Below are 288,358 nucleotides of genomic sequence, written 5' to 3'. Positions count from 1 at the left end.
GTTTGAAGGCCTTCACTCTGGACTGGTGTGGCACTTCTGTTCTGGTTGCTAGCTAGTAGGTCATCCTATGGATCGAGGATAGACTGACTCGGTCTTCATTGCCTCTTGGGGAGGGGGTGGTCAGGATTTTCTGGAGTTAGAGTTTAAAGATGCCCCAGGGAAGATGCCTGGAGAAACAGTTGTCAGAGGCGTGCAAACCAGAGCAACTCCATCTTGATAGGAGCTGGGTAAAATGAGGCTGAGACCTACTGGGCTGGATTCCCAGACGGTTAAGGCATTCTAAGTCACAGGATGAGATAGAAGATCAGCACAAGATACAGGTCATAAAGACCTTGCTGATAAAACAGATTGCAGTAAGGAAGCCAGCCAAAACCCACCAAAACCAAGATGGCGACGAGTGTGACCTCTGGTCATCCTCACCGCTACACTCCCTCCCACCAGTGCCATGACAGTTTACAGATGCCATGGCAATATCAATTTACCCTATATGGTCTAAAAAGGGGAGGCATGAATAATCCACCCCTTATTTAGCATATCATCAAGAAATAACCATAAAAATGGGCAACTGGCAGCCCTCAGGGCTACTCTATCTATGGAGTAGGCATTCTTTTATTCTTCTGCTTTTATTTTTTTATTTTGAGACGGGGTTTTGCTCTTGTTTCCCAGGCTGGAGTGCAATGGCGCGATCTCGGCTCACTGCAACCTCTGCCTCCTGGGTTCAAGTGATTCTCCTGCCTCAGCCTCCGGAGTAGCTGGGATTATGGGCATGTGTCACCACGCCTGGCTAAGTTTTTGTATTTTGAGTAGAGATGGGGTTTCTCCATATTGGTCAGGCTGGTCTCAAACCCCCGACCTCTGGTGATCCGCCCGTCTCGGCCTCCCAAAGTGCTGGGATTACAGGCATGAGCCACCGCACCTGGCCCTATTCTTTTACTTTCTTAATACACCTGCTTTCACTTTACTCTATGGATTTGCCCTGAATTCTTTCTTGTGCGAGATCCAATAACCCTCTCTTGGGGTCTGGATCAGGACCGCGTTCCTGTAACACACTGACCATTTTAAGGAGAGGGCATGCAGATTACAAGTATGGAAAGAAAAATAAGAACTCAGCCCTAACCTAGACTCTGAAGGAGGCTCCTTGTGACGGTCTTGGAGCCTGATTTTGCAGAGCCTGGTTCTCACTAGGGCACTACCACCTGGGGCATGGGGACGTACCTGAAGTACTATCCTTGGATTTTCCTCATTGCATCAACAAACTGAGATACTAGAAGCTCTGAGAACATGTTACTTCAGAGGTTGAAATTATAGACTCATAGCAGTCAAATCGGCTATTTGCTGTAATAACTATTCTAGTGTGGTTGGAAAAGCCTAGTAAATGTTGCCCTTGTTTGAAATCTTCCCCTGATCCCCACCCTGCCACCTCCCCAGTGCTGAACAGGTTGGGAGGCAGAGTGACTATTTTCTGTTTGTTTGTGTTTCAGAGTCAAGCTGTCTGGAACTACTGTCTGGAAGAGCATCTTCCCCATCCCAGCAACTGTACCCCTCAATCAGGAACTGTTACTGAACCCAGGGCTGCCTGGATAAACATTTATAAGACCCAGAGGGATCATTAGTGGAGGGTAGAGGATGTCTTTGCTTGAACGTCCGAAAGTCACCATAAGTCCAAAACTGAATTCACCCTTTGCCCTTTAACTCATAGAAATTCAAATGAGGCAAGGGTGAGGAGAGAGAACAACTTAAACCAGTGGTTCTCAACCTTGTCTGCACCTTAGAATTCAGATACCTAGGCTGTTCTCTAGAAGGATGGAATCAGAATCTCTGGGGGTGGAACCCAGGCATCTGTATTTTTCAAAGTTCCCCAGGTGATTCCTATGTGCAGCCAAGGTTGAGAATCATAGACTCAAACTTGCTTGGAGTTCCCGCTAGTCATTCTACCTATGGCTGAAAACCCTGGGGTGAAGGAGTGGAAGACCTGATTCTTCTATCTCTGTGGAGTTCCTTGTGTTTTTCCTGTAATGAGCATCTCTCCATGCTGAGTGTGATTTTTGGGGTTTAAGATCTGTATTTCAGCTGAGAGCAGTGGCATGCACCTATAACCCCAGCTGCTTAGGAGGCTGAGGCAGGAGGATTGCTTGAGCTCAGGAATTCAAGGCTGCAGTGAGATTATGCCACTGTATTCCATCCTGGGTGACAGAGCAAGACCCTGACTTAAAAAAAAAAAGTCTGCATTTCACATACAACAAGCCCTTGGAACTTCATCTGATTCAACCAAACCTGTGATGATCTCTACTGTACATTATGGATAATTTAAGGGATTTTCAAGTGCAATGTTGGCCATATGAAATTTTGCTTTCATCCAAACTTTCAAGCCTAAGCCCTGCATGACAACCCTGCCTTCCTTTTTTCAGTGGACAGTTAGCCATTCCCCAGTGGCTCTGCTGGCAATCCAGGCAATTGTCACCCTCCTACATTCCCTCAGCTCCTACCTTGGTCCTCAGATCTTCCCAATCTTCCTCTATATTCTCTGCACGTGCTTCAGGTGAGTCCTTCATCTCGAATCTATTATCATAACCTCCTAACTGACGCCCCTGTCCCCAGCCTCTTTCCCCTCCATTCCATCATCTGCCTGCCTTCTGGTGAACAAGGCAGATACAAATTGCCATGTAGTCCTCTGCTTACAATTCTTCAGAAGTTTGTGATTGCTTTCCCAAGGAAGTTGAAACTTCTTTTTTTTTTTTTTTTGAGACGGAGTTTCGTTCTTGTTGTCCAGGCTGGAGTGCAATGACGCGATCTCCGTTCCCTACAACCTCTGCCTCTCGGGTTCAAGAGATTCTCCTGCCTCAGGCTCCCAAATAGCTGGGATACCATGCCCAGCTACTTTTTGTATTTTTAGTAGAGATGGGGTTTCACCATGTTGGCCAGGTTGGTCCCGAACTCCTGGTCTCAGGTGATCCACCCGCCTCGGCCTCCCAAAGTGCTGGGATTACAGGCGTGAGCCGCTGTGCCCGGCTAGGAGTTGAAACTTCTTGACATGACCTCCAGTGCTCTGATGGCCAAACACCTTTGCAGCCTCATCTCCCTTCACGTCCCGTTAAGGACCTACATTCCAACCACATAGAAGGTGCTTTCCTTCAAGCCTTTGCTTATGTGCTCTCCTCCACTGGGTATGCCTTTCCTTTTCCTGGTGGGCTACTTCTTTTTTAAAAAAAGTTTTATTTATTTATTTTTAGAGCCAGGGTCTTGCTCTGTCACCCAGGCTGGAATGTAGTGGTGTGATCACGTCTCACTGCAGCTTCAAACTCCTGGGCTCAAGTGATCCTTCTGCCTTAGCCCCTGAGTAGCTGGGATTCCAACTGCATACCACCATGCTCAGCTGATTTATTTTTTTTTAAGACAGGGTCTCTGTCTGTCACTAGGGTGAAGTGCAGTGGCACAATCAGGGCTCACTGCAGCCTTGACCTTCCCAGTGCAGGTAATCCTCCCACCTCAGCCTCCCAAGTAGCTGGGACCACAGGTGTGTGCCACCATACCAGGCTATTTTTTGTTAGTTTTTGTAGAGACAGAGTTTCACCATGTTGCCCACACTGGTTTTGAACTTCTGGCTTCAAGTGATCCTCCTGCCTTGGCCTCCCAAAATGCTGGAATTGCAGGTGTAAGTGCCGTGCCTGGTCACTGGTTAGGCTACTTCTAACTTGTCTTTTTTTTTTTTTTTTTTTTTTTTTGAGACGGAGTCTCGCTCTGTCACCCAGACTGGAGTGCAGTGGCCGGATCTCAGCTCACTGCAAGCTCCGCCTCCCGGGTTCACGCCATTCTCCTGCCTCAGCCTCCCGAGTAGCTGGGACTACAGGCGCCTGCCACCTCGCCCGGCTAAGTTTTTGTATTTTTAGTAGAGACGGGGTTTCACTGTGTTACCCAGGATGGTCTCGATCTCCTGACCTCGTGATCCGCCCGTCTCGGCCTCCCAAAGTGCTGGGATTACAGGCTTGAGCCACCGCGCCCGGCCTTTTTCTTTATAGCCAGTCTATGTGTCCCATCCTCCCCTTTCTCCAGGCTGCATCAGGTGCCTGCTGACCGTGCCCCTCCTCTGTGTGTGGCCAGAACATCCAAGGCCCTCAACCCAAATGGTGAGTACTGATTCTCCCAACTATGTTGTGAACTCTACATTCAGGGCAGGAGCTGGGTCTTATCTTTCACTGCACCCTTGGGGCTTGCACAATGCCTAGACGAAAGGAAGCCTTTGTATCCAATGCCTGAACTTGCTCCAATATTCCCCAACCTTTTACCTCCTTTTGCTGATTGGAGACCTGGTTCTGACCTGCTTGGCTTGTGCAAAGCTCTGAGAGAGGAAAAATTTGGCTTGGCCCCCTCCCGATGGAATCTTTCCATTCCAAAGTTGTTTCTCCTTTCTTTGAGTCTCCTTTTAACCGTTCCCAATTCCCTCATTCCCAGGAACTCTTAAATTCTTTCTCCCCTTATCAAAATACTCTTTCAGAATAAGTACATTCGCTTTGGAATAAAACTGCTGTTTCCTTTCCCAGGCTTATATGTATTTTAGCAGAAAAAATTCAAAGGAATTAATTTCTAATTGTGGAAATTACAGGCCATAGGAGGAGAAGGCGGAGGAAAAAATTGAGGGTGAATCAGCCTTCTGCAGAGACTTTCTTCAAAGACTTTCACGCATCCTCCTTGATTAGAGGATTGGAAAAGGGCGAAGCTTACCCATCTTCCGCAGGTGGCCAGAAGAACAAAGAAAAGAGAGATTTTTCAAGCGTGGTTTCTCTCTTGGCTCATTCCACACATCTCCCTGTGGGGATTCTACTTAGGGAAGGTGTGTCCCAGGGTTTGCCAAAGATGGAGACAATCGGAAGTATCACAGCAAAAGGCGAGGAATCAGAAATCTCCAACTCCTGGGCTCATGTGATCCTCCCACCTCAGCCTCCCAAGTAGCTGGGATTACAGGTGCGTGCCACCACACCCGACTAAATTTTTTAATCTGTTCTTTTTTGTTTTTTGTTTTTGTAGAGACAGGGTCTTGCTATGTTGCCCAGGCTGGTCTTGAACTCCTGGGCTTAAGCGGTCCTTCCAACTTGGCATCCCAAAGTGCTGGGATTACAGTCATGAACCACCAAGCCCAGCCTTCTCTATATTCTCTTACACTTTGCTTAAACCCCTTAATTCCTTATTAGGATTTCATCCCTTTGTCTCAAGACGCTGTCTCTTGTGAGGATGCAAATATCCTAACATCCTCCTCAGTCTTTTTGCTGGTGTATGCTTGCCGGATGCTAATTGGGGCAGGTTTTCACCAAAAAGGGGCAGAGGGAGGGTGGAGTCAGCTGGGCAGTAGGTGGGAACAGGTGGCTGAAAGGGTGTGTGGGGATCATGAAGGTCAAATTTCATACTTTCCCACCAGCCTCTAGCAGTGATCCTAGTTTCTGAAACCCAGCCAGGAGATCTGGGCTGGTGGAAGATATTTGTACCGATTCCAAATGTGAGGGGCCATTTTTGAAATTGTAGCTTGGATGCTGAAATGTTATAATTTCCAGGCCATTTGGATGATTTATGGGGTCAATATATCATTTGAAATGGAAACTATTCCAGAACATCCAGGCTGCTCGGTGACCAGCCCTGGGGTAGTGGATGACAGCGGGTCCCTCTGATAGTGGCCGTCTGCTGACCTGTCGAATCCTTTATTCTGTAAGCATGTAGTGGATGGGGGGACCGTGGACACCAGCGGTCCTGTCCTGGTCATTGTGACCCTCCTCCCAGCTCAGACCATGGCTCAGCCCTAACAGGAACCATTGCTCCCCCAAGAGTTCAGCAAAATGGGTGAGAATCCAGGAGCTTCTCTGCTGTCCTTGTCTTGTGGTCTCATTATGAGTTTTTCTTTTGTGGGAAGGAAAAGAAGAAAAGAGGGAGCGAATAAAGGATTGGGTGGGGCAAGAAACCAGCAAAACACAAATAGAGAAGGGATACACTAACCAGAACCCCTTTTGAACTTCTTGGAAGAGACCTCCAATGTCTGGTTTTCTGCAAACAGCCTGGGACCAGCCTGAAGTCTATTTTGCATTTCTTGGGGGAAAGGCAGGGGTTCTCCAGTTTTCTAGTAGAGAGGGGTAGAATATAAGACATTATGAAACATTATGAAATGTCCCACGTTTCTATCTAAGTCTCTCCTACACTTGGAGGCCTGAGGAAGGTCTGTATACCCCCTCACACCCTCGCTGACAGATTCCATCTCTCATAAAGAGGGTAGTACTAAGTCACTCTGCACACACGCACAAGCCAGTCTTGCCTCCTGAGCTCGTCTTGCACTTGCTGGCAGGATTAGGGTCTATCCCTCTTCATTCTCCCCTGTGGTGCCTAACGGGCTGTGCATGTAGCAGATGCTCAGTAAACTTGTCCATGGCCTTATTAGCTTTGTGGCAGCTGCAGAGGCTTTGATTTTGAAGCTAGGAAGGACCTCCCATCACGTGATCCATGCTTTCTTCAGAGCAGGGAGGCTGTGTGATTGTATTCAGGTGGGAGCTGTGCTATCGAGTCCACCTGTGTTTCCGTGTGACCTTGGTAGAGGTACCTTGTTTTTTTGCCATGTCCCTTCCCTGCCCCGCAACCTCCGCCGCACACCCGGGCTCTCCCATCTGTACACAAAATGCTCTAGATTCTGGGATGAAACATAGTCCTGTCCAGGTGCAAATGATTGCTCCTTTATTACTGCAGACATCCTCCCTTTTTCCTTTTAAGTAGTCTTTGAAATTAAACTAAAAAGGAAATATTTGCACAGAGATTTCCCCAAGGCCATTTTCAATACACCTGGTAATCAGCACCGACTTTCAAAAGCATGGTTATTATTGCCTTAAAATTATTGCATCATTTGACCAAAACCCTCTTGTGAATGTTTCTGATGAAAATTTTTTATTGAAAATGTTTTTTAATGAGGCAATTTTCCTCCCTTTTCATCGGAGGGGCAGAGCTACCTCACCGTGGCTGTTTATTTAAATGGTGGGAGACTTCCTTGACTACATGACACATTTTTCTTCTGAGGGCCTTCTGATGGTCTCTGTTTGCATCTAGGGTGAAATTGAGGCACTGAGGATGGGGTGGAAGTTACTGTTAAGGTCTTCACCTTAACACCAATCCTACAGTGACCAGTCCTGGAATAAGGAAAGGACCTAGGTGTCCTGAATCACCCTTTGCTTTTTAGGTAAGTACCTTTGGAAAAATTATAATAGAGGAGAGATCTATCTATCTTTACCAACCTCACCCCGCGTCATCCTTAGAAAGGGTGTTTGGTAACTATGGTGATCTTGTTAACTTTTGACTTTGTAGTATTTTTCATTTCATTTTTTTTTTTCAAGTAGCATTGCAATGTCCTTTTGGGGAATTTCCTGTTTTCTACTGGACACTGGGTCAGTTGTGATCATTAATCAGATGCCTGCTGTTCCGTAGGCAAAAAGCAGGCACTTTAGTGAGGCCGTTGGGCTGCCTGTATTTATTGGTAATATTTTCACAGAACTCTCATTAAACTGGATTATTTGATGTCAGTTTAGCATTACCAAATTTAGCAAATAAAAATGCAGCACCCCAGTTAAATTTGAATTTCAAATGAACAACTAATAATTTTTAATTTTTACTTTAATTTTTAATTTTTAGAGACAAGGTCTTGCTCTGTTGCCCAGGCTGGAGTGCAGTGACGTGATCATAGCTCACTGCAGCCTCGATCTCCTGGGCTCAAGCAGTCCTCCTGCCTCAGCCTCCTGGGTTGCTGTGCAAGTGCAAGATACCACACCCAGGTAATTTTTTCATTTTTTGGAGAGATGGGGTCTTGCTATGTTGCCCAGGCTGGTCTCAAACTCCTGGGCTCAAGCAATCCTCCTGCCTTGGCCTCCAAAAGTGTTAGGATTACCATTGCGAGCCACTGTGCCTGACCCAACTAATAATTTTTAAGTGTAAGTATATCCACCAAATTGCACAGGCTATACTTATGCTACAAAAGTATTTATTGTTTATCTGCAATTCAAATTTAACTGGGCATCATGCATCTATCTTTATGCTGAGACGCACTCACTCTTGGGAAATGTTTAGCCATTGTTGCAGCAGCAAAAAGAAGCCCAAGCAACCCAGTGTTGCTACCACAGTTGTCTTACATGCAGACGTTGGGTGGGAATGGTGTCTATGTGGTCCTATGGCCCTTGTGAAAGACTAAAGGGGCAAACTCAAAACAAAACCATGTGCCTTCTTTTAGTAAAAGAGAAGCAGGCCAAGGACTCTGTGGATTTGGTCAAGTTCCACAACCAGAGGTGGAAATGATATAGAGGTTTAGAGCTGTGCTCCAGGATATGAGGTAAGGGATTTTTAGGAGCAAAAGACCCATTAGATGCCTATTACAATATTGGTCAATGAACCAGAATATTATGAATTTTCAGTTTTAGGGCAGCAGTGAGTGAAGCTGGGAGAATTCAGCTGGAGCTTAGGAAGCGAGAAGACTGAGAGAGGCCTCTGGTTGGTAGACAGTGCTGGGCAGGCTGGTCTGGGCTGTGGGAGAAAGCAGAGATGAAGCCCAACTGATGCTGGAGCCTCAGCCAGGGTCCACAGAGCTAGGCCCCTCCAGCGAGGCCTGTCACAGATGGGAGAGGTGGCCATTGGGCCAGATAGGGGGTGCTCAGCTTTGGATTGTGGGTATCCTCTGCAGATGTGTCTCCAGTTACCCAAAAGGCAGGGAAGACTTTCCTCCCACAACCCTCAGAGGACAGACTGCCCTGCCATCACATGGCGGGACATACTGAATTCACAGGAGTCTTCATTTTTTAAATTTATAATTGAAAAAAATAGAGACGAGGTCTCACTATGTTACCCAGGCTGGTCTTGAACTCCTGGCCCAAGCAACCCTCCTGCCTTGGCCTCCCGAAGTGCTGGGACTACAGGTGTGAGCCACCATGCCTGACCAGGAGTTTCAATCTGAAGGAGTCGGTGTCCCAACCCCGTTTGTTGTTCAAGGGTCAACTGTACATTCCCAGTATATTTATTTGGGGGGTTAAACATGTGTTTGCTTAATGTAAACATTTATTATAAACCCTTCTTTTGGAGATATCCTCAAAACCTGTAAGTGGCCTTGGCCTACCATGACTTCAGAGGGGCCTACCATTTAGGGGAGAGCCCCTGGGGACTTCTCCCAGCAATCCCACCTTCACTAAGTTGCTGAAAAACAGTCAAGAACCTGTCAGGTGTATGTTTGCGGCCAGCTAAGACCTGGTATGGTCTAGGCCCTCCCCAGTGACTCCCCCATATTTCTCTGCTTGCCAATGCCTGAAATTAAATTCTTAGACAAGGGAACACTTCTCTTTCAAGGTGGGGATGGTAAGGAAAGGGTGGAGGACTTCAGGCACCTGAAAATTGGATCCCAACCAGGGGGTACATATTTCAGCAGAAAAAGGAGGCTGGATTCAGAACACAGATTTCAGAGTCTGTGTAAGTTACCCCAGGCTGTGCAGTGCAGCGGGGAATGCATAGACCTGAGGGCTCCACTCCCGGGCTTGGTCCTGGCTCTCTCATGTTCTAGCTGTGTGTCTTCATTCTAGTTACCTGACCTCTCTGTGCCCCAGTTTTCTTAGTGAAATGAGGATAACAAAATCTTCTTTATAGGTTTGTTATGAGGAACTAAATAACACATACATAAATAAATGTATGTAATATATATATTAAGTATTTATGACACAGCCTGTCACAGAATAAGAGTTATGTTAGAGCCAGCTGTTAACATTTGACCCTGACTGTTCCTGTGAAGCTGTCTGCTTGGGTACTTCAGTCTGCAACTCTAAGGCCACCAGCTGGGTCTCATGTGATTTAAGAAGATTTGGGAGAGTTCGTTTTCTTCTTCTTCTTCCTTTTTTTTTTTTAACATGCTAACTCTCGATGAGGGAACACCATTCCCAGAAGATTTTTAATTAATTATCTCTGTAAAACCATGGCAAAATGCCTTCTGGGGCACTTGCATATTGATAGATCAAGAAACCCTGGGTTTCAGAATCAAATGCTGGGAAACTTTAGGCATCATTTCATTGGTAACATCCCAAGTCCCCCTTGGGTACTGGAGCGATGGCTGGGGCTGTGATAGCTTAGGAGACAGAGGTAGGATTCTGCAGGGCTGGGTTAGATTAGAGGTTCTTGCAGAGGGGAGAACCACGCCTAGGTCTAGGGCAGTGACTTCCAAAGCCTGGTCCCAGACCAGCAGCATCAGTCTTACCTGGGAACTTGTTACAGCTGCAAATTATTGGGCCCATCCCAGACCGACTTAATTAGAAACTCTGGACTGGGCACGGTGGCTCACTCCTATGATCCCATCACTTTTAGAGGTTGAGGTGGGAGGATAACTTGAGGGCAGGAGTTTGAGACCAGCCTGGGCAACAACATAGTGAGACCACATTTCTACAACAAATGTTTAAAAATTAGCTAGGCATGGTGGTGCGTGCCTGTAGTCCCAGCTTCTTGGGAGGCTGAGGTGAAAAGATCGCTTGAGCCTGGAAGGTCCAGGCTGCAGTGAGCTTTGATCACACCACTGCACTCCAGCCTAGGTAAAAGAATGAGACCCTGTCTCAAAAAAGATAAACAAAAACAAACCTCTGGGGATGAGCAGCTTCTGCTTTAATAAGTCTTGTAGGTGATTCTGATGCTGGCTCAAGTTGGAAAACCTCTCTGGTCTATAGGATAAGTCAAGCCAAGGTTCAAATAACCGAGGTGAAGTCAGAGCCAGGAGATTGGAGGAGGCTAAGATAGAATCTGAGCCAAATCAGAGAATGGAGGTTCTGGGAAATTGCTCTGCACACTGGTGGCTATTTTCAGCTACCCTTCATCTTCTGCAGGTGCAGCCTGGGAGTGGGTTGGGCTAATTTAAAGGGCCAGAAGCAAGTGGACAGGTAGGGAAATATTTGCAGGCTTTTCTGCAGGTCATTCTGACCCCTTTGAAATTACAGCTTGTGGTCTGTTACTCCTCTGCATTCAAAAGGATTCATTTTTGTCAGTGCCTTTCTGGGAGAGTGGGCCTGGCTTGGAGATGGCACTGTAGATACAGAATTTTGCCACTGGGTGAGTCTAGTCCCCTTACCCAATGCAGCAATCAACTCTGCAGCATTCTCAATAGCAGGTCAGGGATCCCCCTTCAACACTAGAGCTCAACGGAATGCATTGCATTTGTTGGCAAGTCCTTCCTTTGGATGGCCCAAAGCGCCTATCACCTTGCAGATTGTAAGTGCTCGCACATATTCATTGAAACAGTAAGTGGCTAGTATTGAACAGACATCTGATTCTTTCAACTCTCTCCCTTCTGGTTCTAACAGTGGTGGCTGCAGCAACGCAGGGCCTGTCCATCCTGTCTGTCATTTGACGGTCCTATTTTGCTTCCCATAGTCTCTTCTCTAGGAGAAATGTATCCTTCATTTCTTCCGAAGCTCCTAGTATGAATTGCAGACCCAGAAGACTGCAAGTGAAATGACTAATGAGCAGAGAGATAAGAAAGGGACCCAGAAAATTAAATTGTGCATAAAATTAAGGAAGCTATGTTGGGGTACAGAAGAGAATGGGCAGCGGTAGAGCTAAGCCTGAGGCTGATGAGACAGGTAAGTTAGGATTGAAGCTCACAGAGACAGGGTGACCATGGAGAGCTCTTTTCCTGTGGGCCCCACGTGTTTCACCAGGGCCTGGAGGATTTGGGTAGGAGTTGAGCAGGACTAGTCAGGGTCAGGTTGAAATGTCAGTCACTAAAAGTCCCAGATTCTTGGTCCATGAGTTGCTGCCAAGTCAGGACACAACAATCCTGTGCTTCACCATTGGAATTTTGGACATAACTTTAGGGCTTTCCCTAATCCTAATTAAATTAAATCTTGTTTATTGTAATCAACCAAAACCATTTGAACCTCATTTCTGGAAAGCGTTATCTATCTCTTTCAACTTTGTGGCATGCATCAGATGTATAAACTGACTTTTTTTTCTTTTTCATTTAAATTTTTTTTTAGAGACACAGTCTTACTCTGTTACCCAGGCTGGAGCACAGTGATGCAATCATAGCTCACTGCAGCCTTGAACTCTTGGGCTGAAGAGATCCTCCTGCCTTAGCCTCCTGAGTAGCTGGGCCTACAGGTGCAGGCCACCACACTTGGCTAATTTATTTTTTGTACAGATGGGGTCTTGCTATGTTGCTCAGGCCAGTCTTGAACTACAGGGCTCAAGCAATTCTTCCACATCAGCCTCCCAAAGTGCTGGGATTACAGATGTGAGCCACTGTGCCCAATCTATAATCTGACTTTGATCTCTACATCTAAATAATTGACAAAAATGTGACCAAGCAGCTCATTAGTGACTGCTTTTCAAACTGAAACCTATACAAATCATCACAATTGGCTATGGGCCATTCAACTCGCTGTTTGTTTATTTATTCATTTGTTCATGGGTAAAATGCTATGCTTTCAGGGGATGGTGGTATCTTGCCCTGATGGTGCTTGGGAGGAGGACTGTCTCTGGGAGTGCCTTCTGTGTCCACAGGCCTTTTTAAGGAAATGGTCCTGGTGGAGGCACCATTAGCCACAGTGTTTTGCGCTATGAGACTTATTCTTCCTCCAGCTTCGCTTGATTGGACCTGACTCAAAAGCAGCCAACTCATGGGCTGCCCATGGCCTGTAGAAGTCTTGGGGAGCTCTGCCTAGATGAGGTGAGCTGGTCCAACCAAGTACGTATTCCTAGGGATTTGAATTTAAAAAACGGAGAGGGCCAGTGTTTTAACAGAAAGAAACTGAGGCTGACATGTTGCCCAGAGAGGCAATAAACTTATGAATATGAGGTCATGAAGTGCCTGAACAAACAATAAGGAAGCTTATTCTTTTATTTATTTATTCATTCATTCTATACAGGGTTTCACTCTTTCTCTCAGGCTGGAGTGCAGTGGCATGATCAGAGCTCACTGCAGCCTGGACCTCCTGGGCTCAAGGGATCCTCTCAGCCTCCTGAGCAGGTGGGACTACAGGCGCACACCACCATGCCAAGCTAATTTTTTTCTTTTCTTTTTTGTAAACACAGGGTCTTGTTATGTTGCCCAAGTTGGTCTCAAACTCCTGGCTTCAAGCCATCCTCCTGCCTCAGCCTTTAATTTGCCGGAGGATCAGATGCTAATTTGTCAATATGGTGACCTAATATAATTTGGGAATTCTTCTGATACAAAACAACTGGAAATCCTAAATATGATACAATAAATACCCCTTTCAACATATAACTGAACATGTAAAAAACTAAAGAAATTCCCAAATTCAAAATTAAAGAGTAAACTGAAAAATAGACTGATAAATATGTGGTCAGAGATTGTGGCAGCCCTGGTAGGAGCATGGCTTGTTTTCAGACCTGGTGATGACCAGGGGTTGGGTCTGAACCTTCTCAGGGACACAGCTTTGGGCCTACTTCAGGCAGAGGGGTTGGAACCAAGGCTCTTGCATAAAGTTAGAATCATCTGTGGGCCTCATGCACAGTAAAGTAATGGATTAAAATACATTCATTCACACAGCAGAAGGAGACAGCAAGGAGGCCTATCTGCTATGACTTGGGTCTGGATGGGAAGAAGGACCCCCTGAGAATTTGTAGTCACAGCCTGTACCTTGGCTGAGTTTGGTTCTAATTTATACTATCTGGGTGGTCCAGGAATCCTCCAGCTAAGACTTTAATGTTAAAGTGTCCTAAGGCTGACGCTCCTGACGGCCTGGAGAGACGGGCAGCAGCAAACACAAAATCCCACTGGAAGGACACACCCTGATCCCTGGCTTTAAAGGATTTCCACAGATGGGATTCTGCTGGATGCGGCTCAAAATTTAAAACTCACTGGGAAACAATCCATCATGAGTTTGTATCAGCGGCCATGACTAATAACTTCTGAAAATGGAACTACTAGATAGGAATTCATAAAAGTATATGCTCAAAAAGATTGAAGACATAAATGAAGTGATGAAAAATGTAAGAAAAGAGAAAAATATGATGAAAAAATGACAGGCACATGAAATGAAAAATATAGGCACCAAAATTAAAATATAATATTGTATAAAACAGCACGTTTATATAAAACAGAACATAATAAATAAACTTAAATCTAGAGTTAAAGAAATTGTCCATAATTCATTGCAAAGGTTTGAAAATACATAAAATGTAAAAAAGATGTTAAGAGACATGAAGGATGGACTAAAAAGGTTCGCTATGTATCTAACAGAAGTTCCAGAAAAAAAAAATAAAAACAATGAGGCAAAGACAATATTTTAGAGGAAATGGTTGATAATTTTCCAGAGTTGATGAGCAACATGAATCATAGATTCAGAAATCATAGGGATCCCAGGCAGACTAAATTAAATGAAATAATAACTAGACACATTATGGTCAAAATGCAGAACCTCAGAGACCAAAAGGAAGTGTTAAAAGCAACCAGGGCACTCTACAAGGGGGGAACAATTAGACTATCATAAGATTTCTCAACAGTCATAATCGAAACCTGAAAATCATGTATCAAAATGTTCAGAATCCTTGTAAAAAAAGAAAAAATTTATACCTGGCTAAACTATCACTTAAGAGTGAGTGCAGGCCAGACGCGGTGGCTCATGCCTGTAATCCCAGCACTTTGTGAGGCCGAGGCAGGCAGATCACTTGAGGCCAGGAGTTTGAGACCAGCCTAGCCAACATGGTGATGCCCTGTCTCTACTAAAAATACAAAAATTAGCCGGGCATGGTGGCATGCACCTGTAATCCCGGCTACTTGGGAGGCTGAGGCTGGAAAATTGCTTGAACCCAGAAGGCGGAGGTTGCAGTGAGCTGAGACTGCTCCACTGCACTCTAGCCTGGTGGACAGAGTGAGACTCCATCTAACAAAAAAAAAAAAAAAAGAGTGAGTGCAAAATAAAAACATTTTCAGAACAAAGACTGAGAGACACTAACACAGTCCCTGAAAGAGGATATACTTCAGGAAGAATAAAGTTGAAAGCAGAAGGAAGAATTAAAATGCAAGAAGAAATGATGAACAAATAAATCAGTAAACATATGGTCAGCCCTTTTTATCTGAGGATTCTGCATTTGTGGATTTAACCAATTGTGGATCAAAGAATATGCAAAAACCACAACAATAAAATATAATTATGGGCAGATCATGATGGATGGGAGGCAGGACTAGACTGCAGCTCCAACTTGGACAGACAGAGCAGCATGCGGAGGCTCACACCATGAATTTTTGCTCCAGTACGACTGCAGGAATAAATCAGGGAACCTGAGAGGACCCACAAACCCCCCTGAAGGAAGTGGATTGCCCCTACAGGACCCGGGGGACACCCTAAATACTGTGAGGGCCCAAACTGTGGAAGTGGGGAAGGGAGATCGTCCACCTCTGAAACGCACACCCCCACTGGAGAAACTGAAGGCTTAGATTACAGGAGAAGATTTTGACCTTACCTGAAGCTGAGTTAATTTAGAGAGTCGAGCAAAATACAGGGGTAGAGGAAGCAGCGAGAAAAGTCCTGGGAGCTTGATGGGTCCCCTAGTAAGACGTTTTTGCCTGGCCTCACAGGAGTCCTTCGGGAGGGTGGCCAGAAGTGCTGGGAAAAGTCCACAGGGAGAAGAAAATCTCCAGCTGAACTTTGTAACAATTTGAACTAATGGAGAATCCTCCTGGCCAGAACCTGGGGGAGGGCGTGAATCTGGTGTGCAGACTCCACAGGCAGGGGAAGAAGGAAAGCCATATTTGCTTTTGCAGCTGGGAGGCAGGTAACCTGGGACAAGTTCTCAGCCCTGCTTGCCCACTCCCTGGAAACAGACTTGGTGCTGTTAGGGGGTGCACGGTGGGAGTGAGACTGGCCCTTCAAGTTGCATGGGAGCTGGGTGAGGCCTGTGACAGCCGATTTTCCCCCACTTCCATGACAACTTGCATGACACAGTAGAGACAGTCATAATCCTCCTAGGAACATAACTCCATTGACCTGGGAACCTCATCCCCATCCCTCACAGCAGCCACAGCAAGACCCACCCAAGGAGAGTCTGAGCTCAGACATGCCTAGTTCTGCCCCTACCCAATGGTCCTTCCCTACCCACCCTGATAACTGAAGACAAAGGGCATCTACTCTGGGGAGTTCTAGGGCCCCACCCACTACCTCTTCCTCCCCATATTACCACCTCTGATGCCCTTTGGAAAGTGCCACCTCCTGGCAGAAGGCCAACCAGCACAAAAATAGTGCATTAAACCACCAAAGCTAAGAACCCTCACAGAGTCCATTTCACCCCCTGCCACCTCCACTGGAACAGGTGCTGGTATCCATGGCTGAGAGACCCACATATGGTTCATGTCATAGGACTATGTGCAGACAACCCTCAGTACCAGCCTGGAGCCCGGTAGACTTGCTGGGTGGCTAGATCCAGAAGAGAGATAACAATCACTATAGCTCGGCTCTTAGGAAGGCACATCCATAGGAAAAAGAGGAGAGTACTACATCAAGGGAACACCCCGTGGGACAAAGGAATCTGAACAACAGCCTTCAGCCCTGGACCTTCCCTCTGACAGAGCCTACCCAAATGAGAAGGAACCAGAAAACGACCTCTGGTAATATGACAAAACAAGATTCTTTAACACCCCCCCCCCCAAATTACACTAACTCACCAGCAATGGACCCAAACCAAGAAGAAATCCCTGATTTACCTGAAAAAGAATTCAGGAGGTTAGTTATTAAGCTAATCAGGGAGGGACCAGAGAAAGGTGAAGCCTAATGTAAGGAAATTAAAAAAATGATACAAGAAGTGAAGGGAGAAATATTCAAGGAAATAGATAGCATAAATAAAAAACAACCAAATCTTCAGGAAACAATGGACACACTTATAGAAATGCAAAATGGTCTGGAAAGTCTCAGCAATAGAATTGAACAAGTAGAAGAAAGAAATTCAGAGCTTGAAGACAAGATCTTTGAATTAACCCAATCCAACAAAGACAGAGAAAAAAGAATAAGAAAATATGAACAAAGCCTCCAGGAAGTCTGGGATTATCTTAAATGACCAAACTAAAAATAATCAGTGTTCCTGAGGAAGAAGAGAAATCTAAAAGTTTGGAAAACATATTTGGGGGAATAAAATTCACCGCAAAAAGATCATTGCCTAGGCACATTGTCATCAGGTTATCTAAAGTTAAGATGAAGGAAAGAATCTTAAGAACTGTGAGACAAAAGCACCAGGTAACCTATAAAAGATAACTTATCATATTAACAGCAGATTTCTCAGCAGAAACCCTACAAGCTAGAAGCGATTGAAGCCGTATCTTCAGCCTCTTCAAACAAAACAATTATCAGCCAAGAATTTTGTACTCAGTGAAACTAAGTTTCATATATGAAGGAAAGATACAGTCTTTTTCAGACAAATAAATGCTGAGAGAATTTGCCATTATCAAGCCACCACTACAAGAACTGCTAAAAGGAACTCTAAATCTTGAAACAAATTCTGGAAACACATCAAAACAGAACCTTTTAAAGCATAAATCTCACAGGGCCTATAAAACAAAAATACAGTTTAAAAAACAAAAACAAAAAACCAAGGTATACAGGCAACAAATAGCATGATGAATGGAATGGTACTTTACATCTCAATATTAACATTGAATGTAAATGGCCTAAGTGCTCCAATTAAAAGTGGAGCAAATATGCATCTAAGACTGGAGCTCCCAAATTTATAAAATAATTCCTACTAGAACTAAGAAATGAGATAGACAGCAACACAATAATAGTGGGGAACTTCAATACTCCACTGACAACACTGAACAGGTTATCAAGATAGAATGTCAACAAAGAAACAATGGATTTAAACTATACCCTGGAACAAATGGACTTAACAGATATATACAGAAAATTTCATCCAACAACCACAGAATATACATTCTATTCAACAGTGCATGGAACTTTCTCCAAGATGGACTATATGATAGGCCACAAAATGAATCTCAATAAATTTAAGAAAACTGAAATTATATCAAGCACTCTCTCAGACTACAGTGGAATAAAACTGGAAATCAACTCCAAAAGGAGCCTTCAAAACCATTCAAATACATGGAAATTAAATAACCTGCTCCTGAATGATCATTGAGTCAAAAATGAACTCAAGATGGAAATCAAAAAATTCTTCGAACTGAATGACAATAGTGACACAACCTACCAAACCTCTGAGACACAGCAAAGGTGGTGCTAAGAGGAAAGTTCCTAGCCCTAAATGCCTACATCAAAAAGTCCAAAAAAGCACAAACAGACAATCTAAGGTCACACCTCAAGGAACTAGAGACACAAGAACAAGTCAAACCCAAACCCAGCAGAAGAAAGGAAAAAATCAAGATCAGAGCAGAACTAAATGAAATTGAAACAAACAAACAAAACCATACAAAAGATAAATGGAACAAAAAGCTGGTTCTTTGAAAAGAAAAATAAAATTGATAGACCATTAGCAAGACTAACCAAGAAAAGAAGAGAGAAAAATCCAAATAAGCCCAACAAGAAATGAAATGAGAGATATTGCAACTGACTCCACAGCAATACAAAAGATCATTCAAGATGACTATGAACCTTTACATGCATAAACTAGAAAACATAGAAGAGATGGATAAATTCCTGGAAAGATACAACCCTCCTAGCTTAAGTCAGGAAGAATTAGATACCCTGAACAGACCAATACCAAGCAGTAAGATTGAAATGGTAATTTAAAAATTATCAAACAAAAAAAGCCCAGGACCAGATGGATTCATAGCAGAATTCTACCAGATATTCAAAGAAGAATTGGTACCTTTCCTACTGACACAATTCCACAACATAGAGAAAGAGGGAACCCTCCCTAATTCATTCTATGAAGCCAGTATTACCCTAGTACCAAAACCAGGAAAGGACATAACTAAAGAAGAAAACTACAGACCAATATCCCTGATGAACATGTATGCTAAAATCCTTAACAAAATACTAGCTAACAGAATCTAGTAACATATCAAAGAGATAATCCACTATGATCAAGTGGGTTTTACATCAAGGATGCAGGGGTGGTTTAACATATACAAGTTAATAAATGTGATACATCACATAAACATAATTAAAAACAAAAATCACATGATTGTCTCAATAGATGCAGAAAAAGCATTCAACAAAATCCAATATCCCTTTATTATTAAAACTCTAAGCAAAATCGGCATACAAGGGACATACCTCAATATAATAAAAGCCATCTATGACAAACACATAGTCAAGTAATACTGAATGGGGAAAAGTTGAAAGCATTCCTTCTGAGAACTGAAACAAGACAAGGATGCCCATTCTCACCACTCCTCTTCAGCACAGTACTGGAAGTCCTAGCCAGAGCAATCAGAGAAGAGAAAGAAATAAAGGGCACCAAAACTGGTAAAGAGGAAGTCAAACTGTTGCTGTTTGCTGGTGATATGATCGTTGACCTAAAAAACCCTAAAGACTCCTCCAGAAAGCCCCTAGAACTGATAAAAGAATTCAGCAAAGTTTCCAGATACAAAAATTCACCTACACAAATCAGTAGCTCTTCTATACACCAACAACGAACAAGCTGAGAATTAAATCAAGATCTCAACCCTTTTTACAATAGCTGCAAAAAAAAAAAAAAAAAAAAAAGTTAGGAATATACCTAACTAAGGAGGTGAAAGACCTCTATAAGGAAAACTATAAAACTGCTGAAAGAAATCATAGACGACACAAATAAATGGAAACACATTCCATGCTCATGGATGGGTAGAATCAATGTGTAAAAATGACCATACTGCCAAAAACAATCTACACATTCAATGCAATTCCCATCAAAATACCACCATCATTCTTCACGGAATTAGAAAAAACAATTCTAAAATTCACGTGGAACCAAAAAAGAGCCCAGGTGGCCAAAGCAAGACTAAGTGAAAAGAACAAATCTGGAGACATCACATTAACTGATTTCAAACTATACTATAAGGCCATAGTCACCAAAATAGCATGGTACTTGTATAAAAATAGACACATAGACCAATGGAATAGAACGGAGAACCCAGAAATAAACCCAAATACTTATAGCCAACTGATCTTCGACAATGCAATCAAAAACATAAAGTGGGGAAAGGACACCCTTTTCAACAAATGGTGCTGGGATAATTGGCTAGCCACATGTAGGAGAATGAAATTGGATCCCCATCTCTCACCTGGTACGAAAATCAACTCAAGATGGATTAAGGACGTAAATCTAAGACCTGAAACTATAAAAATTCTAGAAGACAACATTGGAGAAACCCTTCTAGACATTGGCTTAAGCTAGGATTTCATAACCAAGAACCCAAAAACAAATGCAATAAAAACAAAGATAAATTGCTGGGACTTAATTAAACTAAAGAACTTTTGCATGGCAAAAGGAACAGTCAGCAGAATAAACAGACAACCCACATAGTGGGAGAAAATCTTCGCAGTCTGTATGTCTGACAAAGGACAAATATCCAGAATCTACAATGAAGTCAAACAAATCAACAAGAAAAAAACTAAACAATCCCATCAAAAAGTGGGCTACGGACATGAATAGACAACTCTCAAAGGAAGATATACAAATGGCCAACAAACATATGAAAAAATGCTCAACATCACTAATGATCAGGGAAATGCAAATCAAAACCACAATGCCATACCACTTTACTCCTGCAAGGATGGTCATAATCAAAAAATAAAAAAATAGTAGATGCTGGCATGAATGTGGTGAATAAGGAACACTTCTACGCTGCTGGTGGGAATGTAAACTAGTACAACCACTATGGAAGACAGTGTGGAGATTCCTTAAAGAACTAAAAGTAGGCCGGGCGCGGTGGCTCAAGCCTGTAATCCCAGCACTTTGGGAGGCCGAGACAGGCCGATCACGAGGTCAGAAGATCGAGACCATCCTGGCTAACACGGTGAAACCCCGTCTCTACTAAAAAATACAAAAAACTAGCCGGGCGAGGTGGCGGGCGCCTGTAGTCCCAGCTACTCGGGAGGCTGAGGCAGGAGAATGGTGTAAACCCAGGAGGCAGAGCTTGCAGTGAGCTGAGATCGCGCCACTGCACTCCAGCCTGGGCAACAGAGTGAGACTCTGTCTCAAAAAAAAAAAAAAAAAAAAAAAGAACTAAAAGTAGAACTACCATTTTATCCAGCAGTCCCACTAATGGGCTACCCAGAGGAAAAGAAGTCATATGAAAAAGATACTTGCACATGCGTATTTATAGCAGTAAAATTTGCAATTGCAAAAACGTGGAACCAACCCAAATGCCCATCAATCAATGAGTGGATAAAGAAACTGTGGTATATATATATACACACACACATATATATGCACACACATGTATATGTATATATGTGTGTGCATATTTATATATGTGTGTGGGTGTGTATATATATATGTGACAGAATACTACTCAGCCATAAAAAGGAGTGAATTAATGGCATTCACAGCAACCTGAGTGAGATTGGGGACTATTATTCTAAGTGAAGTAACTCACGAATGGAAAACCAAACATCGTACATTCTCACTCATAAGTGGGAGCTAAGCTATGAGTATGCAAAGGCATAAGAATGACACAATGGACTTTGGGGACTTGGGGGAAAGGGTAGACGGGGGGTGAGGGATAAAAGACTACAAATAGGGTGCAGTGTATACTGCTTGGGTGATGGGTGCACCAAAATCTCACTGTTCTCCACTAAAGAACTTACTCATGTGACCAAATACCACTTGTACCCCAATAACCTATGGAAATAAAAGTAAAAAATATAAAATAATAATTATGTTTAAGGAAGGGACACCTGTTATTTATCCTTGCTTGCCTAAGGCCTTGAAGCAAAGTACTAAGTAGACCGCGATCATGAATGATTTCTGGAAGAACAGCTCCCTATTAAATATTTGGTCCTAACCCCAGCTTACTATGTAGAAATAATGTGTCATGTACAAGTGTGATGGCTGTCTCAGTGCAAATTCATCCACAGCCCTTGCTTGGGAAAAAATCCAGAGAGAAATGCCTTACTCAGTAGTGCCATAGTAGTTTTATTTTGAGAAACTTTATTACCTATAACTGCAACTTTCAAAAAATATTTTTAAAAATGTTTATAATTATAATGTTTCTTCTTTATTTGTATAAATAGCAATTATTTAAAAAAATAATTCAAATAAAAAGGTTCAGTATAACAACTATTTCCATAGCATTTACATTGTATTAGCTTTTTGTTTTTGTTTTTTTTTTGAGATGGAGTCTCACTCTGTCTCTCAGGCTGGAGTGCAATGGCATGATCTCGGCTCACTGCAACATCAGCCTCCCAGGTTCAAGTGATTCTCCTGTCTCAGTTTCCTGAGTAGCTGGGATTACAGTTGCTGGCCACCACACCCAGCTAACTTTTTGTATTTTTAGTAGAGATGGGGTTTCACCATGTTGGCCAGGCTGGTCTCGAACTCCTGACCTCAAGTGATCCACCTGTCTCGGCCTCCCAAAGTGTTGTGATTACAGGCGTGAGCCACCGCGCCCGGCCTGTATTAGTATTAGCTATTATAACTAATCGAGAGATGCTTTAAAGTATACAGGAGGTTGTGTGTAGGTTTTATGCAAATACTATGCCATTTTTTATCAGGGACTTGAGTATCTGAAGATTTTGGTATCTAGAGGAGCCCTGGAACCAGTTCCCTGTGGATACTTAGGGAGGACTGTGTATGAAAATATGAACATGCATTGACTGAATAAAACAATGATGATTAACTGTGGGGGTGTGACAAGAAGTGGGATTAGATACTGGGCACCTACATTGAATATTGGCAGAAATGATGTGTCATAATGCTAAATTCTAGTATTATTTAGGAAGGGGATTAAAATGCTGATGTAGGAAAATTATGCATGTTATAGCAGACATAGAAATGTGCTGCCTAACTCTCTCTTCAAGAAAGAACTTGAGGCTGGGCACTGTGGTTTACACCTATAATCCCAGCACTTTGGGAGGCCAAGTGGGAGGATTACTTGAGCCCAAGAGTTTGAGACCAGCCTAGGCAACATAGTGAGATCCCACCTCTACAAAAAAAGTGTCTCTCTCTCTCTCTATATATATATATATAGAGAGAGAGAGAGAGAGAGAGAGAGTGAAGTAACTCACGAATGGAAAATATATATATATATATATAGAGAGAGAGAGAGAGACATGTATATAATTTTGCATGTATAATTATATAACACATATATAATTTTGCTCGTGTGTATGTGTGTGTGTATATATATGTGTGTGTGTATATATATATGTGTGTGTATATATATTTATTATTCTTTTTGAGACAGGGTCTCACTCTGTTGCCCCGACTGGAGTGCAGTGGTGTGATCTTGGCTTACCACAACCTCTGCCTCCCAGGCTCGAGTGATTCTCCCACCTCAGCCTCCCGAGTAGCTAGGATTACAAGCAAGCACCACCACTGCCTGGCTAATTTTTGTATTTTTAGTAGAGACAGGGGTTTCACCATGTGGGCCAGGCTGATCTTGAACTCCTGACCTCAAATGATCCACCTGCCTCAGCCTCCCAAAATGCTGGGATTACAGGTGTAAGCCACTGCAATGGTTTTATATATATAATTTTGCTTATACATATATATAAGCAAAAATGGATAGACTTTTAAGAAGATATTGGTAATTTATAATCACATTGGTAGATTTTTACATTTCTCTTGGTAATTAATAGATCAATCAGCTCAAAAAATTAGTAAGTGTATAGAAGATTTGCATAACACAATTAGTAAGCTTGATATAACAGATATATAAAGATCCCTGTGCTCACTCTGTTCACCCCCTCCTCACCCACCAATTATAATAGTCATTTAGTGGGAAAGAAATTGGAAGTATGACACAAAATCCAGAAGACATAAAAGAAACAAAATGGATACATTTGATTACATAAAGACTAACACTTTCTCCATGGCCGAAAGTACTACCAACCAAGTCAAAATCCAAACAACAAACAGTAAGATATTTACAACATAAACAGCAGACAGAGGATTCCTTTCTTCAATCTATATGGAGCTTCTACAAACTAATAAAGACCCCAATGCAATAAAGATAAAGGGCATGCACAGAATTCACAGAAAAGGACATCCAAGTGGCTCTTAAATTACATGAGGCTGGGCCCCGTGGCTTATGCCTGTAATCTCAGCACTTTGGGAGGCCGAGGTGGGCAGATCACCTGAGGTTAGGAGTTTGAGACCAGCCTGGCCAACATGGCAAAACTGTGTCTCTACTAAAAACACAAAAATTAGCTGGGCATGGTGGCAGGCGACTGTAATCCCAGCTACTCAGGAGGGTAAGGCAGGGAGAATTGCTTGAACCCGAGAGGCAGAGGTTGCAGTGAGCTGAGATTGCACCACCGTACTTCAGCCTGGTGACAAAGCAGGACTCTGTCTTAAAAAAATAATAATATGAGAAGATACTCAGTGGCACTCAGAAAATAAATGCAAATTTATTTTATTTTATTTTCAGACAGGGGCTCACTCTGTTGTCCCGGCTGGAGTGCAGTGGCTCGATCATGGCTCACTGCAGCCTCAACCTCCTGGGCTTAAGCAATCCTCCCACCTCAGCCTCCTGAGTAACTGGGACTGCAGGTGGGTGCCACCACACCAGGCTAATTTAAATTTTTTTTTTTTTTTTTTTTTTTTTTTTCTGTAGAGACAGGGTCTTGCCATGTCGCCCAGGTTGGTCTCAAACTCCTGGGCTCAAGCAATCTTCGCATCTCGGCTTCCCAAAGTGCTGGGATTACAGGTGTGAGCCACTGGGCCTCGCTGGTATTACATGTAAAATTTGTGTAACTACCACTCTAATTAAGTACAGAACAGTTCCATCACCCCCAAAGATCCCTTGTGCTATTCCTTTTTATTTCCCTCCTCCTTCCAATCCTAACCCCTGGCAACCACTGACCTCTTCCTCATCACTGTAGTTTGCCTTTCTTAGTTTGACCCTCGTTGTTGTTTTGGATTCTAAAAACTCATGCACATGTATTATCAATTAAAAACTAAATATATTTGGTTATTCATTGCCCAAATACTACCTCTTCCCTGAAGCGTTTCCTGATTCCCTCAACTGGATAATTTCTCCTTCTCTGGGAAATCCCATGCCCTTCATTTTTATTTTTTACGCCACATATTATATTCTGTCTTGTGTTAAGGTTGTGGACATGTTCTAGGTCCTTCCTCCTGAATTTTTAGCTTGAGAGCAGAAACTCTGTGTTGACCATGTTTCTTTGCCATCTGGGACCCAGGAAGCACTGCCCCATCCAGGGTTAGCTAATTCCTAGAGCTAACACACAACTTTCCTGTAAACTCATTTTAAAAAAGTATTTAATTTTTTTATTTCCATAGGTTTTGTGGGGAACAGCTGGTATTTGGTTACATAAGCAAGTTCTTTAGTGGTGATTTGTGAGATTTTGGTGCACCCATCACCCAAGCAGTATACACTGAACCCAATTTGTAGTCTTTAACTTCTCACCTCCCCCAACCCTTTTCCCCGAGTCCCCAAAGTCCATTGTATCGTTCTTACTCCTTTGCATCCTCATAACTTAGCTCCCACTGATGAGTGAGAACATACAATGTTTGGTTTTCCATTCCTGAGTTACTTCACTTAGAATAATAGTCTCCAATTCCATCCAGGTTGCTGTGAATGCCATTAATTCACTTCTTTTTATGGCTGAGTAATATTCTATCACATATATATATATAATGTATGTATCACAGTTTCTTTGTCCACTTGTTAATTGATGGGCATTTAGGCTGGTTCCATATTTCCTGCAAGCTCATTTTTGATATGCAAACCAACCAATCCCAAGTCCATAGCCACACCAGATCTGAAGGCTAGGACACTAATCCCCTGCCCTGAATTGCCTGAGGGCCAGGTACTGGACAACCACCTCTAAAGCCCAGAGCCTGCCAAAACTATTCAAATTTTTCATTCCTAGACCTGTTGAGCTGCTTACCCTGCCCTGCCCATTCCTTTCCGAGATAACCACACACAGGCTGTTACCTGTGTTTCTTTTTGACTGACCCTGCTGCTTCCCATGGGACCCTGGGTGGTGGGTGCACTTCCTCCGCTTGGGAACAGTTTGAATGGCGGTTGTCTCCTGATCTGCTGTTTTCATCATGCCTAAATAAATCCCAGGTACATTTTATTATTATTATTATTATTATTATTATTATTATTATTTTGAGATTGAGTCTTGCTATGTCACCCAGGCTGGAGTGCAATGGCACGATCTCAGCTCACTGCAACCTCTGCCTCCCAGGTTCAAGCAATTGTTCTGCTTCAGCCTCCCGAGTAGTTGGGATTACAGGCACCCACCACCATGCCTGTATAATGTTTGTATTTTTAGTAGAGATGGGGTTTCACCATGTTGGTCAGGCTGGTCTCGAACTCCTGACCTCAGGTGATCCACCCGCCTTGGCCTCCCAAAGTGCTGGGATTACAGGGGTTAGCCACCTCACCCAGCCAATCCCAGGTACATGCCTGGGATCTATTAAATACGGTCTATTAAAATAGACCCTGCCCTACTGATCTTTCTATTCCTAACTGTGCCTAATACTATTTCGTACATGCAATGGGGTTTCCGTAAATATTTGGCGAATTAATTCTAATTGAGTTGTTTGACCCCCATATGCCAGCAAATTTTATTTTGCTTTATTGATTATTAGCAAGCCACTCCCATTCCTTCTTCCAACAGATTTCCATGGTGCAGCATCTTCCACAATGCTTTCTTCACACTTTGCCCTAGAGCAGTAACAACCTCAAGAAGTTGAAAGCCCATAGCATTTTTCTCCCTGGTATGTGTCACTCCAGAAAGCCTCATTCTGTGAAATATATGGTGGAGCTGGCTTCTTGGTAGCCTGGCAGCCCTTACTTAGCCTTGCCTCCTTGGATAAAGTTTCCCGATGTCTGACACTTGCAACCTGAGGGGAGGGATATTGAGATCGTCTGAGGACGGATGCCAACAAAGACCTCTTTGTGCTGCAGCCTGTGTAGTTCTGTGTCTGGCTTTGGAGTGACGAGGGCTGGGACCTGTTCTCACCTGGGCATGTCACTGCTGCAGGAAGACGGCTGTCTGAGCTTGGGTCCCAACTGCCGGATGAAGGGCACAGCCTAGCTGGTGGAGGCAGCAGCCTGCATGTGACACTTTTACAAATCAGATTCAGAGAAGCTCATTATAACTGGTTAGATGGAGGAGTCTGAACTGCTGAGGTGTGAGCTTGCAATGGTATGATTTATTTTCCCCAATTGCTGCTTTCATTTATATAGGGTAGACCCTCTGTCCCGCTGCTTCACATCCCCTAATGCTTCCCTGGATGGGTGCCATGCCTCCCCTGTCACTTTTGGACATTCACACAGTCTCATTCCAGCATTTAAAGCTTGGGCCTGCTCACATTTCCAAACTTCAATCTTAAGCACAATGCAACACTGTGTCCTCCCTCCTCCTGGGCTGGTGAGAGCGTTGGCTCCCAGCAGCCTGGAGAACAGGAGGACGGTGTAGTCTGCCTCTGCATCCCTCCCTCCTTTTCTCTTTCCTTGATGGGGCTGGGGGGCAGGAAGGAGGGGTGGAGGCAGAGCTTTCCCTCTCTGACCAGCTCCCACCAGTGTGGGGAGACTTCCAGCCTGGCTTTCTTGGGGGCAGTGTTCAGCTTCACCTTGCTTTCCTCCAAAATGAGGAACCACTTCAAGGGTGGGCAGCAGTCTCCCTTTGGGTGCTTGTCCCCCTCTGGTTTAGGTGTCCCACTACCCAGCTCTGTGGCTGTCCTGGAACTCCTGGTTCTTTTTTTTTTTTTTTCAAGACAGGGGTCTCACTCTGTTGTACAGGCTGGAGTGTACTGGCACAATCATAGATTACTGCCGCCCCTCTTGGGCTCAAGCGATCCTCCCACCTCAGCCTCCTGAGTATGTGAGACTACAGGCATGCACCACCACATGGTAGAGAAGAGGTTGCCCACGCTGCTATCGAACTCCTGGCATCAAGTGATCCTCCTGCCTCGGCCTCCCAAAGTGCTGAAATTGCAGGTGTAAGCCACCACGCCTGGCCACCAGAAGCTTCCTCCTGCACAACTGCAGGAATCCCCAAGGTCCTCCATATAGAGAACTGGAGCGGGGTGGGAGACGCCCCATCTTCTTTCTAGACGCTCTATGCTACAGTCCCTTCAGGTCCACTGGCCACTCCAGTGAGCCTCACTTTCAGAAATCTTTAGTTCAGAAACAGGCATCGGTATGTGTTATGGGATGTGTTCCCCAAGAAGATACGTGGAAGTCCTAACTCTGAGTACCTTACGCCTTGCCTTATTTGGAATTGGGTTGTTGCTGATGTAATGAGTTAAGATGAGGACATCCTGGAGTAGGGTAGGGCTTTAATCCAACATGACTGGTGTCCTTATAAAAGAGGAGGAGAGACACAGAGACAGAGTCACACAGGGACAAAATGGCTGTGTGATGATGGAGGCAGAGGTTGGAATACTGCAACTGCAAGCCAAGGAATGCCGAACCATATTCCTGCAAACCATGAGGAGCCAGGAAGAGGCGAGGAAGGATTCCTATAGGTTCCAGAGGGAACATGGCCCCACCACACCTTGATTTTAGACTCTCAGCCTCCAGAACTGTGTGACAAGGCATCTCTGCTGTTTAAGCCACCTGTGTGTAGCACTTTGCTACGGCATTCCTAGGAAGCTAATGCAGCGTCTCTGCTCGCCAGTTTCAAAAGGTCAAGGAACATGTGCCAAGTACACTCCTTTGGGCTCCCGTAGGTGGAAGAGGGGAACTAAAATGCCATGCACCATGGTCCTGTTTCCAGAATGTTCTCTGAAGAGTTTTTCAGCACCTCCACTCCAATAGGCGCTGTAGCTCAGTCATTATCTGGTGGGGATGAGAAGTCAGTCCTTCCTTCTTTCAGGCCTCGCCAACATTTCCTAGTGGTTCCCCTGGAGTTCCCCTCACTCCTCTTCTGGGCAGGGAAAGCCTTCATGCCCACTGCAGTGTTCCAAAGACCAGGGGCCCTCCTTCCTGTCCTCAAGCCTCCTCCTTTGGGCTGTGTTTGTGGTGGGCAGGCTGGGTCTGGCTCCTCTTAACTTGCCCTATGTGACCTGGTTGGCAGCCCTCTGGATGTAGGATATGAGGTCGTAATTTTGGTTTTTCTTTCTTGCCCTTCCCCTTGGTCCTGGCCATAATTCTGGCTAACCAGAAGAGCCCCATTCAACATCTTGTCCCTTCATTTAGGGCACACCCACTGCTTCACCAAAGCAGCCCCAAGGGGCTCTGCCCTGAGGTTGCCCTAGGAAGCAGCTCATCAAGGCTTTGGGCTCCCTCCAGTGAGGGCTGGGTCTCAGACAATCCCTGACGGTCAAGAGACTGGAAGTGGAAACCTCATTATGTTTCTTTCCCCCAGTCAGTATTGGAGGGGGGAATCTTACTCTTGTCTCTTGTGAGCATCTAGAGCAGAACTGAAAATGGAAGAGCTGATTCTGCTTGAGGCCTGAGGTGGGTGAGGAGATGAGGAGAGTCACCCTTGAGCCTTACCTTGGTTCTAGTGAAAAGCGAGGGAAATGTCCTCTGAGGATTCACAGCTTCCCACCCTTGCGCTCCACAGATTCCTCTCTGAGGGGCTGCTTATTTTTCAGAGTAGAGCTTATGGTTTGAGGCCCCTAGATAGCTCTGTTGTCCAGGCCCACCATGAAGACCATGGAGACAAACATCTGATGTCCTGTGGGGGCTTGAGCAGGCCACATTGGCCGCATGGGAATAAAGAAAAATCTTGAGTTTCTTCAAGGGAAATTCCAGGCACCTAGCTGGCCTAGAGAGTAGATGAGCAACTCGATAAGCAAGAAGGTGGTAGTAGCCTAAAACAATAGCCAAGAAATGAGAGGCAGGAGATGTTTTGTCCCTTACAGAAACTAAAGATAACATCTAAGCATATGTCCCTGAGCTGTTTTTCAGAAACCTGTACCCCTACCGAGTGGATCCTGCTGGCACACAGACCTCAGATAAGGGGGAACTGAGGACTGAACTTTGACTGCTGTTCTTTGTCTTGAAGTTCTTCCTGAGGGGCCTGGAGGAGGTCATGCCCCTGGGCCAGAGCTAACATTCTTGTCTGCTGACCCTAAAGTTTTAGACAAAGCTTTTCCTCCTTGACAAAAGACTTCTTGCACGTTATGAGAAGTGCGTCTTGGGTGATTTGTTATGTGAACATCATAGAGTGCACTTATATAAACCTAGATACTAGAGCCTGCTACACACATAAGCTATTTCATATAGCCAATCAGAATTTCTTTAAATCCACCTATGATCTATGCCCCCCCTACTTCAAGATGTCCCACCTTTTAAGCTCAAATCAATGTATAGCTTCCAATACTTGATTGATGACTGTACTTGTAACCTCTGCCTGTTCGCTTTTAAAAACGCTTACCTCTAAGCTGGCCAGGTGTGGTGGCTCATGCCTGTAATCCTAGCACTTTGGAGGCTGAGGCAGGTGGATCACTTGAAGTCAGGAGTTCGAGACTGGCTTGGCCAACATGGTGAAACCTCGTCTCTACTAAAAATACAAAAATTAGCTGGGTGTGGTGGCGTGTGCCTGTAATCCCAGCTGCTTGGGAGGCTGAGGCAGGAGCATTGCTTGAACCTGGGAGGCGGAGGTTGCAGTGAGCCAAGATGGTGCCATTGCACTCCAGCCTGGGCAACAGAGCAAGACACCATCTCAAAAAAGCAAAATCAAAAACCAAAACCAAAACAAACAAACAAAAGAACAAAAACAGTTCGCTCTAAGCTATTGGGGATTTTGGGTCTTAAACCTGAGCTGCCCAATTATCCTTGCTTGGTGCCCTGCAATAAATGCCTTGCTTTCTCTTGCTGCAGACCCATGTCAGTGTTTCGCTTTGCTGCGTGGAGCAGTTGGGCCCAAGTTTGGTTTGGTAACAATATCTAGAGACTCTGTCTGGGCACAATCAATGTTTTTGCTTGCCTCTGTCATTGGCAAAGAATCAATGCTTTCTCAGACCACCTGGAGCAAGAGACCATGTGGTGCCTGAGCTCTGGAATCAGAGAGCTGCTAGTCGTGAGGGGGCTCTGGGAACTGGCTTCCCGCCCTGAGCTCTCTGGGGCCATGTGGTGTCCCGGTCCTGGCAGGCTGGCCTCTCCTATTCTGGTGTGTCTCATTTCTGACCAGCTTCCCAACCTTCTCTCTTTGTCTTTGCCAAATGTGGAGGAAGCTCGTCAGATGGGCAGAATTCTTCATTCCAGGCCTGCTCCAGAGTTGCCAGCCAGCCGGTGGGTGGGATGCCCTTGGTCACATGTTCAACTCTGGTCCGATTATAGACCACCCTGGGCAAACAGCAGCAATCCTTGGCCCCTCCCTGAGCTGAGGCCATGGGCAGGCAGGATGAGCTCAGCATCATAGCAGACACGTCCAGTTTAAGGGTTTGCTTTGCAGTGATTTCTGCATCCCTCCCTAACTTCTCCTTTTCTTTCTAAATCAGCCCTGGGTGGGCTAAGGCTATAATTTTCCTCAGTGTAAATTCCTCTGGGACTGGGGGACAAGAGGCATTAGGAGGGCAATGAGTGCTGGAGAAGTAGATGGAGGGGCTGGAAGTTGGGAGAAAGGGCTGACGATTAACTCAGCTCTTTTTGTCCTGCCTGGAGAGGTGAGACCATGGGCACTTTCATGATGACAAAGTCCCAGGAATCCCCCTCCCACCCATGCCCAATGAGGGGAGTGACTTAATGTCTGCCAAAGGTGATGTGTGGAGGCCAGCATTCAGGTCACCTCCTTGGCTTGGCTCCAGGGCTCCCAACCCCTTCTCACACCCTTCTGAAAAGAGGTACAATGTCAACAAATCCAGTAGTGCTGTATCTGACAGTAAGCCTACCTATAGACCTGGACACAGGAGAAACCACGGCTCTCCTCGGCTTGGATCAACCCAGGTATGAAAGTGCTGGCATGTGTCTAGCTCCGATATTTAGGAGGGAGACATAAAATCTGTCCCCAAGGAGCTTCCAACAGAATTGAGATATCAGTCATCTCTAAAGTACTGTCATATGTTGCTTAATGATGGGGCTACATTTGGAGAAGTGCATCTTTAAGAGATTTCATTGTTACGTGAACATCATAGAGCACACTTAACACAAACCTAGAGAGCAGAGCCTACTAAACATATAAGCTATTTGATATAGCCTATTTCTCCTAGGCTACAATCCTGTACAGCATGTGTACAGAATATGGTAAGCAAGTATAATACAACGGTATTTGTGATCTAAACACGGCTAAACATAGAAAAGGCACAGTAAAAATACCGTATTACAATCTTATGGATCATCATTGTATACATGGGCTGGCGTTGACTGAAACGTCGTTATGTGGTGTGCATGACTGTGCTGAATAATGCAGGCAGTTACAAATCAGTCTTGAATGATCTGCATTGAACCCTATATGCTACTGGCAACCCCAGGGTGTTACAGTGCAGGCTTCCTAGAAGGAGGGCTTCCTAGAAGTCAGTGAACAGGCAGTTCTCACTAGGGATGAGAGAGGAGGCAGGATTAATATTGGAACTACTTGGAGCTTGTAACAATTACAAATGTTTCGGTCTCTTCCCCTGAGATTCTGACAGTTCCTCCAAGGGGATGGGAGAATTTATTTTGAAAAGGTTCTCCAGGGGATTCTGATTCTCTCATCTACTCCACACAGATCTCTCTGAGAACTGCTGCTCTACACTCGTGGTCTCTAAGCTTTTTTGATGAGGCATTCCATGGATAAAATGTTTAGGGTATGTGCCTTCAATATTTGGGTATTTATTTATTTAAAAATAGCACCCAGCAGGGCATGGTGGCTCACACCTGTAATTCCAACACTTGAGAGGCAGAGGCAGATGGATCGCTTAAGCCCAGGAGTTTGAGACCAGCCTGGGCAACATAGGGAGACACTGTCTCTACAAAAAATAAAAATTTAAAATAAATAAATAAATAAATAAATAAATAAATAAATAAATACAAAATTAGCTGGGTGTGGTGGTGTGCACCTATAGTCCAGCTACTTAGGAGGCTGAGGCAGGAGGATCACTTGAGCCCAGGTGGTCAAGAACCATGACTGTGTCACTGCATTCCAGCCTGGGCAACAGAGCAAGACCCTGTTTCAAAACAAAACAAATGAAACCAAAACCAAAAAAACCTCTCATATACTTCTGTATTCATATATTAGTCATCATAAAGGAAGCACAAACATGTAGTTCAACAGGGGCAGGCTTAAAAATAAATAGAAATGGAATTTCTAATATTTTCTTATTGACTTTTAACAGATCACCTGGTTACCCCCCTAAGGCATACACCCCCTTTGGGAATCACTGCTCTCGGTTCATATATGTATCCCTCATGCCTAGCTCGGTGTCTGGCAAGCAGTAGGTGTCCAGTAGATAATTCCGTGGGATGGATGAATAACAAATGAATGCATTAGGGCAAGATCTCCAAGAATATGAATATTTTGAAAATATGCAAGTAGGGAGATGGAATGAGCTGAGATTCTCTTTTATGGTTTACCATTATGATGCATTGACTTTTCTTAACAGTAACATGAAGATTAGATCTTGGAGGAGGACATTAACTCTGAGTAATGATGGATCGTTTAGTTAATTAAATTGAATGTATTTATTTATCACTCATTTCCATTAGCATAGCAGCCCCATATTCCCACGTTCTAACTGCTTGACCATCTCCCAGCCAAGCCAATCCACGCTGTAAGATTCCATCAGCCAGACAGGGATGGGCTCTGGGGGCAGGGATTCGGTGAGGAGTCTCCCAGGAGAAAGAAGCCCCAAATCTCAGCTCTTAGTTAATTAGGTGCTCTGTAAAACAGGTTGGACGAGCTGAGTGAAAGGGATTATTATAGGCTCCTAATGGCTGGGAAGTGATTTATTAGTGTGGCACCACATTTGCATGTGAGTTGGAAAGCTGGTAACAGTGCAGAGCAGAGTTTTGCAGGCAGTGGGATGGAGGGTTCAGGGTTGCTGGGGTCCTCTCTCCAGGGATTTTTTTTTCTTTTGACACAGAGTTTTGCTCTGTCGCCCAGGCTGAAGTGCAGTGGCGCGATCTTGGCTCACTGCAACCTCCACCTCCCAGGTTCAAGCCTTTCTCCTGCTTCAGCCTCCCAAGTAGCTGGGATTACAGGCATACCACCATGCCCAGCTAATTTTTGCATTTTTAGTAGGAACAGGGTTTCACCATGTTGGCCAGGCTGGTCTTTAACTGCTGACCTCAGGTGATCCACCTGCCTCTCTCTCCCAAAGTGCTGGGATTACAGGCATGAACTATTGTGCCTGGCCATCTGGGGATTTTTAAAAACATTTCTTTTCCTACCCACTCCAGGAGCCTTCCTTGGGGGAGGAATGAGGCACTCTCCTTCCAAGCAAGAGGCCACTCTCAAAGACGGCCTCCTGACTTTGTCAGCAGAATACCAGGGCAGGCCAGGCTCCCGCCTCATTTTGTAGATAACAATACAGGCTGAGCATCCCAAATCTGAAATTTTGAAATCTAAAATGCTCCAAAATTCAAAACTTTTTGAGAGCCGACACGATGCTCAAAGGAAATGCTAATTGGAGCTGTATTAGTCCATTTTCACACTGCTGATGAAGACATACCCGGGACTGGTTAATTTTTATATGTGTGTGTAAGTGTGTGTGTGTGTGTTCATGTATTTAACTATCTATATAGATATATATAAACACACATATATACACACGTGCACACACACACATATGTATATATACCCATATATGTATATATTTATACATATATAAATTACCATATATACATATATGGGTATATATACGTGTGTGTGTGTGTGCGCGCGTGTGTATGTATATATATATATATTTTGAGAGCGGGTCTTTTTCTGTTGCCCAGGCTGGAGTGCAGTGGCTCAGTCTCAGCTTGCTGCAACCTCTACCTCCTGGGTTCAAGTGATTCTCCTTCCTCAGCCTCCTGAGTAGCTGAGATTACAAGCACCCGCCACCATGCCCAGCTAATTTTTGTATTTTAATAGAGATGGGTTTCACCATATTAGACAGGCTGGTCTCGAACTCCTGACCTCAAATGATCTGCCCACCTTGGCCTCCCAAAGTGCTGGGATTACAGGTGTGAGCTGCCGTGCCTGGGTAATTTATAAAGAAAAAGAGGTTTAATGGACTCACAGTTTCATGTGTCTGGGGAGGCCTCATAATCATGGTGGAAGGCAAAAGGCATATCTTACGTGGAGGCAGGGAAGGGAGAATCAGAACTAAGCAAAAGGGTTTTCCCCTTCTAAAACCATCCAGTCTCGTGAGACTTATTCACTACCACGAGAACAGTATGGGGGAAACCACCCCCATGATTTAATTATCTCCCACCAGGTCCCTCCCACAACACATGGGAATGATGCCAGCTACAATTCAAGGTGAAATTTGGGTGGGGACACAGCCAAACCATATCAGGAACATTTCAAATTTTTGGATTTGGGAGGCTGAATTAGTATAAATGCAACTATCCCGAAATCTGGGGGGGGGGGGGGGGGGGGAAAGACTTCTGTTCTTTAGCATTTCAGATAATGGATACTCAACCTGTCATGACACTTCTGTGATGTTTACTTATAGCACAGTTGCCAGTCTCTGTTCTTAAACTGCTTCACACATATGTTGACATATTGAATCTTTTACAGCAACACTGGGGGAAGGTGCTAAGAGTTTCTTTCTTTTACTGCTGGGGAAAGTGAGACACACAGTGACTAAGTAACTTACCCAAGCTAGTTAGTGGCAGTTCTAGGATTCAAACCCCAGCAAATCTGGCCCCAAAAGCATGCCTTTAACCAAGATATCACTGATGAGTGAGCAGAACTTCCCCTGACTTAAATGACCGGGTTTGCCTTTGACTCAGTTCAGAGCCCGGTTTCTGCTGATCTTCTCATTTCCCTTCCCCTCAGAACTCTGGTATCCTAGGCGCCCCCACTCCTAAGTCTCTAAATTAATTTGTCCTTAGCGCCCTAATTCACACTAAAGGGTAAATGACTATGAATCCCTTAAAGGGCTAGCCTCCCTGGGAAAACAGGTAAACAGCATCCAGAATGTTAAAGGAAGGGATGAAGTTTCTTCAAAGGTGGAATCTGAAGCAGCTTCTGGGGTGTCTGCTGTGGGATGGGTGTTCAGAGGCTCAGGGTCAGAGTACACCCGCTGGCAGGCAGGCAAGTGCTTTTTCCTCTGGGGGTGCAGCCTCCCAGATGCTGGAGTGGAATGCAGCCCTGGCCTTGCCCCTCTCTCCTTGGTGGTCTCTGCTGGAACCCCGGGGGGAGCATCATGGAAAAGAGCAGCTGCCAGCCACCAGCGACGCCATCGTTAGAAAACTGGGCACAAAGTTTATAGCACATTTCACAGTTTTAAAAGTGTTTGTTTGATATAAATCTTCTCAAACTACTCGCCCTTGTGAGGCAGGTTGGTTTGTCCTCATGCCAACGCCGCAGCCGTCTTGGACACGTGGATGTTTGAATGGCAGTCCCTGCAGCTGGGATTCAAGGGTAGGGGTGGGGGCGCCCTGGTGACAGCCACAGCCTCTTGGAAGGCTAGGGAGAGAACAGAGACCCCACTGAGTGGACACAATCAGTCTGGATCCTTATCAGGTGTCGTTACACCTGTGGCCTGCAGAGTAGGGCCTTTTGATGGGGTTCAGGGGAGCCCAGGGTGGAAGGCGGGATCACAGAGACTTCTGAGGCTCTGTCCACAAGGGATGCCGGCCTCGCCTGGGCTCTGTGACTCGTGTGTGGCCTTTATGAGCCGTGACCAATGGCTCAAGGCCTGGGCTGGCAGCCGTGAGCCTTCATCCTAGGCAGGAATTCTAATTAAACTGGGGCTCCTGGGTCTCACTTACAAAGAGCTCAGCCCCAGACCCTGCTTTCGGGGCCCCACCCAGCTGGACATACTCTTTCGTGCAACCTGCAGTGATATGCAGCTCAGGGAATCTCTGCTTCATGCTGCTGTGGGCTGTGGAGGGCCAGGGCCTGTGCTGATGCTTGGGATGGGCCCTGAGCTTTGACTCAAACAGATGTTTAGAGAAAATTCTCGCTGGGCTCTGGGATCATCCAGGGGCTTGGCTTGCAGATGCTGCCCCTGCTCTCTGTGCTGCTATTTTCTGTCTACGGTCATCTCTTTTCCTCACAGTGAATGTGGTTGGTTTAGGTGCTCAGGGATCCAGGGAAATTCGGGGTGGTGGAATCCTCTCATCCGAGATTCACCAAGGGACAAATGGGAGGGGTTTCATTCAGCAGTGTCCAACCGAGTACCATGTGGACTGTGAGCTTTGAGCAGCCCGCTCCCTGACTCTTGAGAGCTGGATGAGGAACGGGGTGCTTTCCAGAGAGCTGACCTGAGGGATGGGTAGAATTTGCATAGGCAGAGAGGAAGCCTGAGCGACAAGGACATATCTGCTTTACATATATTAAATAATATGGAGGGCTGGGTGAGGTAGCCTAAGCCTATAAATCCCAGAGCTCTGGGAGGCTGAAGCAGGAGGATTGCTTGAGGCCAGGAGTTCAAGACCATCCTGGGCAACATAGGGAGACGCCCATCTCTACAAAGACAAACAAACAAATAAAAAAACAAAAAAAAAAAACAAATCTGGACATGGTGGTGCTGCCTTTAGTCCCAGCTACCGGGAAGCTGAGGTGGGAGGATCGCCTGAGCCCAGGAGGTGGAGGCTGCAGTGAGCTGTGATTGCACCACTGCACTCTAGCCTGGGTGATAGAGCAAGACTCCAACTCTAAAATAAATAAATAAATAATAAATAAACAAAGTAAATTAGGAGGTTTATTGGCACATCAGACATCCTTAATTCTCAAATGTGTCTGATTCTGCTAATTCCCAAAGCAAAGAACTGAAACAACTCTGCTCCCCTTCCACATTCAGCAATTAGGTTATCCTGTGGCTACTTATTTTTCTCTTTAAATCATGTCCATTTCAGTCTAATTTCAGCAGTATAAAATGAAGACGTGTGTGGATGTGGCTGACGGGGGCTGTGAGGGGGGCTTTGACTGAAGTTGTGTCGACAAATATGCAACTGTAGTCGCTCTGTCCCTGCCTTCTCTCCAGGGCCCCCTGTCCTTGCCACAGCCTCCCACCACCCCAACTCAGTCCAGGCCTGGGTCCTCATTGACAGGTTATCCCCCGAGTACTGTTCATTGGTGAACAAAGAGCTCAGTGAAAAGAAGGCAGAGGGCCTGGGGTGAGAGAAAATCTCCCAGGGAGACCTGATGCAGCCTTGGGGGAATAGAAGCTGCCTAGCTTCTTGGGGTCTGCACAAGCTGAGGCCTGGGCTCCTGGCAGACTCTCCTACTAGCCCAGAAGACACCTACACACCCAAACCACTGGGAACGTGGCTTGCTGACCTTGGCAGGAAGAAGGGCTGAGTTGGCCTTTTGCGTAACATAAATACTCAGCACAGCTGCCTATGACCTGCCCACTTCTTGTCAAATCCAAGAAGGAAGGGACCTGCTGCCCAAACCCTTTTTTTCCCACTGGACATCAGACCCCAAGGAACTTGGAGTCTGCTCAAGTGAGTGATTTGGGCTCTTCACCCTCCCAGAACTGGTTGTTGATGGAAGAAACCCCTGCGTAGGAAGGATGGTAAGAAAATCCAAGGAGCTGCCTGTTCTGTTGGGAAAATAGAAGGTCTGCTTTGAACAAGCATTCTTGGGAAGCTCCCTATCAACTCTTGTAGGGAAGCTCTGAGCCTTTTCACCTAAGCTCATCCAGGAGGGAGGAGGGAAGAAGAAAGCACAAAATAACTTGGCAAAAGAAGTTGTATTTCCCAGTGCTTTGCTCACCCATCTCAACACAGATGCTGGAGCCTTCAGCACCCTCCCAGCCCTATACTCGGGGTCGATCCTGACTCAATCCCTTGTTCATAATGTGCTGTCACCACCCCCAGCCCTTGTCACTATTTGCAAAGTTTCCCTTCCTTCGCTCTCTCTGTCTAGGTCCCACACACCCTTCGAGATCTGATTCGAGTCCCACGACTTCCATGAGATGTGTTTTGCTTACTCTGACTTCTGTCTTCTTGGAACTCCTGTCGCCCTGGATTCAGTGCCACACACGTGGTTAGCACTTAATTTTTGTCTAACAGTTTTGTGAAAATTAGATCTGTCCTCTCAGCACCTTGTCACTGTATAGTGAGCACAGCCCAGATGGATACTGGGATGGGCTCAGTAAGTACAGATTGACAACGACTTCCCAGAAAGATGGCAAGTTCTTCCAGCAGCTGGGGATGATGGTCACTGTACCCGTTTTCTGGGGCCTACCAGACCACGGGGCACATTGGAAGGAGGGTCTTTGGTCTTGAAATTTGGAGGTGAGGCCCCAGCAGGAAGGAGAACTGAGGTGACAGATGTATCCTTTTGCATGGGGCCTGGTTTGGGGGCCATTGCATAGTCCCACGCCAATCCCAAGGCGCCATTGGTAGCCCCTTTGTGAGGATTTGTTAGGGGAAGAGTGGACAAGATGTTGCCTTAGCATTTTAGGACCACAGTTTCCTTATCTGTATGAGTGGTTTCAGTAGGTGCCTCAATTTTGGGGAGACTGAATTGTGTCTTCCCAGAATTCATATGATGAAGCCCTGATCCTCAGTGGGGCTGTATTTGGAGATAGGGCTTTTAGGAGATAATTAAGATTAATTTAGATCATAAAAATGGGGTCCTATCCAATAGGATTGGTGGCCTTATAAGAAATCTCTCTCGCTGGGTGCGGTGGCTTATGCCTGTAATCCCAGCACTTTGGGAGGCTGAGGTGGGCAGAGCACGAGGTCAGGAGTTTGAGACCAGCCTGGCCAATATGGTGACACCCCGTCTCTACCAAAAATACAAAAAAAAAAAAAAAAAAACTTAGCCGGACGTGGTGGCTTGCTCCTCTAGTCCCAGCTACTTGGAAGGCCGAGGCAAAAGAATCGCTTGTACCCAGGAGGCAGAGATTGCAGTGAGCTGAGATGGTGCCACTGCACTCCAGCCTGGGTGACAGAGCAAGCCTCCGTCTGAAAAAAAGAAAAAAACCACAAAAACAGAAACAAAAGAAAGAAATCTCTCTCTCTGAGTACACTCATGGAGGAAAGGGTGCAAGAGTACACAGTAAGAAGGTGGCCGTCTGCAAGCCAGGAAAAGAACCCTTACCCAAAGTCAAACCCTGTTAGACCTTGATCTTGTGCTTTGTAGCATCCAAAACTGTGAGAAAATAAAATTGTCTTGTTTAAACCACCCAATCTATGGTTTTTTGTTATGGCAGCCTAAGCTGACTAATACAAGAGTGTTCACTGTGTGCCAGGAACTCATACCTGTACTGAGGTTGTAGCCGTGAACAAACAGATAACAGGCCCTTTCCTCATGAAGCTTACACATTTTAACAGGGGAAGACAGATTAAAAACAAATGAAGTAAAATAATAGTATGTCAAATGGTGATAAGTGCTACAGAGAAAAATAAAGCTGAGAAGGAGACAAGGAGTGCTAGAGAGGTGTGTTGAGGCAAGGCCAGGGTTCCTGATGGGTTTGTCTAGAAGACCTCACCAAGAGACATTTATGCAAAGACCTAAAGGAGGTAAGCAGGTCATCCACAGGAATATCTGAGATTTTAAAAATTACACTAAAAATATCCATTGTACAAGTAAAAGGTATGGAAACTGAAGTCTAACATTGGTTCGTAATTTAGGGATTTAGTTGACTGCAAGTTCACCAAGAGTCCTGGGCATCCTGTGGCTACTCAGAAAGTGAATGATACATGAACAGAAGTATAGTAGACAGATTGGGTAGTGATATTCCAACTGTATCCAGACTTTTGTATAGACTCAGAGGATGTTGCATAGATGCCTCCTCTATCCAGACTGTTGCATATCTAGACAGTTCTGAGCACTGCATAAGACCACTCCAGACCACAACAGCGAGGCTGAGATTTGGAAACCACGTGCTTGGGAATAGTTGAGGGAACCGGCAATATCTAGTCTAGAGAACAAAAGATGGCCAATCATGGTGGTTCATGCCTATAATTCCAGCAGTTTGGGAGGCCAAGGTGGGAGAATTGTTTGAGGCCAAGAGTTTAAGACCAGCCTGAGCAACATAGTGAGAGCCTTTCTCTACAATAATTAAAAAACTAGCTGGGCAGGGTGGCATGCCTATGGACTAGCTACTCAGGAGGCTGAGGTGGGAGGATTGCTTGAGCCCAGATGGTCAGGGTTGCAGTGAGCTGTGATCATGCCACCATACTCCAGCCTGGCAACAGAGCAAGACACTGTCTCCCCTCAACACCCCCAAAAAAGAAAAGATTTGTACGGCTGTGCAAGGGGATCTTTTCCACTAGATGGAGGATTGCTAGAAGGGCTTATTGTGTGGAGACACTGAATGCAGAAAAAGAACTGATCGGCAATAATCCCAAACCCAGCAAGTCAGTGCCAACAGTGGGACAGAAGTCAGGCAGCTATATTTGATAATTAGACTTTCCCCTAGGATTGGTGGAGGATGATTGCTCAGGGGTTGGGAGGAGGATGATACACGTGGTCACATGTCAAACATGCTGGGGAAGAGATGCCAGCACCGGGGAAAAGCAAGGACTGATGGGTTTTTGGTCCAGTCAGCTCTAAGGGGTCAATCAGAATGTGCATAGAGTACCATGGAATGATGGAAAGTTATTGAACTGGAAGATGGGACCCTTCTACAAATCAATTCACCTCTCTGGGGTTCAATTGTCTCCTATGAAAAATGTGGAAAACAACACCTGCACAGTTCAAGGGCAAGGGCAAACCACATAATTGTTTGAGAGTCTTTCCAGCTTAAAGATCCACTAATCTAAGTTACAGGGAGGAAGGCTGCAGTCCATCACAGAGAGCATTTCTAACCCTAAGTGCCACTGGACATGGAAGGGGTATCTCGCCAATGGATTTGTTTCCGTAGGAGCTGGAAGGCATCCAGTGAGACACACTAGAAGAGAGATGACCTCTGAGGTCATTTCCAGCACTAAGGGTCTTCTGTAAGATGATGACTCATGTGTCTATGCTCCCTGCTCTGTCTTCAGCCACCCATTAGCCACTTATACTCAAATGTGACCCCATATTTTACCCTAGTATGAAAATCAGAACACGGCGTAGAGCAAAGTCAAACTGTAAGATTCTCCAGCTTCCCAACTTGATAGCTATTACCATTTGCCTCTTGAGTAGTGGAGTGGTTTTTGTCTCAGGACCTGGGTCTTCTGGTCATGGAAGCTGAAATAGGGTAAGATATATCTTGCAAAGACAGCTAGTGAGATGGGGGCTTGTAGAGGTAAGAATATATGATGGATACAGAGCAAACAGCTACTCAATTGGAGGACACTTTCTGAAAGTGACAAGGGCTTACTGCCCCTCCTGGGTTCTTGCAGAGCAGCCTAAGCTTCTCTCATTTCTTCATCAACTGCCCACCTGTCTTCTTCCAGACCTCTCTGTGTTCCATTCTAATAGGCATCCTTATGGATCGACAGAATCCTAACATTTCTGATCTGGAAGGTTTTTTTAAGAATATGTAGTTCAATGTTTCCCCAAATGTCAGTCTTTCACAGTTTTGCCATATACATATGCCAACTGTTCTATTATTTACTCAAGGTTTTATTTAAATTGAGACTTTTCAAAATGCTGCATGTTTTTATATTACCAACATAAATTGAAAACCAGCCTTACCATACATTTAAGATAGCCATGATTAATATAAACATTAAAATTTAAAAATGTTTGCCCATTTACCCATGTAAAAGCATCTTAAGTACCTTATCATAGTGCATCCATACCATACTTTGGAAACGGATCCACAGCAATGCTCCTCCTAAACAGATTTGAGAGCGATGACCCAGAAAGGTGAAGTGACTTGCTCAAGTTCCACGATGGTGAGGGTCCTAAACTCTTGACTCCCAACCAAAGTCTCTTGGTTTATTCTATTTTATAACTCTTTAGATGAAGCTGATGAGGATAAAAGATATCTACCATCGCAGTAACAATGCATCACAAATTGGGTGGCTTAACACAAAGAAATGTTTTGTCTCACAGTACTGAAGGCTCTAGTCCAAACTCGGGGTATTGACAGGACCTTGTTCACTCTGAAGCCTCTAGGGGAGGATGCTCCCTTTCCTCCTCCATCTTCTGGTAGCCCTAGATGTCCCTTGGCTTGTGGCAGCATAACTCCAATCTCTGCTTCTGTCTTTACATGAGGTTTTCCCTGTGTATTTCTGTGTCATGGCCATTTTGTTACAAGGACACTATCTTCTTACAATGATACCAGTCATATTGGATAAAGGCCCCACCTTACTCCCGTGTGACCTTATCTTAACATACCTAATTACACCTGCAATGACTCTATTTCCAAAAAAGTTAATGTAACATATCTTTTTAGGGGTATACAACTCAACCCATAACACCATCTGAAAGGGACCTGAATCTAATAGGGGACATTGAAAGACTCCAGATATATCATGAATAAAAGTAGAATGATGGGACTACATATGTCAATAATATATTAACTTGCACTGGCATTGTACACTGTGATATGCAAGCACTATCTTACTGGTTCCTCACCACAGCTCTGTGAAGCAAACACGTATGGTAGATTGTTGCAGTAACAGTCCCCAGTGAATCATTCTCCCTGTGTCTATGCCTTTATGTAGCCCCTTTGACAATGATTCTGGGCCTGGCCATGTGGCTTGCTTTGGTCAGTGTGATATTAGTGAATGTGATGCAAGCATAGGCTTGAAAGTGCTTGTGTATTGGTGTTTTGACTTCTCTTGCTACCAGGAACTCTCCTGCTATCATGTGAAGCAGCATAGACTAGCCTACAGAGGATGAGGCCTCATGGAGCAGACAAGCTGTCTCAGTTGAGGTCCTCAAAACCAATCAACCTCCAGCTGAACTGCCAGTTGACTGCAGCTGCATGAGTGACCCCAGGCAAGACGAGCAGAAGAGGTATCAACTGAGCCCAACCCAAATAGCTGACTTACGGAATCATGAACAAATAAAACGGTTGTTTTAAGCCACTAAGTTTTTAGATGGTTTGGTACCCAGCAATACATAATTGGTTTATCAGATATCACAGCTATTTTATAGATGAAGAAACTGACTGTCCAAGAATTTGATTGACTTGCACATCAGGACAAGGACTGGGATGGAAAAAGAAAGCCATGTCCTTCTTTGGTTTAAGAACCTAACAGACAAGTACAGTGTAATGGACATTCTGATACTGGAAAATTAGTAATACATGGTGGGGTTTGAAAAATTTTGGAAGACAGAAATAAAGTATTCTAGGGGCTGAAGTCTGGCCAAATATAGAGAGACTGCAGAGATGTGGTCCATTTGGATTGGAAAATCAAATGTGAGGTGGCAGAAGTGAAGCCTGCAGAAACATGTTGGATACAGACTTGGCTCCCAAGGCTGAGAATTACAAAACTGAGGATCAGGGTGAAGACTCCAAGCTTGAAAGAGGCAATTTTAGGGCAAATTTTTTAATTTTAATTTTTATAGATTTAGGGGATACAAGTGAAGTTTTGTGCGTGAATACATTGTGTAGTGGTTAAGTCTGGGCTTTTCATGTAAGCATCATCCAAATAGTTTACATTGTACCCAATAGGTAATTTCTCATCCCATCCCATCACATCCCACCCCCTCCCATCTTCCACCTTTTGGAATCTCTATTGTCTATTATTAATTTTAGGATGAATTTTTAAAAAAGACATCTTTTCACAGTGGGCATGAAATTAATGGAACTCCTTAATTTCAAAAGCAGTTAGGTTAAAAATATAAATAGTTTTGTTTATATATTACTATATCATATCATATTTACTGAGGGCCTACTATATGCTAGGCATTATGTTTGGAGATGGGGATTCAGAAATTAGTAGAACATGATCAGTTCCTTCATATTCCAGCAAGAGAGACAGACAATCTGACTAATCCATCTACATGTGGTTATTGAGTCCTATGTGCAGATCCTGCGCTATTTCCTGTGCTAGTTCTGCAGATGGAGGAGTGAGCAAAACAAACTTGCTTCTGCTCTCCTTGAGCTCACAGTTTGTTGGAGAAGGCAGATATTAGATAAATAACTAACTAATCATAATACATGATTGATTATTCATAGTGTTGTAAGATAGAAGTGCAAGGAGCTTTAGAAATAGATATAAAAGGGAGTCATTTTCTAATCTGGGGAACCATAAAAGACTTCCTTGAAGATTTTAGTCTTAAGCTGACAAAAGAAGGCTGAAGATAGGTGAGGTTGGCACATACAGGGGAAAAATCTTCATAGAAGAATCATCATGCAGCAAAGGGATGAAAAGAACTGTTTGAGGAACTGAAAGACGTCCAGTATGCCTGTGTTGGAAGGAACAACAGGGTAAAACCAGGCCGGAGAAGGTCCTACTCTGTCCTGTTGTGCACCCCAGGCGGGTGACCACTGAGACTGTGCCTCCTGGGCTCCCTTGCCCTCTGGCTTCCAGTTGGGTCTGGGTGATGGGAGTAATGAGTAGGAGATAAGAGAACAGAGGGAAGAGAAGCCATGGCATTTCCCCTCCTGCTTTCTCCCTGCCTGGGTGCTGAGTTTCTGGTGGTGCCTGTATTCTACAATAGCAGTTCCTGTTGGGTGGCCCCATTCCCATAGCTCCAACTTTGTTGGCTCTGGTAGCACCTTTTTCCCTCTGCCCATTCAGGCCTAGGAGTCACAATGGCTTCCCACGTGTGTTAGTCCTGGAATGCCTTAACTTCTTTTTTTATTTCTTTTAACCTTTGTATATAGTCTCTTTATCAAACCATCCTTGAAATCCTGGTTGAGGGTACTGTGATGGTTAATTTTATGTGTCATCTTGACTGGGCCCAGGAATGCCCAGAAAGCTGGTGAAACATTGTTTCTGGGTGTATTTGTGAGGGTGCTTTTGGAAGAGATTAGCCTTTGAATTGGTGGACTGAGTAAAGTACTTGGCCCTCCTCTGTGTGAGTGGGCATCATCTAGTCCGTTGAGGGCCTGAATAGAAGAAAAGGTGGAAGAAGGGTGAATACACTTTCTGCCTGATTGCTTGAGCTGGGATATCAATCTTTTCCTGCCCTCAGTGCTCATGTTCTTAGGACTTCAGGATCAGACTGGAACCTGCACCATTGGCTTTCTGGCTCTCAGGACTTTAAAATATACCACTGGCTTTCCTGGGTCTCTAGCTTGCAGATGGCAGATTGTGGGAGTTCTCAGATTCCATAATCATGTGACCCAATACCTTCTAATAAATTTATTTATAGATATATCTTACTGGTTCTGTTTCTCTGGAGAGTCAAATGTAAGTTGGCAGAAGTGAAGGCTGTAGAAACATGGTGGAAAGGTGGATACAGACTTGTCTCCCAAGGCTTTACAGGTGTAGTCTGTCTTCTGCTCAGGAGTGTAACTGAAGGGCCCACTAAGGATTTTGGACTTTAAGGGCAATGATAAAATGTTTACAAGATTTTAGCAGAAGAGTGATATGATATTTGCTTTTTAAAAAGATTATCCTGAATTTTCTGCATCCAGTAATGATAGAATAAGGTCTTACCAAATAGACTCTTCTATAAAAATCTACTAAAAGTCTGGATAAGTAGCCAAAAGCAGCTATGTGAAAGTAAACAGAAGCAGACAGGCCCTTCTGGGGGAAGTACACCCTCCGAGGTAGGGAGTTTTACAAAGTGAGTTCTCGTTTTTGTGGCTTCTTTCCTGGGGCCAGGTGCAGTTGATGTGACCCTAGAGGAGACATGGATGCTGGTGGAAAAACTGGAGTCTTTCTGAATTGGGAAACTGGAAAACTGAAGCCAGGAAACTTGTAGTTGCTGAAGAGAGTGGAGGAATCATGGAAGGGAAAGAGCCAACCAGAAGATCCTGAGTGCTGACCACCCATACCTCTCAATGACTCCCTGAATGTGCAGATCAGACTGAAAGTGATTCAGCAAAAAATAAAAATAAAAAATTTGAACAGACACAGGAACTGCCATCCAAGAAGCAGAATTTATAATTACCATAAAAGAAAAACGACAGAATCTACCTTTTCCACAACTTAGTATTTGTAATGACCAAGATACAATCTAAATTTACAAGACATACAAAGAACTATGAAAATGCAAAACTTACTCAAGAGAAAAGAACATCAACAAAATGACCCTGAGATGCTCCAGATATTAGAACTAGCAGACAATGATTTTTAAATGATGATTATAACTATTTTTAATGAAGCAAAACGAATAATGAATGAAAAACTAGGAAATCTTAGCAGAGAAAGAGAAATGATTTTTAAAAGAGAACTCAATGGACATTTTAGAACTGAAGAATACAATGTCAGAAACAAAAATTTACTGCATGAACTTAGCATCTCCAGTGGAGATGGCAGAGAAAGCATTAACAGTAAGTGACCTTGAAAATAAAGCAACAGAACTTGTCCAAATTGAAAAACAGAGAGAAAAAGATTCATTAAAGTCAAACTGCGGAAAGTCAAAAATAAAGGGCAATTTTTTTTTTTTTTTTTTTTTTTGAGACAGAGTCTTGCCCAGGCTGGAATGCAGTGGCGGGATTTCAGCTCACTGCAACCTCTGTTTCTGGGGTTCAAGGGATTCTCATGCCTCAGCTTCCTGAGTAGCTGGAATTACAGGCACGCACCACCATGCCTGGTTAATTTTTGTGTCTTTAGTAGAGACAGGGTTTTGCTATGTTGACCAGGCTGGTCTTGAACTCCTGGGCTCAAGTGATCCTCCCGCCTCTACTTCCCAAAGTGCTGGGATTACAGGTGTAAGCTACCGTGCCCGGCCATAAAGAACAAATCCTGACAGTAGCAAAAGAAGAATGACGCAGTATATACAAGAAAACAATTCAATTTAAAGTTGATTTTTCATCAGAAATTGTGGGGTTCAGAAGAGTAAAATACCTTTAAAATGCAGAAAGAAAAAACTATCAATCCAAAATTCTATAACCAGTGAAAAGAACCTTCAAGAATCAAGGTTAAATACAGACATTTTCAGGTGAAAGAGAATTTACTACCAGAAAACCTGCACTACAAGAAATACTAAAGGAAATATACATATATTATACTTCATATATATAAAATATATACAGTATATTTCAACTGTAACGTGAAGGATAAGGCGAGACAGAGGAATATAGACCAGTGCAGTTGCAAGAGTTCCACAATGTATGTCAAATGGTACAATGTTCATTTTAAACATGCTGTAAAAACTTAAGGATGTATATTATAGTTTCCAGAGAAACTGCTAAAAAGAATGCAAAGAAGAATAGTTTAAAAGCCAATAGAGGCTGGGCACGGTGGTTCACGCCTGTAATTCCAGCACTTTGGGAGGCTGAGGTGGGCAGATCACAAGGTCAGGAGTTCCAGACCAGCCTGACCAACTTGGTGAAACCCCATCTCTACTAAAAATACAAAAATTAGCCGGGCATGGTGGCGCACGCCTGTAATCCCAGCTACTCAGGAGGCTGAGGCAGGAGAATCACTTGAACCCGGGAGACGGAGGTTGCAGTGAGCCGAGATCGCACCACTACACTCCAGTCTGGGCAACAGAGTGAGATTCTGTCTCAAAAAAAAAAAAAAAAAAAAAAAGTCAATAGAAAACAACCTATGGAATACCGTAAAATATTTGCACACCGTACATCTGATAAAGGGTTAATATCTACAATATATAAGGACCTCAAACCACTCAATAGCAAGAAAACAAATAACCTAATTAGAAAAAGACATGAACAGATATTTCTCAAAGAAAGACATACAAATGGCCAACAGGTATATGAAAAATGCTCAGCATCACTTATCACCAAAGAAATGCAAATGAAAACCACAATGAGGTATCACCTCACACCTGCTAGACTGGCTACTGGAATGTAAGTTGGATCACTTAACGTTATCCAATTTAAAAACTTATCATAAAGTTATAGTGACCAAGACAATGTGGTATTGAAATAAATATAGATATTAGATCAATGGAATAGACTAGAGAGTCCAGAAATAGACCCTCACTTACACAGGGAATTAATTTTTAAAGAGTAGACTTTTTTCTTCCTTTTTAAAAAATAGACTGTATTTTTTAGAGCAGTTTTAGGTTCACAGCGAAACTGAGTAGACAGCATAGAGAGTTCCCAGATACCCGCTGCCCCTACATATGAATAGCCTCCTCTGCTATCAACATCTGGCATTGGAGTGGCACTTGTGTCACAACGAGGGAACCTATGTCCACATGTTGTTATCATTCAAAGCCCATAGTTTAGGGATCGCTCTTGGTATTGTACATTCTCTGGGTTTGGAAAAATGTATAGTGACATGTTTCTACCATTATAGCGCCATACAAAATGGTTCCACTGTCCTGAAAATTGTCAACTGACTTTTGACAAAGGTGCCAAAGCAATTCAATTAAGATAAAGAGTCTTTCCAACATATGGTGCTGGGACCACAGAAGATTTGCATGAAGAAAAACCAACCAACCAACCAACAAAAAACCCCAAACACAAAAAAACCTAAATCTTGTTTCTTACCTTAAGCCATTCATGGTTTAAAATGAATACACTCAAAATGTATCAATAAATACATGTATCGTAGACCTAAATGTGAGAACTAAAACTAAAAGAAAGTATAAAAGAGGAATCTTTATTACATTATGTTAAGCAAATATTTCATAAAGATATAAAAGGTACAAATCCAGCTGAAAAAAATAGCTTCATCAAAATTAAAGAATTTTGCCATTCAAAAGGTGGTTAAGAAAACAAAAAGCAAGCCACTGACTGAGAGAAAATATTTGCAGAGCGTACATATAACAGAGAGCTTGTACTTAGAACAAACAGAGAACTCTTAGAATTCAATAAGACTGGTTGCTTAACCAGTGAAAAAGAAGCAAAGGATTTGAATAGAAAATTTTCAAATGAAGATATATGAATGGCCAATAAACATGAAAAGATGCCAACATTACTAGTAAAGAGGTAAATGCATATTAAACCCTCAGTGACATACACAGCCACTAGAATGAGCCAAGGTAGAAAAAAAAAAGACTAAAGCAAGTGTTGATGAGGATGTGAAGTGACTGAAACTCTCCCACAGAGAACACAAAATGGTACAGCCACTTTGGAAAACCGTTTAACAGCACTTTTTTCTTTCTTTCTTTTTTTTTTTTTGTTATTTGAGACAGAGTCTTGCTCCGTTGCCCAGGCTGGAGTGCAGTGGTGTGATCTTGGCTCACTGCAACCTCCACCTCCCAGGTTCAAGTGATTCTCTCACCTCAGCCTTCCGAGTAGCTGGGATTACAGGCACGTGCCACCGTGCCTGGCTAATTTTTATATTTTCAGTAGAGATGGGGTTTTGTCGTGTTGGCCAGGCTGGTCTCGAACTCCTGGCCTCAGGTGATCCACCCACCTTGGCCTCCCAAAGTGCTGGGATTACAGGCGTGAGCCGCTGAGCCCGGCCACACTATCTTATAAAGCGAAATATATACTTACCCTATGACCCAGCTATCCCACTCACAGGTATTTACCCAAGAGAAATGAAAATACATGTCCACAGAAAGGTTTGTACGTGAATGTTCACAGCAGCTTCATTCAAAATAGGTCAAAAGTGGAAAGAACACAAACTTCACTGCTGAGTGGATAATCAGATTGGGGTATACCCATACACTACTCAGCAATAAAAATGAATGAAATTATTAATACATGCACCATAAATGAATCTCAAAAATATCATACTAAGTGGAAGAAGTAAAACACAAAAAGCATGTTGTCTGATTCCATTTATATGAAATCTTAGAAAAGTAAAAACAGAGCAATCGTAGTTGCCTGGGTAGGGGTCGGGAGAAGATATGGACAGCAATGGTTGCATTAACAAAGTTTTTATGGTGATGGAAACATCTATACCTTGATTGTGCTCATGCTTACAAGACTGTGTAAAGTTACTAACATTTCATCAAGCTGCCCAATTAAAATGGGTGAATTTTGTGTATAAAATTATACCTGGCGGCAGTGTACTGAACAGAACGGGAAGTGCGCATGAACGGACGGAGGGAGGCCAGTTGGAAGGTCTCTCCTCCCCGCCACCCCCCATTACAGCATTCCCTTCCCAATAGCTTTGCAGCTGGGGAGTCTGCCCTAACAGAATTGGGGAAACCTGGTTCTTTTCCAACTGACTATCATACAAAGGACCAAATCACCACTGCCGCTCTCATCTCCATCTCTGTCTCCCTGGCTGGTTCCCAAGGATGTTATTAGGATAACTGAGATCTTGTCTACAAAGCAATCCCAGTTCCATGGAGACAAATATCCACTAAGCCCGAGGAGGTTAAGCGGCTTATCCATTGCAACTTTATTTCTTTAGCCCCTCTGTGTTCCTGTCTGCAAAAGGAAGGGCTGAACTACATGGCCTCGAAGGGTCCTTTGAGCCCTAACAGCTTGTGATTTTAAGTCGAATGCAGGTTTGAGTTATTATTTATAGTCTTAATGTGTATGCTCCTCTGCAGGAATGCCCTCTCTCTTCCTCAGCACCCGGTTGCATTTTACTCAGTTTCCAAGGGCCAGCTGAAGTTCCCTTCACACTCCATGAAGCCCCTTCTTACTATTCTTAAGTTCTGCTGATCTGGACTCCTCTTGCAGTGACAGCCTGTACTGAATCATCCAGCACTTCCATATGATAGAATGCAAACTGCTTCGGGCTGTTATTATGTATATAATAATGGTTTTTTCTCCTCAACCAGTTTGCAAGAGCCTTGAAGGGCTTCTATTTCTTTCTTTTTCTTTTCTTTTCTTTCTTTTTTTTTTTTTTAGACGGAGTCTTGCTGTGTATGCCCTGGCTGGAGCGCAACGGCGCAATCTTGGCTCACCGCAATCTCTGCCTCCTGGGTTCAAGCAGTTCTCCTGTCTCAGCCTCCCGAGTAGCTGGCATTACAGACATGCACCACCACGCCAGGCTATTTTGTATTTTTAGTAGAGACGGAGTTTCTCCATGTTGATCAGCCTGGTGTCGAACTCCTGATCTCAGGTGATCCACTTGCCTCGGCCTTCCAAAGTGCTGGGATTACAGGTGTGAGCCACCATGCCTGGCCCAAAGGCCTTTATTTCTTATGTTTTCGCCTTCCCCAACCTCCCTGCCCTAGCAAACACACACACACACACACACACACACACACACACACACACGACTGAGTTTTGAGCATTAAGTACATTGTCAATCCAGTCTTGTTAGATTCTTGTTGCTCTTTTTCTGCGTCTACAACTTGCTTCTCTTTAATTCTGTTTAACTTTCACCTTCTCATCTGGCTGTCCTTGTGCAGGAATCAAGGAGTTTGGCAGCAGGTTCTCAGAAATCAGTAGGAAGCAGAAATCTTACCCACAGCCCTGATACCTCCCACCGTCCTCACTGTCCCTGATTTCACTAGAAGTTGGCAGTGTGTGCACTCAAAAATCTTCCCACCAAACAGATGTGTGGCCGGGCAGTGAGGAGGAGGAGACCCACACATGAGGACTTTCTCCATATTCTCTCAGATACCTTCACTGGCTCTAAAGCATGATTCGTTTTAGACATAGATGAATTTCTATTTGGCCTTAAGCACACGAGTCCCATACACGTGTGGATCAAGGCTTATTTCCAGGGTTTTATAGAAATAAAATGAATTTGCCATATGTTGAAATGTGTGGTCCTGGAAGTCAGCTAGACCTAGGGTGGAGCCCCGGATCTGCCATCTACACACTGTGTGACATTGGTCCAATTGCAGAACTTCTCTGTTTCCCAGTTTCTATATCTTTAGGATAAGGTTTATGAGAGACATGAAGGAACTGACACAGGCACCGTGCTCCGCACAGGGCCAGACAATTAATTGCTCAACAAATGGTACTTGTTATTAGGTTTTCCTGTCATGCATAAAATGTAGGGTGCAAGGTAAAACAGTTCTCCTTTTCCAGCAGGGCGACCCCAGCGGGGTGTGCACTGGAGGGGTAGCTGGTTCCATCCTGCTCTATCCACGGGGAATGTTCTCTGATTCCCATCCTGAGGGATTCTCGAGGGCCCTGCCAGGAAGCGGGAAAGGCTGCAACTGGAGACTGTAGGATTCTGGGCGTGTCTGGGCAGGATTCAAAGACTCAGTGTTTTCCTTTTGAAGAGGAGTCTTTGAAACTCATTAGCTCTGTGACAGAGGCCACCAACCAAATCAAATAGGGGTCTGACTTAGCCTCTACGAGGTCCCCCAGCGACCTCTGCATGGGGATTTTGGAGAAGAGAAGCTTGTTTGCACTCCACTTTCAGACTAAAACTCACTGTGAGGAGAGGCTGGGCGCAGAGCAGGATTGCATGAGTATCTAATAAGCAACAGCTCTTGGTGCTGATGAGAAAGCTTCCAACACAGCACAAGGACTCGCCTTCACTGCCCCGTCACAGTGTCATGCACATCTGGACACTTGGAAGAAAATATCATTTGATGATGATGTTGCTGATAATATGCACCTCCTCCCCAGCCCCTGACCCACCGAAGAACTCTCTGTTGAGATGCACATTAAATTCCAAGACAAATGTGCCCCTGCGGTACTCACCACACACTCGTCAGTGGCGCGGTTTTGATCCATGCCCTTGAGTGAAAGGGTGGGGCTTCTTATTTTTTCCAGCATGGGTAGAAACTATGGGTTGGGACCATAGAGAATCCCACAATCACGGGGCGCCTGGAAGATCCAGCCCAGGATTCTGTGTCCAGGCAGGAATGTGTCTAGGTTAATCTAATTGTAATGAGTACACTGAGTTCTGTCTCCAGACCCCTGGGAGGTGAAGGAGGGAGGAAGATTTCACAAGTCCCCTTGTTCACCACTGGTGGTATTTCATAGCCGTTTCTCTACCCTGGAAGTGAGGACAAGAAGCTTCCATTCACGGGATGGAAGCTGTCTTCAGAGAGAATTGTGTGTGTAGTTGCATATATAACTCTACACTGAGAAAATGCAAAGAACACTTTGCCCCCCGTAAACATCTTTCCCCAGGCGGGTGCTGCCTGATGTAATGTTAAAGTCTTTAATCCCACAATTAGGGAAGATTAAAAGGCAAATATCTCTAGGTAGACCTAACACAGGGTTTTAAATTCACACATACATAAAAATGACTGAGGTTGGGAGACTTTTCTTCTGGGGCGGAGAGGGTTAGGTTTTACAAACTCGGAGGGAGTGGGGCTATGAAGGAGCAGAAATGGTGTCAGAGGCGATTGAACCAGAGCATCTGCATCTTGAATAGGGGCTGGGTACAATGAGGCTGAGACCTACTGTGTTGCATTCCCATACGGTTAAGGCATTGTAAACCACAGGGTGAGATAGGCAGTCAGTACAAGATACAGGTCATAAAGACCTTGCTGATAAAACAGGTTGCAGTAAGGAAGCTGGCTAAATCCCACCAAAATCAAGATGGTGACGAGAGTGACCTCTGGTCGTCCTCACTGCTACATTCCTACCAGCGCCATGACAGTTTACAAATGTCATGGCAACGTCAGGAAGTTATCCTATATAGTCTAGAAAGGGGAGGTACTTACTGGCCAGGGGTGGTGGCACATGCCTGTAATTCCAGCATTTTGGGAGGCAGAAGTGGGCAGGTCATTTGAGGTCAGGAGTTCGAGACCAGCCTGGCCAACATGGTGAAACCCTGTCTCTACTAAAAATACAAAAATTAGCTGGGCATGATGGTGCATGCCAGTCATCCCAGCTACTCGGGAGGCTGAGGCAGGAGAATCGCTTGAGCCCAGGAGACGAAGGTTGCAGTGAGCTGAGATCACGCCACTGCACTCCAGCCTGGGTGACAGAGTGAGACTCTGTCTCAAAAAAATAAAAAAAAAAAAGGAAAGGCATGAATAATCCACCCCTTGTTTAGCATATCATCAAGAAATAACCATAAAAATGGGCAACCAGCAGCCCTTGGGGCTGCTCTGTCTATGGAGTAGCCATTCTTTTATTCCTTTACTTTCTTAATAAACTTGCTTTTGCTTTGCACTGTGGACTTACCCTAAATTTTTTCTTGTGTGAGATCCAAGAATCCTCTCTTGGGGTCTGGATTGGGACCCCTTTCCTGTAATAATGGTGTTCATGGAAGAGTGCTGCCTGAGGCCTTTACTTGGGATCATGAGTTAAAGGCCTGTGTGGACCAGAATGGCCTTTCTTTATTAGAAATTGGCAGGGTTGGATGTGGACCCATTGGTGAGTATGGACTATGCCAAGTGGTAGGTGTTTGCTACTGATTCCAGATATACTCCTGACCTCAACAGGCTGACATTCTGATGACCTTTTGTCTTCTCTGTGTATTTAAGATGCCAAGATGCCTAGATGTCCCCAAGGACGTGAGAATGCCAACATTCTACCTCATTTAACCAGAGGAGACTCATGGGGCAGGAGGAGAAGGAAGGCAGTGGACAGAGAGAGACACCTTGGAGAGAAAGGGGTGGGAAGACAAATGGATTCAGGCACTTTTGAGTGTCAGAAAAGTGGGACTGGGGTGGAATTTGAGATGGGCAGGGAATTGGGGGTGAAGAATGAAGGAAGGAGGGAAAAGGAAGCAAGAGAGTGTTTTTATTTATTTACATTTTAAATAAACAAGTACATGGAGAAAAAGAGAAGGAGAGAAGGGAAAGAGATGAGGGCAATGTCACACAGAGAATCTTCAGACACTTTAAAATGGACCTTTACTTCCCTGCAGCAAGGAATCAAGACAGTTTTTTGCGAACGTGTTTTCCCATGCAGCTGTGCAGGGTAGATCTCACAAGAACCAGATCCTGGTTGTTCGGAGAATATTTTTTGAGGCTTTTTCTTGCCTTCCTGAGGCTGCCTGGCTAGCCAGCTAATAGTAAAGGCTCTCACTTCTCCTCCCCTCCCCACCACCCCATCCCCAGCTGCCTCTCCCTTTCCTCCGCCCCGCTGACCTCCCTCTCCTCCTCTCCTGGGCAAGCCCAGGCTCCTGCAGGAAGGGGCAGGAGGATTGTGCCAAGCAGCCCACAGCTCTCGCAGAAAGTGCTGGAGAAACTTTAATGAATTCAAGACCTGCTGGGCTGTCCCAGAGAAAGAGCTGGGCTTCAGCCTTGCAGGAAGAAGCAGAAAACTGCCCCCTTGTCGGGAAGATTTACACCCTGGAGGCCCAGCAGGCCCTATTGCATCAGGCAAGCAATTAGTTGGAAAACTACATTTTGTTGAAACAAAGAACACACAAAAAAACAGCGAATTCCTTGCTGCTACCTCCCCCACTGCCGCTGTACTTCCCCAAGTCGCAAAGAACTGGGATTTGGCTGCTTTGAAATCAAATGAAAGAGCTGCAAGGCTGTACCCAGAGGAGAAGCTGCCCTCTCTAGGGAGAGGAATGTGGAGGCAGTGAACCGCCTCCAGCCCAGGAATTACCTCTTGTTTGAACCCTTTGCCCTTCTAGTGCAAGCATGTTGGAATTCCCTCATGCTGGGGTGGGGCGGTGTGGGCTTCGAACTCCAGAAGCAGTTTCCAGCCCTGCAGCCCTGCTACAAGATCAGCGGCAACCAGGCTCTGCCTAGCTCCGAAATCCCAACTGGTTAGGAGCAGCCACAAAATGTAGGTCCCCAAAGGCGGCCACAAGTCTCTAGAGAGTTCTCTGTGGGACTTGATTACTGTTTTCAAATACTTAAAAGGCTGCCATTTGGAGAGGGATAGATTTATTCAGTGTGGAGCCAGAGGATAAAATTAAGACCAAAGGTGGAAGCTGTAAGAAAGCAGATTCAGGGCTCAAGAAAAAGAACAGTTTTGCTGCTAATGTTATCGGGCAGTGTAACGTATGGCCTTGGTGCTCGTGTAATGTATGGCCTTGGTACGCAGTGAGTACCAAGGCCATACATTACACTGCCCCAGCACTGGAGGTGTTAAAACAGAGAGAATTTGGAGAAAGTCTTTTCAATGTTTGCTGTCTCCCCTATGTGCTTCTGGGGGATAGGTACTCAGCTTTTCATGTCTATATGCCGTGCCTGGCACAAACATAGCAAGGACTGGATGGCTGTTGAATGAATGAATGATTCAGTGGGTTACATTAAATGGCATTTAAGATCTTTTCCAACAGTGATGTGCTGGGGGATCTGAGTGTTTTGTCACTCTTCAGAGGCCAGAAATGAGACAAAGTTTTGCTGGGAGAGAGCTGGGTCCACATATCGAGCTCCCGGGAGGCCAGCATGGGGACAGGAGCAAAGCTGTGGGCCTCCTTTCCTGTGGCTCAAAAGACCAGGCTGGTTTCCAGTGGGATCCAACCCGCACACGTGGGTTTGGGGCAGAGATCTCGTTCCCTCTCATCTTTGAGTAGAACTACTCACAGCTCTCTGAGAGAACCCCAGGGCTCTGTGAGCCTTCTCAAATGAGGAGTGACAGGGTTGGGGTGGGAGCAGATGGAGTGGGACTTTGGCTCCATACTCCCTAGTTTGAACAAAGCCACTTTGCTTTCATCTGTCTTGTGTATTCGGATTCCTTACCATATTTTTTGAAGAAATTATTACACACTAAAAAGTTGAATATCACAGGCCTGCAGGATTCATTCATTTATTTATTTTTTTGAGACAGAGTCTCACTCTGTCATCTAGTCTGGAGTGCAGTGGTGCCATCTCAGCTCACTGCAACCTCTGCCTTCTGGGTTCAAGTGATTCTCCTGCCTCAACCTCCTGAGTAGCTGGGGCTACAGGCACCCACCACCATGCCTGGCTAATTTTTTGTATTTTAATAAAGACAGGGTTTCAGCGTGTTGCCCAGGGTGGTCTTGAACTCCTGAGCTCAGGCAACCTGTCCACCTCAGCCTCCCAAAGTGCTAGGATCACAGGCATAAGCCACTGTGCTCAGCCTCATTCATTTATTGAATACTTACTGTGTACTAGACGGTACTCTAGGCACTGGGGATACAGCAGTGGATCAAACTGACAAAAATCCCTTCTTTCACGAGCTTGTATTCTACTGGGGTAGACAAACAAACAAGAAAGTAAAGTGCAGCACATTAGAAGGTGATCAGTGATATGGAGAAAAATAAAGCAGGGAAAGAAATGAGGGTGGTCAGCCGGGTGTGGTGGCTCATGCCTGTAATTCCAGCACTTTGGGAGGCTGAGGTGGGTGGATCACCTGAGGTGAGGAGTTTGAGACCAGCCTGGCCAACATGAGGAAACCTCGTCTCTACTAAAAATACAAAAATTAGCTGGGCGTGGTGGGGGGCGCCTGTAATCCCAGCTACTCTGGAGTCTGAGGCAGGAGAATCGCTTGAACCTGGGAGGCAGCAGCTGCAGTGAGCCAGCCTGGGCGACAGAGCGAGGCTCCATCTCGAAAAAACACAAAAACAAGGAAAGAAATGAGGGTAGGGGAGAGGCTGTTGCAATTTTAAGTAAGGTGGTCAGAGATAGCCTCACTGCTGTGGGAAGAGTATTCCAGATGGAGGACCAGATGCGGCAAAGGGCGCAGGGTAGGAACATGCCCCACTGGTTCAAGGAACAAGGAGGTCTGTGCAGGTGAAGAAGTGGGGTGTGGTAGGCAGCGTCTATGATGGCCCCCAGTGAGCCCTGCCTCCAGGATCCCTGCTATTGTGTAGTCCCTGTTGTTGAGTAAGGGCTGGACCTGGGGATTTGCTTTAAACCAATAGAATATGCCAAAAATGCTGGGTGCCATTTCTGAGAATCAGTTACCGAAAGACTCTGGCTTCTGCCTTGCTTGCCTTCTGTTGTCGTGTTACTTGCTTGCTCTGCTGGAAGCCACCTGCTGCATCGTGAGCTACCCCGTGGAGACACTCCCATGACAGGGCACTGAGGGAGGCCTGTGGTCGACAGCAAGTGAGCAACTGAGGCCCTTGGTCCATTGGAACTGAGGAACTGAGTCCCTCAACAACCAGGTAGATTCAACCTCCAGTTGAGAGGACCACAGTTCCAGCCGACACCTTGATTGCAGCCTTGTGAGAGGCAGGGTTGGAGGACCTGCTAAACCACACCCCACCTCCTACCTGGAAACAGTGAGATAACAAATATTATTTTAAGCCATCAAGTGCTGGGGTAATTTGCTATGCAGTCAAAGATAACAGCTACACAAGGGAGACTAGTAAGAGATGAGCTCACAGAGCAAATGCGAGCCAGATCATGTAGGATCTGTTGCTTATTAAAGCCCTTTGACATTTCCCTGTTGGCAGTGGGAAGCCCTTGGAGGGCAAAGGAGAGAAGGGAGATAGGTCATCCAACTTAAAAACCTATTGTCATAATCCAGGTGAGAGAAGATGATGGCTTGGACCATAGGGGTATTAGTTGAGGGATGGAAGTGGCCCAAATCTGAACATATTTTGAAGTAGAGTCAATGGAATTTCCTGCTGGATTGGATGTGAGGTGTGACAGAAAGAAGAGTCAAGAATGACTCCACGTGTTTCAACCAAGAGGTAGAAGAATGGAGTTGTCATTAAATGAGATAGAGAAGCCTAGGAGAAGATCAGGTTTAGGGGAAAAACTGACATGCTCATATGCTAAGTGAAATACGCCAGTCACAAAAGCACACATTCTGTATGAGCCCACTTATATGTGGTACCTAGCTCAGTAATATTTATAGAAATAGGAAGTAGAATGGTGGTTGTCAGGGGTTTGGGCAAAGGAGGAATGGAGGGGGCTTGTTTATTGGGTAAAGGGTTTCAGCTTTGCAAGATTAAACGGGTTCTGGAGATCTGTTTCACAACAATGCCAATGTGCTTGATACTACTGATCTGTACTCTTAAAAATGATTAAGTTGGTAAATTTTATGTCATATATATATTTCCACAATTTAAAAAATTGGCCAGGCCCGGTGGCTCACGCCTGTAATTCCAGCACCTTGGGGGCCGAGGCGGGCAGATCACTTGAGGTCAGGGGTTTCAGACCAGCCTGGCCAACATGGAGAAACCCTGTCTTTAGTAAAACTACAAAAATTAGCTGGGCGTGGTGGCGGGCACCTGTAATCCCAGCTACTTGAGAGGGTGAGCAGGAGAATCACTTGAACCTGGGAGGTAGAGACTGCAGTGATGTGAGATCACGGCACTGCACTCCCGCCTGGGTGACAGAGCAAGACTCCATCTCAAAAAAAAAAAAAAAAAAAAAAAAAAAAAAAATTAAGACAAAAGAAAAAGTAAGCAAACACTGACTTAAAAAAAAAAAAATGAAGAGGTCCAAGCCAGAGCCCTGGGGTACTCCAGTGGGAAGAGGTCAGGGAGATGGGGAGGAACCAAAAAACACTGATCACAGGAAGCATCTCATGAGGTAGGGGGAAAACTGGGACAGTGTGGTATGTGGAAACCAAGTGAAGAAAGCATTTCAAGGCGATGGTGTTGATCAGCTACGACAAATGCTCTTGAGGGGTCCAGAAAGGTAAACATTGGTTTGAACAATGTGGAGGTCATCAGTGACCTTGAGAAGTACAAGCTGAGCATCTCAAATCTGAAAATCTGAAATTCAAATTGCTCCAAGATCAACAATTTTTGGAGGGCCCACATGATGCTCAAACAAAATGCTCATGGGAGCATTTTGAAATTTGAATTTCGATTTGGCACGCTTAACTGGTAAGTAAATTGCCAATATTCAAAAATCTGAAAAAAAAAATCCAAAATTTGAAACACTTCTGGTCCCAAGCATTTGGGATAAGAGATACTCAGGCTGTATAGTCTCAGCAGAATGGTGAGTGTGAGAGCCTGAAAGGGTGGGCTGTGAGCGGTTAGGAGAAGGAAAATTGGAGACAGTGAGTGTAGCTAACTTTCTAGGAGTTTTGTTCTAAAGGTGAGCAGAGGCGTGGAGTCAAGGAGGCTTTTGGTTTTGTTTTGTGATAGGTAAAGTAATAGCATATTTGGATGTTGACAGGAATGACATAGGAGGGGAGACACAGGAATGCTGCAGGAGAGAAAGGGGAAAATTGCTGGAGGGACGTCCTTGAATAGGCAAGAGGGGATGTGATCTAGTGCACACATGCAGGAAAATACACTCCAACCTCAAAACCCCAAAGGTTCCAGTAATCCCCAACTGTCTAGCCAGATTCTCCCCCTACTCTGTATTTTTTCTCATGGTGCTTCCTCCCCTAGAAACATTCTCCTCTTACTGTGGCACACTGAACTCCTGCCCTCAAAAGCCCTGCTAAGTGCTATCTTCCTCTCAAAAGTCTTCCCTCATCACCCCAAGGAGAGGAAGTTTCTCTCTCACCCCCACTGCCCAGAGTTCTTCATCCATGCCCTCTTGATTTTCTTTTCTCCCTTGAATTGCAGTTTCATCTGCGTCCTAGATGGAAAGCTACCCAAGTGAATGAGTCGTACCTCATCATCACCGTCATCATCCCAGTTGTGCAGAGCTGACTCTCTGCCAGCACCACGCTAAGTGCCCTGTGTCATTTAATGAAATTGAAGCTTAATTTTACAAAGGAGCAAACAGAAGCTTGGAATAACTTGTCTGAGTCACAGAGACAAAAAGTGATTCATAGAGAGGTCTGTGTGACTCCGGCTGGTGCTAACAGTGGCTTGTTCCTACCTCTGTACTCCCTGCTACATCTCCCACTGCTCAGGGCCCGGCACACAGCGATGCTCAATGTACAGATAGAGCTAAAGAAGTACAGATAGAGCTAAAGAAATACAGCCGGCCGGGCGCGGTGGCTCAAGCCTGTAATCCCAGCACTTTGGGAGGCCGAGGGGGGCGGATCACAAGGTCAGGAGATCGAGACCACAGTGAAACCCCGTCTCTACTAAAAATACAAAAAATTAGCCGGGCGCGGTGGCGGGCGCCTGTAGTCCCAGCTACTCAGGAGGCTGAGGCAGGAGAATGGCGGGAACCCGGGAGGCGGAGCTTGCAGTGAGCCGAGATCGCGCCACTGCACTCCAGCCTGGGCAACAGCGTGAGACTCCGTCTCAAAAAAAAAAAAAAAAAAGAAATACAGCCTGCCCCAGGAGGAACAGCTCCACAAATGTGACCGACTCTGCCTCTTATCTGAACCAATTTTTTAAAGCAGGGAAATAACTAGACACCACAGCCTGGCTTGCTGTGGAGACTGTGGGCTCCAGGGCTCTGCTGTGTGCCAGGTGTGTGCTGCACAGAGGCAGCGAGAAGACTTGGGAGGGCAGAGGAAAGGAAGAAAAGGCGAACGAAGAAAGAAAGAGGAGGGGAGGAAGAAGGACGGGAGAGGAGGGGTGAAGGGAGATGAGGAAAATGAACAAAAGGGGGAAATGAGTTGGGGAAAGAGCACGAAAGCAGAGGACAAAGTGGGGAAAGAGGAAAGGCAATTCCTTGGGACATTTGATTGTGTGCTGCAGGTTGACTATGTGTGTGAACCAGTGGGCTGCTTGAGCTATGCCGTGGCTCTGTTCTAAAGAGAAGGGGTGCCCGTAATCCCAGCACTTTGGGAAGCCGAGGCAGGTGGATCACTTGAGGTCAGCAGTTCCAGACCAGCCTGACCAACATGGTGAAACCCCGTCTCTGCCGAAAATACAAAAATTAGCTGGGCATGGTGGTGCATGCCTATAGTCCCAGCTACTCTGGAGGCTGAGGCAGGAGAATCGCTTGAGCCTGGGAAGTGGAGGTTGCAGTGAGCTGGGATTGCGCCACTGAACTCCAGCCTGGGCGACAGACTGAGACTCCATCTCAAAAAACAAAAAGAAGAGGCCTTTGTGACTTTTGTGGGAAGCAGAAAGGGGCCTTCTCCGCACTGTACTCAGACCAACAAGTCAAGAGGAGTCAGGCGCAGAGCCTGGGCCTCTGGCCAACGGAGAGCAAGCTCCTAATAGGGCTGGCCTAGCACAAACCTTTCTCTACCTCTTGCAGCCCTACTTCATGCAGTGTGTGTTCAACATAACAACCACTGTGTCAAAGTAGTTACCTTTAAAAGGAGGCTGGGCATGGTGGCTCATGCCTATAATCTCAGTACTTTGGGAGGCTGAGGTGGGAGAATCACTTGAGCCCAGGAATTCAAGACCAGCCTGGGCAACATAGCAAGACCCCATCTCTACGAAAAACAAAAACAATTAGCCAGATGTGCTGGCACACACCTGTGGTCCCAGCTACTTGGGAATCTGAAGCAGGAGGATGGCTTGAGCCCAGAATTTGAGGCTGTAGCAAGCCATGATCATGCCACTGTATTCTAGCCTGGGTGACAGAGCAAGACCCTGTCTCAAAAAAAAAAAAAAGCAATGTTTCTTTTGATAAAACTACATGGGTTTCTCAGGTCCTCCCTTGAGAGCAGCTTTTGGCTGGGGAAACGGCTGCTGGGGCACCGAATTGTGGGGAACGAAAGAACAGCACAAGAGTGTGATGCAGAAGGAGCTGGAGTTGTGCCCAGACCACAGCTCAGCTCCCGAACCTACCCATTTTGAAGGCCTCTGAGGCCCAAAGGTCAGCTCGGATATGCTCTGTGGACTCCATCAGTGCTCCATCAGCGCACTCCAGGGCCCAGGTGACAGGCCTTGGCCGTTGTTCCCATCCAGTGATCCCGGTATATGCTGGGACTTCCTGGAACTGAGCGAGCCTCCTGAGCCCCTCCCTAGGACCCTGCCTTCTGAGGCTGTGGGGAGGGCCCATGACTTGGGGCAGTGTAAGGGGCAGGGAACGTCCTAGAGCAGAGCCACTGCCTTCTGCACAGAGGATTTGACTTCAGGCCTGAGTCATTAAGGGACTGCCATGGCTATAAAAACAAGTTTGGCAGGTTTTTAAAGAGCTAAAATAATTGCCTATGCATGCCAACAGCTCATTAGCTCAAGCCAGATGCTTCAGTGCGGACAGGAAGCCTCGCACCCTGGGCAGGGAGTGCCCTGCGTTCTTCTGCCAGCTGGGAAGCGGTGCTACAGCTTGGCCTTCCTGGGCAGTCAGCTCCCCGTCCAGCCAAAAGATGAAGTAGACAGGCGTTTATCAGACAACGGGCACCTCAGCACTGAAATACCTCCAGTTTTCACACTTTCAGCTTCCAACTACCCAGTGGAAAAGCAGAAGAAATACAGACAGGAAGAACCCTGGCTGGAAGCTGTGTTCCCTTAGACAAGAACAACAGCCTTAGAAAATGGCTTTATTCATAGCTGAGGACCATCTCCACGCGGCCCAGGGAGTCTTGCGATTTGCAGACATGCTCACCTTCCTGCCATCCCACCTTTCCATTGTACAGAACTCAGCATTTTTTATTAATTAAAATAATTTTGATTTTAGACTCATGGTGTACACATGCAGGTTTGTTATATGGGCATATTGTGTGATGCTGGGGTTTGGGCTTCTAATAATCCCATCATCCCAGTAGTGAATATAGTACCCAATAGGTATTTTTTTCAACCTTTGTCCCACTCTCTCCCTCCTTTCTTTTGGGGTCCAGTGTTTACTATTCCCATCTTTGTGCCTGTGTGTACCCAATGCTTAGCTCCCACTTATAAATGAGAACATGTGATATTTGGTTTTCTGTTCCTATATTAATTCGCTTAGGCTAAGGGCCTCCAGCTGCATCCATGTTGCTGCAAAGGACATGATTTTGCTCTTTTTTATGGCTGTGTAGTATTCCATGGGGCATGTGTGCCATATTTTCTTTATCCAGTCCACCATTGATGGGCACTTGGGTTGATTTTCATGTCTTTGCTATTGTGAATGGTGCTGCAATAAACATTTGAGTGCAGGTGTCTTTTTGGTAGAATGATTTATTTTCCTACACCCAGTAATGGGATCGCTGGGTTGAATTGTAATTCTAGTTTTAGTTCTTTAAGAAATCTCTAAAATGTTTTCCACAGTGGCTGAACTAATTTGCATTCCCACCAACAGTGTATAAGGGTTCCCTTTTCTCTGCAGCCTTGCCAACATCTGTTATTTTTTGACTTTTAAATAATAGCCATTCCTGACAAATGTGAGATGATATCTCGTTGTGGTTTTGATTTGCATCACTTTGATGATTAGTAGTGCTGAGCATTTTTCCATATATTTGTTGGTCACCTGTATGTCTTCTTTTGAGAAGTGTCTGTTCATGTCCTTTGCCCACTTTTCAGTGGGGTTATTTGTTTTTTGCTTGTTGAGTTGTTTGAGTTCCTTATAGATTCTACATAATAGTCCTTTGTCATTTGCATAGTGTTTGTAAATATTTTTTCCCATTCTGTAGCTTGTTTGTTTACTCTGTTGATAGTTTCTTTTGCTGTGCAGAAGCTCTTTAATTAGATCCCAATTTTCAATATTTTCTGTTGCATTTGCTTTTGAGGACTTAGTCATAAATTTTTTGCTTAAGTCAATGTCTAGAAGGGTATTTCCTAGGTTTTCTCCTAGGATTTTTATCGTTTTAGGCCTTATATTTAAATCTTTAATCTATCTTGAGTTAATTTTTGTATATGTTAAGAGGTAGGTGTCCAGTTTCATTCCTCTGCATATGGTCAGCCAGTTTTCCCAGAACCATTTATTGAATAGAGCATCCTTTCTCTATTGTTCATTTTTGTTGACTTTGTCAAAGATCACTTGGTTATAGACATGTGGGTTTGTTTTCAGGGTCTCTATTCTGTTCCATTGGTGTATGTGTCTATTTTTGTACCAATAGCATTCTGTTTTGGTTACTGTAGACTTGTAGTTTAGTTTGAAGTCAGGTAATGTGATGCCTCTGGCTTTTCTTTGCTTATGATTGCCTTGGCTATTTGGGCTCTTTTTGGTTTCACATGAATTTTAGAATAGCTTTTTTTCTAATTCTGTGAAAAATGACATTGGTAATTTGACAGGAATAGTGTTGAATCAGTAGATTGCTTTGGGTAGTATGGACATTTAATGATATTGATTCTTCCAATCCATAAGTATGGGATGTTTTACCATTTGTTTGTGTCAGCTATGATTTCTTTTTTTTTTCTTTTTCTTTCTTTCTTTCTTTCTTTTATTTATTTATTTTTTTTTAGACAACATTTCGCTATTGTTGCCCAGGTTGGAGTGCAGTGGTGCAATCTCGGCTCACTGCAACCTCCGCCCCCGGGATCAAGTGATTCTCCTAAGTAGTTGGGATAACAGGCACCCACCACCTTGCCTGGATAATTTTTTTGTATTTTTAGTAGAGATGGAATTTCACCATGTTGGCCAGGCTGGTCTCGAACTCCTGACCTCAGGTGATCTACTCACCTCAGCCCCCCAAAGTGCTGGGATAAGCCACCTCACCCAACCCTATGATTTCTTTCATCAGTGTTTTGTAGTTCTCCTTGTAGAGATATTTCACCTCCTTGGTTAGATGTATTCCTAGGTATTTTATTTGTGTGTGTGTGGCTATTGTAAATGGGATTAGATTCTTAATTTGGTTCTCAGATTGAATGGTATTGATGTATAAAAATGCTTTCAATTTTTGTATGTTGATTTTGTATCTTAAGGCTTTGCTAAAGTTGTTTATCAGATCTAGGAGAATTTTGGCAGAGTCTTTAGGTATAAAATCATATCGTCAGCAAAGAGAGATAATTTGACTTTCTCTTTTCCCATTTGGATGCCTTTTATTGTTTTCTCTTGCCTGATTGCTCTGGCTAGGACTTCCAGTACTATGTTGAATAGGAGTGGTGAAAGTGGACATACTTGTCTTGTTCCAGTTCTCAAGGAAAATGCTTCCAGCCTTTTCTCATTCAGTATGATGCTTGCAGTGGATTTGTCATAGATGGCTCTTATTATTTTGAGGTATGTTCCTTCAATGCTTAGTTTGTTGAGGGTTTTTAATCATGAAAAGATGTTGTATTTTTTGAGGGTAGGGGAGATGGTGTTTCTCTCTGTCATTCAGGCTGAAGTGCAGTGGCACAATCATGGCTCACTGCAGCCTTGACTTCCTGGGTTCAAGCAATCCTCCCACTTCAGCATTCTGAGCAGCTGGGACCACAGGTGTGTGCCACCATGCCCAGCTAATTTTTAAATTTTTGGTAGAGATGGGGTCTCACTAGGTGGCCCAGGCTGATCTTGAACTTCTGGGCTCAAGTGATCTTCTCACCTTGGTCTCTCAAAGTGTTGGGATTATAGGAATGAGCCACCGCACCTGCCTGGATGTTGGATTTTATCAAAAACTTTTTCTGTGTTTATTGAGATAATCATATGGTTTTTGTTTTTAATTCTGTTTATGTGATGAACCACATTTATTGATTTGCTTACACTGAACCATCCTTGCATCCCAGGAATAAAGCCCATTTGATCATGATGAATTAACTTTTTGATGTGCTGCTGGATTTGTTTTGCTAATATTTTGTTGAAAATCTTTGTGTCTGTGTTCATCAGGGATATTGAACTGTAGTTTTACTTTTTTTGTTGTTGTGTCTTTGCCAGATTTTGGTATCAGGATGATACTGGTTTTATAGAATGGGTTAGGGAGAAGTCCCTCCTCCTCAATTTTTTGGAATAATTTCAATAGGATTAGTACCAGCTCCTCTTTGTACGTATGGTAGAACTTGGCTGTGAATCCATCTGGTGCAGGTCTTTTTTTGGTTGGTAGGCTTTTTATTACTGATTCAAATTTGATTACTCCTTATTTGTGTGTTCAGGATTTCCGGTTTTTTTTTTTTTTTTTCCCTCAATATTGGGAGGTTTGTGTGTTTCCAGGAATTTATCCATTGCCTTTAGATTTTCTAGTTTGTGTGCAAAGAGATGTTCATAGTAGTTTCTGAGGATCTTTTGTATTTCTGTGGGATTGGCTGTGATGTTGCCTTTGTCATGTCTGCTGGTGCTTATTTGGATCTTCTGTCTTTTTTCTTTGTTAATCTACCTAGCAGTCTATCTATCCTTAAAAAAAAAAAACAGCTTTTAATTTTGTTGATCCTTGGTATTTTTTTTTTGGGTCTCAATTTCTTTCTTTCTTTCTTTCTTTTTTCTTTTCTTTTCTTTCTTTTTTTTTGAGACAGAGTCTCTCTCTGTCACCCAGGCTGGAGTGCAGCGGTGCAATCTAGGCTCACTGCAATCTCCACCTCCCAGGTTCAAGCGATTTTCCTGTCTCAGCCTCCCAAGGCTGACGCCCAGCTAATTTCTTTGTATCTTTAGTAGAGATGGGGTTTCACTATGTTGGCCAGGCTGGTCTCGAACTCCTGGCCTCAAGCAATCCACCCACCTTGGCCTCCCAAAGTGCTGGGATCACAGGTGTGAGCCACTGCACCTGGCCTTGGCTCTCAATTTCATTTCAGGAACTTGGCGTTTAAAGTCAGAAAGTTTCTTGGCAGGAGATTTTGCTTTGAATCCTGTCTTGCCTATTTATCAAAAGTATAACCTTGGGAAGGCCAGTTGGTCCTTCTGAGTCTCAGTTTCCTCATTTCTACATCAGGATTGTTGTGATTTTGTGAGATCATATGTGAAAGTGCCTTATAAATAAGGAATCCAAGACATTGTGGGTGGAGAAATTTCAAAATTAGTGAGTGTCATAATGGGGCCTCATTAAATCTGGCTAATGAGGTCTGGCTTCCAGGACTATTTTATGACTCTCTAGGTCCTTATGGTAGAAAAGGAGAAGACATCTTTGGGGCCAATGTCTCGGTCTACTAGGAAGGTAGGCTTGTCCTGTCCCAAGGATAATGAAATATATAGCCTTAAAAAGGAAGGAAATTCTGACATATACTACAACATGGATGAACTTTGAGGATATTATGATAAGTGAAATAAGTCACAAAAAAAAATCCTGTATGAATCCATTTATATGACATATCTAGAGTAGTCAAATTCATGGACACAGAAAGTAAAATGGACTGGTAGGAGGGGAAATAAGGAGTTACTGTTTAATGAGTATAGAGTTTCAGTTTTGCAAGATAAAAGAAGCTTGTGGATGGATACTGGTGATGGTTGCACAGCACCATGAATGTATTTAATGCCACTGAACTGAATACTTTAAAAATTGTTAAGATTCTAAATTTTATGTTGTGTGTATTTTACGACACTTAAAATAATAATAATAAATGAATGTTTTTAAAATGGCCACCCAAATTTTATAAGCTAATGCCCACACAATTGGGATCTACTCTTGTACATATGGTATATAATAAAATATCATCTGATAATTTCTTTCAAGGAAAATCAAGATATAAATAAAGACTACTATGTTGGGCATGGTGGCTCATGCCTGTAGTCCCATCTACTTGAGAGGCTGAGGCAGGAGGATCACTTGAGCCCATGAGTTTGAGGCTCCAGTGAGCTATGATCATGCTGCTGCACTCCAAGCTGGGTGACAGAGCGAGACACTCTTAAAAAAAAAAAAAAAATCAAACATGTAGCAATAGATCTAACAAAAGAGGTATAAGATCTCCTTACTGAAAATTACAAAACATTACTGAGAGAAATTAAAGAAGAGATAGATGCTTTAGTTTGAATACTTGTCCTCTCCAAAATTCATGTTGAAACTTAATCCCTAATACAGCAGTATTGAGAGGTAAGGCCATTAAGATGTGATTGGGTCATGGTGGCCCTGCTCTCAGGAATGGATTAATCTGTTCATGGATTTATGAGCTAATGGGCTAATGGATTAATAAGTTGTCATGTGAATGGGACTGTTGGCTTTATAAGAAGGGGAAGAGAGACCTGAACTAGTATACACAGCCCCCACCATGCGATATTCTATGCCACCTGGGGACTCTGCAGAGAATCTCCACCAGCAAGAAGGCTCTCATTAGATGTGACCTCTTGACCTTTGACTTCTCAGCCTCCATAACTATAAGAAATAAATTTATTTTCCTTATAAATTACTGAGTTTCAGATATTCTGTTGTAAGCAACAGAAAACAGACTAAGACAGTAAATATATACCACGGTCAGGAATTGGAAGACTCAGCGCTGCAAAAAGTCAATTCTCTCAAAATTGATCGATAGATTCAATACAATTCCAATAGAAATCCAAGCCAGGTTGGTTTTTTTTGGTAGAAATTGACAAGCTGATTCTAAAATCTATGTGGAAATGGAAAGGGCTGTGCGTAACAAAGACATTCTTGAGGAAAACAAAATCAGACGAGTTATATGATCAGATATCAAGACTTATCTTAAGCTATGATAATTAATATTGTATGGAATTGGTACAAAGACAGACATGAAGACCAACAGAACAGAACAGGACCCAGAAATAGACCCACATAGACACAATTACCTGGCTTATGGCAAAGTTATCACTGAAATGTAACGAGATGAGGGTGATCTTTTCAGTAAATGGTGCTAAGGTTAATTAGAAGTCCAAATGAAAAAAAGTAAATTTGGTCTCTAGAACATACCATACACAACAATCAATTCTGGGTGAACCACAGACATAAGTATGAAGAGCAATACAATAAAGCTTCTGGAAGGTAACATATGTGAATATTCTCATGATATTAGAGTATGTGAAGATTTTGTAAACAGATCAAAATAAAACCCCCTTGTCAAAAAGGCATAAAAAACTGTGAAAATTAAGAATTTCCATTCATAAAAAGACACCATGAAACGAGTTAAAAGGCAATATATATTTCTGTATTGCATATATCTGACAAATGACACGTCTTTAAAATATACAAAACACTTCTATAAATCAATAAGTAAAAGAAAGACAACCTAATGAAAAAGAACTCGGCAAATCAGTATAGGCACTTTACAGGAGAGGGTCTCTAAGTAGCCAGGAAGCATATGAAAAGGTGCTTGTTGATGCAGCTATAGTGTGGAGCTCAGGTCGCCTTCTGGGACTAAAGCGCTCATCTCCCTAGCTTCTGGGAGCTTTCTCCTCCCCTGTGGTCCTCTCTAGGAACTGCCCTTGGCAAAAGAGAACTCTACTACCCAGTCATATTCCTTTCCAAAGACAACCTGCATTCAATGATTGGTCAAAACCACATTAAGTGATTACTGTGAAGGCCTGGCCCCCTTGCCTCAAGGAAGACAACTCTGAAGGGTCAGGCCAGCTCCTGAGTTCCCATGGGATCAGCAGAAGCCTATTGCAATGAGACGTCCATCCTGTTGCCTTCTGTCTCTGACAGGTGTCCATCTAAGGGCATTCCCCAATCAACTTCCTCATGCAAACCTCCATCTCAGTCTGTTTCTCAAGGGACCTGACCCGAGACAGTAGTCAACTTCATTAGTTATCGGAAAAATGCAAATTCAAATGATCATGGGTCTAAAATGACTAAAATTGAAAATATTGACAATACTAAGTATTTGGGAGGATGAGAAGTTGTGGGAGTGTAAATTGGTACAAGCACTTTGGTAAATTGGCATTATTTACCAGAGTTAAAGGTACAGATACCCTGTGGCCCAGAAATTCCACTTTTGGGTTTATATCAAAATGAAATGTGAGCATAAGTTCACCAAAAGACATATATAAAAATGTTCGTAGCGGTATTATTTGTAATAGCCCCAAACTGGAAATAACACAAACATCCATCAACAGTAGAGTGGTTAAATGAATTGGTATATCTATATGATGGAATAAACAAGAACGAACTGCTGTAATATCAGATGAACCTAAATACTGAAGAAAAGAAACCACACATAGAAGAGTACTGATGTGGTTTGACTCTGTGTCCCCGCTCAAACCCCACTTCAAATTGTAATCCCCATGTGTTGAGGGAGGGACCTGGTGGGAGGTGATTAAATTATGGGGGCAGTTTCCCCCATGCTGTTCTCTTGATAGTGAGTAAGTTCTCAAGAGACCTGATGGTTTTAAAAAGTGTTTGGCAGCTCCCCTCTGTGCGTGCTCTCTCTCTCTCCTGCTGCCATATAAGACCTGCCTTCCTTCCCCTTTGCCTTCCTCCATGATTGTAAGTTTCCTGAGGCCTCCCCAGCCATGCAAAACTGTTAGTCAATTAAACCTCTTTTGTTTATAAATTACTCAGTCTCAGGTAGTATCTTTACAGCAGTGTGAGAACAGACTAATACAAGTACATACTGTGTGATTCTATTTCTATGAACTACAAAGATAGGCTCAATTAATTTGTGATGATAGAAGTCAGACTAGTGGTTATTTTTAGAGGAGTGGTAGTAACTGGGAGGGGCACTAGGGTGCTGGGGTGCTGGTAATTTTCTGTATCTTTATTTGGGTGTTCATTTAATAAAAATTCATTGGGCTTTAATGTATATATGTTATGCTTCAATAAAAAAGTTAGAGAGATTCAGCCATAAACAGAAAGATGCTCTCAAACCATTTAAAAAAAAAAAAAAAAAAAAAAAAAAAGAAGACCTTTAAAGGCACATTGCTAAATGAAAGAAGCCACTCTGAAAAAGCTATATACTATATACTTCCAGCTGTATGACATTCTGGTAAAGGCAAAACTATAGAGACAGTAAAAAAGATCAGTGAATTCTGAGGGTTAGGATGGGAGAGATGAGGAGTACAGAGGGTTTTTAGGGCTGTGAAAGTATTCTGTAGGGTAATGTTAGGTACATGTCTTTCTTTCTTTCTTTCTTTCTTTTTTTTTTTGAGACAGTGTCTCACTCCGTCACCTAGGCTGGAGTGCGGTGGCGCGATCCTGGCTTACTGCAACCTCCGCCTCCTGGGTTCAAGTGATTCTCCTGCCTTAGCCTCCCAAGCAGCTGGGATTACAGGTGCCTGCCACAACACCTGGCTAATTTTTGTATTTTTGATAGAGACAGGGTTTTGTCATGTTGGTCAGGCTGGTCTTGAACTCCTGACCTCAAGTGATCCGCCCACCTTGGCCTCCCAAAATGCTGGGATTACAGGCGTGAGCCACTATGCCTGATCAAGGGTACATGTCTTTACATTTGTCAAAACCCATAGAATGTACAACCCAAAGAGTGAAGATGTTAGTAACAGAGGAAACTAACGGGGAGGGTCTGTAAGAAAATTCGGTACTTTCAGTCCCATTTTCCTGTAAACCTAAAACTGTTAAAAAATAAAGCCTATTCATTAAAAAAATTAGAAACTGGGTGTGGTAGCTCACACCTGTAATCCCAGTGCTTTGGGAGACTGAGGCAGGAGGATCACTTGAGCCCAGGAATTCAAGATCAGTCTGGCCATCATAGTGAGACTCTCTTCTCTGCAAGAAAATAAAAAAATTAGCTGGACACAGTGATACACACCTGTAGTCCCAGCTACTTGGGAGGCTGAGGCAGGAGGATTGCTTGAGCCCAGGAAGTTGAGGCTGCAGTGAGCTATGATTGTGCCACTGCACTCCAGCCTGGGTGATAGAGTGAGACCCTTTCTCAAAAAAAGAAGAAGGAAAGAAGGAAGGAAGGAAGGAAGGAAGGAAGGAAGGAGAGGGAAGGAGGGGAGGCAGGGAGGGGAGGGAAGGAAGAAGGGAGGGAGGGAGGGAGGGAAAAAAAAAGGAAGAGAAGAGAGAGAGCATGTGAGAGCCCCAGAGCAGTGAAGCAATCTGCCAGCTGGAGCCAGTGGACTGGGGCATGCATCTGGCTTGCCTCATTCCCATGCCCTGTGATCTTGCTGCCAGTCATTGTTCTGGGTGCCATTCAGGTCTGCACTCCCTGGGGAAGGTGTTTCTATTCTGAACCTTGTTTTTTAATATCTATTCTCAAATTGTTGAAAAAATGGTAAGTAATGATAATAGAGGGTTTTTTGTTTGTTTGTTTTTTGAGACAGAGTCTCACTCTGTCACCCAGGTTGGAGTGCAGTGGTATGATCTTGGCTCACTGTGGCCTCAACCTCCTGGGCTCAAGCAATCCTCTCGCCTCAGCCTCTTGAGAGCTGGGACTACAGGGGTGTGCCACCACACGTTGCTAATTTTTTATTTTCTTTTTTTTTTTTTTAATTTTTTTTTTTGAGACGGAGTCTTGCTCTGTAGCCCGGGCTGGAGTGCAGTGGCCGGATCTCAGCTCACTGCAAGCTCCGCCTCCCGGGTTTGTGCCATTCTCCTGCCTCAGCCTCCGGAGTAGCTGGGACTACAGGCGCCTGCCACCTCGCCCGGCTAGTTTTTTGTATTTTTAGTAGAGACGGGGTTTCACCGTGTTAGCCAGGATGGTCTCGATCTCCTGACCTCATGATCCGCCCGTCTCGGCCTCCCAAAGTGCTGGGATTACAGGCTTGAGCCACCGCGCCCGGCCTAATTTTTTATTTTCTGTAGAGACAGGGACTTCCCCATGTTAGCCAGACTGGTCTCAGATTCATGGTCTCAAGTGATCCTCCTGCCTTGGCCTCTCAAAGAGCAGTGATTACAGGCATGGGTCGCCCCGCCCAATGTACCAGTGGTTGAGGATTGCTCCTCTTTAGGGTGTTTTCATTTGAGCTTCCAGGAATGGTGCCAGAGGAATGGTGGTACTTGTGAAAGAGGGAGGAATGGTGGTACTTGTGAAAGAGGGAGGAATGGTGGTACTTGTGAAAGAGGCTCCGTCTCCACAGCCCTCTCACTATCCCAGGGCATTCTGAGAGGCTTGCTGACTTAGACATTTTGATATTGAAATGATCTCTAAATACCAGCCTCCTCCTTCCTTCACCACTGTAGCAAAAGCTTCTGCCCACTGAAGACAGAGAGGGAAGGAATGAGGCAGGGGAAGATGTGAAAAGCTATTTTTTGGCTTCAAAATCACAAGATCTTTAGGTAGTTGCCATCCTGGGCCATAGGAAAATGATTACACTCATTTCTGAAGTTTGAAACACCCTCAGCTGACAATCAGCCAGGACATAAAGCATCTAACATTGTACGTGGCACACAAAGAATGCTCCATAAATATCAAATTTCCTTTTTTCACTAGGGTGTGGCATGATCTGAGGATCCTAGAGGGGATACAAAGATAAGGCACCATCCTAGCCTTTAAAGAGCTTAGTGACTTAACAATATTCGGCTGTGAATCCAACCCACCGGAACGAAGAAAAAAGCACAGAAATCCCTCCCCACTGAGCCCCAGCCCCTTTGGAAGTGAAAATCAGAGGCATCAGTCTCTACCTGCTAAGCCTCCTGCCCCTCTCTTTCCACCCCCCAAGTTTAATCTGTTTAATTATTTCTTCATGTGTGCTCTGGAGAGCCTGTTATTTTTATGGGTCTGTGTCTATTAATTTTTCTTCCCTAACCTTCCCTCTTTCAGCACAACCAGAGCGGTGCAGACAGAGGGTTGGAGTCAGGCTCCAGTGAACAGAGATTACACAGATATATATAGAGATGAGAGGAAGAAGGCAAGAAAATGTGGTTACCTCTGAGGCTGCAGAGAAGCTGTTAAGTGCTGGAGATTTAAAGCTTCATTCGCCTCTGTACTAACTTCAAGCTGTTCTAAGCACAGTCTTCCAGACGACAAAACTCAGACCAGCTGCGAGAGAAAGGATATGACTCTCTTGGGAGCCTTGGGTCTGATTTAGAGGGTGCTTAGAGGGAAAAGTGGGAAGGAAGGAGTTGAACAATCAGAGTTTTATTTCTGGGGAGACTTTCTGTGCTGAAGAGAAGGCTAAGGACAGAGAGAAAACAGTCATCGGTTATTTGTCACAGTTACAAAGAATAGGTTGAGAACTGGGCCTAAATTAGGGCAGGAAAAAAATCAGGTTTAATCTAAGGAAGAACTCACCTAAAAGAGTGATTTAATAGTAGCAGAGCTATCAGAATATAGAGTGGAATAATTGTCTCAGTAAGATTTGGGCCACGCGAGGTGGCTCACACCTGTAATCCCAGCACTTTGGGAGGCCGAGGCACGTGGATCACCTGAGGTCAGGAGTTTGAGACCAGCCTGGCCAACATGGTGAAACCCCTTCTCTACTAAACCCCTTCTTTACTAAACCTCTTGTCTACTAAACCCATTCTCTTCTCAAAATACAAAAAATTAGCTGGGCATGGTGGTGGGCGCCTGTAATCCCAGCTACTCGGGAGGCTGAGGCAGGAGAATCGCTTGCCTCCAGGAGGCAGAGGTTGTAGTGAGCCAAGATCGTGTCATTGCACTCCAGCCTAGGCAACAAGAACGAAACTCCATCTCAAAAAAAAAAAAAAAGATTTGGATAGTCACCTATCTAGAAGCAGGAGGCTGGACCAGATGACCTCAGAAAGTCGTTTCCCACTGTTTTGTTGGTTTTAAGAGCTGGTAGCCCGGGCACCCTGGAGCATGGCAAATCAGGTTTCCAAATGCAATTGAATTTGGTGAAGGTGGCAGTACCTTTGTGAGATTTTACCTAGCTGGCTCCCCGACTGGAGCAGAAATAACCTTGCGGACCCTGCAGTAGAAAAAACCTGGATCTGGAAAAGGAGCCACAGAATGAATGCTTGTTTGAGTGGCAGTTGGGAGGGAAGGTAGAAGTTGAGGATGAGCGAAGAGAAAGAGAATTTCATCTGTGGAGAAACTGGGAGAATTTCAGAGGTTAAACTGAGTAATCATTCTTGCAAGGGCGGCCGGGGTTGATCCTGGGCCTGACTGAATGAATCCCAGTGGCAGGGTTTGGGAATATGAGGGGGAGTTTGAGCTGACTGCTGCTAAGGAGGTGTTGTGTTCATCCCCAAGTCAGTAGCAGAAGCTTTCTCCAATGAGGGGTTCTCTGGGACAGTTTTGGAGCTGGTTAGCACTCAGGTTTAAGGACCTACGGATAGAAGATGACTTTGTTTCCCTTCCAAAGGTGTGTGATTGGGCAAAACAGAGAAATACTACATTTTCCTGTAAAAAGTGTCTGGGATGTAACTGCTACAGGGAGCAACTGGGCATGTGCCCAGCAGCCTGTGCAGTCGGGGGCCTGCCTCCTAGGCTGGAGCCGTGCTAGTGGCCTGCATGCATAGTGGGAATTTCTTAGATGGGCTTAGCCTTAGCAACAGGAAAGTTTGAATCTTGTTCTAGGGTTTCTTCATCTCCAAAAGCCTTCCTCAAAATCTACCCTGTTCCCTTTTCATCTGGGACTTTCCCCCATCAGTGTTTTGCTTTCCCAACCAAGGGGTGGCTGAGAGTCAATGAAAAAAAAATTTATTATGGCCAAGTGCAGTGCTGCACACCTATAATCCCAGCACTTTGGAAGGCTGAGGCAGGGAGATTGCTTGAGCACAGGAGTTTGAGACAGCTTGGGCAACATGGTGAAACTCCGTTTCCACAAAAAACACAAAAAAATTAGCCAGATGTGGCACTTGCCTGTAGTCCTAGCTACTTGGGAGGCTGAAGTGGGAGGATCACTTGAGCCCAGGAGGTGGAGGCTGCAGTGAGCCAAGATTGCACCACTGTACTCCAGCCTGGGCAGCCAAGTGAGATTTTGTTCCCCCTGCCACCGCCCCCTGACCCCTCTGCAAAAAAAGAAAAAATATTTATTGAACCCACTATTCACTAGGAAGCACAGTGTCCTTCATGTCACCCCCTTATGCCTCAGCTGCCAGAAAAACAAAGGCCAAATTTGTTGCTAAAATATCAGAAGCAGAACATCCTCAGTGTCTCAAACCATCAATTCCTTCTGATTCCTTCAGATGAATTCCATTTAAACTGCTCCTGAACTGTATCCTTCTTTGGTGCCACCTTGAGTCACCTTGAAAGTAAACTGAGCATAAGAGTAAACATTAACTTTCATGCTCTAGACAATGCTAGGCAAGTAGATGGGGTCCAAAGAGCATTGTCTCTGCATCACCCTTTCAATAAACACAAGAGGGAAGACCAGATGCACACAAAGGTGAGAGCTGCATCTCAAAGGGGTTCGGCCCTATGTGATCAGAGCTAGAATTGAATGTAAAGATAACTCCCTCTTTACCTTTCTACCCTCCTTTCAATCAGAACTTGTCCTTGGGCTTAACTAGAATTTCCTGCTGCAAGTTAGAATTTCTCTTCTCTTAGTCATCTTACAAAGAGGGATGCTGTGGTCCAGAGAGGAAAAGTGATTAGCCCAAAGTCACAGAGCAAGCCCCTGGATGAAAAGTGCCAAAGTCACGCGGAACACTAGGATTTCAGAGAAGGAAGAGAGCCCTTTTGCACAAGATAAGGGGATCTGGCATCCTCAGTTCCTCTCCAGGGTCTGTAACAGAGAACTATTGAATAATGGAAAACTTCAAGGTTCCCAAGGAATCTAATAACGGGGTTCAGAAGAGAGCAGATTTTTTTATTTGAGAAAGGAAAGCATCCCTAGAACCTCTGAAATCGCCTGATTGTGTGTAAGGCTGGGCCTGAGTCTAGCTGTAGTTCTGAACACTTTTCTCATAAGAATGGAAGCTTCTAGGGCTTCACCCTTGCAACACAGCAGAGAAATGTGGCAGAATGTGTCCATGGAGAGGGAATGAGTTTGAAGAGAGAAAACAAGGGTATACTTGAAAGAGAAGAAGCATTCAGGGAAGGAAAGAGGGGGCAAGATGCTGAAATGACCAAGCTCCGTAAATGACAGCAGAGAGGCATGAACTTCCCTCTTGAGGACTCTCTGGGTGCTGTGTGAACTCTTCCTGGAGAGCTTAGGTCCTCCCAGCTAAGACAATGATTGCATAACCTCTCATTTTCAGCCGACTAACGGGCTGCATTAACAGCTTTTTTTATTAGCTTTTTATGAGAGGATGATCTAGTCCTGGCTCTTTGGTAGTTAGTCAGATTGTCAAGTTGCTCATAAACCAAGACACATTAGAAATGACCATCCTCTCTTCTGAAGGATTCTGGCTTGCCCACTGGCCATCTTTTGAGTGTTCAGACAGGAAGGCAGTGGTGGTGGGTAGAGCGGAGCTTATCTGGTTGTTCCCTAGAGCTTTATGCACTTTTAATTCAGCAACTCCAGGGATAAAGGAAGAATGTGATTCTGGACTCAGGAGCAAGAGGCCAAAAACAGAAGTCGGAAGTTATGATTTAATGGAATTTAATTAAGTACCATTCTCGTTTGAGGAAGATTTTCTAAGTCATTAACCTGTAATCTTCCTATTACAACGGATTGCCCCCAGGGAGAAAGGGAGAAAGTTTCTTCTTCCATTAGAAGGAATGAAGCAAAAGGATTTCAGGAATTTAATACCCAAATTCTCCTTTGTGAAGATGTCTCAGAACCCCACAAGCTTAGGAAACCCTAGGGCAGAGATTTGGAGTTTAGTCAGAAATATGTTAAATTTGGGTTCAAAGATGGTTTCCAAATGAATTATGTGAGGTAAGAGCTAAAAGAGTTTAGAGATTATTTCTCTAAAAGTGCCTCATTTTTGTAGATGAGGATTGGAAAGGAAAAGCCATCTACCTCACCCACAGGGCAGAATGGCAGAGACCCACCTGGCTCTGTGACTCCTATTCCCTTCCTACCTTGTTACATGGCCTTTCTCCCATGGAAGCTAAGCATCCTCTTTGGCTGGGCGACCATACCAAGGAGCACACTTTCTTTTTCCCTTGGTAGTCCCCTCCTTTCTTCTATTCTTCTCCTTGATCACTGGATCCTACTTATCCTGTTACATTGTTACCCATCCCATATAGCAAGGATAGAGCAGGGTGCTTTGCATTTGTATCAATGCATAAAAGAAGGACAAAACCCAAGAGATTCCATCTACAGCTTGAGACGCTCAGTCTTTCCCAACGCTTGCTGCAATGGCTTGTCTTAATTTTGAAAACACTAGACACTCACAATGGCTAAATCCTGCAGCTACTCATGCTTGTTCCTTCTTTATTCTAAACTTTCTCCACATCCTATGTGTATCCATGTGGCTTTGGTGCTGGGCAGGTAAAACACTGCTGCCCTCTAACTCCAGAACAGATTTAGAAATGGTGGGGAAAAGCTGCGCCCGAGGGGTATCCCTTCTCAGTAGAATGTCCCCAGCTCTGTCCGTTACCAGGAAGAGGCCACTGGCCACAGCTTTTTATCTTTTTACAGAGGGAGACTGGAGCCGTACAGAAGGTTTGCCCAAGGTCAGAATTAGGGACACTCTTGGGAATAGAATTCAGATCCTCTGACTTGTACCGTGGTTCTCTTTCTACTACACTTCACTTTTTAAAATCAATTATCAATGCACTATAGCTGGCAGAATTCTAAATTAATGGAATCTCAAATTAATAGAATTCTTCAGGTATTACTAATTTGCTAGATTTTTAGAGCTATCTTTCCAGAAAGTTCAAGACACATTACATAGACATTGAGTCTTGCCATGAAAAATAAAGGAGGTAACAAAATTATATGGAAAGAAAAGAAAGCGTCGATTCATTTTTTTCTTAATTAAGAAAATATTAATTCATGCTTTCATCCAACCTGGGTTTATGGAGGGCTCGCTATACTTCAGCACACCACGTTTGCTGCTGCAGGAGACAGAAAAATGTAAAACGATATTGCCTCTTCATGGGCTTATACTTAATTAGGGAAACATACAGAAGGAAAGATCAGTGGAAGCTTGAGAGGTCAGGAAGGGCTTCATAGATGAAAATAAACTTGAGGTAGACCTCAGAACGGGGAACAGATTTGGACTGACCTGAAGAGAACAAGGGATTCCAGGCAGGAGGAAAAGCTGGGGTCAGAATAAGCCTGACTTCTGTTAGTTAGCCTTGTTGAGCAGTCATATTTGCTTTGGGAAAGGAACAGGAGATAAGTTGAGTAGGTAGGGTAGGGCTAGAGCATTGAATGCCAGGAGAAGGTAGAGGGTATGAATGAAAATGGGATGACAGCCTAAGCAAGGTTTAATTGAAAACTTCCAGCAAACTGAGATCAAAAGAACGTGGCCTTCTAACCAGTCTTTCCTTGGAGACAACCGAGGCGCCTGGGGTGGGCAAAGGACCCTCGGGCTTGAGGTGGCCACGGGCACCCCAGAGGGACGGAGGGCACCATAACGCTGTTGCCATGTTCCTGCATGTGTTTGAAATCTCGGCTGACAAGACGAGCTGGACAATTTTGCTCCGTTACGTATTGAATTCTCTTCTCTGTGGTACAGGATCCCCTTGAAGCGTGACAGCTGCAATGACTTCCAGATGTCCGCCTCCTGTCTCCTAGCCGACTGAGGTGGATGTGGTAAACTCCGCGATGGAAACCAAAACCCCTACCAGATGTGCCATGTCAACGTCAGCCTCGCGCACATCTGGCTTCAATGCCGGCCGCCAATCCCAGAACAAATGGCTGCTTTCCCGCTGTATTCGGCTCGTCAGCGTTCCCCGGTTAAAAGGCGCTGGGGCAGGGACGGCGCGGGCCTTCCGCGGGGACGCGGCGAGGCCCGGCCTGGGAAGGGGCGCGGGGCCCGTGTTGGCTGCGCTGGGTCCCGGCTCCCGGGCGGCTGAGCCCCCGGCGCTCTTTCCTCGGGGCGCTGCGGTGGGGTGGCCGGGAGGGCAGAACGAGGGGCTGCGGGATGGTGTTCGGGAGAAAATCGTGCGAGTTTAAAAACATCCAAAGTGAGCCGAGCTGGGCCCCAACCCTCGGCCTCGCTCACTCGCCAGGCCCAGGAGGCGAAGCAGGCGTCGGGACTGCGGCGACCAGAGCCTGCTGGACAAGCAGGGCCGGGTCCCTCAGGCTGGCCTCCTCCTGGCCTCCCTCTCCCCAGCTCACGCATCCACCAGCAGGACCCCCTACAGGGCGGGCGCAGGAGTAAATCTTAGCTGTCACTACTCCCGAGGTGGTATTTTCTAAATGAAAAAATCAGACAAATGGATATTCTGAAAACAGGACGGAGCGAGTGAAACCTGCGCTCATGGAAGGATGGTGACCACACCCAGGCCCGCTTGTCCACGGCAGCCGTAGGAGCGGGCACTAACATGTTTACGAGCTGCCCTTGTGCCTACCCACGAAGTCTCATTTACTCACGACAGATGCTGTATATTGGAAAAGGCCCCCAGCTGAGCACCGAAAGACTTGGGTGTGGGTCCTGGTTCCAAATGAGCCAGGAGATGTGGGGTATATCTTGGTTCTTCCTTTATAAGTTGGAATATATACCTATTTCTTTCTACTTCATAGAGTTCTCTCTTAATTGAGCAAAGTTTACAAAGAGAAGTGAATTAGATCTAGAACTAGAATTCAGTTTCCACCGATAACTGGCTGTATAATTTTATGCTACCCACTTCAGGGAAATGGAAAATGAAAAACGGCTCTGAAAAGTCTGATGTGCTTTACACATGCAGGCTTTATTACATTTATTTTTTGCAAAAAGAAAACTGAGGCTCAGGGAAATTAACCCACTTGCTCCAAAGCCATGTAGTAGATAGACACATTTCATTATTACTTTGGTTTGACCTGGGTTGACACATATTAGAGTTTTATCAGTCACCTTATGGCTTTGCAGTTCATCCTTCCTTCTATCTTCAGCTTTAAGGCCAGAGCTGTTTCTCCCAGCTGACTTGGTCACCGAGGAAGAAGGAATCTCATGTTAGAGGCCCAAATCAAAACCACTCTGCATACAGCCTAATTCAGTGGCTTCTCTAGATTCTGCCCACGGAATTTCCATGAAGTAGTTGCTCCCTTCTGGGTCTATAGCCCATGACAAATGTTCAATGTGTCTCTGCCCTGTCTTGTTGAATCTCATCCCTTCTCATTCTCTCTGGCTCCCTTAAATCTGCTTGTCCTTCCTCCAAAACCATCAACCTTTTGTTTCCATTTCTCTGTGGACATTTCTCTCTCTCAATATCTCTCCCTCTCTTTGTAACTTTCCCTGTTGGTTACCTTGCATACTTGACCCATTCTCTAAGTTAACTTAGCCAAGGGCATTCTTTTTGCCATCTTTTATTAAAAGAAAAATTTTATTATTTATTTACTTATTTTTACAAAGCACCAACCACTGAAGAATAAAAAAATTACTTTTGACTGAAGTGATGTTTAAAAGCGTTTAAAAGTCAAACATTAAAAAAAAAAAAAAAAAAAACAAAAACAAACAAAAAAAAAAAGTCAAACATTACTACTAGACTGTAACAACAATAAGAAAAACAGCAATCCTTTGACCACTCCCAGTTACCCCCTAGCCAGAAACAATCACTTTCAACTCTTTTATCTGTTTCTTCTTGGTATTTCTGTCCTTATTTATAAATCACATTCTTACCCAGTTTTTCTTGGTTTACTGACTTTAGGAATTGTCTTTTCACTTACTATCATGGAAAATGTGACCATATAGCATACTAGTGGAGAGTATGGACTCTGGGGAGAAATTACCTCGCTTAAATCCCAGGTCCAATACTTACTAATTGTGTGAGTTTGTACAAGTTGCTTGACTGCTATAGGTCTCAGTTTCCTCCTGCGTAAAACGGATGATAATGTCAGAGGTGTTTGAACCACAGCAACTCCATTTTGAATAGGAGCTGGGTAAAATAAGGCTGACACCTAATGGGCTGCGTTCCCAGATGGTTAAGGCATTCTAAGTCACAGGATGAGATAGGAGGTTGGCACAAGATACAGGTCATAAAGACCTTGCTGATACAACAGGCTGCAATAAAGAAGGCAGCCAAAACCCACCAAAACCAAGATGGTGATGAGAGTGACCTCTAGCTGTCCTCACTGCTACACTCCCACCAGCGCCATGACAGTTTACAAATGCCATGGCAACATCAGGAAGTTGCCCTATATGGCCTAAAAAGGGGAGGCATGAATAATCCACCCCTTGCTTAGCATATCATCAAGAAATAACCATCAAAATGGGCAACCGGCAGCCCTTGGGGCTGCTCTGTCCATGGAGTAGCGATTCTTTTATTCCTTTACTTTCTCAATAAACTTGCTTTCACTTTATGGACTCATCCTGAATTCTTTCTTGCGCAAGACCCAAGAACCGTCTCTTGCGTTCTGGATCGGGACTGCTTTCTTGTAACAATAATAGTATCTTCCTCACAGAGTGACTATGAAGATTAAATGTTGAAAATATAATGGGCTGAGAATAATGTCCAGTGCACAGTAAGCACATGTAAACATTACTTATTATCATCATTAAACTGGCCTGCACACACTTTCCCTCCGCTCAACCTCCCAACATAGTTATGCCACCATTTTTGGTAAAATCAACATTAAATATTTATTTTATGACTATGTAAATATTATTCCCAGGTAAGCCACATAGAATCCTATAATTATGTTTCCTTTTTCATTCAGCCTTTTGTTTTCCCTGGAATTAACAGTTTTCTGTTTTTGTATTTTGTTTAGTTTTCTATGTACCTATTATTAATTCATCCACAAAATCTCCTGTCAATACATTCAAATACAGGTATTCTCTTGGTTTCATTATTTTCATTGGCTGCCCTTCCTAGAGCTTTTTGGCTTTTCTGTTCCCATCTGGACTCTGCTCTGTGGCCTGATTTACAGCTTTAGCCCTGTGAACAGGACATTCTAGGGGTCCCTTAAACATCATCTGGGATTTATCTTTGTTGGAGTCCTGTTGCCTGGATTATACATATGGGGAAACTGTTGGTTATCCTCCCAAATCCTTTCTTTCCTTCTTTCATTGTGATAGAAATGTAGCTAATATGAGGTTGCCCAACTAAACACTACACTATCCAACTCACCTTTAAAGCTAGGGGTTACCACATGACTAGATTTTGCCAAATAAATGCTAGTGGAAGCAATGTATGCTACTTCCTGGCCTGGTCCATAAAAACCTCCACACTTTTCCCCTCTGGTGAACTGGAAAATAAAAGTACCTGCAATCAAACTTTCATCATGCAGAAAAGGATAATGCCCTAGGATAGTCATCTTCAAACTTTAGCATGCATAAGAATCACGTGGAAGTCTTGTTAAAACACAGATTTCTGGCCTCTATGCCCAGAATTTTTGATTCATTAGGTCTGGTGTTTGGACCTAAGAATTTGCATTTCTAACACGTCCTCAAGTGATGCTGATGCTACTGGTCTGAGGATCACATTTTTGAGAACCATTGCCCCCAAGACGTGGCAGAAAAACAAAATATGCAGAAGGAACCACAATCTCTGAAAGGAAGCAGTTGTCCTGTTGACCTGAAATATTTATCTTGGGCTGTTATATGAGAAAAAAGTAAGTTTACATCTTCATTAGCTATTCAATTACTCTTGGTTTTCTAAATTACAGCAGTCAGCTTTCCCATCACTGTATCTTTTTCTCCTTTTCTTACTCCCATATTTTAGGAAGCACACCCACCAATAGTTTCTTGAGACAAGAAGATAAATTTTTTTGAGACTTTGAATGTCTGAAACTGTTTATTATATTTGGTACACTTAAGTGATAGTTTGGCTGGGTATAGCATTCTGGGTTAAAATCATTCCCCCCAGAATTTCTCCGTTACCTTCAATTGCCATTCTGATTCTCAATCTTTTATAAGTGACTTGTATTTTCATTTTAAAATTTCTTTTTAGAATCTTCTATGACCTTTTTACTCCTGGTGCTATGAAATTAGAGAATGAGGTGTCTTGGGTATGTTTTTTCTCATTCACTGTATTATGCATCACTCTCCTTCAGTTCAGACCCAGTACTGATTCTTTAATGACTTCTTCCTATCTGTTTTCTTGGTTCTCTCTTTCTGGAACATCTGTCTCAAGTTTTCTCATCCTTTACATCTAACTATATCCTTTATCTATGTCCCTTATTCTTCTACTTTTCTGGGAGATTTCCTCGACTATCTTTCAAAAGTCGATGTTTTCCCCCTCATATATTTAACTACTCAGAGCATTGCCTTGTTTTCTAATTTTTTTAAATAGGCTCCTGTTATCATTTCATAGATGCAGTATTTTTTCTTCTGCTTCCTGCCCTGTTTTTTTTTTTTCCCTGAGCTTCTCTTTTTGGTTAGTTTGGTTTCTTTTGGTGTATTTCATATTTGGAGCTTTTCTCAAAAGTGATCCTCTTCCACATGGAGTGGGGAGACTTGTCAGTTGTTGGACTTCACTATAGCTTGCGTGGGGCCATTTCGTTAGGGGAAACTCTGTGGCCTTTTCTCTTGGACTCATCAGCTGCTCTCAGAAGAATCCCCCAATTTCCCACCAGGAAGCAAGGATGGGGAAGGGGAAAGAGTGTATGAGCCTGGCTGCCAGCATGCTGGGACTTGAGCTAAGGAAGCGGCTGGGAGTCTTATTTTTCAGCGGGTATGTCAACTTTCACTTAAATACATCTCTTTCATGAAGATGTCTCATCCTACCCTCCGCAGTGCCTCCTATTTCTGATTCAGAATGGTCTGATTCGGCCTCTCCAGAAGGTAAATTGTCTGTCTTCTTTTAGGGCTACAGAGGGGATCAGAAGGATCTAGCTGGTTCATGTAAAGTCAGTGTGGAGTTTTAGTCATGGCATGAATTTTAGTTTCCTCTGATCCACCAAGTCAGTTATTGCTCATCTGATCTGCTTTTCAGCTCTCAAAATGTTGTTCACATCTTTTGGCTGTTGACATCTCCTATTCCATTCTTTGTAACATTGTGGGCTTATGAGTTTTTTGTTTTGTTTGTTTGTTTTTAGTTCTTCCTTGTCATTTCAGTGAGTTTCAGAAGGGAGCAGAAATAATAAACATCTGCCCATCTTTTACTTGAAGCTTCTATCTCTTCTAAGGAAAAATAAAGTCACTGGAAATTCTAAATTGCCCAAATTGTATTAGTGTATATTAGTATAGTGGAATTGTATTTTTCCTTTTCCTTATTTTCTGTAATGCACTTATTCTTTTTAGAATATTTTAATTGCATTTCTTTTGATTCAGTGGTTCTAGTTCTGGGAATTCATCCTAAGGCAGCAACTAATGATGTGTGCAAGAAACCTCTACAAAGCAGTTCCTCAGAGGGTTTTTATACTATCAAGTATTGGAAACAACTTAATTGTCTAACAATAGGAGGTTGGTTAAATACGCCAGGGTACATTCATGTAATGGCATACTCTGCAGCATTAAAAATGTTGTTCTGGGAGATAAATGATGTATAAAAATGTTCATAATACATTGTAAGTTTAAAAACGATTACAAAAACCAGATGTAAAGTGTGGTTTACTTTAAAAAAATAGTATATGTAAATGTATATATTCATAATTAAAATGGCAAGGATATATTTATTAAAATATATTACAATGCTGATTGTGATAGTGACATTATTGAGTACCTACTATTTGCCTGGTCATGTTCTGAGCCTCTTATGTGGATGACTTTAGTTCATTCTTATAAGAACTATGTGAGGTCAATGCTATTATTATTTCCATTTCACAGATGAAGAAACTAAAGCCTACAGAATTAATGTAATTACCCAAGGGCACCTAGAGCCATGACTCACACTAAGGCCCGCTGACCCCAGAGTCCATCCACTTAATCATAATCACTATACAGCAAAATATTAAGGCTGGTGGTATTTCAAGTGACCTTTATTTTGTGTGTGAGTGGCTGGAATGAAGAAGAGGGAGGGTGAAGAAATAGAAGGGATATGAAGAGGTTGACCTTTGTTGCATTGTTTTCTTTGCAATTAATTAGTGGAAAGACATCCCTCTCCCTACTTGCACAATTTTGTTTTGGAGGTCTGGGATCTAGACAATTTGTCTCTAATATATGTTTAAGGCCAGTACTTTTTTGGTGCTTGTCACATATCATTAGGTGAAAAGTCATTGGAAGGCACAAGCTGTCCATGTTAAGCCAGGTTTCATTAGAAACCAAACCCTGTGACAAGAAATCTGAGCAACAGAAAGAGACACAATCCCAACTTTCCGACTTTTTTTGAGCCACATTCTGTTGACTGAAGTTGCAGCATTTTTTTTCTTTTCTTTTCTTGTGTTTTTTCGTCATACCTCATGCAGAGTGGTTTATGGGCTCTCAGCAAAGGCTGTGGGCCTGCTGACGAGTTGTCCTGAGCAATAATTTGAGAAACCAGTGCTGTTGTTGCTGCTTCCCCTCCTCAATGTTGGTGCTTTGAGCCTAGGACTCACAGAGCTAGGCTCAGGGCCTCTTGGGCTACAGTCAAGGACAGGCACTCTCAGGAATATTTGTGGGATGCTTGTACCTGTCATCCGCCTAGCAATCCCTGCAGGTCCCAGCTGAATCTGATTAAAGGTTCTTCCTGATTTATAGAGTCCACCTCCTCCCACCCCTTCCCCCATTCTCACTCTGCTTGAGTTGCTTGAGCTAGATCATTAAGATGCAGCAGGTGTACGATATTGTTTTGCTATAAAACTAAATGGGTTTAAAGTGTTCAGAGATAATGCATTCCTGTATCAGAGTATTTATGAAAGAGTAAAGATATTCTGGTTTGGCCCCTTTCCCAATGTATGCTCTTTTCCAAGCCCCACACATTAAAAACTGTATTTTTATTACTTTCCTGTTTTTAAAAAAAATGTTTTTTTCTACAATGGTTGCCTCTGATTAATATCCTTGTGCTCTCTGAGACCCAGAAAGTGGTTGAGTTTCCCTAGGACACTTTAACAACAGTGTGATTTACAGAGCAATTCATTGGAGCCAGGGGGCAATGTAATATAACAAAGCATTTTTCACAGCCTTTCTCCCCAGAGTTACCACAAATGCAAAACCACTGTGCAGACAACACAGGAATGAAGGTAAATTTACTGAAAGAACAAAAGGCACAGGTTTTCCAAGGTCATTTTGGATAATCAAACATCCAGTAGGAACACACTAACCTTGGTAGACCCAAGCTGAGTGAAAAAGCAGGCAGAGGTGGAGTGGGGCCAGGCTGCCCTCAGTGGGATTCTAATCTGAGAAACTGGTGTTGCCACTTAGCAACTGCAGAGTGCAGTTGATTGGCACCCCTGTCTATTGTCACCAGCACTGGGCTGAATACAGCATCCCAAATCACTGAGGGTTGTATGATTTGGTGCTAAGGAGCAGACTAGAATCAGAACCCTATGACTTACTGATGTGTATGGATGACATTGTGCAAGGCCAGTGGCCCTTCTGCTCTGCAGAGCAGACTTGCTTCCCATGTCAGAAGCATTTCACAAATACTGGAGAGGTTTAAAAGAAAGTTCTGCTTGTTAGGAACCATTTCCTCTGGAAGCATCAGTGTTCACTTGGCAGAATGCACACAACCAGCCCACAATGTACAGGAACAAGGCTTCCAACAGCCTCATGAGTTAGTGGGCAGCTCAGTGCAAGAAAGGCTGCATCATTAGCCCCAGCTAAATGCAGCAGGCAGTCTCTGAGCCTCGGCCTAAGAGCCAGCCTTCTTCCCCCAGCTGGGATCAGCAGCTGCCTATGGAGTTTTGCTCTGGACTTGAGTGATGATTCATCTGACCAAGTTTTTTCCTTGCTGACTCCTCAAATTCCCAGACTATAAAAAGGAGGATTTAAGGAGGGTCTTGAAGTCAATCAGTCAGTGAATAACTCTTGATTAAACAACCACCATGTGTCTAGCAGAGGGCTTGCCACTGTGGTCCCTTACAAATAAAAAGAAGACATATGTTCCCTTCTCATAAGGAGCCTACATTCTAGTTGGGGAAGCCATATAAGTACATGCAGAACAATAAAAAGTGATAAAGTGCTGAACTATATATAGTGTTGCTTCTAAATGCAGCTGAAGTTGCATTTAGAGCGCTGGCGCTATGCATGGAAGGTTCATGAATGGAGTGGGCTGGAAATGCTGGGTCCACTGGAGATCAAAATGTAGGCAACATAAAGTGTGCAAAGTTTCCTATACTGTGATCAAGTTGGAAAAAAAAACCTAAATGTAAGCCTCATAGGTTGAATTGTCTTTCCTTCTGGCTGTTTACCAGATTCTGTACAGGATCAAGGGCTCTCCAAAACTTTCACAGCATGGTAACCATCCTCCAAGATGGCTCTGGGGGGGATCTCTGCCTCCTGGCATTCACACTCTTGTGTGATTCTCTCTCACATTGTGCCAGGGATGGTCTATATGACCAATTAGAATATGGCAGAAATATTGGTATGCCACTTCTGAGATTAGGTTATAAAAGATACTGTGGCTTCCACAGAGATCTGAGTCTCTCTTTGTCTCTGTGCCACCCTGTCTTTCTCTCTTACACTGGGCAAAGCCAGATGCTACATGCAGCCCAATGGAAAGAAGTCATGTGGAGAGGCCGACATGGCAAGGAACTGAGACTTCTACCTACAACCATGTGAGTGAGCTTGGAATTGAATCCTCCAGCCCCAGTCAAGCCTTCAGATGACTGCAGCCCTAACCAATAGTTTGACTGCAACCTCATGAGAGACCTCAAATCAGAATCACCCAGATAAGCTGCTCCTGGGCTCCTGACTCACAGGAATGATGTGAAGGAGTATAAATTTGTTGTTTCAAGCTGCTATCACTGAGCACTCTTCTTTTCTGGGTCAGCCCCAACTCTGTACTCCAGTCTACAGCTCAGGCTGTGCTCTGTCTTCTTTAGGTTCAGTAGAATGAGGACATCTGATTGCAACAGTCTTCAACCTGGGATCAAATTCATACCAGCTCTTTCAAATTCAGGACTGTCAAAACTTCTCTCAGTAATCAGATCAGCCTCTGCTGCCACAGTGGATTTTCAGGAATAGTCAGAGACTTCCCTGGCTGTGGGTACATCACACAGCACCACTGTATACTGTACAAGCATGAGTCTTCAGCCTGCTGATTGGACAGGATGTGTAGTCTTCTTTGTGGTTTGTGAAAACCACAAGCTGGAAAAAAAAATCTGCAAGGAATGAAAGGCATCTCCACCTTCCCTGCAGTAGTGGACATGAGAACATGAGATGTTCATTCAGAGACCTTTCAGCGGCTTTTGCAGTTGCAAGAATAGTCTGAATCAGAAATTGTGAAGCTGCCCACAGACATTATGGTGAAATCCTGCCATTGGTGAAGCACTTGCTGAACACACAATTTTCTTTTGGTCAAAGTTGAGAACTGATGATGTTCTCAAAGTGACTGGACTGTGTGACACTTTGAGAGGATGGCAAAGAAGCAGATTGGGAAATGCTAGTGGACTGTTGGGGAGAGGAGAGCCATGGTTCTATATCATGGACACTCTGCCTTCATGGGAACACCGTTGGCTTCTCCTCCCAGTATTCTCTGTTTTGGTGACAGGCAAGACCATCACTTAGTTTTTTTAAAGACATGGGAGGGAATTGTTTTGGAGCCCTCACAAGTCTCCATCTCCTCATTATGTCATTGAGTCTTGTAGAGAACCTTCTATTTTTCCAACCCTTCTCCTCTCCTCCATCCCCACTGCAATTGTTTAGTTTGGGCTTTAGTCATTTCTTGCCTGGATTATCACAGTTGCTTTATACCTGAGGATCAGAGTTATCATTCCATGGCAAATATCTGATAAGTGTTGCGGGAAGTCAGAGAACCCGAACGGAGGGACCGTCTGGAGCTGCGGCAGAGGAACATAAATTGTGAAGATTTCATGGACATTTATCAGTTCCCAAATAATACTTTTATAATTTCTTATGCCTGTCTTTAATCTCTTAATCCTGTTATCTTCGTAAGCTGAGGATGTATGTCACCTCAGGACCACTGTGATAATTGTGTTAACTGTACAAATTGATTGTAAAACATGTATGTTTGAACAATATGAAATCAGTGCACCTTGAAAAAGAACAGAATAACAGCAATTTTTAGGGAACAAGGGAAGACAACCATAAGGTCTGATTGCCTGCAGAGCCATATTTTTCTTCTTGCAGAGAGCCTATAAACGGATATGCAAGTAGGAGAGATATCACTAAATCCTTTTCCTAACAAGGAATATTAATATTAATACCCTGGGGAACGAGTGCATTTCTGGGGCAGAGGTCTATAAATGGCCGCTCTGGGAATGTCTGCCCTATGCAGTTGAGATAAAGACTAAGATACGCCCTGGTCTCCTGCAGGATGCTCAGGCTTACTAGGATTGGGAAACTCCACCCTGGTAAATTTTTGGTCAGACCGGTTCTCTGGTCTCAAACCCTGTTTTCTGTTAAGATGTTTATCAAGACAATATGTACACCACTGAAAATAGAACCTTATCAGGAGTTCTGATTTTGCCCTTGTCCTGTTTCCTCAGAAGCATGTGATCTTTGTTCTGCTTTTTGTCCCTTGAAGCATGTGACCTACTCCCTGTTCATACACCCCCTCCTCTTTTGAAACCCTTAGTAAAAACCTGCTGGTTTTGCAGCTCAGGTGGGCATCATGGTCCTACTGATATGTGATGTCACCCCCGGCAGCCCAGCTGTAAAATTCCTCTCTTTGTACTCTTTCTCTTTATTTCTCACCTGGCCAACACTTATGGAAGATAGAAAGAACCTACATTGAAATATTGGAGGCAGGTTCCCCCGATAGATAAGGTAATACATCTGCTCAAAAACATTCAGCATGGGCCAGTCGTGGTGGCTCACAACTGTAATCCCAGCACTTTGGGAGGCCAAGGTGGGTGGATCATGAGGTCAAGAGATTGAGACCATCCTGGCCAACATAGTGAAACCCTGTCTCTACTAAAAATACAAAAATTAGCTGGGCGTGGTGGTGTGCACCTGTAGTCCCAGCTACTTGGGAGGCTGAGGCAGGAGAATCGCTTGAACCTGGGAGATGGAGGTTGCAGTGAGCCGAGATCGCGCCACTGCACTCCAGCCTGATGACAGAACGAGATTCCATCTCAAACAAAAACAAAAATAAACGAACAACAATAGAAAACATTCAGCATGGTGGACAGAGTTCTTCTACTTCCATTACTGAAAAATCAAAATAGGCTTTACCCACATGGTGTAAAGACCCTGACTTGAGTTCTGGTTCCACTGCTGATTAAGTTCTCTAAGCCTCAGTGATCTCTTTTGTAAAATGAAATAATAGTGCTTGCCTGCTAGAGAGACTGGCACATAGTAGGTGTGCCTCGAATAATTGTTGATTGAGTGTATATATTTTTTATAAACATACAAATATCTCTTATATGTTGTAGTGGTGTTAGAGAGAGTGTATGTATTAGATGACCCTCTTTCTTAATTGTAATGGTATTACTGTTACCAAGTGTCTATATTTTAAGCAACAGTTACCAAACAACTTCTTATATACTCTGACCTCTCTCTTTTCATCCTCATTCAGGCATGACAGTCATTCTTTAATTGTGTCCTCACGTGATTGGTCTTCTCTATATAAAATAGTGTTTTCTTTATGCCTCCAGTGAACTTTTTTCTTTTCTATTATTATTTTTTTCTTTTTTTGGTTTTTGTTTTTGTTTTTTTCTTGTAGGTTTACCAAAATCCTTTTGAAAGAGTAAGCCTGTTCTTTCAGGTATTGTCAGACCTGTCAACCCCTCTCTTTTTCTCGCAACACTTGTGCACACACTCTTCATGTCCTCATTACTTGATAGAAATGTGGTGAGTCCATACCTACAGGTCACTTTCAGATATTACTCCACTGTATTAAAGCCCTCAACAAAGAAACCTTCTACATCCTTTCTCAGTCATTAGCCAAGCAAAAGCAATTGTCAATGCCTCAAGTAAGTAGTATCTCTCCTCTGATTCCAGAAACTCCAAGACCAAGAACAGAGAAAATGATTTATTTGGAAAGACACAGACTCACCTAAGACAATTCAACATTATGTCAGCAAAATAGTAGAAAACATGAAGAAAAGAAATTAAATGAATGTATGCAAATTCCTGACATATGATAAGCATGAAGGACTCTATCTCCCCCTGTGCTTCGCTTTATGTTCATGTCAGTTGATGTTTTCTGGTTGCAAATAGCAAAAACCAATTGTACTCCACTTAAGGAAAAGGGAATGAATTAGAGAGATTTTTATTGGGTCCCGTGCTGGAATGAGTGATCGCTAAACTTTTTTGTGTACATGTCTTGCTTCGTTTCACTCTACCTTCAAAGCTCCAGGAGAGAGAATCTGGCATTCTTAGTCTGGTCTGACTTGTGACAGGTGTCCAACGTGTAGGTGCCATTTGGAGTGGTGAATAGGTGGGTGGGCAAAGAATCAACCAATGTCCACTCCATGACATGTAAGAGACTTCCCAGCCTGACTTCCATCTGCACCTCCTCCCTAGATGTGCTCCAGTCTCACAATACACTTTTTCCTACCCTTAAGATGTTTGTTACTTTATTCCTTCTGCATGATATTACCTTCCCCATCTCTCCCCTTAAAAGTCCTTAGCCAGGCATGGTGGCTCAAGCTTTGAGTAATCCTAGCACTTTGGGAGGCTGAAGCAGGAGGATCACTTGAATCCAGGAGTTCGAGATCAGTCTGGGCACATTGTGAGATCTTGTCTCTAAAAAAAAATGAGCAAAGTTATCGGGGTGTGGTGGCATGCTCCTCTAATCCCAGCTACATGGGGGACTGAGGTTGGAGGATCACTTGAGCCTAGGAGGCAGAGGCTGCAGTGAGCTGTGATTGTGCCACTGCACTCCAGCCTGGGAGACAGAGCAAGACCCTGTCAAAAAAACAAAAACAAACAAACAAACAAAAAACAAAACAAAAAAACAAAAAACCCAACCAAACAAAAAAGGTGCTATTTATCTTTCAAAACTCAAATGTCATCCCAAAGAAGACATGAAAATGGCCAGTAAGTACGTGATAAGATGCTCAACATTACTAAGTAATAGGGAAATGAAAATCAAAACAACAATGAGATACCACTTCACACCTATTAGGATGGCTACTAGGAAGGAAGGACGGGAGGAAGGAAGGAAGGAAGAGAGAGAGAAAAAGAAAGAAAGAAGGAAGGAAGGAAAGAGAGAGAGAGAGAAAGGGAGAGAGAAAGAAAGAAAAAAGAGAGGAGAGGGAGGAAGGAGGGAAGGAAGGAAGGAAGGAAGGAAAGGAAGGAAGGAAGGAAGGAAGGAAGGAAGGAAGGAAGGAAGAAAGAAAAAAGAAAGAAAGAAAGAAAGAAAGAAAGAAAGAAAGAAAGAAAGAAAGAGAAAGAAAGAAAAAGAAAGAAAGAGAAAAGAAAGAAGAAAGAGAGAGAGGGAGGAAGGAAGGGAGGGAGGGAGGAAGAAAGGAAGGAAGGAAAAAAGAAAGAGAAAATAACAAGTGCTGGTGAAGATGTGGAGAAACTGGAGCTCCTGTGCTCTGTTGGTGGAAATGTAAAATGGTACAGCCACTGTGGAAAGGTGTGGCAGTTACTAAAATGGTAATAATAATAATAATGAAAAATAGAATTACCATATGATCAGCAATTCCACTTCTGGATATATATCCAAAAGAACTGAAAGCAGGGTCCTGAAGATACATTTGTAGACCCTTGTTCATAGTGGCATTATTCATTACAGTCAAAAAGTGAAAGCAACCCAAGTGTTCATCAACAGACAAATGGATAGGCAAAATGTGGTATATACAAACAACGAAATGTTATTGACCCTTAAAGAGAAAGAAAATTCTGGCTGGGTGCAGTGGCTCACGCCTGTAAACCCAGTGCATTCTGAGGCTAAGGCGGGAGGATCCCTTAAGCACAGGAGTTCAAGATTGCAGTGAGCTATGATCACACCACTGCATTCCAGCCTGGGGGTGACAGAATAAGACCCTCTAAAAAAAAATTCTGACACATGTTCCTACATGGATGAACCTTGAGGACATTAGGCTAAGTGAAGTAAGTCAATAGCAAAAAGACAAATATTGTATGAGTCTGCTTATATGACATACGTAGAGTAGTCAAATTAACAGAGATAGAAAGTAGAATGGTGGTTGCCAGGAACTGGTGCAAGGGAGAAATAAGGAGTTACTGTTTAATGGGTACAGAGTTTCAGTTTTGCAAGATAAAAGAGTCCTGTGGATGGGTAGTGGTGATGGTTGCATAACACTATGAATGTACTTAATGTCACTGAGCTGAATACTTATAAATGGTTAATATGGTACATTTTGTTATGTATATTTTACCACAATAATAATAATAAATGGATATCAAAAAATGCCCACCCAAATTTTATAAGCTACTTCCCCCACAAAACTGGGACCTACCCCTGTATATATGATATATTATAAAATATCCAGTGATAATTTATTTTAAGGAAAATCAAAATTCAAATAAAGGCCAGGCTCAGTGGCTCACTCCTGTAATCCCAGCACTTTGGGAGGCTGAGGCAGGCAGATCACTTGAGATCAGGAGTTTGAGACCAGTCTGGTCAACATGGTGAAACTATGTCTCTACTAAAAATACAAAAGAAAACTGGATATGGTGGCATGCACCTGTAATCCCAGCTACTTGGGAGGCTGACATGGAAGAATCGCTTGAACTTAGGAGTCAGAGGTTGCAGTGAGCCAAGACTGAGCCACCGTACTCCAGCCTGGGCCACAGAGCAAGACTCTATCTCAAATTAAAAAAAAAAAAAAAAAAAAAGAAAAGAAAAAAGAAAAATAAATAAAATAAAGACTATGACTTAAGAAACAGAAAACAAACCCCGCAAGTGTCACTGCTTCTGTACACTCTTCTCAGAACAGGGACTCTCAGATTGGTAAGTGGTGCTCAAAATTTGGTGTAAATGAGAATTATGTGAGAAATGTGTTAAAATACATCTTCCTGGGGGCCTTCCTCCCTGGGATTCTGATTTGGAAGATTTGGAGGCCTGAGAATCGACATAAAAATGTAGATTAAAGACAAGTTAAAAAGTCTGAATCTGCTTCCTGTGGTCTGGGCACAGCCAAGAGAGTTTCTGCTCCGTACTGGTGGCTCATTCAACATGTCTCTATTACGGCCTTTACCCTGTCCTATTCCCTCCGTTCCTGCCTCTGCCTCTTTACCCCAAAAGCGGTTCCACCCCAGGTGCCTGATATCCTTGGTACCCAGCACCGTGCCTGACACACAACAGACACTTTTCATGTATGCTTATTGAATTAGTCTCTCAAGCAGTATTTGCAAGTGTCGATAATCAAAAGACACTTGTAAAGCATCATATTTTAAAACAGACTATCACTGACATGTGAGTCAGCCAGGACATCCCCACTCCTCACCTGAACCAGCCTCATGGATGAAGGAGAAGATGGCAGACCCTGCAGGGTGAGGGTAGGTGGTGATTATGGGAGTTCTGGAGTGAGAAGAAGATGAAGTTTATCAATAGACATAACCAACGTCCTGAAATATACCAAGAGAGAGAAAAAAGGAGGTGGAAGATGACTGTTTTTGGCCAGGAAATCCCCAGAAAAGAGCCCTGGCTTTTCTGCCTGCTTCAAACTAGCTACTTAAGAGAAGCGTGCCCTGCCAGAGTCAGGAAGACAGGCTCAGGCAGAGCCGCCAGCCTGGGGGACTGCCAGCGCCCGCTGTCGGGCCCCTCCACCAGGCACAGGGGCTTTTTTTGTGAGGAAACGAGAACAACGAATAATCCCAGTTGGCAGGGCACCCCCAGAGGAAGTCAAGAGGCTTGGCTTGCAGTTGCCTTCACTTCCCATATGCCGGTGTGTTTGTTGGCATCGCACTCTTGTTAATTAAAGGAAGTGTGTGCGCCTTGGGCGCTGGTACCCTGGCCCCAAACATCATTCTTTCCAGGGGTCTTCACCACAGTGCTGCCGCCAGTGGAATCAATTAGGCTCCCTCCCAAAAGTCAGGCTGATTTCCAAGCCCGGAGGTAAAATAAATTCCCCTGCTGCTGGAGCCTCGGGCTCACACAGCAGCCTCACGTCCCACCTAGGCCCAGGAGCTCCCTGGGCAATCGCCAAAATGAATTGAAAAAATAACTCATCGGGGCAACTCACTATCCTGAGAGATCCAGGGGCTGCGGGGAATCTGCTTGTTTCACAGACTGGAGTCTCTCATAATCCATCACAATCCTGCTATGCTGTTTAACTTTATTTGGGCCTGGCCTTATAAACAATTTTTTATGAAGCCAGAGGAAAGGTGCCCCAAGCAGAGGCTTCTCTAGGAGTCAGTAAAAGCTTTTTTTTTTTCTTTTTTTTTCGAGACAAGAGTCGCTCTGTCGCCCAGCTGGAGTGCAGTGGTGTGATCTGGCTCACTGCAACCTTCACCTCCCAAGTTCAAATGATTATCCTGCTTCAGCTACCTGAGTAGCTGGGATTATAGGCGTGTGCCACCATGCTCCGCTTTTTTGTATTTTTAGTAGAGACAGGGTTTCACCTTATTGGCTAGGCTGGTCTCAAACTCTTGGCCTCAAGAGATCTGCCTGCCTTGGCCTCCCAAAGTGCTGGGATTACAGACGTCAGCTACCACATCCAGCCTCCTAGGAATCATTAAAAGTTACATCTGGGGCCTGGCGCAGTGGCTCATGCCTATAATTCCAGCACTTTGGGAGGCTGAGGCAGGTGGATCACCTGAGGTTGGGAGTTCGAGACCAGCCTGACCAACATGGAGAAACTCCATCTCAACTAAAAATACAAAATTAGCTAGATGTGGTGATGCATGCCTGTAATCCCAGCTACTCAGGAGGCTGAGGCAGGAGAATCTCTTGAATCTAGGAGGTGGAGGTTGTGGCGAGCTGAGATCACGCCATTGCACTCCAGCCTGGGCAACAAGAGTGAAACTCCGTCTCAAAAAAAAAAAAAAAAGTTACACCTGAAGTATAACAGTCTTCATTAAAACGACACCTGGGACCTTCCAACAGTCCAGCCTACTCTCCAAGCCATTCACCCAAGAGCCAAGATAGAGAATGGACCCATATGGGCCATGTTTGAGGAAACCCAAGGCTGATGGGCTGCTCTAGACAGGCTCTGGGGGGTCTTGAAGGGTGTTGAAAGGGCACACACTCATTCCTTTCTCAGTTCTCAAGCATCATCATGGGGAAGGCTGGTTGACCAGCAAGATGCCTTGGGCACTCAGACTGTTACTGAACTGCACTGGGGTCTGCTTGCCAGTGCAATAAGAACAGATATCCACACTGAGGTTTGCAGGGGAAGAAAGGAAGGCATTTATTTGCAGCGACTGAAGCAAGGAGAACCAGGCAGCCAACACTGAAATCTGACCTCTTCAATGGCTCATGGGTAAGGGTTTTTAAAGGCAAGCATAAATTTCAGGAAATTAGAAGTTACTGGCAAAACCATAAATCAATACCTGGAGGTTACACCTTGGTTTTGGCCTAAAAGGGTGGGATATCTTGAAGCGGGTGCTTATAGGCCATAGGTAGATTCAAAGATTTTTCTGATTAGCAATTGGTTAAGGAAGAGAAGCTTTATTTTAAAAATTGGGCTCAGTAGAATAGAATGTTAGCTCCAGCTAATGGGTGTGGTCCCCTCCCAAGGCCCTTCAGAAAGAAAGTTAGAACAAAGAATCATGGTCTGACTCCAGTCCTCACTGCCCCCTTATCTGAGGTCTGCATAATGGCAGATCTATTGGGCGGAGGTCCAGGTTTCTGAAACACAACTCAGAGATGTATGTTAAGATGTTTTGTTTATCACTGATCCTTAGAGAAATGCAAATCAAAGCCACAATGAGATACTATCTCACGCCAGTCAGAATGGCAATTATTAAAAAGTCAAGAAACAATAGTTGCTGGTGAGGCTGTAGAGAGATAGGAACGCTTTTACACCGATGGTGGGAATGTAAATCAGTTCAACCATTGTGGAAGACAGTGCAGCGATTCCTCAAAGACCTAGAACCTGAAATACCATTTGACCCAGCAACCCCATTACTGCGATATACCTAAATCATTCTGTTATAAAGATATATGCCCGCATATATTCATCGCAGCACTATTCACAGTAGGAAAGACATGGAATCAACCCAAATGCCCATTGGTAACAGACTGGATAAAGAAAATGTGGTACATCTACACCATGGAATACTATGCAGCCATAAAAGGAATGAGATCATGTCCTTTGCAGGGACATGGATGGAGTTGGAGGACATTATCCTCAGCAAACTAACACAGGAACAGAAAACCAAACACCACATGTTCTCACTTACAAGTGGGAGCTGAACAATGTGAACACATAGACACAAGGAGGGGAACAGCACACTGGGACCTGTCAGAGTTGTTGCGGGGAGGGAGAGCATCAGGAAAAATAGCTAACGCAGGCGGGGCTTAAAACTTAGGTGATAGGCCTGGCGCGGTGGCTCAAGCCTGTAATCCCAGCACTTTGGGAGGCCGAGACGGGCGGATCACGAGGTCAGGAGATCGAGACCATCCTGGCTAACACGGTGAAACCCCGTCTCTACTAAAAAAAATACAAAAAACTAGCCGGGCGAGGTGGCGGGCGCCTGTAGTCCCAGCTACTCGGGAGGCTGAGGCAGGAGAATGGCATGAACCCAGGAGGCGGAGCTTGCAGTGAGCTGAGATCCGGCCACTGCACTCCAGCCTGGGCGACAGAGCGAGACTCCGTCTCAGAAAAAAAAACAAAAACAAACAAACAAACAAAAAACTTAGGTGATGGGTTCATAAGTGCAGCAAATCACCATGGCACACGTTTACCTGTGTAACAAATCTGCACATCCTGCACGTGTACCCCGGAACTTAAAATAAAATAAAATTTAAACAAAGAAAAAAAATGTTATGTTTAATTTCTACAAGGGAACCAAATATCCTACAATTCTAGCTTCCTTGCTATTGTTTTAGGCTACTATTACCTTCTTGCTTAGCACATTGCTCATTTACTTCTTTTTTTTTTTTTTTTTTTTTTTTTTTTGAGATGGAGTCTGGCTCTGTCTCCCAGGCTGGAATGCAGTGGCCTGCAAGCTCCGCCTCCCAGGTTTACGCCATTCTCCTGCCTCAGCCTCCCAAGTAGCTGGGACTACAGGCGCCCACCACGTCGCCCGGCTAGTTTTTTGTATTTTTTTTAGTAGAGACGGGGTTTCAACGTGTTAGCCAGGATGGTCTCGATCTCCTGACCTCATGATCCTCCCATCTCGGCCTCCCAAAGTGCTGGGATTACAGGCTTGAGCCACCGCGCCCGGCCGCTCATTTACTTCTTAGGACTAACTCGGTGTCTGGAATTTTCCTTGAAGAAACTTAAGACTTTCTTTTATTTCCATTCTTGGGGGTGGTGGAGGCATGCAAGCCCCTAAGAGTGGGGGTCCCTGCTGTCTCAATAGGAGGCCAGCCCTCAGGGAGTTCACTGGGGCTCAGCACAGCATGGGCTCTGGCAGATCCTGGAGCTCCGTCCTTCCTGCCCCCATACTCACTGGTCTCATGATGTCCTGACATTCAGAGTCATTACAGAAAACGCTCAGGGACCACCCCACAAACCACACACATTTAAAATACTTTATTTTATTTCCCTGAGACAGGGTGTTACTCTGCTGCCCAGGCTGGAGTGTAATGACACTATCTCAGCTCTCTGCAGCCTTTACCTCCTGGGCTCCCTCAATCCTCCCACCTCAGCCTCCCAAGTAGCTGGGACTACAGGCGCTCGTCACCATGCCCAGGTAATTTTTTGTATTTTTGGTAGAGACGGAGTTTCCTCTATGTTGCCCAGGCTGCTCTTTAATTCCTGAGCTTAAGCAATCCGCCCAGCTCGGCCTCTCAAAGTGCTGGGATTACAGGCATGAGCCACCACGTCCAGAACATTTTAAGTCTTAATTATAGCCTTATAATGAGACAGGGATAGTTGTCGCCCATTTAGAGATGAGATAACTAAGGCAGACAAAGGAGGTCGAGTCAGAATTAAACCACTTTTCTTTGGACTCCGAATCCAGAATTCTTTCTGCTAAACCATTTTCTCGCTGGACTTCCTGCTCCCGTTGACTCATTTGCCTCAAGCTGCTTTGGACTTGGTGTGCTTTAATTTCCAAGAGTATTTCAAATTTCCTTCTTTTCCTCCACCAGTAGTCTTAACACTGGCGGGATTGCTAATAACAGCAATGGAATGAATAGCAGAGCCCACTAGGGGAGATTACTGAGAGGAAGGTCGCCCCTAAAATTAAGCTACAAAAGCAAGTTACTTTGAGTCACTCCAACCCTGAAGGAGAGAAAATTATGTCAAAAACCCCCCAGCCCTGAGGTGGTTTTTAGCTCCCATTATGGTTTTATGTGAAAAGGTTTGACTCTTCCTTTTAATTGGCCTTTGCAGCCAGCACAAAATCAGCTAAAAAGTTAAATGAGCAAGAATGTGAAAGTAAGAAAGAAGATAAACTTTAAAGAAACACCTGGCCAGGTGTGATGGCTCATGCCTGCAATCCTAGCACTTTGGGAGGCCAAGGCAGGAGGATTGCTTAAGGTCAGGAGTTTGAGACCAGCCTGGACAACATAGCAAGACCCTATCTCTACAAAAAAATTTAAAAAATAAAGCTTATCTGGGCATGATGGCACATGCCTATAGTCTCATTTACTCAGGAGGCTGAAGTGGGAGGATCGCTTGAGCTCAGTGTTTGAGGCCACAGTGAACTATGATTGCACCACTGAAAAAAAATGGACACATATATCATTACCAGTTATAAAGGAAATTTAGAAACTGTAGGGGTCCGAAATCCCAGCCTGGAGATTCTTTCCAGAGGTTCTACGTGTTGGAGCCAGTCTGTGGGTAAATACGTGACAAGACTCTCGGCCCCAGGGCTGGGTAGGATTCCTGGAAATGAGGTACACCGCAGGACTGCTGAAGCAGTGGGGTCAGCTGGGACCTTGTGCTCTCAGCCAGCAGAACTTGAGAAGGATGGGAGGGAAATATTGTGCAGCCCATCCTGGCTGAATACCTTCCTCTCCTGGAGGCTTTCGGAGCCAGGCTCCTGTTAGCAGGAGAGTATGAACCACCAACAAGCTGCTGTGAGGTTTGCCACGATATAATGAGTTTGGGTGGAGCACTTTGGCCACCTAAGGAAGCAAGGTTTGGAAACTGGTGTCCTGTTTGCCAGCACTCTTCAAATACAGCCATTGTGCTGGAGAACCAAATGAAAGCCCTGGTAGTGCTAGCTTCAAGGACCACACTGCTTCTTTGACAGAGCCAAGCCCTGCACCCTCAGGGCTTGGATGAGTTCCCTTTGACCACCAAGGAAGAGGAGGAAGAGGAGTGCACAGCCCTCGTGCAGCAGGTTCTTAGCATCTGACGAAAGTCTTGGATCTGGGGTGGAGAAAGAGAGAGACGCTGGAAACAGAATCTTTTTCTTTTTTTAAAAAAGAGCATCTTGTACCAAGTTGTTCCAAGTTCACGAAAAGCTCCCAAGCTCCCAACATGGAGTGGCTGTTAGAGGAGTTTGTTGTACATGATTCAGAGCCACATGGATTAAATTTCTCTTAAAATATACATCAATTTGAAAATTAAAGGGGAAAGCGCTTGAGACGAGACATGTTTGGATTTCTGTCAAACTCAGGGCCTTTGGAAAGCAGCTCAGAAGCCAGGATGTGGCTTCTCAGGGCTTTGCCTGTCCTCTGCCTCTTTCCTTTGTGTGTTCCATGCTCAGGTCATCCTCCAGCTCTGCAGGGCTGCACTGGCTTTGGCTTTGTCAGATCCTGGAGATAAGAACGAATTTTATGTCAATTTTTTGGCTTGGGGTTCCCTTCTGATGCAGACAGTAGATATTTGGACTCTAAACTTCGGCCAAGCACATGGCTGGGGTTTTGAGTTTTCACAGGGGTCCATGCTTTCCCCCAGCTGGAGCCAGGGTAGAGATGAGCTTCCTTAATGTCTTTCTGGATTGATGGTTGGCTTTTCTCAGAGCATCTGGGTTTTATTTTATGTAGGGGACTCAATTCCAACTAGTCGCTTTATCCAGGCGTGAGGCCTCATCTCCTGTCCCTGCGTGGGTGTTAAAAGCCAAGCCTTTGGCCATAACTGGACCTGATTGTCTCCCCATGACCACTGTTTTCAGCTCTCAGCTTCCTCTTCACTTCAGCATCTGGGGACTTCCTTTTCTACCTTGCAGGTTCATCCATGCGTTATTTGTTAACTTATTTAATTTTATTTTCAAAAATTGTGTTAAGATACACATAACATAAAATGTAACACCTTGGCCAGGCATTGTAGCTCACACCTGTAATCCCAGGACTTTGGGAGGTCGAGGAGGGCAGACTGCTTGAGCCCAGGGGTTCGAGACCAGCCTGGCAACATAGTGAGACCCCATCTCTATGAAAAAATTAAAAATTAGCCGGACTTGGTGGCACATGCCTGTAGTCCCAGCTACTTGTGGGGCTGAGGTGGAGGATCACTTGAACCTCGGAGGTCAAGACTGCAGTGAGCGGTGATCATACCACTGTACTTTTGCCTGGGTGACAGGGCGAGCCCCTGTCTCAAAAAAAAAAGTACCATCTTAACCATTTTTAAATGTACAATTCAGTGGCATTAGGTGCATTCATGTGCAGCCATCACCACCATTGAGCCACAGAACTCTTCTCATCTGGCAAAACCAAAACTCTGTACCATTAAATGGTAACTCCCTATTTCCCCTCCCCCAGCCCCTGGCTTTCAGTCTCTGTGGATTTGAGTGCTCTTGGTACCCAGTCTCATTCAGTATTTGCCCTTTTGTGATTGGCTTATTTCACTCAGCAAAATGTCTTCTCCATGTTACAGCACATGTTAGAATTCTCTTCCTTTTTAAGACTGAATAATTGTCCATTTCATATACATACATACTACATTTTGTACATTCATTCTTCTGTTGATGAACACTTGGGTTTGTCAACTTTTTGGTTATTTCAAATAATGCTGTTCTACAACATGGTATACAAATACCTCTTTGAATTCTGCTTTCAATCCTTTTGGGTATATACCCAGAGGTGGAATTGCCGGATCATATAGTAATTCTACTTTTAATTTTTTGAAGAACTGCCACGCTGTTTTCCATAGTAGCTGCACTATTTTACGTTCCTACCAAATGTGTATAAGGGTTCCAGTTTTCAATTTCTCCACATCCTCACCAACACTTGTTATTTTCTGTGGGTTTTTGTTTTTTTTTTTTTTTGGATAGTAATCATTTTAATGGATATGAAGTGGTATCTCACCGTGGTTTTAGTTTGCATTTCTCTAATGACTAGTCTAGTATCTTTTCACGTGCTTATTGGCCATTTGTATATATTCTTTGGAGAAAATGTCTGTTCAAGTCCTTTGCCCATTTTTAAGTTAGGTTGTTTGTGTTTTGTTGTTGTTGTCCATGGATTTTAAGAGTTTTCTTTTATCTATAAATCATTTCTATGTGTTTATAGGGAGGATTTCCATGCCCACTTTGGCCATTTTGCTGGCTCTCGGAGTCTCTGCCTTTCTGAAGGCTTTCACTGTACCTCCTCCAATATCCTGTTTAGTAGCCAAAAAACTTCTCTGCATCCTTAGCCTTTTCTGGAATGTGTCCTGTCTACTTCCTTGTCATAACAGACCTGGTTTTGCCCTGATGAGACCACTGTCCCTGAAACCCTTTCAGGTGAAGGACCCAACACTCCTCTCCCACCCTTTCAAAGCACACACAGGGGGTCTCAAGTGCAGGCGAAGAGCTTAGCATTTATTAAGACGTTAGTCTCCTCCCCACTCCCACTTCTGCCATCCCCTTCCGTGCCCAGGCTGTGATCCCATTCATCATCTGAGCCTCAGAGTCACCTGATGGTGTGAACAGAAGCTTCACTCTAGAGAGAGATGGATGGGACTTCAAAATTCCGTTTCCATGATCACTCTGGTTCCTAATCACTCTGCACTTTAATCTCCTTGCCTACAAAGAAAAAAAAAAAAAAAAGATAGGGTAAGAAAACTTATCTTAAGAGGTGGTTATAAAATTTAAATGAGATAATGCATTTTGGATTGGACGCCCAGCCCAGCCAGTTGTTAGCACAGGATAAGTGCTTATGATGTTTATTTCAATTTCACTTCACTTCCACTCCACTTTCAACAAGTAGAAAACTGAAAGCTACAAGTGGTACTTTATTCTCACTCAGAGCAACTCTCCTGTGTGATGTGGAACCCTGGAGTTCTCCTTTGTGCCCCTATCTTCCTAACCTGCTGTATTGGTTTCCTGTGGTTGACGTAACAATTTACCACTGGCTTGGTGGCTTAAAATGATAGAAGCATGTGCTCTCATAGTCCTGGAGACAAGAAATCCAGAATCAGCATCACTGAGCTGAGATCATGGTGTTGAGAGGGCTCACGCCTCATTCCCTCTGGAGGTGGCAGGGGAGGATCTTGTGTCTTCCAACTTCCAGTGGCTGCTGGCCTTGCTCGGCTGGAGGCTGCAGCACTCCAATCTCCACCTCTGTGTTTACTTTGCCTTTTCTTCTTCTGGTGTCAAATCTTTCTCTATAAGGACATCTATGATTGCATTTAGGACCCAAATGGGTAATCCAAAATAATCGCCTCATTTCAAGATCTTTCATCACATCTGCAAAGTCCTTCTTTAGCCAAATAAGATGACATTCATAGGGCCCAGGGATGAGGATGTGGATGTGTTTTGGAGGGCCATTGTTCAGCCTAGCACACCATTCTTCCTCCCACGCCCCGTCATGCCGAATCTGCTTCTCAACTGCGTGATGTTGTTCAGCCCCCGTTACTTCCTATACTTAGAGTTATCATTGGTCCCCTACCTTCATCCCCCTCCTCCCCACACACCCCTCCCTCACGACGACACCCCATTGCTTGTTATCTCCACCACACTCCCCAGAACCTTCCATGCCCTCATTCCTTTGGCCTTCGGCCATTTTAGTCCTTCGAATCCACCCAGGAACACAGACACCTTTAGGTGGGAACGCTCCCAATTCCTTTCCCTTTCCTCTAAAGTAATAAACATATTTCCTCCTCCACTCCTCTTTTCTCTCCCTCCTCTTTATCCATATCTTTCTCTACTTTTGGGTGTAGGTTGTGTTGAATGGGATGGGGGTTGGGGGCTGGAATGAGTGGAAGAGAAGGAGGGGTCTGAACACAGACCTGATGGGCAGGAGGGCTTTGGGACATCTGGGAATGTGAAGGTTTCCCTTGGTTCAGCCAACATGGCCATCAGCCCAGCCAGAGTCAGAGCCAACCTAGGAAGACGTGATGGTCAGGCTCTTGCTGCTGAAAGTGAGGAAGTGAGGGTGGGGCACTCTCACTCACTAATCAGGTGGCAGGTCACATGAGGCAGATGGTGCTGTGGATGTGAGGCTTCCTGCATAGTGAGAAGGATAACATCTCTCTGGGTTGTGTACTATCTTTGTCTATGTATTATGTTGGTAAAGTCTCCCCCTTGTCCCTTGGAGGTGGTGCTGTAGTCACCTTATCCAGGTGTGTGTGAGTCCCAGAGGTGGTTTCATATCTAAACAGCAAAGCCGCACTTAGCCCTCCTCCCTGGATGGTTTCCAAAGTCCTCGAGGAGATAAGAGATTTCACTCTTAACAACACGGTGCTCTACACAACGGACATGCTGAGGTCAGAAGGAGATCTTAGGAATTTAAAAAACACATTAGAGATGAAAATTTTAATAGAAAAGAATGATGATAGAGATGAAGAAATCCCCAGAAAGTAGAACAAAAAGAGAAGTAATTGGAAAATAGGAGAGAAAAAATAAGAAAATTAGAGGACAAATTCTGGGGATTTAATATCCAAACAATAGGTCCAAAAAGAGGGAACAGAGTCTATTTGGAAGGAAGAAATCATTAATAAAACAACTCAATTTCTCGGACGCTAGGGCTTGTGATTCCTGATTGAAAGGGCTTCCTGAGCGCTTGGCATGGTGGATGAAAACAGAGTTACACCAAGTACATCATCACGAAATTTCAGAATGTTGGATCAAGGAAAAGCTCCAATAAGCTTTCAAAGAGAGAGAGAAAAAAAAAGTTACATGCAAATTATCAAGTGTCAAAAAGGCATTGGATTTCTCACAGCAACCCAGAACATCAGAATGCAGTGAAGCAACGCCTTCAAAATTCTGAAAGAAAATTATTTCCAGTCTAAAATTCTATATCCAGCCAAACTGCCAGAGAGAATAATGTGTTTCCAGATAGTCAAGGCGTCAAACACTTTACTCTTACATACGCTGTCCTCAGAAGCTCCTGGAGGACAGACTCCACAAAAACAAGGAAGAAAACCAAAACAGAAGATGGGAAGGACAGAGGATCCCACACAAGAAAGAGTGGAATTCCCCAGCCTTGTGGTGAGGAGGTGTCATCCTGCCATGGCCTGAGGAGGCGGCTGCTGGAAGTCACAGGGCAGTGAGAATCATTCCCTCAAGAGATTTCAACCTATTGGGAGGAGAACAATCTGATGCGCTCTTGGGGTTGAATTAGCGGCAAGTATACAGAAAACTAAGAAAACAAGGAAGAGAGGCCGGGCGTGGTGGCTCAAGCCTGTAATCCCAGCACTTTGGGAGGCCGAGACGGGCGGATCACAAGGTCAGGAGATCGAGACCATCCTGGCTAACACGGCGAAACCCCGTCTCTACTAAAAACACAAAAAATTAGCCGGGCGAGGTGGCGGCGCCTGTGGTCCCAGCTACTCGGGAGGCTGAGGCAGGAGAATGGCGTAAACCCGGGAGGCGGAGCTTGCAGTGAGCTGAGATCTGGCCACTGCGCTCCAGCCTGGGCGACAGAGCGAGACTTCGTCTCAAAAAAAAAAAACAAGAAAAAAAAAAAAGGAAGAGGACAGTCCTAATATGAATGTTGATGTAACCAAATTATAACTGTATAACTGAGTTGAGCTGACATGGGGGCTGGGAAGTGGGAGTTTGCGGGCTGGGGTGAGGACGCCAGAAGAGAGTAAATTATTATTTTCCATTGAGGAAAGTCAATAGGTAGTTAAAGCCAAAAAATGAAGAAGTAGCAATATAAGCACCTAATTAGAAATATGAGGGTAAATATTAAATACCCTATAAATCAGCCCAGAGAGTTGAAGTTATTGTTTCTGGGAAGTGAGAAACAAAGAATAAGTCTTTGCTGTTTGATTTGGCCTGTTGTGTTTTTCTTCTTCTTTTTTCAGAAAGCATCTCACTCTGTTGCCCAGGTGAGATTATAACTCACTGCAGTCTCGAACTCCTGGGCTCAAGTGATCCTCCTGCCTCAGCCTCTGCAGTTGCTGGGACTAAAGGTGCACACACCACACCCAGCCAATTTTTAAAAAATGTTTTGTAGAGATGGGGTTCCACTATGTTTTCCAGGCTGATCTCAAACTCCTGGCCTCAAGCAATCCTACTGCCTCAGCCTCCCAAAGTGCTAGGTTTACAGGCATGAGCCACCCACTCAGCCATGGTCTGGTTTTGAATGTGCTTTGCAGAACTGCCCATCTCCCTCAAATCTAAGTCAACGGCTCATATCACCACTGCATATGAGAGTCACCCAGGGAACTTCAGAAACACCAGTACCCGGGCCATCCATCCAACAGATTCTTAGTTGTTCTGCAGGGAAGTCTAAGCTTCAAGATTTTAAAACATTCCCCCAGATGAGTCTAAATTTTAGCCCTGTTTGGGAACCACTAAAAACCATGCATGTGTAACTTTGATAGAAATTAAAACTGACTTTGAAAAAGATGAATGTATAAATGAAGCATATGGGATATTTCTGGGCGCTCTGTCCTTAGATATTAATGCTTCCAGTGGGGCTTGTAAAGGTTCTGGAAAGGGGTGGCTTGAGATACTCAAGGCAGGCTTCACTCAGAACCTCCAGAATTTGATTCTTGTCTGCCAAGAAAACATACATCAGGATCAATCTGAAATTCCTTTAATAGACGACAGCCTTTCATTTGGGGTTACAGCTGAAAGGGAATAGTGGCAGATGCCAGAGGATTAACTTTACATAGAGGTGTGAATGGTGTGCAGCTGATCCTGCCTTAGCAGGTCAAAGGGCAGAGGTCAAGAGAGCGATGTCTGAGAAGGGGAGGAAAAGCCTTGAGATGGGAGAGGATAAAAAAGGGGTTGGTTGAAACAAAAGAAATCAAACTTCAGCTCTTTTAATCTAATTCTAGATAAATAGCCTCTTCTACTGCTCTCTTAAGAACCTCCTGAAGAAGCCAATTTTGAGTCTGTACATTAACTCATGGCCCTGGCTAGTTGCTGGTGACTTTCAGAAGGGGGAGTTCGGCCGGGCGCAGTGGCTTCTGCCTGTAATCCCAGCACTTTGGGAGGCCAAGGCAGGAGGATTGCTTGAGCCCAGGAGTTTGAGACCAGCCTGGGCAACATAGTAAAACCCTGTCTCTACAGAAAATTTAAAAAATTAGCCTGGCATGGGTGGTGGGCACCTGTAGTCCCAGCTGCTTGGGGGGCTGAGGTGGGAGGATCGCTTGAATCCAGGAGGTTAAGGCTGGAGTTAGTTCAGTGATTGCACCACTGGACTCCAGCCTGGGCAACAGAGCAAGACCCTGTCTCAAACAATAATAATAATAAAATAAAAATAAAGGAGAACCTCTGTCCTTAGTTTCTCTTCCAGTCCCTGAGTCAAAGATAGCTGTGTCTCATGCCCTCATGGGAGGGTGGCTGCCTGCCTCTTGGCAGAATGGCATTATTCTCGCCATAGTCCTCACTCTCTTCTTTAACACATCCACAGGTGCACTGACCCTTTTTTACTGTGCCTCACACAGGCTGTTTTTTTCCTCTGCCATCAGCCTGCTCAGGATACAGGAACCTGTTATTCACCATACAGTGTACTGTTATCCCTTTTGATTTGCTACTGTTTGAGCCAGATGATGTCTGTCTTCTAGCATTTCATCCTTTGAAAGGTTGAAGGAAGCAATTTCTGTGAAGGATGGCTCCTTATGAGAAAGCAAAGTCATATTGCACTTCATGCCAGTCTCGCGCGGATTTCCCTGTCTCCACTCCCACTCTCAGAGATTAATGAATGAAGAAGTACATTTTGGTGGCTTTAAGCTGGCTGTCCCCTGAGAAATGCCAGCACATGCCAGTGATTATGAGGAGCCTGGAGGGTTCAGCTGCTGGTCCCTTTTCTGCACTGAGACCCCCAACTCTATCCTGCATCGTAAATCTAGGGGAACGTGAATCCCCTCTCTATAAAAATGATGCTCTTCCTCAAGGCATGTTAAGTGCCAGGAATGGAATAGACATGGTCCTGAGAAATTGCTTTTAAAAGAAAATTTAAAAGTCTTTCCATATTGAATCATTTGTATATCTTGAGTAATTTTTTCCCATTGACTTATATTTCCATGTTTAGATATAATGGGAATGAGATTGACAAAATAAACTAAATCACCCTTCAAATAATTCAGTTAGCACTTTAAAAACCTACAATAAATGAAACTGTGAAAAAAATCCCACTCAGATGAATGAATCAGAGATGTCCAACATATGACTTGCAATCCAGTGGAACCCTCCAATCAACTGGGGACAATGGCACTTATTGAATCTTATAGATGCTACAATTAAAACTTGCATGGTGACTGGGTATAGTGGCTTATGCCTGTAATCTCAGCACTTTGGGAGGCCAGAGCAGGAGGATCACTTAAGCCCAGGAGTTCGAGACCAGCCTGGGCAACATAAAATAAAAAATGAAAAATATAAACAACATAAAACAAAACATAAAACAAAAAAATTTTTAAAAATAGCCAGGTGTGGTGGCGCAAGGGCCTGTGATTCCAGCCACTCCAGAGGCTAAGGTGGGAGGATTGCTTGAGTCCAGGAGGTTGAGGCTGCAGTGAGCCATGTCCACGCCACTGTACTCCAGCACTCCAGCCTGGGCAAAAGAGTGAGACCCTGTCTCAAAAAAAAAAAAAAAAAAAAAAAAAGTTATATTGCATCCTCTGAAACCTAAGACATGAGGGCATCTGAGTAACTAATATTAGAGAAAAAGATATTTTTATACAAATAAGTCTAATAGAAAAAAAACACTTAAAACAGTGTCTGGCACAGAGAAAAATACGCAGTAAACACTTTCACTGGAATACTATTTTAACAAGAAAATGTGGGCTCATGGCCCTGCACTCGGTACCCACCATGTGTGTCCAGAGCCATGTGGTCATGGTTTAGTTAGGTCAAGATACATGGTTCCTGGTTTAGTTAGGGATAGGAGACAGAGCCTAAAAAGAAGGAACGATGCATTTTGGGGTGTGGGGTGTGAGGGGGGAGGTTGAGATGTTTTCTGAAGGAAGAGGTCTTCAATCTGAGTCCTGAAAAATGAGAAGGTGTTTCCTAGATGGACCCAAGAGTAGGGCTTTTCCAGGCCTAGAGAGCAGAGCTTGCATATACGTGAAGGTGGGAAAGCAGTTGGAAAGTAGTGGTGGAAAGAGAGGGTATGTTTCAGGGAAGTTGGACAAATGACGGAACTGGAAGGTAAGCAGGGCTCAGGTACCGGCAGACTCTTAGGTCCCATTTTAAGGACTTTGGACTTGACTCAGTGGAGCTGCGGAAGGGTTTTCATCACAGGGTGTGTTTGCATGTGTATTTGGCATGTTTGGGCTGTGTTGAATGACCACAAACATTAAGGCTTTCTAGAGGTTAAAGGACAATTCAGGAAAGGAGCAGAGATTAGATGAACGAGTTGAATAATGGACATGATCCAAAGGCACCCAATAATCTAGGAGCTACTCAGATAGTTGAGACAATGGAGAAAGACGTTAAGGAAGGGGAATCTTCTAGGAAATGTTGCTAGGGGTGCAACTGTGGGAACTACGGAATGTTACCTCCTTCCTCTGGGTGGGAGGTGGATTGTGAGCTCCTCTCACAAGCCTTTACTGAAGTGCAGTTGGTTTGAGAACTGGGAGGTGTAAATAGCTCCGCAGGTGATTGTAATACATATTAATCAGGACTCGTGTACTGCTTGTTTGTGTTGGGGACACAAAAGAGAAGGGAGAGACAGGCGAGAACTCATATCACAAGCTTGCTAGGCAGAGGTGACCCCCATGTGAGAAGCAGCCTACAATCTAGAACCTGGGCCACGTCTAACCTGGGCAAAAGCGGCCCCCATGCATCTGCTCCCTTGACTCATGGATGGTCTACATCCTGATCAGCTCTCACCCCAGCAGAGCAGTAGCTTTGTGCTGTCCTTAAAACAGCCATGTATGTGTTGTGCACAAAGCCAGGGCAGAGGAAGGAGACCTGAGAACAAGCCTGGAAGAGCTGGGTCCGACCATCACACCGCTCCTTACTGGCTGGGTGGCCATGAGCAAATCGCTTGACCCCTCTGAGCTTCAAGATGATAGCTTTTTAAAAGAAGACAATGGAATCTGCCCCAGCTCCCTCACCCGGCTGTGGTGAGGGTGGCTAAGAGGAGGGAAGAACTGCAGCCTGCGTTGGTGGTGGGCCCCAGAGTGACTAGGAGGACAAGCAGCTCCAAGTAAGGTCAGAGCTCAGTACCACTGTAAGACCTGCATGTGATTAAACATTAAACAGTAGCTAGGTGAGGTGCCTCATGCCTGTAATCCCAGCACTTTGGGAGGCTGAGGTGGGAGTACTGCTTGAGGCCAGGAGTTTGAGACCAGCCTGGGCAACATAGTAAGACCCTAGCTCCACGAAAAAAAAAATTTTTAAAAACAAGCCAGGCATGGTGGTGTGCTCCTGTAGTCCCAGTCATTCAGGAGGCTGACAGGGGAGGATTGCTTGAGTCCAGGAGCTGGAGGTTGCAGTGAGCTATGGATCATGCCACTGTACTCTAGCCTGGGTGACAGAGTGAGACCCCATCTCTAAAAAAAAGAATAATTAAATAAACAGCAGAAAGGGCACAAGGGGATTTCCTGGGACCTTGGATTGGGTCTATAGTCTCAGGTGCTAGTTAACTGAAAGTATGTATTTGTCAAAATTCATTGAGCTGGCTGGGCGCAGTGGCTCACGCCTGTAATCCCAGTACTTTGGGAGGCTGAGGCGGGCAGATCACCTGAGCTCAGGAGTTCGAGACCAGACTGGGCAACATAGTGAAACCCTGTCTCTACTTGAAACACAAAATTAACTGGGTGTGGTGGTGCATGCCTGTAATCCCAGCTACATGGGAGGCTGAGGCAAGAGAATCACTTGAACCTGCGAGGTAGCCATTGCAATGAGCTGAGATCGCGCCACTGCACTCCAGCCTGGGCGACAGAGCGAGACTCTGTCTCAAAAAAAAAAAAAAAAAATTCATTGAGCTGTACACTTAGGATTTGTGCATTTTACTGTATATTGACTAGGCCTCAATTTTTTAAAAAAAGAAACAGAAAGACGAAAACATCTGCATTGAGAGTGGCTAGCTGTGCTTTCATCCATGGCACACGCAGCCACAGCAAGGCCACAGGGAAGGGCCACTCCTCAGAGCCGAGCCCGGGGCTGCCAGGTTCTGGGCCGCAGCTCCCTCCCCAGATTCCTCAGCAGAAGGCCAGCACAGCTCTTTCGAGTTGTTCAAAACCTGCTGGTTTCAGTGCATTCTGGGAAAATTGTTGGCTTTTAAAAACAAACAGGATGCCCCGTGCTGAAAGGAGGGGGAGCCTCAGAACCGCAGCTGAAGTAATAATGAAAAACGCAGCCGTCAGTGAATCAGTGGGAGAACAAATTCCCTGGAACACTCTGGCAGAGGGGCCCGAGAATTCTGGAAAGACGTCTTCATGAGATAAATGTGTATCCGTTCACTGAATTTTGCCTCCTAACAGGACATGCTTCTCTAGCAAAGTGTCTATATACAGTTGTGTAAGCGTCACAACCCTGGTGCCCGGGGCTCTTTGTATCACACTGATTTGCACTTGATGATGAATGTCATTTCCTGTTGGCTCCTTGAATGGTGCTCTCTCTCCTGAGAGGGGGTTCTGTCAATGTGGCTGCCTGGCTGTGCCTCCGCGACCTTAGCTACCCACAGCAAAACACATCTTTTCCCTCTAAGCCACATGACCTCCTCTGATGGAACAGAACACAGTTCCCTAAGAGTTTACAGGACAAACATTACAAACCACCTCCCTGAGGGGGTGTCAAGTCGTCACTGGTCCAGGCAGGAAGCTTGGAATCTAAGCAGCCACCTTTCCTGCAAGGAACCGTTGGGGGCAGAGACTCCAGGCCCACGCTCCTCTCACTCATCTCCGGAGGCCAGAACCCTGTGGAGGAAAAAACAAGGCGGGGAGGGATCCAGCTTTCTCCAGAAGACAGGAACATGGGAAAATGATCCCACTGTTGTTTCTCCTGGGAGCCACTGCAGGGATCATTTCAAATTCTCCTGTACGGCTGTTGTAATTAAGACAATAACTCAAAAGTTTTAGTGAGGCAGCCAACATGAAAAGTCAAGGAACTTAGCCATCCAAATGTTCACGGTACCTTCCCACATGTTCTGCAAAGGGGAGCTTTCAGATAAGGCAGCAGGAGAAATACTGATGTGGATGGAGAGTGGCGGGGAGCGGTGATGGAGCTGGACTACAGAGCTGAATAGTGGCAGAAAGCCAGCTCCTGGCCCCATCAGGAGCAACGCATTCAGCATTTCTACCTTTCCCTCTGAGCCTTCTAGCAAAACGCAGCCTGGACTCCCTCTGAAATGAGCTCAGAAACACCGGCTCTCTCCCTGTCCCTCCGGGACCTCTCAGTGTCTTGGGGGCTCTTCAGGGTCACCAGGGGCTTCTACCTTTCTCTGACAAGTTAAAGGGCTTAGTTCTTTTATTTCCAGAATGCAAACCATAATCGCTTTGCTTCCGCTGTGGTGCTGGCTGGCCCCTTGCATGATGGTTTTCATCAGAGAAACACCCGTGAGTTGCAGTGGTATTCAGAATGACGTGATGCCAAGCCGAGGGGAAAAAATTGTTCAGAGACAGTTTACCGATATAAAATCGGCCAGGCCTTGAGGGAACAATGGACAGTTCCTGGTTCCCCACCCAGTTGTACAGGCTGCAGGCTTGTCCTGGTGGCTTGTGTGACCTTGCCCTGGTTCCTCCCCTTGTAACTTCAGTTGGTTCCACTTCTGGACCTCAACACATGCACACACAGACACATGCATGCACACAGAGACACACACGGACACAGAGACACACGCTTGCACACACAGACACATGCATGCACACACACATCACACAGACACACAAAGAGTCCCGGGCACCAGGGTTGTTATGCTCACACAACTGTATACAGACACACATGCACACGCAGACACACGCATGCACACAGAGACACACGCATGCACACACACTCTCACAGCCTTCTACCCCTGTCAGTAGTCTGGGATTGCACTAAATATCAGAAGCATCAACATACATTTTACAAAGATTAACCTCAAACAGTGCAATGCCTGGAATTTCTACCTACTATGCGTTCCTGCAAACATCTCAATTCACCCAATTGTGACCATTATAAATGCATGGGCCTTATTGCAGTCTCATGCTGTCTTTTCAGACTTGGTAACACACTTTGAGGGCTGGTTTTAGTCTTTGAGGTAAGACTGATGTCAAAGTGTCCAGTTTTTCCATTCAGCCGCAGAGTTTGCTGCCTGCAAAACATGTCTAAAGTTATCCCTAATTCCAAGTCCTCTCTACATAGTCAACCTCTCCAATGTAATAATTCCAAAACCTTTCTTGACTCCTGCTTTTAATAAAGTACATTTACAGAGGATATGAATTCCAGATTTGATTTCAAACTCTAGGGATGTATATTCCTCTTCTGGAACTTGTATATCCGGTCCTGGGATGAAAAAAAAAAGGGGGGAGGAGAGAAAGAAAGAGAAAAAGAGGGGGATGGAGGGCCCATAGCATCACAAGCATTCCTTGTATTTCTTCTGTCTTTTACATGCTGAGCATGTAGAGCAGAGACAAGCTGATGCACAGCATCTGGTTAAAGTCAGGTAAGTAACACTCTGGGGAAAAAGTCTGAAGTCCGTTGCCAACCTCTTTCTCTTTCTAGTGTGTTTTTGCAGATGGATGAAAACTGCAGCCAATAAAGTTTTCAATTTTAGTTGAGAAAGAAAGAAAGATGAAAGAAAGAAAGAAAGAAAGAAAGAAAGAAAGAAAGAAAGAAAGAAAGAAAGAAAGAAAGAGAGAAGGAAGAAAGGAATAGAAGGAAGAGAAAGAAGGAAGGAAGGAAAAAGAAAGAAAGAAAGAAAGGAGGGTGGGAGGGAGGGAAGAAAGAAAGAGAGAGGAAAGAAAGAAAGAAAGAAAAGAAAGAAAGCAAGCGGAAACATTTTGCTCCATCACTGCCCTATCAGCTCCATGCCATTTGGAACATCTGACACAACAAAAGGAACATGGAACCATGCCACCCACCCCCAGGCGTCACCACGCCAGGAACATCTTCAGCCATGGATTCACCTGAATGAAGGCTGGAATATATCACTGGGCCTGGACACAGGAAACTGAAGGTGTGCTTCTGAACACAAACTCCTGTCACCATTGTTCCACGGGCATCTCCTGCAGTCGTTGAAGAGGCTTTAACCTGAGGGTTCACGGCAACTGAAAAACAACTCACAACTTGTTACATAAAAGTCGAACCGGACTGGTCTAGTGCAGTTACACTTGTTCTCTCCATATGTCAGATGGGGATACTAACCTGCCTCCCCTCTCTCCCACACTGGCCCAGAGTGCAGAGGAGCCTCTTCCCATACCTTTTAAGAAGAAGGTTAGAGTGTGGTGCAGAGTCCCCAAGGCACTCACCCTACTCAGAGCACAGAGGACTTGTGAAAATGCTCTGATTTTTCTTAGGAGCCCCAGCCCCACCATGACGCGGGAAACTAAATTTACTCCACCCTCTAATCTCAGTCCAAGCTCATGCTCTGAAAGTTTTCTTAAGATTTCTCTTTTGAAGAAATACCCAGAATTTCAGATGTCTCTCTCTTTTCTTTCTCTCACCAAGATGCGCCAGGGTGTAGGAGGAGGGTGGATTGTGTTCTCATGGCAGGAGAAGGGCAGGCTTGATTCCACATGGTGTCTTCTGGATCCTCGCTGTGTTTGTTGCATGGTGGCTGATCTGGGCTGCCCCCTGGACTGGTGACCACAGATGTGTGGCTTGTCCCATTCCTTGGCATTCTGCCGGTATCTGCCGAAGACTGTGGGTTGGGTAGCTTGTGGTTCATTTCATCTCTTGGCTAAAGTCACAGTCCAGCCCTTTTTTTTTTTTTCTTTTTTTCCTAATTTAACCCCCTTAGCTCTCTATTGCTGTGGGTCCCTGGGTCTGGCTATGACTCCAGTGAGGTCAGAACTCAGGCAGTTCATTTTGCAGCCCTTGGCCACAGCACCATCTTGCCCCCCACCACAGTCATCCTCTCTGGTAAGTTCTCCAGCCAGACTCAACCAGCATCTGTGCCCCACCCCTGCAGGGGCATGCAGGAGATCCTGAATTCTTTCCACACCACACAGGAACTTAGGGCAACTTGGGAAAGCCAAACTTTAGCCCTTCCACTGCCTAACCACACTGGACTGCTGAGTTTACAATGACGTGGCCGCTTCCAGATGGACCTGGAAGCCTATGTTTCCATGTAGAGTCTTGAATATGAAATGGGGGAAAGAACCCTGTGTGGACTTTAACTTATTGAACACACCCTTCCCTCTGGGCAGTCCAGAAACAGAAAATCAAGATCAGTGTGTGTCTCCAGCATCTGTCTCCGTTCTTCTTCTCATGGTCCTTTGGGACCAGAAATGGGCAGGCTTTCTGCCTCTACAATTTATTATTCTCCTTTTACCCTAAAGCATCTACCTCCCTTCCCAGCCCAGTCATTTTAAACAGAACCAGTGCTTGCAGGCATGGAAATGACTCTGTGATCCGAGTTTTACCTACAAGCTTGTTTCTCAGATGTTCAATGGGAGCTACAGAAATTTAGAAAAATCCTATTTCTCTCCCAACAAAGCCTAGGTTTTGCAACTATTATTTCTACAAAAATCCTACTTTTGATTGGAAGACTTTCAATATTAACTTTTTTTTGCACTGATGCTATAGAAATCTAAAGGAAAGTATATCTCTGGCAAAAGGGTAAAGGGTAGTTCAGTCAATAAACACAAAAGAGAAAAGTATATTAATGTTATTCCAAAAATGTTATCAGACAACCTTCAAAATGCCTTCCAACTCAAAAGTATTTGATTTCTGAGATGATGGTGCTTGAGGATTCAGTTTGGAAAGATAACACACTTTTCAAGTGTGTACGTATATACTAACTTTTTTATCATCTTTCTTATGTTTTCCAAGTGTTAACCCCTCAGAAGCTGGCCCAGGGTAACGTTAACCTTGATGAATGGCCATTTAACCTGCTGATTCTGAATGATGCTTAGTAACATCTAGCAATGTCTCTTCTGGCAAAAGTGTTTCATGAATTATTCTGAAACCTCTGCCTTGAGCTACTTTCTACTCTGATGTGTCACAGTCCTCCTATTCCCGGCTCTGCATGTGCAGACTCACCCAATCAGATGGGGATGAAAAATATTGCAGGCGGGGGAATCCACAATAAAAATTAGGCTGGGTGCGGTGGCTTGCGCCTGTAATCAGCACTTCGGGAAGCTGAGGCTGAAGGATTGCTTGAGCCCAGGAGTTTGAGACCAGCCTGGGCAATATAGCAAGACCCATGTCTACAAAAATTTATTGTAATTAGCCAAGCAGCACGGCCTGTAGTCCCAGTAACTTGGGAGGCTGAGATGGGAGGATTGCTTGAGCCTCGGTGGTTGAGGCTACTGTGAGCCAAGATCTGCCATTGCACTCCAGCCTGAGTAACAGAGTGAGACCCTGTGTCAAAATAATAAGAGTAAGAATAAGAATAATAAGAAGAAAACAATACAGGCCAGGTGTAGTGGCTCACACCTGTAAACCCAACACTTGGGTAGGCTGAGGTGGAACGATGGTTTGAGCCCAGGAGTTCGAAACCAGCCTGGGCAACATAGCGAGACTCCATCTATACAAAAACATTTTTAAAAATTAGCCAGACATGCTGGTGTGCATGTGTAGTCCCAGCTACTTGGGAGGCTGAGGTGGGAAGATTGCTTGAGCCCAGGAATTCAAGGATGTAGTGAGCTATGATCGCATCACTGCACTCCAGCCTGGGTGACAGAGTGAGACAGGAAAAAAAGAAGGAAAAAGAGAGAGAGAGGGGTGGGGGGAAGGAAGGAAGGGAGGGAGGGAGGAAGGAAGGAAGGGAGGGAGGGAGGAAGGAAGGAAGGGAAAAAAAGAAAGATGAAAGAAAAAGAGAAAAAGAAAGAAAGAAGAAGAAGGAAGGAGAGGAAAGAAGAAAGAAAAAAAGAGAAAGAAAGAAAGGAAGGAAGGAAAGAAAGAAAGAAAGAAAGAAAGAAAAAGAAAGAAAGAAAGAAAGAAAGAAAGAAAGAAAAAGAAAAGAAGAAGGAAGGAAGGAAAGGAAGAGAGAAAGGAAGAAAACAATACAGTATAGTAACTATTTACATAGCATTTCCATTGTTTGAGGTATTATACCTAATCTGGAGATGATTTACAGTATATGAGAAAATCCAGGCATGGTGTCATGAGCCTAGAATCCCAGTTATCTGTGAGGCTGAGGGGGAAGGATCCCTAGAGCCCAGTAAGCTGCAATGAGCTATAATGGCACCACTGCACTCCAGCCTGGGCAACAGAATGAGGATGTCTCTAAACTAAGTAAATAAATAAAATAAAATATATGGCAGAATGGGCATAAGTTACAGGCAAATACTACACCATTTTACATAAGGGACTTGAGCATCCTCAGATTTTTGTATCCTTGGAAACCCTGGAACCTACTCCCCATGGATCCCAAGAAACAACAGTGCTTTGGAGATTAGGAATCAGATTCTGCTTGCTGTGGCTCTTCACTTGGGTGACTCACTTTATCCCCACTCCACCCCTTTGTTCTCATACCTCCTGAGAGAACCAGCTACCATGAAGTGGGAAAGGAATTAGAGAAGATGGGTTCCTCAGTTGCTCAAGAAAGTGGACAGGCAAGTCTACTATGGAAGAGAATTGGCCTTTTCAGTGGAGGAGATAAAATTAATACTGACACAAATAGAAAACAAAATTAAACATTAAGTACCTTCTATAAGAGAAATATAAATCCAAGAAGAAAGACTGGTCTGAGAAGATTTCACAGATGACTGGAAGGATGTCTAGATTGGGATAAGCATGAGAGAGGAGAAACGACTTAGCAGGGGAAATAACAATGAACGCATAAGCACAAGAAGATGGGCAAAAGATGGGGACTGTGAGGAGACCCACTTGACAGGAGAGCAGAGAATGGAGGACCCAAGAACCACGGCTACTGTGACAGACAGTGGAGTGCCACTGGAGGCTCATAGCATGCAATGTGATGAGGACCGCTGAGCTTTTAAGATGACTGGGGACAAGATGGTTATAATGTGGGAAGTGCCTAAAGCTGGAAAGGCTGTTGTCTGATTAGTCAACTGGACTATGGTCATGGCAGTAGAAGAGAAGAAGAAAAAGCAAATTCTAGAGACACATACAACAAATAAATAGAAATTCCTGATAATTGGCTGGATATGGGAAATGAAGGAGAAGGAACTTAAAGGATTTTGGTATCAAAGATAGGGAGAAGGGTGATGCCTTTGTGAAGACGAAAATCAGCTGACTGGAAAGGAGGCCTATGATAAAGTGGAAGGGTAGCAGAGGAAGAACCCCATCTAAAAGAAGAGTAATGGTTTATCTTGGTTATTGGGAACTTGACCTCCCAGCTGGTAAAGTCAAATCGGACCTAACAATACCAAACATTTTGGCAATGTGGATGGTTCTGTCTACTAGCAATTGGACTTATGGCTCTCAATCATCAATTAAAGAAGTCATAAACCTGCCTGCTTCACCAGATGGATGTGAGGACAGGAGGCTGCACACCACTGCAAGTTAGGCTCTGGAGCCATGCTGACTATTTTCAAATCTCTGCTCCACTACCTACTAGCTGTGTGGTTTGGGCAAATTATGAAACCTCTCTGTGCCTTACCCTCACCCATAACAATAGGGATAATTATACCTACCTCATAAGTGAGATCATTTGTGGTGAGCACTTGATACTCAACATAATGACTCAACTTAATCTCGACTCAAAAATTGTTAACTATTTATTAGTATCATCAAATACAATAATAAAAGTACTAAAATAATTTATAAATTTCAAAGTTTTCAACAAAGGGAAAGATTTTTTTTTTTTTTTTCTGGTAAAGACAGTGGGTGGATTGGAAAAAGTACTGGACTTGGAGTCTTGATTGTAATCAAGACTAATGTCTAATACCAATTTTGTTACTTGAGGCAAGCTTTTTTTTTTTTTTTTAAAGTAGAGACAGGGTCTTGTTCTGTTGCCCAGGCCAGAGTTCAATGGTGCAATCACAGCTTATTGCAGCCTTGAACTCCTGGGCTCAAGCAGTCCTCCCACTCCAGCCTCCTGAGTAGCTCAGACTACAGGTGCATGCCACCAACCTTGGCTTAGTTTTAAAAAATTTTTTTTTGCAGAGATGGGGGTCTCTCTATGTTGCACACGATGACCTCCAACTCCTGAACTTGACTGACCCTCCTGCTTCGGCCTCCCACAGTGTTGGGATTACAGGCGCTAGCCACTGCACCTGGCTAGGGCAAGCTTGTTAACCTCCAAGAAGTCTTAGTTTTCTCATGCAATTAATGTGAGTAATAATAGGGTTCTGAAAGTAAAAAGAGATGAGTCATGTGAACCTATTTTGTAAACTATAAATATTTTACGAAGGAAAGGTATTAATTAGTTATTATCATGACGGATATATTAAAAACCCATACTTCATTTATGTACGATGGTCAGAATGAATACCCAATTCTTGGAAATGCTTTTACCATGCCTCAAAATAGCATTCCATCGTAACCTTATTTGCACAGGTTCCATGGCTTAATTGCCATAGAAGATGTTCAGTAGTCTTGAGTTACTTTACATTGGCCTGGGCTTTGGAAATGGAGGGCAGTTACTCTGAATAGAACCATTGTAGAGCTTTGCACATTTATTATTTGTTTTAGTTAGGCCAACCCACAGGGTGGGGATGGTGTAGAGGGGCCTGGTCAACCATGAAACAGTGAATTTCCAGCTCTAATCAATCCTTTTAGAAAAAGCCCCAGCCTTCCTAATTTCTAAGTAATGTCCATCATGAACTGCATCTCCTTGAAGGTGAAGGCTCTTCCCGGGCCCTCCCTGGCTCAGCAGTGCTGAGTCATTAGTATGGATGGTTCATAAGAAAACAAAGCTTTGAAAGGCAGGACAGAAACAAATTCTGACTTGACCCCAAATTGCTCCCAAAGCCCAGGGTTTATTTTCCCACTCTACACATCAATCTCAGCCTTCGGGGGGCTAGGAAGATGGGAGCAGAGTTCACGGCACCCTTCAATCAGGAGTGGCGCTTTAGGCAGCAAGGACAGGCCATGAATTATGTGAGCTCATTAAAAATATCTTTCTGTAGTCATTTCATATTCCTTTATAGAATGTAGCTCTGTTTTGACCTTGGACCAGAATGAAACAAAGATTTTAACTTAACAACCCCTTCATCTGCTAATGAGAGGACACCTCTTGCACTTCAACTTCCTCTCTCGCTTGAATGTTTTTTTGGTTCAGTTTTAATTTTTTGTATTGCATTCATTTATATGCTCAGTTTAGGTAGTGAAAGTTCTAATTGTTGCCTGCAGAAAGGGTACAAGCCTCACAACTTTTGCCATGAATATGCATAGAGATTGACCTTGGGGAACCATTGTGCTACACTTCAGCATGGGGCCAGTCTGAAATCTGGGTACATTTTCAAGTCACCAGGTACAACTTACAGCTCCATAAACCAAGGCCTTCCTTGGCACCATTCCCCCTGGCCTGTGGCAATCACAGTAAATGGAACTGGCTCCAGTTCTGGATCCGGCCTTACGGCTCTGAGCAAGAAGCTTTGTCTGCCACTTCCGGTTTCCAGTAATCCTCATATGAGTAACCTTCAGGAATAAAGCACATTCAGAGTGCCTAAAAAATAAAATGTAACTACAGAACATTTCAGAATGTGTGGCTTTATCTTTTACTTGACAGAGTATTGAGGTGATATTTGGAAATCACAATTAAAGTATAATTTAGTGCTATTAATATGGATTTAAAAGATAGAGAACCAGTAGTTTGGTTCTTGACATGAATTTTTCTTCCTTCCTTTTTTTTTTTTAGAGATAGAGTCTTGCTCTGTCACCCAGGCTGGAACGCGATGGCTTGATCTTTACTCACAGCAGCCTTGAACTCCTGGGCTCAAGTGTTCCTCCCACCTCAGCCTTGCCACATATTTTAAACTGACACTATTCACCCTCTCCAAATTCTTTATTAAATCAGAATGGGGGAAGAGAGGGTCAGAAATCTGCCTCCTACTCTAAAACTACAGGCATTTTCATGTGCATTACAAGCATATTAAAATATATATGTATTTTGAATTTATCTCTGTTTAAATGGATTCACATTAATGAAACCACTGTCACAGGGTTAACTGGAATTATAAGCCAGGCTTTAGGCAGAATTATAGCTAGGCATTGTCTGGGATATGAAAACATGCATTTTGACCCATTTCCCTGCAGCTGCTAAGTAACCAGAAGTCATGTAGCTCACTGACCATGTGCGCCCCCATTGTTCCCATAGATAGAATGTCTTAACAACTGGACCTTTTTACCCAAGAATTGCTTTGCTTGAGGTGTTTTTCAGATCCTGAATTCCAGCAGAATGGCTGACCTCAGCTGATCTGAAGACCCCCATCAAGGAACTGACTCAGCACAGGAATGCAGTTTCTTTATCTCCCTTTCCCATGAGGTCACCCCTCACTTCTCACTTCTCAATGAGTCAGTGATGACCATACGTTTTAGTCCTTTGCCAAACAAGATCCCTTAAACGCTCCATCCCCAAACCTCTTGGGGAGGCAGATTTGAGGTTTCTTCCCATGTCCTCATTTGGCTGCCTTACAATTATTAAACTCTTTCTCTGCTGCAACTCCTGCTGTTCCAGTGTATTGGTATGTTACCACACAATGGGCAATTGAATCTGGTGGTCCTGTAACCTTAACATCTGACTTAATTATTTTACGGCAGTGTATCTGGGAATGAAGTTGTGATTTTCAGTCTCCCAGCTAGCCTGCCCACCACAGTAGATTTGGATAGAGGAAACAAAATAACATAAGTAATTTCTAACAAGATCCTATTTCTCTTGCAGCGGGAAATTTTCAGTAAGGGAAACTGCACATTTTTGACTTTGAAAATAATTACCTAATAAAAATTAAAAACCTACTTTGGGAGGCTGAGGCAGGATTACTTGAGGACAGACCACCCTGGAAAACATAGCAAGACCCTATCTCTATAAAAAAGTTAAAAATAAAAAAATTAGCTGAGTGCAATGACATGTGCATGTAGCCTAAGCTACTCAGGAGGCTGAGTGGGGAGGATTGCTTGAGTCCAGGAGTGTGAGTCCAGGAGTGTGAGTGTGACATGGTTTGGCTATGTCCACATCCAAATCTCCTCTTGAATTGTAGCTACCATAAACCCCATGTATTGTGGGAAGAACCCAGTGGGAGATAATTGAATCAGGAGGTAAGTTTATCCCATGCTGTTCTCACGATAATGAATATGTCTCCTGAGATCTAATGGTTTTATAAAGCGCAGTTCCCCTGCACACGCACATGCTTTCTTGCCTGCTGCCACATAAGATGTACCTTTGCTCCTCCTTTGCCTTCTGCCATGATTGTGAGGCCTCTCCAGCCAGGTGGAGCTGTGAGTCCATTAAACCCCTTTTTCTTTACAAATTACTCAGTCTTGGGTATTTCTTCATAACAGTATGAGAACAAACTAATACAGACCTATAATCATGCCACTGCACTCTAGCCTGGGCAGTGGAATGAGATCTTGTCTCTAAAAAAAAGGAAAAAGAAAAAGAGAAAGAAAAACATTAAAAACCCTGAGATACTTTAGCTTAAAGTCTTACTTTAAGCTAAATCTCACTGTTGACAGACTCTGGGTTCTGCATTCTCAGCTAATTCAGAGAAGTAGATTTCTGCAAAGACAATTCTACACAGAAGTACAAATCCTTCTGCAGTTCCAGCCCAGGGAGTCATGAGAAGCTCACCCCATCATCCTTTCTTTTTTCTTCTTTCTTCCAGTTCTAGTAAAAAGACAGTTTGGAGGCCAGGCATGGTGGCTCATGCCTATAATTTCACACTTTGGGAGGCCGAGGCGGGTGGATCACCTGAGGTCAGGAGTTCGAGACCAGCCTGGCCAAGGTGGGGTGAAACCCTGCCTCTACTAAAAATACAAAAATTAGCCGGGTGTGGTGGCAGGCGCCTGTAATCCCAGCTACTCAGGAGGCTGAGGCAGGAGAATCACTTGAACCTGGGAGGCGGAGGTTGCAGTGAACTGAGATTGCACCATTGCACTCCAGCCTGGGAGACAAAAGCGAGACTTTATCTCAAAAAAAAAAAAAAAAAAAAAAAAAAAAAAAAAAAAGACAGTTTGGCACCATGAGGAATTTGCTTATGTGTATCATTCTACTGCCATCAGCTGAATGCCACCTCATTTTAGGCACAAGATAGATAGTAATATTGTCTTTCAGTCACTGCAAACCATGTCATCAATGATGTCAAGAGGAAAACAGTTTTCCCTAATTCTCTTTCTGGGTTCCCTCTAACCAGTGTCCTAAAGCTTCCATAGCAATAGACAAGGCAGCTGGATAATTTCAGGCTCACAAATGGATAGAGCAGCACTGTGTCCTGTCACATAAGGGTTGTTCATTTCTCATTTACAGCGCATTGCAAAGAGCCTAGGTAGGGAGGCTGAGTGTGTTTTAACTCCCATTTGGATAATTGGCACTCAGAGTCTATGCAAAGAAAAGAAAGACCAGTCAATAAACTCTCATCACTGCCCAACATTCTGCACATCTGAAGTGACCTATGAAGCTTCTTTCACTTTCTGGGGCCCCGAAAACATGCCACCAACTGATTCAGGGTCAGAACCAATGAGTACAGGATAAACAGGCTGTTGGGGACCCTTGCCTTCCCTGGGGGTTGGGTTGGCCTGCTTGGCTGACCTGAGTCTGGAGTCTGGTGTGCCTGGCATGAGCACCTCCAGAGACTGAGTGTCACCCAGAACACTTGTCTTGCCTCCAGCCATCCTAGGGTTGACTTCAGTGTTCCAGGCCCTTGAACTTGGTCATTTGGACTGTTGCTCCTCCCTGATAGGAATCTACCTTTTGTCGTCTCTCATAGTAGACAGCCTTGACCTCCTTCCAGTGACAGGTCCTACAGGTGACCTGCCACCAGTCTCTATATGACTCACATTTACAAGATACTTGTATTAGAGTAGGCTAGGTTGTGCTGTGATAACAAATTAACCCCCAGATCCCAAAGCTGAAAACAAAAAGTTTATTTCTCACATTTGCTATATGTCCATTGCAAGTCCAAGTTGGGCGTGTGTGTATATGCTTTCGTATATAATGGATAAGAACTAGGCACCACAAGAAAGATATCACTCTGAGCAGCGCAGATGTTTCATGAATCCTCACAAGTTTGCCTCTGTAGCCTCAAGCAGGCACATGCAGGGTTCAGAGGTTTCTTTTCCTCCCACTGAAGAAGTCAAAGACCAAAAATGTTTTCAGGGGTGCTGTTTCAGATTGCCAGGCTCCAGGGCAGCAACTTGGATGCCCTGAACAGTGGGGCCCATGCCACACTGAAACAGCCCCTAATGAGTTAATGCCAGAGCAGTCTGTGGTGCTGTCCGCCTCAGGCATGCATACTTGGTTGGCACTTAAAATTCATGTTGAGCATGGCAGGCCAGGCCCGCTCTGAGAAGCCAGAGTATAACTTACTGGAACAGAAACCACATCAAAAAGCCTCTCACATGAGGAACCCAAACCCCACATCAGAATGCTTTGGATAGTGTAGAAGTCCTGAAATGTAATGTGTATTCTTCCCTGGGAATTAAGAACATGTGGGTCCAGTGCTAATTATAGCCCACCCTTAATGTGTTTTTAATTAGAGATTGAGGCACTTGGGTTTTAGGGGCCAGAACTGACCTGGCTATGAGATGGAGGCCCCACTGACCGTGTCTAACTTCTAGAGAACTTAAATAAGCTGCACACTGTAAGTGCTCAAAACGTTGTTCTTTAGAATGATGATATCTTGTGTGATTTATGGTGATAGGGATAAAACTCAGCTGAATTTACTCTGCTGGTTCTTTAAAGGATAAAGACACATACCCCAGTGCTGCCTTAATTTCTTGGCAGCCAGTAGAAAAAGCTGGTTGCTTTCAGGATCTGAGAACCACCAGCAAACTTTAGTTATTAACAACAACAATAGTATTTTTTTTTTTTTTTTTTTTTACCATTCATTGTATGTCTACTCAGTTCTAAGGCACCGTTTGAAGAATTTAGCACAAATTATTTCATTTAATCCTCACAACAGCCTATAAGGAAGGGACTATTATTATCTTGTTTATACAAATGAGGAAACTAAGGCCTAGAAAGTTTAAGGAACGTGTCCAAAATCCCGAATTTTAGAAATACTGGAGCTGACTTCTAACATGGGTATGTCTGATTGCAAAGTCCACACAGGTTTCAGAATAATTTCCTTTTAACAACCCAACTAATAGGAAAATTTTTAAATATTCAAGTGAAAAATTAACAGGATAAATGTCATTTGTCATCTACTTTTCAGAGATATTCACTCTCACAATTTGATGTGAGGATAGCTTGGACTTCTCCGATGTTGCTCACTGGACTTCCTTGTCCTTCCTCTTTGTCTACCTCCAATGCACGTCAACATTCCCTGGGATCATCCCCCTAAAGCATCCAATCCAACACAGAAATAATTGCCAGATACAGTCATGCAGCTTTTACTGACATGTTTGTAGCAATCTAGAGGAGACTACACGCAGCCATCTAGCCAAATCATCCCCCACCCCAGCCCTCTGGACAACTCATTGTCTGTCCTTTTGTCTCCTTCAGACACCTCTTCCTTTCTCAGGAAAAACAATGTTTTCACTCTCTTCCCTTTTCTAATTTGCATCCTCACCTATCACCCTGCTCTGGAAAACAGCAGGTTCTTCTCAGGATACTCTCTTCTCAAAGGCAGGGGTCAGAATCATAAACAATGAATAAATTTACTCTCATATCTCACACACATTTCCTTACAAAGATAAGTTTATACTGTTAAGTAACCAACTTTCCTTTCCTCAAGAGTATATTCTGTTATAGAGGAGAAATCTTCAAGTTCTGTTTGTGATTATTTTTCTAGGTTGATGAAGAAGGAAGAGCAGGTTGTCAGCCTGTGCACCGGGAGATTTCTGGTAGAACAGTTTCAGTCATATCCTTTTGAGTCATGAAAGTCATTCTGAGTATATTTAGGTTAGTATTTAATATATTTTGGTTTAAAGTATACTATGTGAAAGAGAAAACTTTGTACAGGTCACCAAGACCTGACCAGATAAATATGTTATTTCTTCTATTAGTCAAACTCTGTTTTATTGAGTGAGAGAAAGCAATGGCACCAATAATAGACTTTATTTTTCCTCCGTTGTCCTGTACCTATTCTTCTGACTACAGAGTCAACAAGCCACTAAGACAGAAGTCTGAGCCTCATTTCCGATGGAACATTCTTTGTGAGCTGCATGGGTGGAGCCAGGCAGATCAGCTTCTGGCAGCCAGGAATTCTTCATGTGAGAGTGCTGAGGCCCAGTCAGGGGAGTGGGGCTGTGGGACACATTTGTTTGTCTAAATTATTGGTCTTCAGACACTTGTGATCACGTATTATGTGGTAGATTAAAGATGGCCACAAATTATTTGGCAGACTACTCATTAACAGATGGGGTCTATCCCTTTAGGCCTTGAATCATGAATGGGCTCTTGAACTGCTTTGACCAATAGACTATGATGCAGGTGATGTTACCGTGTTTTTTTGCTCCAAGCCTTAAGAGACTGGCAGCTTCTACTTCCTGTCTCTTAGAACATTTCCTCTTGGAACCCAGCCACCGTACTGTGAGGAAGCCCAAACAGCCCATTGGAGAAACCATGTAGAAAAAAACTGAGGCTCCCCTCAGCCAACAGCCTTGACTGAGCTCCCAACCGATAGTCAGCACCTACTTGCCAGCCATGTGAGTACACCATCTTGGAGGCAGCTGCTCCATCTGACGCTACCTGGGGCAAAAATGAACTGCCCAATTGAGTGCTTTACAAATTCCTGGTCCACAAGATTATGAATGAGCCACCAGCTTTTCACTTTTAACTGAAATAAACTCTTGATTCAAACAAACTTTTCAGTTTGTTTGTTACCCAGCAATAGATGACCAGAACATACTTTATCATCAAAAACATTTTAACAACCTTTGCATATTTATTTGTTATATACTATCCTGTTTTACTATGTACATTATAAAACACATTACTTATAAGGCACATGTATTATGTTCATTATAAAACACATTTATTATATTTTTACATTAAAAAGGGTTAACTAGCAATAGAAGTTCTAAGATCTCCTTTTCACAGACCAGTGCTTTATTTTAAGGATATTTATATTTTTGTAACCATTGGTTTAGAATAGATGATACTTTGAGACCCAACTCAATGCCAACAAATAATCTCCTAATATTAGTGAAATATTTGAAAATTGGAGCATGTATAGATAGCACCAGCACATGTTCTAACAGGAAATAATTAACTTCATATCTATGGACAGCCAAATTTTACCCAAGCAAGGATACCTAAGCTTAATTTTTGCCACTTCTGGACATCTCTCTTTTTAAGGCCCACAATACATAAGTAGGGTTTTTTGTTTGTTTGTTTGGCATGGGGTTAAGAATGATTCATTTGATTCTTGCTGCAGCCTAGGGAGAATTTATTTATTATTTTATTTTATTGAGACAGAGTCTCACTCTGTCACCCATGCTGGAGTGCAGTGGTGCAATCTCGGCTCACTGCAACCTCCACCTCCTGGGTTCAAGCGATTCTCCTGCCTCAGCCTCCTAGTAGCTGGGATTCCAGGTGCACACCACCATGTCTGGCTAATTTTTGTGGTTTTGTAGAGATGGGGTTTCACCATGTTGGCCAGGTTGGTCTCAAATTCCTGATCTCAAGTAATTCACCCGTCTTGGCCTTCCAAAGTGCTGGGATTATAGGTGTGGACCACTGCGCCCAGTCAGCCTTGGGAGAATTTAAATGCATTAGTCTAAAGCCAATTCACAATATATGAATATTATCCCAAGTCAGTAAATGAAAGTCCATGTCATTATTATTATTATTATTATTATTATTATTATTTTTTTTTTTTTTTTTGAGATGGAGTCTCGCTCTGCCGCCCAGGCTGGAGTGCAGTGGCCGGATCTCAGCTCACTGCAAGCTCCGCTTCCCGGGTTCACACCATTCTCCTGCCTCAGCCTCCCGAGTAGTTGGGACTACAGGCGCCCGCCACCGCGCCCGGCTAGTTTTTTGTATTTTTTAGTAGAGACGGGGTTTCACCGTGTTAGCCAGGATGGTCTCGATCTCCTGACCTCGTGATCCGCCCGTCTCGGCCTCCCAAAGTGCTGGGATTACAGGCTTGAGCCACCGCGCCCGGCCCATGTCATTATTTTAATAAATAAATGGCATTCCAATTGGTGGACAGATCATTTTTAAAAATCTATAATCATTGGATATTCAGGCTGTTTTCCAACTTCTGGTGATTATAACAATCATTCTCATAGCTAAATCTTTGCATATCTCCTTATTTATGTAATTATTTCTTTTAGATGCATTCCTTTTTTTTTTTTTTTTTTTTTTTCTGAGACAGAGACTCGCTCTGTCGCCCGGGCTGGAGTGCAGTGGCCGGATCTTAGCTCACTGCAAGCTCCGCCTCCCGGGTTTACGCTGCCTCAGCCTCCCGAGTAGCTGAGACTACAGGCGCCCACCTAGTTTTTTGTATTTTTTTTAGTAGAGACAGGGTTTCACCGTGTTAGCCAGGATGGTCTCGATCTCCTGACCTCGTGATCCGCTCGTCTCGGCCTCCCAAAGTGCTGGGATTACAGGCTTGAGCCACCGCGCCCGGCCTTTCAGATGCATTCCTAAAAGCAGAATGCTTGATTATAGACAAACAATGGATATGAATAAGCACTGTCAAATTTATCTCCAGAAGGTTTGCACCAGTTTATAATTTCTCCAACAATGTTAATTACCCAGCACCCTCAGCAATACTTCGTATTGTAACTTAAAAAATATTTTTGGGCCAGGTGCTGTGACTCCAGCCTGCAATCCTAGCACTTTGGGAGGCCAAGGTAGGCAAATCACCTGAGGTCAGGAATTCAAGACCAGCTTGACCTATATGGTGAAACACCATCTCTACCAAAAATACAAAAATTAACTGGGCTGGTGGTGGCAGGCGCCTGTAATTCCAGCTACTTGGGAGGCTGAAGCTGGAGAATCACTTGAACCCAGGAGACAGAGGTTGCAGTGAGCCGAGATCACGCCATTGAACTCCAGCCTGGGTGACAAGAGTGAAACTCTGTCACAATAATGATAATAATAATTTTTATCAACTTAATGTAAAGATTGTGCTAAACATATACACATGTATTTCATGTATTATACACCCTTTGTGCTTATTTTTCCTATTTACTTTTATAAGCTGCCTCTTTTTTTGTGGGAAGGAATAAAGCATATTGTAAATAAACAGTTTTAAAGAAGTATTTCCTAATTCTTGGAGAGATAGAAATGGCAGTTTTATTAGTCAATAACTCCTTTCATTTGCAAGTGTCACAAACACGACTCCAATTGGCTTAAGCCAAAAAGGAATTTCTTGGCTCACTGAAGAGTTTCAGGCACAGCTGAACTCAGTGGTTCAAATAATAACATCAGGACTCTCTCTGTCTCCATGTCTCAGCTTTGTTGCCTCTGGTGCCTTCATTTCCAGACAGACTCTTGCTTCACGGCAGCAAGGACCTAGAGAAAGAAAAGAGCTTTAACAAAAGGCCCAAGAAGACTGATTGGCCAGCCTAGGTCATGTGCCCATACCTGAGCCAATTGCTGAGGCCGGGATCATGGAAGACTGACTGGCGAGGTCTTTAGTTCCGTATCTTTAGTAGAGGACAAGGAGGGTTTCACCATAGCCAAACTAGGTGAGTCGTATTATAGAATTGGGGGCTGGGAGATTCCCTAAGGAAGGAAAGCTGGACAGACGAAAAAAACAAAAGCATATTTCCTCTTGAACAGATTTGATAGATTTCCACCAACCCACAACTCTTTCTGGATTCTGTAATGAAAGGCAATCGGATGCAATGGAAATCGTGTCTAGGAGCCAGGAAACCTGGGATTAGTTCTACCTTGGTCACTACTACCTGTAGTAGCTCTCTAAGCTCAGATATCTCATTCTGATGACATAGGGAAAGATAAATGTCCACCTTACCTAAAATGATTCTGGTAAAACTTCAAATGAAATTATAATGCAAAAATGTCAAGAATAAAGGATCATGCAAGTGTATGTTGCATGCAAATAAAAATAAAACTAGGACATCTCTGTTCCCCATTGTAGTTTCACATACATTGTAGTTTCACATTCTTGTAGTTTTTGAGAAACCAAAAGAAAAATCAGTGCATTGTGACTCTGAGGCCCATACCTCGCTTAACCTTGGCTCTAAGGCAGTTCACTTTAATTGTGCTCAAAGTCATGTTAAAATATCTTCAGGAAGCAGGAAAGGGTAGCAGCTAAAAGTTGAAAACAGTACTGACGTCATACTATGCTAGTTTCTTTCTAGGAACATTTGTATCCTGTCTTTGCTTTCCAGCTAATTAACAAGCCCGTGACCTTCCTTAGCACGGGGATGACCACAGTCCATCGCAGAGCAGCAGGAAGTGGACGGCCATGGAATTGCAACCCAGCTGCGTCCCAGCTTGGTGGAGGGCCAGAGAAAGAAGCCAGGCATGGGGGCTCTCTGAGAAGCTGAGCACTTCTGGCTGGGAAATTTGTTTGAAAGTAGTCATATGCAGGCAAGGGGTGAGCACGTAGAATTATGCACAGGGGCTGTGTTTCACCCAGTTACCCAGAGAAACCTGCACTAATTGTTCTCAGCCAACAACACAGAACAGTTAATGCTCTGCGCCTAACAGGAAGGCAAGGCTTTTGCCCACGTTCCTGCTCATGCCTGCCAGACTATGGCAGGAGATGGGAGGCGCAACCAAAGGAAACTCCAGCCAGCTTCTAAGCAGGGAATGCTCATGTGTAGGTGACTGTCTGCAGAATGGGGATTTGAGAGGTATACCTGCTCCACAAATGCAACTGTCTTATTCTCCCAACAGCCTGCCAAGTTGCTGCCTCAAATCCCCACAATTCAGACAGTTCTTCTAGAGGCACAGTATTGTCACCAGAAAGCCCGGTTAAAATGCAGATACGGGGAGAGGGTAGATGGGAAGAGAGACTAACAAACCCATTAAACCATTATCCTCCACTGAACCACTATCCCCCAGGAAAGGTAATATCGGGGGAAGGGGATTCAGAGAGGGTGATTAAATAGGGGACCAGAATGAGGACCTGAGATATTTGAGGGGAATGAAGAGTACTGAAGATACATTTTGCCTGTCTCTGATGCTGTTAAAAATTACTTAAAATGGGGGCAGGGTGCAGGGGAGTGGGTATGATTAATGGGTACAAAATAAAGGTAAAAGAAATAAATACGATCCAGTATTTGATAGTACAACAGGATGACTGCAGTCAACAATTTATTGTACATTTAAAGAATAACTAAAAGAGTATAATTGGAATGTTTGTAACACAAAGAAATGATAAATGTGGCCAGGCGTGGTGGCTCACACCTGTAATCTCTGCACTTTGGGAGGCCAAGGCGGGTGAATCACTTGAGGTCAGGTGTTCAAGACCAGCCGAGCCAACATAGTGAAACCCCATCTCTCCTAAAAATACAAAAAATTAGCCAGGCATGGTGGCAGGCACCTGTAATCTCAGCTACTAGGGAGGCTGAGGCAGGAGAATCGCTTGAATCCAGGAGGTGGAGGATGCAGTGAGCTGAGATTGCACCACTGAACTCCAGCCTGGGTGACAGTGAGACTCCATCTCAAAAAAAAAAAAAGGAAGGAAGGAAGGAAGGAAGGAAGTAAAAATACTTGAGGTGATGGATACCCCATTTATCCCAATGTGATTATTACACATTGCACACCTGTATCAAAACATCTCATGTACCCCATAAATGTATATACCTACTATGTACCCAGGAAAATTAAAAAGAAAAAAAAATTCCTTCAAATGCCTCACTACAAACTGTAACATCTCCCGGCACTTGGTCATATCCGACCTCACCTCTTGATTTACATAAAGAGAAGACAACAGCCTTCGTCTGTCATTTTGACTCCGGATTTTGCTAAATGATTGTTTACATCTCAGTGCCCTGCTGGAGACTTCTGAGATGTGAGGTTCCCTGGCTGGAGCAGGTTTTCAGTAGAAATCTGTAAAAACAAACTCTGAGTTTTGATTTCCAGATGGTATCCGTTAATGTGAACACTGCTGCTTCAGGGACACTTTCAAGCTCATTTTCTCCTCCTAAACAAAATGAAGCTCTGGGCCCAGGGCAGCTTCCTTCCATTTTGCACTGCTTGGGTTCCTAGCAGCCTGGTCTTTCGCTCTTTCTTAGTAGTTCTGCGTTGGCCCGGGATTAGGGACTAGAACTGTATTTGCTTTCCTTGGCTGTGGCGCCCCCATTCAGAGCATTTGTATTACCTCACAACATATGGCACAGTGCACACTTTTGAAAGCAAGGAACTGGAAACTTTCTCTTTTGGCAACATTTCCCCCAGTCGCCCCGGTGATTTCCACATGCAACACTTTCCATACTCATTGAGCACGGAGTTTAGAGGGTTTGAAATAAAAGGCCTCTCAAGCTTTCAGTCCTGGCTAAGAAAGCCCTCTCCACTGGATGCCAGAACAACGGGTTACTCCAAACACTTTGGATCTGACACATCAGTCAATGCAGAGGAATTCAGGGGGCTCATGTCTCTTTGTACGGGTAGGCTTCATGGTAGATTTTTTCCCCCATGGTGACATTTAGCCCAGTTATGAAATCAAGCAATGAGATGGTCAGCTTTTGCAAAGGCAGGACTTCTGCTCCTTAAAAAGAAATGCAGTCAGCTATGCCGATGGGAGAAAGATAAGAATTACCTTGGGGAAGAGTGGCTAGATAGCCAGGGCCGCAGGGAGGAATTGCCATATAGGGACCTAATGTCAGTTTCACAGAGGCAGCAGCAACAGGAAAGCCACGACGAAGCCACATCAATGTATTGCTTTGCGCTGTGGTCAAGCCGAGAGAACACACATTAAATAGCCTTTGTGCCACCTTAGAATGCCAGGCAAGTAGTCACCAGGTAGACACAGGAAGCCCCTGAACATAAAGAATGCTGAGGACGTGTCCAAGACCCACCCCACAACCCTGCCACTGTCCTGTGTGACCCACACACATCTCTTTCTTTGTGTATCCAGACAGGGGTGAGAAGTAGTATCTTAGGGTGAGAAGTAGGCAGAGCTAAAGGCTGCAAGGTGGAGCATTTTTAACATATCAGAGACTGGACACTACCCAAAGTGACAATTTAAATGATCGAAGCTTTAAACTAGGTTGTCTGGACGTTAGTGACTTATTTGCCTTCTAACCAGGATGTGAAACGGGGAGGGGGAAGGCCAGCAGAATTACAGACAACATAAATGAATTACCTCTTTCTGTACAGCCTGCTGAGATGGGGTAATTGTCATTTTGCTACAGGAAAGGCAGGACCTGCCCCTCTCCTTCTCAGCCCACACTGTTTCTGTATCTTGCCACACAAACAGAACCTTCTGGGCTTTTGCTCCTGCCCAGATCCTCCCCGTGGATGAATACCTGTGATTTCACTTACAATCTGCTCCTGGAGACGTGAGCTGTCAAGCGCCCCATCCCTCACTTGCATCCGCTGGCAGTGCCGGCACATTTCGCATTTGCTCATTTTCCCTCTGCACATTCTTCCCAAATCTTGCACTCCAGGGAGTTCCCCTTTGTCCCCTCCTGCAGTCCCAAGGGGCAGGACCAGATGAAAACTCAGACTGACTTCAAAGCAATGAATGAAAATGCAGAAAGAAATCTTGGAGAAGAGTCTCAAATCAACATGCAAACTGACAAAAGGCAGGCAGGCTCCTTTAGTGCATCTTACATGGAAGATGCAGTCCACCGTAGACCCACGATGAAGGCCAAGAAGAGATGAACCAGCCTTTTGTGCTTCTAATTATTCCCTGCTAAAGACAGGGCCTCCTCTTTTACCTCATTCCCACTTTCACTCTACCTACCCCATGTCTGTCCTTCTTGTTTGTGTATTTTGTTCTTAAGGACTCTTTTTTTTGAGAGGGGGAGTGGGGATAGGGTCTCATTCTGTCGCCCAGGCTGGAGTGCAGTGATGTGATCATAGCTCACTAAAGTTTGACCTCCTGGGCTCAAGCAACTCTCCTGCCTCAGCTTCCCAAGTAGTTGGGACTACAGGTATGCACCACTATGCCCAGCTATTTTTTTTTTTTTATTTTTTGTAAAAATGGGGCCTCGCTAGGTTGCCCAGGCTGGTCTTGAACTCCTGAGCTCAAGCAATTCACCTGCCTTGGCCTCCCAAAGTGTTGACATTACAGGTGTGAGCCACCATGCCCAGCCCTTAAGGACTGTTAATAAAAAATGATGACAATAGCAAATGCTTAGTGAGCACTTCCTATGTGCCAGGCTCTCTGTGAAGGGCTGGTCCTATGAAGCCACATATTCTCCTCTGAGATTGAAAAAATATTTAGGATTGAAAAATAAGCTGAGGAAACTGTGGTAGGGGATGTGGAAAAGCCGACTGAAGCTGTTGGCTTGGAATAGGAACAAGACACACACTCACAAAATACAATGCTCCACTCTCCTCTTTTTTAGCTAATTTCCAGACTTCCCGCTTCTTTTTGCTGCCAAAATCCTCCACATTGTGGCCGACACTCAATGCCTCCATCTACTATTCCCTAAACCACGGACTTCCACCCCCACAATTCTATTGAAACTGCATTTGCTGGAGGTTGCCAGGACTTTCTTCTGGCCAAACACAATGGTTTCCCCCCCAGTCCTCAGCCTTGCTGACCTCAGGGCAATACTTGACATTGTTAATGACCCAGCCTTCCCAAGGGGCTTTCCCACCTTTTCCTCTCCTGTTTACATATTTGCTGTGTCTTCCAAGTGTGCCCCTGAGCATGGCTCTTCTGCAGGGCTCTCATCACCCTGGGGCCCTCTCTCCCCTAGGCAGCTCCTCTCATGGTTTTAACTAGAAGATCTCTCCTATGACTCCCAAATTTACCTCTATATGGTTTGGCTCTGTGTCCCTACCCAAATCTCATCTTGAATTGTAATTCCCATGATCCCCATGTGTCAAGGGCGGGACCTGGTGGGAAGTGATTGGATCATGGGGGCAGCTTTCCACATTCTGTTCTCGTGATAGTGAGTGAGTTCTCATGAGCTTTGATGGCTTTATAAGTGTTTGACAGTTCCTCCTATGCATGCATTTGCTCTCTCTTACCTGCCGCCATGTAAGACATGCCTGTTTCACCTTCCACTATGATTGTAAATTTCCTGAGGCCTCCCGAGCCATGCTGCACTGTGAGTCAAATAAACCTCTTTCCTTTATAAATTATCCAGTCTTGGGCAGTTCTTTATAGCAGTGTGAAAATGGACTCATACACTTTTCCAGCCCAGACTCTGCCCCTGTGCCCCTGGGTGCTCCCTGGTTCCCCTTGGCCCTTGAAAGTTTTGCTGGAAAATCAACTTGCAAAAGGCAGATTCATTGGAGAAAAGGTATACACATTTATTTAATGTGTATGCTTTTGGAATGAAGACCCAAAGATGCAGGGGAAATTGTCCCTTTTTATGCTTAGGTTCAACAAAGTATGGATAGTCCTGTAGAAATATGATTGCACAAAAAGAGAACCATCTAATGCTGATAGACAGAGTGGGGACACACCCAGCAAGGACTGTCTGTCTGGATTCTTCTTGGCCTCTCTGAGCAGCACTCCTTCCTTCTGGGTGTGGGGCAGGACCCTCTCTGGAAAAGGGGTCCTATGACCTACAGTCCAATCAGAGAGGTCAGAAAATTTCCTTATGGCAAATTTTTAAACAGAAGGCAAAGGGAAAGTTAGAGAGTAATATTTTTAGTTTTTATGGCTTGCTTTGGGGGGAAGGGGTTCTGGTTCCTAAGACTTGCCTTGGGGAAGAGAGATTCTAGTGTCTCTGGCTAGCCTCCGGGGAGGATGGGACTGAGAGGGCAGGAGAAGATCAGAGAAAAACTTTTGCTTCTGAGGCCTCCATTTTGAAGTATTGTTTTCTGAGCCCCAGTAACCCAAATCCTGCAGTAATCAATCCCTGAGTAAATTTATCTTCTTCCCTCAAATTAGTTCCTCTTCCAAATACGCCCATGTCCCATTGTCTCTAAGGAAAACCCAAGCCCAATACCCTGAGTCATCTTCTACTCCCTGACCTCTTCCAATCTACACATCCAGACTCCAAAACTGCCCCACTGCGTGCTCTCTCTCTCTCTCTCTCAGAGATGCTACCTCTCCATACCTCGATATTTTCCTAAAGTACGTCACTTGAAAGCAGTTTTTGCTAATCAACACTGTTAGAATAGACATTCCACTTACAGAAATCTATCCTAGGGAAATCATCAGAGATTCATGAAAACAAAGACTAATGTGTCTGAATCTCAAATAGGAGCAACTTAACTGAAGAGGACGGAAGGCCTTAGTTAATACATTGCAGTGGGTCCACTGCAAGGGAACGGCGCGGCCCTTCACAATTGGGCTGCAAAAGGATATTTGATGATATGAGAAAATGTTTGTCCTATATTATTAAGCGGAAAAAAAAGACAAGGCAGAACACAGAGGATTTTTAGGGCAGTGGCAATATCCTGTCTGATAATACAATGAGGGATATATTATGTCATCCTACATTTGACCAAACCCTGACAGGTCTTAGAAACCAGAACCCCTTTCCCCCAAACCAGTCATAAAACCTAAAGTATTACTCTCTAACTTTCCATCCGCCTTCTGTATAAAAATTGGCCATAAAGAAACAATCTGGCGCGATGGCTCACGCCCGTAATCCCAGCACTTTGGGAGGCCGAGGTGGGCAGACCACTTGAGCTCAAGAGTTCAAGACCAGTCTGGCCAACATGGTGAAACCCCGTCTCTACTAAAAATACAAAAATTATCCAGGCATGGTGGCAGGTGCCTGTCATCCCAGCTACTTGGAAGGCTGAGGCAGGAGGATCGCTTGAACTGAGGAAGTGGAGGTTGCAGTGAGCTAAGATTGTGCCATTGCACTCCAGCCTAAGCAACAAGAGTAAAACTCCATCGAAAGAAAGAAAGAAAAAGAAAGGAAGGAAGGAAGGAAGATAGAAAGAAAGATAGAAGGAAAGAAGGAACAAAAGAAAGAAATAAAAGAAAGAAAGAAAGAAAGAAAGAAAGAAAGAAAGAAAGAGAGAGAGAGAAAGAAAGAGAGAAAAGAAAAGAAAAGAAAGAAAGAATCTGACCTATCTGGTTTGGCTGGAGGTCATCAGACCCCCATTCCAGCAGTGTCCTGCCCCATACCCAGAAGGAAGGCGCTCTGCACAGAGGCCAAGAAGAATTTAGGCACACAGCCCCTGCCGGGTCTTTCTGCTGAATCTGTTAGCATCAGGTCATTCCCTTCTTATCCAATGTATAATAAAAGTTAAACAAAATGTACAACACCAACGGTGAACCCTAATGTAAATTACACTATTTGGATTATAATGATATGTCAATGTAGGCTCATCAGTTGTAACAAATATACACCTCTGGTGAGGGATGTGGATAATGGGGAAGCTGTGCATGTGGGGTCAGTGGGTGTATGGGAAATCTCTGTTAGGTCTTAAAAAAAAAAAAAAAAGAAGAGGCTGGGCATGGTGGCTCATGCTTGTAATCCTTGCACTTTGAGAGGCTGAGGTGGGTGGATTACTTGAGGTCAGGAGTTCGAGACCAGCCTGGCCAACATATAGTGAAGCCTGTCTCTACTTAAAAAAAAAAAAAAAAATTAGGCAGGAGTGTTAGTGGGCCCCTGTAATCTCAGGTACTCAGGAGGCTGAGGTAGGAGAATTGCTTGAACCCTGGAGGTAGAGGTTGTTGTGAGCCGAGATTGTGCCACTGCACTCCAGCTTGGGTAACAGAGAGAGACTCTGTCTCAAAAAACAAATAAATAAAAAGAAGAAAAAATAAGCTTTACCTTGACACACACACACACACACACACACACACACAACACACCCCTTACAAATGGGAATGTACACCATGAATCCTATCTCAACCACTCTCTTCCTGGCTCATTATACCCCAGCAACCTCCTCTTCTTTCATTTTTCTTAAGTCTTTTCCTTCCCAGGACATTTGCAAACATCAGGACAAACTGTGAAAGGCTTTGAAATGGGGGAAGAATTTGTAGACATTCTGACTTACTCTTCCTGGTCATCTCCATCTTTCATTTCCTGAGCTAGAGACAACTCTGCAAATTGTAGACAACTAAGAGCAATGTAAGGGTTATTTTCCATACGCCGATACATTCTATCCAGTGGAGGGACAACTGACCTTCATCCACCGAATCTGGAATCTTTGACATGTTCATTTCAGCATTCCTGATTGACCTATGTAAGTGTGGTACTTTGAATTTGCCTTTGAACCAGTTGTAAGAGCTTAATGTTTCCCTCATTCATTAATAAGGTTAAAAAGGTGAAAGATTAAATAAAATATTTGACAGATGTTCATCTTATGATTCATCTGTTTTTTTTTTTTCTTTTTTTTTTTTTTTTTTTGAGGGTCTCACTGTGTGGTCCAGGCTGGAGTGCAATGGTGTAATCATGGCTCCCTGCAGCCTTGACCTCCCAGGCTCAAGTGATCCTCCCACTTCAGCCTCCTGGGTAGCTAGGACTTATAGGTGCATGCCACCAGGCCGAGCTAATATTGTGTGTGTGTGTGTGTGTGTGTGTGTGTGTGTGTGTGTGTGTGTGTGTGTGAGAGAGATTCTTCTTTTTGTAAAGATGGAATTTCTCCACGTTACCCAGGCTGGTCCCAAACTCCTGGATTCAAGCGATCTGCCCACCTCGGCCTCCCAAAGTGCTGGGATTACAGGTGTAATTAGCCTCTTAAAGAAATGCATCCTTTCACACACCTGTTATGTGCTTCTCTCTCTCTTCATCCATCTCAGCCCTGCCCATCCTTCAGGTCTCAGCTTCAACGTTGCATCCCAGGAGAGGCCTCCTGTATTCTAGATCAGGTCTCTCTGATTTATTCTCTTGCTGGTCCCTTTCTTCGCAGCACTTGTTACAGTTGATAATTATGTATTCTGTGAGCTCACTCATGTCTGGGAATGAAATTACCCGTGATTTGAATCTCCTCCTTTATATTTTTCTTCATCTGACACGTTTCTATAATGAACATCTACACTTTTACAGTTTTTTTAAATGTTATCTTTAATCACTACTTTCAAAAGGAAAAGAAAAAAAACTGTGGTATTTTTACTGTCAATTGCCCTATGCAGTTCCAGGGAAGGCTCCCTCCTCCAACTACGCCAGCCCACCCAGATTGCTCCCGTACACAAACTCCTATTGCAATTCTAGTCAGTTTCACGCGATTATACTCACCAGAGCATCTGGTAACAGCATCACGAGCACCTATGTGTATAGCACTGTGCTGGAAGCTGTAGGGGGTAAGGGGATGCATGACACCCTAAAAAGGGTAAATTGTGCTTCCTACTCTAGAGGAATTTATGACCTTATGGGTGGCACAAGACATGGAAGAAAAGTTAGATAACAGTGTGCAGTATTATTTAATGAAGCACCATAGCTTTACATAAATCTTCAGGCTTGAGTTTACCGAAGGCCAGAATGGTCATGCAGCCTTACCGTATGAGCCCACATGTTCATTAGTCTTGTGAGTTAGACTAGGGTGCAACCTCATGGATGGCAGTACCACGTCTTTCTCGGCTTCCTGCCTATAAACTACAGTAATGAACAAAGAGCCCAGGTGCATAGCAGAGGCTTCTGTCGATCGATTCACTTACTGTCCAAGACAACTGGCTGGGTCAGTTCTCAGCACACAGCTTATCTGGGAGATAGGAAGTTCTACTGAGCCTCTCCTCACTCCAGCATAACGTGGATCTAGTCTTACCATGTAAGTGTCCACGTTGTTGAAAAGTGATAGGTTTGCAATGGTTGGATTCCTGCTGGATCTGCTTAGGGAGGTGATAGAGAATCTTGGAGTGGCTAATAAAAGCCTGGGCACCTGGGCAGGAGATTTTTCTACAATGGTGGGGCAGCAATGGCCACTTTCGGCAAGTGGTTCTGTTCCAAGATCCCAGGGCTCAGAGAGCAAGAATGTTTCCAGGAAGATGGGCCATGGCTTAAACAGAAGCTGGAGATTCACCACCTTTACACACCTGGTCAAAATCTCTAACTCTTTGGTCCAATCACAGGGGTGTCAGCTGTTGGAAAACAACCTAGTCCTAACGACCACCCCTAGTTCAGGAGCATCGAGGTCAGAGCTCTGCCATCACCCTGCTGTTTTGCATCGTGCGTAACACCTGCCTTCTCTCAGGCCTCCTTGAAAATGCTCCCCACTATCCGTAGCTGAACCCCTAGTACAGAGACATGACCCTGGCCACTTCCAGAATGGATTTACAGTGCAGCCACAATAAAATACAGTGGACTAGGCCAGGCATGGTGGCTCACGCCTATAAACCCAGCACTTTGGGAGGCTGAGGTGGGTGGATCACCTGAGGTCAGGAGGTTGAGACCAGCCTGACCAACATGGTGAAGTTCCATCTCTACTAAAAATACAAAGATTAGCAAGGCATAGTGGTGGGTGCCTGTAGTCCCAGCTACTCGGGAGGCTGAGGCAGCAGAACTGCTTGAACCCAGAAGGCAGAGGTTGCAGTGAGCCGGGATGGCGCCACTGTACTCCAGCCTGGGCAACAAGAGTGAAACTCATTCTTAAATAAATAAATAAATAAAATAAGATGGACTAGAGGAACTAGGATTGGAGAGAGGGCTACTTTTTAATCATAATATTCTATATGTGGTATACCCTGCCTTTTTTGTTTGTTCGTTTTTAAGAGACCCAGTCTTGCTCTGTCACCCAGGCTGGAGTGCAGTGGCACGATCTTGAATCACTGCAGCCGTGATCTCCTGGGCTCAAGACTGCCTCCTGCCTCAGCCCCACAAGTAGATGGAACTATAGGCATGTGCAACCAGGCCTGGCTACTTTTTTTTTTTTTTTTTTTTTTTTTTTTTAGAGATGTGGTTCCATTGTGTTCCCAAGCTGCTGGTCTCAAACTGCTGAGCTCAGGCAATCCTCCTGCCTCAGCCTCCCCAAGTGCTGGGATTACAGGAGTAAGCCACCACACCCGGCCTACCCTGCCTTCTTTAGGTGGTCTTAGAAACTAAAAATATGTTTCTCACTTTTCTGACCTCGAATTAGTTTAAACCTCCTCCTACATCCTTTTTTATTTAACTCCCTGTTTGTACAATCTGACCCTCTTCATGAAATGAGACACCGAGAGGCTGATTATCTCTTTCTCTCCTTCTCTCTCTGCTTTAGGAGGCATCCTTTCTCTTTAAGCCCGACATCAAAGCAGTAGCTATGTTGTCCTCCAAGTTCTCTGTGATGCTGTTTTCAGGAAGGCCTCCTGGGTAGGGTGGAGCCGGGCCTAACTCATCGTGGTGATGGTTCCTGCTCTGGAGGGGAATCGCTGGGTCAGGGTACCCGGGCATGTCAGCCATAGGCACTGGGTGGTGGCTGGGAAGGGCAGCAGGTTCCCAAGACATGGGACGCTTGGGGCCCGGGATGGCTCAAGAGCACTGTGGGGGCCCTGTCTGAATGTGAGAGTCCAGAGTGTCACCAGAGCAGCCAGGTGTGGGCTGGAGTGCCGGGGCAATTGTATTAGTTCCTCATCCTGGGGCCTCTCGTCCAACCCCAGGACAGGATAAACGAGTGTCATGTAAGTTTTGCAACTTGGCTGGGATGATTTGCTCACGGCATGTGGGCCACATTGTCCTGTTCCTCTGGCAGATCTTTGGCTCCGGAAGTGGTGTGGCACTCACTCCCCCTCACTGGCTCACTGCAGGCCTTCCCTCCTGGCAGCTCTGCTCTGGGGCCTGTCTGCCCAGGCCCGATTAATGCAGCCCAATTTCCCCCAAAGATACCTTGGAGGTGGGTGTGGGGGGGCGCTCAGTGAAGTCATTCTCACAGCCTAATTGACTGATGATTTTTATTTCTCCTTTGCTGTGGACTTCCTGTTTATTGCTCCTTCCAGCTTATGCGAAGCCATTTGCAGCCACATGATGTTTTAAGCTTCTCTTTATTCAGGGATAGTCAAGAGACAAAACTGGAGTCTGCCTGGAAAAGACAAAAGAGGCAATAGTTCCAGAGCATTCAGGCTCTGATTCCCTCGTTGCGGGGGTGGCTGCCGACTGCCTTGCCTTGCGATGTGATGATTGCCAGTTATTAAGCCTGTCTGGTGGAGGGGGGAAGCCAAGTGAGGAAAACAACAATAAAAGGAAATAAATGGTCTGAGGGACTGAGAACCATGCAGATCAGAAAAAAAACCAACACACACACACACACAACAAAACAAAACAAAACAAAAAAACCCCTGCACTCTGTTTAGAGTTCATAGCCAGGAGGATAAACACCACTTAATTCGCAAACAATTACCATTTGGAGATGATAAAAAAAAATTAAATATCACTGGAAGAAAAGTTTACACAGAAATCGCAAGATGCTGTGCTGGGAACATTTGTGAATTCCTCCCCAGCCGCCTCCTGGACGACAGTTCACGGCTAGACTCCACGGCATCTATTCCATGGGTGGTTTGGTTTAGTGGCTCTCAAACCAGGGCAATGTTGTTATCTTCTCCCTCTACCTCCCCCAAACATTTGGCAATGTTTGTAGACATTTTCTGTTGTCACAACTCTGATGGGGAGTGAGGACTGCTAGCAATTCGGTGTAGAGGCCAGGGATTCTGGACAGCCCCTCACAATGCACAGGACAGTCCCCACAACAACAAAAATTTCCAGTCCAAAATGTCAGGAGTGCCCAAATTGAGCAAGACTGGTAGGAAGGTATCCAAGGGCAGAAAGGAACACACAGAGTTGAACTGGGCTTGAGTTCTAGCTTTCTCCTTGGAAGAAGTCAGGGTAAAGGCAGGAGGTCCACCCAGGAAGTTCCAGACTTCCTGGAAACACACCAGGCCAGTAAGGTCTGTGGAACTGCATTCTTATCTTGGTATGATCAGAATGTCTCCAGGGTCTTCTAAAATCTAGGTGAAGTTGACAGCGTGGTGGCTCACGCCTGTAATCCCAGCACTTTGGGAAGCTGAGTCAGGCAGATCACAAGGTCGGGAGATGGAGACCATCCCGGCTAATACGATGAAACCCTGTCTCTACTAAAAATACAAAAAATTAGCTGGGCGTGGTGGCACGCACCTGTAGTCCCAGCTACTTGGGAGGCTGAGGCAGAAGAATCGCTTGAACCCGGGAGGTGGAGGTTGTAGTGAGCTGAGATCTTGCCACAGCACTCCAGCCTGGGCGACAGAGCGAGATTCCGTCTCTAAAAAACAAAACAAAACAAACAAAAAAAAACTAGGTGAAGACGTGGACACCCATTACTAACTGGCTAGTGGGCCAAATGGGTCCGATGTCCATGTGTGTGCAGCCACTGCCCTCTAGGGGCAGAATTGTGTGGGACTGCTCACCATAGGTGTGTGTTTTGAGGCCGCACCATAAACCCTCAAGGCTCCTTCTTCACTCTAGAGGTCTAGGGAAAAGAGTACTAATTGTATGGTTACCTTCAGTTCTACCATTTGCTCACAGTGACAAACTTCGTAACCTCTCTGAGCCCCAGGCGTGCCCTTTGTTCTTCACAGGTCATAGGAATCTCACGAAAGCATGGATGAGGAGACACTGTGTATTAAAACATCACACAAATAAACGTCCATTGCTGAAATACCTCTGGAATCTGATGGTCAGAGATGTCCGATCATTAACAAATAGGCATCGAGGGCTTACGCACATGAGGAGGTGCATGGTGGGTAGAGAAAGATGTGATTTCAGATGGTGTAAATTGTTATGAAAAGATCATACGGGATGAGGGGACACGGAATGGTTGGGGTGGGGCGGTACGGATGCCACATCAGTTATTCAGGGTGGCCAGAGAAGGCCTTTCTATAAGGAGGTACCCAGGAGGCATGAAAGAAGGAACTACCCTTGGAAAAGGGCAATAGGGGCCCCTGTCCTGGGCCTGGGGATTTAGAGGACCCCAACCATTCTGATTATTTAACACGCTTCAGACTCCAGGGAAACACTTCTCCACCACCTTGTCCTAATGCTGTCAAGGTTGTGGGTGGTGCTGGAAAGAATTTGCATGGCAAAAGTGCTTAGGTGACAGAAGGGACAAAGTAATTTGTTCACACCTTTCTCAAAGACAGCATCAGAGCACTAGATTATTGCAGGAAGAAGAATTGTTCCCCAGAGTTCTGAGCATCTGCCTTTTTCTTCTCTTTCTTTGTGTTCTAGAGAAGCTCATGGATTAAAGAAGTATTTGGGACGTTTGCACATGATGGATGAAGAACATTTGCAATGTCAAGTAATTCACATTTCCCTTAAATGTGTATGTATGTTGGTTTAGATGTAAGATGCTCAAAGCATACCAATTATTTACCTTGACAGCACTGAACACCAAAACTGAGACACGTTTTCTTTTTTGTTTGTTTGTTTTGAGAGAGGGTCTCCTTATGTTGCCCATGCTGGAGTGTAATGGCGCAAACATGACTCACTGCAGCCTCGACCTCCTGGGCTCAAGTAATCCTCCCGCCTCAGCCTCCCCAGTAGCTGGGACCACAGGCATGCGCCACCACATCTAATTACTTTTTAATGTTTTTGTGGAGACAGAGTCTCACTATGTTGCCCAATCTGGTCTCAAACTTTTGGGCTCAAGTGATCCTCCTGCCTCGGCTTCCTGAAGTGCTAGGATTACAGGAATGAGCCACTGTGCGTGCCAAACTTTTTTTTTTTTTTTTTTTTTTTAAAGAGACAGGGTCTCACACTGTTCGTAGGCTGGAGTGCAGTGGCATGATCGTGGCTCACTGCAGCCTTAATCTCCTGGGCTCAAGTGATCCTCCCACTCAGCCTCCCTAGTAGCTGGGACTACAAACGTGCACCACCACACTCAGCTAATTTTTTTTTTTTTAATTTTTGTAGAGACAGGATCTCACTATGTTGCCCAGGGTAGTCTTGAACTCCTGGACTCAAGTGATCCTCCTGCCTCTGCCTCTCAAATTGCTGGGATTACAGGTATGAGTCACCATGCTCAGCCTGAGAATTTTTTTAAAAAATAAGAATATCTAATATAATTTAGCTAGATTTTCCAAAAGAATTTTTCAACTTTATTTAAATAATTGTAATTTAAATGTTTCATATTCACTAATTAGAACATGTATTTGCTTAATTATAAATAATTTTGAATATCTGAGAAAAATAACTTTTTTGAAAGGATATAGGAAAACTATTTTAATTTTCAAATATTTACTTTCAGTTATATTTTAATGATAATATATTTAAATTTTTTACACTTTGAGGACAATAACATTTTTTAAACTATTTTATATCATTCCTCTCAATTGAACACAATTATTTGAAAATGATTATATTAGTGATTGTACTGAAATGAAACAAAAAAATAAACTTTGTGGAATAAACATATAAGTCATAGATAATATATATGTCTCTATTTTAGTACTCATTCAAATATCACCAACCAATCAACAGAACAGTTAAATATGCACAGTAATAAATTTAATTTTCTTTTGTATTTTGCTAATTTGCAGTCATCAAAGCCATGTGTTTACACATATTTTTCAATTTTGTCATTATGAAGGCATTTGACATGGTAAGAGGCTAGAACATGTTTTATGTGATAGGTTTTAGAGTGGTCTATAGCTTTTAAATACTTGGAGATATGGTTTATGGGTTTCCATTCCTGCCCCTGTTCCTGGACCTCACTAGTGTTAGAGGTTGGGGTGTGTATCAAGATCTGGAGAAAGAGGCACTAACACGTTCTAAGCCTTGAAAGAGCAAAATGCTTGGCCTGTGTGAGGGACAGAAAGGTCCGAGTGCCTGGGCCTCGGACAGATGTTGAGAGGTAGGCAGGGGACATGCCAATGTGGTAAGGAGTTTGGATCTCCCTGGACTAGCAATGGAAACTCATTGGAGGATTTTCAAGGGAAATGATGGTCCTGGCTCCTCTCTAGAGAATGATCTTTAGGGGAACAAGAGTAGAGGCAAGAGAACAAGAGAGGGGGCTGTTATATTTGCTCTGACATGATGACATGACCTTCACCTGCGTTTTAGCAGTGGCGGTGATGATACGTGGGCAGGTAGGGGACATATTTGAAGGAAGAGAGGATTGAATTTGCTGACAGACTACGTGTTAGAGGCAGGGAAAAGAGAGAATGGTTTCTAGGTCTTCGGTGTGTGCAACTGAGTGGATGGTGGAGGGAACCCTAGAGAGAGAATTGGGGAAGTACACAATACCTTGTATTTGGAACGGAAGTCCCGCTTTTGTAGAAGTACCTGTGTTACTGATAATGGCTAGAGGAGAAACTAACAAGGTAGGATCAATTTCACTGAAGTATCTTCCTGTCTCCCTATCAACAGCCTGCAGCATCACTGGGGCTGATTACCCAGGTGCCACTAAGAGCCTGTCTCATCCCCGTTGCCTGTCAACGATCCCTGCAAGGTTTTGATGGGATAACTGAAATATTACTTGCTAAATCCTTTCTAGCCTTGAAATCCTAGGATTTTAAGGTAATGAAGTGGCACCCAGAAAAATTTGAATTTTAAAAGAGTACTTTCTGAAGACAAAAAGGAATCAAACTGCAAAGGTAGGAGGGTTTGCAGGACAATCTGCCAATTGACCACCACCCTGGCCACAGCATTGTTGTCCACAATCCTTGTCTTGTTGCACACTTTGGTGCACATTCCCGTACACAGCCTATTTTTAGAACTAGCAAGTTTGCTTAGATGTCATCATGCATTCTGTGAACTCATAGCTCAATGCACTCAAAATAAAATAACAGAATATCAGAACGAGAAAGAACTTATTCAGCAGCTCTGATTCTTTGTTGCCCTGATAAGGGAAGTGAGGGTTCTGACATGTGACCGTCGATGATCACACAGCTGGCTGGTGATAGACGTGGGCCGGATCCCAGGCTTTGAGACTTTCTGCCTGGTGTGCTTCCCTCTGCCCCAGGGATGAGTAATAGGTTGTGCAGGGCGAGGACCTGACATTAAAATAAGTCTCAGATTTCTTCTTGCAACGGCTGCAGATTTATGTCATTTTCTGCAATGTAGAATATGGTCATATTCCCAAGAGCTCCGAGCTCTTTCATAAATATAATAATATTGATCTCCACCATCATTCATGTAATCAACCAACATTTATTGAGTGCCTCCTTTGTGGACAAGCCCAGTGATGCGGAGGATGTAAAGAACAGGGCGTGCCCCCAAGGAGCTCCCACTGCCTGTGTGTGGTGGGCAGGGTGGAGACACTGACATTGATGACCCCAACGCAGTGTGTGTGGTGCTGTGATGGAAGTGTGCATATGATCCCACAGGATGGCCCAGCACTGACAGAAAGGAAGGGTAGGGAAGGCATCTGGAGCCATTGCGTCCTGGGCTCTGCAGAAGGACTAACAGGAATTAAATAGGAGAGAAGGAGCGGTTCCAGGACAAGGAAACAGCATGTGCAAAGGCAAAGAAGTCAGCAGAGTTGGACACATTCGAAGAATTGCAAGAACTTGGATCTGCCTGGAGCATGGAGGGGGAGGAAGGAAAAAGCCATAAATGGGATGGCGAAGTGGGTGGGGACAGGAGTTGTGATCCCCATTATACTGGTGGTGCATCTAAAGCAGATATCAAATTGGCAGCAGGGTGAGTTTCCCAGGCCTTCATGCGATTTACTCCAGAGAGTCAAGAAATGCCCAGGTGAGAGCTGCGTTAAAGTCACACCTTCTACTTCCATCAGCCATCCCTCCTCAAGGGCAGAAGTTTTAAACAGGTGAAATCTTCAGAGTGAAAATAAAGGATATAATTAAAAGTTTAGGGATGGTGGAAAAGACATCTGTGGACTGAGTCTATGAATGAGTTTTTCCTCTTCCCTTTAACAGCACCTGCTGCAGCCTCCTCTTCCTATTCTTCCTCCTCCTCCTCCTTCTTTTTTGAGAGAGGGTCTCAGTCTGTCACCCAGGCTGGAATGCAGTGCCACAATCATGACTCAGTGCAGCCTTGACCTCCTGGGCTCAAGCAATGCTCCCACCTCAGCCTCTGAGTAGCTGGGACTACAGGCGCCCGCCAACACACCAAGCTAATTTTTAAAATTTTTTGTAGAAAGGAGTCTCACTATGTTGCCCAGGCTGGTCTGGAACTTCCGGCCTCAAGCAATCCGCCTGGATAATTTTTTTAAATTTTTTGTAGAGACAAGGTCTCATCATGTTGTCCAGGCTGCTCTGAAGCTCCTAAGCTCAAGTGATCCTCTGGTCTTGGCCTCCCAAAGTGCTGAGTAATTTGCAGAGCCCAAGACAATCCCGGAGTCTTCCCATAAGGATGGCACAGGCTCAGCAGGAGACAATAACCTTATTAATCACAGAGTATCTGGCACATATTAAGTAGGTGCTTAATATGTATGTATCAAATGAATGACTGATGTGAATGTAGCAACAGAGATTCTTTGTTTCCCCCCTGGGATTTCTCTGATTTGCCAGGACCCCAAGTGTGATTGGCTTGGGTAGGAGAAAGAAGAGTCCTTGGGGGCCGCCCAGGTGCTTCAGGCAAGCTATCTCCTTTCATCCTTACAACACTCTTTACACCCTTCCAGTGTGTGCAACCGAATGGATGGTGGAGGGAACCCTAAAGAGAGAAATGGGAAAGTACATAATACCTTGTACTTGGAAAGGAAGTCCTCCTTTTGTAGAAGTATGTGTGTTATTGATAATGGCTAGGGGAGAAACTAACAAGATAGGATCCATTTCACTAAAGTATCTTCCTCCCTTCCTTCTTTCCTCCCTCCTCCCTCCCTTTACAGTCAGTATTTCAGATTTACAATATCTTACCCTAGAGCCGGGTGTGCTTCAGGATTCTGGATTTTCTCAGGTTTTAGGAAGGTAACACAACCCAATATACCTTTTATTATATCAAACCCCCAGTGGGCTAGGGGAGCACTTTGTAATCACACATATAAACCCTTTCTGCAGCGAAATGTGAGAATATTCACGCTAAGTAGGATAATACATAACTTCAGGTCAGTTGAGGTCAGGTCTTGCTGCCCCACGAGTTACGAAATGCTTGTGGTTTCCAGAGTGGGGAAGTTTGGAAATGTGGATAAGGGATCGTGTACCTACGAAACCATCACTTTTTGGATGAGGTAACTGAGATTCAAAGAGGTGAAGTAATGTGCCCAAGGTCACTCTACTGGGCAGAGGAATCCAGGTTAGGACACGAAGGTGTTGGGTTCCAAGATCCACGCGCTCTCTACTGCATAATTCTGGCCTGCTTCCTGCTGCCCTGTACGAAAAGGAGTAAACGGCAGTCCCTCCGGTGCTCAGCGGCAATGGCAATCAGACCAAGTTTACAAAGAACAGTTTTCTTTCTGGAACAGCAATGCCTCCACCTACTGGACATATATGAGAATGACTCCCCCCAAAAATCAGAGTTTGTTGTTCTGGTAATGGACTCTTACAGGAGGGCAACGGAATTGGCTTCTGCGACTCTGCAAATGACATTTCAGGAGCCAGGAAGTGGCTGTTACATAACTGTTATGCAACTATCCTTCAAAATAATAACAACAACAAAACAACAATAATAATGTTGGAACCGCCAATGAGATTTGTTGCTTGCTTGCTTTCTCTACTGGACTCAGCTCCTGCACCGTGAAATGTACCTGGAATAAAGTAAGAAGTTGGGACGGGCGCAGTGGCTCATGCCTGTAATCCCAGCACTTTGGGAGGCCCAGGCTGGAGGATCGCTTGAGTGCAGGAGGTCAAGACCAGCTAGGGCAACACAGGGAGATCCTCGTCTCTACAAAAATAATTTTTTAAATTGCTTTTTAAAATTTTCTCTTTCATCCAACTGCCAGAAATTCTATTGCTAAATTGCCAATTTCACCATTCTCAGCATCTCCAGAACATCCATTCTCAAACATGGCACTCTCCAAACCTTTCAGGAGCTCCTTATTGACTACAGACACCTGCTGCTCCAGCAGATTTGCCACGTCCTATATCTGCCCTAGATGGGCCCTTATCATACCACTATATCCTATTATAGTGCCCAGAACCGCCTATGAGATGTGTTTGGTTGGTTGCTCTCTTTACTGGACTCTTAGCTCCTACACCTTGCAATGTACCTGGAATAAAGTAAGAGTTTGGGCTGGCCACGGTGGCTCATGCCTGTAATCACAGCACTTTGGGAGGTCAAGGCCGGCGGATCGCTTGAACCCAGGCGTTCAAGACCAGCTTGGGCAACATAGGGAGACCCCCGTCTCTACAAAAATAATTTTTTTAAAAATTAGCTGGACATAGTGGCATGCGCCTCTGGTCCCAGCTACTCTGAAGGCTGAGGCAGGAGGATTATTTGAGCCCAGGAGGCCAAGGTTGCCATAAGCCATGCTCACATCGCTGCCTTCCAACTTGGGTGACAGGGCAAGATCCTGTATCAAAAAACAAAAGACAAAACAAAACAGAAAACCAGAAACCAAACAAAAAAGAGTTTAGTCATTTTTGAGAAAGGAAAATTTAGAATGAATTTATTTCATAAAATTAAAACAATAAAAAATTTTTACATTAATTAAATGCAAATATAGTCATCATTGCCTTCTAAATTTCAGAGTGATTATACCTTTAAAATCCTTTCTTGAATATGTATTTTGGTAGAAGGCAGGATGGAGAGAACTCGGGAATATACATGTTGCCAAAGGAGGGAGATCTTCAATGAATGTGATAATCACAATATACAGGATACTATGTTCATATGAGAGATGGTTCTTCCCTTCAGTCTCCCACATCATCTCTTCTTTTCTCAGACAGTGCCTTGAATTTCTCCAAAATACCTCTTTCCTTCTTTCTTTCCTTCTTTTCTTTTCTTTTCTTTCTTTTTTTTTTTTTTTTTTTTTTTGAGACTGAGTCTTGCTCAGTTGCCCGGGTTGGAGAGACCTTAGAATGAATTAGCCAAGGAAACAAAAAAGTGTACATGGAATGTGACACTTTGGAAGTTGGAATGGTTGCAAGATAAATGGATATTTTTTCAGGTATGTGTCTTGTTTCTACAACAGTTCTCCATTTAGATATCATTCACGTACCATAAATTCACCCATTTAGAACAGCAGTTCAACAATTTTTAGTATATTCACAAAATTGTGCAACCACTGCTGCAATCAATTTTAGAATTTTTTTTTTTTTTTTTTTTTTTTTTTTGAGACCGAGTCATGTTGCCCATACTGGAGTGCAATGGCCTGATCTCCTCGGCTCACTGCAACCTCCACCTCCCAGGCTCAAAAGATTCTCCTGCCTCAGCCTCCCAAGTAGCTGGGATTACAGTTTTGCCCACAACACCCAGCTAATTTTTGTATTTGTGGTGGAGATGGAGTTTCACCATTTGGCTAGGCTGGTCTTGGACTCCTGGCCTCAAGTGATCCATCCGCCTTGGCCTCCCAAAGTGCTGGGATTACAGATGTGAACCACTGCATCCGACCTAGAACATTTTTATCATTCCTAAAAGGAACCCCGTATCCTTTAGCTGTCAACCCCCAAGCTCCCCACACCCCCAGGCACTGGCAACCACTACTTTCCATCTCTATAGATTTACCCATTCTGGACATTTCATAAAAATGGATCATATAATATGTGGTGTTTTGTGACTGACTTCTTTCACTTAGCATAATGGTGTCCAGGTTCATCTATGTTGTAGATGAAGTACTGAATGTATCAGTACTTCATTTCTTTTTAAGGCCAAATAATATTCTATTGTGTGGATATACCACATTTTGTTCATTCATCAGTTGATGGACATTTGGGTTGTTTACAGAAGCAGCTGTTATGAATAATGCTGCTATAAGCATTTGTGTACAGGTTTTTGTGTGGACATATGTTCGCATCTCTCTTGAGTATAGACCTAGAAGGGGAAATGTTGAGTTAAATGAGATAGGTATTTTTAAGCCAGGCAAAGTGGCTCACTCCCGTAATTCCAGCCCTTTGGGAGGCCGAGGCAGGCAGACCACTTGAGTTCGAGACCAGCCTGGCCAACGTGGTGAAACCCCATCTCTACTAAAATACAAAACTTAGCTGGGCATAGTCGCCTGCACCTGTAGTCCTAGCTACTTGGGAGGCTGAGGCAGGAGAATTGCTTGAACTCGCGAGGTGGAGGTTGCAGTGAGCCAAGATCACAACACTGCGTAGCCCAGGTGACAGAGCAAGACTCAGTCTCAAAAAAACCAAAAACCAAAAAACAAAAAACAAAAAAAAAAAAGAAAAAAGAAAAGAAAGAAGGAAAGAAAGACATATTTTTATCTCATCTCCCTTCTAGATTACAAACATTCCTAGGGCAGGGTTTGAGTCATTCCATCCTGGCCCAGTGCTATGCACATTGGTATTTATTAAATATTTACTGACTGGGACGAATCAATGGATGACATTTTCAATTATAACATATAACATGGTAGGGAGTTGCAGGACTAGACAGGCATCATGAAGACAATAAATCTTTTTTTTACAAAAGCAAGAAACTCAGATCATGAACAATCTTAACACTGGCAAGTAAAATTGCAAAATATACATCTCAGAACCTAAGCTCCCCTTCTGTAAGATGAGAGCAACAATATTTTATAGTGCTGTTGTATGAAAAATTGTGTTCTATCTGAGAAGGCCTCAAACAGACCTGGCACACGTAGTAAGCACTCAATCAATGCTATGTAGCCAGTTAAATTCAATATGGTCCCTCATCCACAAACCAATCCAGCATTTGGCCTTTTGTGAAATATTGTTTAGCTTTCACCTTGAAAAGCCTGGGTTTTCATCTCACCTTCAGCTCTGTCTTTTGCTGTTCAACGAGAGATTTTTATACTTGTGTCTATATTCATGATATCAAAGCAAGTAGTTTAATAATTGCAAAAGAGGTGACTGATCTAGTGAATCTTGCTCTCAGGGTAAGAATCAGAAGTGCCGGCCAGGCGAGGTGGCTCATGCCTGTAATCCCAGCACTTTGGGAGGCCAAGGCGGGCGGATCAGGAGGTCAGGAGATCCAGACCATCCTGGCTAACCAGGTGAAACCCATCTCTACTAAAAATACAAAAAATTAGCCGGGCTTGGTGGTGGGCACCTGTAGTCCGAGCTACTCGGGAGGCTGAGGCAGGAGAATGGCGAATGGCGTGAACCCAGGGGGCAGAGTTTGCAGTGAGCCGAGACTGCACCACTGCACTCCAGCCTGGGCAACACAGTGAGACTCCGTCTCAAAAATAAAAATAAAAATAAAAAATAAAAATACAAAATATTAGCTAGGTATGGTGGCAGGCACCTGTAGTCCCAGCTACTTGGGAGGCTGAGGCAGTAGAATGGCATGAATCCGGGAGGCGGAGCTTGCAGTAAACCGAGATCGCACCACTGCATGCCAGCCTGGGCAACAGAGCAAGACTCCCTCTCAAAAAAACAATAATAATAAAAAACAAAATAAATAAAGACAGAAAAAGAATCAGAAGTGACATCCCACTAACTCTGCTAGGCAACACTCCATATCTCTGGTCAGATGTGTTCATGAGGCTACATATTCTTCAAATTTGTGGAATTAGACTTCTGCCCTTAAGTGGGGGCATAATTAATCTTTTTAAAACTTAGTTTGTCTATTGTTTAGATATCAGACAGACTCAATCTGTCTACATCTTTTCAGAGTCTGGTTCTTGAGATCATATGTTTATTTTAATATAATGTTTAAATATGTTAGACTATAAAATAGACATCTAACTACATATTTTTAATGCTGGGTTAAAATTTGTTGATTAGGATTATCTCCACATTACATTGAGTTTGAAATGATAGACTATCTAAATTTCAGAATATAAATGCATTTCAATTACTTTCAAGTTTAGGTACAAAACTTAAGCCAGAACAGAAAAACATCACCTAGGGTCAGTCTTGGTTCACTGACTAGATAAAAATTATGTGTAATCAGTACATCAACTCAACAATCTAGAAATTGCTAGCCTTAGTCTGTTATACATACAGTATAATTTTTGTAAATGAAAGATACTCCTAAAACATTTGAAACTTTCTAACACGATGAATTGGCAATTTTTATTTCTTTTCTTTTTTTCTTTCTTTCTTTTTTTTTTTTTTTTTTTTTTGAGATGGAGTCTTGCTCTGCTGCTCAGGCTAGAGTGCAATGGTACAATCATAGCTCATTGCAGTCTCGATCTCCCAGGCTCAAGTGATCCTCCTGCCTCTCAGCCTGCCAAGTAGCTGGGGGTACAGGCACCACCACACTGGCTAATTTATTTTATTTTATTTTTGTAGAGACAGGGCTTCCCTAGGTTGCTCAGGCTTGTCCTGAACTCCTGGACTCAAGTGATCCTCCTGCCTTGGCCTCCGAAAGTGCTGGGATTACAGGCATGAACCACTGCACCTGGCCTAACAAATTATTTTTTCTTACAATCTTACTTGCACTATGAATGTGCAAGTAATGATAATAATAGTAATAATAACAATAGCTGGTAAAAGATTGCAGTGCAGGCCAGGTGCTGTGGCTCATGCCTATAATCCCAGCACTTTGGGAGGCCAAGGTGGGCGGATCACCTGAGGTCAGGAGTTCGAAACCAACCTGGCCAACATGGCTTCTAATACATAGAACAGAGGAGATATTCTCATTTCCTGCTTGTGAACAAATTCCCAATTAACACTAGGAAAACTACTGAGTTTTGTTGCAGGGGTCAAAAGTACCCTAAAGGTTCCCAATTTGTGGTGGCATTTGACAGTTCACAGACATGCTACCCCCTGGGCGGTTACCAACAACTGAATCTTATGATTAGCCTCTCAGCCCGGTTACTTCCACCCAATCACCTCCACAAATCACAACCAGGGTCTTCCAGGCTTATCCCTGGGGTGGGGAGAGGGGGTGGGGAGCAGAGGAGATAGAGTTTGTAATTTGAAATGGGACCCCATTTGAAAAAGGTAGCCAATTCCTGTGTGACCATTATAGAAAGACCTAGAACTAAGAGACACCCTTGAAGACCGTCATTACCCGTTACCCCTCTTTACCACACAGGATGCACACTGTGCTATGGGGAACACAATCACACAGACAAGGCTGAGTGAGGCAGCACGCTACCGCCCACAGTCTAAGAACAAGAACACCCGCATTGCAATCTTTTTTTCTTTTCCTTTTTTTTGAGACGGAGTCTCACTCCGTCACCCAGGCTGGAGTGCAGTGGCGTGATCTAGGCTCACTGCAACCTCCGCCTCTATGGTTCAAGAGATTCTTGTGCCTCAGCCTCCCGAGTAGCTGGGATTACAGATGCCCACAACCACACCTGGCTAATTTTTGTATTTTTAGTGGAGACGGGGTTTCCCATGTTGGCCAGACTGGTTTTGAATTTCTGACCTCAGGTGATCTGCCCACCTTGGCCTCCCAAAGTGCTGGGGGATTACAGGCATGAGCCACAGCACCCCACCAGCACTGCAATATTTGACCAGCTATTGTTATTATTACTATTATTATCATTAGAGACAGGATATCACTCTGTTGCCCAGGCTGGATTGCCGTGGCTCAATCATAGCTCACTGCAGCCTCCAACTCCTGGGCTCAAGTAGTTGGGACTACAGACACAAGCTACTGTGCCAGGCTAATTTTTAAATGTTATGTAGAGACAGGGTTTCACTATGTTGCCCAAGCTGGTCTCAACCTCCTGAGCTCAAGCAATTTTCCTGCCTCAGCCTTCCAAAGGGCGGGGATTATGGGCGCAAACTACTGTGCCCAGTCCAACCAGCTGTTATTACTATTTTTCAGTTAGAAGGAGAAAAAAACAAAAAACAGAGGGATGTGGGTGTGTATGTTTCTTGGAATCCAAGCGATCGAGGGGAAAAATCCGTCAAAAATGTTCCCAGTACAAAAGTTGGCAAAACAACTCTCTTTTTTTAAACTGAACTTTGTAATAGGAGAAATCCTCTCACAAGGAGAGGATGTTTCTGAGCCAAGTTGAAGCAAAAGAAACTTTTTCCAGCATGTCAGGAACGAAGCTGACGTTCCATTAAGAAAAAAAAAAAAAAGAAGAAGAAGAAGAAGAAGTGCTAGAGGAAGGAGTAAGAGGGGAAAAGGCACCAGAATTCAGACGTAGCTTTAAATTCCAGACAGGGCCAGCGTCGGGAGCACGTAGGAAGCGCCCCTCGGAAAGGAGCCGGAGCCCCGGCTGACTTCGCACTTGAGCTCCAGCCCCGTGGACATTTCCTGTTCTGCCTCTGGAAATTCAAGCTGAAAGTTACAAAACATCCTTTTCCCTGGAACCAAGTGCTTGGTTGGGAGACCATGCCCTCCCCTTCCTTCCTCGGAACTCCTCCCTGATCGCCCCGCGGCTTCCCCAGGAGAGATGCCAAATCAGCGGTAGCAGGTGGCGCAGAAGGGAGAGGGGAGCGACCCTGGGGACCCCCGCCGAAGAGGTAGGAAACTGGGGACTGCACGTTCCTGAGGCCACTTCACATTTATTGAGCAAAACGAGGTGCTCGTCCTTTAAGCCCGGGGCTGAGGTGTTTCCCTCGCTTGGGTATGCACTGGGTGGTGGGTGGACTGGCCACGAATCTGGAATAAGTTCAGGCATTCCTTTTCCCTCTCTCTTTCCAAGTTGAACTTTAATCCTTGGGTCTCTGGAACCACATATTTTGTTTCGTGTGGGAGGTACTGAAAGGCAGAATTCTAGGAAGTAAATATTGTGAATCCCTGATTTTTCTCTTTTCTTTTCTTTTCCCTTTGCTTCTCTCTTCTCTTTTCTTTTTTCTTTCCGCCCCTGAAATGCCCAGGAGCAGTCATAAATACCTTCATCTGGGAATAGATTCGGGGAGAAGTGAGAAGGGGACAGGGCTGGGAAAAGCATTCTCACCACGGTGAGCTGGGCGCGGCTGTTTCCCGGGACCTGGGCCATGTGTTCTTCTGGCCCAGATGCTCTCTCCCTCCTTTCCTTCCACCCATTGCCTTGGAGACAACTACCTTGAGTTGTTTCTCTGGGTGCAGGGATGTGGCACAGACCCTGGTCAGGGCCCTTAAGCATCAGTGCCCTGCGTTTATGGACAGAACCCAGGTGCTGTCTAAAATGTTTCTGTCTGGGGCAAAGCTAACTGGTCTACCCAGTAACCTGCGTGTAGCCCTTGCCTTCGTGAGGCACGGGCTCCCGGCAGTCGGTCTCTGGAAGGCCAGCCTTGGCAATACACGTGCTGACATTGGACCTGCTCAGAGAACTCAGCATGGCTTCTGCATAAGGACTACTCAGCTGGGTTCACATTTATTATATACATTTGTTTCTCTTAGAAAATGGCTTTTGAACTTAAAAAAATCTTGTGTGGCTGGGCACAGTGTCTCACACCTGTAATCCCAGAACTTTGGGAGGCTGAGATGGGCAGATCACTTGAGATCAGGAGTTTGAGACTAGCCTGGCCAATATGGTGGAACCCCATCTCTACTATAAATATAAAAATTAGCTGGGCATGGTGGCAGGCACCTGTAATCCCAGCTACTCAGGAGGCTGAGGCAGGAGAATTACCTAAACCTGGGAGGTGGAGGTTACAGTGAGCTGAGATCACACCACTGCGCTTCAGTCTGGGCAACCGAGCAAGACTCTGTGTCAAAAAAAAAAAGAAAAAGAAAGAAAAAGAAAAGAAAACATCTTGTGATCTAAGGACATCCTCGCTCCTGGGAAGGGATGCAGGTCGCCTTTGTGGCGTTCACCGTGGAGCCTGGGGGCACCTCCTCTTCCCACTTCCAACAAAGCAGCTCCATCCTTACCTGACTTTTATGTTGAGGTTCCCAGTTAAAAGCATGCTTTTAAAACAATTTGCAGAACTGCTGACCTGCAATAAGCAGTGCTTTGCCTAGACTGAAAATGACTGCTTATGGAACAAAGGTGATTGACGGAGGGATTTTTAGCTTGCCCCTGTCTAGGCTCTTACTCGATCCTCCCATCCGCCTCCTTTAATGATCGCCTTCTGCCCTGGGGAACCTGCTGGAGGTGGGAGTGCCAACCAGGCTCAGCGAGTGAGCTGTTCCATCTCAGGCACCTGACCTCCTGTGCAGGGACAGACAAGGGGCAGAGCCCCAGAGAACTGATAATACAACTCGGCCTCTCTCTCCAAGTCTTTTCTGAATTTGTCCTTCTAAGTGTGCTCACGGTTATGAACTATGTGATCAATAATTGTAACAGCTAATTATTGATCTCCCTTTACGATATCAGATTACTTACTGAGCCAGGCATGGGGCTGAGCACATTACACAGATGAGCTCATGGAATCCTCACAAAGCCCTGTAAGGTAGCTTTTGGCCTGACCCCAACTCTGCTGTGTGGAGTGGAAAGGAAGAGCCACTGAGTGACTGGCTTGAGGGCACCCGGCCACTTAATGGTGAAGGTGGGGCTGGGGCCCCTCCCCCTGAGTCTGAGCCACACTGCCTTGAATATTTTTGCAGCCCTGTTTGACAGAAGTAAGAAGGACATTGTTGTGAGTGTGGCTTTTTTGTATTTTATTCAAGAATGCCCCTGAGAATAGGCTAGGAGGAGCAGGGTCACAGGGCCAGGACGGAATGTTCTGTGGGAAGGAAAAGTGCTCCTAAGAATAAGTGGAGTTAGGATTCTTGTCCAAACTGCATCCCTGATAAACATCACTTTTTTCTCTGAGAGTTGGTATAGTTTTTGTTTGTTTTATTTTTTAGATACAGGGTCTTGCTGTGTCATCCAGGCTGGAGTACAATGGCATAATCCTAGCTCACTGCAGCCTCAATCTCCTGGGCGCAAGTGATTCTCCCACCTGAGCCTCCCCAGGAGCTAAAACTACAGGTATGCACCACCATGCCTGGCAATTTTTTAAAATTTTTTATTTTTTGCGTAGAGATGGGGATCTCCCTATGATGCCCAGGCTGGTCTTGAACTCCTGGTCTCAAGCGATCCTCCTGCCTCAGCTGCCCAAAGTTTCAGGATTACAGGCATGAGCCACTGTGCCCTACTGAGGTGGTAAGGTTCAATGGGAAAGTGCCAGGCTCTGTAGCCTGACTGCCTGGGTTCACATCTCAGCTCTGCCACATTTTAGCTTGGTCATCTTGGGCAAATTATACAAACCTGTGTGCCTCAGTTTCTTCAAAAATAATATCCTCTGGAGAAAGATGATAACAACAGTACCTATTTCACCAAGATATCACAAAGATAAAATTAGTTAATCCACATGAAGCATTTAGAATTGCATCTGGCATATGGTAAACATTCAATAAATATGTTATGTGTAAAAGAGGTTGTTGTGTTAACCCAAGGAAAAGTAGCTTGGGGGCAGTCTGGAAATAAGAAGTAACTGGTATTTGAAACTATAAAATGGACACCAACAAATGCAATGTAATTTCAGTTTGAGCTGGGGAGAGGATTGTGCTTGGACCGCAGCTAGGAAGGACCCTGGGAGACAGCCTAGGACCTTCAGGGAAGAGCTTATCTGTTCTTCCAGAGATAAAACTGAAAACAACAACAACAACAAAAACTAGTCTTTAGGGTTGGCATTGCCAAATCACATCCTTGCATTAAATGAAGTAAATGTAGGCTGGGCGTGGTGGCTCATGCCTATAATCCCAGCACTTTGGGAGGCCAAGGCAGGCAGATCACTTGAGGCCAGGAGTTTGAGACCAGCCTGGCCAACATGGTGAAACCCCATCTCTACTAAAAATACAAAAATTACCTGGGTGTGGTGCCAGGTGCCTGTAATCTCAGCTACTCCAGAGGCTGAGGCAAGAGAATTGCTTAAGCCCAGGAGGTGGAGGTTGCAGTGAGCCAAGATTGTACCACTGCAATCCAGCCTGGGTGACAAAGTGAGACCCTGTCTCAAAATAACAAGAAAAGAAAAGAAAAGAAAAGAAAAGAAAAGAAAAGAAAAGAAAGGAAAGGAAAGGAAAGGAAAATGGTATAAGTGTAATTTATTTAGCTTTGTAGTTGTGGAAATGAGTCCCACCTCTGACCTAATGTTATATAAAGCAAAAATATGGTTTTTTCTTCTCTCTCTCTCTTTTTTTTTTAATCAATGTCATTGGCTGAACCACTTGTATTTTTGGAAGGATGACTTTAGGATTTCCAACTGAGATATGAAATTTAAGAGCTAAATGTAGCTGATTTAAAACAACAACAACAACAAAAGTAGATCATGACTTACAAAAGAATTCTGTGGTTTTTTCGAAGAACAAATTTGTGAGCTCGGCCTGAGTCTGGATTACATGTATAATGATCTTGAAACTAGTTTGCCAATTTTTACTTGAAGTAGAAGTAGATGAGAAATAAATCAATGGCTGACATTGACTGAGCACTTACTACGACCCAGGCATTGTGCTAAGTGCTTCCCGTGCATCACCTCATTTGTTTAAGCCTCATGGCCGCCTGTCAGGTGAATACTATTATTATCCCCGGTTTGCAAATAACGATAGCAAGGTTTAGAGAAGGAGATAAATATGCACAAAAGCAGATAGCTAGTAAGCGCTGGAGTTGGCATTCTAATTTAGGACTATCTAATTTGGGTATGAGTGTTTAAACCCAACATTATAGTTCTAGTAAATCTAATAATTCCATTTGTGTCTGTTTGAAGAGTACGGCACATAGAAGCTGATAAACAACAGTCATAACTCTTGCAACATGCGCACAGCACTAGTCTGGGCAAAACACACTTGGGCATTTTGGAGAGCAGAGTTTGGAAGATTCAGAGGGCACGGGACAGGAGATGCACGGCGTCATTGCATCTGAGCAAGGAAACTGTTCCAGGCAGCTCCAGGTGTGGGTAAAATTGTAAAGCAAGTTGCCTTCTTCACCTTTCTCTGTGCTCTCCCAGAGGCTTCCCTGCTCATCCCAGGCAGGGATATCTTTTTCTTTTTTCCAGACATCTCAGTCATGCTCTGACAAGACAGAGACGATGCCAGCTGTGGACTCCCACCAAGCCCCGTTCTGCAATAAATACCCTCCGTCTGTCATACCCAGAACTGATTCTCTTTTTTGTTTATTTTGGTCCATTAGAACCCCCTTTAACCAGCACTTGATATTTAGCAAACTGTTTGAAAGTAATCAATTAATTCATACACTGGTGTAGCTCCCTTGGGGGACTTTTAGGCTTCAGTGTGACAGTGACTAGGGGAGATGCACTTAGGGCAGGGAGATTCCCAGGAAACCCCTTGCCCCATGCCACTGTGGTTATCTGTTCCCTGGCGGGAAAGGCACTCTCCTTTCTGATGGTCTGAGGTCTGGACCACAGGCTCTTGCTGTGTTCCTTCACAGAGAGGCTGCTTACCTGAATTTTCCGAACAATTCCTAGCACCAGCTCAGCAGGGACAGCGCCCGGCAGCAGTAGGAAGTGGGTGTGATGTTCTTCCTGGGTGCCCAGAGCCCTCTCCCTCTGTCCTTTTTCTTGGTGGCCCCTCTCCCACCCCATTCCCAGCCTCTCCCAGGCTCCCCTTCCTTCCTCACCTCCAGGAAAGCCTCGAGGCTCTTAATTCACCGGACAACCTTAAAACATACACTGGCCAAGCGTGGGCGTGTTTATAACAAGAATCAAATTATTTTGCTGGAAACAAGAGGACAATGGAATTTAGGAATCAGCAGTTCTGGGAGAGTTTTTTAACATGTTGGAATTCAGGTCCTCCTTAGATGTCTCTGCCTCAAATAATGCACTGTAAACCGTTCTCATTCATGGCCCATCAGTCATTGCGCAGGGTCCTAGTTTAATAAGTAGGGGAACTGGGGAAAGGAAGGGAAACCTGTTGCTCATCCCAGGTCTCCCAAGATTTAGGGGATGGCAGAGAGGGGAGGGCTTCCACACCTTCTGCGCTTTCAATCTTCTAGAGGCAATGAAGATACCAGATACCTTCTTCTTTAACTTCAGTCTTTTTTTTTTCTTCTTTTTTTGAGACGGAGTCTTGCTCTGTCATCCAGGCTGGAGGGCAGTCGTGCGATCTCGACTCACTGCAACCTCCACCTCACAGGTTCAAGTGATTCTCCTGCCTCAGCCTCCTGAGTAGCTGGGATTAAACGCAGCTGCCACCACACCCAGCTAATTTTTGTAGTTTTGGTGGAGATGGGGTTTCACCATGTTGGCCAGGCAGGCTGGTCTTGAACTTCTGACCTCAGGTGATCCGCCCTCCTTGGCCTCCCAAAATGCTGAGATTATAGGTGTGAGCCACGCGCCTGGCCATAAGCCTGTATTTTTTTTTTTTTTTTTTGACGCGGAGTCTTGCTCTGTGCCCCAGGCTGGAGTGCAGTGGCACGATCTCGGCTCACTGCAAGCTCCGCTCCCCCGGGTTCACGCCATTCTCCTGCCTCAGCCTCCCGAGTAGCTGGGATTACAGGCGCCCGCCACCTCGCCCGGCTAATTTTCTTGTATTTTTAGTAGAGACGGGGTTTCACCGTGTTAGCCAGGATGGTCTCGCCTGTATTTTTAAAAGGAGGTTCCAGACGGATACAAGCAGAAAGGAAGAGTTGCAAAAGCAGACACAATACAGAGCAAAATGCCCCAAGGTGGCAGGGAGGGCTTGGTATGTTTATTATGCAACGAGGGACTCTCCTGGCCCTTGGAACTTTCCATAGTTTGACTTTCTGGTTAATCATTACCATCTTCATGGCTGCTGGCAGCCAAGGCTTTGCTTGGCCTGCCGGGCCTGGCAGTCGCGTTGCTGGCCAGCCTGAGGGTTGCACCAGCCATAGTTAGCTGCGATGCCCCCTAGAGTTTCCTGCGGGAACAACCAGGGGGGCCCGCGGCCTGCTGACGCACCCTGGCGGGGAGTGGCTTGCCTTATGCCTGTCTCCTTGTCTCGCAGCTGGCTCTCCAGGGTCGGTCTGGTTTTCATAGTCTCACGTTTCCTTTTCCAGCACGCCTGTGTGTCTGCATACCACGTGAGAACACAGCCTGCTCTCTTCCTTGGAGCGGCTGGATTTCCAGCAGGCACTGCACGTGCTTGTTCAGATGCAAGGATACGTCATGGAAAAGAGAGGGCTGGATAGATGTATCTTAGTTCATACACAGCTGTCAGGACTTGAGGCATGCATCAGCCGAGCCTGGGGAAAAGCATGAGATCTGCTTGTAGAATCATGAACACCAGAGCTGAAAGGGATCTTACTCTCTATTCGAAACCCTTCATTTCACAGCTTTGGAAAAAGAGGCTCAGAGAGGTGGGGAGTTGCCCTGGGTCACAGAGCAAGGTCCAGGGGTCCTTCTATTTCTTGAAACTAAACTGGTTGTGTGGAGAGTCTTGAGAGGAAGCTAAAGTTACATGGGTGCTGGACTTTTCCATTTGGCCTTAGCAATCACTCTCCACCATTTTCCACCCACGCTGTGCCTGGGAGGCTGGCCAGACTGGCACCCTTACATCTGGCTTCCAGGTAGATTTAGCCAGAGGAGGGCACCTGCAGGTAAGTTGAGAGGGAGCGGAGTGTGCCATGGAGGATTTAGTCCACTTCTTCCTTTCCTGCTGCTTCCATGGGCTGGTGGTGTCCCCTGACTGAAGGCCAGGACTCCTGTCAGCAACCACCCCCTGCACTCAACTCTCTCCACTGACCCTTCAGGCCTAAGGCAATGACAGCATCTCCTACACTGGGCAGCCCTGGGCTACGCTGCTGTTTCCTGTGGCCTCCCAAACCCTCCTCAGACCTTTGTAAACGGTCCCTTTATTAAACCCTCAAGTCAAAGAGTGTTACTTGCTGGGATCCTGATCCTGACTGACAGAATGGATCCTGACCCACCTGAGAGGTGGCTTTGTTTGTTAGCTTAAAAGAGAAAATCTGTAGGAAAGGAAGATGTCCCTGAAATTTAGGAAGAGGGTGTGTTAGTTTCCTGCGGCTGCTCTAACGAATGACCACGAACAAGGTAGCTTAAAACAGAACAAAACCAGAAATGCATTCTCTCCCAGTTCTGGAGGTGAGAACTGGAGTTGACTGGCCAGTACTCCCTCCAGTGGCTCCAGGAAATCATCTGGTCCTTGTCCCTTGCCTCTTTTGGTGTCTGGTGGCTGCCAGCATTCCTTGACTTGTGACCATATCCCTTTGATGTTGACCTCCGTGGTAATATCTCATGTATGAAATCTTCCTTTGCCTCTCTTGTATAATGATGCTTTGGGTTGCATTTAAGGCCCACTCAGATAATTCAGGATAGTCTCCCTCTCTCAGAAATCCTTAATTTCATCACATTAGCAAATACAGTAAGATATTTACAAATAATAAAATATTGTTCCAAATGAGATAACCTGGCTGGGCACTGTGACTCATGCCTGTGCGGTGGCTCATGCCTATAATTCCAGTGCTTTGAGAGGCGGAAGAAGGAGGATTGCTTGAGCCCAGGAGTTCGAGATTAGCCTGGGCAACACAGTGAGACCCCTGTCTCTACCAAAAAGAAAAAAATTACCCAGATGTGGTGGCACATGGCTGTAGTCTCAGCTACTTGGAAGGCTGAGGTGGGAGGATCGTTTGAGCTCAGGAGGTCAAGGGTGAAGGGAGCTATGATTGCACCACTGCACTCCAGCCTGGGCAACAGAGCACGACTCTGTCTCCAAAACAAAAGAATAAGATAACGATAACCTTTACAGTTTCCAGGGATTAGGAACTGATAACTTTGAAGTCATTATTCAGCCTCCTGCAGAGGGTAAGAGAGGCACATCAGAGTTCCCTCAGGACATCTCTAATGACACCCTTATGCTTGACAAAAGTAGTGACCAGTCTCTGGGGGGAGACATATTTCTGAGGATTCTGTTCAGCTCCAAACTCTCTAATTCTCTTATCTTTGTGGCTGGCAGCCAGATATCATTGTGACGGTCCAATTCTGAAGTCAGCTGTTTTGTCATCAGGCAAAGCACTCAGAAAAGACAACATAGTGGGCTGTGATAAGGACACAAAAATTGTGGAAGGGCCCAGCCTGGGGACATTTAGGGCATGGAAGTCATTTGACTCAAGGGTTGGATCCTAGAGAACAAAAATTGGGAGGCCCTCAGAAATGACCTAGCTCTGCCACCTCCTTTACCAGGCGGGGAAAATTAGTCCTGGAGTGGGAATTTCCTTACCCGCAGCTGGTCAGCAACAAGGCCCAGATTAAAACAAAAGTCTTGGCACTCAATCTAAGGACTTCTCCACCGTGCCTCCCTATCACGGCTTCTCACCACCTGGCCTCCTCCCCAGCAGTCTATGAGAATTCTTTGCAGGAATTCTACCCCTAACAGTTTCATTTACTGAAAGGTAGTGGGAATGTACTCGATGTCAAGTCTGTGATGCAGCATGAAAGAAGAAACAACGCTGGGGACGGTGGCTTTGCTCAGTGCCACTCACAGTGTCAGTTCTCAACGAGATCAGGAGACTGGGCTGGAACAGAAAGCCACACGCAGCTTCCTCCATGGAGAAAGTCTTGCTGTGGAGGCCAGGCAGGGGAGCAACAGTGCTTAGTGAGGCAACTGGCTTAGCTTCTACCACAGGCTCCTTATCTCAGCACTGGCCAGTGTGATGGTCCCTGGCTGGAGAACGCCAGGAAAAGCATTGCCTCACTGCTGCTTGAGCAAATCCACCTCCCAAATAGGGCATGGTGGTAGAAGAATATGCCAGAGAAGACAACAGTCCCTCTGGCCAGATCCTATCTAGACAATAGAGCTCAGATTGGGAGCCTTTCTTTTCTTTCTTTCTTTCTTTCTTTCTTTCTTTCTTTCTTTCTTTCTTTCTTTCTTTCTTTCTTTCTTTTCTTTTCTTTCTTTTCTTTCTTTCTTTCTTTCTTTCTTTCTTTTCTTTCTTTCTTTCTTTCTTTTCTTTTCTTTTCTTTCTTTTTTTTTTCTTTTCTTTCTTTCTTTTCTTTTTTTTTTCTTTCTTTCTTTCAGATGGAGTTTCACTCTTGTTGCCCAGGCTGGAGTGCAATGGTGTGATCTCGGCTCATCGCAACCTCTGCCTCCCGGGTTCAAGCCATTCTCCTGCCTCAGCCTCCCAAGTAGCTGGGATTACAAACATGTGCCTCCATGCCTGGCTAATTTTGTATTTTTAGTAGAGACGGGGTTTCCCCATGTTGGTCAGGCTGGTCTCAAACTCCCGACCTCAGGTGATCCGCCCACCTCGGCCTCCCAAAGCGCTGGGATTACAGGCATGAGTCACTGCGCCCAGCCTGGGAACCATTCTTTAAGGGAGGTAATGATATTCTAGAGATCTTCCTGTAGTTCCTGACTCACAGAGCACAATTTTTGTGAAGATTAGAAGAGGCTGGGTGTGGTGGCTCACACCTGTAATCTCAACACTTTGGAAGACTGAGGCAGGAGGAGCCCTTGAGGCTAAGAGTTCAAGACCAGCCTGGGCAATATAGTGAGAACCCCCATCTCTCCAAAATGTAAAAAAAAAAAAAAAAAAAAAAATTAGTCGGGTGTGGTGTCAAATGCCTGTAGTCCCAGCTACTTGGGAGGCTCACGTGGGAGGATCGCTTGAGCCTGGGAGGTCGAGGCTACAGTGGAGCCTTAGCCTCCCAAAGTGCTGGGATTATATAGGTGTGAACCACCATGCCTGGCTACATAAATTACTTGGAATTCCATCATGGACATTTGTCTCTTCTCTTCATTTATTTATTTGTTTAATCATTAACTTATATTTGTAGGGACTCATGGATTTCTTTTAATACTTTGGGTTATAATCAAATACTGATTTATTAATTTTGTTGCTCAAATTGTTCCAGCTTCACCCATTGAGCACTCTCTCATTTGGCTAGACCCCATTATTGTGGGTCTTGGTGTTGTATTTGTATTTTGAGCACTCTTTTTTTTTTAACCTTCTGGTGCTACAAGATACTCGAGTCTCATCTTATATGTTCCCTGACCAAGTTCTAGAATCAGCCATTTTTTTCAAGTATCCCTGGTTCCTTTCACTGGTGCATGATGTTGAAAACCAAAATCTTGGTACTAGATGTGCTTGTTGATACTGGGGTGCCATTGGTTCTAGGCCCTCTCAGCAGATAGGGCAAGGAGATATATGTGTATGTGCTGACTTCTTTTTTTTTTTTTTTTGAGATGGAGGTCACACTCTGTCGCCCAAGCTGGAGTGCAGTGGCACGATCTCGGCTCACTGCAACCTCCGCCTCCCAAGTTCAAGCGATTCTCCTGCCTCAGCTTCCTGAGTAGCTGGGATTACAGGCACCTGCCACCACGCATGGCTAATTTTTGTATTTTTAGTAGAGATGGGGTTTCACCATGTTGGCCAGGCCGGTCTCCAACTCCTGACCTTGTGATCTGCGTGCTTCAGGCTCCTGAAGTGCTGGGATTACAGGCGTGAGCCACTGCACCCAGCCCGTGTGTGTTGACTTCTATGTGTAGCCATCTGTATCTATTTTAAGCTAAACATGAATTCATACTGATGTCTGCAACTCTAGTTCATTGTCATATAGGTCACTCTAGACCTCCCCTTGCTTGCCTGTAACTTTCCACTACGACCTGAAACCTGGCTCCCACCATCTGCCATTCATCCACTCAATTGTTCAACTGCAATGTACACATATAGTGGCATTAGAGTTGTTAACATGGATCCCCATGAGAAACAACTTTATCAACTAGATGACAGTGCTTATGTACAGTTTCTTTCACCTTTCATCTTAACAGACTCCACTCATTCCTAAAGTTACTTAGGTCAACAGTTTTTCCCTACACCATCTTCAGTGCGGTTGTTTTATACATTTGTAATACAATTAGATTGTTTTGTCAGAGTCTGCATTTCATCTGCATTTCCTCTGAATGCGTAAATGATTTTTCTTCGATTTGCATACATAAAAGTTCACTTTCTGTGCTGTAAAGTTCTATGTGTTTTGACACATGTATAGTGTTCTGTTTCCACCATTACAGTATCATATAGAACAGTTTCACATCCTAAAAATCCCCTGTGGTTCACCTATTAAGGCTTACTGAGGAGTAACACCTAGGGGAGGAGAAGGACGGAAAGCAGGATTGGATAATAGAGCCTTCAGGCTGTGATACAGGAAAAACAGTCTCTGCCTGCTCCATGGGGAGCACCATAGCAAAGCTTGGCCCTTAGAGGAGTACCCTGTTGGGCAGCAGTGGCCAGGACTTTATCCTACTGCCTTGCTCAGCCATTGTTTGGGGGCTGCCAGAGAAGACTGATTTCAGCTCAAGAGAAGAGACAGACCCAGAAGGCACTAACAGCTGGAGGTTCTCAGCTAACCACATTTCTTGAAGCTGGCTTGCTAAGTCCTTTCTTGGAGAGAGATCTGAGTGCTGTAACTCTGGGTGTGCCAGAAATATCTCTGAGGATTCCAAGCAGGGGTTTCCTGGCCACTGGTCAGGAATCTTGAGCAGAGGATTCCTCCATCAGGTGGGATTTGGGACCAGATGATCCCATTGGTCGCCTTCAGCCTGCTTCAATCCAGGTGATCCAGCCATTCCATTCCGCACATTCAGCCCACTTTGCTCAAGCCTTTGCTTCCCTTCTTGCATTAATTATCTTATGCTCTGCTGCATCCTACAGGTAGGCTCAGAACACCTCTTTTTCCCCAGGGAGCATTATTGGAGGGCCAGAGAAGCCAGAAGACAGAGTCTAGGGTTGCCCGCACCTTTTTGATCCCAAATGCTCAAGGAAGTGGTTACAGTATCCATAGCAATATAGATCAAGGAGTTGAATGTGCATAAAAAGTTTGTGACAATGAGCAAGAAAATGGAAACATTCTAAGCTAAGACTTCAAAAACCAAATCTTTGTCTGAAATGTCTCCTCCCTGTGGAATGTGCAAAAAGCAAAACAGCACTCCCTACTGATCTCTGCGTATACCACGCCTGGCAGGTACCATCCTTTTATTTTCTTCCCTCTTAACTCTCATTCTTATAGCGCTCCTGGATTTTCATTTGCAGGCGCAGTCATTTTAGTGCAATTCTAATCTTTCTCCGCAGGAAGATGGAAAACTTTCAGACCTCTCGAAGAAAGCATGGCTCTGATGTTGTGTTCTATCTGTGCTTATTCTTCGTTGTATTTAACCTGCTTAAGGTTAAAAGCCCGTTGTGTTTTGTTGTACCTTGGCAGCTCTCTCTGGCTCGTGAGTATCCTAAAGTCACTATATGGCCTCTAGGGACAGTCTTGACTTCTAAGCCAAAAGAACCTTTTATTTTACTTTGTCTGTCTTTAGAGATTTCCTTTGAATGTTTGCTTCTGTTCTGAAGCATTTTCAGGCTCCATAGACCTTGATTGTTTTGCTCAGCCAGGGCATTTAAAAAAATATTCATGCTACAATTTTTTTTTTTTTTTTTTTGAGACGGAGTCTCCCTCTGTTGCCCAGGCTGGAGTACAGTGGCATGTTCTCTGCTCACTACAACCTCCACCTCCCAGGTTCAAGCAATTCTCCTGCCTCAGCCTCCCAAGCGGCTATGGTTACAGGCGCCCACCACCATGCCTGGCTAATTTTTTTATATTTTTAGTAGAGATGGGATTTCACCATGTTGGCCAGGCTGGTCTCAACTCCTGACCTCAGGTGATCTGCCTGCCTCTGCCTCCCAAAATGCTGGGATTACAGGCATGAGCCACCGCACCTGGCCCATGCTGTTAATTTTACACAGTGAACCATGCATACTAATTTTAATTCCAAAGGCTCACAAATTAAAGAGCTTCTTTGAACCCAGGCCCTCAGGATTCTTGCAGTCTCCTGGTTTTTCTGTCTGCTTTGTCATTTCTCAGTGGAATGACTAAAGCCAGAACCTGCTGGGTTAGTGAGTGGAAATAAAGTATTGGTGGATGAATTCCTCCTGCTCTGCCCTTCCACACGAGACTGTGGGGTTGGAATCCATGTTTCAATACTCAAACACTGCACCAGCTCACAACTGCAAAATTAGATGAGACCCCAAAAAAATACAAAGAGTCAATATTCCAAGAAGATACTTGCGGTTACTGGGTCCAGGATGTTTGAATTATAGGTAGACTCTGTCTCTGCCAGGGACTAAAATACTGCCAGGGAATAAAAAATAGCCTGTTTCTTGTTGTTGTTGTTGTTGTTGTTGTTGTTGTTTTTAATCAATAAAAATCTCAGAAAGGGCACACTGTCCCTGAACCATTATATATGAAAAGAAATGACAAGTAAATGGAACAAAACACAAGAAGTTCATAAAAACAAATGCTTTTGTTCCTCTCCCTGAAAATACAGACTGACATTGTACACTTGACAGCTGTTTCCACAGCAGGGAAGCAGGGTCACAGGTCTGAAGCATGAGTTCTCTTCTGGAAACCTCCTACTTATTATAGGTGACAGTTGCATCACCTTGAAATGGAGGAATAAAGACTTTTTTTCTTTTTTGCCAGAATTCAGCATTGCTAGCACAAAGTGTTACAGAACAGTGACACACAGAGTGGCTGGTAGAACTGCAGAGGAATTTCTGAAAGTGAGCCTTAGGCAAGAGGTTGGAAACTTGCACTGGAAACTTACCTTATGATTAAGCATGTGACTCCCACCTGACTTAATTCTCTTCCAGTCCCAAGGGTTCCAAGGCCAGAGAAAGGTCCTAGTCTTGATGGCTGGCATGTTTACTCTTCAAGTACACTGAGATCAAATGCAAAGACAAACCATCAAAGGTAATTCTTTTCTTTGACATTGAATATACCTGGGATGGATTTTAATGTAAAAATTTTTATTTTCTGGTGAAAAATAACAGATGTGTAATCTTTGTATTTGGATTAAGTGTGAATGAAGGAAATAATGATCGAGGAAGAACAAAGGACTGGGTGGTAGTGATGAAAGCTGAGTCCTGGTTCTGGCTTTGCTACTAACTATAACTTGGGCAAGTCTCTACTGCTGCTGCATAGAATAAATTTACTTACTTCTTTTTTTGTTTGTTTGTTTCGGTTTTATCTTGAGACAGAGTTTCACTCTGTCGCCCAGGCTGGAATGCAGTAGCACGATCTCGGCTCACTGCAACCTTCGTCTCCTAGGTTCAAGCAATTCCCCTGCCTCAGCCTCCCAAGTAGCTGGGGCTACAGGCACACACCACCACACCCGGCTGATTTTTGTATTTTTACTGGAGTCGGGGTCTCACTGTGTTGGCCAGGCTGGTCTCGAACTCCTAACCTCACGAAATTCACCCGTCTTGGCCTCCCAAAGTGCTGGGATTGTAGGCGTGAGCCATTGCACCCGACCAACTTACTTCTTTACTTGTGTGAATGAAAGAAGGTGGAACTACATGGCCTCTGAGGGCCTTTCCAGCTCTGTTCTGTGAGTCAGTTTCTTAGTTTTGATTTTTCATTGTTTAGGCAGTGGCAAAACAATAATGTGAAGTGGGTTAGGGTACAGATTTGCAAGAGGTTCATCCTGAGGCTGGTAGCAGGCCCCAAAAACTCTTACCTCAGCCATCATTTTTGCAAAGATGAATTCAGAGTAAGACAGACATCAAAGTAGGCCTTCAGTATGTATTTGTTGAATGAATGAATGAATGAATAACTCAGGCAGCCTTGAGGAGGAAGAGAAAGGAAACATTCCGCCAGAAGAAGTATAAGAGGAAATGTATTTGGGACAGGGGATGGATTTGCTTGATAAAAATGGCTGGGGGGCAGTTTTATAGACATTTTCAGCTGCAGCTGAATTTTCGGCCTGGGCAGTATTAGGGTTAGGGCTAGTTTACAGAGCACTCCTTATCTATAGAGTAGGGTGAAATGATTTCTGGCAAGGCTGCTAAGAAATACAGTTCTTCCAGGTACAGGTGGCTTGACTACAAGATAATGGTACTCTTTTTTTGCCCCAATTTAATAATGAGTGTTAATTAGGATTTGATCTGGCTGACTGTTATAGAAACTCAAAATAATAGTGACTAAATTATATATATATTTATTTTTCTCTCACATAAAAGAAATCTGGGCCAGGCTTAATGGCTCATGCTTGTAGTCTCAGCTATTTGGGAGGCTGAGGCAGGAGGATCACTTGAGCCCGGGAGTTGGAGGTTGCAGTGAGCTACTGCACTCTAGCCTGGGCGACAGAGTGAGACTCTGTTAAAACAAAACAAAAAAGAATTCCGGGTGGGCGAGCTAGGGCCGGTTCAGAGCCTCCATGGTTTCAGGCATTCAGCCTCCTTTCACCTCAGCACATGGCTTGTACTTCAAGATTAATCACGGCTGCTTGACGGCGGGTCCGAAGGTAGTGAGTTATGTCTTGGTCACAGTCAGTTACAGATCAGACTCCTCGTTCTACTCTATCCACCTTCTCACTAATGCCCTCGACAGGTCTTGAAAAATAATACGTGGCTGCTTGAATTCAGCGATCCCGTCAGCATCACAGCCAGCAGGGAGAAGAAAAGACCAATAAAGGGCTCACCTCTGCATTCCCCATTCACGACAGTTCCTGGAAGTTGAACTTGACACTTCTATTTCTTTTTTCCTTGTTTGTATTTTTAGTAGAGACGGGGTTTCACCCTGTTGGCCAGGCTGGTTTCGAACTCCTGATCTCAGGTGATCCACCCGCCTCAGCCTCCCAAAGTGCTGGGATTACAGGCATGAGCCACCGCACCCAGCCTGACACTTCTATTTTCATCCCATTGACTAGAACCTAGTTATGTGGCCAAACCTAGGTGTAATGGAGACTGGAAAATGCAGCTTTTATTCATAATAGCTGTGTGCCTAGCTATCAGGGTTGGGTTTTATTTGTTGGTTTGTTTGTTTTACTTAGAAAGGGAGAAGTGCTACTAGGACATAGTAGCTTCTGCCACATAGAGAGATTACAGACTTATTCCAACCACATGATGATGCCCCCATTGCTCAATTCCTTTGGCTTGTATCCCTTAAAATTGCCCATCAGGGTCCATAAGAACTATTTTCGGTATTCTTTGATTTTAAAAGTAGTCCAAGTCCACACAGGACAACTGTGATGAGTGTGTGTGTGTGGCGGGGGGCGGGTGATAAAACTGAATGTGACCATAAGAATAATATACGGGCTTCTGCTTCTGGCTATTATAGATGATTCTGGGTATTGTGACCATTCCTGCAGAAAATAACTCTAAAATCTGGACATGATACACAAAGTGACTGCCTGAAGGAGTTGAAGAGAGGGCAGAAGTGGATCGCCTCTGCTGTTGCATGTTAGCTTGGAGAACAGAAGATAAGGAGCCAAATAAGCAAGTCCTTCAGCCCCAGGCTCCTAGCACGGGGCTGCGTGTAGGCTATGCATTCTGGGGAGTGAGGAGATCAGGAATGCTGAAAATAAATGAAGGAATCCAGAAAAGCAGGAGTCAAAGAGGGCATCTGCAGGCCAAATCTCTGATCAACCCCTGACCCACATATACACAAAATACACTCAAAGCAGCTCAGCTAAAGACAAAGGATCTGCACTCAGACTAGAGCTGCCTCCCCAGAAACAGAGCTTGCAGTTCAGGCCCAGCAAGAAAATTACCTGCAAAACAGAGGAAAAACAACATCCATCAGAGAAAAAGAACAGAATCTGGAATCTTCACAACTTAGCATTCATCATATCCAAGATTGAAACCCAAATTACATGACATATTTAAAAACCAGGAAAATGGAATATAGTCTTAGGAGAAAAGTCAATCAGATCTGACCTGGAGATGAATAAGATATTGAAACTTAAAAGGCAGGGGTTTTAATTTTTGTTTTCTGGGTTTTTTTCTGTTTGTTTGTTTTTGTTTTTGTTTTTGAGATGGAGTCTTGCTCTGTAGCCCAGGCTGGAGTGCAGTGGTGTGATCTTGGCTCACTGCAACCTCTGCCTCCTGGGTTCAGGCAATTCTCCTGTCTCAGCCTTCCGAGTAGCTGGGACTACAGGCACACGCCACTACGCCCAGCTAATTTTTGTATTTTTAGTAGAGACAGGGTTTCACCATATTGGTCAGGCTGGTCTTAAACTCCTGACCTCAGGTGATCCACCTGCCTCGGGCCTCCCAAAGTGCTGGGATTACAGGCGTGAGCCACCGCGCCCAGCGTTGTTTTCTGGGGTTTTTTTTTTGAGACAAGGTCTCACTCTGTCACACAGGCTGGAATGTAGTGGTGTGATCCCAGCTCACTGCAGCTTTAAACTCCTGGGCTCAAGCAATCTTTTTGCTTCAGTCGGCATGCTTGGCTAATTTTAAAATATTTTTTGTAGACATGGGTCTTGCTATGTCACCTAGGCTGGTCTTAAACTTCTGGCTTCAAGCAATCCTCCCACCTCGGCCTCCCAAAGTGCTAGGATTACAGGTGTAAGCTCTCCTGCCTAGCCGGCAAGGGTTTTAAAGTGTTATGTTATTTTATAGTTATTTTATATGCTATTTTGTAGTTTTAGGAGGTTTTATAGCTATCTACAATGAAGTTTAAAAATTAAGGAAAAAAAGCTTGCTTTTGATGAATCAAAATCTCAGCACAGAAATGGGACATTTCATCAGAGAAACATACAATAAAGAAGAGCCAAGTGGAAAGCCCCCTTTTTTGGTTGCCCTCTTTCTGCTTTCAAGGTTTATATTAGCTCGACTTAGATGTGCGTCGGAGTGGACTTCATTATGTTCATTCTACTTGGTGTTTGTCTAGTATCTTGTATCTGCAAATCTCTGACTTTTATTACAGCTGGGAAGTGTTTGGTTATTATTTCTTCAAATATTTTTTCTACTTCAGTTTCTTATCTCCCTCTGAGATTTCAATTACATGTATGTTTGTTTGATATCATCTAACAAGTCTCTGAGATTTTGTTCATTATGTTTTAAATCTTTTTCCACTCTGTTACTCATTTTGAGTAATTTTGATTGATCTGTCTTAAAATTTACTCTTTCCTGTAACATGTCCACTTGGCTGTTAACTCCATCTGGTGAATTTTCTACTTAAGAAATTATACTTTTCAGCTGTAGAATTTACATGAAGAAGTACATTATCAACTGTAAATGGGCCATGAAAAGCTAAGGTTGAATTTTGTAATTTATAAATCAACTATTAAACATAATGCAGAATAGCTATAAAGCATCAGGAAAATTAAAATGGAATACATCTTAAAATATTAAATAATTTTTAAAGGCAGGAAAAAAGAAATGAAGAAACAAATGTCAGAGGAGACAAATAGAAAACAAAATAAAACAAAAATGATAGATTCATACCCAACCATTTCAAAAATTACATTAAACATTTATGAGCTCAACACTCCAATTAAAAGATAGAGATTAATTGTTTTTAAATGGATACAAAACCAAATATAACATCTCACCAGGCCGGGCGCGGTGGCTCAAGCCTGTAATCCCAGCACTTTGGGAGGCCGAGACGGGCGGATCACAAGGTCAGGAGATCGAGACCATCCTGGCTAACACGGTGAAACCCCGTCTCTACTAAAAAATACAAAAAACTAGCCGGGCGAGGTGGCAGGCGCCTGTGGTCCCAGCTACTCCGGAGGCTGAGGCAGGAGAATGGCGTAAACCCGGGAGGCGGAGCTTGCAGTGAGCTGAGATCTGGCCACTGCACTCCAGCCTGGGCGACAGAGCCAGACTCAGTCTCAAAAAAAAAAAAAAAAAAAAAAAAAAAAAAAAAAAAAAAAAAAATCTCACCAAAGAAGATACACAGTTGCCAAAAAAATTGAAAAGCTGTTTAATAGTATATGTTATTAGGTAATCACAAATTAAGACAACAATGAGATACCACTACATATCTACTGGAATAGCCAAAATTCAAAATGCTAACACCACCAAATGATGTGGAACAACAGAAACTGTCATTCATTGTTGATGGGAATGCAAAATGGTTTGGCCACTTTGAAAGACAGTTTTGACAGTTTCTTGCAAAACTAAACATACTTTTACCATATGATTCAACAATCTTACTCCTGGGTATTTACTCAAATGAGCTGAAAACTTATATCCACACAAAACCCTGCACATGGATGTTTATAGCAACTTTATTCATAATTGCCAAAAGCTGGAAGCCATCAAGATGTCCTTCAGTAGGCAAACGGATAAACTGTGATATATCCAGACAATGGAATATTATTCAGTGTTAAAAAGAAATGAGCTGTCAAGCCATGAAGACATGGAGGAATGTTAAATGCATATTACTAAGTGAAAAAAGCCAATTTGAAAGGGCTGTGTACTGGATGGGTCAAACTATATGACATTCTGGAAAAAGCAAAACTATGGAGACAAAAAGATCAGTAGTTGCCAAGGGTTGGGTGGAGGAAGGGATGAACAGATGGAACATAGAAGATTTTTAAAGGAGTGCAACTATTCTATATGATACTGTAATGGTGGCTACATGTACATAAATACATTAGACATTTGTCAAAACTCATAGAATATATAATACCAAGAGCAAACTCTAATGTAAACTATGGACTTTGGATAATAATGATACATCAATGTAGGTTCATTGATTGTAACAAATGTACCACTCTGGTATGGGATGTTGATAGTGGGGAGTCTGTATGTGTAGGGGTAGGGGGTGTGTGGGAACTCTCTGTACTTTCATCTCAATTTAGCTGTGAATCTAAAACTGCTCTAAAAAATCCATTTTTTTAAAAACCCAAATATAAACTATGTGCAAAGACATACTTTCAATATAAAGACAGAAGGAAACCAAATATAGATGGATAGAAAAAGATATATTATGTAAATAGTAAGCACAAGAAAGCTGGAGTGGCTACATTAGTATCAAATAAAAATAGATTTCTTTAAAAAGTATCATAAAAGATAAAGAAGGGTACTTCAGAAGAAGAAAAGGAATAATTGATCAAGATGACATAAAAATTACAAATTTGTTTGTGCCTAATAATAGCCTCAAATTACATAAGGCAAAAACTGATAGAATGAAAGGAAGAAATAGAAATTATAATTGGAAATTTTAATGTCACTCAGAAGTTGATAGAGTAACCAACAAAAAATCAGCAAAGACAGAAAATCTGAACAACGTTATCAATCACTTTGACCTAATTAATATTTTTAGAACATTTCACTCAACAATAGCAAAATGCACATTCTTTTCAAGTGCACATGGAATGCTTACCAAGATAGGCCATATTCTGGACCATAAAAGAGTTTTAATAAATATTAAAAAGGTTGAAATCAGATAGTTTGTTCTCTGACCACAATGAAATTAAATTAGAAACCTAAAACAATAAAATAACTAGGAAAACCCCAAATATTTTGAAACTAAACAACACACTTCTAAATATTTTTGGGCTAAAGACTAAATCACAAGAGAGATTGAAAATATTTTGCACTGATAATAATATAAATACACGTATCAAAATTTGTGCAATGTAGCTAACGTAGCACTTAGAGGGAAATTTACAGTTTTGAAAGCTTATAAGAAGTGGGCAAAGGTCTTAAATCAATGATCTTAATTTTCACCATTAAAAAATAGAAAAACAGAGTAAATTGAACTCAATGCAAGCAGAAGGAAGAAAATAATAAAGATAATGACAGAAATCAATGAATTAGAGAACAGGAAAAAAAGAGATTAAAAAATCATTAAACCCAAAAAACAGTCCTTTGAAAAAACTAATAAAATTGATAAATCTCAAGCCTGACTGGCAAAGAAAAAAAAATGAACAATATCAAGAATGAAAGAAGGGACGTTATTACTTGAGATAGTAAAAGAACAACAATTCTCTATTATTATGAACAACTTGATGACATTAAATGTGTCACAGATGAAATGGACACATTCTGGGAAAGACATAAATTATAAATCTAATCAAAGATGAAATAGAAAGCTTGAACAGCCCTGTATCAATTAAAGATATTGAATTTGTAATTAAAAACTTTCTGACAGAATTCTGGGTTCAGATGCTTCATTGGTGAATTCTAACAAACAATTACAGTCCAATATCCCTCATGAATATAAATGCAAAAATCCTCAACAAAATATTAACAAGCCAAATCCAGCAGCATATAAAAAAGGCTATACATGTGATCAAGTGGCAATGCAAAGTGGTTTTTTTGTTTGTTTGTTTTGTTTTGTTTTGTTTTGTTTTTGAGATGGAGTCTTGCTCTGTTGCCCAGGCTGGAGTGCAGTAGTGCGATCTCAGCTCACTATAACTTCTGCCTCCCAGGTTCAAGCGATTCTCCTGCCTCAGCCTCCTGAGTAGCTGGGATTACAGGCCACACCATCACGCCTGGCTAATTTTTGTATTTTTAGTAGAAACAGGGTTTCACCATGTTGGTCAAGCTGGTCTCGAACTCCTGACCTCATGATCCACCCGCCTCAGCCTCCCAAAGTGCTGGGATTACAGGCGTGAGCCACCACGCCCGGCCAATGCAAAGTTGTTTTAACAGCTGACAGTTAATCAATGTAATTCAACAAATTAATAGAATAAAGACAAAAACACAGGCACAGTGGTGCAATGTAGCTAACATAGTACTTAGAAGGAAATGTATCATTTTGAAAGCCTATAAGAAGGGGGTAAAAGGTCTTGTAGTCCTAGCTATTCGGGAGGCTGAGCCAGGAGGTTCATTGGAGACCAGGAGTTAAAGGTTGTAGCGTACTATCATTGCACCTGTGAATAGCCACTGCACTCCAGCCTGGGCAACATAGCAAGATCCTGTCTCTTGAAGAAAAAAAGGAAGAAGGTGTAAACAATATGATCAGTTCAAAAGGTGCAGCAATAGCATTTGTCAAAATTCAACTCCTTTTCATCATTAAAAAAAAAAACCTTTCAGCAAATTAGGAATAAATTAAAATTTCCTCAACCTGATTAAGGGCATCTACAAAATCTATCAGCTAACATCCTACTACAATGTGAAAAATCAATGCTTTCTACCTAAGATGAGGTAGAGGGCAAGGATGTTGGCTCTCACCATTTTTATTTAACTTAAATTGTATAGGAGTGCCTAGTCAGTGCAACAAAGCAAGGGAAAAATAAGGTATACATGTTAGAAAGGAATAACTAAAATTGTCCTTATTTACAAGTGACATTGTATGGAAAACCCTAAGAAACCCACAACAAAAGCTATTAGAGGACAAGGTTGCAGGATAAAATATATAAAAATCAATTCTATCTCACATACTAGCAACTAACATTTAGAAAGTTAAATCGTAAGACACTTTGTTTACAATAGCATAAAATACTTGTGTGATCTGTAGGCTGAAAACTATAAAACATGACAGGAATATCTACATAAATGAAGAGTTATACCGTGTTCATGGATTCAAAGTATCAATATTGTTAAGCTGGCAATCCTTTTTGAATTATTCAGTAAATTCAATGAAATTCCCATGAAAATCCTAACAGGTTTAAAAAAAAAATTTACAAGAGTATTTTAAATGTTATATGAGACGTCAAAGGACCTAGTATAGCCACAACATTTTGAAAGAGGAGAACAATATTGGAACACTTCAACTACCTGATTTCAAGAACAGTATGTGGCTCTGAAGAAATGAACCAATTTCAGGCCAGGCGCGGTGGCTCAAGCCTGTAATCCCAGCACTTTGGGAGGCCGAGACGGGTGGATCACGAGGTCAGGAGATCGAGACCATCCTGGCTAACACGGTGAAACCCCGTCTCTACTAAAAAGTATTAAAAAACTAGCTGGGCGAGGTGGCGGGCGCCTGTAGTCCCAGCTACTCGGGAGGCTGAGGCAGGAGAATGGCGTGAACCCAGGAGGCGGAGCTTGCAGTGAGCTGAGATCTGGCCACTGCACTCCAGCCTGGGTGACAGAGCGAGACTCTGTCTCAAAAAAAAAAAAAAAAAAAGAAATGAACCAATTTCATTCTTTGATCTATAAATTGGCATTTAAATAATTTCCAAAGGAGGAGAGATGGGTAGCTCTGAGATAAGCATGGGACTTCCCAAAGTGGCTAATTTGAAGGGTAATTCTCCTTTGGGACGATTGCTAGGGACCAAAAAAAAAAAAAAAAAATCCATGTTGAAATTAAGGTTGTAATCAAGACAACTGGATTTAAATATTGGATGTGCTGTTCAGCTCTCTAAAACTGAGTTTCTTCATCTTAAAATGGGATGTGCAGTGTAAGGATTAAGGCAGTGAAGTATAGAGGGTAAGCCATGTGCTATAGCGTTGGAGCTATCTTACCCAGGTTTGAATCTAGCTTTGCCGTTTTCTAGCTCTGTGGCCTTGGGTATGTTTAACCTTACTATGCTTCATCTTGCTCATTTGTACAGGCACTGCTCGTTTTATTGCATTTCACTTTATTGCACTTCACATATATTGCATTTCTTAAAATTGAAAGTTTTTGGCAACGTTGTGTTGGGTAAGTCTATTGCTGCCATTTTTCTAATAGCATGTACTCACTTCATGTCTCTGTGTCAGCATTTTTTAGCAATAAAGTATTTTTTAAATCAAGGAATGTATATTTTTTGGACATAATGCTATTGCACACTTAATAGACTATCGTATAGTGTAAACATAACTTTTATATGCACTGAGAAACTGAAAAATTTGTGTGATTCGCTATAATGCAATATTCACTTTATTGCAGTGGTCTGCAATGGAACTTGCAATATTTCTGAGGTATGCCTGTAAATGAGAATACTAAAAGTGCCTAGCCATAGGGTTGTGGTGAACAGTAAATAACTTAATAAATCTAAAGCACTTAGAACAGAATCTGGGCACATAAAAAGTGCTCTGTAAGTATTACCCACTGTTATTTTTTTCCCAGTGCTATAAGGCCCGAATGTGGTTACTTTTGTTAACCACCAAGTATAGTTCCTAGTGTCCAACAAATGTTAGTGCCCATCCCTCTGCAGAGCATAAGTAGCATTCTGGGGATAGAGTTTGACACTGAAGGACGTATTTTGCAATCTTATAGGCAACCTTGAGTTTCAACGGCTTAAATTTTCTTTCCTGGCTATTTTTCCAATGTTTAAAAAATATCTTCTTGGCCAGGCACAGTGGCTCACACCTGTAATCCCAGCACTTTGGGAGGCCGAGGCAGGCGGATTGCCTGAGCTCAGGAGTTCGCAACCAGCCTGGGCAACATGGTGAAACCCCGTCTTTACTAAAATACAAAAAAAATTAGCTGGATGTGGCGGCGTGTGACTGTAGCGACTTGGGAGGCTGAGGGAGGAGAATTGCTTGAACCCAGGAGGCGGAGGTTGTGGTGAGCGGAGATCACACCACTGCACTCCAGCCTGGGCAGCAGAGTGAGACTCTGTCTCAAAACAAAAACAAAACCCCAAAAAAACCCAAAACCAAAAAACAACCAAAAAACACTTCTTGGCCGAATTGTAATGTACAAGTGGAAACCTTAACCATGGACATGAAATTCTACCCCACCTGGACTCCATCACAGGCCATGTGTCCTCTTTGGCTCCAGCTGGTCATTGTGTTCTGCAGCCCACTGACCCAGAGACTAAAAAATAAGGGTTGCTTCCCTCCCTCTCTTTTCATTCTCCTCCTCCTCCTCCTTCTTGTGTCACAGTCAGGTATAAATTACAGGGCACCAAAAAGTAGTAGATTTTATTCTCTCTATGTTCTGTATCAAATGCAATACCAAGTAGTGTCCAGCTATGATCCTCCTGCCCTCTGCTTGAAGGAAAACTCCTCAGTTCTGTGAACGGTTCTGAGCCCCAGAATTGGCATCATGAAATTTCTCAGTCATTGGGGGCAGACAACAGCAGGGTTGCCCACAACTTACAGCTGGCCTCTGAGTGTACCATTTTAGAACCACGCCAAGGGAGAGGACATGTTTCCGTTTCTTTAATAACTTCCATCAGAGCAGAAATTGTGATTGCATAATAACAATTCAGTATCATCATTAGGGATACCGAAGTGTTTTGTTTTGTTTTGTTTTTCGGAGACAGACTATCGCTGCGTCGTCCAGGCTGCAGTGCAGTGGTGTGATCACAGCTCATTGCAGCTTTGATTTCCTGGGCTCAAGTGATCCTCCTACCTCACCCTCCTGAGTAGCTGTGACTGCAGGTGAGAGCCCCACCATGCTCAGCCAATTTATTTTTTATTTTTTGTAGAAACGGGGGACTCTCTATGTTGCCCAGGCTGGTCTCGAACTTCTGGGCTCAAGAGTTCCTCCCCTCTTGGCCTACCAAAGTGCTGGAATTACAGGGGTGTGAGCCACCGTGTCCAGCCTTTTGTTTTTAATTGAAATATAAAAAGCAAGAAAGAGTTTAAACCCAGGGACGTTGATCAGACATCCCACAGTCTATGCCTTTCTTGGAGATCTGCAGCCAAGCTCTGCGATGGAGAAACAGATCTTGGTTCTGCTTCCATGAGAGGGACAAAGCATTATATGTTGTGGAGTAAGAGGTGTCTGGGGATCTCTGGTCTGTCTTGGACATTTTTCCTGAAAAGCCCTCATAAGTTTAGTCACAAAGACAACACTTCCCTTCACTGTGTTCACTCGGCCTGACCCAAAGCCCCAGCTGCCATGCCAATTAGGGCAGCAAACCCAGTAAACAACATAAAGCAAAACCAGTCAACACACAAGCATCTTTGCAGAGATGCCCTTTGGGTCCCATGCGTTAAATCTTTCACATTATTTCACAGAGTTCCTTTTTCCCTTGTCTCAATTTCTCTGTAACACAAGAGGGTGTAGGCTTCACTCCCTTCCTTCCTTCCTTCCTTCCTTCCTTCCTTCCTTCCTTCCTTCCTTCCTTCCTTCCTTCCTTCCTTCCTTTCTTTCTTTCTTTCTTTCTTTCTTTCTTTTTCTTTCTTTCTTTCTTTCTTTCTTTCTTTCTTTCTTTCTTTTTTTCTTTCTTTCTTTCTTTCTTTCTCTCTCTCTTTCTTTCTCTTTCTCTCTCTCTCTTTCTTTTGTTTTTTGGGTTTTTTGTTGTTTTTTTCTTTTTTGAGGCAGAGTCTTGCTCTCTCACCCAGGCTGGAGTGCAGTGGCACAAACTCCGTTCACTACAACCTCTGCCTCCCAGGTTCAAGCGATTTTCATGTCTCAGCTTCCCAAGTAGCTGGAACTACAGGCATGCACCACCACGCTCGGTTAATTTTTTTAATTTTTAGTAGGGACAGGGTTTTGCCATGTTGACCAGGCTGGCCTCAAACTCCTGAACTCAAGTGCCACCCGTCTCAGCCTCCCAAAGTACTGGGATTACAGGTGTGAGCCACTGCATCTGGTCTTTTTCCATTACTTTCAACCATTCTAGTGGCGCCACCCTGTGCCTTTCTGCACTAATTAATAGTAGTAAGATTCTTCCCAGCAGCCCATCTTGTCTACCAGAGACAGAAAACTTACCCATTCCCACCCTCTTCTCCTGCCGCTCCCCCTCCTGTCTTCCCTCGGAATGACCCACTGAGAATAAAGACCTTTCTCACTAGGAGAGGCTGAGTGTTCCTCTGAAGGGAACTGCAGCTCTGACAGGGTTATGTTTGCATTACCAATGACACTTCAATCACATTGCCATAGTGTTCCAAACAGACTGTGGGAGGAACTTGAACTTAAAAGAAAAATTATCTCAGGAGTTCAAGGCTGCAGCGAGCTATGATCATGCCACTGCACAGAGCAAGACCCTGTCTCTAAAAACAAAAAATTATCTGCCAAGAGTCAACTTTTCTTTAGCTATTTGAAATTCTTCATAAAAAATCTCAATTCCAGCCTCACTACACTTTTACTAATTTTTATTTTCCCACTTCAAAATACTGTTTATGTCTACCATGTGTCAACATCCTGGACCCTGGGAACTTTCTGGCTAAGTAGACTAAAGATAATTTATAAACAGATAGTCAAAGTCTGATACATAAAAGAGAGATCTGGCAGGGAACAGTGGCTCACGCCTATAATCCCAGCACTTTGGGAGGCCAAGGCAGGCAGATCACAAGGTCAGGAGTTCAAGACAGCCTGGCCAACATAGTGAAACCCTGTCTCTACTAAAATACAGAAAATAGCCGGGCATGATGGAGCATGCCTGTAGTCCGAGCTACTTGGGAGGCTGAGGCAGGAGAATCACTTGAACGTGGGAGGCGGAGGTTGTGGTGAGCCAAGATAGTGCCACTGCACTCCAGTCCGGGCAACAGAGCGAGACTCCATCTCCAAAAAAAAAAAAAGAGAGATCTGTTGTAAATGTAAATCTCTATTATGCGTTTTCTGATTCTTTCTGGAATTACTAAAATGTAGTCACATATATCTTTATTCCCCTATAGCTTCAAGAATGAAGTTAATGTTGAACACAATTCTGTGTGCTTCACCACTGGCTCATTCATTCATTCAGCAAATAGTTATTGTATATAAACTAAGAACCAGGCACTGTGCTGGGCACTAAGCTAGAATACAGAGATAAGGAGCATTCCTGACTGGGCCTGGTGGCTCACACCTGTAATCCCAGCGCTTTGGGAGGCCAAAGCAGGAGGATCACTTGAGGCTAGGAGTTTGAGACCAGTCTGGGCAACATAGTGAGACCCGATCTCTAAAAAAAAAAAAAAAAAAAAACATTAGCTGGGTGTGGTGGCATTCACTGGTGGTCCGAGCTGCTGAAAAGGCTGAGGCAGGAGGGCTGCTTGAGCTCAGGAGTTCAAGGCTCCAGTGAACTATGATTGCACCACTGCACTCTAGCCTGGGCAACAGAAAGAGACACGGTCTTTCAAAACAACAACAACGAGAGTGTTCCTGCTTGTAAAGAACTTATATTCTAGGCCGTGGCGCGGTGGCTCACGCCTGTAATCCCAGCACTTTGGGAGGTCGAGTCGGGCGGATCACAAATTCAGGAAACCGAGACCATCCTGGCTAACACGGTGAAACCCCGTCTCTACTAAAAATACAAAAAAAAAAAAAAAATTAGCCGGGCATGGTGGCGCGTGCCTGTAGTCCCAGTTACTTGGGAGGCTGAGGCAGGAGAATGGCCTGAAACCGGAAAGCAGAGCATGCAGTGAGCCAAGACCGAGCCACTGCACTCCAGCCTGGGCGACAGAGCGAGACTCCTCTCAAAAAAAAAAAAAAAAAAAAAAAAAAAAAAAAAAAAAAAAAGAACTTAGATTCCAGTGAAAGATAAACAAGTGAAGAGATAATAATTATTATTATTATTATATTAGAGATGAAGTTTTGCTCTTGTTGCCCAGGCTGGAGTGCAGTGGTGCGATCTCGGCTCACTGCAACCTCCACTTCCCGGGTTCAAGCGATTCTCCTGCCTCAGCCTCCTAAGTAGCTGGGATTACAGGCGCACACCACCACACCCCGCTAATTTTTGTATTTTTAGTAGAGACGGGGTTTCACTAATGTTAGTCAGGCTGGTCTCCAACTCCTGACCTCAGGGAATCCATCCCCCGACCCCCAGGCTTCCCAAAGTACTGGGATTACTCACAGGCGTGAGCCACCGCGCCCGGCCGTGAGGAGATAATTATAAAATAAGATGGTAAATGCTTCGTTAGCATAGTTAACAAGTGCTATAGGAACCCTGGGAAGGACAGTGATAACACGGGTGTAGGATGCCTGCATCCATCAACAATTGTGAGCGCCCACTGTGCCAAGCATGTTGGAGGAACAGTGAAATCAAAACAGATTCCCTGTCTTCATGGAGCTTACGTTCTAGCGAGGGAGACAGGCAGTAACAAAGAAGATGTAACATCAAGATGCAGGATGGTGTCATAGAACGGAGGTTTGGGGAAGGATTCCAGTCTGCTGGAAAAAGCTCTAGAATAAGGACAGGTGGCTGGAGAGGAGGTGGGTGGGAGGCAGGAATGGGTGAGCAAGGGCATGAGAGATGCTCTAAAGGGAGTTGCTAGGTGCAGCTGGATCGCAGATGAGATAGGGATAGGTTTTGGTTGGTTGGTTGTTTTTTTCCTTACTACAGAGTTTGGAGGAAAATTCATTGCTTGGTTGTCAGCGCCTAAAGGGACACTAAAAGCTAAAGATGAACATACTCCCTTGTTTTACAGATAAAGAAAACAAGCCTCAGAGAGGGTGAAATAACTTGTTACAAGTTACTCAGCTAGTTGGAGGCAGAACCAGGATGCACCCAGTTTTCTGTGCAGCGCAGTCCAGGCCTCCCTCCCGTCCCAGAAGGCAGAAGCGGTTTGGGGTAAAGGCCACGCCCTTTGCAGGGCCGCCTGGGTCCCCCGACCCCGGCACACACCGCCCCCTCCTGCTGCTTCTCTGAACAGCAGCTCCCGGGGCCTCTTCCCGCCGCTTCCCTTCCAGCCCTGGACCCAGCGGGCGGAGAGGGCGACGTCCGCGGATCGCGGGGTCCCGGGGGCGCCCGCAGGCCTCGCGCCCTCCACCTGCTGCTAGGGGCTCCTTTGCCGGACGAGGAGGCGCCGCTTCACTGGCTCCCCGCAGCCCTGCGCGCCCCAGGCGCTCCGCATCTCCAGGCGCCCGCACCGGCGGGGCCCTGCAATCTGCGGAGAAGTTGGCGGCATCTGAAGCCGCCTCCTTCCCCGCTTTACCAGCGGCGGGGACCCTACAGCCCAGCGCCCCACCCCGCCCTCCCTCGCCCCACCCTTCCTCCCGCCCCACCGCCTCCCCGCCCAGGGTCTGGGCACAGCCGCCCGCCGCCCAGCACAGGCGGGTGCAGCCCGGGCGCCAAGTTCCGCGCCATGGGAGGCTCCCACTCTCAGACCCCGAGGGGCCGAGAACCCGCCGGGGAGAGGCACCCGCGACCCACGGAGACCGCGTGAGTCCCAGAGCCCTCTCCAGGGGCCGCCTTTGGGGGTTTGCGTGCCAGCCAGGGATGGAGCGCGCGGGGTCCGTCCCAGAAAGGCTGGGGAAGGTGGGGTTCCCGCTGGCGGCAGCGGGGCACGAGCGCTCCGGGTTTGGTCAGCAGGGCCCCGGGGGCGTCCGGCTGGGAGCGTCCTGCCCCACCGCGACCTGATCGCGTCCGGGCGAGACCGTGGTCCTGTCCCAGTCCACACGGCACCGGCGAGACAAGGGGACCCCGGCCTCGTCCAAGCAGAAAACGCACGTGTCCTAAAGAGCTCTGAAACATTCACAAGACAGAGTTATTTGCAGGGAGGTGAAACTATGAGAGAGGCACTCAAGTCTCAAAACGCAGCTGGCGTTGGCCCTCGGGGTCCAGGAATTTTGACGCAGTGCTTGCTGCTCGCAAGAACTCCCTCTCTTGTTTGCTCCAAGGGCTTCATGATGATCTCAGAAAAAAAGGGCAGTATTGTAGCAGCAGCAATTAGGCTTTTGTTCTGGAACAGCAACAATTGGGGACACCAAGTACTGTAATGAAAGCTGTGAAGGGAAAGTTTTAGAGAACGTGATTAGGAGCAAGTTCCACGGTTTGAAAGATGGTCAATGCTTATAGACAGAGAGGCGATAACAATTTATTTGGAAACCAAATAGTCTTTAAATATTTATTTATCTTTTGGAATGCATGCGTGTTTTGGAATTGCAGCAGTGTCAGGGAATCCATACTCTTTATTTTAATTCAGCCAATGTCGAAGCTATTTAGTTTGAGAAAGATACGCTTAACCATCACAAAAGCAGTCTGGTCTGTTGGAGGGCTTTTGAATCATCTTTTCAAGGCAAAGTAGCTTTCCGAATATCCAAGTGCTAATTGTGGCTCCTAATGTTACCAATGTTCACAAATCTAAACTTACTTCAGGCAGCTTATTAATAAGAATAGCTGAGGCCGGGCGTGGTTGGCTCACGCCTGTAATCCCAGCACTTTGGGAGGCCGAGGGGGCGGATCCCCTGAGGTCAGGAGTTCGAGACCAGCTTGACCAATATGGTGAAACCCCGTCTCTACTAAAAATACAAAAATTAGCCTAGCGTGGAGGCATGAGCCTGTAGTCCCAGCTACTTGGGAGGCTGAGGCAGGAGATCGCTTGAACCCAGAAGGTGGAGGTTGTGGTGAGCCAAGATCACACCATTGCACTCCAGCCTGGGCAGCAGAGGGAGACTCCATCTCAAAAAAAAAAAAAAAAAAAAAAAAGTAGCTGAGATTTACTGAGCACGTGACATGTGCAAAACACTTCTAAATGCCCCACATGTTATTTAACCCCCAAGAGCGCTGAGCTATTATTGTTCTTGTTACTGTCTTCATTTTACTGGTGAGGGAACTGAAGCACAGAAAGATCAAGTAACCTCTCCAAGGTTACACAGCTAGAAAGTGGTGGACCCCAGAGCTCATGCTGCAGCTGCCTCCCACCCAAGAGTTGGAACTATCCTAGGAAACAATCAAAACTTGTTTTAACTGGCAGAGCACACCCTCCTTTTTCCTTTAATTTTGTTTGAATAGGGAGGAAATCTGCAATAGCAATGCTTAGTAGCTAATAAGACAAAATTGCCAAAGTCAATTTAACTTGCAAAAAACAAATGTGAGAGGCAATATAACATTGAGAAGAAGTTAAACAGTTTGGGAGGCAAAGAGCCATGGGTTTAATTTCTAGGTGCTGCTCCTTAATGCTGGAGATCTTTTATCTGTTCCTTAACCCCTCTGTGTCTGTTTCCTTATGTGTGAAACAGGAATGATAACAATATCTACTTCACAGGCTATTCTGAGGTTGACATAAAATCATGTATATATGAATAATAAGTTATAGTTTATCTCTGAGCAATATACTCTTTTAGCTGAGGATGAAAGTTGACTATTTTTTGTAAATGTGTGGCCAAGTTTACTGTGTAACTTGAAAGTAAATAATGGAGTCATTTACTGATGGTATGCTGAAGAAATAAACTCAAGATGCGAGGTAGGGTTCAGTTGTTAGGGTGTTATCAGTTGTTAAATTATCCAATGGCTTGGCAACCTACTTGTTTTAACTGTGTAATGTAAACATGTATAAAGGATCTCTCTCTTCATTGAGGCTCTGCATGCACCTTCAATATTTTGCAGAGCTTGCCTAAAAACAATCAAAATGAAAGCCCATCCCTGGTCTTTGCCTAGGAATACAGCCCTTCCCTACTCAAGTGAATACATGAAGCAAATAAACACATGCAATCAGTACTGGGATAACTGGCCTCATCTGCATGTGTAGATTCTGCTCAATGAGGCAGCCTCACAATCATTTGGCATGCCCAGGTGGAAGACTCTAGAAATGCAAGATTCCAACCTGTAATATACATGAAAAGCAAAAAGGATGCTTTTTATCCAAGTTCTGCCTTGTTCAGATGTACAAGCGACAAGTCTGTCCAGGATACAAGAAAGTAGGAGGTTCATTGTTAATGTTACCCGGCTACAGACTTCCTGCCGAACATATGGCTGTCGTGGATAACGCTGACCTCAAGGAAGTTCTCCTACTCAGGCTGTAGCCTTTTCAAAATCTATTGTTCTTTTTTAAAAAAAATACATAAAAGTCACATGAATAATACATCAATGCTGGCATTTGTCTTTTGAGGGAGAAAGTATGTTTCAGAATGTTCACAATTTGTATTTCAGAATAATCTAATCAGGTACTAAAAGTAACTAGATTTAATCTCTCTTACAAGGACTCTATTGTGAAATATAAACAAGCATATATGTACATGAAAAGACATGTCTGATTTTAAGATACAATTCATTATTATTGAGAAGCATAGCTGCTAACCTTCTCCAAACCCAAGAAGCCAATGAGCCAGCTTTGGTAAAAGCTAGTGGAAATTTCACTTCATTTATTCAAGGAGGCCACAAAGGAAGGTGATTAAGAGCAGAAATTGTGGAGTCAGGCAGACCTGGGTTGTAACCCCAGCTAGATCACTTAGGAGGTTAGTTTAGGAAACATTGGAAATACAGTTATTTAACTCTTCAGTTAGGCAAATTTCTGCGCCTGAAAAATGGCAATAATAATGAGACCTTTTTTTTGTTTGAGATGGAGTCTCACTCTGTCACCCAGGCTGGAGTGCAGTGGCACGATCTCGGCTCACTGCAACCTCCAGGTTCAAGTGAGTCTCCTGCCTCAGCCTCCTGGGTAGCTGGGATTACAGGCAAATGCCACCATGCCCAGCTAGTTTTTATTTTTAGTAGAGATGGGATTTTGCCATGTTGGCCAGGCTGGTCTTGACCTCCTGACCTCAAATGATCCACCCACCTCAACCTCCCAAAGTGCTGGGATTACAGGCGTGAGCCACTGCGCCCAGCCTCAGACCTAATTTTTGAAGTGGTGTATATTAGTAACACAATGGCCAGCACTTAGTGAGTGTGCAATACATAGTTATTACGAACACATTTGCACATATATGTATCCATGAACTAGAAGCTATGCTGGGCTCTTTGGAAGGTATATTCATGAGTAAGACAGGGTGTCTTCTCCAGGGAAGTTTGATTTGTGTGCCAATTCTACAAAGCCTGTGAGAAAAGCAAGGCAATAACTTTTTTGAGTTAATTTTTCCTCATTTTTCACTTTCATTTTCCAGAAAGTTGTACTACCAAGAGGATGGAAATGCATTTGGGAATATGATAGTTTGATGAAATGTTTGAAATCACTCATTCCCTAGTTGTTTATCTTTTGGCGATGTGGCCAAGGTAGGTTTTCTATGAGTAGTGGGGAGTGGGGAATTTGTGGAGAGATTTGAAGGATGAGACAAAGCAGAACTTGTGATTCATTGGGGAATATGGCATGTAACTAACTCATCTGGCATTTGTTGTTTACCTTCTCTGCCTGGAATGTAAGATCTGCACCTGTTGTCAATTCTTACTAGTTAAGTTTCCAGACCAATCGTTTGCGTTTGGAATTTAGCACAATGAAAAGGTCAGTAGTAAAGTCAGGAGGAGTTTCTGACGTCTTCAGTGATTTTGCCGTCTGAATTTCTGATCAAGTAAATTAGGTGCAGGCTATGTGATATTCTAGTGAACTGCAAAGTCAGCAACAGCTAGGCTGAAGTGCCTTTTAATGAGCACATCACTGTGGGACACATGTCCCTGACACTAAGCGGGAGGTACTGGCTTGGAGGTTTTAGACACAAGAAAATATGACTTAAAATAACTAAACTTAGGGAGCAACATTTGTAAATTCACTGCTTTCAGATTTATAATATTGTTTACCACCTTCTCAACACAAAATATTCGTTGTCATTAAAAGCATGTCAGTTCCCATTTGCTATAGAAGTTTTTAAAATGTCCATGTGAAAATGTCTTAGTGTATAATTAAGAGAGAGATTTAGAGTAAGTTTGTGGAGAAGACCCAGAGCAACCACCCTGTGAAGAAAAGGTAAAAGAATTGTATTTAACTTGGAGTATTAATTGTATTAACTTGTAGTATTTAACTTGGAGAAGGGACCCAAGACATGTGGAAGTATATAATTTTTAGGAGATGTTGGCTGGCTCCATCTCCCGTGAAGCCAATCCCGAAGGAAACGGTTTGAATTGCATGACAAGGGAATTATTTGCATCTACTGAATTTAGATATTGCAACTTCTAGACTATGAGGGTAGTTGAAATAGGAAAAAGAGTTAATAATGGGAAGAAAAATTCCTCTCTGCAAGCCATTAAAAAGTAAGATAGATACTCTATCAAGAGTGTAACCCTGAGGGAATTCAGTATCGTTTTGCTCCACAATTTCTTCTGCCTTTTAGCTGTAGTGGATAACTGTCCCCCACTGCTACTCCCCACCACAGTCTCTCTCAGCTGGTACGTGGTTCAAGTATTAAAAATCAAGAAGAGCCTGGGCGTGGTGGCTCATGCCTATAATCCCAACACTTTGGGAGGCCGAGGCTGGTGGATTTCTTAGGTCAGGAGTTCGAGACCTGCCTGACCAATATGGTGAAAGCCTGTCTCTACTAAAAATACAAAAATTAGTTGGGCATGGTGGTGTGCCTGTAGTCCCAGCTACTTGGGAGTCTGAGACATGAGAATTGCTTGAACCCGGGAGGTGGAGGTTGCAGTGAGCCAAGATTGCGCCACTGCACTGCAGCCTGGGTGATGGAGCGAGACTCCATCTTAAAAAAAAAACAAAATAAAAATCAAGAAGAGAAATGAAAAAAAAAAAAAAAAGAGGATAGCTGCTGATGTTCTGAGATAAGGAAGTAGATTATTTGAAGTCTAAGTTGGTTAATAGCCAGGGTGGGCTATAGGGCGCATGAATTTGCTAATCCAAGGTCTGGAAATGCACTGGTGCCATCCACCTGGTCATGGCACATGGAGGGCCCCCTTCTGAGGAAGCTCACTCTGGCTACTGTGGGTGCTTTTTGGTTGTTGTTTTTTATTGTGGTGAAAGATACATGACATAAAATTCACCATTTTAGCCATTTTTAAGTATACAATTCAGTGGCATTAAGTACACTGGACAACCATCACCACTATCCATTTCCAGAACTTTTTCAGCATCCCAAACAGAAATTCTGTACCCATTAAACAATAACTTCTCACTCCTCCTTCCCGCAGCCCCCGGCATGCACCATCCTATTTTCTGTCTCTACACATTTGACTACTGTAAGTACCTCATGTAAGTGGAAGTGTACAGTATTTGTCTTTTTGTGACTAGTTTATTTCCCTTAGCATAATGCCCCCAAGGTGTGTCCATGTTGTAGCATGCATCGGAATTTCTTTATGGCTGAATGATATTCCATTGTGTATATATACCACGTTCTGTTGATTCATTCATCTGTGAGTGAACATTTGAGTTGTCTCCACCTTTTGACTTTTTTGTTTTTGGTTTTTTGTTTTGTTTTTTGTTTTTTTTTTTTGAGACAGAGTCTCACTCTGTCACTGAGGCTGGAGTACAGTGGCGTGATCTTGGCTCACTGCAACCTCCACCCCCCAAATTCAAGTGATTCTTCTACCTCAGCCTCCCTAGCAGCTGAGATTACAGGCATGTGTCACCAGGCCCAGCTAAATTTTGTATTCTTAGTAGAGACAAAGTTTCACCATGTTGGCCAGGCTGATCTCAAACTCCTGACCTCAAGTGATCCACCTGCCTAGGCCTCCCAAAGTGCTGGAATTACAGGCATGAGCCACCACATCTGGCCCTACTTTTTGGCTCTTGTGAACAATTCTGCTTTGAGCACTGGATACAAGCATCTGTGAGTCCCTGCTTTCAGCTCTTTGGAGTATATACCTAGGAGTTGGATTGCTGGATCATGTGATAACCCACATCACTTTTTGAGGAACCACAAAACTGTCTTCCATAGTAGCTGCATCATTTGTCATTCCCACCAACAAATGCATGAGGGGTCTAATTTTTCCACATTCTAACACTTGTTATTTTCTGTTGCTGTTTTTAAATAGGCATCCCAATGGGTGCGAAGTGGTATCTCATTTGTTTTTGTTGTTGTTGTCGTTGTTGTTGTTGTTTTTAGACAAGAGTCTCGCTCTGTCACCCAGGCTGGAGTACAGTGGCACAAACATAGCACACTGAAGCCTTGAACTCCTGGACTGAAACAATCCTCCCACCTTAGCCTCTTGAGTAGCTGGACCACAGGTGCACACCAACATCCCTAGCTGTTTGTTTTTTAAAAAAAAAAAAAATTTGTGGAAATGGGGCTCTCGCTATATTGCCCAGGATATGGTCTCAAACTCCTGGCCTCAAATAATTCTCCCCCCTCAGCCTCCCAGAGTGCTAAGATTACAGGTGTGAGCCACCATGCCTGGCCTCATTTTGTTTTAGCATAAACAAGACATCACTTTGGAGATCTAAGGATTTTAGGAGTTGCATGCCAGGAAATGGAGTCAGAAACCAGATACATTATTTACAATATCACAATTGTAAAGAAAATAAACCACCCATAATCTCATCATCCGGAGATAATTGTTAACATGCTGGGACATTTTTTATAGTCTCTCTTTGTCCACCAAGTATATTTTTCAAAAATAGAGTTATGATATGTCTTTTGTATTCTCATGTTTTCACTTAACATTGTAAACATTTCTCCATATTACTTTACTGAATTCAAAAATATGATTTTAATGCTAGCTTAATGGTTCATTATCTGTACATACCATAATTTATTTTTTTCCTAAATGGTTGATATTTAGGTTGGTTATCACTTTTGCTCATATGAACAACACAGTTAATAAACATCCTTGTCATTCTTTGTACATTTCTGAGTAATAACTTAGGATACATTCCTAGAAGTTCAATTACAGGGTCAAATAATGTATAGCAAGATTCTAAAATTTGCTACATATTACTATATATTGTCAAATTTCCCTCCTCCCCCCAATTAATACCAAGTTATACTCCTCCCAGCACTTCATACAGTGACAGTTTCAGAGCATGCTTTTCTTTTCTTTTTCTTTTCTTTTCTTTTTTTTTTTTTTTTTGAGACGGAGTCTCGCTCTGTCACCTAGGCTGGTGTGCAATGGTGTGATCTCGGCTCACTGCAACCTCCACCTCCCTGGTTCAAAGGATTCTCCTGCCTCAGCCTCCTAAGTAGCTGGGATTACAGGCGCCCACCACCACGCCCAGCTAATTTTTGTATTTTTAGTAGAGACAGGGTTTCACCATGTTGGCCAGGCTGGTCTTGAACTCCTGACCTCAGGTGATTCACCCTCCTCGGCCTCCCAAAGTGCTGGGATCACAGGCATGAGCCACTGCACCTGGCCCAGAGCATCCTTTTCAATGCCGGGCATTATCATTTTAAATCAACTTGGTAAAAAAAAAAATTGCAATCTTGTTTTAATTTTTTAATTCATTAGTAAGGGAAGGTTATGTTTATTAGCCATTTTGAATTCCTTAGTTTCTTGTTATTTCTCCTTGCCTGTTATTGACTGAGATATTAATTTTTCCATGTTTATTTGTAAGAGTTCTTTATCTTTATATGATGAAGCCAGCTAGCATTTATTGAGCACTTACCATGTGCTAGGAAAATGCTAAGGTCTCAGTCGGGCGCAGTGGCTCACACCTGTAATCCTAGCACTTTGGGAGGCCAAGGCGGGCAGATCACCTGAGGTCAGGGGTTTGAGACCAGCCTGGCCAACAACTTTGAAATACCATTTAAAAAATTCACTATCAGGCCGGGCACGGTGGCTCACGCCTGTAATCCCAGCACTTTGGGAGACCAAGGTGGGTGGATCACCTGAGGTCGGGAGTTTGAGACCAGCCTGGCCAACATGGTGAAACCCTGTCTCTACTAAAAATACAAAAATTATCCGGGCATAGTGGCAGAAGCCTATAATTCCAGCTACTCAGGAGGCTGAGGCAGGATAATCGCTTGAACTGGGGGGATGGAGGTTGCAGTGAGCCGAGATCACACCACTATACTCCAGCCTGGGTGACAAAGTGAAACTCCGTCTCAAAAAAAAAAAAAAAAAAAAAATTATGTATCATAACCTCTCTTTCTTTCTAACTCTTGATGGTTTTTTTTTTTTTAATAATGTGTAATTTTATTTCTGCCACATTAAACCTCCTCTTTGTCTAGGCCAACAAGAGTTTCCTCCTCCTCCAAGCACACACGTATTGGGCATTTGATTGTGAGAAAATCCTCAGATCATTGGAACTTGGTATGAAGTTACATACCTGTCCCTCCCCTCCAACCTGTGTGCTAATTATATTATGGAAAATAATCTTTATCTTGCTTTTTTTCTCCCAAGAAAGCCTTGAGTCTCATCCAGAAGTCAGATAAGTGCTGGATCTCTTCTTCTCTTTGCTTGAATGACAAGTAGTTTTTTCTGATTCTAAAGAAGGAGACTGTTGTCCACACACGAATATCCACAAGGCTAACACTGCCCCTTTATTAGTCAGGAAGATATTTGGTTTTCAGCTTTCCCTTGATGGTTTTTGTCTTTTTATTCCCATTCATTGAACTAATGTTAATCTTTTTCTATTCACTCTCTTTCATTCAACAAGTATTAATTGACTGCCTTTTTATGTTTAGACACTGTGAACATTATTATGTATGTGGGAATTTACATGAGCAGAAGAAAGCATTTCTAGACGTATGAAATCTGAACATTTGTTTATAATACTGCAGACAGGACATATGCCGAAAAGTCAAACAAGAGGAAATGACCTTGTGAATGGAGGGGGATGTGTGAAGCTGGAAAAAAATAGGACATCTATAACTGAGCTTTTCTCACAGATTTTTTTTTTAACCATCAATTTTCAGTCCATCTGAAGGTTGCATTTTAAGCGTTTTAGCTTCCTCTGCTGAAATGGTGGCACCTTCAAATGCTGTCGGTCATCAGTATGCTTTGTCAGGCATACATTTTTCAGGGACAGTCTTTAGAGTTTATTTTTTATAATAATAGGACATAAAGCACAGCAGATTTAATATAAGGAATGGCAAATGATGAACCACTGTTCTCTGCTCTTCCGTTATCTTCCAGCTCCTTTACTTTTATTTGTGGAGACTTGGTACCCTTGAAGAGTGACTATCCACAAGGATCCCTTACTTTGACATTGCTTCATTCCCAGAAGGCTTACTGTAACAGATACTTTGGATGTAATTTTTTCATTGTTTGTACAATTGCACAATACTACAGTTTTATATTTATCAATCTTATATGTCTGCTACATATGATATTAATAACACTTCTAGGCAAAATACATTATATTTAGCCTCCTAAAATTTGGGAATGTTACATAGAAACTTTAGAGTCCTGTCTATTTTTGGAAGGTAGAGTAGTTCCATTTCTGAGAAAACCCATCCTATTTATCTGTCTTATACTCTGCATGTTCTCATAAAAACCTGACGGCATGGAATGTCACTGGTAAAGATGGGAGCTCCCAGAAACCTTACAAAGATGCTTTGCTGTACAGCAATAGTTCTGAAAACTGTTCAGAGATCCCTTGATAATATGATCAAACTTAGGGATCTTTCCCTGTGAAAATACACATATACACAATATGTGAAATGAGGACTGTCAGAGACCCTGAAACCTATCCATTATCCCATTTAATCCTGTCATGGATCCCATGAAATAGACATTATTATCTGCATTTTACAGATGAAGAAACTGAGGCCTAGAAAAGTTGAGAAACTAAGGCCACAGAGCTAGGTTTCAGTCCTGATGAACCCGGCTGAAGCAGAGAACACAAATTACCAGTCAATTCCAGAGTGTTTCTGCCACCCAGGCAACTCATTAACCAGTAGAGGCTTCTGTTTATCTACTAGAAAAGGAGTTTTTATGGCTATTTCCTACTGATAAGATAGTTTCAGGGAAGCAAATGTTTAAGAAAACATTGTCCAGCTCATTCTATAGCTAAAGAGCTATAGAGAAATCCTGTATTGCTTTTACACAGAACCGAAAGAAGACCTCTCCTGGGTTTCTTTGCTGAAGTATTTTTGTCTATGAGTCTTGCTTTCCTAACAACGGCAAAATGTTATGTTTCTATGGCTACATCAAAATTTTTCTTAAATAGGGGTTTGAGAAAACAAAACTAGGAAAGCTTGGGCAAGATATGAAGGTAGGAAGATGACTGATACTTCCTTTGCCTTTTCACACCTGTGTATCCATTGGCCTCAGAAGGCCGTCGAACCCCTTGATTACCGAATGATATTCAGGCGGTGGCATTTCCGGGCAGATGTGTGTGAAGCCGTGATTCCTAATAAGTGCCCCATGGGCCATAGTAACAGCACTTGGGAACACAGGTCAAGTCCTTATAACCTGGGCCCTTCACAGTTGATACCCAAAGCAGAGAATGGCAGGTTCTCTTGAGGACAAGACTAGAACCAAGAGATGTGCGCACATTTCAGGAATACCTGGCAATAAGGGGGAAGAAGAGAGACAGGGAGAGTAGAGTCTAGAGAAGAGAGACAGAGAGAGTAAAGTCTAGAGTGGGCTGCTTTCACCTCTTTTCCATCTCCTTCCTGCTTCTTGCCCCGTGGAGGGCTCTGTTCTCCCACCAGGGGGCGCCAGCCACCATCCACTAAGTTTTTGGCTTGGATTGGCTTGGTGGGGAGCAAGAGATTCTTCAGCCAACTCCTCTGCTGGGTGGGATAAAATGACAGGGCCATTCAGATACTGATTTATAGTACACGTAGGAGAAAAGAAAATAGATTAGGGGCCGGGCACGGTGGCTCACGCCTGTAATCCCAACACTTTGGGAGGCTGAGGTGGTAGGACCACTTGAGCCCAAGAGTTTGGGATCAGTCTGGGCAACATAGCAAGACTCTATCTGTACAAGTAATTTTTTAAAAAAATTAGTCGGGTGTGTTGTCGGCACCTGTGGTCCCAGCTACTCAGGAGGCTGAGGCGGGAGGATCTCTTGAGCCCAGGAACTCGAGGCTGCAGTGAGCTGAGATTGTGCCACTGCACTCCAGCCTGGGTGACAGAGTGAGATCCTGTCTTGGAGGGGAGAAGAGGGGAGGGAAAGGAAGGGAAGCGAAAGGAGACAAAATTGACCTTTTGACACCTCATTCCTTCTGCTGGCCGGGATCCTCCCTCTCAGGGGTGTGTCTTCAAATCCTGTGATTCACAGAGAACTTTCTGTAGCTTCTGAGAAGTTGGGAGTCTCCCTTCTGCAGTCGTTCAGTGCTTGTTCATTTGTATCCACTGGTTAAACTGCAGTATAAACACCCTGCATTGGATGCAGAGGGGACTCATTGTGACTTTTTGTATTTATAGAAATACAAATGTTGAAGAAATTCTCTTCACATACAAGTGTGTTGATGGACGGTGTGTTGGAACGTTCTGGTGCCCTCTGGTGGCTGCTACGGCTCCTGGCTGGTGAAGCTGCACAGCAGAAGGAACGGGAGTGTCAAAAGTTCAATTTTGTCCTCCTCCATCCTTGATAATTGTGTGCTTGTTTGACTGATTCCATACCCCTGGAAGAATGGTCCAGGGGCTGAGCAAGAAGCCGTGTGTTAGGACTGAAGTGCTTGAGTGTGTGTGTGTGTCAGACACAGAGAAACCTTAAGGGGTATATGTGCAATATGTGTGTGTCACCATATATATGTGAAACTGTGTGTGGGAGGTGTGGGTGTGACTGTGGGCTTATATGAGAGTGCGGGGGAGGTGTGGTGTGTGTGGTTGTATGTATACAGGAGACTCAATGTGTGGGTGGGGATGTGTGGTGTGTGTGAGACTGTGTATGTCAGACTGTCAGGGGAGGTGTGTGTGTGACTGTGTGTGGTGTGTGTGACTATGTGTGTGGGGTGTATATGTGTACATGAGACTGTGGGGGTGGGGGTGTGTGATATGTGTGGTGTGTGTGAGACTGTGGTGTGTGTATATGAGACTGTGGAGGTGGAGGTATATGGTGTGTGTGTGAGACTGTTGTGGGGGAGGTGTGTGTGACTGTGTGGTGTGCATGTGTGTGAGACTGGATGGGGATGTGTGTGGTATATGTGTGACTAGGTGTGTGGTGTGTGTGTATATGAGACTTGTGTATGGATGGGGGTATGTGGTGTGTGTGACTGTGTGGTGTGTGTATGTGTATGAGACTGTGTATGGGTTGGGGGTGTGGCATGTGTGACTACATGTGTAGTGTGTATATGTGTATGTAAGACTGTATGGGTGGGGGATGTGTGTGGTATGTGTGTAACTAGGTGTATGGTGTATGTGATACTGCATGGGTGGGGGTGTGTGGTATGTGATTATGTGTGTGGTGTGTGTATGTGTATGAGACTGGATGAGGTGGGTGTGTGGTGTGTGTGTGACTGTGTGTGGTGTGTGTGTGTGAGACTGGGTATGGGTGAGGGTGAGTGGTGTGTGGCTGTGTATGTGGTGTGTGTGTATGTGAGACTGTGTATGGGTTGGGGGTGTGGTAACTGTGTGTGGTGTGTGTATATGTATGTGAGGCTGTAGGGGTCAGGAATGTGGTGTGTGTGACTATGTGGGGGGGTGTGTGTGTGAGAGAATGGGTATGGGTGAGGGTGTGTGGTGTGTGTGACTGTATATGTGGTGTGTGTGTGAGACTGGGTATGGGTGAGGATGTTTGGTGTGTGTGACTGTGTGGTGTGTGTGTGAGACTGGGTATGGGTGAGGGTGTGTGGTGTGTGTGATTGTGTGTGTGGTGTGTGTGTGTGTGTGAGAGTGGGTATGGGTGAGGATGTTTGGTGTGTGTGACTGTGTATGTGGTGTGTGTGTGAGACTGGGTATGGGTGAGGATGTTTGGTGTGTGTGACTGTGTGGTGTGTGTGTGTGAGACTGGGTGTGGGTGAGGGTGAGCGGTGTGTGTTTGTGTGTGTTGTGTGTATGTGTATGTGAGACTGGGTATGGGTTGGGGGTGTGGTGTGTGTATGACTGTGCGTGGTGTGTGTATATGTATGTGAGGCTGTATGGGTCAGGAATGTGGTGTGTGTGACTATGTGGGGGGTTGTGTGTGTGAGAGTGGGTATGGGTGAGGGTGTGTGGTGTGTGTGACTGTGTGTGTGGTGTGTGTGTGTGAGACTGGGTATGGGTGAGGATGTTTGGTGTGTGTGTGTGGTGTGTGTGTGAGACTGGGTATGGGTGAGGGTGTGTGGTGTGTGTGTGTGGTGTGTGTGTGAGACGGTATGGGTGAGGATGTTTGGTGTGTGTGACTGTGTGGTGTGTGTGAGACTGGGTATGGGTGAGGGTGAGTGGTGTGTGTTTGTGTGTGTTGTGTGTATGTGTATGTGAGACTGTGTATGGGTTGGGGGTGTGGTGTGTGTAACTGTGTGTGGTGCATGTATGTATGTGAGGCTGTATGGATCGGGGTGTGGTGCGTGTGACTATGTAATGTGTGTGTGTGAGACTGGGTACGGGTGAGGGTGTGTGGTGTGTGTGATTGTGTGGTGTGTGTGACTGTGTGTGTGGTGTGTGTGTGTGTGACTGGGTATGGATGGGGGTGTGTGATGTGTGAGACTGCTGGGGAGGTGCGTGTGTGACTGTGCATGCGAGTGGTATGTGTGTATACATGAGACCCTGTGTGGCGTGGCGTGTGTGTGAGTGTGAACACGAATGCTCCCTGCGCTGCCGGCTCTGGCTCTCCCCCATCCTTCCTCACGCAGCAGCGCAGGTTTGGCCACAGAGGTCGGGAGCCCGTGGCTTCCCTGCTGAGCTAAGAGCCCTCTTCAGGCCCTGTGGTGTCACTCTAGCTGACGGTGTCACGTCCACGATTTCTCACGCCCTTTATGAAGCAGAGAGGGGTTTTGATGCCGCATTGTTTAGCAGCATGCAGACATCTCCCTAGGGGCGGTACATTTCCTGCCTTCTGAACAATCTGGAGGGGAGTGTGGATTTCGGTCCCGGTGCCACCCACGGGTTTTCCCTCCCAGGCCCCCTCTGCCGCGCTCTCCCCCTTCGCACATTCGGAAACCCTCTTGGGAGCTGAATCATGTTCTCTCCTTTTTTGGTCCTAGTTGAGCTCTTCCACTTTCATCACCAGAGGCTTGAGATCTGTGAAAGAATCAGTTCCTCGCAGGCTGCGGTCTGCGCCGCGCCTGCTTTGTATGTCACACTCAGAGAGGAGCAGTGCCCTTGGAGTGCCCTGCTCTTGCTGAGAGTCGCGCGATAGATCCCTTTGAATGACTGACTTTAATTAATGTGGCTGTCTGGAGACAAAATTATTCTGAATATCTTATTTGGGGAAGAAAAAAAGCCAGCTTCTTTCTTATGGGAGAAGAAAAGGACTCCGGCACCAGGAGTCTCCTCTGTATCCCTGAGAGTCGGGGGAACTCTTTTAATGTGGCCCTTGATGGTGTTGTGGAGGGAGAGTGAATTCTGGGAATCTCTCAGCAGCTTTTTGCCAAACAGATGGGCCAGGAGCCGCGGAACCAGGCTGAGGAATGTTGCCTCACGGTCTCACATATCCATTCCTGGCACCCACCAGCCCAGGGAATGCCTCTACCAGTTGTCAGCATAAGGCTTACACAGCATCTTACATAAAGGGGATTATTGAACCAAGAGGCCGGGGACTGATGGAAATGCCCGCCTTGCTGGTTCATTGAAAAGGTTTGGCGAGGTTGTCAGGAGACATGAATTAGATGGGCTTGGGTCTTGTGCCCTTTGCTAAACCAAGTGCTGTATTGGGAAAGAGACGGGGAGAGACAGGGGTCGGAGATGCTCTTTAGTCAGGCCTGAGTCACTTGCCCAACCCTGCGTTGGAGTGGGGGATGGAGTCAGGATCTCCAAACCGCAGGCCCCTAGAGTTTCAGAGAAAATGTGGATTGTGGATGGAAGATGGGGGGGGTGACAGGAGGCAGACAAGGACAGAAAATCCCTCTTCCAGCTATGATTTGGCTGTGAGTTTGGCGCTCATGACACCATACACTTCCGAGGTTTGTTAAGGGGTTTCAGGATATTGTGGACAAAAGGGAATAAAAAATAATGTTCAGTCCATAAGTACCATTTGGAGGAGGAAATAATTGAACTTGCTGCTGATCAAAAGCTTTTTGTCTCCAGTTTGGATGTTGGAGACAGGTTTCTGTGTAAGAGAGGGAGGGTGTACAGCATGACTGAGAAAGAAAACATAAGTGCTCATGGGCGTCACCTAGAGGCCTTCTTATAACACAGATGGCCAGGCCCACCCCAAGTTTCTCATGCAGTAGAGGTGGAGCTCAAGAATGTGCATTTCTATTTTATTTACTTTATTTATTTTTGAGACAGGGCCTTGCTCTGTTGCACGGGCTGTAGTACAGTGGTGCAATCACAGCTCACTGCAGCCTCCAACTCCTGGGCTCAAGTGAGCCTCCCAACTCGGCCTCCCTCCCAAGTAGCGAGGACTACAATCACACGCCACCATGCCTGGCTATAGAATTTGCATTTCTAAGGTATTCCCAGGTGATGCTGATGTTGCTGGCCCAGGGGCCACACATTGAGTACTGCTGTTTAAGGCAAAAGACTTAAACACTCCATTTTATGAAAGACAGAAGGAAAGAAAGAGAGAGGAAGGAAAGAAGGAAGGAAGGAGGGAGGGAGGGAGGGAAGGAAGGAAGGAAGGAAGGAAGGAAGGAAGGAAGGAAGGAAGGAAGGAAGGAAGGAAGGAAGAAAGGAAGGAAGGAAGGAAGGCAGGCAGGCAATCCTTCAATAAATCCATTAAAACACATTCAAACTTCAGAAATAAACATGTTCAAATAAGACCAGCAATCATTGGTGGTGGCTTATCATTTCACCTATTTGACAGTTTTAAAAGATTGAATGAACTCAGTATTGATTAAGGTTTAGGGGAAAGGCTATCTCATACACTGTGTTTACAAATGTGAATGAGTACAGCCTTTCCAGAGGGCAGTTTGGCTATATGTATCAAAATATAAAATGTGCTTGTTTTGACACTACAATCCCACTTCTAGGATTTTACTCTAAGAAATGATAAGTGTGTGAAAAGATGCATATGCATGGGGTTGCTCATCACAGTTTCATTTATAATGAGGAACAGCAAACCCATTAAATATCCCTCCATGGGGAGCAAGTCAGGCAAATTCTGTACAGACACTCAAAGGCATGTTATGCAGTGAAGAGAAGGAGGCACACGTGGGTTCTGCAGAGAGGCAGATCCCAGTGAGGGGTCAGGACGGGACTTGGCTGCACATCCTGGTTTCCTCTTCCTCCATGGAGAGCAGAACCTTATGAAGAAAACAAGCAGCATAATGAATAAGTACTCACCTTTAGCAAAAGATAATATGTATAGTTATATCAATAAATATTAATTTGTTAATTTAAATGTTAATAAATATTAATAATGTTCGTATAAATTAACATACTGATTTAAATATTACTGTTCCTTAATAAGAGAAACAATAAATTGATATTGTGAACATTAAATATTAATACATATTTATGTATTAATATAAATAAATACTAATAAAATTAATAAATATTTGAACATACATAAAGTACTCACCTCTATTGATTAAGGTTTGTATTAAGGTTTATAATATTAAGGTTTAATAATTAAGGTTTATTGTTGTATTAATACTTAACCTGAATAAGTACTCACCTCTAGCAAAAGACAAAATGTATACTTAAATTAATAAATAGTAGGCCGGGTGTGGTGGCTCATGCCTGTAATCCCAGCACTTTGGGAGGCCGAGGCAGGCGGATCATGAGGTCAGGAGTTCGAGACCAGCCTGACCAACATGGTGAAACCCCATCTCTATTAAATATACAAAAATTAGCCTGGCGTGGTGGCGGGCACCTGTAATTCTAGCTACTTGGGAGACTGAGGCAGGAGAATTGCTTGAAATCGGAAGGTGGAGTTGTGATGAGCCGAGATTGCTCCACTGCACTCTAGCCTGGGCGAAAGAATGGAACTCCGTCTCAAAAAAAAAAAAATTCATTATTTTAAACATTAACATAAATGTTAATATGCATATCAAATAAATTAAAATATTAATATAATATAAAAATATTTTATATTTACATATTAATATTTCTATTAATTAAATAAATATTAATGTGTATACCAGTAAATATTAATAAAATCAATAAATATTTAAATATGCATATTGTCTTTTGCTAGAGGTGAGTACTTATTCACTATTTGTGTAAAAGTATCTATCTCTTCATCTATCTATCTGTTGTTCCATTTGTCCAAATAAGTACATGCTTGTGTGTATGTAAGAGAGAGATTTGCAATCTTTATTCAGCCATCAAATATTAAGCAGAAGAAACAAGACAGGTAAGGTACTTTGTGTTCATGGAGCTTACGTCTAGTAGGGAAAGACAGATGATAAGTATTAATAGAAAAATATAAATATTTCAATTCCAGATGTAAAAAGTACTTTGAAAAAGAGGGAAAAAAGGGTATATTGCTCACCAACATTTTAACAGTGGCTATTTATGAAAGACAATACTATGGGCAAGTTTTTTTCTTCTTTGAACTGCCTGTGTTGTCAAAAATTCACTTTTTCAGAGACAAGGATCCTTAACATGGTCTTCTAGGCTGTCATGCCTTGTGCCTCTCCCGCTTCACCAGCCTAAGCCCCTCTCCTCCCTCCAGCAGCTGCTCTTCAGCCACGCTTGCTTGAAACTGGAGGCTGCTTCTGTCCTTAGTGTCTTGAGGAGGGGACGCTGTTACCCTACATTTCACCCAGGCAGCTTCTGCCTATCCCTGAGGCTTCAGCCTGTCACTTCCTCAGAGCAACCTCCCTTGACATCTCCACCGATGCCCTCCACTAGCCATTCTCAGAGCCCCCTGCAATTTTTATATTTCATACGTGACAACTTATATATTACATATTGATTTGTTTGCTTACTAAGCTCACTCATATGCAAGTTCTATGAGGGCAGGAACTGGGTCTCTTTTGTTCAACACAGTGTTCAGCAGAGGCTGGCAAAGCTTGGTCATTTGTCAAATTTGTGTAATGAATGAATGAATGAATGTACATATGTATTATTTTGCCTTAAACAGTAAAGGTATTTAAAAATACGTTTTTTATTGTTGTTTTGAGACAGGGTCTCACTCTACAGCCCAGGCTGAAGTGCAGTGGTAGCATCACAGCTCACTGCAACCTTGAACTCCTGGGCTCAAATGATCCTCCCATCTCGGCCTCCCAAGTAGCTAGGACTACAGGTGTGCGTTGCCACACCAGGCTAATTTGTTTTTGTTTTTGTTTTTGAAGGGATGGGGTCTCACTATGTTGCTTAGGCTGTAAAAATATTTTTAAAGGCCAGCCATGGTGGCTCACACCTGTAATCCCAGCACTTTGGGAGGCTGAGGTGGGCGGATCACGAGGTCAGGAGTTCAAGGCCAGCCTGGCCAACATGGTGAAACCCCATATCTACTAAAAATACAAAAATTAGCCGGGCATGGTGGCACATGCCTATAACCCCAGCTATTCGGGAGGCTGAGGCAGGAGAATCGCTTGAACCCCAGAGGCAGAGGTTGCAGTGAGTTGAGATCGCACCACTGCACTCCAGCCTGGGCGACACAGCGTGACTCCGTCTCAAAAAAAAACAAAAACAAAATAACTTTTAAAACAAAGTACAAGATTATTTGTATGTATTTGCTTTATAAAATAATTTACATTGCCTTTTAAAATGAGGTGAATTTTGGGGAGAAGTCATATCTCTATTATACATACCAAGTGGGCATATATTTTGGGGTTAGGGGGAAACTCCAGAATTCGTACCTTCCTTGCAAGGGTTTTGAGTCCTAGTTGTGCAAACTTTGGTGCCTGAGTAAACCTCCTTCCAAAAAGAAGGATATTGGACCCAGTGATCTTTGGCAAAGGTCCTTTCCAGCTAAAAATTCCTGTGGTTCTATGAGATCTGAGATGGATGCTTACAAGTCAGTGATTATCTTAGTCTGTTGAGGCTGCTATAAGGATACCATTGCCTGGGTGGTTTATAAACCACAGTCATTTATTTCTGGAAGTTCTGGAGGATGGAAGAGGGCCCATGATTAAGGGACCAGCAGATTCCACGTCTGGTGAGGGCTGACCGCCTGGGTGTCTTCCCCCTGTGTCCTCATTTGGCAGAAGGAGGAAGAGGGAGCTGTCTAGGGTCTCTTTTGTAAGGGCGCTGACCCCAGGAAGAACCCTCATGACCTAATCACCTCCCAAAGGCCCCACTTCTTAATATTCTCACATTGGAGATTAGGTTTTAGCCTATGAATTTGGGGGGGATATAAACATTCAGTCTGTAGCAGTGATTTATCATTTGTTCAGAAAATAATGTAAAACAAATATATTCTCCTCAGTGTCTATGCCTTGGCCAAAGGAAACAGAAAACACATATGATATTCCTATATCGTACATGATGAGGTACAGGGAAGACCGGTGAGGATAACCTTGCTCTTGCTTGTCATAGTTCTATAAAATAATACAACAAAATAACTTGACTAATTGAACTCATAAGAAAACAATCTCTAAAAAAATTGTGTGTGTGCGCTAGAAACTGTCACTAGCACCAGTTAGTGTTCAAGCCAAAGAACAGTGATTAATTCACTTATAGGATTTGGGTCAGTTATTATTTATTATTTTTATTGTTTATCCTTAAAGTTGGGCAAATATTGGAGTTATACAATCATATTATTTCAAGGAAATCTTCCCAAAGAAGATAATAACCTTCATCAATATGTAAATCACATTCTACTTGGCCTTTGTGGAATCTAACTATTGACTTCCTCCCTCTTCAACGTTTTTGTCCACATCAGTCATCTTTAAAAATGAAACTGCCTAATTCTAGAAAGTCAGTATCATAGCTCAACTCATTACGGCAGAAGGAAGGGTAGTCTCAGTCCTGTTTTTAGGATAATTAGGACATCCTCCATGGGGCAGGCTTGAGTCTTGTGATTCGGGAATTTTCTGCCCTGATACAGGTAGAGTGTTCCTTATCCAAAATGCTTAGGACCAGAAGTATTTCAGATTTCAGATTTTGGAATATTTGCATATACATAATGAGATAGCTTGGGGATAGGACCCAAGTCAAAACATGAGATTCATTATGTTTCATATACAGCTTCTACACATAGCCTGAAGGTAATTTTAAACAACAGTTGTAATAATTTTGTGCATGAAACAAAGTTTTGACTGTGTTTTGACTGGTCACATAAAGTTAGGTGTGGAATTTTCCACTGTGGTGTCATGTTGACAAGCAAAATGTTTTGGATTCTGAAGCATTTCAGATTTTAGATTGTTGTATTAGGGATGCTCAACCTGTGTAAATTTATCATTTTTAAAAATACATCAATCTTTGAAGGGAATTTAATGTAATCCTGTTCAGAAGAATGTAGAATGAAATTTAAGGCAGGTTCTTCCTGTACCTTCATCTAAGGAAGCTTAGATGCTGAAATCCCTCAGAGGAGGTTGTAATGTGAGGGCAGAGGTGAGGCTACCATTACAAAGGGACCCAGTGACACAGTCCTGTAAAGAAGATAGACTTTTAGGCTGGGCACGGTGGCTCATGCCTGTAATTCCAGCACTTTGGGAGGCTGAGGCAGGCAGATCACTTGAGATCAGGAGTTCGAGACCAGCCTGGCCAACATGGTGAAACCCCATTTCTACTAAAAATACAAAAATTAGCCCGGCATGGTGGCACATGCCTGTGATGCCAGCTACTCGGGAGGCTGAGGCAGGAGAATCGCTTGAACCTGGAGGTTGCAGTGAGCTGAGATTGCACCACTGCACTCCAGCCTCAGCAACAGAGTGAGACTCCATCTCAAAAAAAAAAAAAAAAAAAAAAAAAAAAAAAAAAAAAAAAGAAGATAAGACTTTTCTCTCTCATGGAACAGTCCTCAGGCAGCAGTTAATCTAGGGCTGCAGGCTGCTCTGCTCCCCGGTCAGCCTGGCGCGAATTCTGTCTGTTCTGTGGCTCTATCCTGTCCAGAGCATGGTCCTCACACAGCAGAAGTTGTGACATGCAGTTCATAACTTCTTCCACCAGGAGAAACTGCACATGCACTTTTCTTTTTAAAGACATTGGCCCAGGGGCCAAGCACAATGGCTCATGCCTGTAATCATACTGCTTCTGGAGGCCAAGGGGTGAGAATCGCTTGAGCCCAGGAATTTGAGACCTGCCTGGCAATACAGCAAGACCCTGTTTCTAAAACAAACAAACAAACAAACAACAACAACATTAGCTGGATGTGGCGGTGTGCACCTGGAGTTCCAGCTACTCAAGAGGCTGAGGTGGGAGGATTGCCAGAGCCAGGAGCTCAAGGCTACAGTGAGATATGATTACACTACTGCATTTCAGTCTGGACAATAGAGCAAGACTCTGTCTCTAAAAGAGAAAAAAAGACACTGCCCCAAATTTGCACTTACCCCTTGTGCTCAAATCCCATGGGTCATAACTGAGTCACAAGGCCACACCTAGGTGTAGAGAAGGAAACGTGGCCTCTTGCTGTGTGACCATGTGCTCAGCAAAAATTCAGAGGGTTCTTTTACCAGAAGAAATAAGGAAATGATGGATACGGGATGTGGGATGAGGGAATTAGGTTCTACCATAGTGATCTTGTGGAAATTCAAAGGGTAGAGGTGCATAGACACACAATATTAAAGAAGCATTATAGTTTTTCTTTTTTATCTTTGTGTGTGTGCATGTGTGTAGAGATGGGATCTCACTGCGTGGTCCAGGCTGGTCTCAAACTCCTGGGCTCAAGCGATCCTCCTGCCTTCATCTCCCAAAGTGTCGGGATTACAGTCATGAGCCACCACACCTGGCCTTTCGCTTTTTTATCTTAATAATTAAAATCGTGCGTGCACGTGCGTGCGTGTGTGTGTGTTTACAATGGGTACAGAAGGAACAGAGCCATGAGTTATGTTTCACAATCTGTGTAGGAGATATCTTTTAACAGTTTTATCCAGTTTTCAACAGTTAAATATTTTAGTTTCCTCTAAGAAGATAGAGGTCAGTGTGACCCCCTCGCTCCATCAATGGACATTTCTCTTACTGAGTTGAGGCCAGCTGAACCACTCCTGAGCTACAGGCAGGGGTCTCTTTTGTTCTCTGGGCAGAGCTGAATTTACCGTGAAGCTGAGGAAGCCTAAGCTTCAGGCCCCTCACTTGCTTGGGCCCCTTCATACTAGTGTGGCCCTAGCACTGGGTTCATGGGGTCCTTTAGCACTTTTCTTAAAGAGTGCTTCCCCAGTTTTTAAGCTTCTTGCTTCACAAAATCAGGCCTTGGCAACCCGTTTCACGCCTCCTTTCTTTGCTGAGCCCTCCTACTTTTTCCCAGATGGGGAGAGGCTCCTAGGTGTCATTTCCCTCATCAACATAGTTTCTTGGAAGAAACCACCCTAAAAGGAAGTATAGCGAAAGAACATCCCAAAGAAAGAGATGTTAAAATTAATCCTTTTGCACCTCCCACATAAAGTATGCCTTTTATGCTCTGGCCCAATTTTGTGTGCCTTTGAGGATTCTCATTTGTATCAGTAGGGGTCCTTGGGGTTTTTTTTTTTTTTCTTTTCTTTTGAGACAAGGTCTCACTCTGTCACCCAATCTGGAGTGCAATCCTACAATCACAGCTTACTTCAGCCTTGACCTTCTGGGCTCGAGCAATCCTCCTGGGCTCAAGAGTAGCTGGGACTACAGGCGAACACCACCACGCCTGGCTACTTTTTAATTTTTTTGCAGAGATGGGGTTTTGCTATGTTGCTTAGGCTGGTCTCAAAGTCCTGGGCTCAAGTTATCCTCCTGCCTAAGCCTCCAAAGGTGCTGGGATTACAGGAAGACGCCACTATGCCTGGCTGAAAAGCTCTTTTTTTTTTTTTTTTTTTTATGGTACTTTGGCTCAACTGGCAAATGCCTACTTGAAATGAGCGTTTCACACTTTGGTCACCACATAGTCACTTAGATGGAACCCACAGGCTGCCCAATGCCACGGGCTCCCACTGGGCATCTGGAGAAGGGCACACCCTTCCTGGAGTGGTGAGCACTGCTAGGCCTGCTCTCCACCCTTTTCCACCCTCTGGGTGTCTTCAAAACTGGCTCTTTCCTATACTAATTTCTGGCAGGTCTGGATTTTCCATATAAGGGCTTCTTTGGCCAGTACTTCTTTGTACTGAAGAATCTTATATTAGTTCCACTTTCAGATTCGAAAATCAATCTTTAGTCAACCTAAAACATTATTCCTGGAGTGGAGCTTGACTGTATATGGGGAAGAGGAGAGGGAGAGACTGATGCAAATATGCACACACACATACTTTTTGCATACAATTTCAGGGAGGCCAGGACCTTCTGAAACCCTTCCTTGCTAAGCCCAGATCAACAGCCTCTGCTGTAGAGGTGAAAATGCAGCCAACTTAACTTGTTAACAACAACAAAAAGGCCATAACAATACTTTCCTCATGAGACTGTAAGAGTAAGTGGAGGCGATTAAATGAGACGATTCATGTAAAGTGTACTGTCTAACACATGGTAAGCAGTTATAATTGTTCACTTTTCTTTTGGGGCTTCAATGATCTTATTGGTTTTCACGAGTTCCTTAGGTAATAACAATACTAACAGCCTTTGTTTTTCCATGGCCTGTTGTTTGCCTTTTAACTTGAAGGGACACAGTCAGAAGCTTCATTTTTTTTAATGTAGCCAAATCTATCTTTATTTTGTGTCTGACTTCATTAATTACTTCTAAGTTGGATCCTCACCCTTCCTACAGAGCTCTGACAGATTCTGTTTCTTGTAGACTGTTTTCTCCCCACGGTTCGATTTTTATTATTTAGCCATCTAATCCATCTGGAATTTATCCTGGTATATGCTCTGAGGTAAGGGTTTAACTTGATCTTTTTTCCCATTGCCAGCCAACTATGCTCCAATCATAAATCTTCTTTCTCCTTACATATTGTAACATCTTCTTTTTTTTTTTTTGAGGTGGAGTCTTGCTCTGTTGCCCAGGCTGGAGTGCAGTGGCACAATCTCGGCTCACTGCAACCTCCGCCTGCTAGGTTCAAGCCATCTTTTTTGGTATATAATAAATTCCTGTAACTTGTAAGATCTTTTCCCGGGCTTTCTGTTCTGTTTTACAGAACAAAGATCTGGCTATTTTTGCATAAATGTGTCTCAATATCTTGTAGGACTAGTCTACTCTTAACTCTTAGTTGTTGTAGGGTTTTTTTTTTTTTTTTACAAAATCTAAAATATGTTCACCAGTTTATTTTTCCAGATAAACTTTTAAAGATTATTGATGAATTCTATGAAAAATCCCCTAGGAATTTTGATTGAAATCAAATTAGCCCTATAAGTTAACTGGGTAGTATTGCCATCTTAGCAATAGTGTTTTACTAACTTGGAGTTTCAGGATCAAAATACGGTAATCAAACTTTTACTCTAAAGAGATAAAAGCTGGAGTTTACAGGATGCTGTGTATCATATCACAGAGTTGGCTACTTATTTTCCCATCTTTTTATCTCCTAGAAATACAGGAAGATTATTGGTCACAAACATGTGAGTTACTATAATGAAATCCCCCCAAATCCCTAGACTAAGGAATTAAGGTGGAGTGGGTGTCACAGTTATTTTCGAAAGCTTTTTGTGATTTTATTCTTTTCCTCTAGGTGGACATTTTCTCCCCACATCCTCCTACCAGTGAATCTGCTTTTGCCTTTCACTGCCCCTTCCAACCACCATCCCAATCTGTTACCTTGTAACTTCTTAGTGACAAGAAGATGTGTGGTCTCCTGAAGACTCACAATATATTTATGAGGATAGTGAGTAGAATATTTTATATTAGGATGATCTTGAAACATTTGGACTATATGATTAATATTCTTCTAATCCATGAGGATGCATTGTTTAGGACATTTATTTTATTTTGGAGGTAGAGAAGAGAAGAAGGAATAAAATGGCTGTAGGTGAAGAAATATTCTTCTTTTTTTTTTTTTTTTTTTTTGAGGCAGAGACTTGTTCTGACCCCCAGGATGGAGTGCAGTGGCGCGATCTCGGGTCACTGCAACTTCTGCCTCCTGGGTTTGAGCGATTCTCTCGTGTCAGCCTTCTGAGTAGCTAGGATGACAGATGCGTGCCACATGCCCAGCTAATTTTTGTATCTTTAGTAGAGACGGGGTTTCACCGTGTTGGCCAGGCTGGTCTCGAACTCCTGACCTCAGGTAATCCACCCGCCTCGGCCTCCCAAAGTGTTGGGATTACAGATGTGAGCCACTGTGCCTGGCTAGGAATATTATTCTATTTAAATGTCCTGAATTCCTTCAGCCTCTTTAATTCAAGTCTTAAATTCCACCCTCCCCACAAACAGGTAAGTGTAGTAAAGCAGATATCTCAAATTTGAAGTAATGTCCTTTACTAGAATCTTAAATTTATACACAACATAGCGGAAGTTTCAGATGGTTTTCTTGTCTGAGCTCTAGGTATAAAACTCTCAGACTTGGACTTAGACTTGGACAGCCCTCTTTTTTAACACCTAATCTGCTCGAAAGGAATCTGAGTTCAACAGAAGGAAACAAAATGTGCTAAATCAGTAAGAGTAATCCTCCAAGACGATATTCGTGTTTAACAGGCTCTGTAAATACAATAGTATTCTTTAGCAGGAAAGACCAAACATGTCTATAGAAGGTATTTCTAAATTTAAAGATAGTTCACTGCTTTAAGTGGAGCTTTGTGTTTGCTTTTGGTTTGCTTGTTTTCAACTTTGGACTTGTGGTAGTTGGTGGGAAGAATTAGGGATAATTTTGGGATTATTTTTCTTCACTTAGAATAAACAGACTGACCTAACTCTGTTTACATCTTTTGCACTCAACAACTGCTTCTTTAATACGTTTACATCACAGAGTAGAGAACTAAAGTGAACTTTCTTATAAAGTCAATAAACATATAGTCATGAATATTTGATGGAAATGAGAGAATCTCATAGAACTGGCTCTTCAATTACACTAGTGTAGTGTAAATATTATATTTATATGTATATATATGTGTGTGTGTGTGTATATCCCCCCAGCTTCTCTGAAAGCTGACACAGTGTAACTCTTCTGTGTGGCAGTTCGGCTGTAGGCTTGATCTGTGACCTAGGTTGAATGGCATACTTTCTGGGGAAAGCAAACTTTTCTTTTGTGATACAGAAGAAAATAGATCAATGGGTGGATATGACAAGAGTTGTTCACCAGAGCAAAGCCTAGGCAAGGGTCTTTGAGCAGACCCCAGGTGGGGGGGCTCAGCTAAGTCTTTAATGAATGCAGTTTGGATCTTTGTTAATCTTCCTGGAACTCTGAAAGAGTATTTTTTTTTTTTTTGAGATGGAGTCTCACTCTGTTGCCCAGGCTGGAGTGCAATGGCATGATCTCGGCTCACTGCAACCTCTGCCTCCCCAGTTCAAATGATTCTCCTGCCTCAGCCCCCCGAGTAGCTGGAATTACAGGCACCCACCACCACACCTGGCTAATTTTTATATTTTTAGTAGAGATGGGGTTTCACTGTGTTGGCCAGGCTGGTCTCGAACTCCTGACTTCAAGTGATCCTCCTGCCTTGGCCTCCCAAAGTGTGGACTGCAGGTGTGAGCCACTGCTCCCAGCCCGAAAGAGTATTAACTATGGACATACTCTGAGGCCTCTCTTTTAAAAAAATTGGAAAGGTGCTTCTCTTTATAATTTTCTGTATAAATGCATTGTACACATCCCTGATTTCGGTGTGTTTGGGTAGTGGAGGGAAGATTATAATTCTATAGATGATTGTAGTCTACAGGTAAAGGATAATTAGGTCAACATCTGATCTTGCAAGGTTAAGACTGTCATGTTAACATATTTGAATGTGGTCAGGTGCTGTTATTGGCAATGTTGTCTTGATTAGACATCATCATGCCCTTGCCTGGTTAGACCGAGGAGGGGCAGAAAAGCAGATAGGGTAGCCACAGCCTCCTGTTGGCAATGGTGCGTCTTCACTGACAGGGCTACAGTGTTCCTAGTTGTGACTTTGCAACCTGTGCCAGGTAAGAACGAAGCCAGGACTAGGAGCAGCACACTGAAAGGAGCGGTCCAGCTGATGGACTCATATTCATCACTGCTCACACTAAGTTCAAGAACTTGCAGAGGAGTGACTTTAAGAAACCTTAGGCATTTATTTGCTTGTCCGGTGTCAAGAAGTTGCTGCAGGCCGGGTGTGGTGGCTCGCATTTCTAATCCCAGCACTTTGGGAGGCCAAAGTGGGAGGATCACCTGAGGTCAGGAGTTCAAGACCAGCCTGGCCAATATGATGAAACCCCGTCTCTACTGAAAAATACAAAATCAGCTGGGCGTGGTGGCAGGTAGTAATCCCAGATACTTGGGGGGTGAGGCAGGGAGAATTGCTTGAACCCAGGAGGCAGAGGTTGCAGTCAGCTGAGATTGCGCCACTGCACTCCAGCCTGGGTGCAGTGTGAGACTCCATCTCAAAAAAAAAAAAAAAAAAAGCAAATTGCTGCGTAGGTGAGGCTTAATCTTACTGGGGCCATCACTGGTCCTGAGTTCTGTTATTTTGTGACCCAGAAACTAGATTTCCCCAGGAGGAGTCAGGCTTTAGGAATTTATGTCACCCTAGCCAAACTCACAAGGACTATTTGTAAACTAGAATGTTTGTTTTTTCTTACATATGTGTTGAACACTTCCTGGGTGTGTGATTCTGTCCGAATTTCTGGGGGAAGTCCCACAGCAGGCTAAAGTTCCTTTAGAAGCTTGTGGGACAAATATGTAAATAAATACGTTATATATAGTGTGCTAAGCGTAGAATGGCCTTGCATCCTGGTCTTCTGGAGACACTCCTGGTTTATGCCTGTAGTCCCCATGTAACTGTTAAGCATGCTCTCTTTCACTTTCAGATCTAAGGCCACAGGAATAGTTCTTTATGGATGTTTGGGGTATAGAAATGATAGAAAGGAAGGATAATCAGCCTGCTTCCCCCTGTAGACACCTGAGCTAAGTGCTGAAGGATGTTCGGGCAGCCGAAGCCTGGGAAGTTGGGGTGGGTTGGGGAGGAGGTGTGTTCCAGGAATCTGCAAAGCTCCCTCTGCAGGCAAAGGGAGACTGTTCCCGAAGCAGCAAGCAGTTGGTTCAAGTTAGGCACTGTTTCCCAAATTTACCCTGTGATAATAGTTCCCCAGGACACTCAGTGAACACACAGATTTCCAGACCCTGTTGGCAATTTGGATTTTTTTTTTTTTTTAAGAAGGCTGGCAGATGATTCTTGGGCATATTAAAGATCGACAACGAGTTCTCCACTGACTGTGGCTAGGAATACAAAAGGATGGGCATAGAGGCGAATGGGAACCGCAAGATTAGAGCACGAGTCACTGATCAGCCAGGCAGGGGTGACCTCAGGCAAGAAAGCCTTCAGAGGTAAAACCAGGTGGGAGTTATTTACAGTAGATCATGAAAGATGGGGAGTGCGAGAACTATGTCAGTCACCACGGGGATGCAAAGGAATGAAAAGATGAGAGAACTATTCAGGAGGAAGAACAGGACCTAGTGTATGCCAGTTACTAATTTGCTGGGGTAGTATTATTTCCTAGCAACAGAACCCTATGTCAAATCCAAGAGCCTGGGGGACCGTAGAACCTGAAGTTTTACTGGGTGAGCATAAACCTAAAACTACAACAGTTGGATAAGTGGTGTGATATACTTCACATGGACTTCCTGCCTAGTTCACTTCTTTATAGTCGCTAGAACAACTCATGACAGTTTATTTCTGGGAAGAAGCCAGGATGAATTCGAAAGCATCCTGACACCCCATCCCTTTCTTTTCTCTAGACTTCAGTCTAACTCCTGCCCTTCGGTTTTGGTAAAACTACCCTGCCAAGTCTTATCTTGTATTTTGCTCCTGTTTTTGTTATCAAATGTGTAAAACAGTCACGATGAATAGACATGCCAACTGCTTTCAGAGGCAACGGTTAGTCTCTTGCAAGTTTCAACGTGCACATTTTGGAGCTGCTGTCTCTGTGGGAACCTGCAGGCACCTCACGGATGCACCACAACTCAGAAATTACAGTACCACCCGAAACACCTGATCCAGGCAAGGGGATCATTAAGCCTGGTGTTTGAGGCAATCGATTCACTTGGAAGAAGGTGCATTGGTGGTTTTGAGAGGAACAATCCCTACATGAAATCCTTCCATGGGAAATGGAGAACATCAGCTATTTCCCATTGCCTTCAAATCTAAAGTTGTCACCAGGCCTCTTGGCTTGTTACTGAAGCAGCGAAAGAAGTCAGAAATCAAAGACTTAGAAGTTATGAAAAGAAAATCTCAAAAAGGAGAATGGGGTCAGGCGCGGTGTCAGGCCTGGAATCCTAGCACTTTGGGAGGCAGAGGCGGGAGGATCGCTTGAGGCCAAGAGTTCAAGACCAGCCTGGGCAACATATTGAGTCACCCATCTGTATTTTAAATAAATATGGAGAATGGGAAACCCATCAGGCTGTAACCTCACAGGGAATTTAGCACCCTTACCTAAGACAAGACCTGGGCACTTGGGAAGCCTCCCCGAGTGCGGTTTGGGGACGGGGAGGGCATCTTAAATTCCAGTCCTCGGTCACTCTTGTGGCTTTGCCGAGGGATTTTCAAATCCCAGGAATGCCAGGGATGGAGATGAACAGGCTGAAATCCCCCACGCTGCCAGGGTTAGGGAGGGGAAAACAACAGTTCACAGCGGCCGCGAAGTTTTGTATTTTGTTTTTTTGGTAACAAGGGGCTTAACTTGTGTGCGGTCCACTATCACCATCGCCGTGAAGTCACAGTGGCAAGATGAAAACGTTTAAAACATTTTAAAAAAAGAATAAGGAAAGAGGAAGAGCGCGGCGTGCCCCGGCTCAGAAAACCGTCCTCCTCTGCTCCGGACGCTGGCGGAGCTTTGGGGGGCGACCGGGTCTCCCCAGGCGCCGCCGGGAAGCCCCGGCTCTCAGTCGGGGCGCGACCAGCGTGACGCCGCGGCGGGGGGATCCGGCGGGCGCGCGGCCGACTTCAAAGCCCCGGCGCCGCCGCCGCCCCCGCGCGCGCGCGCGAGTAGTACGGTCCGAGGGGGCGGCTTCTGGGGCGCGGCTCCGGCGGCAGCTGATGCGCGCCCCGCCGGCCGGGAGGCGGGAGTCCGCGAGCCTGGAGCGGGAGCCGCCAAGGTCTAGCCGCCGGGCGCTGCGGGCCGGGGGCCTGAGGAGGCCACAGGACGGGCGTCTTCCCGGCGAGAGGAGCCCGGCGCGGGGCCCGCTGCGGCCGCACCGTGTGAGGAGTAGGCCGAGGAGGACGCGGCCCCGGCCGCCGGCGGGAGGAAGCGCTCCACCAGGGCCCCCGACGGCACTCGTTTAACCACATCCGCGCCTCCGCTGGAAACGCTTGCTGGCGCCTGTCACCGGTTCCCTCCATTTTGAAAGGGAAAAAGGCTCTCCCCACCCCTTCCCCTGCCCCTAGGAGCTGGAGTCGGAGGAGCCACGCTCATGGCGTTCAGCCCGTGGCAGATCCTGTCTCCCGTGCAGTGGGCGAAATGGACGTGGTCTGCGGTACGCGGCGGGGCCGCTGGCGAGGACGAGGCCGGCGGGCCCGAGGGCGACCCCGAGGAGGAAGACTCGCAAGCCGAGACCAAATCCTTGAGTTTCAGGCAAGTACAGGGCGTCCCCGCCGAAATGCAGACGCGCTTGCCTCCATCCATCTGCGGCTCCCTCTGTGTGCGTGTGTATGGTCGCCACCCGCGAAACCGTCCTCACTGCGGTGCCGTGTCCCCGCCCGGAGCCAGGTCCCCGTGTGCGTCCAAAAGTTCGGGATCTTCTGTCTTCCCCTGTGTTTTCTGGCCCCCGTTTCGCTAGGAGCTTTCCGAACCCAACCCAGAATCTGCAGTCTCCGCATCCCCGCTGGCCTCGGTCACTTTCTCTAAGCTTCGATCCCCAGCCCCTGCCCCTCCACACAGGAGCAGCGTCACTGATCTCACCCAGTGCAACTTAGGGCCCCCCCACCGTGGGGAAGAAGTCGCTCCCCGGCCCTTCCCGGGGCCCTACCGTGTACCCAAAACGCGGCCGCGGTGAAGAAGGTCGCGTGATGACAGGCCCCTGGCAGCTGCTGGGAAATGGTGGTCTCTGCCGGGCTGTCATCCGCGTGATTGCGGAAGGCAGGTGACAGCATTCTTAGCCTCGGGCCCAGGGAGTTCCAGCAGGTAGAGGCCTACCGAGCAAAGAGGAATGCCTAGCATCGGCCTAACTCGGGGGTGGGACCAGTATTAATTGTTAAAGCCTCTGGGAAAGGGCTCTTGTGACAAAAGGAGTCTGTTGGAAATGCGCATTTTTCAGGTGTCTGAGGGAAGGATGACCTCAAAAATAAATGGTGCTGGAGAAAAGCTCCAGGGAATGGAGGAGCTTTGAAAGAGACAGGATGCCAGCCTGAGAAACCCAAGGAGGGCACTGCTCAGAGAACGCAGTTGCCTCCGCAGGTCAGACCCTGCTGAGGACCGGTTGGTTGTGAAGTTAGACAAACGTGCTGGACTTTTAGCCTTTGTGAATATGTAGATTTCAAAGGGTGTCGGAAATACCGTTGAAAGTGGTAATTCCTCATTTTTCCTCCTTGGCAGCTCGGATTCTGAAGGTAATTTTGAGACCCCTGAAGCTGAAACCCCGATCCAATCACCTTTCAAGGAGTCCTGTGATCCATCACTGGGATTGGCAGGACCTGGGGCCAAAAGCCAAGGTAAAGAAAAACTTGCATTTTTCCTGCCTGTTTTGTTTTTAAAGTTTTGAAAAATATCAATGAAGGAAGGAAAAAAAGTGTAAATTTAGGACCATTTAAGAGGGTTTGACCAAGAAATAGCTATTTGAAACCTCCTGGCATATATATTTTTAGGCGTGTGGTGATCGAGGCTTTCTCTTCCGAGTAGAGTTTGTGCATTTGCAGTATGAGATTATCATTATCTAACATTCCTACTAGGCCTTTCTCCTCAGCCCCTAAAAAAAATGTGTATGGTAATGAAGTAGGAAGATCATGTTTATATTTGACTTCACAAATTTCTCAGGCTAAGTTGCTTTCTACTGGGGTGTGGCTGGAGACAAAAATTACAGGTAAGACTTGTCTTAATTTTTGATAGGGAGAGTTCTTAAGAGGCTGTTTCAGAATCACTCACCTCACCCACTTCCATGCAGGGATGTGGTGAGAGCCCTTCAGTCTACTTGGGAAAACCTGGCACATGGGTTCCCTCCCAGCCCCTCAGAGCCCATCTACAGGAGCTTCCGCTGTCTCACTTAATTAGTAGAAACCTTTTTTGTCACACAGCCAGTTCGGAATAAAATTTCACCTGTCCCCACATAATTCATATGCTTATTCACTAAATAGAGTGCACTGTGATTCAGCAGTGAAGTTCTACTCTCTTGAGCTAACATTATGGAGGCAGAACCTGTTAAGGGTTAAGCGAAATATCTATGTCAGCTTGTGTGAAGCACTGTGGAGAAAAATAAAGCAGGGGAAGAGAGAATAGGGAATATGGGATGGGGATAGGGAAAGGTGAAGGGGAGTTAGGGGGAGCATTCATGATTAGGTTACTTGAACAGAGACCTGAAGGCAGATTGAGGGAGCAGGCCTTGGAGGTTCCTGAGGTAGGAACCCTTCCAGCAGAAGGAGTGGCGTCTGCAAAGGTCTGACAGCACCAGCCTGCTGCAGGTGAGGCCCTAAGGTGGAGGGTTCATGGTACAGTTTGAGGACCAGCCAGGAGGTCAGTGTGGACTGACTACTCAGAGGGCAGGAGGAGCTGAAGTCAGCATGGTCAGAGGAGGTACAGATGCTGCTGCATTGAGGATTTGGCGTTCTTTCTGAGTAAGGTGGAAAGCCACTGGAGGGTATATGAATTTCCAAGGACTGCCATAACAGAGTAACTGAGTGGCTTACAATAACAGAAATTTATTCTCTCACAGTCCTGGATAATTGAAATCAGAACCAGAAGTCTGAAGTCAGGGTGTTGGCAGGGCCTTACTCCTCTGAAGGCTCCCGGAAGAGTCTGTCCTTGCCTCTTCTAGCCTCTGCTGGGTGTCTGCAATCCTTTGTGTTCTTTGGCTTGTGACAGCAGAACTCCCGTCTCTGCCTCAACACATGGCTGTCTTCTCCCTATGTATCTGTCTTCCCGTGCCCTTCCTGTGAGGACACCAGTCGTTAAAGTTAGGGCCCACCCTAATCCAGTTTGACCTCATCTTATCTTGGTAACATCTTCAAAGATACTATTTCTAGATAACGTCACTTTCATAGGTACTAGGAGTTGGGACTTTAACATATCATTTTGATAGACATAATTCAGCCCACAACGGAGGGCTTTGAGCAGAGGGATTGTGCTTTGACTTCTTTTGTAAAAGGCTCCCTGGGCTGCTGTGTGGAGAAGGGACTCTAGGATGGAAGTCCTTTTTATGTTGTTTCTCTGTTCCAGGATCTGACGCTGTCACCCTGAAGTGGCAGAGCCAGCTTTCAGTTATCTAGCTACCTAAATTTTGCACTGATTGTGACTTTCTCCTCTCCCCAATAAGTATTTTTATTGCTTAGCAACTTCTTCATAGGTTGCCTAGGGAAGTCAAGTTACTCTGGTAATAGACTGCATGATGGAGCTGGAATTATTGGTAAAATGACATCAGCAAAAAACTGGTTTGGTTTTGCTTTAAATTGATTGCTCCATGCTGTGCTTACCCTGCTGAGAATTCAGCAATACCCTCAACTTGCCCTGGGCTGCATTTTGCCATTGTTCTAGGCAGGGACAACATGGGAATAGGCAAATTTATATACTGGAGAATTTGTGTGTGACACATAGCTGTGTAGCACTCTCAGTGATGAAGATAACACTTGTTCCTCATAGCTTCCCTTTTCTTCTGTAAAGATTGGCAGATCAGAAGGGAGATTTTGAAGCTTGAAAGAACTATTTGGTGGCCTTTCCATCAAATTTAAATAAAGCTCCTAAGACACGTTAAGGAACTGTTTGAAAGCCTTTTTGAATTGCCGTCAGCTTGGGCGGTCCTTCCTCGTCATTTTGTCAGCTGCTAGACTGATTCATCCCGCCAGATTCTTTGCCGGTTGAATAGAGGCCTGGATGACCTAGGCCCCCAAAACCACAGAGACCCAATTGTTTGGTCCTTCCTGTGCCAGTGACTCTCACATTCTTTTTCATTCTCTCTAAAGGAAAACTTTTAAATGTTTATGGATCAGGAAAGCTCTGTGGGGTAGTTCATGAATGCAGACTGTAATTGTAGGGGTGGAGGAGTGTCCAGTCCAGGAAACAACCCTGCATATTATGAAGGCTTTCAGTTTAGAGTCTTTTAACAATAGGATGATTGCTCATCAACCTGGTAGTACCCTGACTTCCAGGGTCCTTGTGTACAACATCCGGAGCTAGTCCAGAGTACTGCTGATGGCCTTGTCACACATACACAGAAAATGTGCAAAGACAGCCACAGAACAGGTCTGACTGGAGGGGATTTCAGTGGGCAGAAAGCCCTGCAGAGTCATTTCATATTGAAGTTTAATTTCTGGGACTGGATAAGTTCCTTTCTCCCAAAATTATTGGTTGTTTTGTTCCTAGTAAAGATAGTCTTTTATATTTTTGTGGTTCCAAGACATAGTTGGACAGCAGTTATAAATTATATAAGACTAAATCATTCTGGAGGAATGATTTATGAGGAGTTAGGAGTTGGAGTTGAAATATGTAAAAGATTCTGGCTTCCTGGTATATAATGGCCCTCAAACGTGTGGGCTACATATACCATACCCATGGCTCCTGTGCTGACTTCCGTATAATTCTTTGAACTCAGGGAAACATCTAAGACTATTTTGAAATGACTTTTCTTATACTGGAACTGCTTTAGGAACTTGCAGTATCTAAACTGTATAATGACTCTTTCTAAGAGTTGTATGCTGGAAGTTAAGTGGTGGATAAGGTTGTAGATTTTTTTTTGAAGCCACATATAGAAGCAAGTTTTAGGCTTACTGGTAAAATAAAACTCTAGCTAAAGAGATTTCCTGAAAATAACCAGACTGTTAGCTGTAAAGCTTGGGCTGGTCTGTATTTGCTATCTGTCTGTTTTCTCCCACTAAAGGTGTTTAACGCTGCTGCTATTGTGGTGTTCTTTCTCTTTGCTGAGAAATATATTGGTGAAGAAACATCCCCTAGGCATGGGCTTTTGAGGAGGTGTAATCTCAAGTTCATCCTCTGTTTTGTTTTGTTTTCAGACAGGATCTCTGTCTAGACTGGAGTACAGTGGTATGACCATAGCTCACTATAGCCTCCAACTCCTCGGCTCAAGTGATCCTCCTGCCTCAGCCTCCTGAGTAGCTGGGACTATAGGCACACACTACCATGCCTGGCTAATTTTTTAATTTTTTTGTAGAGATAGGGTCTTGCTATGTTGCCTAGGTTGATCTCCAACTCCTGGCCTAAAGGGATTCTCCTGCCTCACCCTTCCAAAGTCCTGGGATTATAGGCATGAGCTACCATGCCTGGCTTTTGTATGTGCTTGTGTTTGTTTATGGAGGACTTAGGTGCTTTGGCTTTGTGTAGCTGTTTTAGTCTCAAAAACTGCAGTAGGTGCCCTCTGCCCCTTGAGTTTCTCCTTCACCAACAGCCCCCCTTCCCCAAACACACACACCTTTATCTACAGATTGTTACCTCTTTCTGAGAAACAGAATCTTAATTAGTGTAGAAGCTCTCACATCACCCTTGGAACAACTCTGCAGTTTGATGTGTTAATTAAATGCCTAGGTATTTCAAAGACAAACTGTAGTTCTCTGGAATTTTCCCCAGAATAGAAGGAAAGAGATAAATGGGATCTATGCACAGATATTTACTGCCTCAGGCCTGTGAGGGAATGCCAAGTTGTTTGTTGACACAGTTTTGGTAGTCTCGATCAGAATCAGCAAACTGTGGCTCATAGACCAAGCCCTGCCTGCCCTGTTTTTTTGCATGGCGCTCGAGCAGAAGAATGAGTTTTACATTTTTTGATGGTTTAATGGTGATATGTGAAAATAATGTGAAATTCAAATTTCAGGGCCCATCAAGTTTGTGTATATATATGTGTGTGTGTGTGTATATATATGTGTATATATATATATGAAATATGTATTTTGGTAGATACAGGATCCCCCGCCTCCCAAAATGCTGGGATTTCAAGTTTGAACCACCACTGTCATCCCCATAAAGTTTTATTGGAATACAGCCATTCTCATTCATTCAGGTATTGTCTGTGGCTGCTTTCACTCTACAATATCTGGGTTGAGTACTTGGAACAGAGACCAAATGTCTGGCAAAAGTCTAACATATTTACTATCTTGTACAGAAAAAAATGTCAATCTATGTCTATTCTTATGACAATTTCAGTAAAAATACAGAGTTTAATTTGGAATAATGGCTTTAAGAATGAAAAGGTGGCAAGGTTATACCTGCTGAACAAATGAACCGTGGGCACGAGTTGCCATTAGTCTAGGCCTGCATGTTCAGGAAAGGCCCAGGGGAGAGCCTGAAGTGGCCTGGCTATTTGTCATCTTTGCAAAAGGGAAGTGATGTAATTGGTCTGTCAATGAACTTGATTATCAATTGACTCAAAGATCCAAGGAGGAATAAAAATTATTTAAAAAGGAAATTAGGGAAGAATGGGGAGAATATACACATAGACTTTTAACTTTTACCCATTAAATTTTTTTTTAACATTTTATTTTCTTAAAAAAATTTTTTTTAAGTAGTGATGGGGTTTCACTATGTTGCCCAGGCTGGTCTGGAACTCCTGGGCTCAAGTGATCCTCCTACCTTGGCCTCCCAAAGTGCTGGGGTTACAGACATGAGCCAGCTGCACCCAACCCATTAAATGTCTTTAATGTAACTTTGGGTATATGAGAATTTGTAAGTTGACTGTAAAAGGTCGATATGGTGTATTTTTAGAATGTTTTAGACTCTGTGTGTGTGTGTGCGTGTGTGTGTGTGTTTGTGTGTGTGTGTGTGTTATAGAAAACACAGAATGGAAACCTTGTTAAAATCCGAGCCTTCTTTTATTCTAAAGCTTTGGGTTGTATGTTTAATCAGATACTATGTGAAAATTTTCATTAGGTACATATTGAAGTGTTCCATTCAAGTCTACAAGTAAATCCTGCTAGGGATTTAGTTTAACATCCTTTCCCTGCTCCAACAAGGGAATGCTTTATTAGAGTTTCCTAGAAATAATGGGACTAATTAGGACCTTTCATATTACCTAGTCCAGCAGTCCAACCCATGTGGCTCCTTCAACAGCATTGCAGGCTGGTGCTTTTAATTTTAATTTTATAATGTTTTGCTGTGATTGCCTCTTTCACAGTTTGATTGTTTTGTGTTATATCATTCCATTTTAAGGTATTTAATGCTTGAAAATCTTAGCAGTATGTTATAGTTACTTTTTTAATGTATTTTTAGCTCTGAAGTTGGAGATTCCAACCAGCTAATAAATGAGATCAGAGTCATGTGTTTTTTGTTGTTGTTGTTGCTCTATCACAATGTAAATGTGCCCCTAGGAAGCACCTCTGCTTCTATATGGTGCCTTACCCGAGGGAATGTCTTTCTGGGGAAAAAAGTGTAGTTTTTCCAGCAGAAATTTGTGAGAGTGCAGAACCGCAGAGGAGCAACATTGTCTGAATAAAAAACTCCAGGGAGCAAAGTCTACCTGCAGAAAGGAAAGATTTCAGTAACTGTCAAATCACAATTTTTCTCTTAAGATGAGTGATAAAATCAAGACCTTGCATGCCTCCGTTTTGGGTTTACCCAAGCATCAAATAAAACAGCAGAACTTACTTTGGTACTTGTGGGTGGCAGAGACGCTTTCTACCTGTGTGTGTGTTTTGGGAGCAGGCAATCCTTCTGGAATTATATTGCTGCCATGTAATGTCCTACCTACAAAATGGATGTGGCCTAAAGCCATTTTAACATTTAAATGAAAGAGCAGTTGCAGTCTTTTTCAGGTTACCAGTTATACTGCCCAGAGGAAGTCTTGTGGGGTATAAACCATTTTGTCACACTCTCCTAAATCCAGAGTAGTGATGGGAGATCATGGTTTATCCACCCAAAGCAACCCTCTCAGTGGAGATTTCATAACCAAGGTTGCTGAATTGCCTGGTGAGTATTAAATCTGGGCTTAGAAAGGCTTTGCTGCTTGTGAGTTGAAGATCTCACCCTCACCTTTGCATTTACATGACCTAATTTTATGAGTTCACACAAACATGGTTAGATCCCCAGGGTTTAGATTAATGATGGCCAGACTCACAAGGGAATAATAATAATGGCATGGAGTATTTTATTCACAAATGAAAAATGTATCTTGACAGTTCCGTTTGGCAGATGCAGATACTCTCCTAGCCAGTCGAGATACCCTCTTTCTTATATCATTGCTGGAAATATGACAATAAATGATTGATCTCCAGCTTTCCCATTACAATATTCCCACCTGGCAGATCAGCAGCTATCTGTTTCAGCCGTATTTATTTATTAGATGTGCTGGGAACAAGTAATCTTTGTTTGCAGCATCTTATTTGATTTTTATGACCATGATTCTGTGAGATAGAACACAAGTGATTTCCATTTCACAGATTGGGAAATTGAGGCCAGAGCCTTTACTGCTAGTAGTGGACCTGGGTTTTGAATTCAGCTTTTAAGATTGCAGATCGAGAGCTCTTTGGAACATATTATACTGCTTTTCTCTCCAGGAAATTTGTGAATCCCTTTCTCTTGTTCACTATCTGAAGAGAACATGTATCAGAGGAAATAAAGGTTCTTAAAATGTTGCCAGAGCAGGTTGGATGATGGGGGAAAGCATCGTCTTAAGTATTCTGTCAAGCGATAGTAGTCTAAAAAATCAGGAAATACGTCTTCCACATGTGTGAACTTGGCACATATTATTCTGAAGTATGAAATGTATTTTAGGAAGTTGAAACATCAGAAGTTTGGAAGCTTGCAACACAATTTAGATATAGATTAATAGTCAAGCAAAAATCATCACTGGAGAAGCAGTGCAGTGAGATTGAAAACATTTTGCTTCCTTAGTGCCTAGTTTCAGCTCATCAGTGAAAAATAAAGAAGGAGTGGATAAATTCAGTACTAGCCTTTGCATTCTGTCTCCACCTGAGTCGTGCATGGGTGAGAAGAGACAGGTGTATGGAGGTGTGTGCAGCTGCCTGGGGCTCTGTGCCTGTTTTGTCGTAGATAGAGGAGTTTTTAAGAGGCCTTTATTGGTGATCTCTGGCTGTATAACAAATTACTCCAAAACTGAAAACCATGAACATCTCACATAGTCTTTGTAGTTGAGAAATTTGGGAGCTGGGTGGTGTGGCTCAGGTCACTTGTAAGAATGCTCTCAAGATGTCAGCTGGGACTGCAGTTGTTTAAAGACTTGACTGAGGCTCAAGGATCCTCTCCAAAGGCGACTAACTAATTTGTCTGGGCTGTGAGTGCTGGCTGTTGGTGGGAGGCTGCAGTCCTCACCATGTGGACCACTGCTTGGCTTGAGTATCCTCACAACATGGCAGCTTGCTGCCCCAGAGTGAGTGATCCAAGAACAAGCAAGATAGAAACTGCAGTGTCTTCTGTGACTTAGCCTCAAAAGTCACACTTACTTCCACAGTATCCTTTTGGTTACACGGGTCAGTCCAAGGGCATGTGTACCAGGAGGTGAGACTCACGGGGGCCATCTTGGAGGCTGGCTACCACAAGGCCCTTTTCCACTTTTTAAAAAGCTTGCATGAAAGGATATACAAGGGTGTACATTCTTAGATGGCAAAGCTTTTCCCACTGCTTTCTTCCTTTGGCGTCTCTTCACTGCCCTTCCCAACCCCACTCCTTCCTGCTGCCCTCTTTCTTAAACAGGAGCAGAATTGGCCGAAGAAATTATATAGCCGCCTATTGTCTTGTGGTCCTGCCATGGATGTGTCTCGTGCACCCAGCATGCTGGCTGAGATTGCTCTGTCTGGAGGCGCCTCTCTTGCTGAACATTCCTCCTTCTTCTTCTTTATCCAGCATCAGCTTCTCAGCTCCATGTGGGTGGTTGCTACTTTGTGAGAGAGGCAGTTGGTATTTTGAATTTTCCAGTAATTATTTCTGAAGAGATGCACATTATGGTTGTTTGGCAGCAACAGATTGAAGTTACACAATCCCAGATCTCTGCACAGGAGCCCCATCTGTTAGCACGTGCTCTTTCCCCCCTTGCTCTTCCTGCCAGAATAGCTTGGGAATGGGGGAGAAGTTTTGTGGGGAGGGCCTTCTATGATTTCTGTCTGTGGAAGGGGATTTCTACTGTGTCTAAAATATAAACTCAAACAAATCCAGATGGTTCCAGAACCCATGGGCATCTCATGAGTGAGAAGAGAGGACACATTCATTGCTGGATTGGCTTCTTTGGAGGAGGCTTTGGCTTCCTGGTGGGTGGACACTTCCTGATAAGCAAGTCCCATCCTCTTACCTTATAATCTTGGCCTTCAGAGATACAGTTTGGGTCTCTTTTTATTTTTATTTTATTTTATTTTTTTTTAAAGAGACAGGGTCTTGCTGTGTTGCCCAAGCTGGAGTGTAGTGGTACAATCATAGCTCACTGCAGCCTCAACTCCCAGGCTTAAGGGATCCTTCTGACTCAGCCTCCCGAGTAGCTGGGACTACAGGCATGTACCACTACACCTGGCTTGGGTCTCTTTTTAAATAAAATAGCATGAAGTGCTGTCTTGGAAATTTGAAGTGCTTTCTTCATCCTTAGTACAAGCTTTTTTTCAGTTTATCAAGTGGTTTTCCAGATTATTCTTTAGCTGTAGAGTCAGGTTTTAGGGGGAGCCTCTCTCAGGAGTTAGAAGCTTATCTCAGGAGAACAGCAGTGCAGCTGGTGCCCTGTCTCTTAAAAAAGCAATGAAATTTGCCCTCCCTTAGCTTCTGGGTAATGTTTATGTTTGGTGTTTTTTTGGAGGTTAGGAAGGAAGGGTTTAAAAGGTAGTTTGTTGTCTGGGTTCTGCCAGTGTGTGTGTGTGTGTGTGTGTGTGTGTGTGTGTGTGTGTGTGTTGTTGTTTGGGTTCTGCCAGTGTGTGTGTGTGTGTGTGTGTGTGTGTGTGTGTTGTTGTCTGGGTTCTGCCAGTGTGTGTGTGTGTGTGTGTGTGCGCTGTGTGTGTGTGTGTGTGTGTATTTTTCTACTCAGAACCCCCCTGACCCACCCCTCTCCCATGGTTCTGGGGAGCCTGGGCCCTAGTGGTTGTCGGGGCAATGTGAGCTATGCAGCCCATACCCTTAGATTCTATCCTACATTCCTAGAAAAGGGCCTATTGTATGGTTGTTCCAACCCTGGACAATAAATTGTCTACTTCTCCATTTTAAGGCTAATGACTAAGTGAGAACGTACGTATATAAAATACACTTCAACTTTGGAGGAATCAGAGAGACTGGGAACAAAGACGTGAAACTGGGGGGAAAAAACACTCACATTTTGGACTTTTAACAAAAATTAATGCTAATATACACCTGATTAATAGTCTCCTCAGGGCAGACCACTTGAACAGAAAGGGTTGGTGCCAGAATCATGCTTTTTTCCCTCCTGAAGCCCTTGATTCAGCGTGGGGGAGGAGGGCTGGGAGGGCAAGACCAAGGCACAGAAAGGAGGAGTGGGACCTTCAGGGTAAAGGACCAAGGGAAGAGCTATGCCAAGCCATCCCCCAGCCATTAGCCTGGAGCTGAGCTGCAGCATCACTGAACAGTTAGCTAGGCCTTCTCAGTATGCGACAGATCATCAGGTGAGAAGGGGTCCTTCATGTATCAGACACTTGCCCTACAGTGGGCACTGATTGAGCATCAGCTCTGTTTTGGGTGCCCAGTTTCTGCTTCCAGGGATACACAGAGTAAGGCCCCTGTGGGGCTCTGAGTCTGAAGGGAGCTAGCCCTGTCCTGTTTCCCAGACCTCTTGGCCTCCTTGGCGTCCCAAGAAGTTTTAGCAGCAAAAGATAGGGAATTTGTGAGGGAAGAAATTCCCCCACTAATCTGGAAGTAGAATGTTAGAAGGAAGAAGTCAAATGTTAAAAGTTAGAATTTAAAAAATCCCCCTGCCCACAAAGTAAAAAAAGCCTTTTGGGCTTGACAATTATCATAACTCTAGAATGTTTCACATACCATACTTGGCTATATCTGTTGTGGAAAAGAGGGATGATGTCATTTTTTTCACCTCTTTCTGTAAATAGAATTTATGTAGCACATGTGGGCTTCCTCAAGGGAAATTTAAAACCCCAAATTGATGGGATGGTGAGACCTACCACCTCTCTCAAGCATGTGTCTCTCCAAGTGACACACATAAGACACTATTTAAAGCATGTACTGTGAATGTGTGTGCTGGCTCACTCCTGTAATCCCAGCACTTTGGGAGGCCAAGGCAGGAGGATTGCTTGAGACCAGCCTGGGCAACAAAATGAGACCCTGACTGTACCAAAAACAAACAGACAAAAATTAGCAGGGCATGGTGGCATGTGCCTTTAGTCCCAGCTGCTCAGGAGGCTAAGGTGGGAGGATCACTTGAGCCTGGGAGGTTGAGGCTGCAGTGAGCTATAATTGCCCCACTGTACTCCAGCCTGGACAACAGAGCAAATCTGTGTAGTATAGTTGAACATTTTATTAGAAATCATAGGACACTCCTCCTCCTCCATTTCCCTCGTGTCTGAGCCTCCATGTTCTTTTTTAAAAAATAGTTTTATTGAGATATAGTTTACCTGCCATACAATTCCCCATTTAAAAGCTTTACAATAGTTTTTAATTTATTTATCGACAGAATTGTACAACTATTGTCTCAATTTAATTTTTAGAACGTTTTATCACCCCCAAAGGAAACCCTGTACTCATTAGCAGTCACACTCCATTCCTCTTCCTTCCCACCTCCAGTCCTAGGTGACTGATGATCTAGTTTGTGTCTCAGTAGATTTGATTATCTAAACATGTCATGTAAGTAGAATAGTAGAATATGTAGTCTTATATGACTGAATCAGTTCACTAACTGTAATGTTTTCAAGGTTCAGCTGTGTTTTAGCAAGTATCAGGACTTTATTCCTTTTTTATTGTTGAACAACATCCATTTTATTGATATACTATATTTTACTTACCCGTTTATCAGTTGACGGGCATTTGGGTTATTTCCACTTTTGGCTATGATGAATAATGCTGCTATGAACATTCACATTCATGGATTTATGTTTTCATTTCTCGGGTATATACCTAGGAGTAGAATTGCTAGGCCATATGGTAACTTTATGTCAAACATTTTGAGGTACTGCCAGACTTTTTCAAAGTGGCTGCACCATTTTACATTTCTGCCAGTAGTATTTGAGGGTTTCAGTTTCTCCATATCCTCTCCAACACTTCTTATTGTCTGTCTGTTTGGTTATAGCCATCCCAGTAGGTGTGGAGTAGTTTTGATTTGCATTTGGTTTTCATTTGCATTTCCCTAATGGCTGATGATAATGAGCAACTTTCCATGTAGCTATTGGGTATTTGTATATATTCTTTAGAGAAATGTCTATTCAGATTCTTTCCCTACTTTTTAATTAGGTTATTTATCTTTTTTATCACTAAGTTATATATTCTAGATGCAAATTCCTTATTAGATATGTGACTAAATATTTTCTTCCATTGTCTTTTCATTTCTTGATGATATCATTTGAAGTGCGAAAGTTTTTAATTTTGATAACGTTCAGTTTACTTGTTTTGTCTCTTGTGCCTTGATGTTGTGTCTAAGAAGATTTTGCGTAACCCACAATCACAAAGATTTACTTCTCTGTTTCAACAGTTTTATAGTTTGAACTCTTACATTTAAATCTGTCATCCATTTTGAGTCAGTTTCTGCATGTGGTGTAAGGGAGCAGTCCAGCTTCATTCTTTTGCATGTGGATATCCAGTTGTCCCAGCACCATTTGTCAAAAAGACTATTCTTTTCCCCATTCAATTAACTTTGCACCGTTGTCAAAAATCAGTTGGCCATAGGTACCAGGATTGATTTCTAAACTCTCAATTTTGTTTCTCTATATCTCTTGTTATGCTGGTACCACCACACTGTCTTGATTACTATAGCTTTGTAGTAAGTTTTGAAATCAAGAAGTATGAGGCCTCCAAATTTGATCATTTTTTCAAGATTGTTGTAGCTATTCTGAGTCCATTGCATTTCTATATGAATTTTAGAATCAGTTTGTTAATTTTTGCAAAGAAGGCAGCTGGGATTTTGATATGGATTGTGTTCAATCTGTAAATAAATTTGGGAAGTATTGCTGTCTTAACAATATTAAATCTTCCAATTCATGAGCGTGGGGTGTCTTCCATTTATTTAAGTTTTCTTTAATTGCTTCAAGCAATGTTTGTTTGTTGTTGTTGTTTGTTTGTTTGTTTGTTTTGAGATGGAGTCTCGCTCTGTCACCTGGGCTGGAATGCAGTGGCCGGATCTCAGCTCACTACAAGCTCTGCCTCCCGGGTTTACGCCGTTCTCCTGCCTCAGCCTCCTGAGTGGCTGGGACTACAGGCGCCCGCCCACCACCTCGCCTGGCTAGTTTTTTGTATTTTTTAGCAGAGACGGGGTTTCACCATGTTAGCCACGATGGTCTCGATCTCCTGACCTCGTGATCCGCCTGTCTCGGCCTCCCAAAGTGCTGGGATTACAGGCTTGAGCTACCACGCCCAGCCTGTTGTTTGTTTTTTGAGACATGGTCTCACTCTATCACCCAAGCTGGATTGCAGTGATGCAAGCATGGCTCACTGCAGCCTCAACCTCCCAGGTTCAGACAGTCCTCCTGTCCAGCCTCCCTAGTAGCTGGAACCACAGGCACATGCCACCACGACTGGGTAATTTTTAAATTATTTGTAGAGAGAGGGTCTCCCTATGGTGCTCAGGCTGGTTTCTAACTCCTGAGCTTAAGTCATCCTCCTGTCTGCAGCTCCCAAAGTGCCAAGATTACAGGTGTGAGCCACTGCTCCTGGCCTTGTAGTTTTTATAGTATAAGTTGTCTCAGTCCGTTTTGTATTGCTGTAAAGCGGGAGTCCCCAACCCCTGGGCCTATTAGGAATGGGCCACACAGCAGAAGGTGAGCAGCAGGGTGAGCAAGCATTACTGCCTGAGCTCCGCCTCCTCTCAGATCAGCGATGGCATTAGATTATCATAGGAGCTCGAACCGTGTTTTGAAAGGCACATGCCAGGGATCTAGGTTTTGCACTCCTTATGAGAATCTAATGCCTGATGATCTGAGCTGGAACAGTTTTATCCCAGACCCCCACCTCCCATCTCCCTCGTCCATGGAAAAATTGTCTTCCATAAAACCGGTCCCTGGTGCCGAAAAGGTTGGGGACCACTGCTGTAAAGGAATACCTGAGTCTGGGTAATTTCTAAAGAAAAAAGGTTTATTTGGCTCACAGTTCTATAGGCTGTAGAAGAAGCATGGCACAGGCATCTGTTTCTGGTGAGGGCATCGGGGAGCTTCCAATTATGGCAGAAGGCAAAGGGGGAGTAGGTGTGTCACATGGCAATAGAGGAGAAGGAGAAAGAGAAAAGGAGGCGCTGGGCTCTTAAATAATCAGATCTGAGGAGAACTAATAGAATGAGAACTCACTCATTACCTTCAGGACAGCAACAAGCCATTCATGAGGGATCCACCCACATGACCCAGACACCTCCCACTAGGCCTCACCTACAACATTGGGAATCAGATTTTAACATGAGATTTGGAGGGAACAAATATCCAAACTATATCAACATCTTATATTTTTTTCGTTAAATTATTTCCTAAATATTTTATTTTTTGATGCTGTTATAAATGGAATCATTTTCTTAGAAATTTTTTTTTTTTGGAATTTTCATTGCAAGTGTATAGAAATACAATTGATTTTTACACATTGATCTTACATCCTACAGCCTTATTGGTTTCATTTATAGTTTTTTGGTGGATTCCTTAGGACTTTCTATATGCAAGATTATCTCATCTGCAAATAGAGATAGTTTTACTTCCTTTCCAATAGGGATACCTTTTATTTATTTTCTTGCCAGTTACCTTGGTTAGAACTTCTAGAACAATGTTGAGTAGAAGTCTCAAGAGCTGACATTTTTGTCTCGTTCTTGACCTTAGGGTGAAAACATTCAGTCTTCTATCAGTAAGTATGACGTCAGCTCTGAGTTTTTCATAAATGCCCTTTATTAAGTTGAGGAGGTTCCTTTCTAGTCCTAGTTTGTTTAGTGTTTTTACCATAAAAGGGTGTTGGATTTTGTCAAATGCTTTTTCTGTGTGTATTGAGATGATCATGTGGGTTTTGTCCTCTGTTCTGTTGATCGTTGTATATTGTATGAATTGATTTTCAGATGTTAAAGCAACCTTGCATTCCTGGGATAGATCCTGTTTGTTTGTGGTGTATAATCCTTTTTTTGTGTTGCTGGATTTGGTTTACTAGTATTTTGTTGAGGATTTTTGCATCTATATTCAATAAAAGATACTGGCTTGTAGTTTTTTTTCACCCTTGTGATGCCTTTGTTTGGTTTTGGCACCAAAGTAATGTTGGTGTGATGGAATGAGTTGGAAAGTGCTTCTTCCCTCAATATTTTTTGGAAAAGTTTACGAACAATTGGTGTTAATTCTTTAAATGTTGGGTAGAATTCATCAGTCTGGTTCAGGTCTTTTCTTTGGGGGAAGTTTTAAATTTACCAGTTTAATCTCTTTGCCTGTTTTTTTTTTGTTGTTGTTGAGACGTAGTCTTGCTCTGTCGCCAGGGCTGGAGTGCAGTGGCCGGATCTCAGCTCACTGCAAGCTCCGCCTCCCGGGTTTATGCCATTCTCCTGCCTCAGCCTCCCGTGTGGCTGGGACTACAGGTGCCCGCCACCTCGCCCAGCTAGTTTTTTATATTTTTTAGTAGAGACGGGATTTCACCGTGTCAGCCAGGATGGTCTCGATCTCCTGACCTCGTGATCCGCCCGTCTCGGCCTCCCAAAGTGCTGGGATTACAGGCTTGAGCCACTGCGCCCGGCCTCTTTGCCTGTTTTAGATTCATTCAGATTTTCTGTTTCCTCTTGAGTTGGTTTCAGTAGTTTGTGTCTTTCTTGGAATTGATCTATTTTATCGAAATTGTCTAATTTGTTAGATACTCATGGTATCTTTTCTTATTTTTTAATGGAATTAATAAGCCCTATTGTGCCTTTTACACAGGGTTAATTTGAGGATCAGGTTAGGTAATGTTTTTGAAAGTGCTTTGAAGGCTGTATAAGTATGAAGTATTTTATTTGTTCTAAATTTTTAATTACAGGAAAACAATTGTTCTAGAACAAATTTTACATTAAATTCCTTTGCATTTATCACACTCAACGTCAAGAGTAGCCCAGTGTTAACCACTGTTGCAATTTTTTTTTTTTTCGAGATGGAGTTTCACTCTTGTCGCCCAGGCTAAGTTCAGTGGCACCATCTTGGCTCACTGCAACCTCCGCCTCCTGGGTTCAAGCAGTTATCCTGCCTCAGCCTCCCAAGTAGCTGGGATTACAGGCACCCACCACCATGCCTGGCTAAGTTTTTGTATTTTTAGTAGAGATGGGGGTTTTGCCGTGTTGGCCAGCCTGGTCTCGAACTCCTGACCTCAGGTGATCCACCCACCTCAGCCTCCCAAAGTGCTGGGATTACAGGCGTGAGCCACTGAACCCGACCTGTTGCAATTTTTTATTTTTCAGATGTGGTCTCACTCTTTTGCCCAGCCTGGAGTGCAGTGGCACTATCACAGCTCACTGCAGCCTCAACCTCCTAGGCTTAAGCGACCCTCCTGCCTCAGCCTCCTGAGTAGCTAGGACTGCAGGCAAACACCCCTGCACTCAGCTAATTTTTAATTTTTTTGTAGAATCAGGGTCTCCCTATGTTGTCCAGGCTGATCTCAAACTCCTGGGCCCAAGTGATCCCCCTGACTTGGCGTCCCAACTGTCTACGGTTTATGAAGTTTTTTAACATTTGTGATTTACTCCTCCTCTGTGAGTTGCACTTGAGGGGAGAGATTATTGCCCTTGTTACCAAAGGAATATGAAGTAAGATTGAGTTGAAAGGACAATTAAAGTGATTTTTGGACCTATTTCCCTATTTCTTGAGGGATAGCAGAACATAGATCCTATAGTATCAGGCTTAAAGGGCATCAGTGCCCCATTAGGAAGTCATCTTTGGGCTCTGACCCATTTGTTTTTGGCTAGCATTGAGAGCCGCTGTTTCCTTTCTTCTCTGATGACTCACTGAGCATGATCTATTCTTTGGCTTCCTAACCTCTCTCATAGCCCATACCTTAGATGAATTATTCACATTCCCACCTCTTCGCAGCTTACTTCTAAGTCAATAATAAAGGTCCTTTAAAAATACAAATCAGCTGGCCTTCAAAAATAAAGCATAATTTTTTCTAGAGGTTTCTTCTTTTGCTGAATACGAAAACAAATTTAAAAAGGAAGTAATTCATTGAGAAAGGGAATCTGGTGACACAGGAAATGACTCCTTTAAAAGCAGAAGTCCAGCTGCAGGGTTTTCTGCGCAAATGTGTTGTGGGCCTTGAGGTGGCAGGCCTATGAGGCGGTGGTAGGGCTTTCCTCCTGACTCAGTACTCAGCTGGTCTCAAGGGGCTTTGAGTGTGGCTTTTGCCTCCTTAACTGGATGCTGAATAGGCCCCTTGCACTTATTTTGGGACTCCATTGTGCCTGTGCCCAGCACAGGGTGTGCTGCTGGTGGTAAGGACCTGTGCTTGGTTGGTTGGTTGGTTGGTTGGTTGGTTGGTTGGTTGGTAGGTTGGATGGTGATCTGAGAAGATACTCTGTGGTTCAATTTTAGGGCTTCAGGTCCTGGCAAAACTACCAGTTTAAATGAATTACAGAGTGCCGACATTGAACATCTGGTTTGGATGTTTATTAGAATTTCTTAACACTATGGCTTACAGTCAGTTGCTTTTATATGTTTGTAAAATTTCACCATTAGTGCTGAGGCTTCCAAATTTGTGGCATCCTTTGTGTGTCTTCTATGTGGCCCTCAGTGGCAGAGATGCACACTTGGGGCTTGAATTCAGAAATTAGGCCACTGCCTTGGTAACCAGGGTTTCTATTCTCTTGTTGTCAGAGGCTTGCTTAATATGAGACATATTGCAACCTGGGCAGTTGTGTGAAGCTGTGAGGTCACCTCCACTAATGAGGACAGAATAGAGGAGCTAGGGGATAATTCCATCTGTTTGAGATACCTGGCCCCAGTGTGGTCATGTGGGTTCCCTGTCTGACTTCTGAGTGCTCAGAAGCATGGCCCCAGGGATTTGTTCTAGAGACAGGCCGTCTGCTTCCATCCTGGCTCCATCCTACTCCCAGTGGTGTGACAGCACAGAGCAATATCCTTCACTCTATCATGCCATCAGCAGGAACCCTGGAGCCCTTCTTCCTTGGTTTATGGTCCACTTGGGTTTTCTCAGGTTCATCCTGTGAATGAAGAGAAATTAAATGAATGAAGATAGCTCTAGAATTAATTGTGGGGGGGGCCTCTAGCACGATTGAGTCATGGTCTGCCTGTGTGTGTGTGTGTGTGTGTGTGTGTGTGTGTGTGTGTGTGTGAGTGAGAGAGAGAGAGAGAGAGAGAGAGAGAGAATATAAAGTCCATCCCTCTATCTTGGGAGGAGGAAGAAGGATGGGGCTGGCTAGGTTGAGAATGGGAGTCCTGTGATGAAGTGGAGGCAGAGGAGAAATGGGTAGAAGGGGACTTGGTTTTGGGTAAGAAGATATTTTTGTGCTTACTAAGAAGGATTCTAGGCCTGTATTCTTGCTGCTCAATAGACTGTGTTTATGTATCAGTGGCTAACCTGTAGCTTGTGGAATATGTAGTTCTTTTCTATACCAGTTCTCTGATTCTCCAGCCCCAACCGGGTTTTCAAAAAGTCAGTTCTATTCTGATACTTACTTCCTCGAGTTAGCCTCAGACTCCAAAGGCTTAAGGGCTCAATCTCACAAAACAGTTCTCACTTCAGATGCCAGTTGCAAGTCCCATATCCCAGTCACCTGCACTTCTGTCTGACTTTTCTACAAGTTTTGGGGTTTTCATACCCTCGCCCAAGTTTGATAATTCATTAGGATAACTGAGAATTCAGGAAAATGCTAAAGTTTACTGGTTTGTTATACAACTCAGGAATAGCCACATGGAAGAGCTGGGTATAAGGAGGAGCGCGCGGAGCTTCCATGCCCTGTCTGGGAACGCCACTCTCCGTGCACATCTGTGTTTGCCAGCCCAGAAGCTCTCTGAAGCTCATACTTCCAAGAGTTTTTATAACTTGGTCTCCAGCCCCCTTCCCTTCTTCAGAGATGGGGGTGGAGAGTGCTGAAAATTCCTGTCTTCTAATTGTGCGTTTGGTCTTTCTGGTGGCCAGCCCCCATCCTGAAGCCACTTGGATATGAGATACTGTTTATGTGTTTTGAGGTCAGAAAGAGAGCCAGCGTGTGTATGTGAGAATACAGGAGACTTGTCCAAATTCTGGCAGCTTTCTCAATTATCATATCAGATGTTTAGAAACCCATAAAAAGGAGTATCTGTCTAAAGGAAAGGAAGTGGTGGACAGATCTAAAAGGAGCTCTTAGACAATATTTTGCCATACAGTTAAAATCTGGGAGGGAAAAGTCAAGCATAGCTGAGAATAATGCCAAATCTGAAGTGTTAATGTACATTGTTTTGCAAGTGGTTGCTGTCTTATCTCTTCTTAAATGAGATTCTACATGTAAAAGCAGCTAACCAGTTGATTCTCAGTATGTTAGTTGAATACATTTCTCTGAAGTTTCAAAAATATTTTGTGATAACATTTCCCCTCTTCTAAGACTTTCAAGTTTTTTCGTAGATTTGAATTTTAACCCAGTATATATTCAGCATACCAGAGTGCAAACTAGAATGTTAAGCTGTTTCCCTTAATCCTTAAAATTTTGCATTCCGTGCCTTTTCTTTTAAAAAAATATAGAGAGAGGGAAGAACTCTTTTTACTGAGAATAGTCTTTACCCTGAATAAGCATAAAAAGCATCTACTGTTTAAGATCACCCGTGGGCGATTCACACAACCTTTTAGATTTAGGGAAAGCTGACTATTGAAAGGAAGAGTTTCATTAACAGTAACAAATGGGCCAGAAGTGGAAATTTTGGTCTATTTGTGGATTTCCTCTGTGTTTGCTTTTAATTCATCTACTGATCTAATCTCTGTCTGTATTCACCAAGCCTCCAGGCAATGCTGTGCTTGTCGGAATCAAACTCATCAAACTCATTCTAGAGAGAGAGCCTAACAGTGCCCTGGAAGAAAGTGTTTAGGGAACACGGGATTTCTATAAAAATGGAAAGGCCCATAAAGGTAGGTTAGTTGCATAACAGTGCTTTCAGATGAAAAGCAAGGCCTGACTGCTGTGGCCCAAACTCTTTGTTATGGGAGATTCGGACCTGGAGCCTACTGAGGATCTGGATATGTAACTTATTACTAAAAGTTACTCTTGGTGGAATACTTGAAGTTTAGGTTCTTTCCTTTCCTTTTTCTTTTCATTTCCCAGGGACTTGCTGTGTTGTCCAGGGTGGAGTGCAGTGGTGTGATCATAGATCACTGCAGCCTCCAACTTCTAGACTCAAGTGGTCCTCTCACCTCAGCCTCCTGAATAGCTGGGACTACAGTCATGTGCCACCATGCTTGGCTAGTTTACTTTTATTTTTTGTAGAGATGAGGTTTCACCATGTTGCCCAGGTTGAGCTTGAACTCCTGGGCTCGAGCAATCCCCACTACCTTGGTCTCTTAAAGTGTTGGGATTACAGGCTTGAGCTGCTGGGCCCTGCCTAGTGTTTTAGGGCAGCACGAGGTATGTGGGGTCAGCTGGTACTGAGACACTTGCTGATAGTGTAAATGCAAATAGAATCTTACCCAAACATACCTTTTCAAGTTATGTGGTTAGTTTGTTTTTCTCTTTTTTTTTTTTTTTCATTCTCAGGGCTCCCCAAACTGGTTTAAGTAAATGAGCATTCCTCTCCCACCCACTGCCTCTGCCTGTTTGGACCTTCTATTGGTGACTGAAGGTGCCAGACGGAGATATGGGGTCTGCAGTGACTTGGTGTAGGGCTGATCAAGTTTATTTACCTGGCACCTGCCCTGAGCTGGCCAAGAAATGACTCAGCGGGGGTGTCTTTTCAGGGGAGTTCCTTCAGCCCTCTGCTCAGCCTGGGGACTGAGTGGGATGGTGTTTGTTTTCCTTCTCCATTCCACCATGACAGGGCCATGCGTTTTACAATGTAGCAGATAAGGCTCCCTGTCACTGATGCTAACTTTGCATAAATCTCTTGATTCCCAGCTGCTTGACTGATGTAGGAACACAAATACCAGTGAGAGGAGCATGTGGGGGTGAAGCCATCTCACACAGTACTACCCTTCCTAGGTGTAGGGTGAGGAGATGACACGGCTGTTGACCCTTCTTAAACTGCAGAGCGTTTGGTGTCCAGGGACAGTTGCTGGGGCAGGGTCAGACTTAGAGCTTTTGTCTTGTGCTGAGGTGTGCTCCTTTTTCTTTCCTCCTCCTTCCCTGGCTCTCGGGTGGCTTTGCCCCTGTCACTGATTGGTGCACACCGCGTTTTGAGAATCTCAGGGACTCAGTTTGGTAAAAGAAGCTGGTGGAGATGATGGAGAGAGGAGGAAGACTCTAAAAGGAGTGGGTACATGTGGAAGAAAGCGGGAAAGGCCCTGTCCTTGTGTTACGGAGATTAGGGCAGAAATAGAAAGCTAGGAGAGAGTTTGGCAAAAGGTAATTCTCATAGACTCCTTTCTTTGGGGGCTCTGGGATTGATGGTGAAGGAGTCTGGGTGACAGAAAAAAAAAAAAGAACCCCAAGAGGTGGATGAGTGTGGGACTTACAGAAGGAGGGGAAAAGGGCTTCTCAGCTCCTGATAGCTGAGTGTTGGTAGCGCTTTACTTCCCTTCCCTTTAACCCTTAGGTTTTCTGGAAGCTATAGGGATAGAACACATAGCCCTGGATATTCCGGCCCTGGGATCCTATGAAGGAGAATGATAGTAAATGTTTAGGAGTCCATGATAAAAAGAGTGAGAGAGAAATTGTGTAACTGTAAAAAATCTTTAAAAAACTAGGATCAGCTTCCAACACTACATACAAAAGTAGAACTTGTATTCCCATTGCCCAGATAAAGGACTATCAAGATTTTGCCATACTTGCTTCCACCATCCTCCTTTTTTTGTTTTTTCATTTTGTTACTTAGGTATTTTTAAAAGCAAATTCCAGATATCATGATACCACCTATGATCATGTCATTATACCTATGATGTAATTATCAATAATATTACTCTTTTAATTTAAAAATCTGTTTAAAATTCAGGTTTTATCTTATCTTAGATTCATATTTTTTAGGTAAACTTTTTTTAAAATAAACTTCTGGCTGGGTGCAGTGGCTCACACCTGTAGTCTTAGCATTTTGGGAAGCCAAGGCAGAAAGATCAGTTGAGGCCAGGAGTTTGAGACCAGTATGGACAACATAATAAGACCCCATTTCTACAAATTTCTTTTTTTAATTAGCTGGGCACGCTGGCCATATGCCTGTTGTCTCAGTTTCTCAGGAGGGTAAGGCAGGAGGATTGTCTGAGCCTAGGAGGTTGAGGCTGCAGTGACCTATGAGTGCTCCATTGCACTCTAGCCTGGGTGGCAGAGCAAGACCATGTCTCCAAAAAATAAGTAAGTATTTAAAACTTAAAATTAGGATTTAAAATATGTTAAAGCTCAAAGATGAAAGTGTAGAATGGATATCACTTATTATTATGTTGTATTCAGTGTGAATTACGATGATCACATCTATATCCATGGCTCTGGTGATGTCAAATATTATTCCCAGCCCAGATTTCTTCTCTGAACATACTTCTACCTATTCAACATCTCTGCTTCAAAATCCCCGAACAGGCCAGGTATGGTGGCTCACACCTGTAATACTATCCCTCTGGGAGACTGAGGTAGGAGGATGATATGGGCCCAGGAGTTTGAGACCAGCCTAGGCAATGTAGTACGACCCCCTGATCTGTACGTAAAAATTAAAAACTAGCCGGATGTAGTGGTGTGCCTGTAGTCCCAGCTACTTGGGAGGCTGAGGAGGGAGGAACGGTTGAACCCAGGAGGTCGAGATTGGAGTGAGCCAGGATCACGCTACTGTCTTCAAGCCTGGGTGACAGAGTGAGATCCTGTCTCTAAAATAAATAAAGTATAACAATGTATTTAAGCTATGTTTAAATATTTTTTAAATGAAATATGGAATGATGGAAAAAAAAAACAAAACCTGAAACAGATCTCAACATGTGCAAGGCCAAACCCATGGCCCCACTCCAACAGTCCCCAAGCATTCACTAGTATTTCCTGAATCTCACTGAATGGCACTAGTCTTCTAGTTTCAAAGGCTCAAACTTACAAATCATCTTTGCTACCTCTTCCTACTTCAGTCCTGTATCCAGCTTATCACCCAGCCTTATCAGTCTCACCTCCTTATTTCCTCTCTAGAGTATAACTTCTCTTCCTGTTGCGGGAAGTCAGGGACCCTGAATGGAGGGACCAGCTGGAGCCGTGGCAGAAGAACATAAATTGTGAAGATTTCATGGACATTTATTAGTTCCCAAAATTAATACTTTTATAATTTCTTATGCCTGTTTTTACTGCAATCTCTGAACATAAATTGTGAAGATTTTATGGACATTTATCAGTTCCCAAATAATACTCATAATTTCTTACACCTGTCTTTCTTTAATCTCTTAATCCTGTTATCTTCATAAGCTGAGGATGTATGTCACCTCAGGACCACTATTGTACAAATTGATTGTGGAGCATGTGTGTTTAAAAAATATGAAATCACTGCCCCTTGAAAAAGAACAGAATAACAGCGATTTTCAGGGAACAAGGGAAGACAACCATAAGGTCTGACTGCCTGCAGGGTTGGGCAGAATAGAGCCATTTTTCTTCTTGGAGAGAGCCTATAAACGGACATGCAAGTAGGAGAGATAGCACGGAATTATTTTCCCATCAAGGAATATTAATAATACCCTGGGGAAGGAATGCATTCCTTGGGGGAGGTCTATAAATGGCTGCTCTGGGAGTGACTGTCTTACGCAGTTGAGATAAGGACTGAAATACACCCTGGTCTCCTGCAGTACCCTCAGGCTTACTAGGATTGGGAAATTCCAGCCTGGTAAATTTTGGTTCTCTGCTCTTGAACCCTGTTTTCTGTTAAGATGTTTATCAAGACAATACATGCATAGCTGAACATAGACCCTCATCAGTAATTTTAATTTTGCCATTTGCCTTGTGATCTTTGCTTTGCCCTTTTCCTTGTGATCTTTATTGGCCTCAGAAGCATGTGATCTTTGTGACCTACTCCTTGTTCATACACCCCCTCCCCTTTTGAAATCCTTAATAAAAACTTGCTGGTTTTGCGACTCGGGGGACATCACAGACCTACCGATATGTGATATCACCCCCGGTGTCCCAGCTGTAAAATTCCTCTCTTTGTACTCTTTCTCTTTATTTCTCAGATTGGCTGACACTTAGGGAAAATAGAAAGAACCTACGTTGAAATATTGGGGGTGGGTTCCCCCGATACTTCCTATTCATTAGCATCACCCTTGTCAAAGCCCCTAGAATAACATACTAGCAGTTTTACATGTTCCATTTTTACCTTCTTTAATCCCTTTCCACATTGCAACTGGGGTCTGTTCAAAATATAAACCTGAGTATATTCTTTGCTGCTTAAAAACTCCTTATGGCTTCCTGTTGCTCTTAGAATAGAACCAGATTCTTGACAAGGCCTGCAAGGTTCTGTAAGCATGATGCCTTTCTATTTTCCCAGCCTCATTTCTCCCTTTCATTCTTTCAGTAATTATTTAATCAATATCTCTCTATCCTGCTAGTCTCTAAACTGCAGGAGAACAGAGCCTCCTCTTTTTTGCTTGCTGTTACATCCCCAGTGCCAAGGGCAGAGCCCAGTACATAAAAATGCTTGGGTATTTGTTGAACGACTGAGTGAATGTGTGAGTGAAATGGAGGGGTGAACCATTCCTGATGGATAGGGAGCTGGCTTCTCTTTGCACTCAATGCATGTTTGTTTGTTTTCTCTTATACTGAGTTGAAATCCACTTTCCTTTTAATAGTTGTCCACATGATCCTAATTTTATCCTCTGAAGCTACAATAATTCTAATCCCTTTACCTCAAGTGCCCTTAAAATATTTGCAGACTGTATAGTGTTTCTTAGTTTTCTAGGCTAAATATCTTAGACTGATTGTTTACAGATACACCACCTTGATCCACATTCCTCTAAGGACATTCATTTTTGTTCACAATTTTTTTAAGATGAGGAGCTTAGAACTGAATTCAGAATCTAACTGAATTCACAATCCCAGATGTTGTGCAATCGAGGAGACTACAAGAAACTTTTCTGGCAATCAAGAGATGAATTTAATCTGTGGTTTAGTACCCAGGCCTTAGAGTTTGGACAGATTTGGGTTTGCCTACTGGTAAAGACTGATGTCTTGGTTCAATAGGATAATATCAGTGAGCTCTTAGTAGCCCATTGCTTGGTCCATCCAAACCCTCAGTGCATTTTACTCAGTACTGTTGTCATTAATGTTTCTGTTTATCTGTTAATGGGATCTGAGATTGCATTTGCTTTGTGCTCAGGTATGCCACCATGGTTGTATTGAGTTTGCAGTTAACTGCAATTGCGTGTTAGAAAATGTTGGCTGATTGTTCAGGTAGGTCTCTCATCCTGTACTTACATACAGGTTTGCTCTTTATCTCTGAGCTCCTTGAAGACATTGCATAGGACATGATTGTAATGCCCATCCTTTCATATCAGAAGGGTTTATGTATTTGTCTCTTATTAGGTGACATCAGTTGATCTCAGAATCTTGGGACTTGAGTTTTCTGTGCACTTTAGTTTGGCTACATTTGGTCTCAAAGGGCAGAAATCCACTCAGACTAGCTTAAATACGTATACATCATTGAGAAAGGGAAGTTTCATGGAAATTAAGCTGGGGCAGTGTAGGTAGGCCTTTGTGGGCATTGAAAAGTCCTCAGGTACCTCTGTTCTCTATCACTTGCCAACTGGTATAGGATGGTCTTCTGTCTCTATTTTATCCTGACCTCAGCCTCCTACAGATCCACTTACTATCTTAATTCAGATTCTTGAGAGAGAATCTGTTGATTATTTGTATCACTTGGATAATGCAAATAGAACTTACTTAGGAAAAGACTAAGTAGAGCAAGGGTCTACTGCAGTGTATCTGATGTGGTATTAACATTTTGTAGGTCCAGAGGAGCCATTGGACATCAACAGCTTAAATGTGAGGGATGCAGATGGGTACTGAGTTCCCAGGCACAGCCTGACAGTTTCAGGATTAGAATTTTATGCAGTGAGCAGATTTGAATGGTTGGAAGTTAAAAATACAAATACAGTCATTCACCACATAATGATGTTTTGATCAGTGACTGACTGCATATATGATGTGATCACGTAAGATTATAATACCATATTTTTACTGTACCTTTTCTGTGTTTAGATACACAAATACTTAGCATTGTGTTACCATTGCCTACAGTATTTCAGTATGGTAACATGCTGTTCAGGTTTGTAGCCTAAGAGCAGTAGACTATACAATAGGTATGTAGTAGATATACCATCTAGGTTTGTGTCAAGTACACTCTATAATGATCACACAGTGACCTGCACAATGATGAAATCACCTAATGACAGATTTCTCAGAATCTGTTGTTAACCAACACATAACTGTATTCCCTATTCCACAGAACAGGGTTTAAGTAATCAGACTGTTTCAAAAATAAATGGAAAACCTCCCATATCTGGCCCAGAATCACCTCTTTATAGACCAAAGTACTGAAATAACCAAATAAAAAAATCCATTGGAAAACAAATCTAAAGCAAATGAAAGGAGGTAGTTCTTGTCCTAACATTTAATATAGGCTAATTAGTTTATGGGTAAATATCACTTTATAAATTGTACATAAGAAAATGCATGTATAATACCAATATTTTAGAAGTAGAATTTTTATTTTTACCAAATCCATCATGATTTAGTTAGGTAACAAGTTCTTCCAGTATATCAGTTTGATTTGTAGTAAAATGTAGTGTAACATAGTTTTCTAGATGGAGAAACAGTGGCTCAGGACCATTTCTTGCTTGTCAGCATATGGAAAGGGTGGCTCTCCCACCATGTCACGCCATCCACTCCTGCTGGGCGCACCAGGATAAAGACGTTAAAATACAACCTCTTGTATAGGATTTTCAACATCTGTTACTTACAGTGAGGTCATCTGTAGTACAACTGAGAGATGCTGAAGTTCTCCTTAAAAGGATATGTGTATTAAGTTCCTAGAAGGGTTATTTATCCCCACTTACTTCCATATCACCATTTTTAGAGATGCACTTCCCACTTTAACCATAGTTTTCAAAATCTTAAAGCAGTGGAAGCTTTTCCTCAAAAAAAAAAAAAAAATGTGGACTCTAATATATAATAGACTTTAAGGTGACATATATTATAGTTGTAAAGATTAAAAACATTAGTTTTAAAAACAATGAGATTTGTGAGATTGAAACATACAAAATAACTAAATCAGAGTCTAATTAAAAACTAAGCCAGATGTGGTGGCATGCACCTGTAATCCCAGCTACTCAGGAGGCTGAGGCGGGAGGATGGCTTGAGCCCAGGAGTTCAGGATCAGCCTAGGCAACATAGTGAGACCGTGTTAAAAAAAAAAAAAAAAAAAAAAGAATCAAATTTATTTCAGTAGTGTTTGGGTTACATGATTGAAAGAACCTTGATTTATGCAGGTCAGTAGTTGCAGATAAGTTTTTTAATAATTCAGCTTAGTGCCTGAGAGCATGCCTTAATTAAACTATTCCAAAAGTCTGAAAGAGGAGCAGAGGGGAATTTGTGTTTCAGATTTGAGTTATTAACAATATCTAACAATTCGTCCAATTTATTAATTTTATAGATGTAAATTTTAGAAATAGTACATAAAGTGGTTCCTCATAAGTTTAAATCTTTTTGGTAGAAAATACAAAACTGAGATATTTAGAAGTATCATTTTAAAAAATCTCAGATAATTTAGTGCTGTGTCTCTTAAATAGTCACTGTTAAAACGCACATTTCCTGTTCTGGGTGTTCTCAGATTCTCCAGCACCAACTGGGTTTCCAAGAATTCAGTTCGTTTCTTACACTCTCTGGTGCAGACCCCACAAGATAAGGTCTCAGTCCCACGAGACTGCCGCCACTTCAGATACCAGTTGCAAGTCTCAGTGCTTCTGACCAACTGGCTATAAATCTGGGGATTCTTAGAACTCCTCAGTTTCAGTAATTTGCTAGAACGACTCACAGAACTCAGAAAAATACTTATATTTACTGGCTTATTATGAAGGATACAACTCAGGAACTGCCAAATGCAAGGGATACATAGGGCAAGGTATCCCCATACCTGCAGGCGTGCAGAGCTTCCACGCCCTCTGGGCACACCACCCTCCCAGTAAGTCAACGTGTCCACCAACCTGGAAGCTCCCTGTCCCTGTCGTTTGGGAGTATTTATAGAGGTTTCATCACATAGGTATGATTGATTAAATTATTGGCCTTGGTGATTGAGCTCATTTTCCAGCCTTTCTCCCCTCCCTGGAAGGAGTGGGGACGGTGCTGAAAGTTGCAACCCTCTAATCTTGGCTTGGTCTTTCTGGTGACCAACCCGTTCCTGCAGCTGTCAGGGGACCCCCAGCACCCAGTCATTCATTAGCACACAAAAGACACTGACCAGTCAGGAGGTTCCAGGGGTAGGGAGCTCTGTGCCAGGGACTGAGGACAAAGGCAAAATACATATTTTTATTATACCACCTGTGTTGAATCTAAAAAGCTGACAATAAGCACCAACACTTAAAAGGAGTGGTAACTATCTAAACCTTGATATAATCAAGACTCAGTGTTGTACAACTGGCCTGTCTTTTAACTGAGCCAGTTGTACATGGAAACACATGGATATTTGCAGCCCTAGGGTGTTGATGGCTTGTTTTCAGTTGTCTGCCTCCCCATCATCAGCACAAAGAAACAATAACACATTTATAACAGTTCGCATACATGGACAGAGATAATAGACTCTGTACACATAAGTGAAATTGTCAGTACAGTTTAAAATGTTCTTGTTAAAATTTTGTGTGTATTGCAGTTGAGTTTTTAAACTTTCTATTATGAAAAGTTTCACAACTGTATGACAGAGAAAATAATACAATGAAAACTCCCATATACCTATCCCTGGGCAACAGTTACCAAGATTTTGCCATACTATCTCTTTTTAAAAAAATCCTTTTGAAATATGTTAAACCAAATTCTGATTATGAAGCACTGAGACTTCGTATTAATAATAAACATATATTTATAAGAAAAATTTTAATTGGACATTTGTAGAATATCTGAAGTATATTTGTGAAGTATAATTTATAAACCACTACCCAATAATAATCATAAAAGATCTCATGAGAAAGGTGTGTGTGTGCTTTAAAAAAACTATTCCAAATCCCAGCTACTCAGGCAGCTGAGGTGGGAGGATTGCTTGAGCCCCAGAGTTTGAGGCTGCAGTGAGCTATGATCACACCACTGCACTCCAGCCTGGGCAACAGAGTGAGAGACCCCTTAAAAAAAAAAAAAAGAACAGGCTGGTGCAGTGGCTTGTACCTGTGACCCCAGCACTTTGGGAGACCAAGGCAGGCAGATTGCTTGAGCCCAGTGAGACCAGCCTGGGCAACTTGGCTGTCCTGTCTCTACATAAAAAATAAATTAAAATAAAAATTAACAAGCTTGGTGGCTCATGCCTGTGGTCCCAATTACTTGGGAGGCTGTGGTGGGAGGATCACTTGGGCCTGAGGAGGTCAAGGCTGCAGTGAGCCAAGATCAGGCCACTGTACTCCAGCCTGGGTAACAGAGACACTGTCTCAAGAAAAACAAAAATAAAAACTATTGCTATGATATTCCAGTGGTACTTGACTCTGCTCCTGGATTAGGATTAGGAAGTAGGATTAGAGGGTCATCTCTTAATTTCATTTAAAATCTTGAGATATTATAAGCAATTCACTGAGTTTTCTGTGCTACTCTTGTTTCAGATATCTATGTCAGGAAATCACTTTGTGCTTTAATGAAATCACCTAATTCACACCTTCCTAATATTTGCAGCACTTATCCTAGTAAGACCACAATTAAAAAGGGTTTTTATTTTTCACAAGTGATTTAGAGAATTCCTGGTCTGGCTTAGAGACAGAGGTTCTAAAGAAAAAATAACTTTATTGTTTTATAATTTGTGTCTTAGTAAAATAAGGGCTATTTGTTTTAAAGCCATTTCCATATCTGGTTTTTCAAATTAGCTTTCTTATTTGGTTCTTTTAGTTTTTAGGGCTACGGAGAGATGATTCTGAGTTGGTCACAGTAGATTTTTTAAATTTATTTTTGAAACAGTCTTTTTAAATTCTGTTCTGTGGATACTTGTGGGTTTTTTTCTTTTTTCTTTTTTTTTTTTTTTTTTTTTGAGACGGAGTCTAGGCTGGAATGCAGTGGTGCAATCTCAGCTCACTGCATCCTCCGTCTCCCGGGTTCAAGTGATTCTCCTGCCTCAGCCTCCCGAGTTGTTGGGACTACAGGCATGTGCCACCACGCCCAGCTAATTTTTGTATTTTTAGTAGAGATGGGGTTTCACCATGTTAGCCAGGATGGTCTCGATCTCTTGACCTCATGATGTGCCCACCTTGGCCTCCCAAGATACTTGTGTTTTTAACATCCAAAGATTCAAATCTGTTCACTGCATAAAGTTCTGACCCTGAAGCTGTCCGGCTGTGCCTAGGAACTATCTCAGCGCCAATCTGACTCCCTGCGCTGTAGCTGTTGGTTTCTAAAGATTCTTCCAGGCCAGTTTTACCCTACAGAATGTTAACATCACTTAATATACATTGCAGCAGACTCTTGCTCTATTTATCTTTTTTCTAAATAGCCCTTTTGGTGTAGTTGCCATTCGTATCACTTGGGTAATGCGCATACACAACTTGGGATAGGAAAATTCATTTTAGGGTGTTGTGCTACTCTTCTTTTTCAGGCTGTGCTGCCATCCTTGCTGAACTTTAGAGATGGTTAATAAAAGCAAAGGGGGAAGAACTTGCTATTTGTTTATATGAATTCAAGTAGGAAAAGATATTTACCAATGACAGAAAGATAATTCTTTAATAGGTGGTTTTTGTGTTCATTTTAGAATCACAAGAAGCTGATGAAGAGCTTGTAGCAGAAGTGGTTGAAAAATGTTCATCTAAGACTTGTTCTAAACCTTCAGAAAATGAAGTGCCACAGCAGACCATTGATTCTCACTCAGTCAAGAATTTCAAAGAGGAGCCTGAACATGATTTTAGCAAAATTTCCATTGTGAGGCCATTTTCAATAGAAACGAGGGATTCCACGGATATCTCGGCAGCCCTTGGAACAAAAGCAGCTCATGGCTGTGTAACTGCAGTCTCAGGCAAGGCTCTGCCTTCCAGCCCGCCAGACACCCTCCAGGACGAGGCAATGACGGAAGGCAGCATGGGGGTCACCCTTGAGCCCTCCACAGAAGCCAATCTAAAAGCTGGCAACTCCTGTCCAGAGCCTGTGCCCAGCAGAAGAAGCAAGCTGAGAAAGCCCAAGCCTGTCCCCCTGAGGAAGAAAGCAATTGGAGGAGAGTTCTCAGACACCGACGCTGCTGCGGAGGGTACACCTCTCCCCAAAGCATCCTACCACTTCAGTCCTGAAGAGCTGGATGAGAACACAAGTCCTTCTTCGCTAGGAGGTGCCATGTTCCAGAAGTCTCCCCCTGACCTTAAAGAAACTCCCGGCACTCTCAGTAGTGACACAAACGACTCAGGGGTTGAGCTGGGGGAGGAGTCCAGGAGCTTACCTCTCAAGCTTGAGTTTGATTTCACAGAAGATATGGGAAACATAGAGGCCAGGAAAGCCCTTCCAAGGAAGCTTGGCAGGAAACCGGGTAGCAAACTGATTCCCAAGATGCAAAAAGATGGCATCAGTAAGTCAGCAGGTTTAGAACAGCCTACAGACCCAGTGGCACGTGACGGGCCTCTCTCCCAAACATCTTCCAAGCTAGATCCTAGTCAGTGGGAAAACGCCAGCTTCAACCCCTTTGGGAGCCACTCTATTCTGCAGAACTCCCCATCCCTTTCTTCTGAGGGTTCCTACCACTTTGACCCAGATAACTTTGACGAATCTGTGGATCCCTTTAAACCAACTACAACCTTAACAAGCAGTGACTTTTGTTCTCCCACTGGTAATCATGTTAATGAAATCTTAGAATCACCCAAGAAGGCAAAGTCGCGTTTAATAACGTGAGTGACAGTGGGTGCTGGGTGTCGTGCTCTGTGTCTTCTCTGTGAGTTTGGCAGCTGGCTACTTTTGGCTTTGGTGAACTGAGTTGACCTTTGAGGCGCACGGAGGTTGATACAAAGCTCATAACGTTATCCTGCAGTCTTCACTATTTGGCCTGTTGTGTGGAATCGGAAATACCAGAGGTTTCCTTTTCCAGTTGTTGCCTTATTTCTGAATCCTCGGCTTAATCAGCTAAGTTCTTTTCCCCTGGCCCTAGAGACTTTTTTATGTTTTAAAAAAAATAGGCTGGGCATGGTGGCTGACACCTGTAGTCCCAGCAGTTTGGGAGGTCGACACAGGTGAATCACTTGAGGTCCGGAGTTTGAGACCAGCCTGTCTAACATGGTGAAACCTTCTCTACTAAAAATGCAAAAATTAGCTGGGCATGGTGGTGCATACCTGTAGTCTCAGCTACCTGGGAGGCTGAGACACAAGAATTGCTTGAACCCAGGAGGCAGAGGTTGCAGTGAGCCAAGATCACGCCACTGCACTCCAGCCTGGGCGACAGCAAGACTCCATCCCCAAAAAAAAAAAAAAAAAAAAAAAATGGCATGAGATAGGCAGGTAGAGATTTGATGGTTTTCAGAAATCCTGGCTGGGCTGTTAGGAGTCATGTTATAGACAATTCAAATGTCAGTGCTGGCCACCGTCTTCATATTCTTTATGGATAAAACAGAAATTCCAATCCTATAACTTACCTCTGTAGCGTCAATAACATGTGGGAAATGGTCCAAAGGGGTCTTGTAGAAAGAAGACTTTTTACATAAACAGAAAGCTATGATTTTTGTGGGAAACAAACCTACCACTAAAATTGATGAGAATTCTTGTCTCCATGTGTAATTTCTGGCTCATCGCCCAGAAGGTAAATTTTTAATAAGAATCAAGAATATTTTACATGATCAGTTAAAACTGAGTAGTCGGTTTAGTCAATCCCCCATCTCTCCTGGGAAATTATCTGACTTTTGCAAGGTCCTTGGAGTTTTCAGTATAATTACCTAAGGTCATATTCCATATCAAGTTTCAGTTTAACTTTGCTACAGGATTACTTTATCACAAAACTTGAGTAGATGATAATACAATCATACATCACTTAGCCACAGGATAAGCCACAGGGAAGTGCATCCTTTGGTGATTTTGTTGTGTGAACATCATCAGGTGAACTTACTCAAACCTAGGTGGTGTAACCTACTACATACCTAGGCTATATGGTACAGCCTATTGCTCCTAGGCTACAACCCTATACAGCACATTATCATACTGAATACTGTAGGTGCTAGGTGTGGTGGCTCACACCTGTAATGCCAACACTTTGGGAGGCCAAGGTGGGAGGATCCCTTGAGGCCAGGAGTTCAAGATCAGCCTGGGCAACATAGAGCCCCCCACCAGTCCCCTGTCTCTTTAAAATTTTTTTTTTAATTAGCTGGGAGTGGTGGTGCATACCTATAGTCCCAGCTACTCAGGGGGTTGAGGCAGGAGGATTGCTTGAGCCCAGGAGATTGAGGTTACCGTGAGCCAGGATTATGTCATTGTACTCCAGCCTGGCTGGCAGAGCAAGACCCAGTCTTAAAAAAAAAAAAAAACTACTATAGGCAGTGTAACACAATGGTAAGTATTTGTGTATCTAAACATATCTAAGCATAGAAAATGTACAGTAAAAATATAGTATAAAAGATAAAAAATAATACACCTGTGTAGGGCCCTTACCATGAATGGAGCTTGCAGAACTCGAAGTTGCTCTGAGTGAGTCAGTGAGTGGTGAGTGAATGTGAAGGCCTAGGACATTACTGTACACTACTGTAGCCTCTATAAACACGGTACACTTCAGCTACACTAAATTTATTTAAATTTTTTTCCTTCATTAATAGATTAAGTTTAGCTTACTGTAACGTTTACTTTATCAACTTTTAAATTTTTAAAGAAATTTTGACTTTTGTAATAATACTTAGCTTAAAACACAAACACATGGTACAGCTATACAAAAATATTTTCTTTCTTTATATCCCTATTCCGTAAGTTTTCTTTGTGTAAAATTATTTATTTATTTATTTACTTTTAAAAATTTTTGTTAAAAGCTAAGACACAGACACACACATTACCTAGGCCTACCCTGGGTCAGGATCATCAGGACATCACTAGACAATAGTTTTTCAGTTCCATTATAACCCTACGGGACCACCATCGTATACATGACTGAAACGTCATTACATGGCACCTGACTGTATATCCTTTTGTGGCCCTGTGACATTTTACTAAAAAGTTTGAGTAAAATGTAGATATAAAGAAGGACCAATGAGATGCAGGATGAAATATGTACAAGGAGTATGAGAAGCACTGTGCTTGTAGTTGTCACTGTATGTCAGTTGGGGAAATGCTTCTCAGCATTGCTATGACTTAAAGAAAAACTCCGGATATCATGGTGACTTACAGCAGAAAGGAAGATGCCCAGAGGTTTAAAGAGCAGAAGGATCAACTTCAGGACCAAGAAAGTAGAGAGATGTAGGAACCAGTTCCTCAGCAGCCCCAGAATGGCTAAGGGGAGTGAAATGTCATTAGTAGCTCTCGATCTGTTGCTTGATTGTATATTAGCAGTTAAATGGTTGTTGGAAAATATTATTGATTGGATGCCCTTTTTTGTGGCTTTTAAGGTTGGTTACTTCTCTCTAGACAGCACTTAGGGTATGTACTGGGCACATCACTGCCTAGGTACTTCCTCCCCTAAATGTGGGATGCTTCTGCCTACTGAAGTTGATGAGTCATTTGTGAATCTTTCAGTTCCATGCCACCAATGCGTTAAATAAGATGAAATCTGGGCCAAAGGAAGGGTAATTTATTCTACACTTTATATTCAGCAGCAACAAGCACCATCTCTCGAGTTCTACCACCCTCACCCAGTAACCTTTTTCCCCTATTCGGTTTTTGTTGAATGAACTTCTTGATCTAATACACTTAATAGGGGTTTAAGTCCTTATGCAATCAAAAATCTTGTCTTCTTGTTCTTTTTAGAAGAAAGGAGTGCTAGACCTCTTGGAAATTTATTTTTCATCTATAAATTTGAATTTGTGGCATTTCTGAATGTTTCTACCAGTCTGTTTTGTAGATGAGGTCTGTTCATCATTCACTCACTAGTGATAACATTCATGAATACATTTTTAATTTATATCTCACCTCATAGAAAGAATTGTGCAGCTTTTACATCTGCCAGACTAGAGTTGAATATTCCAGTCTTTACATGATTTTTTTTCTCCATCTGTCTGTCTCTTTCCTGTCTCTAATTTGGTTGGTGCATCAGGACTACTGAACAAGTGAAATTTCTCTGTTTTCTGTTGTAAGTACTCCTGCTGTTTCTTTTGTCACTGGGACCGTTGGCAGTTTCCTCTCCCCCTTCCCCCAGCCATCTCTCCATAGCATGTTTGCTTCTAATTCTGAGTTTGATCTTCTGATGATTTTTTTTGCATTTCATCAGTCACTTCATGAGTCAGCTTAGCCTTGCAGTTGTCCATACCTAAGGGAGTGGGGCTTGGTCTTTACACCTTAGGTGCTAGAGCTTGCGCTCCCTGGCTTGGCAGGTGTCATGTGGCGCTTTGACAATACCAAAAGCTGGCTTGGCCCCAAGATCATCGCAGCAGTGGTTTGAGGGACTGTTCTGCTATTTAATATTGGAAATCATTGGCTTTTTTTGGTAGGATAAAGCTACTGGCTTGGAACAGTTAATAAATTTTACTGAGTCAGCTCAACTTGAGTTTGGTGGCAGAGGGTAGCACTCAGTAAGAAGATTAGGGAAAGAAGATCATGAACTAGTGATTATGCACATTCTGGTAACTTATGTGCTTGTCTTTGTATTTTTTCTCACAAAAGAAAAAAAGTTGCAAATAATTTTTTCTCTTTTTTTTGGTCACAGTGGTGTTTTTACTGGAAATTCTAAGTTTATTAGAACAGAATCTGAATTAGTCCTGTGATCACAAGTTGTGTGCTAATCTACAAATAACAGGTGGTTCAAGCTTCCCCAGTTTCAGGCTTTGTGCAGCATGTGACATTCATCTTCCATCTTACTACTTAATAGGAATGGTAACAGTTTACCCACATAGTTTTATTTTTATAATTTTTATTGACAGTTCTTCTCTGTGAGCACACAAGTCTTAACTGGAACTGTTTTATGAGACGTCTATGGGTTTTAGAGCAATAAAGAATTTTTAAAGAATTTGGTCCAGCGTGATGATTTTTCTAATGAACGTCAAAGCCAAGTGAGTGAGGCTCAGAGGAACTGAATGTCTCCAGCTGCTAAGGCTCTACTGTCTGAAAAGCTTTTGGTGGCGTGTAATTAAAAAGCATAGACATCAGAGTGCTACTGTTTGACAACTCACAGAAGCAAGCGGAGGGGGTCTTTTCAGAGAATGAGCCTCACTGTAGGTCTTTGCTTACCTCGTCTCTCTGGGGAAAACTCAGAGGCATAAAAGGTATCCCTGCCTCTCTCATGCGGCGATGTATGATTTGTGTGGTGCTGTACGCTTTGGCTTCTATCCGCACACACTGCTCTCTGCTCCATTTCATACCTTGACAGTTGTCAGTGTGATTGCAAACTGGCTTGTTTGTGTTTCTTCTCTTTCCAGGAGTGGCTGTAAGGTGAAGAAGCATGAAACTCAGTCTCTCGCTTTGGATGCATGTTCCCAGGTGAGTCTGTGTCCATCCCCAGAACGTCTCTTAGACCAGGGGTCCCCCAGTGGGAGTTTGCATACCCCTGGCGGGTGGTTCAAAAGGACTTTCCAATGGGTGCCTGAGTACTCAGTTTTAAACAGATCCTTACTGTCCCTGAAGAGAAGGCCCCTGAAGACAAGCGAACCCTTTCACAATGACTTTTTTTTTTGGTAAAATTCCCACTTTAAGTGCTACAAAGATGCATCACCATCACCACAGGGTGTGAAAGTCTCCAGGGCACCAAAGGGAAGATCTGAAATATCGGTGTAGGTGCTAAGAAGATAATTGACTAATAACTGGATGGTATTTTTCTTAAGTCAGATGGTTTTCTAATTCATTGCTTTCAACAATAGAGGAAAACCTGAGTTGTTAACTGATCTAAAAATAATGTTTGATGATAGATTTTTTGGGGCACATAACTTGGAAAGGGGTTCAAAGAATTGAAAGGCACTTGTGTTACAGAACTACCTTCTGTTTCATCTATTGTTTATATAAATAAGGTTTCTTAATGATTATATTTATAAAAATAGAAACCAGGAATAAAATTGATATTGACCTTTGTTACATTCTAGCAATAAATAGTATCCATCCATGACCGTATAGACTAATTGCAAAACAAATAAACCGAAACCCAGGCCCATCTGATTGCAATGAGATCCTTTTGTTCTTTTTAAAACTTTGTCAGTATACTTATTACAGGAATACATTCATTGTTTAATAGAGTTCAATTTAACGTAACTTATCCTATACAATTTGGACCAGAAACTTGGTATATGGTGTAAAATGTAAAAAAGGGGTGTGGTGGGGGAAATTTGCAATCTGAGTTATTTTTCATCTGTTACAAATGTGTAAAAGATTCTCCCAGATTTTGCTAAAGTAGGCAGCAAGAACTATGAGAAATTTATCTTTGGTCTTCTTTAAAAAAAAAACCCCAAACCCATTTATTGGATATAAAATAAAACCCATTTATTGCACTGTAAAAGTTTTTAAGAATTAGTGCAATAAAACATTTTGTAATTGATATAACAACTTACTTTTGTGTCTGATAATACTTATCAAAACTTGCAATATTTTGAAAATAAGTTATGCATTAATATAATAACTCTCCAGCAGAAAAAAAATTTAAGACTTACAGTCAAAGAAAAAAGTTTCACAGAGACATTGGATAGAGACCTTTAAAAGACTTCCAGCCATGCAGATGTTTTTCATTTGGATTTCATGATGGAAGTGAAATGGAAATACAGATTTAGAGAGGAAAAGGAATAACATAAACTTCTGACTTATTCAGGAACTTGTTAGTGTAAATTTACATATGGTATCAAATCACCAAGGTAACTAGATAGCATTAAGTAAATTCAATATTTAGAATATTCCAGATATTACATTCTTTGTGATTATTTAAACTTATGCCAAAAAGTTTTTAGCTGTCACTTGAAAATGCAATGGGGTACATAGATTTTTTAAAAAATTAGGAGGTATGCAAGCAAAAAAATTGAAAACCATTGTCTTAAACCACTTAAACTGCTTGCTTATAAACTTAACCTAGAGAAGATCATTTTTTAAAACCTCAGACTCAAATTACAGAAACTAGGTTCTATAAAACAATATCTCACAATTGAAAGACTCCAGCTTCGTCCTTGCTTTGTACCCTGATCTGTGGTTAACCTCTCACATATCTGTATGGAGTTGTGTCTACCTTGTTCCATTCATGGGATGTCAGTTTTCCCCATTGCTTGCCCTCCTAAAGGGTAGCATCTTCTCTGTTGTGTTTCTCAGGATGAAGGAGCAGTGATCTCCCAGATTTCAGACATTTCTAATAGGGATGGCCATGCTACCGATGAGGAGAAACTGGCATCCACGTCATGTGGTCAGAAATCAGCTGGGGCCGAGGTGAAAGGTGAGCCAGAGGAAGACCTGGAGTACTTTGAATGTTCCAATGTTCCCGTGTCTACCATAAATCATGCGTTTTCATCCTCAGAAGCAGGTATGGAAGCATATCTTCATCTTTCTAATGTACATAAGCATGGAAATGCCTGAAAGCCTAATAAAGCAGGAGGCGCCTTACAGAGATTAAAGAATTGGGTCACTTGAAGGATAGATTTAGGATGCTGACCTATGCTTTGCTTCTTTACCCGGAAAAGGGACACAAAAAAAGGACTTCTTGAAGTACTAGGAACATAGGGATACTTGTGACAAGTTGTATAGGAGATGCTGACTGCTTGAATTTCTTTATAATTGTATGTGAATATGGCCATACCTTAAAGTATAGTGGTGTGTTAGTTCATTTGTATAATTGTATGTGAATATGGCCACCTCTTATGGTGGTGTGTTAGTTCATTTGTATAATTGTATGTGAATATGGCCACCTCTTAAAGTATAGTGGTGTGTTAGTTCATTTGCGTTGCTGTAAAGGAATACCTGAGAATGGCTAATTTATAAGGAAAAGAGGTTTATTTGGTTCTTGATTCTGCAGCCTGTAGAATAAGCATGGCACCAGTGCCTGTTTCTAGTGAGGGGGACTCAGGAAGCTTCCAATCATGGTGGAAGGCAAGGGGGAGCAAGTGTGTCACATGGCGAGAGGGTGGGAGGAAGAGAGGGGGAGGAGGATGCCAGGCTATTTTAACAAACATCTCACAGAAACTAACAGAGCAAGAAGTTACTTATTACCACAAGGAGGGCAGCAAGCTATTCATGAGGGATCCGCCTCTATGACCCAGCCACCTCCCATTAGGCCTCACTTCCAACTGTTGATCAGGTTTCATCATGAGATTTAGGGGGCAAATATTTAAACTATATCAAATGGCCTATAAATATGTCATACATTTGACTTTTTTGTGATTGTTATACTCATTGTTTAACTTAGAGAAACAACAACTAACATGTATGGTGCCTTACCATGTACAGGCATTGTTCTAAGTGCTTTGCATATACTCATTCATAGCAAGGTATTACCTTTTTCTCCCTTCTTCAGAGAAACAAAGTAAGTCAGAGAAGTTAAGTGACTTGATTAAAGTCACTTGGCTAGGGTAGGACAGAAAAGTGGTATCGTTTTCCTCACCCACCACGGGGTTCATGGCTGAGACATCTCTAACAAAAGATCAACAAGAGAAAAGCATACAAACGTATTTAATGTAAGTTTTACATGACATTAGAGCCTCCAGAAATGAAGACCCGAAGGAACAGGGAAAACTGTACTTTTACAGATAGTTGTGCAGAAGTATAATTGGAGGACAGAAGGGCATGATCTATGGTAATAAACCAGGGGAACTTAGCAAGTCCTGTTTGTTTCAGTTCCTCTTGGTGTCTGTGTCTTTCGGGATAAGGACATTGTTTTTCTCTGTGTACAAGGAGGTCCTTCTGTAATGAGGTCTTATGACCTATTTTCGGGGGAAGGTCTGAGGGATTCCTTTATGACCTGCTTCAGGGAAGAGGGCAGGAGAGGGACCGAGAGACCCCCCTGCTTCTGCTGTGTCCTCAAATGCGAAGGCACCATATTTTGGTGAAGTGTGTTGTGAACCTCGTCATTAGTAAATGGCAGAACTACATTTGACTCTAAGCAGTCTGGTTCCATGGTCTTTTAGCCACAGTGCCAAAGTATGATGAGATTATTTTCATGATACTAGGCTACTGTAAATTTTTCTGGTACAGATGTGGTAAGTTGAGATTGACCAGTGCACTGTAAAATCTTTTGTAACATGCTAATGAGGAACCTGGACTAATCAGGGCTGAAACCTCTTACTGATGAACTTGTCAGATCATTCTAGAGCTAAGCCCCTCTTTTGGGACCCCAGTTACGTCCTTGGCCTTAAACCTTACTTACGAAAAGTTTAGAACCATGTTCCTGACTACATTAAACATTATTAAAAACTCAGATCTTCTTAACATAATTTTATTTGTGGGCTTTTATGCATAGAATTTTAAAAGTCATGATCTGCCATTAAGCCAGGGAAGCAGATGGAAAGTAAGAACTTGGAGCAATTTATTCCCCCTGGCCTCCTCCTCATCCCAGGCCTCAGTCTCTCATCTGTAAAATAATGTGCCAGGCATTGTTCCTGATTTATTCCGATACTGCCTTCTGCCCTGATATCTTTCCCTAAGCCCTTGTTTGCCATTCCCCCAGTTTCTTGGGGTTAATCCTGAGTATTCTTAACACCTGCCTTGTTTTTTTTCCGTCTGAAGTGTCTTCCTTTACCGCCTCCTACACAGATCTGCACATCCCTTCAGGTCTCTGCAGCATGCTTTATGCTCCCACATTTCCTTTCCCCCTTCCTGTTCCACAGTACCTAGTGCAGTGTGTTAATTACAGGAAGGTAATATTATAAACTTACTGAGGTTGGAGACTACCAGACAGTCATCTTTGAGTCACCTTTGACACAGTACATGGTAAACATTTATTGAATTATATTCTTCCCCACTGGAGGAAATTCCTTCAACAAAAATTTGTGTAGAGAGCTGGGGCCCTGTGTATACAGTGCTGTCTTCAAAGTTAGCAAACAGCAAGGGGAACAGATTTGAACAAGTGGTTACATTGTAACTGATCAGCCACATCACAGGCAAGTGGAGGCTGCGGTCCTGGGTGTGGGAGTGGCTACAGGCCCTGTTAGGTGAATCCCGACTGTGTCCTGGGGAGTGTCCCCTTGGAACTGGGTCCTGATGGATACTTGCTAGATGTTCTCCAGGAAACAAGACTTTCACACAGCCATGGGAAGGAAGCTGCCATGTTGGTAAAAGGCCTGGTGGTTTTCTGTAAGTACCTGGCCAAGTGGGAAACAAGGTCGTACTGTGGAATCTGGGCTTGATCCTATAGGTATGGAGGGGGAGGTTGAAGGTTTTTGAACAAGGGAGTGATGGTCACATTTGTGTTTTAAATAATTAGCTATTGACAACAATAGTAGTTAGTGATTGCCATGTGGAGGATTGTAACTTTAGATTGTAAACTTTTATATGCTTTTCTGTATTTTTATGTTTACTTTAATGAGTGTATCTTCTGGTTATTTTATTTTTTATTTTTCTTATTTTTGAGACTGAGTTTCGCTCTTGTTGCCCAGGCTGGAGTGTGGTGGTGCTATCTCAACTCACTGCAACCTCCACCTCCCAGGTTCAAGCGATTCTCCTGCCTCAGCCTCCCGAGTAGCTGGGATTACAGGCATGCGCCACCGCACCGAGCTAATTTTTGTATTTTTAGTAGAGACGAGGCTTCGCCATGTTGGCCAGGTTGGTCTCCTGACCTCAGGTGATCCACCCACCTTGGCCTCCCAAAGTGCTGGGATTACAGGCATGACCCACTGTGCCCAGCCATCTTCTGGTTGTTTTAAATGTCACCCTCTACCCTAGTAGAGGATAGACCTGAGACAAGGTAGCCCATTTGAAGGGTGTGGAGGGGAGAATGAGTTTAGTTGTGCTGGCTTGAATTTTAAAGCTTATTATCTTATCTGCTGCATTAATTAGATCAAGGCCACCATTCTGGGCTGGAATTTAAATTCACTCCGACTTGATGATAAAAAAAATCAGTGTTACACAGTGTCCCCTTTCTGAAATAATGCCACAGTTAGTACAACGCATTTTTCCAAACTTTTAATGGACACAAGGGGGCAGCCTTGCTGTTCTTTCTGCCTGAAGGCTGACGACCGGTTCCTGGCGACTAACCACGTGCTCCTCTTCTGAATGCCATGGACTTATAACAACGCTCAAGAAAATGCCAGCATTCCTTTTAAATAAAATCTTAAAATGCTTTTCATGTGTTCATAGTCATTCTCGGCCTTCACTGGCGTTTCCAAGAGCCTTTCACTAGGGAGGAAAGGAACCAACTTCTTGGAATAACTATAAAAATGACTTTCTGTCTTAGGCATAGAGAAGGAGACGTGCCAGAAGATGGAAGAAGACGGGTCCACTGTGCTTGTAAGTTCCTGAATGTGGAGGGCCGGGTGGGGCTCAGATTTCTTTCAGTATTTGTTTTGAAGCCCATGTGAATTTGTTAAATTCTGGTCAGTGTTAGGTGACGAGGATAAAATGTAAATAAGATAGTTTCTTCACTTGAGGAACATGTAGTGTCTGCGGTGTTCTGTAGAGTAGCCCTAGCTGCAGGTAGCTGTTGAGCACACTTGAACTGTAGCTACTCAGAAAAAGAAGAAGCATAAATGTCTCAACTTTTTATATTAACTACATGTTGAGATGATAATATTTCGGATGTATTGGGTTAACTAAGGTTTTTATTATTATTGTTATTATTATTATTTGAGACAGTCTCACTGTTCCCCAGGCTGGAATACAGTGGTGCAATCTTGGCTAACTGCAACCTCCACCTCCTGGGCTCAAGTGATCCTTCCACCACAGCCTCCCAAGTAGCTGGAACTAGAGGTGCGTGCCACCACACCCAGCTAATTTTTGTATTTTTTGTAGAAATGGGGTCTTGCCGTGTTGCCTAGCTGGTCTCAACCTCCTGGGCTCAAGCGATCTGCCCACCTTGGCCTCCCAAAGTATTGGGATTACAGGCATGAGCCCCCGCACCTGGCTGTTTTACTCGGTTTTTTTTTTGAGATCAAGCTTCACTCTTGTCGCCCAGGCTGGAGTACAGTGACGCAATCTCGTCTCACTGCAGCCTCCGCCTACTGGGTTCAAACAGTTCTCCCTCAACCTCCTGAGTAGCTGGGATTACAGGCATGCGCCACCACGCATGGCTAATTTTTGTATTATTAGTAGGGACGGGGTTTCACCATGTCGGCCAGTCTGGTCTCAAACTCCTGACCTCAGGTGATCCACCCGTGTTGGCCTCCTGAAGTGCTGGGATTATAGGCATGAGCCACTGCGCCCGGCCCGTTTACTCAGTTCTTAAACTTTTAACTTCCTGATTCCCAACTGATTCATCCATAAAATGAGTAGCACCCATCTGCCTCATCAAAATGGTTGTAAGGATAAGATAAAATGATAACGTGAAAGATTTAAGCTGTAAAGTGCTAGAATACACTAGTGGTGTGCTAGAGTACACTGTTGTATTAGAATACACTGGTGTGGTGTTGATAGGAAACACGTGGAAAAAAGTGAAAAAGAAGAGAGTGAAAAGAAAAATGGCAAACTGTCTCTGAAGGCAGCTGGTGAGGAACATATCATATGCTGTGACCTTTTAAAAGCAACTCCATTTGAACTTCCCAACATAAATTAACTCCTACTTCCTTAGAACACTGAATAAACATTGTATAAAGAAATTTCACCATGCAAAACATTGAATGAAAAAATCATCTATTTAATCCAGCATTCACTTTTTAAGTTTCTCCGTGTTGCTCTGAAGTTCATTCCTATGCGGTCTTGTGCCCAGCAGTAGGTGGTGGCTGGACTGAGGCCAGAGTACAATCAGTGGTGGGAGTCAGTCTCTCCTTGCTTTCCAGCTGTTGTTCCACAGCATTTTTCGTATAAGAAATTAACTTTTCTTTTTAAGTTTTAAATTTTTTAAAAGGTGAGTTCATTTGACTTTTTCGGGCATGTCTCTGTTAGAGTACGGCAGGGGCTGGTACTGCTCGGTTGTGATCGAGGACAAATGAGCACAGTCAGCACACTGCCACAGATTAGAGGTGCGAATTCTCCTGCTGCGAGGATACAGCCACGGGAATCTGTGGCATCTGTGCTCACTGTAAATTTGCAACCAGGAGTACATTGAGTTCTGTTGTCTACTGGTCTTCATTGGTCCTCAGTTGTGAACGTTTTGAGGGACTGGGAAAAGCAATGGCAAACATGAAATGAAGCCCTTTTGGAAGGATATGATTGATTGATTGATTTAGCATCTTCATTAAAGACATACTAGATGGCCCAGGCCTAAAAGAGACCTTCTGGCCAATTCTCTGTGATGGTAGGTTCTATAACAAGCTTGTCCAGCTTGCTTAATTTTGTTGTTGTTGTTGTTGTTCTGATTGGTTTTGTTTTAGGCTTTTAGCAGCCTGAAGCCATGGTTTTTAGTTTCTGTCTCTAGTGATAAGCGGAAAAGAGGGATGAGGAAGGGGCTTTACTGCCCCAACCAGAAACAGAAACTAAACCCATGACTGCATTCTCTTCCTTGGACACCCCTGTGAGATGTTCTGCACATTTTGAGAAGCAACCTAAAGGACTAAGGAATATAAAAAGTTAAATCCTAGGAGACTGGAAAAGATGGCTAAAGTAGGCAAGGGCATACATTCCTGCCCTTATACCTGTGAGAATTGTTGCATTTTGAGTAGTGAGGCTTATAAATGTGGCCAGGCAGAGAGGAGAGTGACTGGGGAGAGCCGGCAGGCTAAAGAGCTCACTCACCTGGAGACATCAAACACCATCTAAGGTTTGATCTCCCACCTCCTGCTCAGGATGCTGCCTCTTCTGGACCCCACATGTGTTAGCATTGAGTTGTTAAGCAGACAGACTGAATTCTTTTACCCCCTTAACAAATGAATGAGATGCTGAACTCTGTAATAGACGTTGATGTTTTCCTGGCTATGAAGATTTTTAGGGGGCTTATTTCCCAAATTCTCACGAACCTGGTAGCCATGGAAAGCACCGAGCGTCTGTTTCCTAAAGTTGACTCAACCTCATGGCTTAAACTAAGAACTCACAAGAGACTGACCCATGAAATGTTATTAATTTAGAATCAGAAGTGTAACAGTGAGGTGAATCAAGTCTCAACCTGACCTCCTGTATTACCTCCCTTTAAGCAAGTAACAGTTTCTTGGTAAGAAACAAGGCACAGGAAGTTAATGAGATGATTCAGATGTCCAGGTGTGTATCAGCTATCTGCTGCTGTATAACACATTACTCCAACACTTAAAGCAAGTGTTTATTATCTCATTGTTTCTGTGGGTCAGGAATCTTGGGCAGCTTTGCTGGGTGCTTCTGACTCAGGGTCTATTGCAGGCTGCAGTCAAGGTGTTGACCCAGGCTGCAGTCATATCCAGGCTTGACTTTTAGGGAGGATCTGGGAGGATCTGCTTCCAAGCTCACTCACGTGGTTGTTAGCTAGTCTTGGGTCCCCCACTGGCTGTCGGCAGAGACATCGGCTCCTTGCCACATGGGCCTTTCCCTGTAGCTTCTCAAAACATAGAAGTCAGTTTGTTCAGAACCTAACCTCAGAAGTGATATCCATGACATTTGCCATATTCTAACGAGTCACTAGGTCCAGCCTACACTTGAAGAGATTATAGAGGGAGAGCATTAGTACTGGAGGTAGGGGTTATTGGGGGGCATTTTAGAGGCTGCCCACTGCAAGTGCCTTCTGGTTCTAGTGGTAGATCTATCCCAAAAGAGAAAAGAGAGGTTTTGTGGGGACCTTGGACTTCTGTTGGCATGGTGGGCTGCCCTCCCCCAAATGCTGCTGGAACATGGGCACTGCCGGCTTGTGGCTTTTGTATTTTGCTTTTCTGTGGCTTGAGACAGGTTTCTGTTTTGGGCCCATGGCTGAGATCTGTGAAGCCGCATGCTAAAATTCTGTTTCTGAGCGTTTTCTAGAGAGAGGGTAAAACTATATAATGACTCTGAAAAATTTAAAAGCCACTGGTCTACGTTCACCTTGGACTTGCTGTTTAGTGTTGATTCACACAAGATGTAACTGATTGATTATAATCAATAACTAATTGATTAGTTATCCCACATTTAAGATTAAGATTATTCCAGGTCATTTTGGCATTTTGGATGTTCCCAAAGTATTAGATGACTCGTTTATATAAAAAGTTTACTTCCATAGGTGGGAGGAATAGCTGCCAAAAACGTCTTTTAGGAAGGAAAATAGTAGTACAAAGTCCGTGTTCTCATGAAAAAAAAAAGTTTCCCAGTGTTTTGCTGTGGAACCTGAGTTTATGACAGAAGCGAGCAAGCACCTCAGAGAGTGAAGTGCTGCCAGAAGGGAGTGGAAGGCTTAGTAGCAAGGAGGAATCAACGCACAGGCACTGACCTTGACTTAAGTATGGCCGTTTTGCATATGGGCAAACGTGGCACACACCCAGCAGGCGGGGTTATCGCAGGAGGTCTCCGCAGAGCAGTGGAAGTTCAGGATGATCCTGAATCATCCGGGTGAAAGGGTGGGGGTGAGAGTTCAAAGAGTTCAAATATTTTTGCTATTTCTGCCTCCTTAGGCCTGAAAGTTAGTATTTTAGAAACATTTCCATCTGCAGTGGCTAAATAAAAATACATACAAAGCATCGATATGTAACAGGAGCAGCTGTCACTTGTTTTTGTTTTTTCTTTTTTAAAAAAAGAAAATTCCATTTACATGGAGCTTATCTCCAGAAACTTAATCATGGGTGTGTTTCTGTGTCATCCATGTGGTTCTTTGGTGGCTGACCACTATTAATAAGCACACTTTCTCCCTTTTAGATCAGACTAAAATTTCTCTAGGTTATCTTTTCAACAGAAGCTAAGACCACTCTGAGAGTCATTATAACAGTTTTTCTTTAGTTAGTTCCATAATTAGATTTGATTTGCTCCCCCCTGCCCACTGACTTTTCTTTAAACATGGTTTTAAAGGGTGTGATCAATTTAATAATGAGGAAGTTGTTGAAGGATGTCTGGGGTTAAGAAGCTGAAAGCTGATGTATTCAGTGTAATCCCTTTCCTCACAGGGGCTGCTGGAGTCCTCTGCAGAGAAGGCTGTTGTGTCAGTGTCCTGTGGAGGTGAGAGCCCCCTGGATGGGATCTGCCTCAGCGAATCAGACAAGACAGCCGTGCTCACCTTAATAAGAGAAGAGGTAAAAGCTCTCCTATTTGGTCTGCTTATCACTCCATTTCTTTGTAAGGCCCATGTACCAGCAGGTAGATTGCATCTCTGCTGGCTCAAGTTATCCCAGGCTGGAAGTTCTTATTACCTGCAGCTTGTTTAGGTCATAAAAAGGGCCCCCTATGGCAATGGTGCTGGAGTCCTGACATTCTGGTCTCCAGGGTAAAATGTTGACAATCTGAAATATTCTTAAGAATTTTGTACCCTTCTTTATCTTTCAGTCCTGACATTTAAAATATCTAATTTTGCCAGCTTTGCTCACATGTGTAACAAAATCAGTGCTTTTATTTTACGGAGGATATATGCTCATGCCTAAACATTTGTAATTTTTTTGCAGTAATACACAGTTGTTTCCTACTTTCATTCATTCTTTAAACAGTTCAACTCTCCGATTCCTGTATTGTGTTTCTTTAACAGCCTTTGTTCAAAATAGAACACTGCTAGGCCTTTCCTGGTTATCTGAAAAATATGAAAGACAATGTTGTGTACCATTGATCAGTTACCCACCCTCTCCTGTCCTATTTCTATGCTGTATTTTGTGTGTTTGGTTTGTGTGTTTCTTGACAATTCCACCTGTTCTTAAAGGACTGTGTGGCAATTTTATTTTTGTAGTTTTTAGTTATATAGTTTTTTTTAGTTTTAATTTTTATAGTATGCTGAAAGTGGTTAAGCACCTCAGCTGTAGGTCTTTTACAGCTTTATAACATAGCATCAAGTTGGTAATGAGGGATGTCAGCTAGTCCTGTTTTCAAAACTTGGGAGCAGTGGTAAGAAGACCCACCAAAATCTTTTTTTTTTTTTTGAGACAAAATCTTGGCACAGTAGCTCACACCTGTAATCTCAGCGCTTTGGGAGGCCAAGGCAGACAGATCACCTGAGTTCGGGAATTCGAGACTAGACTGACCAATATGGAGAAACCCTGTCTCTACTAAAAAAAATATGAAATTAGCTGGGCGTGGTAGTACATGCCTGTAATCCCAGCTACTCGGGAGGCTGAGGGAGGAGAATCGCTTGAACCCGGGAGACAGGGGTTGCGGTGAGCCGAGATTGCGCCATTGCACTCCAACCTGGGCAACAAGAGCGAAACTCCATCTCAGAAAAATAAAAATAAAATAAAAGACAAGATCTCACTCTGTCACCCGGGTTGGAGTACAGTGGCACTATTATAGCTCATTGCATCCTCGAACTCCTAGGGTCAAGCGATCCTCCTGCCTCAGCCGCCTGAGTAGTTGGGATTGCAAGCATGCGCCACTGTGCCTGGCCAAAATCTTGTAAATGAGAAAAATGACTTGATCTTTTTCCTGGGAGTTAAACTATGAGATCACCACCTAATGGATCAAAGTAAAGAGATGCCTGATTACCTGAAGCACACAGGATGCATCCTTCTATGTTCTTGAGATCCTAATAAATATAACGAAACTACCAATTAGGAAGAGAGAGGCACGGCCAGGGAAGTACAGTAAGTGGAGCGCCATGGCTGCCCGTGCAAGCCCTGCCCAGGGCAAATGGAGTTTGAGGCAATTAATTTAGAGTATTTCCTTCCAGTTAGCAAGAGCATCCCAAATATGAGCCTAGGTTCCAGGCTAACTAGCAAGACTCTACCGATGGTGACGGATGCTATAGCTAGATGTAGCCAGCTCATCTGAGCCGCCTCCTTCTGACTCCGTTTTTATGAAGCTGTCAAAAATCTCTATAGAATGATAATGTGTTGCTCATGCCAACTTCCAATGCTCTGATTTTGTGGCAGTTTCATTCTCTGGTGGCCTGGCATCAACTGCAATTACATGGCCTTAGAGTGAGTACCTGCCAGTCAGATGGCTCTGTTCTTGGTGTCTGTCCCAGTCAGGGCCTGGCCCTGCAGAGCTGAGAGCTAGACCCTGGACCAAGGTAAAGTTCACAGACGCTGTAAATACCACTTGGAATTTCTGGGAGATGTTCTACTCATCTTTATTCCCGTGTTTACATCCCAGCATCCTGTGTGGCTTAGAGTACACTTTTCCAAATGTTTACAAACATGAAATATTGAGGTTTATATTTCTAATATAGATTGAGTATCTTGGTTTAGACGTGGTTGTGTGCTATTTCAGTTCCCAGTCTCAAATGCAAATTGTAATAGATTGGGTAAAACTAAGCTTTATTATACTTTAGATAATCACTAAAGAGATTGAAGCAAATGAATGGAAGAAGAAATATGAAGAGACCCGGCAAGAAGTTTTGGAGATGAGGTTAGACTGGAGGTTTGGGGAGGGGCTGGATACTTTTATGCACTGTTAGATTTGATACAGATGAAGTGATGACAGTGTTTGCTTGCCACAGAACCAAGTGTTGAGAGCTTGAAGGCTTTGCTGTTTGCATCTTGCTTTGTGATTGAGAATGTTATTTCAGGAGTTACTGCTAACCAGTTATTATATTCAAATACTGTTGTTTATCTTGTGTTGTCCAGAGCATAACATGTAAACAGGACCCACATAATTCTTATCTTCTTAGAAGAACTGACAGAAATTTGTATCAAAATAACCATTTAGAATACAGAAAAATAAGACTTATCCAATGATAGAGACATTGGAATTCATAATACTACCTTTTTTTTTTTTTTTTTTTTTTTTTTTTTTTTGAGGCAGAGCCTCACTCTGTCATCCAGGCTGGAGTGCAGTGGTGTGATCATGGCTCACTGCAGCCTCAACCTCTTGGAATCAACTGATCCTCTCACCTCTGCCTCCCAAGTAGCTGGGACCACAGGCATGCACCACCATGCCTGTGTAATTTTTTTTTAGAGATGAGGTCTCACTCTGTTGCCCAGGCTGGTTTCTAACTCCTGAGCTCAAGCAATGCACCTGCCTCAGCCTCCCAAAGTGCTGGGATTACAGGCATGAGCCACGGCACCTGGTCCGTAATACTTTTAAAAAATTAATTATGCATGAGAGTTTCAAATTACGTAACCACCAAATAGATGGTAGAAAGCTTGTTAACAAGAAACAAAATTGACTTGAAATTAAAATCTTTTTATTTTTCCTCACTTTTAGAAAAGAGAGTTATGAGCCATGAAATGACTAAAGATGAAATCAAAGTAGAGAAGAAAAAAAGGCATAAATAATTCACACACTGTGTGGTCAACACTTGAATGATTAAAAAACATTTTAAATATATCCCTCTGATTTGTTGCTCTTGTATTATTTGTCTTTTAAGCATTTCCTGGGTGTAAGGCCCTTTGCTGGGCTTGATGGAAAGGAAGGGACATTCCTGCTCTGAGAGAGTGGTAGCCATACATAATAACCAACTTGGATATGACGTCAAAAGTAATGGGGGCACCACTATGGAGGGCAGGGGAGGACGTGATGTGGCTCACAGAGCACCCAGCACTGGACTGGGTCAGAAGGACATTGTCACTCTTCACTAGAAGAAAGGTTAACCCAAGAGGATGATCTTTAAAGTCTTCGAATAAGTGAAATACTTTTGGAATTAGGTCACAAAATAAAACTTGTAACTGAATCAGAGGTAGTGTCTAAAAGGGTGGATTGAGGTCAGGAAAGCCTAAGGTCAGATCGCATCTCTCAGGAAGAGCCCAGAAGAATATCTTTAACTTAGTTTGTAAAAGATTGACTCGTCTAAGCAAAATGAATCTATTTCCTTGCGGTATTCAAATAGGTGCAAAGAGAAAGGGAAGGCAGTTGTTTCTATAAGTAAAATGTAAGTTTGACTAAACATAAAATCTTAACAAGATTTTTTGATCTTAAATCTTCTGTTAAAATCTTAACAGAAGATTTTTTTCTCAACCTTTTTTGAACCTTAAGAAACCTTATATAATGTAAAAAAAGAGAGAGAGAGAGAGATAAGAAGAGCCCCAAAGCAGATAAATGGATTACATAAATTGGTGGTATATGTTAATGTGCTTAATTGTTTGGGGCAGCATTTCTCCAACTTTCATTGTCTGAAAATCCTCCTCTGGTAATAAGTTCTTTTCTTCTCATTTAGGAAAATTGTAGCTGAATATGAAAAGACTATTGCTCAAATGATTGGTAAGGAGAACATTTTGTTTTTCGAGGGTATGAGCCATAGGATCTGTCTTAGTCTGTTCAGCCTGGTATAACAAAATACTGTAAGCTAGGAAGCTTATAAACAACAAACATTTTTCATAGCTCTGGAGACAGGAAAGTTCAAGGTGCCCACAGATGAGATGTCTGGGGAGGGCCCATTCCTCATAGAAGGGGCTGGCTAGCTCTCTGGGGTCTCTTTTATAAGGACACTAATCCTGACATGATCGCCTCCCAAATTCCCTTCCATGCCCACTCTCACCCTGAACATACTCACACACTGGGAATTAGGTTTCAATACATAATTCCCAGGGGTAGCATAAACCATAGCCGGATGCCTGGATGATTTTCAGACCATGTCACAAACTTTTATTTGTCTGTCACTTAGATACAGTTGTCTCATTATTCGTGGGAGGTATGTTCTGTAAAGTTGCTGCAAACACTGAATTAGTGAATACTAAACACTGCTCCTGGCCAGGCGTGGTGGCTCACACCTGTAATCCCAGCACTTTGGGAGGCCGAGATGGGTGGATCACCTGAGGTTGAGAGTTCGAAACCAGCCTGACCAACATGGAGAAACCCCATCTCTACTAATAATACAAAATTAGCTGGACATGGTGGCGCATGCCTGTAATCCCAGCTACTCGGGAGGCTGAGGCAGGAGAATCACTTGAACCTGGGAGGCCGAGGTTGTGGTGAGCAGAGATCGTGCCATTGCACTCCAGCCTGGGCAACAAGAGCAAAACTCCATGTCAAAAAATAAGTAAATAAACACTGCTCCTAGGGGAAAGACAGAGTTAGATTCCTGCATCTGGCCACAACATTTTCATTGACTGATCGGTATATAACCTTGTCTTATGTGTGTTCCTGTTTAAAGACACCTTATTTAATATATATGGTTGATTCATTAACATTGAAGTCACAGTGGGCGGCACTTTGGCTCATATCTGAACACAGCTTCTGTTTTGTATGTATTTTAAGGAGCCTCACTGTCTTCTTGTGCTTAGTATCACTAGACAGCACTGTAGCACTGCCCTTGGAGGCCACTCAGAACAGTGAGGTCTCCAGCAAAAGAACACAAATGCAACAAACGTGGCCCAAATAGACCACAAGAAGAACACTTGTTTATGGAATGAATCAAGAAGGCAGAGTATTGCTTTGTTCACTGTCAGCTGAGAGCGTGCATATCAGGTGACTAATGCATTTTTGCCACTCTACACACATCCACAAATGACTATTGTAAGTCCAGGAGGATAGATTTGAGGATGACAAATTTTAGCAAGTAGGCGAATTGGGAAATATGTACTTGGTGAATAATGAGGGTCAACTGTAGTTAGGTTCATTTTAGAGGATGGCAGGCCTTGAATTCTGTGACTGTTGGTGGCCTGGTCACATCACTAACACCTGCTGGGAGCATCCTGTATTTTGGTGCAGGGTTCTTACTCTAGTGCAGGTTGTAATTTCTCTGCATCAGACCCAGTGGTGCCTTTACAAAACAACAAGATTGAGCCTCCTGCATTGAATTTAGAGTCTCTTCTCATCCGTATCGTAAGGATCGACTCCCTAAACCAAAGTCTGGCCTTTCTCCACTAAATTACCGAAATGATACTTTCTACTGTCCACATCACCTAATACCTTCCCAGCTCCGGGCCTTACCACAGCTGTTCTTCTCTATAGAATATTCTCCTCCCAGGTAGCTGTGTGGTTCACACCCTCGTTTCTGTCCGGTCTCTGCTCAAATCTCTCCTCTGAGAGCGGGTACTTTCTGTACAGTAACAGCCCCCTCCTCACCCCCATTCCCCCTTACCCTGCCTTGTTTTTTCCCCATCGCTTGTCACCACGCATCTCCCCCAACTAGAATGTAAGCCGTGAGAGCAGGAACTTGGTCACATCCCTGGCTGTATCCCTATCACCGAGAACACTGCTTGGCTTCTAGGGATTCTCTATTTGTTGAATAAATATGTCGTTCGTTTTGACTTGTGATTCCCAGAAGATGAACAAAGGACAAGTATGACCTCTCAGAAAAGCTTCCAGCAACTGACCATGGAGAAGGAACAGGCCCTGGCCGACCTTAACTCTGTGGAAAGGTCCCTTTCTGATCTCTTCAGGAGATACGAGAACCTGAAAGGTGTTCTGGAAGGGTTCAAGAAGGTAGAGTGTTTTTTCCCTCTGTTCCGGGTGTATTTCCAATAGTGTATTTCCTTGGTAACTGGTCATCAAATACATATGCCAGAGGTTGTTGGTATCCTTCTAAATAGGAGCTCAGGACCTACTGGCCTTGTATCCTCTATTCCAGTGAAGCTGGATTTTTCCACATTTTTCCTCCTTTGGTTGTTCAGGCATCTGGCCCAATGGGTGGCCATGTCTTGGCCATTCCTCTCCTGTGTCAAGCCAATAAACCCCAGGCTGTGGCGTAGACTGCAAGAACTATTAATTGAACCCTCAGACCTCAGGTGAATTCTAGAAATGTTCTTTCTGATAATTCACCATTTCAGTTTTAGTAAAAGGGATTAGAAGGAATTCCATGTCACTGAAAAATTCAAGCTGCATATTCTAGAAGAATTAACTATAATATTTCAAATTTAGATATAAATGGGCCTGTTGATTTAATTTAGCTTTACCATATCAACCAGACACAATTATAGCAAGGAAATGTCTTTATTTCATATTAAAATAAAAATGAAACTGGCCAGTTTATCAAATATGGAAGTCAAATTGCCACTCAGTTTTGAATAACTGCCTTCCTAAAGTAGGCATATTGGTATAACTGACCCTTACTGTATGATATTGAAAATTAACACATGAAGACATTATGTAGAATTTCCTCAATGAGAATTACATGTGGCTATTTCAGATTACTGCAGAGTATGAATAAAAGGCAGATATCTGAGTTAATTCGATTTTTCCATTCTTTAAAAAATGAAAACTCTGATACATGGTAGATTAGAAGAAACAAAATGACCTGTTTAGTTTCAATTTTTGCTTTGGAACAGAATGAAGAAGCCTTGAAGAAATGTGCTCAGGATTACTTAGCCAGAGTTAAACAAGAGGAGCAGCGATACCAGGCCCTGAAAATCCACGCAGAAGAAAAACTGGACAAGTAAGAACTTGTAAATTTTGAATTTCACTCTTCATGATGTTGTGGGAAAATTGACAGAGGAAAAAAAAATTCACTGTTTTGCAACTCCAGGTTGTATTTGTATGTGTTTATTTCACTTTTTAAACCCCTTTCCCATTGTTAAAACGTTAAAAAGTAAGAAAAGGTATATCTGCTCCTGCCTCCTTCCACTGGGTTCCCATCTTTCTCTATGCCAGGTAATCACTGTTGTTAGTTTCTGTTTTTTCTTCCTATTAAAATTTTTTTCTCCTTTTTAATATGATTATAGCATACTTCGCTGTTTTTGCTTAGCAATATAATTTTGAGAATCTTTCCCTGTCAGTGCAAGAAGAGCTTCCTCTTTTTTTTTCTAATGGTATTCCATTGTTGGAATGTATCATTTATTTAACAGTCCCCTCCTGTTAGCCATTAAAGTTAATTCAAATGTCTTGCTGCCACAGACAGTGCTGTAGTAAGTGACCTGGTAGGTGATCGTTTTGCATGCCTGTGAGTTATCTTTATGATCTGTATGTTAGAAAAGGAATTGCTAGACCAAAGCATATATGAATTTATAATTGTAAGTGTTGTTAGATTGGCCCCATTAGACTTTTATCATTTTATAGCCTTATATAATACATGAGAGCATCTCTTTTTTCTGCAGCTATGCCAACAGATCAACGTTTTTATTTTCTGCAAATCAAATAGGTGAAAATGATATTTCAACATAGGTATTTGTTTTTGGCAAGCAACAGAGCATTTATTTATTTATTTATTTATTTTATTTTTATTTTTTTGAGACGGAGTTTCGCTCTGTCACCCAGGCTGGAGTGGAGCAGTGTGATCTAGGCTCACTGCAACCTCCGTCTCCCGGGTTCAAGCAATTCTGCCTCAGCCTCCCAAGTAGCTGGGATTACAGGCACACGCCACCACACCCAGCTAATTTTTTGTATTTTTAGTAGAGACAGGGTTTCACCATGTTGGCCAGGCTGGCGTGGAACTCCTGACCTCAAGTGATCCGCCTGCCTCAGCTTCCCAAAGTGCTGAGATTACAGGTGTGAGCCACTGCGCCCAGCCCCAGAGCATTTATTTTAATGTAATTTTGATTTGCATTTATCTTATGAATGAAATTGAATATATTTCAGCATTTATTAATATATTTGCTTTACTATGAATTACTCTATTCTTTGCCCATTTTCCTATTGTCAGTTTATATATTTTATATATTAGGGACACCAGCCCTTTGTGATAAGAATTTTGAATAATTTTTCAAGTTTATCATTTGTCTTTTGCCTCTGCCTGTGGTGTTTTTTGATATTCAGAAATTTACTTTTATGTGCTGAAATGTATTAGTCATTTCTTTTACAGCGTCTGGATTCCTTGTCATAGTAACAAGTATCTTCCCCATGCTGGATAGAAAATATTCTACCATGTTTTACTTACACATTTTGGCTTAGTTTTTTTAATCCTTAAATCTAATGCATTTGGACTTTATCCTGGGGAGTGTTATCCAACTTGATTTTTTGTCTTTTTTGGGACAGAGTCTCACTCTGTCACCCATGCTGGAGTGCAGTGGCACAATGTCAGCTCACTGGGTTCAAGTGATTCTTCTGCTTCAGCCTTCCGAGGAGCTGGAATTGCAGGCACCCGCCACCATGCCCAGCTAATTTTTGTATTTTTAGTAGAGACGGGGTTTTGCCATGTTGGGCAGGCTGGTCTCGAACTTCTGACCTCAAGTGATCCACCTGCCTTGGTCTCCCCAAGTGCTGGGGTTACAGGCATGAACCACTGCGCCTGGCCTCCAACTTGACTTTTTAACTAAAAGGTAATACATACTTCTACATTTTGATGCCTAAATTTCTATTTGTAGAAACAGAAGTTCCCCTGCCCCCTTCCCACTCCCATAGTACTGTATTAGGTTTCTTGTGTATTCTTCTCCATAGGTTATACAGATCCCTCTATGTATTATACATAGGTTTATTGTATATCCCTCTAGTCTTTTCTTTGTGTCTGTATAAATACTATGATTTTGAACTATAAAAAATGTTTACAATATTGGAATCACATTAGACAAATTTCCTTTTTCCCTCAGTAGCATATCATGGCCATTTTTTCATGTCAGAACATACAGCTGAATCTCATTCTTTTTATTAGGTCGTGGAACTCTAGCGTTTCTTTATTGATGGGCACTTAGTTACAAACTTTCTTCCATTGAAGGTAACACTACAGCGAACGTCCTGTGCACTCATCATTGTGCCAGGTGGAAGTATTTCTGTGAATACATAACTGAAAGTGGGATTGCTGCGTCGGAGGGCGTGTACACTTTAAGTTGTCCTGGTGACTACTGCATTGCCTGCCACAGGGCAGCGCCAGTTTCCAACCGCCCATTGGCACATGAGCCTGCCTGTCTCCTTGTATCTTGGCCCACACAGGACTATCCTTGTTAATTTTTGCCAATTCAATCAATTTTCAAAGCTTATCATTTTAATTTACATGCCTCTGATTACTAATGAGGCTTTAGCATCCTTTCATCAGTTTACTGGCTGTTCATCAACTGACATTTATGGTTTTTAAGAATGTCTTTCACTTCTCATTAATAAACTCATTCCCTGTAGGCCTGTGTCTCAACAGATGTCAGTGGTTAGTATCCCGACTCTAGCTGTGATTGTCTCCGAAATTATCCAGTCCGCTTTTGTACTGGGCTATAAAAAAAAAAAATCTAAGACTGTTGTAGAAACCATTTGCTGTGAGATACAAATTTTGAAGTTGTAAATTGAATTTTTATAAATTAAAATGGGATTATTTAGGTCACCGATTTTTGTGTTTTCTTTTATCATGCAGTCAATTCTTTGGGGGCTGTGCCTCCCAGATGTCAGTGGTTAGTATCCTGGCTTTGACTAGTGGCTAATCATGTGCTTTTTGTCTCTTTATTCCACCCAAACACCATAAACAGAGCCAATGAGGAGATTGCGCAGGTTCGAACAAAAGCAAAGGCTGAGAGTGCAGCTCTCCATGCTGGACTCCGGAAAGAGCAGATGAAGGTGGAGTCCCTGGAAAGGGCCCTACAGCAGAAGGTACAGAAAGGGGCCTGATCTGGGTAGCCACAGAGACGTTTGGTTTTCCTCCTCAGCAGTGACTCGCTTATGACAGATCTGGGTGAAAGAGGCCTTGGCTTTCTGCTCAGACACTTCAGTCCATCTCCTTTCTGAACTGATCCAGGTGGAAACAAGTCAAACCATTAAATTTACAAGCACATCATGCGGAAATCATCCGTAGGCAGGGTGCAGAGAGGAAGTTGCATTTTAACTGAAGTTCAGAACACCTTCCTAGTTGGGGTCTTGAGACTGCCTTTCTTTCTTTCTTTTTGTTTTTATGCAATATATTAATATGAAGCCATCTCCCCCTTCATTGCTTTAGATCAGTGGTTTGCAGTTGGGGGCAGTTTTGCCCTCCAGGGGGTGTTAGGTGTTAGGTAATGTGTGGAGATATATTTGTTTGGTTGTCACCACTGGGAGATGCTATTGGTATAAAGTGCAGGAGGCCAGGGATGCTGTTAAACATCCTGCAGTGCACAGGACAGCCCCTGACAACACACTTATCCATCCTAAAACATCAGCAGTGCTGCTTTGAGAAACTGCTATAGATCAGTGAAAACCAGGACTAGCAACAATCCCTGTTTCTCACTAAGCAATTTTTAGCTTTCCATTTTTATATGTCTCAGGTGTATTTTCCTTACTGCGTTTCCAATTATGTACTCATACCTGTGCCATCCATTCATCAAGAGCAGGAGTTTTTATCACAGGGTCTGATAGCCCCTAGAATGGTGCTCCGTAGGAGATTCAGACTCCAGCATCCCTGGAGATGCTAATGCATTGAGTGAGACCCAGATACTTATGTTTTTGACAAGTACCCCAGATAATTCCTCTGATAACAAGAGAATTGGGGAACTAAGAGATTCATGGACGAGTTTCAGAGGGTTGGTGACTGTCTTCACCCTTTACTCAATTTAAGCATGATTTTATGAATACATTGTTTTTGAGATGTGTAGCCTTTTTTTCTTTAAAGCATCTCTGATGTAGAAAAGTTAAAAATCACTGAATTGGGATGTCTAGGGTAGGGTATATCCAGACTTGGGACTAGTTAACTCTATTTGCCTTTATTTCAGAATACAAAGTGGCCTGCGTAATTGTGTCTTTTGTCTTTCAGAACCAAGAAATTGAAGAACTGACAAAAATCTGTGATGAGCTGATTGCAAAGCTGGGAAAGGCTGACTGAGACTCCCCCTGTTAGCTCAACAGATCTGCATTTGGCTGCTTCTCTTGTGACCACAATTATCTTGCCTTATCCAGGAATAATCGCCCCTTTGCAGAAAAAAAAAAAAAAAACTTAAAAAAAGCACATGTCTACTGCTGCCTGTCCCGCTTTGCTGCCAATGCAACAGCCCTGGAAGAAACCCTAGAGGGTTGCGTAGTCTAGAAAGGAGTGTGACCTGACAGTGCCGGAGCCTTCCAGTTCCCCATATGAAGGTTCCATTAGGCTGCTGAGTTTGGGTTTGTGATTTCTTTATGTTTAGTTTGTTTTAAAGTCATCTTTACTTTCCCAAATGTGTTAAAATTTGTAGCTCCTCTTTGGGGTCTTCTACACCACCTGTCTGATTTTTTTTTGTGTGATCTATTTAATCTTTTAATTTTTTAATATCAGTGGTTTTATTTAAGGAGACAATTTGGCCTATTGTTACTTCCAGTTTATAATCAAGAAGGGGCTCTGGGTCCCCTTTTATTACACACACTCTCACACACATACATGTATATTTATAGATGCTGCTACTCTTTTCCCTGAAGCATAGTCAAGTAAGAACTTGTCTGCAGAAGGACATATTTCCTTCGATGTGAGACCCTATTTTGAAATAGAGTCCTGACTCAGAACACCAACTTAAGAATTTGGGGGATTAAAGATATGAAGACCACAGTCTTGGGTTTTCATGTCTGCAGAAGACTATTTGCCATGACATTTTGTTGCCCTGGTATTTGGACATTCCTCAGCTTTAATGGGTGTGGCGCCTTTAGGGTTAGTCCTCAGACTGATGGTAGTGTCTGCTTTCTGCATAAACGGCAATATGGGAGGCCCTCCAAGCTAGGGTTTGGCAAATCTGCCCTAGAGTCATTTACTCTCCTCTGCCTCCATTTGTTGATACAAAATCAACATTTAGTCTTCATTATCTTTTTTTTTTTTTTGAGACAGAGTTTTGATCTATTTTAAATATGTGAAGAAAATCTACTTGTAAAAGGCTCAGATCTTAATTAAAAGGTAGCACCGTTACCAATTATAAGGCAAAGAAATGTTTTTTTCCCATTGTTCTTCAGATGTTGAAAAGAAAGCAAAAATTACCTTCTAACTTAAGACAGAATTTTTAACAAAATGAGCAGTAAAAGTCACGTGAACCACTCCAAAAATCAGTGCATTTTGCATATTTTTAAACAAAGACAGCTTGAATACTGAGAAGAGGAGTGCAAGGAGAAGGTCTGTACTAACAAAGCCAAATTCCTCAAGCTCTTACTGGACTCAGTTCAGAGTGGTGGGCCATTAACCCCAACATGGAATTTTTCCATATAAATCTCAATGAATTCCCTTTCATTTGAATAGGCAAACCCAAATCCATGCAAGTGTTTTAAAGCACTCTCCTGTCTTAATCTTACACCCTGAAAGTCTTCATGGTGATATGCACTATATTCAGTATATATATGTTTTCCTATTTCTCTTGTAAAACTATTGCATGATCCAACTTCAGCAATGAATTGTGCCTAGTGGAGAACCTCTATAGATCTTAAAAAATGAATTTTTCTTTAGCAGTGTGTTACTCACATGGGTGCAATCTTTAGCCCCAGGGAGGTCAGTAATGTCTTTTGAAGCCAGAAGTCACATTTTACCAATATGCATTTATCATAATTGGTGCTTAGGCTGTATTTTCAAGCCTATTGTCTTAACATTTTGTATAAAAAAGAACAACAGAAATTATCTGTCGTTTGAGAAGTGGCTTGACAATCATTTGAGCTTTGAAAGCAGTCGCTTGTGGTGTAATATGAATGCTGTCCTAGTGGTCATAGTACCAAGGGCATGTGTCTCCCCTTGGTCTGATTTCCTCTTTAGTCCTCTACTGCTAAAGAAGTTAATTTTGCATTTTGCAGAAACGTTGATTGCTAAATCTTTTTGCTGCTGTGTTTTGGTGTTTTCATGTTTACTTGTTTTATATTGATCTGTTTTAAGTATGAAAGGCTTATAGTGGCCTCCACTGTAAATCTATAGTCAACTTTTTAAGCTTATTGTGTTTAAGAAAGTAGCTATGTGATAAACAGGTAACGGCAGTCCTTCCCTAGCACACTGGTGGAAGAGACCCCTTAAGAACCTGACCCCAGTGAATGAAGCTGATGCACAGGGAGACAGGGAGCACCAGAGTACCCTCGTTAAGTGATACTTGCCCTGGCCTCTTAGCCATGACCATTACAAGGAAATATCCCCCATTCTAACTTAACAGATGCCGCTTCTCCAAAGAGAATTAAAATGTAGTTTGTACAGATCAAGAGAATATACTGGGCAGAATGAAGTATGTTTGTTTATTTTTCTTTAAAATAAAAAAGGGTTTTGGAACTCCGGAGAGTAAGAATATAGTATAGAGTTTGCCTCAACACGTGTGAGGGCCAAATAACATGCTAGCTAGGCAATAATAAACCCTGTTACAGAAGAGAAAAAAAGGCCGGGCACAGTGGCTTATTCCCGTAATCCCAACACTGCGGAAGGCCGAGGCAGGAGGTTCGCCTGAGGCCAGGAGTGTGAGACCTACCTAGGCAACATGGCGAAACCTTGTCTCTACCAAAAATATAAAAATTAGCTGGGCATGGTGGCACGTGCCTGTGGTCCCAGCTACTTGGGAGGCTGAGGTGGGAGGATCACTTGAGCATGGGAGGTCAAGGCTGCAGTGAGCCATGATCATGCCACTGCACTCCATCTTGGGTGACAGCAAGATCTTGTCTCAAAAAAACAACAAGAAAAAAATGAAAAAACAAACCAGAAGTGAAAAAGGAAAGTAGAAGGCAGCTGTTGGCCTAGATGGTGGTTTGGGAATATTAGGTGATCCTGTTGAGATTCTGGATCCAGAGCAATTTCTTTAGCTTTTGACTTTGCCAAAGTGTAGATAGCCTTTATCCAGCAGTATTTTAATTGGGGAATGCAACGTGAGGCCGACTGAACAATTTCCCCCGTGGCTGCCCGGATAGTCACAGTCAAGGTTAGAGGAGTCTCCTTCCAGCCAGTGACCTACCCAAACCTTTTGTTCTATAAAACTGCTCTGGAAATACCGGGAAGCCCAGTTTCTCACGTGGTTTCTAGCTTCTTCGACTCAGCCCAAATTAGGAAGTACAGAAGCACATGATGTTGAAAAACCTAGGATTTGGCAGCCTTCCAGAATGGTATGGAATCTGAGGGAAGATTTATGTTTCGTTTTGGAGGACAGCTCAAGTTGAATTTTCTTTCTAGCCAGTTACCCTTTCAGCCTACCCATACTTTGTACAGCTCTCACACAAATACTTAGATATTTATTAGACAGCCCTGAATTCGTTCTAATTATAAACAGGGAGAGTAAACCACCCCCAAATGTTCCTGGGCTGGGTAAAAGCAGCTGGAGTGAAGCACTCCTTTTCCATAAAGGTAACAAAGGGTTCAGTGGTTACTCTAAGCTCAAAAGGGTTTTTTAAGAGCAAGCATTGGTTAAGTCTGTGTATACTGATTGGAAGTGATTCAGCACATTCTTTTTTAGTGGAGTAAAATTTCTGAAGCCCCCTTTTAACTTCCTTTTGGTTTTTCATTATAACTGGTAGCCATCTCATGAACTGTCTCTGACTGTTGTCTCTGCCGTCATATGATTGTGAGCTTGCTCTCTGACTTGCATTTCTGACTTTATCCTGTTGTTGGGAAGATAGAAACTAGGTTTTGAAAGATTACATGATTCAAGTGAGGGATTTTAAAGTAAAGATGTGTATATTCTGAAGAATCCAAAAGATAACAGATTATTATTATTTGCTTATGAAAGAACAATATAGTCTGGGAATCCCAGAATGTCAAGCCAAAGGTCTAAGAAGTCTTATCTTCTTCAAATATTTTAATAAAGAAGTATTTCAAGGAGATATCTGCCCAGAAAGGTTTGACTGGCCTCCAGATTTCAGTTATTTTTAAAAAGCAATTTACCACTAAATCCTTGAGTCTCCATAGAGTAACAGTAAAGAAACTAATATAACGGACTCTCCTCTCAAAGGATCTCCTCTGGAAGAGAGTATCAGCGGCAGCATTCTCCAGGGAAGACCCATCCCCTAGTGCCAGAGCTTGCATCCTGGAGACTAAAGATTGCACTTTTCGTAGTTTTTCGTCCAAATGCAATCCCATTTCTGTGCCTCTTAGCATGCAGTTAGATTTGGACAAACAAGATTCCTAAGGAATGACTTTATTAACTATAATATGGTTACAGCTATTATATAAATATATATATTCTGGTTATAGTTCTAATATGGAGATGTTGCGTGCAATGCTGGCCTGTGGCAGTCTGTGTAATGCTTTAACTTGTATGGAGGAGGCCAGACTCAGAGCTGAGATGTGGCCTGGACCTTCCCTGTATCGATCCTTTAATTTAGAACTCTCAAGATGCCACTTTCTCCCCCTCTGCCTTTTAGTGGTATCTGAAATACACTCAAAACAGAAATGTCCTGGTCACATCATTAACTGCTAATCCTATATTTATAAAGAATTTTCAGATGGACATATACAAATCTGAACTCAAGCCATCCCCAGTCCAGATACAGGGCAGCGTGTAGGTGACCACACCAGAGCCTCAGCCTTGGTCCTTCTCAGCCATCGGGATAGGAACCAGGCATTTCTTTTAAATCTCAGAGGTAGCAGTAAACTTTTCAGTATTGCTGTTAGCAAGTGTGTGTTTGCCAATAGATATCCATTATACTAATGTGCCAAGTAAATGTTCATTGCACATCTGCTTCCACTGTGTCCCCACGGGTGCCATGAAGTGTGTGAGGAACCCCTCATCTGGAGGGATGAGCGCTGCATTGACTACTGCTATCAGGATTGTGTTGTGTGGAATATTCATCTACATAAATTTTATATGCACAGTAATTTCCCTTTTTATATGTCAAGTAACTATTTGTAAAAGTTATACTCACAAATTATTATAATGATTACTAATATATTTTTTCCATGTTTCATTGCCTGAATAAAAACTGTTTACCACTGTTAGATTTGGGAGTGTGTGTGTGTGTGTGTGTGGTGTTGGTACTTTTCCTGGTTATAAGTTATCCCTGAATGTGAAAATTTGTGGCAGCCCTGCTTTTATGAGCCCCATATTTCAACCTAAAAATAGGAAAGATCACATTTTCTCTACACTCATTTTATGCATGTGGTTGGTTGTGTAACTAAAAACAAAACAAACTTTGGAATTCGGATACTGCCATGTAGATGTCGTGCCTTTGCATCTGTGCAAACAAAGTTTTTAGCTGGGTGCTTCTTGGTTTTGCTTAGAGACTGGTTGTCTGCCCTGGCATTTTTCAAGTCACCCCAAGCTTTCTGACTCGAAGGACCTGGGGTAAGGCAGAACTATGTAAATAGTGCAGAGCAAAGAGTTGCTGTGTTTTGTTTCTTCTAGGTTCAATGCAGTACCAGGAATAACTTTTTAAATACTAGCTAAGCCAGCTGTCCGCTTTAAAGGGATAGGAGATGGGGCAGGAAATTTTGTGGGTTGTGTTACAGGAAAAGACAAATTAAGAGGATAGTTAAGGCTTCGTTTTACAACTAGCTGGAGATCCACTTAGGAAAATCAGAGAACTATCACTTTTCTTGCTGTTTGCCACATCTTCAGACAGTGTAGCCTCTACAGTCCTCAAAAGGCATATTTCTCACTCCTGCGCTTCTGAATCACCAGGAGAGAATCTTTTAAAAGTCTGTGATGGAGATTGCCATTTGCAGAATGTGAAACACAGTAGAAATCTGTTTCTGAGAATTACTGAGAAGAATAAGGTGGAAATTAACCTTGCTACTCTCTTACAGAATTGTATTCTTAGATAATTTAAGACCACCAATGTTTTTCATAGTTTTACAAATAGGGGATCATGGGGCCTGCTTCATGGAATTTGTTACAGATGAAAATGAATATATGTGAACTTGGTCATGACACAAAATGACTTTCTTGCTGTGGCCAATGGTGAAAGCATGAAAATCCCGGATCTAGCCAACTGAAGTCCTTTCACAATGGAAACAGGCCCAGTGGAAGAAACAATGAAGCCAAGATCCCAAGGCTTGTTTGTCAGTAAACATTGTTGCCCTCGCTCAAATGAGGGAAAAAAAATTAATTGCCACTTAGTTCTTTTCAAGCTCTTGAAATCCAACTCCTAGGTTTGGGTAGTATTTATATCATTTTCCAAGTTTGTAGGCACTTAAGGACCAATGAAAGCCAAATACCTTTTTCTCAACATTAATTAATTCATTCACTCATTTATTTGCAGAGTTTAAAGTGAAACACGAAAAGTTTGAGGGACAGTTAGCCAAAGAAATTGTTTTTACGTTTTATTGAAACAGCATTTAAATATAAATAATAGGGTAATGAAAATGATTCTTCCCGAGAAGAAAGCCATCCCTAGGTTACATTTCTTGATTTTTTTTTTTTTTTGGGAGTCAAGGACATTTATTTCACATTCACACAGCTGTACATTTCTATAAAGAATGTGGGGCTGAAATATTTACAGTCATCTCTTGCCCATGCCCAGGCTGCCTTTCCCTCCTGGCACCCCATGCCTGGAGACAGCCTGCAGACACAGATGTGCAAACCCAGCTTGGTCTTTCCTGCGCACTCTCTGATGCTCAGGCAGAGCAGCCAGTGGTCCCTGGGACTCCACCAGCCTCGCCCACTCCGTCCTCTGATGCCGAAGGCGCGGCAGGCCACAGGGAATTCGCTGCTCCACTGCAGTGACAGAGGCTGTAGCAGGCAGCAGCCCACACTTGCGGGCCCCGGGCAGTAGCTGCCAGCTTGGGAATGCAGAAGGAAGCAGGGAGACTGCCACTCTCTCTGGCTGCCCCCCAATTTACATTTCTTGAAAGAAAAAATGTAGTTGTGAGTTGTTGGTTGGTTATTATCTAAGTGAGTTATTGCCTGAGAGTGGAGAGATAGTGGTGCTTACGATCTACGGGATAAATCTAACCCGAACAGGCCTGTATTTTCTGCTGGTTTTTTTTTTTGTTTTTTGTTTTTTTTTTTTGAGACGGAGTCTCACTCTGCTGCCCAGGCTGAAGTGCAGTGGTGGCATGATTTCAGCTCACTACAACCTTCACCTCACAGGTTCAAGTGATTCTCCTGCCGAGCCTCCCAAGTAACTAGGATTATAGGCGCATGCCACTATGCCCTGCTAATTTTTGTACTTTAGCAGAGACGGGGTTTCACTATGTTGGCCAGGCTAGTCTCAAACTCCTAACTTCAGATGATCCACCCGCCTCGGCCTCCCAAATTGCTGGGATTACAGGCGTGAGCCACCGCACCCAGCCCTATTTTCTGCATTTCTGAGAATTAACAAAATGTGCCAAGTTAAGATGTGCAAACTCCTAATCACAGACATTCAACTGTGAGACATTATATAGACCAAGAAGACTTTTGTTTCAGACATCAAAAATGACGGCACAATTAGCTAATTGGGTGCATTCAGGCATAATCACAATATTTTACTAAAATATTAAGGAGTCCAGACAGCGTCTCTTGGATGTGCAATGATGAACGTACCTTCTATTTCACTGTAAGACTGGCACTCTAAATTGTCTTTTATGTAGTCCGTACTTTTCCAGATACATGTTTTTTTCTTTCTCCCTTTCAGTTGACTTGTATAACATCATGAATTTTCAGCACAAATGCCATGTGTAAAATGTGATTCAGTTAAGCATGGTGATTCACGCCTGTAATCCCGGCACTCTGGGAGGCTGAGGAGGGTGGTGGATTGCTTGAGCTCAGGATTTTGAGACCAGCCTCTAACATGGCAAAAACCTGTCTCTACAAAACACACAAAAATTAGCCGGGCATGGTGGTGCACACCTGTAGTCCCAGCTATTCGGGAGGCTGAGGTGGGAGGATTGCCTGAGCCAGAGGTCGAGGCTCCAGTGAGCCGTGATTGCACTCCTGCACTCCAGCCTGGGTGCCAGAGCAAGACCCTATCTCAAAAAAAATTTTTTTTACATTAAAAATTTTTTAAATAAGCAAAATATGATTTTACTTCCTACGTCAACTTTCAGTGCAAATGAGTATGAGTGGTCACAGGAGGGTTCCATTCCCAAAGGTTTATTCTCTGTAGGGCCATGTCTTTCAAACTGCAGGTCAAAACCCATTTTAGAGGTTATGAATTAGAACAGAAGAGTGAACGCTTGTTGTAAAAGCGAATAGTGAAGGTGTAAGTGCTGTTTCATGAGATTTTATTACACTTACATGATATATATAGGTAATGAGTTGTAATTTTAAACGTCTTGGTTTGGGGGCCTAAAAGTTAAAAAAAAGCAAGTTTAAAAAAGCTTAAAAGCCACTAATTTTAGGTCATGGGGAGACAAGAGTTTTTGGATCAGTCAAGGATTTTATGGGAGTAAAAACAATGATTGCAATCTCCATTTGTTAAAAGTAAGCTACAGAGTTAAAACATTTAGTAACCCACAACCACAGTTTATGGCAACTTGAAGAAGAAATCAAAACTTCAGGACGGGAACACGAAGCTGTGCTCAGAAAACACGACCTAAAAATTCCTTTCTAATCCTCAATTGAGATGGAAAGAAGAAAAGAGAACGTTGGAACGGGAGTACAACGTCTACTAAAAAATAAGAATAAACGTAAAATTCTTCCTTCCCTCTGCCGTCCCCAACATAAACTCATCCTCCTTGAGGCAGCAGAGGGCGGGCTACTCAGGTTCAGAGACACATTTCTGTTTTGCTGCCACTGCCAAAAACTAACCCGACTCTCAACTGAAAAAATGAAACCTCCTCTGTTAGAAGAATTCTCCTTGATTACAACTTCTTAGACTTAACTTTCTTTGCACAGTTCAATTCTAAATTACAATTGTTG

General features: G+C 43.6%; 1 protein-coding gene and 1 long non-coding RNA gene across 23 annotated transcripts; one reads left to right on the top strand and one right to left on the bottom strand.

Annotated features, from left to right (window-relative positions):
• Positions 1 to 158,428: 158,428 nt before the first annotated feature.
• LOC126961229 (uncharacterized) lies at positions 158,429 to 162,044 on the bottom strand. Its single transcript, XR_007728220.1, has 2 exons — positions 161,492 to 162,044; positions 158,429 to 158,636 (listed from the first exon to the last, which is right to left on the bottom strand). It is a non-coding gene; the product is annotated as an uncharacterized LOC126961229 (long non-coding RNA).
• TACC1 (transforming acidic coiled-coil containing protein 1) lies at positions 158,741 to 284,514 on the top strand. 22 transcript variants are annotated; one of them, XM_050801279.1, is made up of 16 exons: positions 158,741 to 158,834; positions 172,847 to 172,946; positions 219,679 to 219,865; positions 220,826 to 220,941; positions 251,524 to 252,640; positions 255,970 to 256,005; positions 257,288 to 257,348; positions 259,149 to 259,356; positions 263,218 to 263,270; positions 267,944 to 268,069; positions 270,247 to 270,323; positions 272,071 to 272,114; positions 274,120 to 274,280; positions 275,123 to 275,229; positions 278,177 to 278,297; positions 279,430 to 284,514. In XM_050801279.1, the coding sequence occupies exons 2-16, from the start codon at positions 172,925 to 172,927 to the stop codon at positions 279,496 to 279,498; spliced, it is 2,505 nt and encodes an 834-aa protein (XP_050657236.1). In that variant the 5' UTR covers positions 158,741 to 158,834; positions 172,847 to 172,924; the 3' UTR covers positions 279,499 to 284,514. The 22 variants fall into 22 exon arrangements, with proteins under 22 accessions (XP_050657236.1, XP_050657243.1, XP_050657238.1 ...); XM_050801283.1 differs by lacking the exon at positions 158,741 to 158,834 and adding an exon at positions 161,124 to 161,212 and having other exon boundaries at positions 259,149 to 259,269; XM_050801278.1 differs by lacking the exon at positions 158,741 to 158,834 and adding an exon at positions 161,124 to 161,212.
• The last annotated feature ends 3,844 nt before the right edge of the window (positions 284,515 to 288,358 follow it).

This window comes from Macaca thibetana, chromosome 8 (genome assembly GCF_024542745.1).
Source record: "Macaca thibetana thibetana isolate TM-01 chromosome 8, ASM2454274v1, whole genome shotgun sequence".
NCBI classification, from domain to species: domain Eukaryota; kingdom Metazoa; phylum Chordata; class Mammalia; order Primates; family Cercopithecidae; genus Macaca; species Macaca thibetana.
Note: the sequence above shows the minus strand (reverse complement) of the source record. Positions and strands in the feature narration are given on the sequence as shown.

Excerpts from the sequence above, each read along its gene's own strand:
- TACC1 (XM_050801279.1), top strand. The coding sequence starts at position 172,925 with ATGCAAAGACAAACCATCAAAG. Across the intron at positions 257,349-259,148 it reads CTTTGGATGCATGTTCCCAG|GATGAAGGAGCAGTGATCTC; the intron begins GTGAGTCTGTGT and ends TGTGTTTCTCAG. Across the intron at positions 270,324-272,070 it reads CAAGAAGTTTTGGAGATGAG|GAAAATTGTAGCTGAATATG; the intron begins GTTAGACTGGAG and ends CTTCTCATTTAG.